The sequence below is a fragment of the Haemaphysalis longicornis genome, unplaced genomic scaffold (assembly GCF_048455015.1).
Source record: "Haemaphysalis longicornis isolate Haplotype H1 unplaced genomic scaffold, Haemaphysalis longicornis Haplotype H1 scaffold_2, whole genome shotgun sequence".
In the NCBI taxonomy this organism is placed as follows: Eukaryota; Metazoa; Arthropoda; class Arachnida; order Ixodida; family Ixodidae; genus Haemaphysalis; species Haemaphysalis longicornis.
The window spans coordinates 138,182,158-138,386,139 of NW_027526295.1; the positions used below are offsets into that span (position 1 = coordinate 138,182,158).

Consider the following 203,982-nt stretch of genomic DNA (forward strand, 5'->3'; position numbering starts at 1 on the left):
TATAAGCCAATACCCGCTAAATCCCCATTTACACTATTCGGGGCTAAAAAATGGATATGGCAGCAACAGGTAAAACGGTATCACCAACGCTGAACACGCTCGTTACTTCAGATCCCTTTGCTGCAACATCTTTCCATTAAGTTGTAGACTTTCGGCGTGAAAGGCAGCCCATTGTTAATGCAACATTCTCACACGGACCATGGTTTTTAAGGCGACAGTCTTTCTTTGGCCAACCAAACGCGAGTATTTTCGTCTACCTGCCTGCCTGCCTGCCCACCGGTTCGTCTGTCTACCCGCCTGCCCGCCCGGTCGTCTGTCTGTCTGTCTGTCTGTCTGTCTGTCTGTCTGTCTAACTCGATTCCACCTCCATTCCAAGAAACAAGCGAAATAATGCTTGAAGACGGAGTAAATATACACAAGACCATACTAAACAACTACAACTCCTACCATGACTCATACATGTCCACATTACTCAGCTCAAAAAAACCTCTTTATTTTAATTAGGAATACACGTTGATTGGCTCTCATGATTGAGAATAAAAAACGATTAAAAATAAAAATCATTGGTCATTCGCTCTATGAAGGTGGTTGAGCTGTGAAGCTGCTATGTGGTTGGTAGAGCTCTTACTCGGTCTTCAGTAATCGCGTTATGTGTAACTGGACTCATTTTATGTAACTATGTGGTTACGCAGCATATCGTTTGTACATATACAGAAAGATACAAAAGGTGCTCTGTGTTTGAAAATTCCTCTTTTCCCCTCATTTATTTTGTCACGCATGTGATGATGGCATTGTGGTCACTGTGATACACCACTTATGGCTCCGAGGCGACGGTGGTTTGGTTATATTAGGCGCACAGTACGTCACTGACTACGTCATACATCCAAAGAGAGACATAGCTTCGACGCAAGCAGCGACATGCGTTTGCTTTTGTTGTTGGCTCGTTCTAACTTGGCTCTTTCACTCTTAAAATCTGGGGAATTTTTCTCCGCGTCGACGCCACGAAATCCTGGATACTAGCCATCGACAGCTTTGTGGTAAAACCTTGTCGAAGTGAGCTTGAATTTTCTAGCAGTGGTGCAGGCGCTGACAATCATCCAATGCCAAAGGATGTCATAAACACCCCTGCGTACGATAATTAAGACACAGTTTTGTAATGAATCCTGAACGGTCTGTATCTTCGATGAGCCCCGGCCAGTCGTTAGCATCGGTTTGCGAGAACTATTTTCCAGCTTTGACATTATGTCTAGTCGGTGCCGTCTTGTTATTATAGTCACTAGAAATTTGGCTAGTCTGTCATCCCGGCCAGTCTTGCATTGAAATGGTGGGTCGTCGCAGTGGTGAAAACGTGCGAAAAACAGCACACTGGTCGCCCGCAGCGCCCTCTAAGCGTTCTCACGGCACTTGCCATTGAGGTATTTTAATAAATAAATTGTTGTTCTTATTATTTTTGATTATAAGATTATTTATTCGCTGACTTACTCTTATCTGAATATTTTTTTTTCTATGAGGTAAATGAAAATATTAGCGTCGTATTTTTGTCCGTCGCTTTCAACTATGGTCGTCTGCACTCCGCAGTGAGCAGACGATCAGAAGCCTGCACAGGGTTATTTACAGTTTTAAAACTCTTCATCTAGCGTATTCAGTATGAAAATAACAAATAGCGTCAGAAAGAGCTATCAAAACAATTCCGTTTTTAGAAAAACGTTTCGGTTGCAAAAATGGCCAGTACATCGAGAAGGCGCTGCAGTCGACCGGTGTGCTGCTGACCGAAGATTTCATCACAAAAAGGACCCTGCTGAGTACCTCGGACGGCCAACCAGCCATATGTCTGGGGTCTAAATTGTTATCGCTGCTGCGGCTCCAGGCGCTGTACGCGGACGAAGGCCGCTTCCGGGCACGCTTCCTCCAGTGCGATACGAAAGCGTGATAGCTATATTACAGTGAATCGGAATATTATAGTTCACTGCAGCTATATGCACCCGCGTAAAACGCTGCCTCGGACATGCGGAAAACACTCGCAGGCTCAGTCGCTGCTTCCTGGCCATGGCAGCAAGAGCAGCAGAATGTTTGTCGTGTTCCGCAGTCAGAGCCAAGTTAAGTGTCCACTGGAGACCGGCCGTGGCTGAACAAACACACTTTCATGCCACAGAAGCGTTCCGAGTCAAGCAAAGCCGACAACAAAGCTAATAATCGTCTCCTGACTTTACATTCCGTGCTTGCGCCGGCGCCAGGTTCCCGCTAGGTTTTAGTGAACTGTGTGAACGTTGGAGCTTGCGTTACTGTCGTGCCCTTTCGTCGTATTCCCACTGGCTCCGTATCAGTTCGGTTTATTTTATTTAACCTCCAAGCAGCGTGTTCTACTCCCGCATCTGGGAGCAGCTGGGTTACGCAACGCTCAACTTCATCGCGCAGGACAACTTCTCGCAAGTTGTCATGAACAGCTTTGACAAATTGGTGACCTGGTGCTGATAAGGTTTTTCGATAGGATAAAAACGGCTAAGGTTATTATTAAATGTTTACGAATGTTAGCTTGTCTCCTTTAAAACGCCGCCGCAAATGAAAAATGTGCGGCCTACTCTTAGTATCCGTGGTGGCGCTGCTGCAGGCTTATGCGCATGACGTCGTAGCAGGAATTCATGCTAGCCCTGTGGTTTCAACTTCGAGTAAACTATCCTTCATCTCTCCCAAGGCATGCGCGAAACTGCGCGTGGCCGACTTTGCAGTAATAACGACTGCTGCGCATGTCGCTCCAATGCGTGAATCATGTTGGGTTGTAATTCTGAGTTGTGGGAACTTTCCTTGCGCAATAATTTCCAGGTCTGCTGTGGCCATCCTACTCCAGAGGCCACTTGAAGGAAAGGTCAAGATTGTTTGGACGCCGGCTCGCTCGACCACCGTGGGCAGCTCGACCACCCACGAAACCACCCCCAAATTTATCCCGCCGAGCGTCTTAAGGGTCCTCAGTAGAGGCTGCGTACCCTTTGCTCACTTACAGTCTAACCTCGTTATAACGAACACTGATATAACGAATTATCGGTTATAGCAAACTATAGCAAACTAAACAAAAACTTTAGTTCGTCAAACTTTTTTTCAGTGACACTTATTCTTTTTATAACAAAACCGGAACCCTCAGTGCCGCGCGAAGTAGCGGTTATAACGAAGAAATATTTGGTTCACGCGAGGCTTCGAACTCGATAGCTAGCTGACGAGTAAAGCGTAAAAAATTACACGAAGGGCGGAGCTAAACAACAGAGGCTAGCGCTACTTCCAACTGAAATTTATTCTTGAAAGCTTATTTCATTCCTAATTTATTCTTAAAAGCAGAAAGCAGTGCCGCTCACTGCTTTCTGCTTATTTGTATGTGTGTGTGCGGGGGGGGGGGGGGGGGGGTAGGGGAGGGCGGCGACGAGTGTGGGTTCGTTTTTGTGTTTTTGATGTAGTTTTCCTTTTTTGTTTTTTGTTTGGTTTTTGTTTAGTGTACCACGTGACACACAGTCGTCGGTTGCTGCCTGTCACTTATCTATACGTATGAGCATGAGCTGCGATCACGCGAGAAATGGTTATATGCGCTGTATAATATAATTTCGTGGTAGTGTGCGCACGTTTTCTGTATATATATATGGGCGTTTTTGAAGACTAAATGTCAATTGGAAGTAGCGCTTGTCTCTGTTGCCTCCCTCCGTCCTTCGTGTAATTTTTTGTGCTTTACTCGTCAGTCTTGCACTACCAACTAGCCCAGAAGTCCGTATTAATCGATAGTTAAATTTAAAAACGCAAAAACTCATACAGTAGCCTACCGTTTTTTCGGACTCCAAAAATTCGGGCTTGCTGGGCATTTCGGAATTTTCCTATGAACCGCCAGTTGTTGCATAGGTGTAATGTATATGAACAACGGATATTTCGAACAAAACGAAGCGAAAAGTTTGATTTTCTGGACAAAAGTTCCAAAGTTCTTGTGACAGAGCCATGACAACAAGGCGACGCGATTTTGAATCAAAACTTTGTGGCTATAGCTTCGGATTGGATGGGGATTCGCTTGACTCCCGCCGGGGTAACCAACTTTGATCTTTCTCGACATTTCGAGAGTTTGCTGCAGGGGACAGTAACATATTGTTGTGCGCTAAGTTAACGGATGACGAAGTTGTGCGAAAGTGACCGCGCTGTCGCAAAGCGACTCTGACTCCGACGAAGACACTTCCGACCACCCGCAAATGTCAACGCAAGACATTGCCAACGCTTTGGCGTTGTTGTCCAATGTTTACGACGAAAACCTGATGCTTGTAGGGATGTAAACATACGTTCCCACATGAAGGAGGAATTGAAAGAAAGGAACCATTCGCGACTTCTTCAGTCGTGTTCAAATGAAATAAAGTTCGTTTTTGCGACCCGCGGATCTGTCGGACTGCTCTTTTGTTCCGACTATTTTTCGTTCTCCTCTAGGTCTGAGAAATAGGTCGGCTACTTTATTTAGAAGATAAGAGTTTGTAAAAGTAGAAAAGTAGAAAAGGCCCTTTCGTGCGTGGACACTGTAAAAAACTTCATCCTGCAGTGCTGTGAAATGCCGCCAGACGAAGATCACATCCTTCTTCAAATAAATAAGAATGCAGGCCTGCTTTGCCAAACGAACTTTGTTTTGTGTTATTTCACATTGTCGTGTTACGGTCCATTTAGCTTGAAGTGCCACAAGCTAGATAAGGATTACCTGGTTTATAACGGGTTCGAAGCCTAGAATAATGCCTTTTAGTAGCTATGACTTTTGTGCGAGCCAGATTGCCGGTTTCTTAGAGTAGAGCTGATTTTTACCTCTACTGTTACAACGAATATCTAATATAACAAACTAATTTACTTTTCCTATACTACTTTGCTGTAACGAGATTCGGCTGTATCGGGAAATAAGTCGCGCATACGAATTTCCAACAAGGATAGCACCATTTCCGGCTCCTCGCAACGAACACTATTCCTCGCCGTACCTTATTCAACTTGCTCAATCTTACGGAGTCCTCCACGCTGCGTAACCTCTGCCACGGCTCGGGCACCCTGTACCACATGATATTGGAGTGTACGGACAACCCTAAGATTGACTGAACTACCCACCGTTCTCAGGAGCAGTGAGAGTAGGTCCAAGGAGCTGTCCAGCTATGGTCCCAGCTACCAGTTTTGGCTGGTGGGGAAACCCACGGGTAAAACTGCAGAATGCAGTTACAAATAAGACTTCGGCGAATTGATTTCAGTGTGCCTCCGAGCTGTACTTCAAAAGGTACATCAGAAGTTGTTGCCATCCAAAGTTCATGTGCCCTCAACAACTTCAGGGCTGACTTCAACGGAAAGCTGTTCATAGTTCGACCAAAGCATGTAAGAGTAAAGGAGTACAAGATTTGTTAGCTCAGTGCTTCCGTCAACATTTCTTTTGTATTTGTCCTGTTTGTTGCTAGCTCATCAGAGCTAACTTCATTAGTTATTTTGTGCTATTCTCTTTATATATCGCTAGTGTGCGCGTATACTTCAGTAGATCTGTTGGAAGATTTTGAGCAATGTGACAAAAATGTGAACGGTAAGCACATCAACAGATGAGCAACAAAATTTAAAATTTCGGGTTTTTACACGTCGACGTGTAAAAACATTCAGGCGAGGCGCAGTGGAGGACTTCGGATTATTTTGGATTACGTGGGGATACTTCAGGTGCGTCAACATCTCGACGCACGGCTGTTATCGTTTTTAGTCTCCATATGAAAAACGGCCACCGCGGCGGGGTTCGAACCCGCTTCCTAATACTACAACGCGTCTTCCAGCCACTGAGCCACCCCGGCAAGTGAGCTACCGAAGCAGCGCTACGTCTGTTTCTTGTCCATCGCTATTTAGGCGCTGATGCATGGGGTAGCAGACCAATAAATCTCACAGCTTCACAAAAAAAAAAAAAAACGAATAAAAAGCCAAATCAATTTCCCAGTGTTGAAATTCAAATGTTAGTGGTCTTAGTAGAGAGATTGCCTTACCAAGAACATTAATGCCCCCACAATTTCTTCTCACGAAAAGAACGGCAGCAGAGGAAGTATTCCCGGGAGATTGGTTAACTCCGATGGAGAAAGGAAGTATAGAAAAGCAACAAGTTTTGCGGAACGAATTTAAACGCGTTTCCAGCGAGGGCGACGCCCCAGACTACACCCCATGCTGATACGCCGACGCCCTGCGGAGACTCAGTAACACGTCCAGCGTCTCAGCCTAAATTACAGACGCGTACGCAAAGGGCGAACCCCAGGATAAAGCGCGCCGAAACTTCCGATAGGGAGAGCGGGAAGTGGAACGGCCGAAGGGAAGGAGTCGAGCGGGAGGACAGCGGCGGCGAAAGAGAGTAAAAAGAACACGTCCCACGGGGATGGCACGCGCATGCGCGCACCGAGTCCGCGCAGGCGCGCTTCGCAATCGAACGGACCAACCGCGGCTAAGGGCGTCGCGTTTAAAACAATCGGGAGCCCGCCGGGTGGTGAACAGCTGGGTGTCTCCTGGACTGTCTCGGACGGCGCGGCGATGTCAGCGGCGGCTGGATGCGGTGGACGCGGCGCGCGCGCAGTTCTTGTCCTGTCGCTTGTCGCGTGCGTGCTGGTACCACCGCAAGCGGGACAGGCGGATGGCCGAGCGGCGACGGGGGACCCGTGGTCACCGCCCGCCACCGACTGGGACTTGGTGGACGACGCGCTGTCCGTGGCCGAGGGAAGCGTGGCAGCGCTGGGACAAAGGATCGAGCACTTGTACGAGGACATCTACATCGGGCTTGCCATGGTTGTGGGTAAGCGGTTTGGCCGGTTACTTGGGAGGAGACGTTCCCCGTCTAGTTGGTCCACACTTCCGGTGGAAGAATGGCAAATTGGGATGGTTGGTGCATATTCATGACGTACAAGGCAGCACAAGCTAGACAAGAACAAAAGAAAAGACAATCGCACGGTGCGGAACCCCACTGGAATTTTATTAGAAAGGAAACACATATAGCCGCAATTTAGGTGTTGGAATGGCGGTTATCCGGTCGTCTTTACGCCACTGTATGCTTTTTGCGAGCTTTAAACGAAGTTGTCGTCGCCGTTGAGTGATGACAGATGGCGGAGCAGGCGAAAACAATGCGTTATTTTCGTGGATTATTGCAGAAAAGGAAGTGCGGTTTAAATCAGCGGCGTCATCAACCAATAAATGTCGGACGTGTTTGAAATGAAATGCGCTGACCACGTGGCGGACGGAAAGAAAAGACACCAGACAGCGGAGCAGTGTGTGCCGTTGTTAGCGCATCTACGTCTACCTATATCAGACCAACTGGCTGTCAGATTGCTTTGATCAACTTTGGAAATGAAACAAGGAGGTCACGGAACGCTGTTAAAGTGTATCAACATCTTTCCTTACTCGTAAGTGTTTGCTGTTGCCGAAAAAAGAAAGCGCGAAGAACCGATAAACGTCGCTATTGGCAACTGTGACTCGGTCTCGCGGATGCCCTGTCAAAGTTACCGCTTCTGATGGAGGGGAGCATCCGTCACAGTACAAAGTAACACCTCAAGTTGGCCGTGATATAAAGCTCGTTTCACAATGAACGCGGGGCGCAAATCAGCCAGGCTGTAAACTGTATCCACTCATTTTCGCGCGGTACGCGCTATCGCTTCGTGATTCTTTTGATCCGGAAACCTTTTTTCTTCGGACGTGTTCCTAAACTCGGCGATAAAAACAAAATGACCTGTAAGCCTCGAAGGTACCAGAACTTGGAGGCATGGCAATACAGAAAGCTAATAAAAACAATAAAAACAAAATGACAAAAAAAAAATCCAGGTGATGCGCACAAACAGCCGTGGCGCACATCATAACCACGTGTATACGCACGGAGGCGTATACACGTGGTTGGGTCTGTGCGAGAGGGGGTGCTCGATTGTTGGTGCGCTGCAGTTGAACGCGTGTTATAAGACCAAGTAACAAGCACACGCATAGGAAGAGTGGGAAAACAGCTTTGAATGGTCTACGGTGCATGTGAGTGAGCTAGAAAAACGGCATTATGGTACATGGCAGAACGGATTGATACATGTACGTCAATACAAGTACGCGATCTGTAGCTACCGGTTCGCGGGCCCTTTGCCACAGGGCCAGTGAACGGGTAGTGCAGGTAAAGGCTGTAATACATGTGCTAGTACATATTAATCGATTATAGAACCGGTTGTATATCCTGTTCAAAAGAAAATAGCACGTAGTTTATAGATAAGCTGAAGTGGCGGAGGACCAAAATTATCCACCGTTTGTGTAATGTATCCGGGTGAAACGTCAAACGAAGAGGGGGGGGGGGGGGGGATTACAGTTTTCCGCTCGTTGTGTTTCACACAAATGTACAAGGCGCTATTGATGGAATCAGGGAAGTAGAAACAGGCGAATTGCCATTTTTATGCCCTCATATTGACGGTTGCCTTTCCTTCTCTTTCTCTATCTCTAGTGAGAGCAGGTTACTGACGTTTCGGCAAGTGGACTTGCCTTCATCAGAGTAGGTGATGGCGTTACTTTACACTGCCATATACGGCAGAGACAGCACAGGAGAAATAAAGGGGGTATACAGGGGCCTATCCTTACATTTGGCCCGTGATCGTGGGGACAAGAGTTTATACATCGGGGAAGCAAGAAAAAAGGAGAGATAAAGTACTTTTTTAACTTGGGATTTGTTTTTGCAAGTGTAAAGCTTGGTTAGGAAACAATCTGGGCAAAGCAATAACTAATTCGAGCTAAATCACAGCAGGCTTAGCATTCCTGTTTTTAAATAGCAGGTAACATGCTGGAAACAAAACCGTGTAGAAGAAACACGGTCGGCGAAGCGTTAGGAACATTTTAATTTCGACGGCGCTTCCTCCGCGTAGTACGAAAGCAACAAAAACCATATAGATTGCTGTACGTTTCCTGTGTGCGTCCAGGTTTTGCTTTTTTAAAACGGCCTTCATTATTTTCAGTCTATTTTGCTTCCGAGTGGCGACGAATCAGCCTTTCGGTAACGTCAGCAGTCATTTGTTTCTCTGATCGGCAAGGTTTTTAGCTTTTTGGCCGAAGCCATGCCGAGCCGTTAGCTTGTCGAATGCTCGAACATTTCGTCTAAAGTTCCATGGAACGAGCAGCCGATAGTCGTACTTGAACACACCATAAAAAATGAGAGACAGGAAAAGTAATATATTAAAGGAGTAACCCATTGTTCACGGTTGATTTTGCTGAATTCGCATTTTTGCCTCCAAACACTTTCACGCCTTCCCCTCCCGGGGCAGATAACCGACGTCTTCATATATTAGAGCTGCACAGCGCGCACGCCCCTGGCGACAGAGCGCGAACACGGGGATTGAAGTTGTTAGTGGTCGGTTTAAACAGAGCCTATTTTTGCATAATGTATACGCTCATGTCCTTTGCAAAAGGAGTGGGATTAAAGTTTTATTAGACAGAGCGTCGAGTTTCCCGTACAATTGGTTCCAGACACCCACGTGCGGGGTTGTCAGCAGGGAATAATTCATTCCTTGGGGCATGAAATGAAAGCAACAAAAGTTGCTCCAAGCAAAAAAAAAAAAAAACAAAAACAAAACAAACACCGCAATATATGGTGAAACGGGAGACATATTGCCGTCTGCACGTGTGGCGAGGAGCAAGGAATAGTTTTTTTTTTGCCGTTGTGTCGCATGTGTCTACGTCATTAAGAAAAAATGGCAGTATCTGCTGGTCTCGTTGCAAATGTCGACGAAAGACGATAGTGGACTGGCGCCCCTGCAAACTAAATACTCCCTTTCTCTTTCCCGCTCACCCCATGCTGTTCCTCTCCCGTCTCGTTCTTCCCAAGATAACAAGCCAGAGGTTTGCTTAAGTCAATTTAAATTCACCAAGTTCCACTGCTCCAAGTCTAGTGCCTCGATGCCAGCGCTGCCGTAGGGTGGAGACGCGCGTGAATCGAGGCAACCTACTACAAAGTTTATAGAACTACGTTGCCCTACTCCACGAGCGCCTCAAGGGGAACATGGAATCTATCTAGTGGAACCTTTTGTTGGTGTTGCCATTTGATTTCTAATTATGCCGCCAGGAGCTATAGTAGCGCGGGTAACAGCAGGCGGCGGTTTTCTGCAGTTGAGGTAGTATTACGTTTGCTACCGCAAAAACCAAACCCCCATAATCTTACGCATTAAGAAAAGGGCCCGAGTGACTGACTGACTGACTCATCAACGCCCAGCTAAAGCTGGTAGGTCTAGATACTTAAAATTTTGCGAGTATATTTGCGTAAAAGCGTAGGTACGGGATTTTCGGAAATTTCACTCGTAACCAAGGAAAAGGGCAAAATTGTGTTTTCATAAATTCCTGAATATCTCAGTCACCCGCTCGCATATCGAAGCGCTTTTTGGTGATATGTCTAGCCTTTAAGAATATCTAAAAAGTAGTCGTAGGATTTCGCCCTAGCCAACACTTTCGAGGTGATATCGCCATTTCGGACTAAAATGGGTGTTCCTAAAGATTCTCCAATGAATCTTTCACTAATTCCTTTATCCAATTCATTTTGCTAACACATGTTACTCATACAAATGCACAAAACCAATTTTAAAGATTTCGCTCTGCGATGCCGGTAAAAGGGTCAAATTGTTCTGTACAAATGACACGCCTGACGAGCTGAAAAGTCCTAAATGGTGATGTCCACCCCTGGCGAAGTGGCTGGCTCAAACGGCTTCAAATCTCATGAGGACATTGTGATTACGGTGTTGCAGCTCAATGTTGGGGAAAAGTTTAGAAGTTACACCAAGGAGAGATTGACAAGCGGTGAAAATAGTTTTAAGATACTAATTTTTTATAGCTTGCCATTTGCGATATTGAACTGGTTTTTGTTGATATAGGCAACCTATTCAGGTATCTAAGCACTGCACTACAATATTTCTTCATGACACCCACCTAATAGAGCAATCAGGATTTCGGGAAGACGGTGTGTTTTTACACATTCCTCAATAATCACACAGCCTGTTGATATATCCAATTCTTTTTTTTTAAATGGTGCCAATAAAGTTGCCCAAAAATGCATTTGAGGATTTTCTCCTAATATGCGGATAAAAAGGCCAGCGAGATTTCTAAATTCACATCCCGTTCGACGTGAAATTCGATTAAATTTTCCCGAATTTGCATAGCGCTCGCGCTCTGTTGGTACTTTCTGCAACCACGCGCCTCCATAGTAGCCGTGTCATATATCATAAAGCTGTGTTCGATGAGCATCGTTCATACCTGCGTCGATAACACTTCCCATGGGTAAAAATACCTTCCCTCACCCAGTCCGCCTCCATTGTTTGCTCCGGTCTCAACTACCTGCCGAATGCCAGTTCTGTTTACAACCCGTCACTCTGCCTTATATCTTATTAGAGTGCAAGCAAAGCCCAAATGTCCCCTCTGTTTCATCCCCATTCCCACCACTAATCTGTAGAAAAAACTTGGTGACCAGCAGCGGTCTGGTTGTCCAGACACTTTTGGCCTCCAGAGCAAGGGCTGTCCGCTCATCACGTGGCTGCCTGGAAAGGGAACCACCCCCACTTCACCGGCTTAATAAAACGTTTTTTCTCACTCACTCACTCGCTTGAGCGCACGGTATTGGTGCGATTTGTTTAGCGAGAGTTGCAGTAATGCACGAGCTCCAGACGTTTCCCATTACCACGACACGCCTCCGTTGGAGCCCATGTATAAAAGCAAGCAGGAGTTCTATATTGTGTACAACTTCCTGATGAACTAGATAATTATGACAACTAACAAATAACTTAACACGTGTTATGCCCATTAGTGCCATTATTATAATGGCTCCCGGGCATCGCCGGGTACTACCACTAGTTGTTTTTTTAATAATGGAACACTGCAAATAGCACTTATGTATTTATTTCCGGCCTTATATATTCGTAATGTCCTGCTCTTCTTCAGCAATGTTGACAGGTATGAACATTTGGCTGTGGGTGTATAAGACTATTGCGCAGCTTCTGCTTCAGTTTGGCCGGGTCGTTGGGAACTTGTGTGATGTTTTACCTCGTTTCCTCTGTAGCACATTGCGTATATACTGTGCCCCGTCGACCCGTGTAGTAGCTAACTACACCGGGTCCTAGCTGTAACTAATTTTAATAAATTCTCTTTCAGACATACAGATATACAGACACACCGAAATTTCTGTGTTTAAGTAGCCCAAGAAAGACTATCGTCTCTAGAAAGGCGTCTTTCTGTCAGCCACGTTTTTTTCTGCGTGGGCTTTGGCCTGATGTGTTTGAGTTTATCCTGCATGATTAAAGAGCACAGGGAGCAGTACGCGTCGTCTTGGGCTTACCTTGCAACCAACTCAACTGACGCTAGTTCCCGATACTGTCATTTGTGCGATGCCTATAAATTAATCCAATAGTTGCGGTTTCGCTACAGCAACGACAAAAAAGACAGCATGTGTGAAATCATCGGTGCGTATAATTTCTTTTGTTTCGCCGTGTTTTTGCCCCACAAAGCGCGATTAGGATTTGACCCGACGTAAACGATCTTCGCTATGAGATCGTTTTTGTCGTATTGGCTGTTTATAAGGTCCAAGTAGGAAATTATGCAGGCCCTGCTGTTTTCAGGCAGAATTGGCTGATGGCCGTCACCGCGAGGATTTGCCGTTCAGGAATAATGTTGTGAATTTTCTGTCGGGTGCTGTCTGGTACGAAATCCGTGTGGCGAAGTAAATTTGCATTCGATAGATGCAGCTGAGCAGGTATCCCTAACAACCACTAAACATGCCACCATTGCGACTTATTTGGGCATTAAAACTAATTACGCTCCAATGCCAAACTACAGAAGTTTCCTTCAAGGTTGGTTTCAACTGCTTACGCTTTTTACTCACCGCGGTGGCTAAGTGGCTATTGCGTTATGCTGCTGACCCCAATGACGCGTGTTCGATGGCGGCTGCGGTGGCTGCCTTTCTGGTGCAGGCAAAAACCGACATTGCCCATGGGTCGAGATTTCGGCGCATGTTAAAAATCCCCAGGTGGTCAAAGTTAATTAGGAGACGTTCACATGAACTGCCTCATAACCAATCCCAGTCGAAAAAGACAAGCAAAATTTCTGTCGTTTGTCGGATTTTGGCGTGTCGTACTGACGTCCTGTCGTATTCTTGTCGTGTGGTGATTCTGGTGTTATGTCGTGTGTCGTATTCCTGTCCTGATATTGATGCTCAGTCATGCTGAATTCCTGTGGTGTCGTGATCCTGATATTCCATCAGTAGTGGCACATGATTTGAATGTCATTGCCTACTGTGAAGAGTAGCGTAAATGGCAGTTCCGTTGTGATACGGGAATGTTTGTCGTTGAGAAGATCGACTTTGTCGTTACGACAGAAATGTGTGTCGTTAAAACAGATGGATTTGTCGTAACAACAGGACTTCTTTTGTCGCAACAAAACTTTTGTCGTACGACGGAAATTGTTCTGCTTTTGCGGTATTCCTGTTGTGATTTTAGATTGGGCAGGTGTACCTTCGGTGCGTTAAACCCCACAATCAATCAACTAAAGTTCGCATGTAATTTCCAGGACGCACGTATAGACTTTAAAGGGACCCTGAAAACTTTTCGACGATGGCTTTCACTCTTTCCCTCCGGCTTGTAAACACTGCTCAAGCTGTACTTACGGGCGACAAAAAGCGACACTGAGTGATTTGCTCGTCGCAGCAGATACGCTTCTTAGTTTCTGTTTTACTTTTGTGGATATTTTGTAAAGGTTGTTAAAATGCATTCATTGCTGCAGCTGGGAAACAATAAGAACTAGGAGGAAACAATGAGAAAAGGAAGGGCGTACAGGGAACCGGACACGCAGAGCACGCTGGTGGAGCTCCGAACGCAAAACTGTGCCTGACTGATTTACGGCGATCGATCGCAGTTGCCGTATAAATAATTTAAACCTCGCTGTACAAAACCTGAGCACCAGACGGACCAAATTCATCTTGTTATTGAAACCAGGAGCATTCTAACCTCTTATCATTGCCCTCGGACAACTCTCGAGTTGTGGGAGAAAACGCAATGCAGCTTCGACAAACACGGGTAAGCGACTCAATGCAAAGCCGGCGCGGTGTTGCAACGATAGATTATTCGGCTCCCGAAGGTGCAGCTTCCTCCTCCGCCTTAAAGCGGCTTGAGAGACGCCCAAAAGCTGGGGAATATGCTTTTAAAGCCTCTTCGAATTTCCGTGTTTCGCCCCCCCCCCCCCCCCCCCCCCAGGAAAAACAAAAAAGAAGTGGGGAACAATAAACACTCGAGCAAGGCTATGACAGGTTTAAAGCCAATATAAAATTGTGTTCGCTGGAAAGTATTCTGGTCGCCTAACGCCCCCCCCCCCCCCCTCCTCCACCTTTTACCCTAAAAAAATATCTCGCTTTATGGCCGAACCATAGGTGAACAGGTTCAGCCAATGCACGCAATTTTGTACACACCCACCCGAACGTCACTTCCTTCCGTAACCTCGCTTGCTCATCACCGTGAAAGTGAAGCACGTTTTGGTACTACGGCGTGCATCGACCTGTAACGACGGGTTCTTTGGTGTAGAAAGCTGAAAAAATTGCTCGCCCGTCCACATATTGGGGCTCCGCTGTTTTGATGTGGCTTTGTGTAAAGCTAGGTTGCAAGTTTTCATCGGCTCGATTGCTCGCAGTAATTGAATTATCTTCCATGAAGCCTGGGCAAAGGTAAGGTATAGCGGATCGCGCAGTCGGCGGAGGCGGGCGTAAGCGAAGGCAGCGAAACGTGATTCCCAGTGTTGGCGAAACTGATTCCGCGCAAGACGTCGCCGCCGGCGTTCCTGGAAATTCACGGAAATTGTTTTGAACGGCTACAGCTGCCTACTGTAGAAGGCGGCAGGCGGTTGAAGGACTTGACGCAGGATCGTTCTTTATCATTTCGGTTTCGTCCCGGATGAAGACAGGCAGAGGCCGTATTCCCGAAACATTTTGCACCGAAGCTGTGTATGCGTAGGATCCAGCAGATTGCCCCTGAAGACAGACCCAGCTTAATTTTCAGCGTACGCGAAGCAATTATGAAAAACACAAGCAAGGTCCTAGGCCCTCCATATTTTTATATAAGACGCTCACATTGAACCTTAAGAAGTCTCTTCTCAGCAATGCACCTGGGTTGGAAGGCAGATCCGACTTTAGAGAGATCGGCGCAAGCTTGGTTTTAGATGCGAAGTATCTCATGGCCGGGGCTATGTCCCTCCGTTGTCGTTGTCGTTGTTGTTGCGCCGTCCACACCCCCACTGCGCATGCTCGGCTTGCTGAATGCCCGGTGGTGTCTTACGCTTTAATGGCTCTTGGAGCGACAGTGTTGCCGGTGTCTTCGTGGGCCGGCACGAGACGAGCACGCTTCCCTTTAAGGGCTCCTGGAGGGACAGTGTTGCCGGCGTCTTCCTGGGCCGGCACGAGACGAGCACGCTTCACGCGCCTTCGACGTTTCATCGCCGTCGGCAGCGGCGTGCGTCGGCGAGTCTCGGCGGGCCGTGATTACAAGCAGCCCACAACCATCCGGGGAGCGTGCATCGACCTCATCTTCAGCAACTTTAGGGTTAATCCACTACCACAGCCCTTGACTTTATTTACATTTCACAGACCATAAGGCGGTCATAATCAAAGGGGAACGCCAACCACAGCTCGACGTCACCTACGTTGAACATGATGATGATAATGCCTAAATAAAGACAAACTCATACCACGTACAACGTCTCTTTCTCTCTCTCTCTCTCTCTCTCTCTCTCCCTTTAATGCCTATCTACTCTAACACCCCCCCACCCCCCCTCCAATAAAATTACACCATCTTCCCTTAGGGGAACCCTGAGTAGTATGCGAAACAGGCATGGGGTCAACGCAATTTCTCATTTCGTAGTTCCGGTAAGTGAAAAGTGTGGTAGTTACCATGGAAACCAAACGGTAAATATAACGGTAGCTGCGTACCTCAACCTCACGGAAACGACGAATTGAAAACTAATTGGCACTTGAATCGACCACCAGAAAGATGGTGTAATTATTTTGTAAGCTGGCTTTCCTGCATTGCGCATTGCACAGTGAGGCATTGCCATCTGCGGAAGGGGTATGGTTACAGCCACACTTTATACACCTTTCCGCCGCCATTGCCTCTTCACCGAGTCACGCATACTAATCGCCACGCGCAGCGTCTCTCTACCTCCTGACGCTGCGCAATGCAGCGCGCTCTTCGGTGGCCACCAGTGCGGTGCACCAGAGCCTGCGCCGTGATTGGCGTAGCCGCGCTATAATAAAACGTCATGGTCTTTACCCACCAATTGTGTTGGACCGTAGACTGTGACGTAGAGATCGCGCCACTGTCCTTATAATTCAACGAAGCGAACCGCCAGTGTAGCTAAACACCAACACTGCAAATTCCGCCAGAGCGCCCGTTTCGCTGGACGTCCTCTTCACAGGGTGGGAGCGCTGTGAATTTTTTGTTAAAATCTGAGGAAGTGTGGCCATTTTTATTAAGACTGCAATAAATAACTCACTGAGCAAAAAAACTTTACCATAACCTCCTAAAGGAAGTTGAGGGAAACGCGAAATCTTTGACGTCAAAAGTGAGTCAAAAGTGCGTCCACCCTTCGCTGAAAGTTCATCCGATCAATCGTCAAACCTTCAGATACCCGAATCGCAAACGAAGAAGGAACCCATGCCGCGACTTTTCGCGCTCTAACTAAACGCGTCTACGAGTGACCTAAATGTACACTGGAACGTAGTTTATTCGATAAAGGTAGGCTATTGTACCCCTTTTGTATAATCAACGCGTGCATTTTCACGCACGCGTTGTGTGTCCAGAGATCTTATGACGGGTTTTTGGTCGACCAACCGGTCTATGGGGAGTTGCATCAGTTTTTATACAGGGCGCCGTCGGTCCCACTAGGAAAGTTTTCGCTTTAAAAAGCCCGCGTCGGCGGCGTCTGTGACTGCAGTGAAACGGCTCCTAAACTCACGTGGCTACGAACCGTCCATAGCGCGTGCTTCGAAGTCTTAGATCACAACGGCGGCGTTGCTGGACAACGTCTGCTCACGCGGAAAGTCACGCGGAAAGCGTAGAGTGACTCGGGTGGTGGCTGCAGCCACCATTCGGCGTCCGGCGGCGCGACAGGTCATCAACCACGCGTCGCGCTGGCTTTTCCCACCGGAGCGGCCCAGCAGAAACCACCAATCCAAGTTACTCGGCTCGGCAGTAGAATTTTCAACGATGTGGTCCAAATGATTCCAACCTACAGCCGGCACAATAACGCAGAAAGTCTACAAAATAACCGGCAACGACTTCGTCGGAAAGCTGAACAAGAGGCCCAGCAAAACTCGAAAACATTACTCGAAGCGGAAAAAGCCGAAGCAGCAGTCAGTGGCGTTCAATGGGACATCACTGTTTTCGCATTCATAAACCATGAGAAGTGCTGGGGTGTGATCGGATTTGTTTCGGGTAGTGTACCGAAGCTCGCTTGCGAATCGGCTCCAGCGCTCGACAGCGGGCCAGGCGGCCGCACCATCGGACTTCCCAAAAGAGCCTAGTCCGTAAGCGTCAGTGCTGCGCTGAATAATCAATTGCTATCAGTGATGGGATGTGCACGCATCCAATGCCTGACGGGCTTTATGCTCGGCTCGCTCGGTTACATGCAGGAAGCCAGCTTCCCGTTTTTTCCCGTTCTCTCCTAACATGTGGGCCTAACAACAGTTCTACAAGAGAAGGCACAACTGGTTCATTTCGTCCGATCTATCTGCGTCCCGTCGCCTCGTTTCGCTGTCGTGAATAATCGAGCCACCAGGCCTCTATGTAACGCCACAGAGACAGTTGAATGGTTTATGAATGAAGTTTTGCGAGATTTGAAGTGGGAGATTTGTCTTTGCAAGCGCGCTGGCGTTGCGAGAGTAGGACACACATTCGACGGGCATGATCGGCCATTCTCGAATTCCTTTAAAATGCCGGCTATAAGGTTCAACTAAAAAATCTAAATTTTGTGAGCGTCAGACGCTGGTTCTATGCGTATGCAAAACAAGCCCACCTATGACTATGACAGAAAATACCAGAGAAGGGGAGGTACACAAGCAAAAACGAGAAGGCATATGGCGCAACCACCAATGAAGTCGACTTTTGCATGTGGCAACTTCTCTGCGGCCCAAATATTGGGGACGAAAAGTAGGGGGGGGGGGGGGGAGCAGTTCTCGCTCGCACGGTTACTCTCAGCAAACAGGATTTCGGACCGTGAAAAAGAACACGGGGAAAGGATAGGGGGGGGGGGGGCGGGACGGCAGTAAGAGTTGTTGATTTATGACGGGGTAACACAGTGCGCCTACCAACACGCCAACAACTTTGCGACTTCTTGATTTTGGTGAGAGAGGCTGGCAGGCTTCTCGCAATGCCGCCGCACTTCGGCATGTAATATCCAAATCACCCGCGGGACACTTCGTGCTTTTCTCTTTTCTGTCGGTGTTGTCAGCACCGAAGGATGCGTGCTCCGCGAGCCGTAGGTCGCAAATTCACGGGTGATTTCTTTTCATGGTTCAGTATACAGAGGAAAACGTCTTCATCTAACGTCTTGCGTAAGTTACTGTACGGTTGGCATGTTGAAATTCGCGCCAAACCAACGCACGATCCGTTGCCTAACTTCTGCTGGGGAGAAACGCAAGGCGAGCTTGTAAAAAAAGAAAGCCGATTATAGACGCCCACGCGGGGCTTCAATAAGAGCCCGTTCATCACCATTGCCCCTCTATTCGGCATTGGAGCCTTGGCAAAGCCTGTGAGACAAATGCAACGCCCAACTGCAAATTATTGCTTTTACGGAAGCGTAAACCGATCTTTCAAAGCCCAATTTATTCATGTGTTCTAGTCGGATACTTTTTTGTTAAGTCCGTATCAATGGCAGCTAAAAACACGCTCCACCTCAAACAATAAGAAAAGATAAACAAACATCCCGCGCGGACATCCTCCTTTTAGATAAAAAGAGGAAAAAAGAAACATTATAGAGGCCACAGTGATTGATCTAAAGCTAAATTAAGAGCATGCAATGTCGGGAGGGAGGATTTGCCCTGTAGGACGCCTTGTGCGGCATTCGCGCACTCCCAGTGGATTCGAATAGCAAGATTGCCTGTGCTCCCAATACAGCGCTTTCCATCTTGTTAACAAGTGTGGCGACAGGGACAACTGGTTATTAAACGCTGGGCGTGTTGCGTTGGCGACGCCGAGGCGGGAGAACGATAAATAGCCGTTGGGTAGTAGTACCAACAAAAACGCCAAACTGTTGTCCGAGCAGCGCGGGTAAACGGAAAATAAAAACAAAATTGCTGACGTGCATTCCTCGTAAAAGAGAGCGAAAGTGCTTGCAATGCGTTTGTTTCTGTCTTAAATTGTTCTGAGGTTAAACAAAGAAGCACCCAAATTCAAAGTCAAGAATTAGTAGTTCTTCACACGTTACGGGCGTGACACGTGAAACCGTACAAGGAAGTAATTCAATTAAAGCTATAAGTGAGGCGTCCAGTTACCAGTGCAATTAAGGTAAAATGCCCCGGAGAATGGGCAAAATATGCACATACAGAGAAAGATATCAGGAATAAACACTTCGTGGAGCCCTAAAATAGGAAGTCGGCTTGGAGAGGTTCGTCTGTCTAATGTTTCCAGAACGCACCCCAGCCTTCGGCAATGACGACCTACGTTCAGTTAGGCGGGCAAATATTGATCGCCTCAATGTTTGTCGAAGTCGAACCTGAGCGGTGTACGATAGTATCATATACTCAGCTGAAGAGGCGTGATGTGATTATATACCTTACAGGCACCCCTATAGGCGGCGTTGGTTGTGGGGTGTTGACCGAATTCTAGTCGTTCGGTGTAATTCTAGTCGTTTGCTGTAAACTTTGTCATCCTGCGTTGGGATAAATACACCCCGTATCACCCTGGCTACGCCCCGTAATCACCCTGGCTACGCCCCGGATTATACAGGGTGCTCAAAATTAAGTCGACAGATTTTTTTTTTTAAATTAGGCGCTTACGTTTACGTAAAGACCGGACACAGAATTAGGTGGTAATTATTGATGTCAGTGGCTTAATTAACTCAAATTGAATAAGTAACTTTTTATTGGCTGCAGTACGCAGTCATGCTTGTATTGAAGAGTTAGACGCGATCGTGTTTCTACGCAGTTTCATTTGGCAGAATCCTTCTAGTGCATCCGTACTACGAGATCCGTACTGCGAAGTTTAATTGCCGTTTGCATGATTACGCATGCTAGACAGTGAAGACCAGCGGGTTTCTGATAGCGGTTCCGAGTACTGCAGATTGCGATAAATGCCAGCCAAGACTGAAAGGGTGCCGGTTATTACCTTTGCCTGTGCCTCCACCCCGTTGGCATACCAGACACCGTACAAAGCAGGGACGTAACAAAAGGGGGGAGCATGCCTCGGGTTCTCATTGCCTTGCATGCGTTAATCATGCGAAAGGCAATCAAACTCAGCAGTTCGATATCTCGGAGTACGGATGCGCTAGAAGAATTCTGCAAAATGAAACTGCGTAGAAACACGATTGCGACCAACTTTTCAATACAAACATGCCTGCGTAGTGCATCCATTAAAAAGTTAATTATTCAATTTTAGTTAATTAGGCTACCGACATCAATAATTACCTTACCATTTTGTGTCCCCCGGGCGCATAACGTCACTGTAGAGGTGGTCTTTCTGTACATCTTAGCGCCTTATTTAAAAAAAGAAAACTGTCGACTTAACTTTGATCGCCCTGTATATAGAACTGAAGAACACGCTGTTTCGCTTCTGTTATTTGCAGTCAGGAAACCCAACGGGGCGTGGGATGCTGGACATGGCTGGCTGGAGGGGAAGGCCTCATGGCGCAGAGAACTTCGGTAGACCTCTTGACGGGAGCCAGGCGGAAAGTGCGGGTAGAAGAAGCAAACGAGGCGTGTTGATGAGGCGACTGGGTGGTTTTCGTTAGCCTCCGCGGCCGCGACCCCGAGGCGATGTCGCCGGCTTAGGATGAGGGCCTTGTCACCGGCGTTCCTTCAGGGAACACCGTGTGATTTACGGTGGCATCTGCTCCGAGCGATCCGGTTTAGTCTGTGTACGCTATGATGGGTTTTCATTTTCTTTTCTTAAAATATGTCTTGATGGTAATAGAAGCTGGTTTCAGCACTTTTTTTTTATTTCACCGAGGACTATTATTCTTTTTCTTGGGTGTACGGTTCGGAGACCGTAGGATCTGTCAGTGGTTGATCACGGAATTGACAGATATCGGTCGCCTGCTTACGAGAAAGAAAGAGATAAAGGTCTTTATTAGAGGAGAAAACCAAGAGGTTTGCCAGAATCTCAACACCGATATGCTACTCTGTGGGGGAAAGGTAAGGGAGGATAGATAATGCCCTATAGATAACTTGGCAGAAGAAAGACGAGAAAATAGGTAAAAAAAACACCGTTCAGTTTGTTTGAACACTCGATGAACATTCGGTAGCATTTTAAATAATTTGAGTGGCGGCTGTATCGTCCAGATATTCAAATAACGCCACTAGTGCTTAGCGCTTGAGCTGAAGGGGAGGTCCATGACCTGAGCAGTACTTTTAAGAAGTTGATCCTGGGCTTGCGTACTCGATTTCCTGCACCAAACGGCACCTTGCGAGCATATAAGCGGTGGTATGTAACTGTAGGGGTTCCACGGTATCCGGCGGCTCGCTGTTATCGCTGTAAGGCTTCGGGGTTGCGAAAATCAAAACAGGTACCATTTCGTAAGCGCTGCGTTGAGGCGTAATCGGGGATATAAAGTTCCTAGCCAGTGAAGAAGTAGCTCTGGCAGGTTCATCCTGAGTTCGGAGTCTATGTAGTGCAGAAAAGGCACAATGGGGCTCTGGAAGAGACCACGGATGGTCCCATTCCATTAAAACACGTGTCTTCGTCATAGCTCAGAAATCATGCTTAGCGAAGAATATCTTCCTCGAATTAAGGATATATTTTGAAGGCCCCTGCGAGCAGCTTCACTTGCCTTCTCGTTCCCTGAAACCCAACAGTGGCCTGGAAGCCACTGAAGTGTTATTTGGTGTCCAGTGTCGTTGGCCAGATGGTGCAAGTATGCTATTTTACGAGAGCAGTGTTCGTGAATGCTGAAGCAGTCGTCGCGTTGTAATGGAGATATGCCTTGGAATCTATGTAGATGGTCCATTGACGCGGAGGTTGGCGGATAATGTACCGGATAGCTTCCTTGACGTCGTGAAGCTTGGCTGACATAGATGATGTTGCTCGCTTGACGCGATGAGAAAACGTCTGGTTAGTTGGTGAAATAAAGATCCTAGATGAACTGCGCTCAAGTGTACATGAGCCGTCTGTAAAATCCGATTTGTGCCAGAATACAGCGGGTATGTGGCCGTGTGGTACCTCTAGCAGGCCGCTTTGAGGCATATTCGTCATTGTCAATTCCGGGGATGTTGCATCTAAAATGTAATGGCGAAAGGGCTCAAGGCGGGAAATAAGACAGCATTGAATTTGATGCCGGGGGGTGGAGGATGGAAACATGAAATGTCTTCAATGTTTGATCAAAACTAGAGCTGCCAGTTTCTATCATGCGCGTTATATAGGTTTTGGCGGGCATCAGATGTCGCAGATGTATCTGCATAAATTCTTCGAGCCGAATCACGCCCCAAGGGCTGACAGTCAGCTTCAGTGACAGTATCCATGCACGTCTATACCCCTTAGGAATTCCGAGGCAGATACAGAGGCAATTGTTTCTTGCCGCATCTAGCTGTTTTCTGATTGTGGGTGGCCGTTTTTGTAGGACAGGAAGGCTGTAGCGCAGTACGCCGTCGACATAGGCGTTGCAGGGCAGTATCATGGAGCGACAGACATTGCTCCATCGACTACACGCAAGATATCCAATGATTTTTAACATCGTGGATATTCGCGTTCAGAGCTTTTAACCTCCGGAGCCCAGGAAAAATTACGGTCTAATATGATTCCGAGGAATCTTTGCGTTCGTACATACTTCAGGGTATGGCCTCCGTGGGCTAAAGGATATCGCCTCATGTGGTTTGCGAGGGAAAACCATCTAAACACCTTGCTTGGAGGATAGATGCAGTCCTCTGGGTGAAAGGTATGCAGCTATTTTCACAAGATCTTTCTGCAGTCTTTGTTGTATGGTGCGACGTGATCGCGCCGCATTCCAAATGCATCTGCCGTACGCATAGAGTGTGACATGTAGGCCAGGCAGGAAGACTCGCTTTAGGTGGGTAAGTGTCACGTTGAATAGAAGAGGGCTCAAGACGGCTCTTTGAGGCACTCCTTTTTGTAGAGCGCAGTAGAAAATCGAGCATAGCGCAGTAGAAAGTCGAGCCTTCAGGAGTGCACATGAAGTGTTCTCGCCCCTGTGTAGGTAGCGTGATATCCAGGCGTAGTTTTCCGCCGAAGCCAAGAGCAGCAAGGGATGCTAGGATTGCATCCCTGCAATGTTCGCGTGTGAAGCTACCCTATTAGTAGGCACACACACTTTAGAGGAAAAACAGGAGATTAGAAATCAAACTTTAAAACGACAATCATCATTATCATGATCATCATCATCATCATCATCTCCATGTAGACATGCGGTTCTGCTCCTCCGGTAGTTTCAACGGTTCCTCTACGGCGTCATTCGACTGCAATCCTTGCCCGAATTCTATTCTGTGTCTTTGTACATTCTTCAGCGCCGACTGATATTACAAAGCCTTGCCATTAGAAACATTTTTCCGTGAAAATAAGTATGTGCATATGAGATCACGCGAAGCTGGGGCGATTCCGTACCCGTTGCAGTGAATGGAAATTTGATATTCCACGGAAGATGTAGGAAGCTGGTGTTGACGTAATTTTAGTCCTTGCTCGATATTTCGGCCGTAACTCAAGCCGGCACTCGTGTTCGTGTGGCTATTTCGATATGCGCACACGCACCCACCTCGGATGCTGTATATTGTGCTTTGAGAATGGACGACCGCCATCAAGCCAATGCAGCACATACGGCGGAGAACTTTAATTAAACGAGACCAAGGCCAACGTGTTCCAGGAGCGAGCGGCTGGGGCGTAATTAAGCCTAACGCCGGCCTCAATTTATCCAAGGTAGGACAAAGAACTAAATCAAAGGAGATGGGCAGCGCGAAACCGGGCGCGACAAAGTGGGGAAGCGCGTGCAAGGTATCCTCCGCATGCAAGGCTCACTGGGAGCCGCTCATTATAAATGTACTGATGGTGTAACGACTGTGTTCTTGTATACCACATGCAGGAACTAGAAACGAAGGAGGAATTGCTGCTCATTTGAAATGTAGTTTGTAAGATATGATAATTTTATCTATATGTGGCAAAAAATCTGTGCGGGGGTGAGCTTTAATGTCGCAATACCAGTAGCTCTCATGTCAGGCAGATTATTTCGTTACTCGAATACTTTAACATGCAGGCGTAGGGGATTTCTTTACCCTCGTCAGAAGTGCAGACGTGATGGGAACTCCCGAGGCGGCATTGATCAATTTGTAGAAATGGTGAACCCGCCTGAATCATTTGAAGACGAGGCTGAGTATGATAACTTCTCTTATAGATTTTAACATTGCATATTTTGTGAGTTCAGCGCGTTCGCTTTTTAGCATGCGTGTCTATATATATATATATATAAAGGTTGCGACCACGATTGTTGCCTTCGTCAGGCGGACGAAGGCCAGTCTCTTTGTTGTGAGGTAAACGCCCCCTCCTTCAGGTAGACAAAAGTCGTTTGATTTTTTTAGGAAGCCTTTGTGGTGCGACGTAACTGTTGAGAAATTCCAAACTATTGAGCATGCGTAGTCAGGCCAACGCATTTGCATCTTCTGGCATATTTTGCTTTGTTGTCTGTTTACGGAGTTACGTTGCGTCCGAAATTAGCGTCGTCTGAGGTTACAGACATCGTGTTATCTATATATCGGGTGACGGATCGGTGGTGTTCCCGTCGGGAGTTCCGGGTTTTGTGAATCGGTAATAGGCGAGGCAAGAGAAATAGGTTGATGACTTATAAATCACTGAATAGTATTTTTAATGAACGCGGCTTTTTTGAGTGCTCGTTCATATAAGTAATATTCAGTATGCAAACAGAAGAAAGGGTTGCATCGCTTTATTAATTCCACCCGCCAGTTCCACTCAATGTTTTTATAACACGAAATTTATGGCTCCGGTACGCTGCTTCTTTTGAAACATGAAACATGATCCCTGCCATTTTGGACATGAAAGCACTGCTTCCTAGTGCTTTTCATGTCCAAGAAGCGATCAATTTCTGATATCGAGTTTGCGTCTCCCATGCTGTATTGATCATTTAAATGTGCATGCGGGCGTTGGTGATGTGGCCTACATGTATTTACGTGGGTCTCAGCGGCGCGTTATGTGCTTGGAAAGAGCAGCACACTCTTCGTACTCATAGCGCGCATACCAACGGGTCGTTTTCTAACACTGGCTAACAAAAAAATTCATCTGGGCCCTTAAGTCTGCTTACGTGCCTTAAAAGCGAAAGCCTGACGATATTTATTTACGATATCTTTGCTGCAAAATCTCATTTGCACCGCTGTATTACTTTTGTTTTCTTGTCTTCAGGCGACAATTACTTCGACCGGCTTCTTTTCTTCTACTCACGTGCCATCGCGGTCAGGTAACCCGCGGCACGCACCATTCTACAAATTTTGCGCGCTTCTAATTCCTAGTTTTGTAAATTTTGTGAAGCGGAGAACTTTTATCCCCTCAGAAATCCAGACTCCTGGACAGCCCCCCACGTTGCACGTGCCGGGAAGAACGGAACAACAACGACAACTTCCGTTCTCCCACTCGCAACGTGCTGGGATAGCACAGTTGGTAGGGCAACTGCAGTGGAGAACCGGAATCAAATTCCGCTGGATCACACATGCGTGTTTTTTTTATTTACTTTTAACAGCGGTGGCCATTTTCTTTACCGAACAACGACGACAAGACGGTTTCTCGCAGACTGGGACACTTACGGATTTCGCCTTAAAAATCTAGCAGTGACTTAACAGTGGCTTAACATCAACACGAGGACGAAACGATGGACACAAGACAGGCGCTCCGCCATTATTCCGGCGAGGAATCACAAGCTTATAATTAGCTTCCACTTTGTCAAGTTGTATTCCTGTGGTGCAGAGAATGCCTTGTCGCATTTTCACAAAAGCAAATGGAAGCTCACCACGTATGGTTGCTCCTCCCTCCGCGAAAATGTATGAGCCAGTCCCATTACAAGGACTATATCGCACTTTCTTTTGAGTCAGGGACTGAATTGCAGGCAGAAAACTCCGGTTCGGGCTCATTTTCGCATTGTGTAGTGGGTTGAGTTGGTGCGCCGAGAATGTGGAGTGTGTTTTAGTGTCAAGCGAGAGCACAGGGAGCGTTTATCGATTCCTTACATTGTTATATTGTTGACCTATTCTTTGCCGATACCGGTTCCTTTTCCTCATTTCCGTCTTTCAAGTATGTATGAAGCGGTTCGAGCGGTTGTGGTGGTATTTCCGAGTTTGCGGCGATGGTATCATTCCAGCGGGTAAATTATCTGTACAACTCGTACCGTACCTTTCATGTAAAATGGATTCATGTAACAAGAGCGTGGGTTGTTTTAATCCTATAATGCTGAATTTCGAGCACTGCTCTAATGTGAACTTTCGCTTTAATATTCAATGACATCTAGTTCTTTCAGCACTCTTTGCTGACATTAAGCGCACCGTCGACTGAACAGTTTGCGGTGCTAACTGCGTATGTGTGATGTGGTAGTGCGCTGCTACCAAAAATGTGTTTTGATCCCTCTTTCACAGGAATCGGAAAAACACGAAAGTGAAATGTTCCTTCACAGGAGCAGTTGAATGTTTTTTGTGGATTTGTATGAACTTGCACACCGCTATTTATATTTCGTCGGTATGGCACCGTTTGACGCATCAAAGTTAGACACTGGATTGCACGCGCCGGAGCATTGCGCAAATCCGCCTGAAACCACATGCGCTCGCAAACCGAACGGGTTGCCAGCGAGTCGTTTGGTGAACTCCCGGTCCGCTGCAGCGAAAGGAGCATGACTTGCAGGTCGGCGGCTGTCTCGTTGATGTGCCTGGTGAGCGACGTCGTGCTGGCGGTTCGCTTCGGCAAAGGTGCGACCACTTCGGTCTTGCTCAGTGGCGTGTTCGGCAGCCGGTTGCGTTGCGACGAGCTCAGCTTGTGGAATGCGAGGGGCAGATTTCGTGGCTTGGAACATGAATGCGTGAACGCGTTCCGCTTCCCGCTGGCGTGTCTCTCGTCGCACCAAAGCAGTCACGAGCGCGACATTCGCCCGTCGGCGTCGTTGCCTTTTCTTACACGGAGCCATCACACCCGAAGCAGAAGGCGGAAGACAAACACTGCAACTTACGCTTTCCTATCGAGGCGCCAACTGTCGGGGCTTATTAGCGTCATGATGCACTACTTTGCTCACCTCTCCCAGACGGCAGCACCGTCTGAATGGAGAAGGTGATAGGGGAGGATATAAGGGGCGTTTATACCGCTTGTTATGCTTGACATCACAGCGCAGTTCAATGAAAAAAAAAGAGTTAATAGCGCAGTTGGCAGAGCGCTTCACACCTCCAGTTGCGGCGAGAGAGATCGTGGACTCGATTCCGAGCGCAACCGCGTCCTTGGAACTTTTTCTATAGATGTCATTTCCGCAACGGATATGACGACAGCGAGGTTTTGGTGTATCCTGGCATAAAACACTTTCGTGTCAAAACATGGCGATGGATTTGGTATGGGTGGTTGTCGATGTTTGTAATGTACCATTCTGCGTGAAGGCATGTCCTACACGACCCCGATAACCCCACGACCACGACTCTCCAATAACCGGGCGCGTTAAGGTAACTGCAACACCCCAGAAGTGCAAACTATAAACCCCGCCTCAACTGCTCGTATACGTGCTAATCTCGCGCGTCAGTACGGGGCCTTTGTCAGCAATACAGTACAATGCCCATACAGTTCAACCGCTCAGATCAAGTCGGCGGTCCAGCAATGAACATTCCGCAGCGGTCATCTGAGCCTAATTTACAGAGACGACTTGTCAAACAAAAAAAGAAGGCGGCTAATAATGAGACGATGAAATCTTTAGGAGCAGCGTACAAGCCTCAATAAATAAATAAATCTCTATATCCCCAGTCATTTCAATGGCTAAGCATAATTTACCGGGGTCCCTCAGATCCCCAACCGTGTGACGCCGTGCATGTGCACAAGAAGGCACTATTGGCGACGTTAACACATTTAATATTTATACTAGGGTAAATGCAGATATTTTATAGAAGGACAATAAAAATAAAAATGAATTAACCAAATTCAAATGTCCATCTTCTACACTGTCCTCACGCGACAAAAACAAACAAACAAGCAAGCAAACAAACAAATAAAAACAAAAGCACGAAAAATCACAGAAAGCACCAGCCGGATAACGCACCGTATTTGCACAAAACTGCATGAATGGTGAAGTTAACGCAGTTATTCTTTTAATAGTGTAAATAAACATACAAATCTATATTATTTGTCGAAAAAAAAAGAAACCTAAACTGGAGAGATGCGGTTTAAGAGTGTTTACGCTTTAGTAGAGAGTTCTTAGAACTACTGTAGACATTTTGTTTCTGCTCCCCTTTTCATTTTTCTCAGATTTGCTCCCATTTTCATCGCTCAGATTTGCGCGTATGGAATTGATCTTTCCTTATTGAGCCATGTTTCGTGCGTCACCACCGTGGGTGGAACTTTGTATCGCCACTTCTTGCGACCTATTGTTATTTTCGGCGCTTATATTTTTAAAGCGAATGTATCTATCCCGCTGACTGCAACGATTTTTTTTTCTTTCCACTGCTCTGTTTCCCGAAGCACTTTTTCTCATTTCAAGCTCTGTTTCAATCTTCTCGCTCCCGCATGATCGGCCAGCGCCGCCATTTTGACATTTTTCCGGCGTGCTGTGACGACGCTTAGAGGCCGACTACTTCACTTTTTCCTTTTGTAACCGGATGATGAGAATGTCCGAAACTGAAAACGCCAACGGCAGATCCGCTAGACAGCAGTGTTGGTCAACGAGAGCTTTTGTCGCAGCGCTCCTAGTGTGTGCAGCCCTTTCAATCCTTCCTAAATAGGCGGAAAGCGAGCGTTATACCGGTGAAAAATGCTTTACTAACAATCCCGCTGCGTGGCTGTGCTCGTCTGTTTTCACCATCCATGCCATCGGAGCCGTGTTGTTGTGTGGTATATTTGCTTCCCGGACAGTTTTAGATCGAAAGCGTACGAGTACTGCAGAGTGTCCTTCACCGGTGTATAATTTGTTAGCCCGAGGTTGCTGCGCAATAATGGAAAGATTGGGGAAGACGCGTTAAAGAGCTACTTTTGCAACGGAAAGCATGCCCCTGTGCTCACAGGTGGACCAACCGACAGATGAAGACATTGATGAATGAATTTAAACACGAGCCGGCAGGAACAGACACGTGCAGACAAACGGCCACGCAGGAGGACTCAGACAGACGAGTGCACAGAGATGAATACTGGAGTGCTACTAAAAATCAGCAAAGATGCGGTTAATGTCTAATCGAAAACCAAATATGTGGGGCGAACATCCCACATCCAAGATAAATTCTACTAGACAAACCGCAGTATTGAAGCAGACGCTTGTTGTTTGTGATTGAAATATCTTGCCTCTCGAAGAAAATCGCCTTCAATCTGATGCAAAACTATAGCAGCTTGGTTTAAACAAGTGTGCGAAATTGGGATGTTTTAACGCATTGAGGCGACAATTTTATAAGGATGCACCCACGAAAATACCTGTTGTTAAGGACACCTAAAAACATTTGGCCAACATCTAAATGTTTCGTTGTTACTAACACGTGCATGTAGAGACATAATGAACAGAGCAACGATGTATATTGTTTTGCAATTGCAGCCGGCATTTCCAGGCGCATTTTCTCTGCAACATAACAGGTGTTATTACAAGTCTTGTTGAAAGTAGGGCAATACGCTCTGTTACCCGATAGGAATTCCTCTGGGTTTTGGCCCGAACCGCCAGCGTTTGTGGTTTTCTGGTTGGTGGGTGCCCAGTGCTTCACTTGCTGTGTGCTGTCGGAAGCGCTGAATATTAGTTGTGTAAATGTTCTAACATGTACGGGTTGCAATTTTAACAGCTTTTTTTATTGGGGAGCACGGAGTCACTAGTTCCGACAATTCTATAAAAAATGCTATTGGTCGTATGTGTGTTGTAACTTTCTTTTTTTATAACGGGAAAGTAATTAGATTGTGTATCTGCAGTTTCTCGTTTAGATTGAAAGCGCCGAGAAAAAGTTATCTTTTTGCTACTTAGTTTCCATTTCAAAAATATAACCAAGGGTGGCCCTAGTTCCATCCAAACGCACACTTTAAACTGTATAAAATTAAATGTAGACATTACCCCGTCCATTCCTGCCCTGTCTAAGCCGTCTGTTGCTCACACGGAACGTCGGTTTCGCCACTAGTATCCTTCGCCAGGGCAGTCTCACAAATCAACCTGTCCCAAGAAGATTCCTTGAATAGAAAATTGTCAGCTGTACTGAAATTTTCGGCAATACATGACTGGGAAGTAACATCGTCAGGGGGTGGTGGGAGGGAGGCTACTCAGGCGAAACGCGCGGCCGCTCGACACTTTGCCGGCTAAAAACAAAACATGTTTACGGAGTCGACCAGAATGAAAACAATATTTTACCCATTTACACCTATGTCCCATTCTATTCAGTGTCTTTTTACATCTTTAGCCTATGGTTGGAAGATGTCCATTTCTCGCAACAAGGCCAGTCTAACTTTTCGCAAGCGGCCCCATTTTACTAGTGAATTCACCTTCACCGCTGCGCAAGCACGCCCGCTGTGGAGCAGGCTTGAAAATAAATCCGCTTGGGTTTACAGGGAGGTTGTATGTTTATCGCTTCATAGGCCTAACCTTCCGCTATTAGTCCAGAATGCGGCAATTCCCTATCCCTACTTCCGCACTACTACGATCTCTTCAACTTTGCTGCAACTTCAACTTCCCATATATTCCAGTATAAGTTTCTTGGGTCGATTCAAACCACAAGAAGGAAAGCGAGCGTGGAATCACAATATGATGGGGAGCATTCGCAAGGATCAAGGATCACGTTTTATTTTTCACCTACTGCGGCACAGAATTTTGCGGGGCGTTGAGGGCAGAGTGCCCTCGTGACACACCTTACATGGGGTTCTTGTACAAAAGCGATTGATTGATTGATTGATTGATTGATTGATTGATTGATTGATTGATTGATTGATTGATTGATTGATTGATTGATTGATTGTAGGGTTTAACGCGCCGATGCAACGCAGGTGATGAGGCGCGTCGTATGAGGCTCCGGATTAATTTTGACCACCTGGGGATCTTTAACGGGCGCCGAAATCTCTGACACACGGGCGTTTTCGCTTTTCGCCTCCATCAGAAAAGCGGCCGCCGTGGTCGGGAATCCAACCGGCGACCTCGTGCTCAGCAGCACAACGCCTTATCCAATGGGCCACCGCGGCGGGTGAAAAGCGAGAGGTTAATGCCAGCATACGTATCTGACCGTTATTGGCGGTGAGCGCGAACACGGGCGGCGCTGCGAATCGCGCCTCCGTGACGTCGGCTTAGGGATTCTCGAATTTGTCGTCTGCTTCATTCAGGCTCGCTCTCCATGCTTTGTCTTAGCCCTCGTTCGACGTCTTATGCTTCTCCGCACCAGAATTTGCCTGTGCGTAACTTTTTGTCATAATAATAGGCTTAAAATCGCATAGAATAGCTCAAGGTGTGAGTTAAAGTAGTGTTTTCGGTACCGCTACGGAAGAACCATAGCCGGTGTCGCCCAATTCCTTGCGAAGCCGGTCCTGCGCGGAGCCCGAAGATTCAGAGCTAGGCCTCAGCTTCTGTATTAAGCAATCTTTCGAACAAAGGGAATACCCAGCTGCTAGTATAAGTGACAACAGCGAAACTACCACACCAAAACAACTTGTAGGCCTTCAGGGCTGTCGGCTTTGACAGGAGGCATTACGATTTTTTGGTAATCATATGTAAGGTAAAACAGTTTTTGCAACCTTTCCGAACGCTCGAAAGTATTGTATCACATCTCTTTACGTTGTCATGGCATGACAGTATGCCGACATGCACTATGGGCTGCACAAACTGTAGGCTGAGTTCAAAATAACCCACTGTGTGTATAGGCTGGTTTTATACCAGGCTTCTAGCCAGTATGGAGGTTTACTGAGTAAAACGAGTCACGTCTATGGTAAAGATACAGTAACAATATGTTTGTTCAGACCTGGAGGGTTATTTCGGTACATTTCCCATAGCTGTATCTTCGAAATATTCGGATATCCGTTATAGGAAAACTGCGCTCAAGAGGAGAAGGAGTAGGAGGATAAGGAGAAAACTTAACAATAAAATAGAGCTGTTTAGTGGGCCGGGTCCTCAGTTCAGGACGAGAGAGTAAGACCAATTTTCTTCAATTCATAGAACGCCACCCTGAGTAGAATAGGATTTGTTCTTTGCGCCTCGAAGTGTTTGAAAACCAATAAAGAGCTGCTTGGAAATATTCATCAGTTTCGATTCTTGTAATATATGTACGTATACTATTTATTGCGTTAGTTAGTGAGTGCATCATGCCTTCAACACCGTAATCATGTTATCACTGTTCAGGTTGAGAGTCAGGTCGTTATGATAACAATGGTTACGATAGAAATTCGGAGCACAAAGGCCGCCTTCTTGTACTCTGGACAACGTTGTCTGGGGCGCGATCGCGGTGGCGTAGCACAAACGTTCTCATTGTATTTACATGTGAATGAATAACGCACGCTGCGGATATGCACCTTCTTGCACGCAGCCATGACAAAAGCAAAGTTGTCAAGAAGGAATGTATGCCATACGGCATGAAGAAAATATCCACACGATCTTTGTGAGTCTTCCAAATGTCCCCAAACCTCATAATAAGACGTTTGTGACTGTGCAGAAAAGTTAATGCGTTGGGCAAAGAAAAACAAAACCAAACAATGATCTCATACAAGTCAACAACCACGAAATAAATAGAAGACAGCCGTTTTATTTCCTGCTGTGCGATGCACGTGTAGGGGCCCGCTGCTTGATATGTAGCATTAGACTGTTGAGTCTTCATAAAAGCATCTCAAAAGTACTGCAAGGAAGCCTACGCATTTTGAATACTTATCGAGGAGCTCTGAGCGCTGATCCTTTCGAATAAGCTAGAAAGGACGAGCTACAAACGATCTTCTGACCGATGCTCTGAAGAAACTTGTTCTCTCTCTCCTGGTGTGTTGCAAACTTGTAGGAGGTACAACTTGAAATTATTTAGATGTGTCAAAAGCTGGCAAAAATAACTGAACTACCATAACTATGGTTTTAATGCACTAAAGCAACAAAGCGGGCGATTTCTAGGACAGGCACTGCTGCCCCTCACAAGCGGAGTGTAGCAGACGACACCGGCGCGAATCCCTAAGCCGACGTCAGAGCCAGGGGGCGCCACTCAAACATCTCACCGCCAATAGAAGAAGAAAATGAACACGCTTTCCTTCGATATGTTGGATTATTTAAGTCGTTGCTCAACTCTCGCGGTCCGCGCGCAGTATGTTCGTCACAGTTTCTCCACCACAACTTTACGCCTCAAGAAGCTCCTCCCGCTGTTACGTCACAAGACTGGGGGCTGGATTGGGGAGTGGGGCAGCTGTAAGGTTTGATGAACGCTCGTCCTGAGTATCGCTAGTAGTAATAGATTAACGTTTATGAATCCCCTCCCGTAAAGCAGCGGCGGGTTCTCAGCTAGACGCTGGCGCCTGAGGCTCAGGAAGGGTAGCCTACTTTTCTCAACGAATAACTGATCCGACGCATGCGGAGGCGAACGCCCAACATTTGTCGACTAAAGGTCTAATGCTTCCGGCTGCAAATACCCCAGTCTCACATCCCGCGTTCCACCACGTTCCTCCTAGAGGGAGAAACAGGAGAAATAAACTTCTAGACCACTGCATATACTAGCGAAAAAATAGACACGGACGAAGAAGAAGTACACAGGACACTCGCTAGACTACAACTAGCAACTGGTTGCAATGTAGCGAGTGTCCTGTGTACTTCTTCTTCGTCCGTGTCTATTTCTCGATAGTGATATGCAGCCAGATAACCAACTAGCCCAACTTTATGCCTTAACTTTTAGACCACTACTGTGTTGTTTTCTGGAAACCTGGCGATGGGGGCCATTTTAGTGCAGAAGTTCCTGGGCGGTCGCGACGTGGCAGAAGAAAATATTTTCATTCTACTTTCCGTGGTAAGATAGGAGCCCACATTATAACAACGACACACTAAATTTTACAATTACAAATTTACGCTGATACTACAATTAAGTGCTTTCACGCACTAGACGAGACAAGTTGACAAAGTAGTGAACGAATAAACTCCTCCAGAATCCCGAATCCTTCTATCCGGTTCGCATTCTAAACCTCGAGGGTAAATCTCGTTTCAATTTCCTCCGTTACCAGCGACGCTATTTCGGACCATGCATAATTTATGTTCCGCACAGGCATTATACGCTCTAGGTCAAGCAATTACGCCCAGTCCGCCGGATGCCGCTTTGTTTGCCTGCACTTCGCCATAGAAGTGGAAGTGCGTCGTGCAGTGTAATTCCTATTTCGCTGTACGTCTAGCACAGCCACCTCTGCTTGAAATTTAGGGTCGGTGCATCAGGTGGGTACTTACTACTCGTCAGAGCGGATGCGCCTGTCTCGTATACCACGAGACAAAAGATCTCAATTCAGGACACTCCGGGTACGAGATCAGTCGGTGCGATCCCTGGTAACGTATTCTTTGAACTAACAAAGAGGACACTCAGAGGATATCTTGCCGGGAGTTCCTAAGATGCGAAGCGCAGGTTGGATCAGTCTCGTAAAGACGGCGCGTCCCGAACGATCGTTTTCTTTGCTTCGCATCAAAGAATAATGCCAGTCTTTGCTGTGACTGGCGCTATAGTTTATCCCGGGACGCCCTTCTTAAAAAACAAAACCGAGAAGAGAAAATCGCTGCTCAAGCAAACATCGTCTGCAGTGTATGCGATTGAAGCAACACTAACGTACTCATCTGTACAAAAGTTGACATGTCCGTCGAACGTTTTTACCAGCTAAACGCGACATGTTTTTTTAAACCTCAGAATGTGTTCTATGAGCGGAACAAGGATATAAATTGCCAATATATCCGTACGTATGTCAAAAATTCCTCCACCACAACTTTATTTCTCTCGGTGAATAAATGAGAGTAAGGCACGTTTTTTGCAACCGCGTACCGCACGCCTCACATTGAAACAATTGCGCAACAGGGATTGTTTATAACTGCAAAGCGGCTCGAAACTAACGTAGTGTTTATAATGCACTGAGTGTAATGCAAGATTGCAGAATATTGGCAGTGGTGAAACGCAGTGTAATAGGCATCAAGGTAGATGATTTAGAACCCCAGGTATGGCTATTTCACGCGAGCACAATCAGACGCGTTCCCGGAACTTACGGGGATACAAAAACATTAATATGGCTTTCAAATTGCCATTAGAGGAACTCTGAACTGTAGCCGCTTGATGAAGCGTTGCGTGTTTGTTGAGTAAATACAGCGTCCGAAGGTGACGTCTCTTTGCTTTAGTGTAAGCTGATATTGTTAGAATTCCCTTGCCAGAACTGCCCTGAAAGCGTGATGGAATTTCACCGATGTCCAAGAGGGATGACTGGGATGACTGGGAACATAAATGAGTATCCTCAGCAAGGCACCATGGAAGCTTTTGCATTTAAGCGGGTCAGTATTACATCAAATGCAACTTAAGATTACCGGAGAATATCGATCTGAAGCCAAAAGTAACAAAACAAAATGAACATATTGATTCCCGAGCGTATTTTTTGTATGATTATTACCTCAGCCCAGCAGCCGCCATTAACAATTTTGTGCTAGTCCCGGATTGGCATTTCAATGATCACAGCAACCGGGTTTTTGTGGCGAGTCAGCGACGGGAGTTGCTGCTTAAGTTGAAGCGGGAACTCCGACAGTTCTAGTACGTATCAAAGATGGAATGGCAAAAGTGTCTGGCGGCCTACGAATCCCTGGTCAAAGGAGACGCATCTGACGTATAACAGCTCCGCAAATAGAAGCGAAGACGTTTCAGCGTGCCATGAGCGCCGCAAGATAGGAACAACTTGTTTGAATGAACGTTGTCATAACTCGAGTGTACTGCACGACGGCTCATCGACCAAAAACACGCCGGGTGCAAATGTTTGAGCCTCGTATGCATCCCTCCGCCCGCGACGACTGCTCACTGCTTAGTGCGGAATGCAAAGTGGTTTTATGCGACAGAGTGAGCCGAGCCATAAAGGCTTCTGAAAGCTGTAACACGCCGACACTCAATTTAACCCAAGTTTCACAACGTGCGCGTTTGAAGTACTTTTGGGATGTTTTGCAGCTGTTGACTCAAAATTGCTCGAAGCTCTCAGGACGTACCCAAGTTTAAATTTAGTGCGTGGGCTACCGAAACCGGTGGGTAGGAATGTTTCCCCCAGACATGCAATTTCAGCGCGGGCTGAAAAAAGCGCTTCCTCAATTCCAGGCCTGCGCCTAGGACGTCTTAGAAGGCTGCATTTGTACTTTCAGTTTGTTCCCTTCTCTGAGGGATGGACAGCGACTATCTGAAATACGCCTTCTGACTACTGGCATGGCATTTACTGTAAACCCTCTATGGTTTTGCAGTAGGAGGCCTAGGCTGATCGGGCAGTAGGTGTGTTTCAATCAGAAAGAGAGAGCTATTTATCGAGCAGAGGCTGATGTGTGGGCCTCGCCCCGTGGAAGGCATCACGGGATGCCTGGACTTCGGCTGGCTGGCCGTGCTCGGGTTACTAGTTTGAGCTAAATATCCAGGTCTGGGCAGGCCAGGGAAGCCCTCCCCTGCTCGATGGTGGGGTTGGGAAGTGGGGGCAAGTTTGGAGCACGGTGGCACTCCCATATTATATGGTAGACGGTATCGTAAATGAGGCCAGCCGTATTGGGCAGTTTCGGCTTTCCCCATCTTCCCTCGCTTTTTTCGACTACCACGTTTAATGCATCATAAATATGTACTAGACTTCCCAAATCTTGCAGCTTTATTCGGGTCACAGACACTGGACGAATTTTGAAATAAATAACTAACGCTCATTTTTATAGCTGGACGTTTGTGACCGTGAGGCCACTGCGCTATCTCGACGCAACTCAAGGACTTCCCAGAGTAAAGAAAGAATGCAACTGATGTAACCCGAAGCTCTTTCAGCCCATTTATTAGTATGACGGATAAAAGTATGTTACAGGACCCCGTCCGTTTCTCGCTTCAGCATTTTAGGGGCGAGCCCCTTAGGGTCTCGGACTGTCGGCGTCTCATGTCGTCGTCGTCTTATGCCGCCGTAGCATCATGAAGTCATTGTACTAAAACCATGGGACACTTGTTTGTGTCCCGTTAGACGCTAAAACGTCCCATCTCAATGGTAAAAAACTCGCTCTAAAAAAAAAAACGCACCGGCATACTCGTTCTACAACCCCTCGCGCTAGAACGCTTTATCAACATCGGCAAAAATGCGTACTAAATGAATACACCGGGACACTCGTTTTCCAAAGCTTCGTGGTAGAACGCTTCGTGCTTCAAAGACACGAGACTTTTATCCCCAACAGTTTCATCTCCGTGGGCAAGAACGCCAAGGCGCGAAGAATGCTCTTTTACACTGCATGCTTTGCCCCCCCTCCTCAGGTTTAACGTTAGTGGAGAGGGCCCGGGATTTTTTAGTGGTGGCGGAGGAGCACTCCTGCAGTGAGGGATAACTAACTTGTCTCTCGTCTCTCATTATTTTAAAGCATAAGCCTTAGGCGTCTTATCAAAAGCGAAATGGGACCGAAGACATCATCGTGGACAACACGAAGGGTACCAAAATGGCCGCCACTCTAAAAAGAAAAAAAAAACTGCGCTCATGTGGGATCTGAACACGTGACGCCACAGCAGCAGCCACGGGCTGTAACCACAGCCCCAACCCGCATCCTGCCAGAATGAATTATGCCTGTGCTACACGACAACTTTCGATTGACAGCTGAACGCTCACTTAAAGGTTCGACCTATGTATTTACAATGGAACACTCGATAGACAATTGGTTCTGAGGTCTTTGAAGCGGACGTGTAGCACAGGCACTAGACTGATGCGTGCGCTGTGACAGGTGCACGTGACGGCACGTGCGTAGAACGGGTGAACGCGGAGGGGAGCTCTGACTGTGGGATTGCTGGAGCGTGAAGTGCGGCCAGCCCGCCTGTCGGTGTAATTTGTGTCAAAAGACGAAGAAAAAAAGAGGCACAAACACGATTCAGCAGTAAAGAAAGCTCAGATTATTGCCAGGCTTATTATTATTGCCAGATTATTGCCAGCGGACTTAAGTGTCGGAGGAATTTTACAAGTTTAAGTTAATTTGTTCTAATTGCCATGAACCGCGGTAACAACTGATTATGGGTCCATGTGTTATGCAAGGTGTGTCAGTTTAATCGTGCGGAGGAGGGCCTGCGGCCTTGTCAAGGTGGCATCAAGCCAGCTTTTTCTGCAGGTCTCCTGCATCATGTATCCTTGACGCCAAATAGAGTCATTATCATTATCATTATCATTATCATTATCATTATCATCAAAATCCGTTTTCTTACTCCCGATTACTCGCATTACCAAGCAGCTCCAGCGCGTGTTTCCGGCTACCCTGCCGAGTAACGCCGCGATCGCCACCAGGAGGGACGATTTTTGATGCGGGAAGCCGAAAAAGCCACGTGACGCGGTCAACCTGAATTATTAATGTTGCCTTACGTAAAAGCACACACTCCAGAATATCATGTGACATCCACGGTGACACTGCCGTCAGTACTGGTTCGTGAAACTAGCTGTAGGCATTCCAGCGTTGAGTGCCTACAGTTTCCCTCAAGTTGTTTACAAAACATGCAGCAGTACGAGGCCCCAGCGGCACTGATATGCGGCATGTGGGACGAAGGTCGTTTCAGCGAGCAGGCGCGAACTGTTCGGGAGACGGGGATATTCACCAGTTTTTATACACCCCTTCCGGGACATCCGTGAGCCGTTGTTTTAAAACATGGAGAACGAGAGAGAGAGAGGGAACGATATTTAATGTAGTCTGGCGATGTTAGCCGGGGTAAAATGCCTAAATTGCTACGCCAGTTAGTAACGTGATGAAGATAATGGCGATGATGTCGACGAAGTTTATGCGCACAGAGACGTTGACTTATTTACAGAGACTGGTCTAGACCTGTGTGGTGCAGGTACTCTATCAGATTTTTTGTAGCCCATAAAGCACGTTTGGGACATGCCCATGGTTCTAAAACGTCCTTTAGTCGAATGTCCACAGAAACTGGCAGTCCCAAAGACACTGCGAGGGACACTCTTTGCGCACTAAATCGAGCACATTCCCAGAGCAGTTGCTGGAGGGTTTTTCGCACATTACAGTGTAGGCAGAGTGGTGACGTAGTTGCGCGTGTATGCTACATAAGCGCATGCGATGTAGACTTACTTCTACCCGCTTTGAGAGTCGTGGTGGCATGTTTAATTTGCAGTTTGGATCGATAGAAAACATCCCAGGTTGCTCGCTGTATGTTCCATGCCACGCTAGATGCAAGGAAAGACGCATCTTTCCTTGCGAATGGTATGGATACTGCTGATGCACGATGGTTATGCGCAATGGATGCAACAATGTCCGCTTCAAATTGCCAGTTATCCCACAATGGGTCGTATTCCACTGGACTGCCATGTGATGGTGCGCTTGTAGAGCTTGGAGAAGTACGGCGTGTATGTCAGAACGACACCGCTCGAGTGGCTGGCCGAAACGCTGACTGCCGGGACAGCATGGACGTAAGGAGGCGGAGTATTCGCGGAGGTGTGGCCGTACGCCACGCTGATTCAAGGTGTAACTAAGTATCACGTATTTATTCTCCAGATGAGCGTAATGCGCGCATATATTGCTTCGATCTACGCTTTCTGATTTTTTTAACTTGTGTTTGGTTCCTAGCGCCCGGTCACACTCAGATATTTTGTCCCCGTGTTTCCTTCTTCTTTCGTATACACCACACTGGCAACCTTGTTTGTAGGGAAAGGGTCCTGATTTGCAGTCCCTATCCTGCACGGTTGTTGTTTGATTGACAAGGTTGCCGATTTAAATCGATATTTCTAGTAACAATAGAATTTAAGGTAAATGCGTAGAACGCCGCGGCATTCGACTCACGAACGACCGTCTGTGAAAGGCCACTTTGTTGACCGCTTCTTCAACGTTGGTGTTTAGAAAAAAGTATTTAAACACCGGTAGTTTTGTCATAATTCCCCCCCCCCCTTTTTTCCCCTGACTGTTTTCTTCAAATTTCGTCCTTCCTTGCTTTAAGGGAGTTTTTTCAAGTGACGAAGATGTGCGAACATTACTAAATGCGTGCACATTCCTCTGGATGGTTGTAGAAACACAGAAGGGCGTTGTGTATATTGGCGAAAGTGTCTGTATCGCATCGTGGCCACTTTTTATTATTTGTATATAAATGTATATAGGTTGTTTATACTATATTCCGCTGCTGTATGAAAAAAAAGAAAAAAAAATATATATATATATATATATATATATATATATATATATATATATATATATATATATATATATATATATATATATATATATATATATATATATATATATATATATGCTTGTTTACTATGCAGAGCAAGTAGTTACTGAGTGCGCATGCGATCGTTCAGCACTGCTGTTTCAATGCCCTTATTCTATGTGGTTCATTAACGCAAGTAAGTATTCTAACTTTTGTATACTCCAATGCTTGGAGTAGCCAGCTCCTGTTTTAGTTGGAGCTAAACTCTCCAATAAATCCTTATTTCTCTCTCTCTTGCCCTTCCAAACTTGGCTATAGACTAGTTACATGCTTTCGGTCTTTATCCTTTGTCTACTTCGTTGCCTATTCCGATGTCCCAGTGTTTGTATCGATGGGAATTCTCTTGTCGGACATGCGAAAAATGCAGAAAAGTGGCAACCCTAGTTTCAGCGGACTAAATTTGCATCGATCCATTTTCCTTTGTCTTTCTCATGCCCTACATAGGGTATCCTTACCTGCTCAAACTAACGAATTCATCGTGCCCTAATGAAGGCTAATCTGACCTACTTGGCTTTACAAACAGACCAAAAATGTGGCGTGGTCTCAAGCGTAATTTGAAATTGGAGTTTATTGTAGAAGCTTAGTGTGGAAAAAGAAAAAAAAAACACCTAACGTGCCCCTTGAACCTAAACGTAACTGCCGTTATTCACTACATAAAGCAAGTCAATTTGACAGGGAATGTCAAAGTAAGCTCTCTGGAGATTTAAGGATTAAGCTCCGCGTACAGACACGCAATCTCGGGAAAAGCGTCTCCATAAAATGCTCCCACTTAGCCGATCAAGCCGGGCTGTTACGATGAATCCAAAATCTACAGAGGGCTTGTTAGTCCCCTCGGCTCTCAGGCTGGAGAGTAAACAACAACAACAACAACAAAAAAACAGCAAGAGCAGCAGCACCACTAACAACAACGAACAAAAAAGCCGAGAACGAAAACGTGTATACAAAGCGTACTTTCAGAGCTTTGCTTCATATGGCATCTTTCAGCACACCACAAACCGATGCAAACTGAGTCAGTCAGCTTGTTCAAGGCTTACATTACCGCTCGTCGTAGCAGTTCGACAATGCGCTTACGCAACGACAGCTCGTTGGGGAATCGTGATGGAACGGTTCTCCTGGCGCAGGTGCTCTTGTTTATGAGGCAGAGTCCGTGGGGACGCGGAGGTTGTCTCTGCTACCTCCGCCACCCACCCCCCGCCGCCGCTGTTGCAACGTTTCGTGAGTTTTGATTTTGCATAACGCCGGGACGAGACGTGACCGTATTTTGCCTCGAACGTGGACTCACGTGCGTCTTATCGAGAAGTGGTCGCTCCTTCGGACCATTATCGTTCCGCCGCGTTATAAGCTGACGTTAAACCGCCGGTTCTCCGTCGTATACAGCCGAATGGAAGTTTCGAAATAACCCGTGTCTAAAACGTCTTTCGTGATTTCGTTACGGTGCCGTGCCCTTGGATCTGTAATATCTGTGTCAATATGTGCACGTTGTAATTGGCGTTCTCTCTCTCTCTCTCTCTCTCTCTCTCTCTCTCTCTCTCTCTCTCTCTCTCAAACAGATAAAGAATTTAGAAAGAAAGTGTAGAAAAAATGCCTCCCAGGTGAGATCCGAACCCACGACCTCCTGAATACCGCACCAGACCAGTATTCTGGAGGTCTTGGGTTCGATCCCACCTGGCGGGCATTTTTTCTCCACTTTCTTTCTTTCTACATTCTTTATCTGTTTCTATGACCTACCATATCCTCCCCTTTGCTTTCCGAGGTTTTCTTGACTGCCAACCCTTATTTCTGCCTTATTTTCAACGAGACCCTCATTTCCTATTGTGATTCGCTATATATATATATATATATATATATATATATATATATATATATATATATATATATATATATATATATATATATATATATATATATACAGACACACAAAGTAAAAGTCCGCTCTTCGGAGACTTTATTTCCAACGTTTCGACCTGAGCCAGGTCTTCGTCAGGATGAAGACCTGTCTCAGGTCGAAACGTTGGAAATAGTCTACAAAGAGTGTACTTTCACTTTGTGTGTATTCCTGCAGCACCTAAGGACTCTACTTCACGACTATACATATGTGTGTGTGTGTGTGTGTGTGTGTGTGTGTGTGTGTGTTTGTTTGTATTTGTATTTGTATTTGTGTCGGAATGTACGGCCCTAAGAGCACAAAGGATATATTAAGACGAATTCCCAGCCAAATCAAACGAATAGACACTACCGGCGCCTTGGCCAAAACTCGCACTCACCTTGTCGTTTGGCGCAACTCTTCTTCCGCTCGAGAAATCTGCTCCAGAGCCTCTGAAAGTTTGACTGCTCCTCGGCGGCCTCATCGCTTCTTCCCACGGGGCCTCCGGTGCCATGCAAAGAACGAAACAACACGTAAACGCGTAGCAAACATGAAGGCAGCTAGTGCGCCGAAGAGAAGCGTAAATTAGGATTACTGGGCTGCCTGTATTTTTTCCCCGCATTTAACCTGTTTTTTTTTTCTTGGCTGCAGCTTTATTGGCCCCCAGGCTGTCATCACCTGCATGCGGCACTATTAGAAGAGGAAGGTGTCATGGCACGTTTTCCATTTATGGCCTCGGTAATGACGCGCAAACTGCATACAACGAGTTTATTCCTCCTATTTTTTTACTTTTTTCTTTGTATAACGGAAAAAAGTCCGCCTGGTGACGTTCCCCGCGCTTGGTCTCTTAGTATAAACGTTGCTTTATACTAAGGTGCGTCAACAGCGTTTCGCCGCAGCATCTTACACGATTCTATATACAGGATCCCCCTTCCTGCCTTGCGGCAGTCGCGAACAGAGAGAGAGAGGGAGAAAGAGGGGAGGACTTCCTCACAGCAGATAAAGAGAAGTTAGCATTAAAGGTGCAGAGGCTAAATCCGCCGCGCGAAATTGGCGACCATAATGGGGTCAAAAGACAAGCAGCCAAAAGTAAAAAAATGAGGAGGTCGAAAGGTCGGCTCTGCCACGCTTCTCGCAAACTGCCGAAGACCAGCTAAGTTCCAGAATGGGACCTGCCGCTGTGGTTGGCTGGCTACGGCGTTGCCCTGCTGAGCTCCAAGACGCGGTTTGATGCCGGCCATGGCGACCATTTTTCTGGTAGAGGTAAAATAAAATTGGCCGCGTGTCTGCTCACTTCGCTGGTAGAGGGTGTCGCGGAAAGACAATAGTCTTCTGCCACCCCTCAAACGGAAATGTCTCTCTTCTTTCTCGTGCCCATTTCTTGCGCTCTTCCCCTCCCGTCTTGCTTCTCCCTTGATAAACATGGTGAGGTTTGCTCAACTCCATTCAATTTTCCCGCGTTTGCACTGCTAGCGCACCACCTACGTTAACCTTTAGTGTCCGTTGGACTTCTTGGAATGCCGCGGCGGGATCAAGGCTCTCGGGCGAACGCATTTTGTACTTTTGGGTGAAAACATTGTTTTCAACGCGTATTTTTGTTCGTTATCGTAGCAACCAAGCATAAATTTATTGTCAATTAAAATAACAGTGCGAGTACCACTTGTTCATTGATGCTCTGCCTCAAATGTGCCTAATTTTTTCCTTTTTGTGAACAATTTTGACAAGTATGAAATGCGTTTCCACATTTAGTGGTTTGGAAAGGCTTTGCCTGTTTGTATAAATGATTTTTAGAGTTTCATTTTCTCTTGGCCGGGTGGCTAACTCAGAGACACACCGACTCACACGCAGAAAGACGAAAATTTTCGGGTCTAAGTACCCCAAGAAAGCTTTTCATTAAAAAAAAAAGCGTGCATGTGACTTGATTTCGGTGCGCATTTCAAATCTTCAGGCGGTTTAAATTATGCAGTAGCTGCCACTAGGCCGCGCCTGATAGCCCAGGTGTAATGGGACGCGTTAAAATAAAAAAAAATTGGCTTAATGAGAAGGGTGTAGTTACGATAGGAGCGGAGGAGGATATCAAGTGGTGTGGGCTGCCTCTTCAACTAGAAGTAGTTTTCATAAATAACAGCGCGGAAATAACACAGCGTAATATACAGATGACGGGAAGACGCAGTAATAAACGTTCAGAGAACACTGGTAGTTCGGGGACACAGAATGGACTTGTAAAACTGGCTACAGAAGTGGCTGGTGGAAGAAGCCTCTGTACTGCAGTGGACAAAAACAGGCTGATGATGATGACGATGGCAATGATAATTATAATAAACGAGCCAGACGTTAATACCAGCGATGAACGGACGAGTAAATGTGCGTTACATATATATTGCCGAATTTACACACCTTGTGCGAGACCAAGCAAAAAAAAAAAAAAAAAAAAAAACACCATCTCCTCCTAACGAAAGTTGAGGGAAGAGCGAAAGCTTTCTGACACAAAAATGCATCAAAAGCGCGTCAAAACATTCGCCGAAGTGCGTCTAGCATGCGCTTGAAGTGCGTCCAATCGATCGTCACGTTTTGAAACACTCAAATCGCGAAGAAAGAACGAAGCCGTGCGAAGACGGTTCGTGCACTAAGTAAGCGCCTCTACGAACGATCTGAATGTATACATATACGTGGTTCATGCGATAAATGTGTACTATTGTTCTCCCTCTTCATGATCGCTGCGTGAATTGTGTTATCTACAACCGTTCCTTTTTCGCAATTTTCGAGCAACCGTTTTGACACAATTGAAGCCTTGTTTTCCGCACGCGGAGTGTGTCCATACATCTTACCAGAGCTTTCCGGCCTACCAACCAGTCTATGGAGAAATGCATTAGATTTTTGACAGGACGGCTGCGATTCTACTAAGAAGGCTTTGTCTTTAAAATTCCAGATGGATGAATTCGTGGAAGGACTTGAAAGAAACACAGAGTATGGTCGTGTTTTGCGAGAGTATTTATACACACGCAGGTGCACACATATACTCCTTCTCTTCCCTCCCCTATTTCAGTCTCCGCTATTCTGAGCAGCCAGTAACACGTTACTATCCCAGTTGAGGACACATACCACAAACAAGCTCTTCTCATTGCGAGCAGGGATACGTCAAGCCGGCGTCCGCACAGGTATCAAGGTGCTGCTGCTCAGGAATGCAACACGGCGTCGTTTTACTCCCTTTATCCTCGACAGCATCGCACGAGAGTGAGTGCCCTGCCGCCGTTGTGCTCGTTCCGTCAGTGGGGACAAGGGTGATGTAACGACGTGGCGTAGGGACGTGCAGTATTTGTCAAAATTTTCTAGGCCATTAAAAATGAGCTTGGGTTCCGAAGAATTCAAAGCAGAAGCTTAACGTTTAACTCCAGCTAAATTATTTCGTGATTGTAGAAAAAAAAAAGCTTTTGGCAGCCTCCTGGTATAAAACCTTTCAGCCTCGCTTAAGATGGTAAGCGAGTATTTGAATTTTCGTGGCGTATGCACTTGCGATATGGCCCAGAAAATTTAGACAGAGACCGTATGTGTGTGAACGGCCGGGGTATATGCTTGTAGCCAGGCGATCGTCACATTTCACCGTAAAAAGGAACAAAGGGCTTTGAGCGCTGATACACAAGGCGTGCAGACAGAAGATGCGTCACTAAATAGGGTGTAACGGCAAACAGGACAGTATTACGAGATGTAGGCAGTAAGACCAGCTGATGGACACAACGAAACAACGTCGCCGGCACTCCAGATGAAGCTAACAGAAGATAACATTCTGAAGATAACATTCCTAAGAAAAATTACCCGCGGTTCGCTTGCTTCGCTGCGAATGTTGAAAGACATGAGACTTCTGCCGCCCCTGCCATGCCACATCTCTTGTCTTCCCCTTGCATCTTTCACTCTCCTCCTTTTCCGTCTCCCTCCTCTCATAATGAATGCGATGGGGTTAGCTAAACTTGATGTTCTCCCGTTCATACTCCCCGCGCGCCTTCTGTTGAAACCTTGTGTTTCTGTTCAGCTTGGAATAGCTCGAGGCGGCAGTTTTTGTTAGTGCTTCGTTTTATCTGGCCATTGTTTGACGCCATTTTTATGGCGTTGTTCTTTTTTCGTCTCTTGTTGCAGAAGCCTATGCAATATGTACCCTCAGTTTAAAAAAAACGCGGGCACACTTGGTTATATGTAGGTATATTTTGCTCCAAGCAAGCCTGAGCTTTACTTCGCACTTAGTAATTTTGACATGTATCAACCATGTTAGAGGAGTTACTAGTTTGTAATGGTCTGACTGGTACATACTTCGAGTTCAAGCGTACCTTCAAATGTTTTTGTGTGGGTGGTTGAATGGAGCGCATACAGACAGGCCAAAACGTCCGCGTTTACGTAGCTAAAAGAATATTTTCGTCTTTGCAAAATCCCTCGGGCACTTATGTGAGTTCAGGTGCTTTGTAGGCAAAAGCTTGGGGATTCTTATAAACGTGTTTACTACTTTACCATATTTGCGTCTCTTTTTTCGCTTCCGTTTCTTCGCATTCTGGCGCGAATTAGTTTGACCCGCTTTTTTTTCTGCTGCACCGTGTATGCGGCTCTTCCCTTTCATTTCTTTGTCATACGATGCAAATAATTACGTCAGCAAGTAGGCTGTCACAACGCCACAGCTTCCACAGAATCAGCTTTATGCGCGGCTGGTATGCACCTGTTCTTTCCACGTGCTATCACGTGCACTATTGTACAACTTTTATGTTTCAAATTCATATTTTTGTGAATTTTGTGAAGTGAACACATTGACACGATACTTCCCGATTGCTGGCGAATCCCTCACGTGCCTACGTTCCATGAAGAAAGTAAGAACAAGAACGACGTGAACTTTTGTTCTACACTGGCAACGTGTGAACATAGCCCAGTCGGTCGAGCACTGGGCTGCTGCTATGCAGAGCCAGGTTGAAATCACACCGGACCGCACATGTGTTTTAAAGACGATAGTTTTTCTTGGGCTACTTAAACGCAGAAAGTTTGGTCTGTCCGACTTCCTGTCTTCCCGTCACTCGATTCATCCACCCTGCCAAAGTAAAACAAACGCTGAGCAATTGTGTTATATACCCTCAGCCAAATCTAAACGTCTAAGACCGGTGCCAATGTTCCTTCTTGTCAACATTGTTCAACAAGAACAAGACATTACGCAAATATAAGGCAGAAAATCAGTGCACAAGTGATATCGGCAGTTTTCCTTTATTAAAAAATTCATGAGTGCTTGTTTTTTGCGATAGCAAATAAAGTACTATATCAACGGCAGAAAACCATCGCCTGCTGTTGCCTGCGCTACCTCCTGGCGGCATTTAAGAAATCAAACGAATAGCAACGAAAGGTTTGACTACATGGGATCCATGTTCCGCTTGGAACGCTCGTGCAGTAGGACGTCGTGGTTCTATAAATGTTGTGTTAGGGTGCCTCAAATCACGCGCGTCTCCACCGTACGGCAACGCTGGCATCGAAACACCCGTCTTGCTGCAATAGAACGCGGTAAGTTTAAATTGTGTTGAGCAAACCTCTCGTGTGTTACCTTGTGAGGAGCGAGACGGGAAAGGAACCACATGAGAGGTGATCCGGAAAGAGAAGGAAGGCCTTTACTTTACAGGGGCGCCAGTCGACTATCGTCTTTCGGCAACATTTGCAACGAAAGGAGCAGATAGGCGGCCCTCTTTTTAATTATTTCGAGTTTACAGCAGCGGCAATTTTCTTAAACGGACAACAATAACCACAACAGCGTTTTTTTACACATTGGGGCACTTTAGGCTTTCGCCTCAAAAAACGCGAAAATATGGTTGGACATTAAGTAGCACTTCCCGAAGACGGCGCTCCTCAAAAATTAAAGCCGTTCCACTCAATGTGAAAGCTGTCGGAAGTGCAGAGCAGTGATTCGCCATAATGGGCTGTAGCGCCGTTATCCGGTCACTGCTACCACTCGATGCAATTCAAATGTCCCGCCTTCGCAGTGCTCGCGCGCCCCCTGCCTGAAACTGTGCCAGCGGGAGTTCTGTTCTCTTTGTGCTTTTCTCTGCGCACGTGCCGGCGTTGCACTGTCATATTTCGTATTTACTATCGTAAAAACCAACCCAACGGGCGTCCTTAACTAAAGGAACGCGGGCGGTGCCGGTTGATTACGTGTATTTTTCCTCAAGTGTACCTACAGTTTTCTTTGCGCTAAACAACGGGAAGATGTATGACATGCGCCAGCGTTTCACGAGTTTCGAACGCTTATGACTGTATAAACCACTTGGCTTTCGAAGGCTGTGGGATACGCCGCGAACCCCGGGACGCCGCCTTGGTGGTCTATATACTTGGGTCGAGCGAGCGAGCTAGGACGACAAGACGAGCGCCTAAAGTGCTCTGCACTTAAAATGGTCTTAACGCACCAGTGGGAGATCGTTGATATATGGTGGGTCACTCCAGAGTCTTCTAATATTGCGTAGCGTGGTGCCTGCATCGCCGCTTTGTCTTCGTGAAGTGAAGGAACCGGCAGCAGCTTTAGTCACCGTTGACATGGCCAGAGGATTTTATAGCCGAACGGGGAGTCGTTATGCGCGTTTACGACCGCTGGCTTTCGAATACTGTGAAACGCGAGGCGTGGACAACTGGGACTTGTCTACGTGCAGGCGTCACAGAAAGGCACCGTTAATACTTCCAAAGAAGAAAGCAGTGCGCATTTGCAAGCTGGAGGAGGGAGGAGATGGTTGAAGAGAGCAAACGGGGCAATTAGTCGGCGTTTGCAACCACGAGGCAGACTAATTGACGTATTTTATACGACACGCGCCATGTTTCTTTTCGCGTCGCTTTAACTTTAGAGGTTTCCTGGAATCTTCTCTGATTCTGTCGTTGACAGTAAACCATTGGAACATGTAGGCGTTCGATGGGCGACAAAGATAAGCGAAAGCGTAATAAAAGCAGGGTAGCGTATGTGATTGGTTCCTTCGACAACGGACGACGGCTTCGCACGGCGCCAGATATTCTGTTTACACGACCCCGCGTGAAGCGAAGCAGCATTGAGGTGTATGCACTCGCCGCCGCTGCTTCTGAGAATGCACTCTCGAACAATGTACAGTATTGAGCAGTTTAGGCGGAACTGCTACACGGTAAAACTGTAACCCATTCTATTTGCGTTCACGGCTTTTTTTGTCGTCGGTTTCAGTAGAGCAGTACAAAATGCTATGGAAATTCTGAGAATTATCTACCGATGCGTAAGCGTTTTTACGCCTCTTCTCTGCTTTACCAACCTTACGTTTTTTGTGGGCGAAGGGCATTGAAAGAACACGTCAACGCATGCAGTGCCTTTTTCTTTGCTTTTAGATTTTTGGGGTTAATCGCCCGAAGGTCCAAGTTTATATACACATTTGCGATTCCCTAACGGAGTTTACCTGTGTTATTTTATTTTTGTTTTTTATTCTTTAAATTTATTCGCTTGACGGCGCTAGATCAATTACACCTGAGCAATTTGGTTACATAATTTTGATGTTTAGTTGTGTTTTTTAATTAGCCGCGTGAGGGCGCTAGATTATATGTTGACGCTTGCAATTTGGTTTCTTCATTTTCAGCCTTTTTTAATACTTTGTCTGTTTTGCTTCTCCAGTTTCCTGCGATGTACGATGGTGGTCAGAGATGGCCATCAGTAGCCATATTGGGCAGCCTTTATGGACTTGGTTACATTTTTTTTATTTTTGTTTTTAAAGTCATTTGCATTTACATTGTTGTAAGGCATAAATGACCCAACTTCGCCTATTAAGAATGTTGTACAAGTCATTGCACTGCTCCCTGGGGGGGGGGGCGCTGGAGTAAGCCGACAAAGAATGCGTGTACGCTTAAGAGAAAAACTCCAGGTCATGGCACAGGTGGAACAGAAAGTAGCGTAAGACACCAGCACAGCGCCTGTCAAGATCCTGATTATATCGCACACAAATAATGAAAAAGCCGGTTCGCGGAATCATTGTTACACCAAAGCGGAGCGGCACCAGGAGGAGAATAAAGTTTTACTAAGAATTGTTGCGTTCGTAATGAAGATTCCCTTCCTCGGTGTTCCGACTGGCTTAAACACCTCAAACTAGGATCTGTGGGGCCACAACGCTTTCATTTTCCTCGATTTACACGCGCAAACAGTGCGAGCACAGGTCAAAGAAGTCTGCACCAATGAAGGCTAGCTGTGAAAGACTTTTTAACAGCGAACGTCCCCATGTACTGCGACGTTAGAGTCCCAAGATCTAGAACAAGTCTAAAGTACCTGCGAGGAGCACACCCGAAGCACAAAAAGACACTCTAAATTCGGTTAACTATTGTGGGTATAAGGTGAATAAACAGTTACAGGCGCCAGGGCTTTAGTCTTTGTTGACATAGGCAATTATTGGTGGTTCTTTCCCTGCCTTTTCCGAATCCGAAGGTTGCGATAACTCGAAACACAACAAGAGGTTCTAACTTTCACCGCTGTTCTCGCGCACCGGTTGCTTACCAAATTATACACGTTAACTCAATATAAACTCCACCTGGAGCAGTGCTGCGGCAAGTGAGTAAGGTGAACGGGATAAAGGAAGAAGAGAATGGATGGGTTCAGAGGCAAGGCAGGCGCGGCGGCCAAGTGTCGATGTGTAACTGACTAATGCAGTCACTCGGTGTCGCTGAGAGCATCCGCGAAAGAAGACGGAAGCCTTAAGGCTTAGTCCTTTCTCAGAGTCGGAAGCTCAGCGGCAGCAGAGGATACTCGAGCCGCTTCTGACAGGTATCGAGAGTGAGATGTTAGCATATTGAACTACTGCTGAATGAACTACTGCAGTGGGAATCTTCACTATTACTTACCGGCTTTTTATTGCGACAGTTCTAGATGCACCGTTTCGTAAAAAGCCGCCGTTCTGAAGCTTCCCGAGCGTTTGCGTCACATTTTTGGACGCTTGGCAAGTGTAGCCGAAATCAACGTTTACTTTTCGTTTGCAATGCCGGGTCAGATAAATGAGAATTTATTACTAATTTATATCCTACCTCACAACTTGCTATTCCAGCTTAGAAATACGGTTTTTAGCGAACATTTTGGAAGGATTATGCGACTTAAACGGAGCGCCAATATATGATATATCATATATTGGCGCTCCGTTGCAATGCCACTTCGCCACGGTACTCCCCTTCACTGCGTTATAGCTACACGGCAGAACTTCCTATGAAACCTGCATAACGAAGCGAAACGTTTGGGGATTATCTCAACAAGATTTCATAAATTGTTCTCTATATCTTAGCGATTTGAACCGAAACCTACAGCATTCAATAATTATTGCGCCAAGCAAATGATTTGAGTCGAAGCACTGCATAGGTTCTATTGCTGTAGGATGCACATTCTGTATAGGCGTATAGCAATCGAATGAAGTGCAACACCTGAGTCACGTTGCTCACAACATTAGACGGAAACGAGGTGAAACGGTTTTTTTTTTGGTGTGATCTGTTTTTCGGTGTAGGGTGTCTCATATTATGTTATAATAATATGGGATAAAATTGCTGCATGGACTATTTGGAGGCACCATGGGGCCTTCATCGCTGAAATGTTAATTGAAACACTTAAATATAAATCACACCGTAGAGACCGTTAAAAAACGTTGTTCATATACACCAGCGAAACATTTCTTCGGAGTAGCTGGCACGCCGCGATATCGGCAATTGAGAAATGTATCGTTTGCGCCTGCCGAAAGCTCGGAAAATTGGGCAAGAAGTGTTACAAAGCGAATGCCCGCCAGCGGCGACGACCCGCCAACCCGAGCCTTCGCAGTGGCGCTTTCATTAACGTGTGCGGCAAACCACGATAGGCGTCACCGAAAAGGAGGGGCAAGTTATCGGCCTACAAGGTGAAACAGCTATGCTGAAACGGACGAGGGGACGCGGCCTACTACGCGTGGAGAACAGTAGCGCCACGCGGCGGCGTTTTCTTAATGCGTAACATTTTTTTCCCCAGTACCCCCGCAGACAGGACGTGTAACGCTTTGCATAAATTTCCGCAAAAATGCAGATTTGGCGGAAGTAATACCTTTACCCGTTAATAGCGCAGATGGAGATAATTGGTGGAACAGAATTTTGAAAAACTAAAAACAAAAGAAAGAAAGAAAAATAATAACACTTTCACAAAGTTTATCTCGCAAAATAAAATATGTTCTTGTTATACGTATTTGCCCAAACCCAAAGAATAAACAAAAAATGTCCGCAAAGAAACATTGAAAATACGAGAAAGGAACAGCGAAAATGAGCGAACCGTGTGTAGATTTCTAAAAAAAAATGCAGATTAGGTGGAAGTGACGCCCATAATCCTTATAACAGCGCAAAATTGGGATAATTGGCTGTTCAGAATTTAGAAAATTAAAAAATAAGGAAACTATACAAATGAAAAAATTCCCAAAAATAATCTCACAAAAACAAAATGCGCATCTTATGCGTCTCTCCTCAAAAACGAAGAGTAAATAAAAGTAGCCCGCCTTGCATTTAAAAAAAAAAATTAGCCTAGTAGAGGCACTTTGCATCGCTATTTGCATCTATGGCGAAAACAAACAAAAGAAAACTTAAAAAAATAATATAACCCGACGTCTTTCGGTACTCATTGCCTTCTTTGGCCGTAAAGAACACTCACTCTAGAAAAGTTGCATAAGAATGCTACGCAGTACTAGACGACTCTGTAACTTGAACACACGGGTCGAACACACGGGCGTTTTGGCTTTTCGGCTCCATTAGAAAAGCGACCGCCGCGGCCTAAAATCAAACTAGTGTCCTTGGGCTCAGCACCTTTCGCGATACAAGCAGACGTTCGACAACGTGGTGGCAGGCAGAGCGGGACTGCCGTGGATTAGAATATTTTAACTATGTCAAGCGACCCCGACAATCGAAGCCCGCAGCCCGCTAGGGGGGATGGTGTTCGATATTAGAAGAAAAAAAAGCGCTACAGTATTGGTGTATAAAAAGCAGGGACGGAGCTGATGAAGCTCCATGAGAACTACAGTGAGCGTCAGGGCGCAATCTGAAACCAAATAAGAGGCTGAGTTAGAAGAAAAGATCGCCAGTCGTAGACAAGTAACTTGAACAGGCCAGCTGGTATATACCGTCCCTATGGTTGAAAGGGGAAGCCTTTATTCACAATCAGCACCGTTGTCGGCGTCATGATAGTCGCCATAGATATCGTCACCGTAAACGTCATCATCGGAGGGGAAATAACCTAGTGGATACGATTCCCACCGCCACGCCGCAACGTTTCTAGTTCTCACTACGTTCAAACCCTCTAATCCCGTCCTATATATATATTTTTTGTTAGTATGCATGTAAAACACGTAATATTTGTTCTGATTTGGTCTTGAGGTCAGGATGCTTAATAGTGTTTTAAATCTCAAGAAGCTTCCTTGGCTTCAGTTCCTCACGCGGTAGGGGTATTTTATGGATCGTTAATCAAGCCTCATTTGCAGGCCCCATGTATCCCTGTTTCTCAATTAACGACCGAAAATTGTTCAAGGCCATTGGGGTAAAATGGTTTTGGGGTGACGGTCTAAGAGATGCACGGCTCGCCTAATGCGAGACTACTGGTAGAGAAATGGTAGGCGCCCGGTGAAGCCCACACTGACAGATGATTTTAACAGTGGGGCTATTTAGGGGTGTCAAGATGTAGGTAAATTTAACTTCGTAGCTGTTTAGAGGGTGCAATGTCCGGCGATGATGCCGGTCACGCTAGGCGAAGGTACCCCGCTGGGCCGACAGAGGGCGCCAACGGCTGGACGGTCGCCCTTGAGCGACCTCGGTAAGAGGCGCAGGTCCACGCCCCTGTATACGCACCGATAAACTACCAGACCTCCGGTGGTGAGCTTGGAGCACGTACATACGCGCTGTGAGCAACCGCTGCCTCTGCGAGAGGGGCCCGCAAGCGTGCCGAAGTCGCCAAATACCACTGCCGTAGTCAAACGAAAGTTTCCCGTACAGGAACATTACACCTTCGGCCGTACGCGGCCACCGCCGGCCCGGCAGCTTTGGACCCTTCCTGAGGGCCCAGAAGTTTTCACAACGCGATGCGATGGCCGTCCAGTGCGCGAACTCCGCTCGTGTGCCGGGGAACGCAACGCCGTACACCCCACTTGTATTCTGCGGTAAACTACCGGACGTCCATGGGCCAGCTTCGAGCACGTAGTACATACTATGGCGAGTGGCGTTGTGAGCGACCCCCGCCTCTCCGGGAGGCGGCCGCCAGCGTGCTGAAGTCATGTCCGCTGGCTCAGAAGATTTCCCAGGCGTGAAACTGGCTTTTTAATGAGTAATTTTCTTGGCCGAGTACTCCCACAGCCAGCACCGTTTAGGCCTAAACCATAGTATTCCATGCCAAAACACAGTAGAGGTACATCTCGATTGTGTCAGCGGAAGCTGCGCTTCAACAAAAGTGCAGTAATGTACCATGGAGAATAAAGCACTCCATCGTTACTTGACATGACTCGCCAACAAGCCCAAGAGAGGCCTGTGACTGCACAAACCGTAACTGTTGCTCATAACAGAGTCGTTAAAGATATTTAAATATTATAAAACTGTACCTAACAAAAACTTGTGTGTCCGGAATATTGCAAAGCTTGTGGCAATGTGAACAATAAAAAAATAATGTCCATATTGTTTGCTTTGTCGTCAGGGGCCACAAGAAGGCAATGAGCAAGCGAGGCCATGTACGATGTAGCTTCCAGCTGCTATGGGGGAACTCATGACGGCACGCGTGTGCAGCGACAGTACTTCCCTCTAGTATAAAACTCGAGGCCTAAACAGAGGCTTTAGGCCTAACATCACTGCTTAAGGTCTTACGCCGTCAGGACTAACGCCGTCAGTTAAAACGCGCCATATTCTGTGTTTGGCATTGTCAAGCCGTTAAGCGGAGCATTTAGAAAACTTTCGGCGGACCTGAACCCATGCAGCGTTCACCGAATGCAACGTTGCTACAACCTTCCGAGGAATGTCTGGAGGTATTTTCAGTGCCTGACTTGTAGATGCACGGCTTGCAGTGTGTGCAGTATGTCACAGATCATGACGTGTAGTGCAATATCACGGGAAGAAATAATGAAATTGAATGCACACTTTGGCACTGCATCGCTTCAACCGTAAACCTTTTCTGCGACCTCTGATCTTTGCTCTGTTTGGCCGTTAGTTTGTAGTATACAGCGCCGGCAAGCTTATGGCTCAAAACATATTTTAACGACACCCGCTCGGAAAGAGAACGTCCCTTCACTGTTGTCCCTTCACAACTTGTAATATTCAAACGCGCGTTCAAAAGGGTAGCAATGGCGCTCACAGTAAAATACGGAAGTTCCAGGTCTGGGTGCGTGAGGGCGGCGGTTGAACACGTGCGTTCCCACCGCGTTGAAAACTCATTAATTCGCGCGCCCTTTCTAAAGCGCACCTGCTTTCCTGCTGTCACGACAGTGCGTTAATTTAACAGTGACCTCTAAGAGCCGCTGTGAACAAAGCTGAAAAATTGATTACTTCGGTCTGCTGGCGGGTCTTTTTTCAATCACGCCTTAGCAATTGATAGAGTACACGGCCTGGATGTAAGTGTATTCTCGCAGCGAAGGTCAGAACACTGAAATGGCCATCTGTCGTATCTGAAGACCGCAAAATCCCAAGCATACCTTTAGGGTTAAAGCGGCTTGTAATTATTGACGTGGCTTTCTGCCGCATTGACGTATGCACCCAAAGTAGCAGTATTTTTAATTGTCTTGTTGTATTCCTTTAAATATCTCTGCCTGGCATGGTTGCTGTTTAAGATACTTTCTTTATAATAATAATGAAGTTGAAGCAAAGTAATAGCCCCCCTTATAATTATAACTGTTTCTTTGTTTTTTCTTCTGGTCCTTCGCTAGAAAAAGCAATAAAACATTCACGCCCGCATGCAGAAATTAGCCACGCTTTTTGAACAATGTCTTTGCTCAAGGTTGTTATGATGGTTACTAGAGGATCATTTAGACCTGATGAACCCCCTTTTTAACTGACGTGGTAGTTAATTTTGGCAATTTCTATAAAACAAATCATCACCATTTCTGTCGGGAAAAAGAATATGTCAAGAACACCACAACTACGGGAAGGCCTACTATAACACAGTTGCTTCATATAACACGAGCTTTATAAATGAGGAGGCTTTCGTGTTAGGTCTACGCAGCGAAGACGGCGACGAAGAAGTAGTAAATCATCGTTATCTATCTCTTCGCGCTGGTGGCTGGAACTCGCTGCTGGAGCAGCTTTTGGGCTAGCCCCCCGTCACCGCCGTTCTTGGATTTTCGGACACTCATTAAAGCCGAAGCTAACGGAACGCGTATTTGCTGTATGCTACAATATGCAGGGTTCAAAATTACCCCTGCTATGTAAGCAAGACGTTTGGTGTAAAAAAGCGCCTGTATTCATGTTTTGAAAGCACCGCTGAGTTGCGCGCAAAGCCAGAGAACTGCCGTAGCCATGTTCAGCCAATGCGGCGACGCAGAAATCGCCTACTTAAAATATTGGCAGGTTGCCTTGTACCCGCCTCGCTCGAAATCGTTCAATCTAACCATTCCTAGTCCCTAAACTCACCACTTCTTGATTAACGATAGTTCAGTTAGCGGCAGTCGAAACGCTACTGTTGGTTAAAAGGGCGCCATTGTTTGCGGCAAACAGCGCGTTTTACTGACATGGCTTAATTGGATCGACCATGGCTTCAAAGCACTACCGGACGGAAATGTTTGTCGAGCCGTCTGTTTTCTCCCATTTGAAGCATTCATCAGAACAGAGATGTCTGTGGAATACATTAAAATAAATATAATTATACAAACCGTATGTTTATGTGGACGCGCATGTTTAAAATATTTTCTCTGTTATTTTAAAATCTTAACATTTGTGCAATTTCTTGGAGGTTCTTAATCAAACCATACGGTCTAAAGTACACCTATTGCCGTTGCATCTGCTATATAAAATATCTTCGGAGCGCAAATTGAGGATCTTCACACCGCAACAACGTGTGGGCAAAGATGCCTGTGTAATATGGGACTTCGACGGAATAATGTAGGTCACTAGACTCTTCCTAGCGCCGAATTATGTGGTCGTCGTTTGCTTGTTAAGGCGAAAGCCCCAAATCTTTGTTTCGGGAACGCGCGATGTCAGGTTCAGAAAATAGCTGACCCAAAAGGTGTTGAAGTTTCCCAAGCCGAGGATAAGGCCAGGGGAGAGGGGGGCCCTTAGGAAGGGCGACGTAGCGCGCACGAAGAAACGGCGATGGCAAGTGAGAGGAAAAAGCTAGCTTCGCAGTGGGTTGGTGACGGGCACGGCCGCGAGGTTCAACAGAACATTAAACAGCAGATCAACAGAAGCTCCACCTAGGCTTTCGCCTCCAGATTCTGACAGTTATAAGCATCCTCCAAAATTTGTATGCGACGCATATTTGGTTAATCTTAGGCCGTTTTTTTTATTGGCATCGATTTCGTTTTTGCAACCGATGTTAGCTTACGGAGACGCTTTCGTTTTTCCGCAGAGCAAACTTTGGGGACATGAGAAGCAAAACGCGATTGAATATTTCTATTTATTTACTTTTACATTTGCACTGCGGTCTCTCAGGGTCGCAAAGCAGATGAGATTTGTAAAGGAAGTAACAAGTACTAATTCGTAATAACCGAGGGTAGCGATGTTTGAATACAGTCCTCCACGTCTCCGCTTGTTTTTCTGCAAGTAACGTTAATAGCTTATCTATACCGCTGTTACCTCGCACTCCCATTACTCAATTATACGTAGGGAATACATATGCGCAAGCGCTGCGATCTTCCCCAAAATAACATATATTGATAGGTTCGTGTTGCCCGTCTAAACATACAGCTATAGGACACCTAACTACTTTTTGTAATGAGTGATTGCAAAAGCATTAGTGTTAACTGTAGAACAAATATGCGGGTATTGCGTGTGCTGTCATCTAGCACAGCTGCTGTTGATCTGTATATAGGCGCTTCATAACCTATCACAGCGTACGCCCCACCGATGAAATTTGTAGAAGAAGCGTTGCGTAGAATGCAGCGCGTTCATTCTATGCATGCTAACGACGTGGTACGTATACAGTGGCATATGTTCAGTGGTAACATGTATACCCTCGTTATCATCATCCTTGCCTGTATGGGATGTTTTCATCCTTTATCGGTTACATGAACTTAGAGGATAGGCCAATCCCCCTTTCTAGCACTCTATCTAGCCTAGTTGCGGGATCATTCCTTTCTACTCGCCGAATCGTTACTTCTGTCACTACCATTAAAAAATTTCTCCCGTAGTACTTAGTGAACATATTTAATGATCCTAAGCACAAGGCCAGAACTTCTTCAATAGGTTCACCTTTAGGAAGCTTAGATCCATCGTTGAGATGTGGTGGTGCAAGTATTCCGTGCTTGTATAGCATTGGGGAGGACCCTGACTTGTTCAGGTCCTACCCAATGAAAAATTTACCAAAATTTTTTTTCAGTCAGTTTTTGTCACTTTGCTTAAAGGACCTTCCATGAGGAATGCGGCGCCATATTCCGAGCATTAGTTGACAGTCGGGTATTTTGCACGCTCTCTGTCGGCCGCTTTGTGTAGCATTCGTCGGCCATTTTGTATGACACGAACGCGGATTTTCAACCGACGCAGGGAACTAATGCTCCTGCGTGAATATTTATACTTTTAGTAATGGCATAAATGTAACGCTGGACGAGAAACAGGCCTGCCAAAGCCACAGTGGCCTTGAACGGCAGTACCTGGTAGACAGCCACAAAAACAATGACATCCAATTTGCATACTGAAGTACCAATTTTAAGACCTAAGAGACACTAGAGAGCCTTTCTGACACTGTACCCCGTCTCAATGTCTTTACACACTGGGGAAGTGCATTAACATTTGCAGGAACATATTAGGTGTGGTTCATTTGCCGTACATAGTATAAAAGTGCAATCTAACGTAACTAATCTGATGTCTGCGATAGTGTACAGGATTGACATAAACCGGCTTAACCAGAAATGTTTTAAACCAGGTTTCTTGCGGATAGATAAGCGAAGTCATGTGAGTGAAAAGTGTTGAACACGTTAGTTGGGGAAAGATTATTTGCAATAAAATTTAAAAAGCCACGAAAAACAAAATTAAGCCGGTTTACCCAGTGTTGAGGATCGTGACCATATACGTATCCCGAACCAAATTACACTGTACCATAACGCACGTACTACGAGATTCCTGACAGACAGTAGACGGTAAAATTTAGTATTATACAAAACACAAGGTTCCGCGCGAAGTTTAGGCAAACATGTGTAGAATAGGGATTTCAAGATAAATTCGCCAATACAAATACCAAGGTATTTGATCAGACCAGTGATTGCACAGGTTCACAAGAATATAAAGCGCATGAAATGGTTACTTGTTCAAAGGGTTGCGGAAACAGATTAGTTGCGTTGAGTTAAATCAATTACATTAACCGGAAAGCGGTTCGTCTCTATCGTTGCTGACATTTCTAAAAAAGAGATAACGTCAGCGTAACTTAGAGCGCGGCATCCCATCGAGCTGGCCTAGTTTGAACTGATTCATCATGAAACGTTGCGCTATACAAACAGGGACAGAGAAAGATACACACGGACGAGCGCTGCGCTCGTGGTGCACATGAATGAGCGCGTGTCACTCGTGGCCGAGTGTAGTGCTCGTTCGTGTGTGCTCGTTTCTGGCCCTGTTCGTGTAGCGCAAATTTTCACGATGAATGCGAGCGCAAGACGCAAGAACTGTGCGATATGCATACTGGTGTGAATTTGCAGACAGTGTATTTGATGAATCTTTAAAATATACCTCGAACAGTAGCGGGCTAACAACTGAACCTTGAGGGGGCCCTACCTTTAATTCTCTTAATGCTGCCCAAAATTTCCCAGTAGAAACAAGCTGGGGCTTGTGATTTAGGAATTTGTTCAGCAGAAGGAGGAACGAACCTTGTAAACGAAGCATTCCGAACTTATTTAGTAATAAAATATTAAAGACTGTGTCAAATGCCTTTCCAGGACCAGTGCGCAAGCGATATGATTGTAATCAAATACAAATTTTAGTGCGCCGACGAAATCGCCAAGAAACATTTGTGTGTTCCGAGTCGGCACAAAGCATCTGGTTTCAAGGAAAGACAGCTTTTCAACTCGTCATTGTCATATGCAAATTGTTTTCCGCAAATGGCCAGTAGCACGACAGGACTGAGATAGGGGGATAATTTTCTGATTTGTTGCGAGGACCCCTTTTAAAAAGAGGAATGACTAATGCAGTTTTCAGACTCGCTGGAAGGATACCAGCCCTAAAATTATTGTTCAAAACTAATAGCAGCATTCTTTTTATTCTTTTAAAAATTCTGCTCAGCCCAATTTTTGACGTACCAGCAACGTCAGTGGACTTGTGTGGTTTACGAAATTAAAGAAGCGATTTAAAGTTACGTCCAAATAGCTGGGAGCAAATATGAAATCCCAAATGTTAGTTTGTAAGAGGGAATAAGATGAGTTCTGGCTATCCCAGGTGTACTGGAAAAAAATAATGCGTAAACTTTTTGCGGCGTTTCGTCACTTTGAAGAAAAGCGGTATAGTAGGTAATAAATATGAATAACAGTCATAATTACACCTCTAAAGTGATTAATTAGGAACCACGTTTGTTTTGTGTCATATCGGTCGTTCATAAGTCTGGTTTGAAAATTATTACATTTTGCAAGAGTAATCAGGGCATTAACCTTATTTCAACGTTGCTCGACGTCAAGCCACAAGGCAGTGCGACTTGTACTTTGGTTTAATTGTCCCTTAATAACATTTTTGTTTGACTGCAGCCAGCATTTCTGCTGCCATGCACTTTCTGTTCAAGTTTCTTTTGATGTCAACGGCGCAGCCGCAAGTTGCAGATTATTGAACAGTGCTACAAAGTTATCATGTACACCGGAAATGCAGCCGCGCGACTACACAGGAAATCTCTGCAGCTTTCTCAGGAAGTTCGCAGTTGAAGAAACATTCATCCTGGTTCAGTATTCTAACCAAAGACCACCACCTATCTATAGGGAAGTCGTTTTGCCAACTGATCTAACCAGTACTCCAGCCATTCGTAGCACGAGAACGAGTTGATGAACAAGTAAAAGTCCGGGCAAAGTGTTCGTATACCTGTTGAGGGGAAATCTCCAAGGTAGAAAACGTTTCGCGAAGGAAAGCTAAACTTTGCATTCGCACATCTGCAATTAAAGTGGACGCTGAAATTTATCTTCGCAGAAACTTACTCCACACAGAAACTTTTCTTAAACTGGTCGGTTTAAAGTTATCATGAGCGCGGACTGGTGGTGCCGTAATAAAAAAAAGTTATGCAATCTTGATTAGCTAGTTTGACAAAACTTAAGGGGTCAACCATTAATATTTTTTTATGTTATAGCAGTGATTGAGTCATTAATGTGATCAGTTAGTGCAAGGCCTTCGTCTTGCAGTGGACACAAACCATCTGGTGGTGGTCGGCATAATAAACCACAAAAAAGTTGATTAGAAAGCTTTGATTAATAATAGCAGCTTTGACAATCGAGTTTTCCTCTCGGATGTTCGTTTGACCTATGCATGATGTGACAAGATAGTGAGATAAAAATACTTCAAGCGTATAGTCTCGCGAACAGTGTTTTAAGCCGTACTTTGGAGTAACCAAAGCGGTGCTCCCCTTTCTAGCTGAGAATCTAAATGCTAAGAAGTCATGTATCGGATTATTAGAGGTTCATGGCAATACCACTGCTGTTTTGTTGCTAGCAATTGTTCTCGGCGATTTTGGCGCGGTTGTGAAGCGATGAACTCGTACCCTGCAAGCGAATTGATTTATAAATGTGAAATACAATAAAGCAAGCTAGAAATTTCTGCTACACGAGTAGGCAAAAAGGAGGCGCAAGTTGTGAAGTTATGAACACACCCATTCCAATGAACTTGTGTACACGACACCAAACAAAGCTTGTTACTGTATAAAAAAGGCGCAAAAAGTGCATACAGCGCAGATTTTCGCAAGTGTAGCAATATTTATTTTATATAAATGCAGTACATCCCTTGAAGGCCTGGAAGTTTATTTCCTTTTTATACAACACACGCAACAGACCAGAGATTTTGAACTGCATAAAGAATTATGTGAGGGAAAACCATACCGCTCACAATTTTTAAGTAATGCCTCGTCACGACCCCGCATGCCACACGACGAAACGGCAAGAGCGGTTTTTTAACACTCTATAACTGATGGTAATGCCCATGAATCCTGAAAGACTCGCAGCTGCTTATGCAATTTTTAGATGCCACGCATCTCGTGCTCTGAGGCATGTCCCTCCTGCGTCGGCGGCGTCCGCACGCCACCTGCGCATGCCCGACTCTCCTCCGCTCTTCTCTCCGACTGTTGCGCGCAACACTCTCACTCCGTCTCATTATCATAAACAACAGCTACGTGCGCGTGCTTCACTCGCTTCGCTCCGCTTCCGTCGCGCAAGTGCGCGCATGCGCGACTCTCCTCCGCTGTCTCCTCTCCTTCAGGCGCTGTGAATATAAAGCGGGTAGCGCGCTGCGGCGGTTCAGTCAATCCTCGCTCTCGTTCGACTTCGCGTCACTTTGCTTGACGACTGCGTGCTTGACTTGATTCTTCAGATGAAGACGTGATGGAAGCGACGGTCCCTTCAGCGAGTGGTGTGACACAATCCAATACCAGCGTCACTCCAAACGCTAAAGTAAAATTACGCCCATCTTCCAGCGTATGAGAACACTCGCATGTGATGGAAATTCATCATACACGTTCACAACACGTTTCACCCGATTTAGAGAATCAACCCAACGGAAACACCAATTGAACCCCCAGAGGCGTCGCATCACACCAGGGTTCCCTCGCGGGAAGATGGGCGTAATTTTATGAAACAATGGGAATTACAATCGGCATCGCACCCTCATCTGTCGGCGTAGCCATCGGCCCAACCCTTCGTAGGGTTGGGCCGAACACGCTCTTTTGTCGTGTTCTTATGGTCGTTGACGCCTCCCTCCATTTCGTCGGCGCCAAGAAAGCTACATTCCACGGTTCTCGATTGGCTACGTCGTTCTTGAATAGAGTGTTTCAACCAACCGCGGTGAATCAGTAGCTAAGGCATCGTGCTACTGAGTCCAAGGACGCGGTTTCGATCGCGGCCTCGGTGGTTGCTTTTTAGATGAAGGCGAGAAGCGAAAACGCCACTGTATATGCATTTTGGAGCACGTTAAGGATCCCCAGGTGGTCAAAATTATTCCGGAGCCCTCCACTATGTCGCGCCCAGGTGTAGGTTGGGCGCGTTAAACCCCACAAACAATCAATCAACCATAGAATGTTTCCCAGGTGCCTCCTTTTTGTTTCTAAGGGGGAGGGGGTGAAGCACAAGGGTATTTTCGCAGATTACGGGCTTTAACAACTGGGAAATCTTTCATACAGCATTTGCCTGCCAAAACGAAATTCTATTTGCTCGCCACAGAGGAAAATCTTAGACGCACAATAGGGGAACGTCACTTAGGCATTTATTTTGACGGATAAATTTCTCTGGCTTTGCAGGCCTCACAAACTTCAGAATCATGAACTCCATTGGGTACATCCGATATCTTTGCTTAGTGTACTGGAGAACGTTTGCAGGTATGAGAGTAAGAAGACGCACAAATTCAAGACGAAGGTATCCCACGCAATGCTCCAGGGCAACTCGTTTTTCCATAGCCCACTCAACCATATTCTAGTGCACGACCCCTATAAGCACATTGTCAGACTTTTGCCCAGCTTTCCCTGATCGGTAACGACGTAAACGGCAAGAAAACGGCGTGTTAACTCGCTATATTCGGCCGAGCTGATGTCGCAAACACAATTTTTTTTCCTCCTGCAGCGGACCTCAACATCTGACGGCACGCACTGTTTTGATCAGCTTGATATTTAGTTGTACATTTTTATTCTCACTGTCTTTCCCACTTTCAGACCATTACTTCGTCCTTTTCGGATTCCGAATTTTCGGGCTCTTCGTACAGGTCTCAGAAGTAACTCTCACGGTTGCATTTTTCAGTAGCTTTTGTGTTAGAGGTTAAAGCGGTCTGCCGCCCCCAGCGTCGCCACTATGGCGCTAAACTTCCGAGTCAGCGTTTGAGAGAATTATTTTGAGCGAGGAAGGAAAAAGTCAAATTGTCCCGCCTTAGTAGAAAATAGTGTGTTTTTTTATATTGAGTTCACTCAGGGATAGAAGTGCACACTCGGAAGTTCGAAAGCTTAATTTAGTCGAGAGTTCACGGCACTCTTTACTGAAGCCCATTTGCACGTCGGGCACCTGAACACAACTGAGCGTAGAATAACGAGTCGGGGGTTTTCCGCCGAATTTCAACTCTTAGATTGCGCATATTCCAATCTGGCTCGCGCCTGCGAGTTTCTGAATGCGCGCCGACGTAAGTGCACAATTTCATGCTTCACGAGTAAAGTCTGCATTCCCTTTCACGTCGGCTTTTACGCGCTTTAGTTTTCTGCTCGAACAGCAAAATGGAAAAAAATCACGAGGCGAAGGTTTTTGTGGGCATACTGTTCCTGAATTATGCTTAGCCGCCATCTTTCTTCATAGTTCCGGCTTCTTAATATAGATAATAAGATTAGTTAAATATTCTACATATCACACAGTTCCTTTCAAAACGGAGAAACACCTAGCATAACATGCTAAGGAAATGGTAGCTTTTTGTTGCTGCGAGAAAAGGGTCCAATATATTCATTCGTGTGATACTTTTTGCAAGTTTTCTGGATAATTCATGCTGAGGCTTGCGTCTACACTTGGAAAAGTATGTATAGAAACAGAGACATCATGGGCCCAACGTCTATTTTCTGGATGAGCAAACAAAATCAGCGCTTTACGCCTCTCTAAAAGCTCGAAGCATTTATTGAGTTTTTTTAGATACCTGGCGGCAAAGAGCCACGAAATATTCATACAAAAGTTCTGCATCTGCGTTTTAATAGAAGTGGTTTCGTGCGAACAGGGGCCCCTGAATCCCTCCCTTAAGCACTTGTAATATGGCCGCCATTGCTTAACCATATTGCTAAGAAGCATGCGAAGGGATAGCTTTTTCTAAAATGTAATAGTAATTTCTTTCGGTGACGTCGACCACGTTCAAATCACGAAATTAAAGCGAGAAAGAAATGGCAGGGGCATCGCTTTCTATCTGGGAATGACTTGAAATGCTAAAAGCATGAAACGGTGCTTCTGTGGCTCCTGGTGAGAGAGAGAGAGAGAGAGAGAGAGAGAGAGAGAGAGAGAGAGAGAGAGAGAGAGAGAGAGAGAGAGATAGAGAGAGAGAGAGAGAGAGAGAGAGAGAGAGATGGTTACGCTTATCCAAAAAAAAGGAAAAGTTATACGCTTGAGGGCGTGAGATTCGAGCAAAGTAAGAGGATAAAGTTAGGGGCTTTTTACTGGGCTAAAATTTGCGCAGAGGCGGTTGTATGAGAAATGCTCTGTAAAAACGTTTTGTGCAATGGTATAATAGCGTCTCACTTAAGTATACACCCACCAATAAATGCACTCGCTGGTGTTGTCCTGTTGTCTGCACTACACAGTACGTGAACGTGCGTATTATCCGCGTATGGTTCCTCCTAAAGACGTCATTGAAGTCACCTCAACGTGTGGCAGGAGACGTCGAGCTCACCCTTCACGCTGATCACAGCCAGGTAGTTCAATACGGAGGGAATTTATCGGGAAGTTGAACTTCACGGAGGAGGATATGGTCCCAAGTGAAGAACAGAAAGAGGGGTGTTTACTGAACCAGGCGGGCGTACAGGGGTCACCTGAACTGGCAGAGAGAGTCAAGCATGGTGATGACGATGATGATGATGATGATGATGATGATGATGCCCTCAAAGGTTGTGGCACGTACCCACAAGGGGGAATTGGCCAGGACTAAATACCTTCAGTGACAGGGTGGAAGCTTCGCTTTAAAAAATAGAGGAAGTCTCTGTAAAAAACGCTGAAAGATGTGAAGCACTTCTGGGCGGTTCTTGTGTATTGACGACCAGAGATTCTTTCGGTATAGTGCGTCGCAGTGAGTTACCTAATGATTAGTGTGACAGCACAAGCCACCGGGAGAGAACAAGATACGTTTCTTTAGCACCGCGGTTGGCCTTGGCGAATGTCAACATCAGTGTAAAGCCCTCAAGACGTGCGGAGGCTTTGTTTGGGTGAGGAGGTACAGGTATGCCGGAGACACAAAATTATGTTCGTTTTAAAATCCCTACAGAGCATTCTTCCCAGTTTCGAGCCCGATGTAGCTTGGCCGTGTCGTGTTTTCATCACGGCAGAGGAATAATCTTGAATTTATAACAAAATTCGCGTTACCGCTCACTTTAAAGCCTTTCTTTACGAACCCCGTGGTCCATGGAAAAAAAAACACATGTACTAGCGACTGTTTTTCTAAGACCTGTAGACCATTCTAGCTTCTTTCTCATTGGAAAAGCCATTGTATTACTTAGCTGTGTTACCAACGATTGAATTGGCGCAGTTGACGGGACGATCTTACTGGGCATGCACAGACCAATTAAGAACATATCAAGATGTTATTAAGGCTCAAAAAACGAGAAGGTCTCACGAAACTGCGTGACAAACTGCTCATCGTTGTTATAAATTGCACTTCCGCCGTAGAAGCTCGTGCATTTTTATGAGCGGAGCGCAGTATGTCTGCGTCTTGCGGGAATCGAATTCGTCCAGTATGAGCATTTCACTGCGATAAGCAGAAAAGGGACGCTGGCCTTGTAAAGCTGTCTACAAAAGCTTTTTTCTGCCATTTCTTTCTTTTGTATATATATTTATACAACCGAAATATAGTTCAATTGCAGAGTAGGCGCTGGAGTAAATTATTTTCGTGGGCGTACGTTTAAAGGGTTTGAAACGTCACGGTAATATTCAACGATAAACCTTGGCCTCAATTCTCGCAGCCTGTTCGACTCCCTTAAAGCGCGAAACGGGGTCAAAATTTCTCCTTTTTGTTTACATCGCCTTGAGACAGCCTGATTTGTATGAATCTTCAGCGGAGGTAATCTGCGGAGAAAGCTTAATCTGCCGTGGCTTTTTCCATGCTACGGCTACAGCGGGCCTTCGAGTAGATTCTCTTTGTGGGAAGAATTAAATAGAAGGGAACCAATTTCTGTGTTCGCACAAATTTTGTGTTTACAATGCTCAAACTGAGCGCGAAAAAAAAAAAACGCCGCAGAAAAAACACGTGCCATATACCCCTTCAGGGCATGCAAGTTGCACATCCAGCGGACGGAGAGTTGCAAAAAGCTACGACACAGTACTAAGAAACACGAGCACACAGAAGGATATATCAGGCGGGGCTGCCGGCCACCCATATATTTACCGAACGCCAAGTACTTCAAACTTAATGTGTCGCCCTCTGCATCGTCAATTGTTTGTCAAATTGCGTAACATGATGCGATACAGGCAATCGTAAGCTCACTCGACTCACTTTTTGAGGCTCTCTTGCTCGACGCCGTTGGCATGGCTGCCGCTTCCTTTCGATGGCATCCAACGTAAACGGTGACACTCGATAACCCGACGCGGTCGTCGAGTCCCAGCTGTTACAAACCACGTATACGCCACGCAGAGAAGAGCTCGAAGCTTTGTTCAAGATAGCGTCTCCTTCTTACCGCGTGCAGTTTGTTTGTACTGACAGCGCGACTTCAACAGCGTGCACCACTTCTCACTACTTCCAAGACTCTGGTCAGCGTCGGCCGACCCGTTTGTCGATCCTGCGTACAGCGATCCGCCAACCCTCGTTCGGAAATAGTGATGGAGACGGGAGAGGAGCGAGAGGACCCCGCCGGAAGGGTAGCTCAGTGAAGAGACGAAAGAGAGAGTGGCCCTTCCCCACCTTGGTTCAGCCACGGCTAAGGCCGAGAAAAATAAAATGTTAGAAAGTGCATCGATTGCGCATTGAAAAACAAAAACAAAAACAAGAACACAAAAAGGAGGCCTTCCTCGGTGCCAGGGAAGGCGTGAGGGGCCGACAGGTGCGGTCGCCCCAGCGCGCTGTCCGGTCTCGCAGAACCGCCCTGGGTGGGATCACGAGCTCCGTGCGCTGGGCGTCCGAGCCGTAGCGGACCGCTATAACGCTCTTACCTTCGCGGCGTTCCGCAAGGCTCTCTCTCTCTCCCATACTTTTCTTTCGCCCTCGCCCGGTTCGCTAGAACGCACGCACACACGTTTTTACAATTATGCGTCCGGAGAACCCGTGTTAGGACGTCCGTGCACGTCATACCGGTATCCTTTGCGTCCCCCTTCCCCGCTTTCCCGGCCTCGACGCTGTTGTGATGTTTGTTGATGCTGCTGTCGCGTTACGTAAGCGAAGGTGGGAGGGAGTATTACTCAGCTTGTTAGTAAAGTTTCGCGGACAAGCCTCTGTGGCGAGAAATATGTTTTTCAATCATTCAAAAATTCAATAATTCACATTAGGTCAGCATTCTATTGTACATATATCTGCGCCTGTAGAACTTTTAACCCAATCCCTTTGCGCATGATCGAATGATTGGGATCTGGTAGCAGCGTTTACATTGTAGCGTAGCTACATAAGATTTTTTTCTCATCTCGTTCTCGTTTCTCATAAGCGATTCCACTGATAGAAAAGACATAGTGCCGATTCGAAAAGACGCGTGGCTCAGGGTCAGGCTACCACGTCTGACCTCCTTGCACGAACTGTGATACTCGTACGCTTTATATCGTTTGTTGTTTCCAGGGAAAGTGTATACGAATCTGTTTAGGGCGAAAGCAAATGTAAATCGCGAAAGCAAATGTAAATCCAGTAAGCGTCCAGTCAGACCAGCGATCACGCCGCCCCCATTTTAATCTCTGTGCGTTAACGGACACGAGTCACATGACCCCATCAGCGAGGAGATTCGATATTGTAAAGAAGAGGCCACCGCGAAGGCTATGAACGGGAAGAAGGCTGGGTAGGATGCTGGGGCAGACCGTGAACGGAAGACCTGACGTCATTACCGGAAATTGCGGCACAACAGCATGAGCTGCCATCAGCGATACCTTTGCTGTAAATGATGCTAACTCCGGTTTTGAAATCACGTTCATTCGGGCCGCGGCGGCCGCTTTTCTGATGGAGGCGAAATGCAAAAACTCCCGTGTGTACGAGATTTCGGCGCACGGGAAAGATACCCAGGTAGTCAAAAATAGTCCGGAGCCCTCCACTACGGCGCGCCTCATCGCCTGCGTTGCGTCGGCGCGTTAAACCCCACAATCAATCAAATCAATCACATTTACTTCCGGTGACGTCACCTCCCCTGACGTCAGTGCTGCGTTGTGCATTCAACTAGCCGTGCTTCTGTAGCTAGTGAATTACGCCGTTGAAAGTCGAGTGGAACGAGCAGTCGTCTTCCTCAAATCTTTCTCGTCACCTCTTTTACTATTTAATAAAGCACAACTCAGCTGCGCTCGCCGTTCTTTTCTTGAAGACAAGACTGTCCGTTACTTTCAATGCAAGCAATAGAGAGAAACTAGGGGGTATAAAGTTTAACAACACAAGTACACCATTGAAACAACGCCAGATGGTCTGAATTAGGGCTGAACGGTTGATTGATTAACCGCATAATTACTGAATTAGGGCTTTCGGCATGATTGATTTTTGGAGCAGCTAAGAGGAACCCATGTCTGCAAGATCAATCAAGCGTGCTGCCTTGAAATCCCGCACGAGCTTCTTTTCGGGTAGTTCCTGTGTCCAATTATTCTGTCTGCCTTCACCACAAAACACCCTCACAACGTTTTTCAGGGGATGCAATTAGGAAAGCAGGAAGTTTGTATTGTGCTAGGAAAAAACACAAAAGAAAAGGTGGAGGAGGATATTGCGGAAGTATTTTCTTTTTTTCTTGTGTGCGCGAACTGTCTTCTGCAATATATAGAAAATCCGTAAACGCGCCGTCATAGCCACCGCCTTTTCGGCATCTCATGAGATTCATCTGGCAAAAAAGTGACTCTGATTTGGATCCCTCGCATTTGTTGTAAGCGGGAATTCCATTAATTTTTTGTTGCCGATATGAAAAAAAAAGAGAGCTAGAAACTACTGGGACTACTGACGACCACAGATAGGACACTGGTAGGCGGGGACTTGCCCCCACCCTTCATTCTACGTAGGATCCCGTATAAGTGCTCCCCCCCCTCCCCTCCCCAGAAAAACACTCTGATAGGGGAATTCAAGGCTTTAGCGTTTAACAAAGCTATTCGCATGTCGCGGTTCTGCAGAAAAATTGGCATACCGCTAATGTAATGGTGACCCGCCTTATATAAAGACTTCACTCGGCTACCCGCGTACCAGCGCAATATCTCTTTGTGCTTCAAGAGCAGATATGAAAATTGGGTTAGGTGCATCAGGCCCCTTAGTTCCATGCGATTGTTTGCTTAGCTCACATAGAACGACTGTGAACCAGAGTGAATACATGGTGCTGCATGAAAATTGCCGAACGAACTTTCATGCACTCTCAACTGGGCTATTTCTTTGAATGTACAGAATGATTTCAGCTTCACCAACGACAAAAAAGGGACAAATCAACTCAATTGACAGTTAAAGTAGTAGTACTAGTAATAACTTTATTAATGAAAAGGTGCCAAGAAGGCCCTGGCGAGGGAATGAAGGAGATATGGGAAGGAATAACACTGCAGAAATGAATAAGGACACGTAAAAGGTCACTGGTCACCCTATAGTTCACTCAGAAATGACATGTTCACATGCCTTCTTTTAGAGGAGCTGAAGTCCATTAAGAGTTCACTGTCAGGCTCATGTGGCTTGTTTAGAAGAGCAGTCATGAGGACAGTAGGTGCAGACCGTTACACTAGTTTGTATAAGCTGTTCGCTGGCGATTGCTGCTTCAAAGCCGGCGATTGCTTGAAAGCCGGCTTTGAAGCGATCGCTTCAAGCCAGAGATCGCTTCGAAATCGGGCGATCGTTTCAAAAAGGGAAGGATCTGTTCTCACCCTTTGCAGGCGGTCAGCTTCTGTCGCTGGTGGAGAGACATTGGTTAGGAGTCGCCCTCGACCAGAGCTAAAAGTAGCACATTTTCGGAGTAGATGAAACAAGTACGGCGGGCAATGGGTATTGTAGTATAGGCAACACTGGGCTTACGGGGCTCTCTATTTATGCACGATATGAGGGGTGTAGGCCGAGTTGGCATTGATCTTGCTGGTCATAATTTTCCCGGGCGTGTGAGGGCTGTTAAAGGGCTAAGAACGCCGACAGGAGTGGCATCCCTCTGGCGTTGGCGACTGTGAGTCTTCAACTTAATTTAATCTGCCAGTCTGGTTTGGCGGGGAGGAAGGGCGGGGCGCTGGCAACCATGGGAGGTATGTGGAGCGGCGTGTGCCGAGCGGTTACCTTTCGCGCCGATGGTATGGGCCGCGGCGGCCTCTTTTCTGGTGAAGGCGAAAAGCGAAAACACCCATGTGTTCAAGATTTAGGAGCACGTTAAAGATCCCCAAGTGGTCAAAATTGATCCGGAGCCCCCCACTACGACGCGCCTTATAACCTGTGGCGTTCCGGCGCGTTAAACCCCATAATCAATCAAACGAAATCCGATTGTAAGGTGTCCAAGCAACGCGGATGGTGCAGCCTTCCGTTTCATCCTCGGGTAACGTGGAGGGTGTTCTTGGCCGTGTGATTTGGTGAGCACGTAGGATTCAGTACCCGAGGAGCAACGTGGGAATCGGTTATGACCCGGAACTTCCTGTTCGTGATGGTGTCAGAATGATCGCGGATGGTCTGGATAGCACCCAGTATGCCGAACAGTTCTGCCTCTTCAGGTAGCCTGTAGGTGTTGGAAATATCTCGTGATTCATTCACGGATGGCACGTCCGGGGAGGTCCATGCCATGGCTGCGTTGGTGCCGTTGAGAGCTGCATCCGTGAGGATGTCTGCCTTCCCATCTTCTTTATCGTCGGATAATGCGTGAACGTTCTGTTCACGAGCCGCCACTTCACGTCGAGAAATTGGACGGTGGCGGGGTATACCAATCGAGGGCCGTTCCAATGGAGGGATGGCCAACGGAAAGCTAGCATGGTCAAATTTGCTATTCATGGTGTCCTATAAACATAAAGCCTTGTCCTGGGGGAATTATTCCAAGTAATGTTAAAACCGTAACTTTGTCTCTTCAAAAAACGCCTCCAGAGGAGGTAGCGGTACAACTTGCAGAAGGGTATTTACAGCAGGGAATTTAGGGGGGTGCACTGATGGTACGAAGGAGGAGTCTATTTATCGTGTGAGGGGGATTCAGGTGGGATGGACGCAAATTTACACCGCGAAGCAGTAGGCGAAGCGCCCATGCGCCATCGCACGGCCAAGAATAGTGCTGGCTTGCTGGTTTGCTCCGCGCTATACTTGTGAGACAGGCGAATAACGGAGGGCAGAGTGTTGCGCCAGGTCGTCTTCAAGTATGAAATACAGCGGCTGTGGCTGTTACAACTGCTAAAAGGCAGCCCGAGAAGGCGAATCGTGCCGTTAGGCGATTCAGGCTGGATATCCCCTATGTGTAGGGAAATAACCTGCTCCTGGTTCTTGCGGTCTTTGCAATCAACACTGAGAAGTTGTGTCTTTGCCGTGGATATTGTAATTTAAACTTGAAGAGAGTGTGTGTTCAAGGCTATAGAGAAATTTGGAGCTATGCCGGCATAGTTTCTTTGGAAAGGTAATCCGTTGTCTCAGACCATACCCACGGAGGTCTGGCAGTTTATCGGTGCCCATATGTGGTGTGGTAGTGCGCCGCGTGCCTAGGCGCACGAGCCGAGATCACGCATGGGAGGGCCGTCTCACCATTTCAGGAACACTTCTGCGCCTGCGCTAAGGGTCAGAAGGTGGCGGGCCTGCGGTGGGCCTGTACGGTCGAAAGAGTACGGTTCCTGTACGGCAAACTTTCGCTTGACTACGGCAGTGGTATTTGGCGACTTCGGCACGCTGGCGGCCCCCTCTCGCAGACGCGGTAGTCACTCATAACGCCACTCGCCACGGTATGTACGTGCTCGAAGCTGACCCACGGAGGTCTGGTAGTTGGTCGGGGCATATATAGGGAGGTGGACATGCGGCACTTGCCGAGATCTTGCTATGCACGACTGTAGAGGTGGTACCGCTATCTTTCGAACAAGCGGACAAGAGGGATACCTTCGCCTGGCGTGGTGGGCATCACTGACGGACATTGCGAGCCCCTAAAAAGCTCCGCTGTTAATAATTTACCCACCAACCTTTTAAAGCGTGCCAAGAAATCGGGTTAACATGTTTTTGGAAAAGGAAAGTTTATTTCATAAAAGCAATACAAACATAGTACACATGCGAACGTTCCACAGTCAAGAGACTGTATAGGGACCTTCGGTTCAGATCGTCGCAGCGCCCAGAGCAAAGCTTAGAACCGCAATCCAGCGTCTCGGGCTGCCAAGCTACACCCTAAAGGACCTGCTTTTCCCGACGGGCCCCAACTCCACCCGGCTGGAAGCCTTCCGACTTGTCCTGGCCTTCCTCGAGGAGGCGAACCTCATACAACGGCTGTAGCCCGATGCCTGCCGGCCAGCCTTACGCACTCTTTATCTCTTTCTTTATTTACCTCGTTCTCTGTCCCCATTTGTTCTTACCTATCCCCTTTCATTCCCCCGCTCCCCTTCCCCCGGACTGGGTTGTATGCTGGTGAACTCCCAAATGAGTTCAAAATATCCCCAGTCGACTTCTTTTCCTCTTTTTATATCAATAAAGCACCCAATAGAGTATAAAATAATTCCTAGTGTCATTACGGCAAATATCCAATAGGCTGGTAGCTTCCTCGGCGCCATATGCCACAACAATTAAAGTCGTTCCACTCAATGTGAAAGCTGTCGGAAATGCAGAGCACTGATTCGCCATAATGGGCTGTAGCGCCGTTATCTGCTCACTGCTACCACCCAATGCAATTCAAATTTCCCGAAATTTCCCGCCTTCGCAGTGCTCGCGTGCCCCCTGCCTAAAACTGCGCCAGCGGGAGTTCTGTTCTTTTTGTGCTTGCTTTTTCTCCCGCACGTTCCGGCGTTCCACTGCCACTTTTGTTCGCTTACTATCGTAAAAACCAACCCAACGAGCGTTCCTAGGTAAATGAACACGGGCGCTGCCGGTTAATTACGCATATTTTGCCTCAAATGTACCCGCAGTTTTCTTTGCGCTAAACAACGGGGACATGTATGACAACCGCCACCGGTTCAGGAGTTTTGAACGCTTATGACTATATAAACCGCTTGGCTTTCGAAGCCTCTGGATACGCCACGACGAGAGCCGCCATGACGAAACGCCGTATGGCTTTATTCGGGTCCAGCGAGCTCGCTACGACGACAAGGCGAGCCCCTAAAGTGTTCTGCACTTAAAATGGAACTGTAGCGTTATTCTCACCGCCTTCACGAGTGCTAGGTTCTCCTTCAAGTTCAACATGGAGTGCGTCCGGAATCAACCGTTATTTATTCTATCAGCTATGATTTACTCTACGTGCAAGATGGACATTCCCAGAATTGTCGTTGAAATTGAATGACTTCTGCGCCAGAAAGGAAACTCCCGATTAAATGGAACAAACTTAGGAAGGGACGTGATACCATAAGAACAGAAGGGAAACCGGCCGCTGTGCAGTGTTCGTGGACCTGTACCATCATTCTCCTTAGTTATATAGTACTATATGCAGACGGACCATGAATTGAAATGCGCTCGTGGGTACCACTTCTCAGCAAGGCTTGGGAGTGGGCTAGTTGGTGTTTTAACATCTTGAAGTGCACAGGTGCGCTTCCTGACACGAAAACGTAGAACGAGGTGAATTACACAAAAACAGTCAAGGTGAGGCGCAAACTGTCCACTGTTTATTATAATGTGAAGGGGGGCGGTTATATATTATGGCCATAAATAACCCACACGAAAAAAATAACAATAAAACGCAACATGTGACACGATCTCTATTCCTCACTTAGGAAACCTATTTCACGCGTCCGAAGCCGGATTGAAGGGGCGCTAACGCAATTTCCCTCCACTCCTGACAACATTGCAAATGCTTCGAAGATGTAGGGGGTAATCTTGTCTTTGGACAGGTACAAGATGGTTGTCTCCTAAAAATCGGGTGAACAACTCTTATCAAATAGGGGTGAAATCGGTTTCCTAAGTGAGGAATAGATATCATGTCACATGTTGCGTTTCATTGTTATTTTTTTCGTGTGTGTTGTTCATATCCATGATATATAACCGCCCCCCTTCACATTATAACAAACAGTTGATAGTTTGCGCCTCACCTTGTCTGTTTTTGTTTAATTCACCCCGTTCTACGTTTTCGTGTCAGGCAGCGCACCTCTGCAGTTCAAGATACCCCTGTTCAGGCTGTTCAGGCTGTTCAATTCTTTCTCACAGGGAGACCTCAAACCGCTTTGACCCTATTCGCCACTTGCGTGGCTCAATAAAAAATGATTTCTCAAGCAGAGATAAAAAATAAATTGAAGTCAGCATGTTTATATTTCTTCGGTTGGCATACACGGGGCGTTGATTCCACTGCTGAAGTCTAAAGTGAACCATTTTGCTGCTTTATGATCGTGAATTTCTTAACAGCTGTGATAAAGTTTCGTCAATACTAGCAATTGCAAAACTTTCGAGCGACGAATTACGTGCTTGCTCCGCGGTGTAATGTACTATTAGCTGCCTGCCAACAAATATAGCTTCCCACCCATCTTTGTTTTATTCTATTTTAGCGTCTCAGTAAGCCACCTCCTTTTTCTTAATTCCCCTAATTTTGCTCTGATATTGTACCTTCAATTTAATTTGTCGCGTGATTTTACTAAAGTCACTTTTTTACGTACAGATCCTGGTCGGCAATCGTCAATTGCTGCTGCAAACTTACACTCAGGCCATTAGCTTGCCATAAAAATAAAACGTTTCACGCGAGATCCAAGTTGTAGCGCATACGGAGAAGCTCACAATTTGATTTGGCGTTCGAAATATGCGACAATAATACCTAGCACTACTTTAGCTACCACTGTCAAATATAGTTCTGGTTAATCTCGCTACGGAACTAGCGCATAGTTTCATCAATATCCTCAGGCGTGCTGTACGGCGAGAACGAAACGGTGTACACTGTGCACAATACGCACGAAGGTAATCTTTATGTGCGTTGCACTTAATAATATCCTCTTAATGCAGTATTGCCAAGAAAGCTGATATTGACTTCGTACAGGTGTATATAGAGATGGCGTACTGTATATACAAGTCGAGTAACAGTGTGTATACGTTATATGGACATATTGTTTCTGTGCGTAGGGGCATATACAGTGTAAGAACAGTTCATACACTTAGAACAGGCACTTTGGAGTCATTTCCCATGTATATTATTACCTCACCGTTTCTGAGCGCCGAAATGCTACCCTTTCGCCGCTCGAAAGCTTGTAGCATCCAGCTGCTCTTCCCATTTGAGCATGCATCTCCAATAAATGAACCTTTCTGTTTCAGCATGTCTTGGACCTTGTGCACATCCGCTGTTGCTGTTTGTAAAATTGGTACCTTAAACACAGTTATGCGCAGTTACTAACTCTTATTTATAAAACGTAGTATCAGAATGAAGAAGAATTTGTAGTTGTTTCGATAACATTGCCGAATTGAGAACTGGGGCCGCTATCCCTTCCTAGCGTTATAAGGCTGGCACAAAGCATACTTACACCATATTAGATTTTGATTTATTAAGCTTTACTGAGCCCGTATTAACCTTCGTCGCTCATTCCCGGACGAAATTAAGCATTCTCTTTTGTCGGTGACGCAGAACTCGTCGGGTCCAGCGTAATTGATAAAGAACATATCAAAGCGGTGTTCGGTAATTTGACTAACGGAACCCTTGATATTGCGTTACCTGTATTGCCTTTCCTTCAAAAAAACATTGCGCGTGTCGAAAAGCCTGATAAGCATCGTTTCAATGTGAGCGACACCAAGGTTTTTATTGTGACGTCCACCAGCGCGTGACTAAGGTAGAAAAGTACAGACAATGTGATGAAGCGGGGCACATGTTCACGCTGGCCGCACACTACTGAATGCGCTTGATTACTTGTAGTTAATTGGAACCGTTCATTTGATTATTCATGGTCACTGTCTTATCCCTCTAATTTTTATCAAGCGTAACAAACTTTATCAACCGTGGATGCCTGAACTACAAAGAAAGCCTCCAGTAATTTTGCGCACGCAACAAGAATACAGTGAGTAAATCCTTGTAGCCTTAACTCTTCTAAGCCCTTCGTAGAGTTTAGCAGTAACAGAGAATTTGCTCAGGGGAACTAATTGCCAACACTGAAACATTGATGGAAAGTCATTAATGATGTGATGTAAACTTTTCTGCTTTCTTGCTGATACTGACAGCTGTAGGTACAAAATTGAGATGGTTGACTAGGATCACCTGTTGCCACCACCACCATCAACATCATCAACATGAACATTATCAGCATCCTCTACATCATCCCCGCAATCAAAATCGTCATCACCAACATCGTCATTAGCAACATCAACATCAGCATCTTCAGCAGCAGCATTTTCATAAGAATCAGCAGCACCAGCATCTTCATGTCCAGCATCTCCAGCAGCATCATATTCATCAGCGTCAGAAGCAGCAGAGGCAGCATCATCTTCATCAGCATTAGCAACAGCGTAATCTTTATAATTTTAGCTTTATATTTTGCAGATTCTTCTTCTTCTGGATACCCGCCGCGGTGGCTCAGTGGCTAAGGCGTTGCGCTGCTGAGCACGAGTTCGCGGGTTCGATTCCCGGCTGCGGCGGCCGCTTTTCTGATGGAGGCGAAAAGCAAAAACGCCCGTGTGTACGAGATTTCGGCGCACGATAAAGATCCCCAGGTGGTCAAAATTAATCCGGAGCCCTCTACTACGGCGCGCCTCATCGCCATGCGTTGCGTCGGCGCATTAAACCCCACAATCTTCTTCTGGATCTGTGATGGGTGAAAGCTGCTTAAAGGCTCTGCAGTCCGTTCGTAGGTAGATCCCTAGCGAGGGCGCGCCGTCTCGTAGAGAGAGTATAAGCACGTGCACTACATTAAGATGCGTCACGGATTTTATGAATATAGCTCTGCACAATGTACCGTACCTGGATTAAACGTACTGCTGTTTTTACGAAGACCAAGCACCTCCAAGAAGCAGACTTTTTCGCCCACTTACTTCTTCGCGATGCTCCTCTTGCAAGTTTCTGCCATCAACCTCTCCCTCCACCACAGCCTAGAGCTCTCTGGCCAGTAAAAGTTACAACTTTCATAGTTCTCTGGAATGCCACGCAAGCGCAGTTGTTCCTGAGCCTTGAGGACGCAGGTTATAATTACGCTCAATGGAAGTTTCCGTTTGTATGGCGGTGAACACTGTGTCGGTCTAACGTTTCCCTCTTTCGCCACAGCTTAGGCTGATCGTTCTCTGTGATAAACTTTGGCTAATTTGGAGGTGACATTTGTGAAGTGAAAGGCATTCTGGATGAAAAATATTCGCTTTGGTTGCCCTATTTGGTTGCACAGTGCGTGTTCCCACGGTTTTCTCAATTTTTCATCTGTCTTCCTTTATTCGGCATGGACTCCTTTTTTATCATTCCGTTCTCCGTCTCTCTAAGCCTGCGGGCAGTATCAACCTCTAAGGCTTTTTTAGTAAATGTCACGTCTTTCTCTATTCATTGCTACGCATTTGTATTTTAATGTAGGGCGGCCGCGTTTGTACTGAACATTTAAATTGAGACGTTATCGTAAATGACCCGTTATTATATCAATAACGTATTGTAAGGGGGTACTAAATTGTCTCAGGCACACATTTTCTTTGCCGCTGGTTTTTATTACCTCTCACTTGGGATTAGCTCAGTCCTGTAGTTTCAGCACTGTGCTTCTGTGTAAGGAGGGAAAAAGTACGTGTTTTAGCCTACTATACGTGTGTGGAATCGTGCAAAGCGTGGTTGCATGTTACGTGGCACAAATGTATTGGGTGGTCTCCGCTGTGGTCTACCTTATCAAGGTCGACTCATTGTTTTCCTGCATTATTCCCGCCGTGTTGAACAATGTATTCAAATTCCATATGCTTCAAATTGAATGAGAGTATTGGCTTCACGAAGAAATAAATACGATGATATGACAAGTGGTTTCACTGCGCCGACCACGGAATGGCGTACAGACGCTGATTTTTGACCGAATTGGCCATTTTCTCTCACCAAGTTACGCACTGCTAGGCCTTTGGCCGTAAGCTAAGGAAATGTGTTTCAGTCGCGATATCGTTTGAGTGGAGGCATGTGTTATAAGCGCATGTCTGGGTATCGAGCAGAGCATATGGGCTTAAAGGCACCGGGCATGCCCTCTCGCATGGGAGTACTTGTCGTGTATGTCGTCATAGGCTCGGTGCGACGAACCTCCTTTTTAGACATTGCATGTACGACGATCCTGATTTACTTTCCATACTTGTTTCACACATATTCAAGCGCGCGTTCAGGCGCGATGCGCAGACGTCAGGTCTAATGCCTTACACTCAAGGAACAACTAGCCGGCGTAGCACACTCGGAAAGGAATCCGTAACGAGACCGAGAGGGCCCGGGATGGAAGACGGCCCCTGCAGCGTTTTCTTTTAAAGACGATAGTCTTTCTTGGGCTACTTAAACCCAGAAATTTTGGTCTATCTGTATGTCTGTCTGTCTGTCTGTCCGTCTGTCTGTCTGTGACTCGATTCAGCCACCCGGCCAAAGTAAAACAATGCCTGCGCAATAATCTTATATAGTCACAGCTAAATGTACCCGTCTACGTCCGGTGTAATGTTCATACTTGTCAACATTGTTGAAGAAGCACAAGACATTACGCAAACATAAGACAACAAATTAATACAGAAGTGATATTTGCAGTGTTCTTTTATAAACAATCATACATGCTTGACTTTTGCGAAATTAAATACTTCATCAACTTCAGAAAAAAAATTCACTCCGCCGTCGCCTGCTGTCGCCCGCGCCACTATAGCTTCTGGCGTCATTTTAAGAAATCAACCGGCAACAGTTACGAAAGGTTCCACTAGATAGGTTACACGTTCTGCTTGCAACGCAGGTGGAGTAGGGAAACGCGGTTCTATAAACGTTGAAGTAGGGCGCCTCGATTCACGCGCGTCTTCGCCGTACGGCAGCGTTGGCATCGAGACACCCGGTTTGGAGCAGTGGAACGCGGGAAATTTAAAATGATTTAAGCAAACCTTTGGCGTCTTTACCTTGGCAGGAGCGCGACGCCAGAGGAACAACATGAGAGATGAGCGGGAAAGCGAAGGGAGGCATTTACTTGGCAAAAGTCGATAAAGACTATGGTCTTTTGACGACATTTGCAACGAAAGGAACAGATACGCGGCCAATTTTTTTGTAGAGTAAGTTACACTGGCGGACGTTTAGCAGTTTCGCGTGGACCTTGAAGGGCCGTGCTGCGCAAGCGCGAGGAGCACTGGATTGGATTGGATTGGCTTTTCTTTGCTTGGCTGGGCTTAGATACGATTTGGATTGAATTGGGTTGGATTGGATTACATTGGATTGTAGTGGATTAAATCCAATCCAATTGTAGTACGGGTGTGTAGAGAATTGGGTCTGCACATTCACCAGTCTGCGCATTCCACAGGAGTGACGTCTTAGCCGTGGCAGACGCACTGGGGCCGGCGCGTGCCCAGCTGTGCGCCTGTGTTGCGGAGTAGCTAAGTCTGACGGTGCGCCGGGGGCCACTTGATAGCCGTTTCGCGTGGACACCGGATAGCCGTGCTGCGCATGCGCGAGGAGGAGTGACAGGACTGGACTGGATAGGATTGGACTGGACTGAATTGGATTGGAAATCGTTTTAGCAGCAGTAAGCATGATAATCAGCTAATTCTAGACAACCAGGAAACCTAAGAATAACCAGCTGAACCATAGCTCACGCTACGTATATGCTGGCATAGCCGAGTTAAGCTACTCTTAATTTTTTTTCACCTTCTGAGAAGAGGGTTCATACAGACAAATGAGAAATGTGTTTTTCTATGCTACTGCAGTGCTTTCGCCCTACCAAAACTCCCAAGACATGGCCGCTCCTTCTTTCAAGTCCGATTGACTGATTGTAGGGTTTAACGCGCCGACGCAACGCAGGCGATGAGGCGCGCCGTAGTGAAGGGCTCCGGATTAATTTTGACCACCCGGGGATCTTTAACGTGCGCCGAAATCTCGCACACACAGGCGTTTTTGCTTTTCGCCTCCACCAGAAAAGCGGCCGCCGCGGCCGGGAATCGAGCCCCCGACCTCGTGCTTAGCAGCGCAACGCCTTAGCCACTGAGCCACCGCGGCGGGTGAAACTCTTTCAAGTCCAACTCCGCAGTATTGTTGGCACCGCAGGAATATCACCTCGCCACAAAACGTATTGCTGTATGCTCTGCGCATACAGCCTCACTTTAAAACGGATCTCGCCAGAGGCATGCGGCGGCTTTTAACGCGCGGCGGCAAAAGGGGCCGCAACGCCCAGTCTACGACGTATGCGGCCTGCTCGAAACCGTGAAGCAACGTTCACGCGTGTCTCGATCAGGCATGTCCCGTTGGCATCGCTTTTACTTTATTGGAATTTTGTTTCTCCTGCCGTTCCTCCGCACCGTTTCTAAAGGCACGTACGTGTTCAAGGGTTGTTCTTACAGAGCTGGAGGAGCAGTTAGAGGCCACCACCGAGAAGATTCGCCTTAGGGTGGGTCACGCGTGTGGCGCGTGTTAGGTGACCCCGAAAGCTTCGCGTCGCTGGAAAACAAAATTGTACGCGGGAAAAAACAAGCGGACAGAGAAGAAAAATAATGAAACACGAAACCAGGATCTCGTTGTAGATGCCGGCATGGAGCGTGTGCGTGGTGTAGCCGCCTTATGTGTCGAAGGGAAATTTATTTACCCCAAGCACTCATAGCCGGTGGTGCAGCGTGAGACGTGCTGAGAAAACGCGTCTAGGTGTATCCTTTGGAAGTTTCAGCTAGACAGCAGTATAACGCGGAAATGCGTGTGCTCAAACTAAGATTCTACACTCGTAAGATGCTGACTCGGCTTGAACTGACCAGATGATGCTGTCATGTTGGTTGCATTAAGGTAGAAGGTGGTTCTGAGAGTTAATTTTTAGATAATGAGGCTAAAGACGAAAAAAGTCCTAGGACACCTGAGCACTTGTTATTATGGGTTGGAAATATGGAAGCATGAATGTCCTGATGAGCGCCTGAGACGCCTGCCTCGCATTGTTGAAGGACTTTGTAACCTTGTCGCTTGAGACGCTGCGCTTCGTGATGTGCCTTAGCGCCTTCGAAGGGCTTTCATCTGTGGACTACGCGTTGTAACGCCGCCGTGCGATGGGAGAATGGACGATGATGGGAAATTTCGCTGCCTTTCTAGATTGTTCGCTCGTCTGGCTGCTTTTTTCCTCTTCCTTACTTCACCTACGGTCTGCTCGCATGGACGGACGCCTCTCGATACGGCCGTGTTTAAGCTCCTCTATGGAACATGCAACGCTACGGAACGCTTTCCAACGAGATGATTCGCGGTTTCCAACGCTGGCCTTATCGCTGAACGGGACATTTAGGGTTTTCGCGAACTGGGAAGGTAGTCAGAAAGAAAAAAAGGTTACGACGCTAAGGATGGCAGAGAGAGAGAGAGAGAGAGAGAGAGAGAGAGAGAGAGAGAGAGAGAGAGAGAGAGAGAGAGAGAGAGAGAGAGAGAGAGAGAGAGAGAGAGAGGTGCACGTGGTTTATTGGAGGCATAATGTAAAGCCATTTTGCTGTTCGCATCTGAGGTGGCATGGAGTGTATGGCCAGTTTTCACGGGGGATAAGGAGGCGTGGGTGCTGGTGGCATCTACTAATTTTACGCACTTTTCCGCTCGGACCATCTTCGTCATATACGAATTCGGGAAGAGAGACCTATAGCAGACAGATCATGATTATGCACCGCGTGAGGGAGAGATACTCAAACGAATTTGGTCGTTAGACGAATGCGTTCGGGGAGGAGCTTTTGAGACGTGCGAGAGCGGGAGCTTGCGTAATAATCACATTGTCAGGCCAAATGAGCGGCAGTCTCAGGGACGCTACACCTCCGGCACATAGTCCTCCGACCGAGTCGGCCCCTTAAAATTAATGGAGGGGTGTTGGAGTGAAGCCGCGTATGCTGCAAGGCCCTTGGTGAATATTCCGGCAATGGAATAATGAGGTGCGCGTGCTAGTCTGGTCGGTCGCCTCCTTTCTCACGAAGATGCCCGAGTATCTGCTGCCTTCGCTTGATTGCCATTTTCTTAATGGCGGTGACCTCAGACTGGCTCACTGCCAGTGGATGTAGTAAATACGTTCAGACGGTTGTTTCTCTAGCCGCACCTGGCGCCCCAGTCTTATCCCACTGCTTGCCTTGAACGACAGAGTGCGCGGGGCACCCAGGAAATCACCACAAGTTAAGCTAAGGTGGTACTGTTAGTCCTCAAAGGCTGCCAAGAAGTCCTCGAGCATTCGCGGGTGTGAGTACGCGGCCCCTCATACCCGGTGGCACCCCGAAATGGCCGCCAGTCGCGACTTCTTAAGGAAGCCTTTGTCTGTATAAATTTTGTGGTTGTTGCGCGGGAATGATCTTATATGCGTCAGTGCCGTCTTTGCGCCTTGCAGAGGAGCTCTATAACGTTAAAGTAACGTTCATAGTGTCACGACATATGGCGAACAAGGCCCAATGGCGCCATGGCCCACCATCGTCGACGACGAGGCAGGGGCTGGCATGCAGCCGGCATGGCGTGCCGGGGCCTTAGAGCCATGGGGCATTGTCCGCCATGTCTCGTGACAATATCTGATACAAGTCCAACCTCATCTCAATTTAAAGGCCAGATGCTGGGCCACTAAGGTGATCCCGCTGGACTGTCAGGACCTGCTCGGCTAATTCTGAGATATTAATACCAACATGTGCATAAAGGTCTGATGCGGGGTGTACCTTGGCAACCTGGTAACATTGCACATGGCTTCACGGATATTTTTTCCCTAGTTGCTCCCTTAGTATGTGATGTACACGAAGACAATTAGAGCCGCAGAGAACGCGGGAAGTCGTGTAGCGCCTTCACAAACTGCCGCGTCTCTTTTTCTGGTGTGCCCTAGGGGTTGTAATCATACAAATTTAATGGAGTAACGATTTACGCTGCGAGGTAATTTTTGTTACCCATGAAGTGCTTTCCTCGTCTTGATATATGTAGTCCACGAAAAGTCTGATGGAAAGATTCTTGTGAATCTGTTGGCCTGCCATGGAAAGTGGGTTGAGGACTTGGTCGAGAAACGGTTCAGAAATTGTTGAGGACTTCTTCTGTCTTCAGAAACGGGCCATTGAGAATTACGATGCATTCCGTCTTTTTAGCAGACGCAGTCATTCCCATTCTTTAAAGAAAGCTGTTAATGAAAGCTAGACCAAGCAGTAATCTATGGCTCTCTTAGCCCATCCGTCAAGTCATGGCCCGAACGGTCATATCAATAGCGGAGATGGCGAAGTGTAACGAAAGAATCGTGCCATTGCAAAATTGAAGAGAATGTGCGAGAGGACTTTCCCTTGAAATACCCCCAATCCACTTTTGGCCGTGGGGGCTAATGTTACCCCCCACTTACACTCTGTGCCTTTGGATCTACGTAATTTTTAATTAACTTGAGCATGTCACCACACGCTACAGCAAGATGAACGCTTGCGATTTCCGCCTTCTGTGGGTCGTCGCTACAAGCTTTAAGGAAGTCCACCGCAACCACACCTAGTGCCTGTAAAGTTGAATGGGCGTTCAGGACTTGGCGATGGAGCATCAGAAGAATATTTAAATATTTCAGCCCATGCGGAGCGTAAAATGCGAATTTGGTGCGTGAAAGGTGGCCTTTTCTTCGAACTCCCAGATGACTCTCTCAAGAGCCATACGATCCACTAGTTGGCAGAGGTTGCTGGCGAGAAACATAGGATTTTTTTCGGCAAGCTGATGTAAAAGTTTGCCCTACTCACGGTTAATATAACAAGATAATCACACCCATAACTTAGAAAATTGGTGGTCATACTAAAACGTTAACCTCGTCTACGTACATGGATATAAGATTTTACAAGATTTCGGACGTGCCTTTGTTCAGTCCTTAAAAGTTTCAAGAGTTCCCCCTCGCCAATGCTGTGTGAAGGTCGCTGGTACAGAACGGCTGATAATGTCCTTGTGATTCCGAGGAAGATAACCTGCAGCCGTCTGTTTTATCCGGAGTCCCGATAGCAGACGGTGGGATCGCGCAAAGCTATGGGTAGAGGAAAGAACGCATCTCCTGCTTGAAGGGCCAACTGAGCTTCTGATATCAGCATGCGCATGACCCACTTCTTAGGGAGCGGTTGGGTTCCCTCAGTTTTCCTTGCCAGCGGTGAAAAATCTGCAATTTGCGTGAATACCTGATGTTTCAATTTGAACTCTAATAAAAGTCACGTCATCTTTCCGCTAAGTTTATTAGCATAATTTGTTGCCAAAGCGGTTATGTTGTACTCGCGGAATGTCTCGAGGCGTTTGCGCAGCAACTTGGCAAGGTAAATATCTCGCGCCAGAGTAATCTCGTAAACCAAAATGCTAGGTGACCATTCGTTTGGCTCTCCTTAGGCTACACGCAAGTATTTTCAGGTCGGCAACTTCTGAATCGCCCTGTGATGCCGTAAGTAGCATTTCCTTAAGCTATTGCTGAAATTTTCCCTGTGAACCCGACTAGAAGCATACTCATAATTTCGTCCGGCGTGTCCACGAAGCCGAAAAAAGATTTGAATATGGTCACTCCCCCACGTATCGGTGGCTGGTTCCTAACAGGAGAATCTGGGCTTTTTCGACAAATAAGGTTCATCATTGGGTCACCTTGGCTGACATGTTCCCTGATGCGTGTGGCACGGCGAGGGTGATTAATAAAACTGAATGAACTGTTCTTAATCGCACGAACGAGCTTTGAGCCATGCAAAAACATGAGCCCCGCAAGAACAAGCCTAACCACAATCAGTTTGCCGTCGTATTCTACGTTGTTAATAGTACGCCGACACAATTCGTAAACGTTTGGGAATGACGCTTGCCTTGCACAGCAAAAAAACCGAACACGGTTAGTTCCCCTTAACAGCCTCCTCGGGATCAAGGGGTCCCCAAAATAAATAGGTCTAAGAGAACGGCTAACCTTCATGAGCTGGCTGCGTAGTTAAGCTTTCGTGCCTTTTTTTAATGAACAAGGTACAGCTCCTGCGCTGTCCAATTATGCACAGGACGTGTTTCGGGGGGAGAGGGCGGGAGGGGTGCAGCCATGATGGTGGCAGTCAGTGTTGCGGAATGGGCGTCCCCATTCCATTCCAATTCCATTCCGGGGAATGACAATTTGCCTAAATTTCATTCCTTTCAATTCCTCGGAATGCCAAAACGTCCCCCATTCCAACTCCTGGAATTGCCGGGCAGTTCAATTGCATTCCTCTAATTCCTCAACGTGGGAAAGGCACGTTGGCAGTTTTATCGGGTTATTATAAAGTTAGAATGAATGCACTATTAAGCTGATGTTATACAAGCGTTAAGAACTGCTAAGATACGCAAAACACGTCACGAAGGTCAAGGGATAGTGGCTTCGTGGCATATCTCGTGCGGTGCAATTGCCCTACTAGTTACCACAGGGGCAAATCTCCCGTAGTTATTATAGTATTTGCACGGTCAGCGGAGGAGGAAGAAGACGAAGAAGGTGCAGCCCGGCTTCGTTTCTCAGCTGACCTCTTTTTTGCTTTAATGCTTGAGTTTTGTTTGTTAGAAGCTTTGCTTTGACCGTTTTAGGAATTCTTTTACGACTGTGCCCCAACAGACATTGTTTGTTCGACGTTTCGTCTGTTTGCGAGCAAGCATTGCAACCCCGAGCACCGGTGACTGACTCGATGGCCCTTCTTGGGGGGTCATGAACCGACCACTGCTGGCGCCTCCCCGTCTCGTCCTTGGCCCGTCCCCGCCCGTGGATCCCCATCAATGCGTCCCTCAAGACATCATGCCGGAAGGTGTTCCAAGTGATGGCTCGGTACCACCAGAATTTCGTCCGTCTGTTCCTGACCACTTCCATCAAGGTGAGGATGCTTTGAATGCAACTAGTGGTGATAGTGCACCTCCCAAGAAAGCTCGCGTCGACTGTTCAGATTACGACGAGGCCACATCAGTGTACTCTGTGCCAGAGGACATGGATGCCAATGAAGACGCTGAAGGCGGTTCATTTACAACGGTGACATATCACAAGAGCAGGCCGTCGGGCATTCCAATTCTGTTCAAGCCAGTTGCGCCTGAGGCGTCTTTTTGGAAAGTGAACCCGAACGTGGTGGCTAGAGAAGTCGTCGCAGTTGCTAAGGAACAAGTTTTAAGTCATCGCATCAACCGAGATGGCAGCCTCTCTCTCAGTGTTCCCTCTCTGGCTGCTGCTCAGCGGCTATTGGAAACTTCCAAGATAGCTTCACTCGACGTCAAAGCTGAAATTCCCCGCTCTTACTGCCTCAACTTCGGCCGTATAACTGACGTACCCATAGAGTACACAGAACACTGCCTACTTGAGTACCTTAAGGAAGTAGGAGTTGTATCTGTATGCCGACAAAAGTCTTTTGTTCCCGGAGAAGATGGCTCAGTGGAAGAGCGTCCCCTTCGAAGTGTTGTGTTACAGTTTCGACCAGACCGCCCAATGCCCACGCGTGTTTTCCTGGGCTTTACCAGCCACCCTGTCACAGAGTACTTTGGAACAGCGATACAGTGCTACAAATGCCAGCGCCATGGACATATTGCCAAGTTTTGTCGCGGACCCTTACGTTGCAAGGTGTGCTCTGGTCCCCACAGTCACAAGGTTTGCCCATCAAGGAGAGAGCCAAGGTGTGCCAACTGCGGCGGATCGCATGCCGCAACTTTCGCAGGATGCCCCCGCAAGAAAGCTGCCACAGCAGCAAAAAGGCATATCATATTACACGGAAAATCGCCCACACCGAGGCGCAATAAGCCGAACGCAAGTAACGCTAAGGGCAATGCCTCCTTTCAACAGCAGCTGTCAATATCGCGAGGAACATATGCCGAAGTCACCGCTGACTCGTCACAACAGACACCCCGGCCTGCACCTCGTTCAAAGAATTTGGTACCCAACTCGACTACGGTGACCTCAGGCTTGGCCGCTATAGAGAATCCATCACATCAGCGACCCTTGGATACACATACCCGGTGGTCACAAGGCGTATCGGCACGACCGGAGAGGCCAACAGTTCCACAGTCTGATGAAGAAATATCTGACAAGGCCCTTATACGGATCCTCATTTTAGCACTTCGTTCGATCACCTGTCTCCTTCCACAAGCTAACTCCCTTCCAGAAATCCAAGCTCTGCTGTCATTACCACAGGCCCGCCCTTTCATTGCCGATCCGTGTCTCGGGTATGTCTAACACTTATCAACGGACAGCTATTTTTCAATGGAATACTAATGGACTCGCCAACAAGACAAGTGCATTTCGTCAATTTGTGCACTATTATAACTTTCCTGTTCTAGCTTTGTGTGAAACACGAGTAACTGACCAGTTTCGCTTGGCTAACTATGTGCAGTATCGTGCTAAGAGACCAAATGGACTCAGCCGTGTCATGCTTTGTGTGCGCAAAGACTTACCCTCTTCCCTCGTGTCCTCATCGACCTCTTCATCACCGGAGTACGTTGCAGTGAAAGTGCGGTGTGCATCCTTCATTTTCACTGTCGTTAGTGTCTACCTAGAGCCACAAACCACTGTGAGTTCATCTGTGCTTAATACTTTATTTAGAAACCTGTCAGCTCCATTTGTTGTATGCGGTGATTTCAACGCCCATAGTCCATCATGGGGATCCCAGCGGATATGCAGTCGGGGCCGATTACTCGAGGAAATTATTGAGCGTAACAACTTATGTGTTTTGAATGACGGCGCACCAACGTACCTTAGAGGAGTAGGTTACAGTAGTGTGCTTGATTTGACGTTATGCTTTTCAGACATTGCATCAGAGGCGTCATGGTGTGTCGATGCTGACACTCACGGCAGCGATCATCTTCCTGTCTTAATTCAACACCAACGAATTTGCCTGGCGCAGAAGCCCAGGATGGCATGCATTACAAACTGGGGGGCTTTCCGCTTTCATAACGATTGTTCCGAAGATGCCGCGGGCAACATTGACACCTTCGTACAAGTGGTGAAATCCACTATGGCAAAGGTTACCAAGTGGATTCCTGTTCCAAACGCCAGTGCTGGTGTAAATGGAGAATATGCACGGCTGCGCGCAATTAGACGTCGTGCTGAGCGGCGTTTTCGCCGCTCAAGAAAGCTAGAAGATTACCGCACCGCACAGAGAACGTTAATCAAAATGCGTAAGGAACTGCAGTCTTTAGGCCAACGTAGGTGGAGGTCATTCTGTGCCACTTTATGTCCGATGACGTCAACAAGCAAAGTGTGGGATACGATTCGTGCTCTTCGATCACCTGTGGCAGCAAGAATGCCTTTTCAAGGATTAGCGCTATACAGAGGATTGTCCGAAACAGCTGTTGCAGATGAATTTTGTGCATGGATTACGAGGCCTTCAGAGGCAATGGCCTGTGATGAGTTTATCACATCTCGCAATGCCGCTAGGTCATTATTCCAGAAGTACAGGACATCATGTCACGCAGAGCTTGATGTCGCGTTCTCGCTGACTGAGCTCGAAGAAGCACTGCGAAGGAGTCGCCGCAATGCCGCCGCTGGACCAGACAATGTCACCTACGCTCTCCTTTGCAATCTTGGTACCCGCATGACCATCCATCTGCTACATTTATTCAATGAATTATGGAATTCTGAGGAGATCCCCGAGTCTTGGAAGTTATCGAAGATTGTACCTCTCCTTAAGCCAGGAAAATCACCACGAGCGATCGACTCATTTCGGCCTGTCAGCTTGGCCAGTTGCGTAGCCAAGCTATATGAGAGGCTAATCTTTTATAGATTAAATTGGTTTTTAGAAACATCTGGGTCTTTTCCATCATGCATGTCAGGATTCCGGCCACGTCGGTGCACTATGGACAGTGTCCTAGACCTGGTGACGTCCATTGAACAAGAGCGCTCTCAAGGAAACATGACAATAGCTGCTTTTCTGGATATTAGTCGAGCTTTCGACACCGTAAGTCATTACCATATTCTTGAAGGCCTTGTCGAAATGGGAATTCGTGGCAAAATACTTCGTTGGATTGAGAACTTCTTGAAGAACAGAAGAGTGTACATGTGCACCAGTCAAGGAGACAGCCAACAGCATGCAGTGGAACAAGGGGTTCCTCAGGGAAGCGTGCTAAGTCCGCTGTTGTTTAATGTTGTAATGGCGAAGTTGCCGGCGTTGCTTTCCCCGCAGCTGCACGTAAGCATCTACGCTGATGACATTTGCATTTGGTGCAGCGGTGCTTGTTACTTGTCGATTCAAGCTGACCTCCAAGCTGGCATTGATAGCATTGAGAAGTTTCTACGTGCGCGAGGAATGGATGTCTCTGCAACGAAATCCGGCGTGCTTGCTTTCACGCGAAAGAAGTTGCGTGGATTACGGCTCACCATGGGTGGTCAGGAAATACCTCGAGAAAAATGTCACAAGTTTCTTGGGATATACATTGACACATCGCTCACATGGTGCCGTCATATGGATTATCTGCAGGAAAGGGCATCACGTGTAGTCCACGTTTTGCGTTACCTGACAGGCACCCGATGGGGTTGTTCGTCCGATGCTATGCTTCGACTGCATGCTGCACTTGTCCGTCAGGCCGTTGCCTATTCTATACCTGTTCTGCATGGCCTGTCAAATCGTCAAGAGCAGCGACTGCAAGCATTGGTTACCAGAGGCCTCCGTCTCTGCCTCGGAGTGCCCAGGCCAACGTCGGGAACCATGGTTCTCGCGGAAGCAAGAGAGCCACCCGTAAATGCTTTGCGCGTGCAGGAGGTGCGCCGCCATTACCTGCGCCTGACTACGCAGCATGACTCGCACCCTTTGGTTTCCCGTCTTCAACAGTGTTCAGCGTCAAGGATTCATCAGGCCATCGGTGATGTCATGGCCCTGCCCGCTGTATCTCAGTGGCAACACAGCACTGGGTCGCCTCCATGGACTGTTCCCTGCATTGACACCAATGCTGATATCCCCGGGATGCCCAAAAAACAATCTATATCTACAGTGGCAGCACGGCAGATGACACTCAATTACATGCATGACCGTTATGCTGATTATGTGCATATATATACCGATGGATCGTCGACAACCACCTCGTCGTCGTCAGCGTTCACAATACCCAGTCTTCACATCGATCAGGGGGTCAAGCTCTCGCACCCTACATCGTCGACGGCTGCAGAGCTTTACGCAATATATCTTGCAGTCAAATTTATCGCTACAATGACTTCACCGACTAAATGGGCAGTTCTCACAGATTCAAAAGCGGCTCTTCAAGCCCTAAATCCAATTGCGGCTTACAGTCATCACAATATCTTGGCAAGACACATCTGTGATGTGATTGCAACTGAAATAGGAAAAACTCAGAAAATAACATTTCAGTGGATTCCCGGGCACATTGGAATAAGAGGAAATGCACGAGCTGACCGATTAGCAGCAACCGCTCATTCAAATTCCACGTGTAGCGCCGTGCCTTTTACCAGAGGTGATGTTAAAAATTATTTGAAAAAACTAAGGACACACATTACTTTGGAAACCAGGTTGACCGATAAATATCGTTCATCGCTGTTATACCAGGTGGACCCGTACCTTACATACCCGTGTGCGTCTCACCTGGGTCGTTCCGTCGACACGTTAATACATCGCCTTCGCCTTGACGTGGCCTACACCAAGAAATTTCTTTACCGTATTCAATTCGCTGATGACACCTGCTGTGCTTGTGGACACCAAACTGAAGATGTACATCATGTCCTGCTTGAGTGCCCTCTATATGCGACCGATCGGAAAAAACTAAGTGATAAGCTTAACCTGCTATCTCGGACACCCCTATCCTTGCCGAAACTGTTGGGTCCGTGGGACAATGTACGCAACCAAACGAAAGCCTTCCTTGCCTTAAGGGATTTTTTTCAAATGACGAAGATGTGTGAACGCTATTAAATAAGTGCACTTTCCTCTGAAACGCTCTGAAATGGGTGTGGAAACACACAAGGGTGTTATGTATATTGGCGAAACTATCTTTGTCGCGTCGTGGATGTCGTCTGTATATAGATGTGTATAGTTCTCTTGTTTTTTTTGTTTTTTTTTACTTTATTCCACTGCTGTAAGGACCGCTGCTGTCTCAATGTACTTAATCTAACCCCTTGTGGTTCCTTAGGGCAAGTATTGTACCTTTTGCATACTCCAATGCCTGGAGTAGCCAGCTCCTGTTTGGGTTGGAGCTAAACTCTCCAATAAATAATTATTTCTGTCTCTGCACGGTCAGCATGTTTTTACGAGTTGTGACGTTTTACTATTGTTTAAGCGTGAATGTGTTGATGCTAACGTGACGGCATGTTCTATTTTGTGCTGACAAAAGTATGGTTGAAGACATTATATTCCTTTTAAGCAGCTTATACGCGTATGGAGCGGTCGTGAGTATGGTTAGACGTATAATTTTGTTAACGGAGAACAGAACTTCCGGATCTGGTGGTATTAAACCGTTCATGGCTCGAGCACCTTGTCCTTCCTTTGCACCAAATACGGATCAGGGGCCGTACAAGTCGTCAGCACTCACGCATGTCAAGCGCGCCTTGCAAACGCGGATGGGGTGAGAACTTTCTGTCTGCGTGTGCGGAGGTCTGCAAAGTCTCCCTTTCCGAAAAGCTTAGTTACGTGCGTCAGGTATACTCCACTGCGTACGAGCGAAAGTTCAGGCTACGCATAGAGTATTCGCGAGTTGTGACCTTTGTATAGGTGTCTTGATGGGAACCAATGCGCAGGGATAATTTTTTTCTCCCGTTAGCATACACCGGGATATTGCATTTGTTTGTGTACTAATTTGAGTCTTGGTTTTTCTTTTACAAATTAGCAGATAATTCACACTTTTACACCACGCAACCTTTGGCTTTAAAGAAGGACTTAGAGAATGCGTTGCGGCCTTCGACTCAGAAAAAACATGTACTGAGGCCTGTATAACTAATTTGAGGAGTTGCATGCAGTGGAGTAGCAATGTACGTTTCGCGTACTGTCCTCTTGTCTGGGCGATCAATCTAAAGAAAAGGTGTAAGGAAAAATGATAACGATATTGATAGAAGGACACGTTCGGCAATTGGCCGGTCTAGTGCTGTGGAAATTGCTACGCCAGAAAAAATGCTTAGTTGTCCTCGGGATGTTTATATGCTTCAATAAATGTTGCAAGCTTCAGCGCAAGGTGGAAAAAAAAGCTTTATTTTGATTTCATTCATCAAAAACACAAAGTTCATAAAACAAAACATCAAAAATCATTCATCAAAACATCAAACAAAAAATCAAACATCATTCATCAAACAAAACACGAAAATACAATGACGGCTCTTAACGGCCAGTTATAAAAACAAAAAAGTAACATAAAAAACAGTTCCCTTCTGCCTATGCGTTGCGCTTCACAAACATGAGCTGCTCGAAAGACGTGTTTGAGAGCCGGTTTCGCTTCGCTGTCATGATCAGCGATGACGTGGAAAACACGCGTTCCACGTCAGCTGACGTGGCATTCACAGTGAAAACTGCCCTTGCCAGTCGGGAAAGCAAGGGAAAACGGCTAGCGTTCGCTGTCCAGTAGGTCAGGGGCTTAACCGTGTCTGCAGAAGTTCCCCCTGAAAGGTACAGGGAGACGTCCCCCGCAATGGTTCCAGGCATATTATTTAAGCGGGTGTTTTCATTCTGCCTGATGTTTCTAAACATCAGTCGGCTTGGCACCGCTTGACAGTCTACATTCGCGACGGTGCTGGCGCTGTCGTGCCCTAACAAAATAGGCCCCCTCCCCAGAACAGCAGAACGATTTTCTCAGCTGTTGCAGCTGAACACAAAGAGGACTTAAACTGTGGGTCTAGGAGAGCACCCATAAAAAAAAAACTGAGTCGGTCCACGTGCTTGCGAACCGCTTCTCGAGGCTACCCTGTATAGGCCTTTAGCCGCCTCTTTGCAAAGAAGTGTTCCTTTGCTTAGTATGGGGGGTACATCTGGAAAACCAGCAAAAATGCAAGCCAGAGTGGGCAAGTAGGGGGGAAGTGTTTGGAGAGGAATATAAATACGCGTTTAACAGCCATAGACAGGAAAGTGAGACCGGGACGTAGCCCAACAAAGTTCTTTGAAGACGGGCTACAAAGGACCTGCGCCCCCGTTTTCATTGTTTCGACCGGCATGGGCACCCTCCAAGGAAACAGCCGACTCGTAATAGAACAACTTTTCAAAGAGGCATCTGGTTCTAGGTGATCCCGTACTGGGAAAGGTGGTAGCACCGACCTTCTTGTTCTTGGAAATTTCGTCTGGAAATTTCGTCCGCGAATCCCCGCGTCGCAGCTGGGAGGCGCAGCCGTGGCCGCAGTTCCTATTACATGGGCTCGCCTGTTTCGGCTGAATTTCCGAAACAATATTTTAGGCCTACGTCGACGCTGCTTCGGGCAAAGGCGTCCGAGTGTCTAGACAGAAGGGATAGTTTTGCAAAAGGTCCTGGGGGAGAAGGGGGAGCGCGAGGTGAGATGTCGCGTAAGCTGATATGCGAAAGCTTGCGGCGAACACAAGCATCGCGCCAGCGTCTCGCTGACGGCGCGGTGTGATGCCAGTCGCCGAAGGTTCCAGGAGCAAAAAAGAAAAGTGAAGGGTGGGGAGACAGCTCGCGGCCGGGGTGAAGGCGCCGCAGAGGTAAGCAGTCACAAGGCGCAGTCGGTGGGAGGATACCGCCGCCGTGGTTCCCCACGACGGACACCAACGGCTTGCGCAGGACGAACATCGTAGCAGCGCTGTTACAGTGTACTAGAATAGACTATAGCGCTGTCTAAGGACAAAATGGACCTTTTTCCAGTACTGGTTCCTCCAGCGACCACCACGACGAACTAAAATCGGCAGTAAGGCACGCCCCCAAGAAAGTTTGGATTTCGGAGAACTCGTGCACAAAATATCCTGGTCCTGCAGTCCCTCCCGCACTGACCCGTCACCCGTACATTTCACATGAATGTCACGGTAGCAGGCTCACATTCTCGTGACCAATCTGCAGTGTTCAAAGCGTCCCTTTTCGTTTTTTTTTTACACTTTCGTTACCCCCTCGTTACCCCCTAGCGTGGTCAGCCTCCAACGTCGTTGCCCATTTTCTAGAAAGCCATTATTGTGCGCACTTACGAGCCCACCCCGAGGTGTCGAAAGAGAGAAAAAAGAAAGAAAACCTGCAGCGCTAGACAGTATAGCCGCTCCCCAAGGGGAGGCCTGAGCGGCGCCCTTTTGTTTGAACTTGGGCTGGTGGGTTCTTTTGCGAATTTTTGCATATTTTGAAACAACAACGCGTAGAAGGAAAAGCGCTTTATTTTTGAAAAAAAAAAAAAAAACATGTAATTCCATTCTCATTCCATTCCGGGCAAAAGGCTCTTAATTCCAATCCCATTCCATTCCTCCAAGTATTTCCGAAATTCCATTCCCATTCCATTCCGGGGTCGAGAAAATGTGGAATGATTCCGGAGTCATGCCAATTCCGGAACGGTAATTCCGCAACACTGGTGGCAGTATATTTGCAGACGCCGTGCTTTGGTGTCTCAACAGGCACAAAGAACACGTAAGCAATTAGGTGTTTACTGGGAAAAATGCCCTGCCTAATTTAGGCTACTAAAGAGCACTCTGCGTCATTGAAAAACGCAGGTGAAGCGTCTATGTCGACGTACAAGGCCTCATGGGAGGAAAGACGAAAGACGAAAATTAAAAGAGATGCGAAATCCAGCGATAGATATTCAAAACGCGCGACCCGCAGAAAACGTTTAGCAGTACGGTGAAGAACTTGACACTATGACTACCAATACGCAAGGCTATAGATAGTTAGGATCAGTAAATTACTAGTAAGAGAGGAGGCGTCATATCATTGTCATACCAGTTATGTGAGGAATCAAAGAACATAGAAGGAATAATTTTTTCCGCTAGCGGGTAAGTCCGTTTGTATGCAACTGAGGTTGCGCTCCCTTAGTTAGATAAAAAAGGGAATAAGACTCCCAAAAATTGAGCCCGAGTAGAGTGTATGAACTAATTTCTTTTGTGACAAATTATATATTTAATAATTACTTTTGGTTCAAATTCTGGTTCTATGCCACGCATTATATAGTAATGGAGTGCGCTGTAGAGGAGAGGTGTGGCCTCAAGTGTTTTAATTTGTTAATCATAGCGGAGAATTTGGTCGCGACAGCAGCACGTGTCTTTTCGAAGACCTTCCCCAAACGCGCGATGGCTTCTCTGCAGCCCGGGATTAAGTTGATGCGGCTGACCATGTTCGCTCCAGCGCATGTATCTCGTGTCCCACGAACCGCTATGTGTACGGCCACAAGTCCCGGCGACTTATGCAGGTAGGCTCACCAATGTACTTGCATAGATCCTGCGCAAACGCGTTGGGGCCGTTCAGATAAGCAGGTGCAGCTCGCGGCATCTCCTCCAGTGCGCATGGCATGCTTGAAGACGTATAGTCAATTACAAATGAAGCGCGATCACAAAAATATGAACCGCAACACACAACTAGCGTGATTTCGCTCCATGCAAGACAAATTCACGCGTGAATTAATTGCGGTAACAAAGTTGGGACATGTGGCTTAAAAAGATAATAGCGCGCCATTATGGGACCTTCACGAACGGCATTGTCCGATTTTGCGTGTTCTGGTTCACAATTTTGTGCTCGCATCTCATTTGTCATTGACCGCAAGTGCAACGACCGCAGTTCTTTCGTTTAAAATTCTTCGCGGGTTGCGAGTTTTATTGTCTGCCCAAGGCGAAATGTCCTTCATGTCCTTCAGGAGGGAAGCCTGCATGCCGTACGTTTAAACGAATGAATAAATACTTCGCTGTCCTGAAGCTTGCGTAGCTTAATTATCAGCGAAAGAACAAACACACAATAATGTCGATGGTGTGACCCATTAGAAGGACGTCTACCATGCTATCCCCGATTGGACGCCTCCAAGCGTCGCGTCGCACGCGACAGGCAACCGCTGACACCAAGTGTGCGCGCGTGTCACGGTGGACTGTGGAGTGCGCGCTAATATAATTTGTGGTGCGCGCTGACACGGTTTTTTGGAAATTTTCCTGCTGTCTCTGTCGCGTCTACTTGCCCGCTGAATAAACTGCCTGAAATCTCCTGTCGCCTCCATTCATAATTTTTATTTTTGCGGTGGAAGACTTGAGATGTTGTTGTGTGGTGGTCATTCGAAGCCCTTCAGCTCATTTGGAGTATCTGAAAGGACGATCACGAATTAGCTCATTGTGCAACGGCAAGCCACTGTTGGTTCACTTTGTGAGATCGGGGCTTGTTACCGGTTCACCATGCGCTCTTGCTATGGTTATGAAAAGAGTGCGCACCTGCGTCTCGAATGAACAATGCACTGCCGGGCTATTTAGAAGATAAAACGCAAAGCTGGAAGTACTTGCGGCGGCACAATGTACTGTGCACGTTGTAGAGAGCGTGGATGAATGTATGCATGTGTGGATGGAAGGGCGGACAGAGGGACGTACGGACGCCCTGGCGAACAAACAGACAGATGGGTGGACGCACGGACGAGGAGAAGGATGGACGCACGATCGCATGGATGGATTGACGGACGGATGGATGGACGGATGGACGGACAGATGGATGGACAGACGGGACGGGTAAGTGGGTGGGTGGGTTGTTGGGTGGATGAATGAAATGGTTGGTGGGTGATTTGTTTGGTGGATGGGTGGATGATTTTTTAGGTCGATGGTTTGGTGGATGGGTGGTGATAATGATGATGGTGGTGGTGGTGGTAGTAGTGGGGGACCACGAGGATGGTGATGATGGATGATGACAACAAGAGGCCTGAACGGACATCTTTCTATCGCGTTAAGACCAAGGCACAACAAATATTCTGCAAGACAGGCCAATTTTTCTTATGTTTTGCAAGGTTGGCTTGAAAGGGAATCTCTCTGAGAAATGCGTTCAATACGGCAACGTACGTCAGCGCAAAAATATTATTATTGGACTTATGAAACAATTTGCTGACAACTTTTGCAACCTGTTAGCTGGGCCCACGATGTTGCACCTCAATGTTCTAACCAGTCAAAGTTAAACCGGGGCATGAATTGTCGTTCTCGTGATGCAGTGTTGTTGAGTCCACACGACGCCAATTTTATGTAAGGATTCTTAGTAATTCCTTAAGGACGTTGTACCCACATACGATTATTTCCGATTGTGCACTTCACTCCAATAGTAATCTTTCCGGGAGCAAATAACCAACTCAAAACTTATTGTTGCTTTGCCGATGTATCCATAACCAATTTTTTTGCCAATTCGTTGCTTTTCCCACCAGAAGAACCGCCGAAAGCAGCTCTATACTCGACTTGGTTTTTTCAAATGCCGAAGCCTTAGTTCAATTCATTACAGCAATTCCTGGCATCAGTGACCATGACGGAGTACTTGCTAAAGTTTCATGCAACCGGCCGCAAAAAAACCATATCTCAACCGCGGAAAGTGCAGTTTTGAGAAGGGCGATTACTGTATGATTAGTCATAGCTTAGATGAGCAGTACGATTAACGTTTAGCGTAGAGGAACTATGGGAGTGGTTCAGAACTAGATTCCTATCACTTATAGACGAACACATTCCATCAAAAAGTTTGTCTGGTACGCAACGTAACAATAAACCCTGGTTCACGCGCGAGGTTAAGCTTTTGCTCAACAAGAAAACGCGTATCTTCAAGAGATACGTCAGCAACAGGAAAGAAGAAAGTTTCAAAAGCCTCGAAATAATTTCCTAGGAAATTACGAAGAAAATAAAGTGTGCCAAAGATAAATTTTTTTCTTCCTTAAGTGAAAAACTTAAAACGCAGTGCTAAAAAACTATGGAAGTGTGTAATACAAAGTGGAAAGGAGGAAGAAACTATTCACCCGTTGTCTACCTATCAAGGATTTATGTATAACTAATGAAGTCGATAAAGCCAACCACATTAACAAATGCTTTCAATCAGTTTTTTCTACCCCCCCCCCCCCTAATGGGCGCACCAAGTGCACGAAGTTCCCAGTACCATCTACCGGCCATGACAGATATAGATGTAACATATAATGGACTATTAAAACTTCTTGAAGAACTGAAACCTCATTCTTACCCCAGTTCTGAGACGATACCCTGTCTAGTTTTGAAAAACTGCGTAGCCATGGTGTCTAAATTTGTTGTCGTGATATTCAGACTATCTATGTCTACACGTCAGTTGCCCTCACAGTGGAAATCTGCAAAAGTCGTGCCTATTCATAAAAACAAACCCTGTTGCCAGGCGCCCAATTACAGAACCATATCGTAGACGAGCGAGTGTTGCAAAATCCTTGAGCACATTAATCACTCGAACATATTCCATCAATTGCAGGTAAATAATTTCTTTATGAACTACCAGCATGATTTCCGAGCTGGGCATCCACGCATAACCCAATTAGCAGAATTCTGTCATGACATTTTTTCTCCATTTAATTCAGGTACTCAAGTAGACTGTGTATTTTTAGACTTCAGAGAGGCATTTGATGTAGTGTCTCACTCTCACTTGCTTCATAAATGATCTTATCTTGGTCTCCCTGACAACGTGCTTGGTTGGGTGCGCAACGTATCTTTCGAATCGTTCCCAAAAGGTTCCCATTAATGGCTTTGAATCCGAACCCGTCCCCGTCACCTCAGGAGTCCCGCAGGGCCCGTCCTCGGCCCACTGTTGTTTTTAATTTTCATTAATTATATAGGTGTAAACGTTTCATCTAAACTACGGCTATACACTGATGATTGTATATTGTATAGGGACATTAACAATCCGAATGACGCTGCTCAATGACAGTTGAATCTAAACAGTATTGTTAAGCGGTGTGCTAAATGGAATATGAAACTGAACGTCTCAAAATGCAACTGCGTGCGTTTCAGCCGAAAACGGTCAAATAAAATAACTACTTAATTTTTAAAGGCGGAAAGCATTGCATTTTCAGATCATATTAGGTACCTCGGCTTCACATTCTCATCAAACCTGACCTGGCCCGAACACACTGAAACCGTAACAATGAAGGCTTGGCGTGTTCTTAATTTTATTAGAAGAAATTTCAAAAATGCGCCACTGGACGTAAAGGAGACTTTGCACATAACTAATGTGCGCCCAATACTAGAATACGCTGCTGCTGCGTGGGATCCGGACACCAAGGTACTCATTAACAAACTAGAAGCTATTCAAAACCGTGCTGCCCGCTTTGTCACTGGTTCGTTTCGTAAGAATACCAGTATTGTTTACAAACGCGCCGCACAGTATGTCGCCTACTATTCCTTAACCAGATAACTAACCAAAAAACAGGCATTTACCGCCAGACTTATTTGAAACCGCCTGCTTACTTATCAAAAATGAGAGACAATAGCAAAACGATCAGAGAAATTCATTGCCGCACCTCGATTTTTAAATCATCTTTTTTTTTACACGCACAATTGGCGATTGGAATAAGCTTCAGGAAAACTTCGTTTCGGCATCTGGCATTAGATTTGGCACAGCTCTAAAGGGTTGTCTGCGTGGTGACAGTGAAAACGGTGTTTCCTGAAGTGCCGTGATCTTGTTCCTGTCAATTATTTTCTTTTTTTTTTGTTCATAACGGCTGCTGCGTGTTGCTGCCCACTGCAATGTTTGATGACCACTGTGACTAGTTTTATAGAATGCAGATTTTATTTATTCCGTCTTCCGTCTTGTTTTCCTTTTTCCTCTTTTATTTTATTATTTTTTTTGCCTTCGGCTCTGTTGTCCTTTGATGTTTTACAATGCTCTTTGCTGCAAGCTTTTAAAAGATGCGTCTGTTGATTTTATTTTGTATATTATGAGATTCATGATTCAATTTCTGGGCTGAACGCTTTTTATGTATCTCCTACAACAATGCCCTCTGGGCGAATGTAGTAAAATAAATAAATAAATAAATAAATAAATAAATAAATAAAACCGCATTTGTAGATCTTGGGGCATGATTGGTTTTCTATAATGTGTAAGACGCATGTGCGTTTAAACAACTGTGAGAAAACAGTCTTTAAATTAACCACTTGAGTCTCTTAAGGGAATGTTGGATCGGTTGGGTTCCATGCGTTTTTTTTTTTTTGCCCTAGACCGGAAACTCTCGAGGCTCCAGCGGTAGGCGCTCAATAATGCTAGGCTTTGGAAAACGAACGTCCCAATGTGTGTTCTATGAACACGTGGGAACTACCGAAGTCACACGCCGTTCAAAACACGATGTGGACCTCAGGCTTATACGCCTCATCAGTTGAATATGCATTGTGAGGATATTCTTATGAATATACGCATTTTTTCAAGACCAATAGTTGGCTTTGAATTGACCCTTATACATCTCATCACTTGAACGTGCATTTCGAGTACACCAATAGGCACCGTTTTCATGATAAACGGAGTCAAAATAGAAGTCTGTGCGTGTGTGTCCGTGTCTTTCTTAGGCATGAGCTCCGTGAACGCTCAAAAGAAATAAAACTTTTCGTAATTTTACCCTGAAGTCTGCGTTACCCCTATGTCGTGTGCTAAAAAGCTTCGCTGGTCATCCACTTCTGCATGGTGGAAGGGCTCATGACTTTCTGTAAAACTTGGATTTGTTTCAAACGCAATTAATACTTGTGCACCGAAAATTATGAACGAAGTATGATGTAGCTTTCAATCTCTGCTTACAGTAATGTTATGCTACGGCGGCGCAAATCAGCAGGCCGTAGCAGATGAGGAAGCTATCAGTGACATCTCTGGGATAGGGGCATCGAAGATTAAGAGCCCACGAGGGGATATAAGGCACGGGAAATAGGATGCATATACATCAGTGTAGCGGAACGAGACATTTTAATAATGCAGCTCAGGAGGTGGATTTCTCACGCCATCGTCTAGTGATAGTAGTTTAGCTGTGGCTCTCAAACTGAGTTACCGGATCTTGATAATTGGGCCGTCTCATCAGCTGGCTTCGGAGGGCTAGAAACAAAACCTGCTGGTACCAGTTCCATAAACATGCGGGCCAAATACTGATGCGCACGTCAGCTAGCTCATAAACCGATCCAGATGATTGTTCCTTTTCTTCGGCCTTCCAAAGTCCGGGAATTCTTTTTGAGTTTGCGTGACGTCACAGGAGCAATATATCCGCTGAAGACCTATTTCGTTCATTTGCAGCGATAAAACAACAAAATTTACATGTGCAGAAAGAAAGCATATATTAGGAGGAACCACCTGAAATCAACTTAGAAATAAGCAGCAAACGAAACATAAAATACGGTTAAGTAACAAAGAGCTCCGAAAACGATCAGGGTCAGGGTAGGGACATCGAAAACGAATGTGTGGTCAGGGTAGGGACATCTAGCCGTGGTTTAATTGATGTAATAACTTGTAATACTTGCTCGCAGTCTTAATTGAGATGGGTTTAATATCGCATGATGATATTGAAGACAACTGCATTGTGTTCTTGCTAGAATTATTTTTAATTTTTAGCGAAACGAAATTGCTCCCAGGAGCCCACCTGGCAGTTGTATTAAGTACAAGGCTGAGGGTACACGTTGAGAAAGCAAGTAAATGATGAGTATGCACTTTCAGCAAGAAAATACCTCGGTTACAATAAATAAGATAGTTTTTTTTGATATACTGTTCGCGTGAATCAATGATAATTATTTACCCTGGATAGATGATCCTGAATAGATAGATGTAGATGATCCGAATGGCTTGGGTTTTGATAGTTTGTACATCATGCAAGGTGAATGGTGGATGTGTTTACCCAAAACGTTATGCAAAGCGGGATGTGGTAACTAATAAATAAGAAATATAGGAACATCAGCTTCGAGCAACTGTGGTAAGTTATTACCGTTAAACGACACACATGTCACATACCATTGTTTGGTGCTCTTTGCTCTAGCTAGCCTTGCCCCCCTAAAAAAAAATCCAACAATCATCATCATCATCATCATATACCATTTTCTCCTTTATATAACCATTCTGATGATCGCACATTCTAATTGGAGTGCAAACTTTACTTACAAATAGAGAGCATTCGCTCTCAAGAACTTGACCATTGCTAATAGAAACTGATGGTGTAGATGTTATGGCTTATATGTTGCACTAAACATAACAAATTTTGTTTTTGAAGCAATTTCGTTTCGTGGACGATCCCAGCCGCGAAGGAATGATGTGATATTATGATGAAAGCGGGACATCTCTTTGTTACTTCTACCATTAGGCTACTCTCGGCTACCTCATTCGATTAGAAAGTTTAGTAGTTTAGTTTCTCACTTACTTAGGCTGTTCTCGTTTGTTCGACTATGTTCTTAATTTTATTGGATTTTTCTGGACGCTCGACGCTCACGTACTTTGCTGAATACAGTCTTCGGTGTTCGGGCTTTTCTCCAAGTTTATCGCGGAGCGAGTGTTCGCCCCAATAAACCTGGATTACTGAACAAAACCTTGCTTCGTTCTTGGCTACGTGAAAGAGCACACTTTCAGGCACGGGCAACTCGGTAAATTCTTAATGGTAAGGTGAAGCGCGCTTTAAAAGATTGAAGTAGAGCTAGTTTATAAAGGTTGTCACGTGCTGGTTTTAAATATAACGGTGAAATTTATCGTAAGTGAGTGTAAATTTCATTTTCCTTCCCAAACGCTCGCTGTCCACCGAGAAAGACGCATACCTCTCTAAGGACGCCTCTAAATGGTCGTGCCCTTCATGGACTTAGTAAAGTGAACTTCCCAACCGCACTGACTGTGGGAAGCATTTCATGGGCTTTGTTGGAAGTTACACTCGCTTTTAGCTACAATTTACGACACAATTCCAATTTTCACGTGATTGAAATTTTGTTTGGCAACTGACCCATATGTTCGAGTGCCTTGAAGCTCGAATTAGATTTAGACGAGAGAGGACAGTGAAATAGTGACGGTCAGTCGCGTCGGTTGACGAGTTTTGTAAGAAAATGTCTGATCAGTGAAGCCGGCACATAACGTGTACAACGCTTCGAGTAACGTGAAGTGCTGCCTCAACTGTTCGTTTCTCATGAGTATACACTTCTACTTGGTACTCAGCAGCGTTTCATGATCGATTTTGGCACGAAAAGTAGGTACACGCCTGAAAATATGGCGTTCATGGGCCATAGACATATTGTCGTGGTTGCTATTCCGCAGTGGCTTGCACTATTACGGGTTTGTATTTCACACGAATTAACGTCCTTTCTTCATAAATGGCTCTTACGAACGGTTAAAATTGCTGAAATTGCTCCAGAAGAAGGTTGGTTCAAACCAGTGTTGTACGAAACGGCGTTCCAAGGAACGGCGTTCCTGGAACTAGTTCCTCTTTGGAGGAACGGAGGAACGCCACTGTTCCATTAAGGGTCGGTGGAACTGTAACGGTAACTCGTTAAGTTCATGAAAGAGCGGCAGGAACGGCGTTCCTTCTGAAAACGTTAAATTGCTAGGATTTGGCTGTTCTTGATGCCAAGGCTCGAGTACAAAAATCCCCAAGTCGCTACTGTGTTTCTTTGCCTGCAATCTGGCCAGTTTGCCCGCGCCCTTTAGCGGAACGTGATTCCTCGAAAGCCAAAGGCATAAGAACAACCACGTAGCGGGCCGCAGCTGGTGCTTGCTTTCATTCCGGCGGTGCTTACGCGGCGTTCGACGGGTGAATAACCCAGCCGCGAGAATGCTTTTCACCTTTCATCGTTTGTCTGGAAAGGCCAGGATGCGCGCCTGGCCGTTAGAATTGTTCCCTTCCGGGGAAAGGCTGTCTAAGTCCGAGCGGCGCTGCAGATTCCTTGTGAAACCACTGTATCTGTATATTTTCAAGGGTATTTACCGCATTAGTGCGCGCGAGGCGAGCGTGCGTTACTATCCTATGCTATGAGGTGAAAAGAGCCCGAAACTGTCTGGCGTGGGGTGCCGACGGGGTAACTGCGCTCGCTGTGAGGTCATTGAAGTACCACCGGCTAACAATAGGGCTGGGCGCACCGCAGTGTCTCGGGATGGTGTACTGCTCGAAGTTACAGAGTACGCATGCAGTTCGTCACGGCGCGGTCTGTGGGTCGACGGGAATGGGTCGACGGGAGTGCCAGGACCTTTCTATTGCACGCGCCGAGTTGACAAAGGACAGGAATTTCGCCATTGTTGGGCATAATTTCGTCGCGTGCCGTATGGACAATACCTGACCGAGGCCGCCCGAACGTGGACGGCCAGCGTTCAGAGTTGCTTTAGTAGTAGTAGTAGTAGTGCCACTTTATTTTACACTTGGTTCAGGGTAGGGGGGTGGCGGAGGCCCAAAGGGCCCCCGCGACGTCCAGGGCTCTGTCCGTGACGGCTTCTTGCGTTGCGAGGTGAGAGCTCCCCAGAACCTGCTCCCAGTGAGAAGGGGAGGGGAAAGGGGGGAAGGGGTCGCGCGGACACTCACAGAGCGAGTGAAAGAGAGTGTCCAGCGCGCCACATGAGGGGCAGTGAGGGGAGGTGAATTGGTGTGGGTGAGTGTGCACAAGGAGAGTTCGGTGTGGGAAAGTGTGGGTTTGTAAGAGCCGCCACATGTGCGCTGCCGGCGGAGTAAGTGAAGGGTGCGGGGGAGGTAGGTTCCTGCGGAGGAGGCGGTAATGTTGAGTTATGTCCCTGTACGTAAGTAGGTACGCGTGGGACATTTCGGGGATGCCGTGTGTAGGTGTAAAAAAAACGGGAGCCCGGGATATCAAAGCTCGGGCGTGTTGGTGTGCCGTCTCATTACAACCTACGCCGGTGTGGGCCGGAGTCCACAGCAGCATCACGGGGCGGGCAGGGGGATTCTGAAGAAGAATTTTGAGGGCAGCAGTGGAAATGACGCCCTTTGTGTAATTTCGTATGGAAGTTTGGGAGTCAGATAAAATGATCTGGGAGGTAGGTAATTGAGTTAGGGCAAGGGCAATGGCTGCCTCTTCCGCAGTTACCGAGGAGGTGGTGGCGACTGTAGCTGAAGCCTGAGGGATTGTTGGAGAAGCGCCTACTACAGCGAGTGCGAAGGCAGGATGGGTGTGGTAGGCCGCTGCGTCTACGTAGAGATTATGCTCAGAGGAAGGGTAGCGGGAGAGGTGTGCTTGGGCTCGGGCTAGACGGCGTCCGCGGTGGTATACGCTGGATGCATATTTCGCGGGATCGGCTTAATTTGGAGACGCCCGCGGAGAAGCCGGGGGATGTGCGCTGGAGGATCTAGTATAAGCATGAATTCGATCTAGTTGGCATGAATTCGATCTAGGATCTGCCGACCAGCCGGGGTCTGGGAAAGGCGCGTAAGCTGGGCCAGGCGATGGGCTTCGATTAGTTCGTCTATGGTATTATGTATACCAAGCGCGAGGAGTCGTTGGGTGGGTGCGTGGGGGGGGGGGGGGGGGGGGGCAGTAGCAGCACGGAGTGATAGGCTCTCCGAAGTAAGGCATCGAGGCAGGTACGTTGAGAGGGGGTGAGCTGTGCGTACGGGAGGTGATAGCAAAAACGGCTCACCAGGAAGCACTGCACAATTCGCAGCCGTTCTAATTCCGTTAGCCCATGTTTCCTAGACGGGATACGTTTAATGAGACCAATAGTCTGGATGGTGTGCGTGCGCAAGAGATGTAGTTGGTCGGTTTCAACCTGTGCTTTGATTTTTTTATGATGTAAATTTTTTTTACGTGCGTGATTATGCTCCGCGTTATTTCCTGTGCTTTTACCTTATGCGTATTTCTAACCACGGCAACTGATTTGTGCGGCGCGTCCTATTTCTGGTTGTTTACATCATCTACTACCCTGATTGTCGTTGGTATACTTTGTAATTCTTGCACGTAGATTTCATGTGTAACTACGCTGCTGACTTTTATTATTTTTTATTTTTCTTGACCGAAACTTGTATTGCGAACCTTGTAGCCATTACTTCCCCTGCTGTGTTTTGCTACTCGCAAATTTCGGCTGTATAATCCGCGAAGATTGAATTTGTAACGCCTTTACTCAATTCCCTGAACAGGGCCTTTAAGACATTTTAAATAACCCGGAATATTATCATGACCATTCATTAAACGCCTATGTATTCTATGTATTGTTCCTTTCGGCACAGTTTCTTATGCAAGAAGTTTGGTTATGATCCTGCATGTGAGTAATTTCTATTTAAACATATGAAGCGCAGTAACCTTACTGCGCATTTGTAAGACCAAAGTGGAAAGTGCCATATGTGTTGCACCCATAAATGACGAGCACAAAACTCGCAGTTAAATATGTCTGCAGTTTGTCCGGAGCTCCCTGAAAAAAAAATTTGTCTAGGAGCGTATCTTTGGAATCTTTTTATCTCCAGACAATGTGCTGCCGGCAGTGTTCCTATTCGTATAAAATACGTAGTTTGGTGTGAGGTTTAAATTTCACAGTTTATTTCGCCTCTGGATTATCCGACACCATATTCTAATTAAAAAAAATGAAATGTAACGGTAATGTAACGACACGTTTCAATGTTCGAAGTGGAACTGGAAGGCGTTTTTTTCGCAATAAAGGAACTTGTAACGGGAACTCGTTTCAAAATTGGGAAGGAACGAGGAACGAGCTTTTGTTCCCGTTTTAGAGGAACGTGTACAACACTGGTTCAAACCAAGATTTGCCATTTGGTCACTGGCAGTGTGCTTTATGACCAAGTTGAGCCTATACAGCTTTTTGTTTTTGTTTACCCGGCATAAAATACAAGAAATTAAAGCAGTTCTACTCAACCTGAAAGCTGTAAACAGCGGAGGAGTGATTCTTTATATGGGCTGTGGCGCTCTCTCTTGATTAGTTTCAATATCCCGCCTGGCGTTGATACGGAAAGTAGTCAAAAGAGGGTGCCACAACACCTGAAAAGACTTACAATGACACACAGGATTGAGTTTGTATTAATTTGGGGGAATTAGACCATTAATTCATGTCTTTTTTATAATATTGTGTACTTTTTTGCGGCACAGCAACGGCAGCCTCCACGGCAACGGCATAGCGCAAATATTGCACTTTCCGTATGGGTAACGTCGGCCTGCGTGGCGCAATAAGATTTACATCGGCTTCGTAACGCGTGGGGCCCAGGTTCTATCCCGACCAGGGGAAGTAGTGATCTTTTTGAAGCCTCTGCTTGGGTGCATGAGACCATGTGACAATGGTGGCTAGATATCGTGTTCCCGGACGAGCTACGACGAAAAGCCGGGCCCCTAAAGTGCTGTGCACTTAAAAAAAAAACCGGAAGGCAGGAAAACTAAAAATAAGATAGGCACGTCAAGGCGCATGCCGCTGTTTCAGCGCGAGGAGATACAAATATATAAAACTCTATTAAATGAAGGGCTCGTTCAGCTCAGCTTGATGGCCTACGACCGTAGTGCTTCGGCGACTATGGCTTCCCGTCATGTGAGCTCTCTCTGGCTCACCAAGAAGCCAAATGCTCAACAACGATCCGTTCGCTCGTAGCAAAAGATCATGCCGACCTTAGGCAAGCTCCCCGCAACGTGGGCGCAGTGAACGCGCTTACCTATAGCGGAAAATACACACTACCTTCGGCCGTCCGCGGGGCTCATACGCAAGCATGGTGGATCAATTTTTGCTCCGTTTCTTGCAAAATTTATCAATGTCTGTTTCCAGGAATACTTTGAATAAGTTTCACGTCAACCCTGACCTGGCGGAATCATCCTTGCCCCGCGATATTCAAAATATAAAGCGGGGAATCAATGTCGTCAGCATGCCGAAGGGGGAGGTTAGGGACAATCTTTTGGTGGAACAATAGTTTTCCTTAGCTTAAAACCAATCGGTTAGGGACCCGCTGCACGTGATGCTGTCCACACAGCAAGGGCAAGCAGATTGCCTCGCTTTCTATGAGGGTGGTTTGAACTCTTGAGTGAAGCGCGGCATAGACACAGATTTGTTCGGGAACCGTGCCAAATATTTAGGAGAGCCGGGAAGGTCTCAGGAAAATGATGCAGCAATAAAAGGCGGCCTTGACGCTCATCCCTTGAGCGAAATGGAAATAAAAGTAACCTTACTATATTTCTTCACGAGTGAGGTGAACGTTTCCGTACGCACCAGCTACTATAAATAGGCGTGTTAGTATGGCGGCATAGACGCTTTTCACAGGCCGGGAACTTCGGTTATTGTGGCATAGAAGAACCAAAAAATAGGTGTGCGATGCCCGCAAAAAAAAAAAAAAGGGTTGATGCCTTTTTCACAGGAATCGGTAAAACACGAAAGTGAAATGTGCCTTTACCGGAGCAGTTTAATGTTTATTGTGCATCGATATGAACTCGCAAATCACTATTTATATTTGGTCGGAATGGCACTGTTGGACGCATAAACACCAAACGCAGGATTACACGCGCCGGAGTATTCCGTAAATCCGATTTAAACCCCAGGCGCTCGCAAAATATGCGAACGAAACCGAACAGGTTGTTAACGAATCGTTTGGTGAAGTCACTGTCCCCTACATCAAAATGAGCATGATTCGCGGGTAGGAAGCAGTCTTGTAGGTGTGCTTGGCGGGCGATGTCCTTCTGGATAGTCGTTTCGGAAAGGTGCGACCACTTCGGTCTTACTCCATGGCGTGTACGGCAGACGCCTGCGTTGCGACGAGCTCAGCTTGTGGAACGCGTGAGGCAGAGGTCGTAGCTTGGACCGTGAATGCGTGAACGAGTTCCGTTTCCCGTGTCCCTCGTCGCACCAAAGCAATCACGAGAGTGACACTCGCCGGTCAGCGTCATTGCCTTTCGGTCTTAATGCAGCAGTTTTTTTACAAGGGGCCACGGTGGAGGAAGGTATTCCTCCACCGTGCACGGGGCCATCACACCCGCAGCATAGGCGGCGGATAAACACCCCGCCAATTATCGGCGGTCATGATTAGCGTCATGACGGATTACTTGGCTTGACCTCTCCTAGACGGCAGCACCATTTAAATGGAAAATGTTATAGGGAAGTATATAAGGGGCATTCGTAGATACACTCAGGCTTCAGTTCATAGTTCCGTTGACAGAGCGTTTTACACCTCCCGTTGCGGCCAGAGTGATCGTGGGCTCTAATTCTAGCGCCACCGCGTCAATGGAACATTTTGTGGCGGTGTCATTTCCGTGACGGATATGACGCTGGCGAGGTCTTGCTGTACGCCGTCACAAAACACTTTCGTGTTTGAAAAAATCAGGGAAGCTTCCACTCAAGCGCAAGACTTGAATGGCGAAGCAGTTGTAGGTGATCATTGACGGACACAAAGTTGAGTTTTGGTATCGTTGTCGCGTCGTCGTGGTTGACGTCGGTGGCATGGCATTTCAATTGAATTATGTTGCGCAAGGCCAGAGTGAGCTCGTCATTTTGGTCGACGTTTTTGTACGACATTGCGCAAGCGCGATTTATCGTCTCTAGCGGATGCTTTGCACGCCGACCTAATCCAAGCGCGGCCTCTTCCTCGGCTGTGCGAACTATCCGCCTCTGGGCCATGTGGAGTCAATGATGACCCACAGCAGCTTCGACTTTCAAGTCGCGGCTCTGCTACGGTACAGAGCGCATGCGCATGACGACACGAGAGCGGATGAACGAGGGGCGTACGTGGTGACGTCTTTCTCGTTCCGGGCAAGTGTTGCCACGGTACGGCGAACGCTGGAGTTTTGTTGTGGCCAACGCTGGCCAATCTCTCTATGCGGGCATACTTGGCTTGGCGAACGTGCGCTAGGTGCGCATTCACGAGCGTTCGGATTTTCTTGGTATTTTTAACTTCGGACACAATATACAAATGATTTGCTGAACAGCTTCGTTGCTAATATATTTTTACAGGACCTGCTCAGATAAGCAGGAGGGGCACACCGCATCGCTAGAATATTTTGCCACTGATGATTCCAAAAGATACGCGCGCATGTGTTGAAACTCCCCGTCGGCGGCTTCGGCCGGAACACCGTGACACACAGCAGAACGCTACAGTACTCTTGACAGAAAGTTCCCGGAAATAAGACATTGCCGATTTCTCCCAGCATGGCGGGCTGCGGAAGTCATTATTGGAAGTACCGCAATCATTAACGAGTCATTTTCGGTCATTTCTCTCTTTTTTAGATCTTATTTAGATTTTTAGACTAGTTTCAGCATGTTTCATGTCAAGCTTTGTGATGCGTCACGTTTTCACGAATATTAGAATTCCATTCGCAGTTCGGCGCACCAAGGAGGGAATGAATCCTCTATAGGCCTGAATGAAGGCTGAAAATTACGGCAAGCTTCTGGGAGAACAGTATTTTCTGTTTTCACCACAAGCCAGTCGGTAATGTAAATATTGACGTTGCTATATTGATTGCGATGTGCTTCGCTGTGCGCAGTGCTATCGTGGTCCAATCCTCCAAAGCTCATTCATGCTGGCCACTATAAGTTACACACCGAGTCACAACTCATTTTCTTCCGCTGCCGTTTCCTCTTGAGAACGTAAAGCCCGGGAGGAATGTCGCGAGGCAGCGATGGTGGAGAACAATTAGGAGGAGAACCTACCGGTGAAGTGAAAACCAGCGAAATAAATCATCAGGATAAGAATTTATGTAGGCTGCGATAGTGATTACCCTCGCAAGTTCTTATACGGACACGATTGAAGAGCAGAAACCGGCTTTCATACTTCACTTTTTAATGCACACACCTCGTATATATAGCGTTACTTTCGGATACCAGCGGGGCCAAGATTACCCGTTCACTATTTTGTTAGAAAGACTTGCTGTTGGGCGAGTTGGTGTATATTCTCAGAAGGTGTAATCTGCACGTAGGAAGACGCCACACAGAGAGAGGTACACAAGGACAGCGCCTGTCCTTGTGCACTCCTCTCTGTGTGGCGTCTTCCTTAACGGAGTTCTGACTATTTTGTCACCAACAGGCACAGTCAGGACTGCTCCTAAACCACTTCGAGGGAAAAGGACATTGATATTTCAAGTAAAAAAAAGTTAGCAGAAGCACCAGAGACTAACCTGTCAAATTTCTCGTCTTTATCCCTTTATGAATTGCACGTTTTATCGTTTCCATCCATAATGGGTTTATTTTCTAAAATATTTCCCGCAGAGACAACTTAGGAAGCGCTTGGTTTCCTAAGGCTGTGGAACGGCCGTCTGTGCCACCAAAGCAAAGCTTTGAACTCATTTGTGTCAGGGAAAAAACTTTTTTATTGGACATTCAGCGGGATCAAGAAACCTAGTTCAGAAACGGATAAATTTTATCCTACAATAGCGTCCGAGTTCATCGCGTGATAGGTCTGCACTAGAATTCAGTGCTTTCACATTCTTCGAGCCTGCAACAACGATATGGTTAATGGTATTTTCGTGGCAGGCGCGTGTAACTAAGCTCGCGAGCCTAATCTTAAATCTGAACAGAATTTTTTTTTCGCTTCTTTACCTAGGTGGAAAAGGGCAAGATGTATATTTAATTCATTTTTCGAAGGCACTTATTTCATACGTCTATACGTAGGCTTTTCCTTGTTATACAGTAGTTTATATATAGAAGCTTTTATAGAAGAGTTACAAGTGTTCTTTTTATTTGTATGTGTCAATTGATCTATAAAGTTTGTTTCGTACTAAGTAAGGCTTGGGTTTGGGCTAGTAGGCTATACATCGTTAGAAAGAACAGCGCAAGAACGCTGACGACAGAACGTAAAAGAGACAGTACAAGCGCTTGTACTGTCTTTTTTACGTTCTGTCGTCCGCGTCCTTGCGCTGTTCTTTCTAACGTTGTGTCGTACGCATTGGTGATAACGGCAACACCTTGCGGCAACTAAAAACTCACTGACCCACTTCCAAGGACCAATTGTACCTGGACTGAGGTGAACCCACACCAACGAGTGACGGTTCAACGACCACCGTTCGCTCTATAAAACGTTAATTATCTCTCTCTCTCGTCCCCATTTCTCTCTCTCAGCGAAAACGCTTCTAACCAATCGTGTCAACGCTGCCTGCGTTCGGCCGGTTACTCGTTTCCTATCTTCCTACTGAAATCGCCTGAGAGTAGCGATAATTATTTTGAGACTTCATGAAATTGCTATTTTTAATTACTGTCCGGTAATTGTCCCCGAAATTGCGGAAGCTTCGTTTTAGTGCGCCACATTTGTGAATAATTCCGGAAAAATAAAATGTTCTTCTTTAAAAGATCATATATGCTGCAGTGGTACATTATATAAATTTGTTCTCTAGAAGCAGACGAATTCCTTACTTAAAAACAGAATATTTTAGTTTTATGTGTGCGTTTGGTAGAACATGAGCGTAAAATTCACAGCTAAAATTGAACTCACTGGAAAGTGCTGAAGTGCTGTGTGCTTTATAAATATGTGGTCGTCGGAGCTACCACGGTATTTATATGATCAGACATACTACGGTTGACAATCAGTAAAATGTCTGCCATTTCTATTTCAAATGAGTGCCCACAGTTTTCAAAATGAAAGAAAATGTTTGCTTGAACAAACATTCATCGAGGCACTTACGTACGCTCACATGTTTTCAAGGCGAAAGCGTGGCGATGCTTACGAATGACTTCTTAACTTCGTTTCTTCATCTTTTGTCGCGAACCCTTATAAAACGTGAACGTTCATGTTCTAGAAGGGTCGGCGCTATTATTCATACGTGGGAGGACGCTCCGCTTCATATCCGACTTTCTTGATGGCAGGCAAATTTGTGTTACAACGGAGAATGCCGAAACGCCGGACCATGTTGTTACCCAAGGAGTTCCTCAAGGTAGTATTTTTAGCCCCAACCTCCTCAATGCACTTATACCACTGTTACCTCCACGTCTCCCATATTGCAGTCAATATTCTATTCCCGTGGACGACATTGGCCTTTGGAAATCCGGAGCGTCACTGGAAGGAATTCAAGCAACATTTCAAAGCGGATAAGACGAAGTCTCCAAGTTTCTCGCACAACGAGTGATGAATCTGTCGGGTGAAAAGTCAGCAGTCCTTCCGTTTACTCGAAACATTCTACAGAATTTAATATTTGCTTGGATGGTAGACCCTTGGCGCTTGTGACAAGCCATCGTTTCCTCAGTGTAATGTTATGTCGAAGGCTGTATACTGGTCACACCATCCGCAACCTCTATCTAGAGACCAAGGTGAACAACATCGTTCGCGTTCAACGCAACCTTGCGGGAGCCTTTTGGGGAACCTCCACGAATGCTCTCATGACACTACACGGTCGGTGCTCTCGTGAAATCCGCTCTCGGATACTCCTTGCAAGTTATGAATGGTTTGTCCCCTTCTGGAGAGGAAAAACTCACCCTATTACTAGTGAGAAGTCTCCGAGTGTGCATGGTAGCTCCAAAGGCATCGTCAAGCGCCCTTGTGATGGCAGAAGCACGGGAGACTCGCATTGTGGTACTATGGTTAAGAGAAGTAATGCGTCACCTGTTCAGGGTATTCACGCAACAGGCCTGTCACTAACTAGCAGGCGCCTTATTCACTCGACCTGGTTCCCGGATCTCTACTATGCTGGACGACTATGATACACTCGTCTCTCGACTCCAATGTTGGCCTGACCTTAACCCTCGCTGGCTTCTTCCGCAGCCTAACATCACTATTGGAATAGAAGGCATCCGCAAAAAGGCGAATGTACCTTCCCTGCATTGATCCAACCAGTTCTGATTCATTTGTACAACGCACGTGTCGATAAGGTGTATGTGTACACGAAGGGATGCAATGCACACAGCTCAGCTTGAGCATTCTCAGCGCCTGCATTAGGTAGGGATCACATGTTCCGACTGTCCCACGTCACATCCTCGACAAGCGGATCTCTGTGCCATTCTAGAGGCAGTAACGTTTATTGCCACACGACCACAAATTGCTAGGTGGGTTGTCTGCTCTGACTCAAAGTAAGCACTTAAGCTCCTATCAAACGTTCAAGCCATGAATGTGCACCATATATTTGTTTTTACGATTGACGAACACCTCCAAGTGGCGCATGATAATGGACATGTCGCAGTCTTTCAATGGGTACCCAGCCATGGCGGCTTGAAAGGATTGAGAAAGCAGACCGACTCGCTAAACAGGGGCAAGACCAAAATGACGAGCTCGCCCTTCACCTCCCCGCCTTATATATGAAGCCTCAAAAGGAAGCTGAGTGAGCAATGGTCCGAAGAGGCGTAGTTTGATGACGTCACCAAACCGCCATTGTTGTGCTCAACAGACCCAGCCTTACAGTTCCGATTGAATGTGAAGCTGCCGCGAAGTGTCGAGACTGTTCCATCGTGTGCTAGTCGGCGTTGCCTAGGCCAAATCTTTTTTGTTCATAATTACCTCAATCTCAATATCCTGCGCATGCAGGGAGCTTAAGGAAGATGTTTCCCATGTGTTATTGATTGCCCATTATACTCCTGGCAAAGACGTAAACTGTACCATAAACTATCAGTAGCGAACAATCGTATGGTGTGTCTACTCTATTGTAATTGTGTTCAAGCTTACCTTTCTGCCACAGGTCGCTTGAATTGTTAAGAAAGCCACAATTATTCGATAATTTGAATTCTTTTCCCAGTGGAGATTCATTTCAGGTTATTTTTTTTATTTCGGGGAAATAATCGATTGATTGTATGGTTTAACGCGCTGACGCAACGCAGGCGACAAGCCGCGCCGTAGTGGAGGGCTCCGGATTAATTTTGAGGAGAAGGAGGAAAAACTTCATTGTGAGCTTGGTGACGTGGGAGTGGTTCTTCAGTCCAGGAGACCATGAGACGACCTTGCTGTCTCAGCCCTGGACACCAGTAGTTGCTGTGCATCCAAGCCGTCGCTGGTCGTCAGGTTCGCCCACAGCTCAGAGAGGGTGAACGGACCACCTGGGGATCTTTAACGTGCGCCGAAATCTCGAACACACGGGCGTTTTTGCTTTCCGGCCACGTCAGAAAAGCGGCCACTGCGGCCGCGAATCGAAACCGCGTCACGTGCTCAGCAGCACAACGCATTAGCTACTGAGCCACCACGGCGGGTGTATTTCGGGTTAATAAAGTAATCCCTCGAGGGGAATGAGGCGGCTCATGCTGCCGCCAGCGCGCATATCTACCGGGTGTTCCCCTCCTACACTCCAGCATCACCGTCGGAAGTTCACCACTCTGTACCTGAAAAATTCAAAGACATCCTCGAACATTACCGCCTCAAACGCCGCATCTTTCCCCCACCCCACGACAAGTTGATTAAGGAAGAAGCCACCACGTACCGCCGCCCTCAAACTAACACCTACCCGCAAGGCACCCTCCTCCACGCCATCCACCCCACCTCCTACTCCGCCACCTGCAAGTACTGTCCCCAACCCTGCACACTCTACCATATGATTTGGGCCTGCTCCCACACACCATCCCTCCCCCCTATTCCCTCCCCAAACCATGAGCAGTTGGAAGGCATGCTAGCCAGCCCGGACCCCGGCGGTCAGCTTCGTCTAGTTGAAAGGGCCCGACTGGCCGCGATCACCCAGGGACTTCTGGACTGAGAAGACCCCCCATTGCCACTACTACAAAAAGTAATATAGTAATTGAGGTTATTCCTCCTCCTCCTCCTCCTCCAAAAGCTCCGACCCGAGCATAGTAAAACGTTTAACCAGGGGGGACCCCCTCGCCATGTTTGCACGAATCAAACATATCGAGGGCATCGTCATAATAATCACCACCACCACCACCATCATCACCATCATCATCATCATCATCGTCATCATCGTTGTCGTCGTCGTCATATCATCATTGTTATCATCATCCTCCTCATCATCATCATCGCTGCTGCTGCTAACATGCGGGGATAGAGCGGCGTTTACGTACTGAGATCCTATTTGCGTGCCCGGGTTGAACTCATATTCGGCATTAAATTTGTTTTTGCTTTGCTCTTTGTTGCGGCCACCATTTTCTGTACCAGACAAAATAAAAATAACGGTGGTTTTTCGCGTTATGAGGTGCTTAAGGCTTTTGCTCAAAAAAATACAGAACTCGTCCCGGGTTTGAAGAAACGAGGCGCACGTGTGAGCGTAATGCGATCGCCGCACGCTTTTCAGATTCCGTGCCGGTTAGCCACCCAGCAATGTTACTCCGAATAACAACAGTGCGCGGGAGTTGATTCCAGTTGCGCACGCAATGTAGCCGGACGTGAGCCGACATCTCCGGTTAACGCAAGGCTGTTGTTGCATTGAGTTTCTCCTAAGGTGAAAAAAAAAAGACATTTCAAGGCATATATATAAAGTGCTCGAAGTTCCTTGAGCTTCGAACATCGAGTTCTGCAACAAGAATTTGAAACGTGCCTTCTTGATGAACAAGACCATTAATTTGTTTCGGGAAGCCTTACACATGATGACTGGTCGTTCAAACATGCAAGATTCTAGATTACTATCAATTATCCTATTTATTTTTAAATTAAACTAATGAATGAACTTTAAAGTATGCACTTCGATAGTCAACTCGTTAGGTATACTAAGTAAAAAAAAATGTAATGTATATTGCTGCTTGGGCTCGCTGCATTGAATTCAAGTGAGAAATCGGCCCAAACCTTTTTTGTATTTCATTCTCATTTTATAATTATCTAAGGCAAAAGCACCGTTGTTATTTTGCGAAATTATTTTCCATATTTCGTACTTCGTTTCAGGGGTACGTAAAAAAAGTAGTACATACATCGCAATTAACGTTGAAGAAACGACAATTTCCAGTTGGACAATTTGGGGTAAAGCGCACATGAGTCGAGCACGGCGCTTTCACTTTTCGTGATAAAACCGGTGATATGGCGATACTGCTGCGTTGACAAAAATGATCGAGCCGTGTAAGATGTGCGTGGAATGGAACCAGAGAATGAACGTACTACGGGATGAACAGAAGGAAGGAAGCATTGCACTTGCTTTCAAGCCGTGCCAACATCTATGTCTAATGAAAGAGCTGCCTTGATTATGTCTTCTTCTGTCCCGACAATGTTCTGAACTGCCTCATTCCCTTTGCTTCGTTTTCATTTTCTCTTTGGTTTTCTTCTTTTTCTTTTTAAGGCATGGCAAGTACCCACGGAGAGGGATTGTTTTTGTCTCCTCTTTTTTAGATACGGAGAATCTCATGCTTGGGGCTGTGTCCCTCCCTCCCTTGTCGTCCACCGTCCGCACCTTACTGCGCATGCGCGTCTCTTCAGCCCCGTCAGCGTTTGGGCTGACGTCAGCGCAGCCCACTATAAAAAGAAATAGTTAGGCGGCGCCCGGTTTCGATCCCACGACTCTCTGGCCGCAACGGGAGGTACGTGGCGCTCTTCCCACTGCGCTACAAACCGAGACGAGGGCATGTGCTACGAATGCGCCTTATGTCCTTCACTCATTCAAACTACGTCAAGAAGCTACTGATACAACGAAGGCACGCGAAGCTGAACGTCACCGGAACCGACGAACTGAAAACTAATGGGAACTTCAGTCGACCCCATGGCTGCTTCGCATACTACTCAGGGTTACCCTACGGAAAGATGGTGTAGTTTTTTCTTTTCCTTCGGTTTTGTAGGCCGTACGTATACGCTATTAGCGTGAAGGGGTCGTTCTACTTTTGTAATTAGCGTGCTCAAATTACTCCTGCAGCGTAGGCCCGAATATGCGCCTCCAGGGCACGTTTCCAAAGTCGAAGGCCACGACGCATTCTCAAGGTCCACCTTTTGGTTGGTGTAGCCCGGAATGGGCGCTGGGGGTGGGGATGGTTGTTTGATTTTTATGCTTAGGGCCCTGGCTCGAATCCCAGAGAAACCTAATATTATTTTCTTTGCATGTTTTAGGTGATGATGATGGTTAGAGGCCCTCTTTTTGTATCGGACCGTCGGTTGTCATCGGGCCGTGGGTTGTCACAAAATTAATTCCCTCTCCGTCGTATCTTCCACATCGCGTTGATCACGCTCATAAAATAGGTCTCAATTCATTTGTTACGAGAAAGTTCGTGCAATCATTTATGCCCCGTCCATCGCGAGAGTGGAACCACCTTCCTGCCGACGTTGTATCCCTTACTGAAAACCATTTTTTTTCACGATGCCCTTCCTAACATTGTATAAAAAAGTGAAGTTTTCCTTATATAACAAACTGATTACTTTATTTGCGTTTGTATTATATGTGATTCCTTTTGCTATTATCGATTAACTTGAATTTATCTTTATATAACAAACTGATTTCTTTATTTGCGTTTGTATTATTACTGACTGCTTTTTACTGTGTTTGTATTGTAACATTGCAACCACTCCCCTTTGTATTGCCGTCCGGCCGTGAGTGTAAATAAATAAATAAATAAATAAATAAATAAATAAATAAATAAATAAATAAATAAATAAATAAATAAATAAATAAATAAATAAATAAATAAATAAATAAATAAATAAATAAATAAACCTACTTGCCTTTCTCGCCTACGCCGGACGCCGGGTTGTGGCGTAATGGGGAACTTAATACCATTGCATTTCTAAAGGTTTAGTTGTCGTCCCGTGATCAGAGGAGTCTAGGAAGCCTTGTTCTTTTGCTGCCTGGTGGGCCCTGTCCACCAGCCAGCCTGTGCTGGCCCTGAGATCGTGAGCAGTTGGTCCTGCCACTGCTGCAGGGTGGGGTTTGAAGGGGGGTTAGTAAGGGTGAGTGTTTGCACCCCCGTTCCATATATTAGGGAGTGTTGGCTGCGGGGCATTGTTGACAAGTCCACGAGTGTGCAGTTGAATACATGTTATGGAGTAGTGTTCCGTGCGTGTAGGTGCTTTTTTTTAGGCTCACTAAGGGCAATGTCGTCTCCTCTGGTCATCAAGCGGTGGGTCTGGGGGCAGATGCGGCGATCCAGTCTGTAGTTGGCGAGAATATGGGCGCATATTCAGAGAATAAATGTCGTCGCTGGTGAATATTGATCGGTCTACCAACAATAAGAAGGCTCGGAGGGTGTACTTGCAGGCAACGGCGTGGGCGGCTTCATCCCGTTCGTTTTACTTCATCAAACCTCCGAAATACTTTTCGCCTGCTCCTATGCTGATTATAAAATATGCCTCTTCATTCCTTCTACTCTAAATATGTCCTGACCGCAGAGAAGGAATGGAAATATTTTCTAATAAACATGGGAGTCGACAAAAAGCATTTCGAAGGTTTGATCAAAGGAATCGCACCACAACAGACTGACTCGTAGTGGAACCAGAGAATTAAGCTTTTATTGGATGAACAGAAATTTTAACGAATCTCTCAAGACGGCGCCTGCCGTAGGCGGTCAGGCCCACGCGGTGGTGCCGTCTGGCTCGCCTGGACTGCTTAATGCTGCTTAAGCCTTTCAAATAGCATGGGCTTAAGACGGGCTAAGCTATAACAAAGTTATTTCTTTTGAACGTACTGGGCCATACTGTTTGATTATGGATAACACATACTTTAACGTACATGCGCTTGTTTACTTTACAGTGAAACGAAATTTTATTGTAATTCAGAATATCCACTTCTTCAACAGCGGTTTCGCGCTTCTAAGGGTTGCCTTAGCAAAATATTGGTTTGGTTCTTCAAACACGTGGTCTTCAACGCAAAGATAGGAAGGCAAAAAACAGATAGGAGAACGTACAGTGTTAAATCTAAAAGACGCTTTTGAAGCGGCCGTGGTTTCCCTATGGTTGGCTTTGCGGCAATGAAATCAAAAGCATTGATAAACCAACAGGCTGAGAAACGCCCTCTTGATGTAGGCAACAACGAAATTGTAGAACAAATACAGGATTATGGCCATCTTGAGCAAATTGTTCTGGAGATACAAACCACGGGAAAGAAATTAGGGGGGGGGGGATTATTAGCCGAGTCTTATTTGGCAAGTATTCTTAAATTGTCGACAGGAAGATTCCTGTGCCACTAAAGGAGCCGGTAAGCAACCAAACCGCACTTCCAGTAATGACAGAGGGTGCAGAAAATCGACATTTCACCATGAACTTTGAAATGAGACTTATATCATCCAACAAACCACGGAAAGTAAAAGGTTAGCGCTGACGCTCAGAGATAACAAAACTGTGTGTGTTAGAAAACAGACAAGGCAGGAAGGCAATCTAGTTTAAGTTCAGCGAAATAAGTAAGATTGAGCAGGAGTTATAATGCGGATGGAGGAGAATATGTGGACCATTCGCTTAACAGAATGGCTACTGATGGAACGTAAATAAAATACGGGAAGGCCAGAGGCTCGGTGGAGAAATTAACTAAGAAAAGACGGGAGCGAACTCTGAAAGGGGGAATTTGGGAAGTGGCTGAAAATCTTTGAGGAATGCCTTCGTCTTGCAGTGAATTCAAGCAGACTGGTGATGTTGCTCTACTGGTCCTGATGATGTTGCGGAAATAAGAAGTGCGCTGCTGCTGCTGGTTGTGATGATGATTATGATGCTAATGATGATGAAATTAGGAGGAACACGATGCAACCACAGCCTGGTGTTAACCCGGATAAGACTACGTGGCACAACTAGGACCATGGTAACACCCTCTCGTTATTTGGAGAAACATTCTGACGTGGCATCCAGCAACGAGATGTTACTGCACAGAATGAGAACGCGCCACAGTCGAACATTTAGTACGCGTTGCAATACGCAAATATGGATGCGCCCTAATCAAATCTGCCGCGATAGCAATGTTCGTGTGTCTCGTATAGAGTCGCGACCAGTTTTGTTTTTTTCTACAGTGAAATGTTGTTAACAAAATGAAAGTGCCGTTATTAAGAGACAGAAGGTTAAAACGCGAAGTTAAAGTCTAAAATCCAAACTGCTTCAAACATGTCGAATTGACGCAAGCGGATAGACGTCGGCTGCATAGCGCGAGGACCCCAGGCTCGTTCCGACCACGGGGAGCATTTTTGTTTGAGGTGCTTCATGCCTTCGCTTATCATCATCGCTTTGTGAAACCAATATCATAAAATTGGCTTTCCCACTGAGTGTTTTTCGAGACGAACGACGCAATCACTGAGGGATAGAAAGCTTCGTTTTAATAGCATTTGTGCTCTATTTTGCGAACGAAAATTGCTCAGACGTTTTACAGTTTGTCCGTCTTGCTATCCTCCGTGGTATTGTCACGTAACCAAGAATAATGCAGGGTTCTTCCCGTAAACAACGTTTATTGGAGCGAACTTGTGCTCCGCAACAAACAAGAAGTAGACGTGGTCAGCAAAGCAACACGCACAGTAGACCGTCGGGTAATGGCATGTCGAGGCGTTTGCCCTGCGAGGGTTTATCTCTCAGCACTCTTATTTCCGGAACCAACGAAATGAGACAAGAACATTGTCGATCAAAGAAGAAACCTCTAATCTAGTGACAACTGGGTGAAACCCTCTCCCTATCAAACAAGGTTGCCCGGCGGGGCAATAGAATAAAAAGAGCAAACGCGCTCAGCTCGAAATATTAAAATAACCGGGCGCCGCCAAACCTTATATATACATAGTAACAAAACATATATACGACACGTTCGTGGTAATATAAAAGTCATTTGTAGTATCAGAAGCTTTGTATTGCTCACAGATTACTGTGAGTTTAGTTCGAGCACAATAGCTTAGCTTATGTTTCATCAAACGCCCATTTGGTCCGCGTTGTTACGAATCGGCCAACGCCGCCGTATTTTCCCGCATCACTCCTCGGCTGGGCGGCGAAGCCACCACGTGCGCCTTTCTGCCGTCAGGCGCCAGCGTGTCGGTGAATCATACTTTCGTGTCTCGACATGCCCGGCCAGACGCCTCGCTTTGCAACGCGCCTCCGGCGGTTGCCAGCGGCACGCCCAGACTTGTGTCAAGGACGTGCGCCCCACAGCCGTCAGGCGCCAGCATGTCGGTGAGTCATACATTCACGCGTCGACATGCCCGGCTCATACGTTTCGCTATCGGCGCGATCAACATTCGATAGCACACCCAGGCATGTTTCAAGGACACAGAGACTCCGTCGGTCGCAGGGGAATCCTCCTCTCTCCCCTCTCTCGGACTCAACGTGCACCAAGGCTACCGACGACTCACGAACTGTGGAAAGAGCGTTGTGTGTGTCTGTGACGTTCGTGACGTGTTGCTACTTGTTGGCGTTTTGACCGTTGCGGCTTTTGGGTATAAAATAGAAGCCGCCCAAGCGCTGAATTTCATTCCTGTTTGAGCAGCGAATCCATGCAGTTGCTCTGCTCGAGTCCTGTATTGTAACCTCGCCCGTCGGGGCATTGTTTTTTTTTTTTTTTTTTTGGCTTCGGCACACCTTTCGCTATGAAGTAAACAGTTACGTTAGCCTAGTGCTTCTGGACTTCTTCACGGCTGCAACAGCGGCTGGCCGCTCGCATCATACACGCTACCACTCGTATGTCGGAGACCACGGAGCTCGGATCGGGTTCCCCCGCCCGGTCGCAACAACTGGTGTCAGGGCTGGGATGACACGGTCCTAACAACGTAAAACACATTTACGGTTTGGAAGGGAAATCATCGTCATTTCTTTCGCAAAAAAAAACCCTACAAGGAAACTTGAAAACGGTGCTTAGCACTGCAAATTAACATGTTTCTGAAACTCCAGCGCCTGGTCCTTTATAGACAAAAATGTGCCTTACCCGATATCCTTCTTGAAGATTTTACAAAGAAGAATGCAGTTTCTGCAATTTTAGGAGAGATCACTAATAACGGCAAAACACCTTTGTGAAGTCAGAAATAGTTTGATTTCGCTCTGGCCCTTTCAGTGCGAAGGCCATAATCACCGGCCAATAATTTTAACGCGATTGGGTTGAAAAAAGTGTGAAAGGGAACGTTTGCTTGTTCGGAAGGAATGGGCTAAAGTCGGCTATATATATATATACATATATGTAACGCAGGAGACATGGCGTCCGTCGAACCAACACCTTTATTAACAACTTCTTCTTCCTCGTCCACCACTATCGCACCGCACCTTCTCTTGGTGGCTAATCTCCCATTCCGGCCAACTGCCCTGTACCATCCATCTGCGGGACGTCACACGCTTCCCCCTGCCCCCGAGAGAGTTTGGTTTAGGGGCGGATAATATCGTCTCAGCCTCCCCACATGGACAATGTCAGTCTGACGACCGAGTGGAGCCACGCTGCGGTCGATCTCGTAGTTTACCGCAGAGATCTTGCGTAGGACAGTATACGGCCCTTCCATTATCGCACAGAGTTTGCCGCGGTTGGGATACCCGCCGGGTGGGATACGATCCCACCCGGCGGGCATTTTTTCACTACTTTCTTTTCGACTCAAAAAACTCTTCATCTCTTTCTATGACCCACCACAACCTCCCCTTTGCTTTCCGAGGTTTTCTTGACTGCCAACCCTTATTTTCTGCTATATATATATATATATATATATATATATATATATATATATATATATATATATATATATATATATATATATATATATATTTAGTGTGAGCTGTGTTTGAGGCTACAGCTTGTCTGCCACCATAGGTAGCAATTGCGCACTATCATCACCACCGGCTTCAGGTGATCACTCCGCTGGCCGCCACTATAAGCACAGACCTCACAGAAAGGGAAACACAACTCCTTCTTCAGCTCCTGGAAAAACACAAGGACTCCTTTGACTGCTTTTCCAGCAAACTAAGACAAACATCCGTGGCAGCCCATCGTATTGAGACGGAAGGGACACAAATCGTTCGTCGTCGCCCGTACCGCGTGTCTTCGTCGGAACGAAAAGTGATTGAAGAAAATGTTGGGGACATTCTTCAGCGCAACATTATTCGTCTGTCCTCCAGCCCGTGGTCTTCCCCCGTCGCCCTGGTGAGGAAGAAGGATGGTTCAGTACGTTTTTGTGTCGATTATCGGGCTTTGAATAAGATCACAAGAAAGGATGTCTACCCGATGCCGCGCATAGATGATGCGCTCGACTGTTTGCAAGGCGCTCAATATTTCTCGAGCTTGGATTTGCGATCTGGCTATTGGCAGATCCCCATGCACGAGTCTGACAAACAGAAGACAGCGTTTGCAACTCCAGATGGCTTATACGAATTTAACGTAATGCCTTTTGGTTTGTGCAATGCCCCTGCTACATTTGAGCGCATGATAGACACAGTCCTTCGCGGCCTTAAATGGAAGACATGCCTATGTTACCTTGACGATATCGTAATTTTTTCGTCGAGTTTTTCTGAACATCTCCTACGACTTGATGAAGTATTGACTAGTCTGGCTCACGCCAACCTGACTTTGAACACCAAAAAATGTCACTTCGCCCAAAAATCTATCAAGGTTCTCGGTCACGTCGTCAGCAAGGACGGTATCCAGTCCGACCCAGACAAAATTTCCGCAGTCGCCAATTTTCCTCGCCCCCAACGCCAAAAAGCCCTTCGCAGTTTCCTCGGTCTAGCATCATATTTTCGTCGTTTCGTCCGTAATGTCTCCACTCTGGCTTCGCCCCTCAACCAGCTACTGCATTCCGGAACCTCTTTCGTCTGGACTGATGACTGCGAAAGAGCTTTTGAAGACCTCAAGCTGGCACTTACTTCCGGACCAATACTATGTCATTTCGATGACACAAAACCCGCCATACTCCATACCGATGCTTGTAGGCAAGGCATCGGCGCCGTTTTGCTACAGCGAGATGCCCAGTTGCGTGAAAGAGTAGTAGCTTATGCGAGCCGCTCTCTGACACAATTGGAACAGAACTATACAATCACTGAGCAAGAGTGTCTGGCGGTTGTATGGGCTGTACAAAAATTCCGGCCATATCTCTACGGCCGGCATTTCACGGTCGTTACAGACCATCACGTATTGTGTTGGCTGTCTTCATTAAAGAACCTGTCTGGGCGACTTGGTCGGTGGGTGCTGCGCTTGCAAGAATACGACTTTACGGTTACGTATAAGTCCGGAGTCAAGCACCTCGACGCAGACGCGCTTTCACGGTGCCCGCTCACGCAGTCGTCGGACGACTTGCTGTCACCCACCGATGCGCTCCACCTGCCAATTGCACCCATAGATGTCACGTCTGCCGATCTCCGCGACTTGGTTGCCCGTCAACGCGCCGACAGCTACTGCCGAAACATAATCGATCGGCTCACCGGTTAGACGCAACCACCTAATAGCCGCCTACGTCGGCAACTACGAAATTTCCGGTTGGTTGATGGCGCGCTGCACCGTATCAACCACCACACCGATGGTGCCGGATGGGTTCCAGTTGTGCCTCGTTCCCTTCGTTCAAGCATCTTGCAAGCTTTCCATGATGACGCAACCGCTGGCCACCTTGGATTTCACAAGACATACGAGCGCATTTGAGGTCACTTCTTTTGGCCGGCCCTGTCTACCAGTGTCGCAAAATACGCCGCCTCCTGCCCGCCATGTCAACATCGCAAGAGATCTACGTCTCCACCCGCCGGTCTATTGCAGCCGGGTCCATGCCCAGCTACACTGTTTGTAGTGGTCGGTATTGACCTTTACGGTCCATTGCCTATGACGGCCACTGGTCACCGCTGGATCGTCACGGCCGTTGACCATCTAACTCGCTACGCGGAGACGGCTCCACTTCGTTCGGCCAGCGCTGCTGACGTCGCTCACTTTTTCTTGCACAATATCTTACTTCGCCATGGCGCACCTCGCGTCCTCCTAAGTGACCGGGGCAAGAGCTTCCTGTCGCAGGTCCTTTCCGATGTACTTCAAGCTGCTAACACCTCTCACAGGATGACATCTCGTTACCATCCTCAAACTGACGGACTTACGGAACGCTTTCACCGCACTCTTTCCGACATGCTCTCGATGTACATACAGCCTGATCACAGGAATTGGGACACTATCCTACCTTTTGTTACTTTTGCCTTCAACACCGCAGTTCAACGCACCACAGGAGACACCCCATTCTACCTTGTGTACGGTCGGCACCCTTCACACACTTTGGATACCTGCTTCTTTACCGCTCCGGTTTCCCCTTTTGCGTCGTCCCCCGAACAATTCGTTTCTCGCATCGCACATTGTCGCCAGCTTGCTCGCACGCGCACTCAAGCTAGTCAACAGGACCGCAAACAACGCTATGACACTGCTCATCGATCTGTTACTTCTCCCCTGGTGACGAGGTCTTCATCTGGACACGGGTTCGTGTTCCCGGCCTCTGCGAGAAATTTTTACACCGCTTTCTTGGTCCTCACAAGATTCTCTAGGCGACCTCACCCGTCAATTATCGCGTCACCCCAGCTTGTGGAACTTCAGACCGTCGTCGTCGCGGTACAGAGATTGTACACGTGTCCCGGCTTAAGGCCTTCACTCGCCGTGATCCTGCCTAACCCGCGGCCAGGCGGCCGCTTTACCCAAGAGGGGGCATTAGTGTGAGCTTTGTTTGAGGCTACAGCTTGTCTGCCACCATAGGTAGCAATTGCTCACTATCATCACCACCGGCTTGAGGTGATCACTTCTTCATTTCCTGTACATACTCATCATCATCGACAAGCCCGCTTCTTCGGAGATCATCATCAGTGCTGGGGCTTGATCGCCATCTTGCGTTCTCGTCGACTCGCCTCCGAATAAAGGAGCTACGAAGCCACGGTCTGGTCGCCTGCCATCTACGGCCTCACAATATTATATATATATATATATATATATATCAGGGTGTCGAACCGAAAAAAATAACGGTTCGGTTACGGTTAGGGTTCGGGTGAAATAATTCCGTTCCGGTTCAGTTCCGGTTCGACAAAATCACGTGCCGAACCGGTTCGCGAACCGGTTCGGGAGCATGAACCGGTTCGCGAACCGGTTCAATGAGTTGAATTGCCACTGAAATTAGAAAAAAAAAACATTTAGTAGTTTAAAGCGACAGTAAAATCATAACAAAAACAAAAATTCAAAATGCTGCTGTTCCCCAAGGGCAGTGGCGCAATTGCAAAGCAAACTTTAAATAATCACGAGATATTAGAAAAACAGATGAAGTGGTGACGATTTACCACCTACTTTCCCGTCCAGACTTTATGTTGTCCTGGCGACTATTCATAAAGCCACCGCTAAGAGATATGACGGTGGGATATATTTTCTGCCCTTTCATTTTTTGTTGAAATCCCAATCGTCGCTATGGAATCGCCCATCGCGCTAACCTTGAAGCCTTAAATTTAGGTCTGCGTACTGGCGTGTTCAAATATCAGCGCTTAATACCAATGGCGCACATTTTTTTTATGTCTGTAACAAAACAGAAAAATCCTACTACAGGCACATAAATACTACCAATGAATTAGATCACTTGGTCGCCCTGAATAATTTGTTAGCTGTCACCCTATCGAATGTGTTAGCCACACTTTTGTTAAAAGTAAGCTTTAGTTAACGCTCAGTCACTGCATTATTGCTCTGACCACTGCAATTCCTTTTGCGAAAGCTATACTGGATGTGTGCATTACAATCAGTATGTCATCGTACCGCCTGACCCCCGGCCATCATTCCGTGTGCTACATTGCGTAATCTTATAACAGATTATGCTGTTACAAAATGAAAGGGAAATTTGACGCGCGGAGCATGAGAAGAATTTTTTTGGGTAGACGCTCTTTAATTCGTCCACAGCAGCACTCCCCTCTGACCCGCCGCGGTGGCTCAGTGGCTAAGGCGCTACAGAGCGCGAGGTCGCGGGTTCGATTCCCGGCCGAGGCGGCCGCTTTTCTGATGGAGGCGAAAAGCAAAAACGCCCGTGTGTACGAAATTTCGGCGCACGTTAAAGATCCCCAGGTGGTCAAAATTAATCCGAAGCCCTCCACTACGGTGCGCCTCATCACCTGTGCTGGGTCGGCGCGTTAAACCCCACAATCAAATCAAATCAGTACTCCCCTCCGGGACGAGTAGCAGTAGAAATAATATAGCGAGTTGGGCAGTCAGTACAAGTGCACCTTCGAAAAAAAAAGAAGATCTTAAAGAGACAAAACTGAAACTGCAGAACAAGCAGAAAAGATGATCGCTCGACGAATGGGACAGTGTGAGGTACAGGCCTTCCTTTCTGCACGTGTCATCTGCTTTATTACTGTTTCTGCTTCCAAGACAAGGTCGAAGACTGCAGTTTCTTGCCAAGAGATTAAGTGCGCACCTTAACAGTTTTGCCTGACATATCTGTTGTTATTTGTACTTGAAAAAAACCGAGCTTGTCCAATGTACTGTCCTCAAAAACGGTCGTGGGTAAGGGACATCGAAGCCACTTGTGGTCAGCAGCAAGCGGTTTAGCCACTGAGCAGCTCCTGCGGTCACACTTGTCAAATATAACATTTTGCAGGTGTCGTACATTTTAAACAAATTATGAAATGGAAAAAGTTTGCACACATCGGGCTTTCGCTGCTGCGCACTGGAACACTCGTGCAGCCTGATTGCTCCACTAAAGTTGCAGCTAGGGAAGGGCAAAGTCGTTTTATATCCCCTGCAAGCTGTGGAGAATGACATTTCGTTTGGTCAGCTTCCACTACGCTCGCGCTTCCAGCAGCTACAGACCATTGCTACATTGGTGCTCATTCATTTCCCTTGTTGTTACATAGAGCATGATAGTGTTCAATTGTCTGGAGGGGAGAGTGCGCGAGCAGGTACGAAGTTGATGGTACGTGAAAGAAAAAAAGGCCTGAATTGCATTGACTGTGCAATGTCAACAACAGAGGGTCGAACCGTTTCGGCATGAACCGGTAACCGTTATTTCTTTTTTCGGTTCAGTTCCGGTTCGGGTTCAGCGTGCTCAAAAAATAAAGGTTCGGGTTCGGGTTCAGTTCTGGCAAAAATACCGGTTCAGTTCCAGTTTTCGGTACGGTTCGGTTCCGGTTCGACACCCTGATATATATATATATATCTATATATAAATATATATATATATATATATATATATATATATATATATATATATATATATATATATATATATATATATATATATATATATATATATATATATATATATATATATATATATATATATATATATATATATATATATATACGAAATCCAGGGAGTAGTAGAACTTTGAAGATGGTAGAGAACACAAGAGAAGAAAAACTTCGAACAAGGTAAAAGCACGATTGTGGCCTACGTTTCAGCGAAGAGAACTTGCTTTCCTCAGGGCCCTGAGGAAAGCAAGTTCTCCTTGCTGAAACGTAGGCCACAATCGTGCTTTGACCTTGTTCGAAGTTTTTCTTCTCTTATATATATATTAATATATATATATATATATATATATATATATATATATATATAGCGAATCAGAATAGGAAATGAGGGGCTCGTTGAAAATAACACAGAAATAAGGGTTGGCAGTCGAGAAAACCTCAGAAAGCAAAGGGGAGGATGTGGTAGATCATTGAAACAGATTAAGAATTTGGAAAGAAAGAAAGAAAGTGAAGAAAAAATGCCCGCCAGGTGGGATCCGAACCCACGACCTCCAGAATACCGGTCTGGTGCGATAACCACTACGCTACCGGCGGGGCGATTTTCCCATTCACTTTCTGGGGTATTTATGTTAGGTATGTTTGTTTCCTGTGCTTGGGGGTGGTAGCCAGCGCCATTCGGACTAATCGGGGTGAAGGGGACCTTCTTTTTAACCCCCGGGTCGTGACTCGAGTGTCTACGACATGTCCAGAGTGGTCGACCAGCTTTGAACCCTCTTAAGCTCCCTTTGGCAACAAGACTGCCAGAACAGAGGCCCTCGCTATGCATGTAGCGAATCAGAATAGGAAATGAGGGGCTCGTTGAAAATAACACAGAAATAAGGGTTGGCAGTCGAGAAAACCTCAGAAAGCAAAGGGGAGGATGTGGTAGATCATTGAAACAGATTAAGAATTTGGAAAGAAAGAAAGAAAGTGAAGAAAAAATGCCCGCCAGGTGGGATCCGAACCCACGATCTCCAGAATACCGGTCTGGTGCGATAACCACTACGCTACCGGCGGGGCGATTTTCCCATTCACTTTCTGGGGTATTTATGTTAGGTATGTTTGTTTCCTGTGCTTGGGGGTGGTAGCCAGCGCCATTCGGACTAATCGGGGTGAAGGGGACCTTCTTTTTAACCCCCGGGTCGTGACTCGAGTGTCTACGACATGTCCAGAGTGGTCGACCAGCTTTGAACCCTCTTAAGCTCCCTTTGGCAACAAGACTGCCAGAACAGAGGCCCTCGCTATGCATGTAGCGAATCTTTCTTTCTCTCTTTCCAAATTCTTAATCTGTTTCAATGATCTACCACATCCTCCCCTTTGCTTTCTGAGGTTTTCTCGACTGCCAACCCTTATTTCTATATATATATATATATATATATATATAGAGAGAGAGAGAGAGAGAGAGAGAGAGAGAGAGAGAGAGAGAGAGAGAGACATAAAATAAGGGTTGGCAGTTAAAAAAACCTCGGAAAGCAAAGGGGAGTTTGTGGTGTCTCAGACAAACCGATGAAGAATTTTTTGAGTGAGAAAGAAAGTGGTGAAAAAATCGTAACCCACGACCTCCAGAATATCGGTCTGGTGCGATAACCACTACGCTACCGACGGGGCTGTTTCCCCACCACTTTCTCAAGTATTTATGTTAAGGTATTTTTTGTTTCCTGCACTTGGGGGTGGTAGCCAGTGCCACTCGCACTACTCGGGGTGAAGGAGACCTTCTTTTTAACCGCCTGGCCGTTACTCGAGTGTCTACGACATGTCGAGAATGGTCGACCAGCGTTGAACCCTCTTAAGCTACCTGCCAAAGGTAGCTTAAGACTGCCAAAGGTAGCTTGGTGCTTCCTTTGGCAGTCTTGGTGCCAAAACACCGTCATCGTCGTCGTCGTCGCTGTTGTTGTAGTAGCTGTTGCTGTCCTCTCAAGCGAATGGCCGCCGCTGTAATACGTAACTAAAACACCTGTTTGATATGAAGAAATTTGAACCCGGGTCTCCAAAGTAATACCCAATTTGCTGTAACTGCGCTATTATCAGAAAGTTGGCACCAGTAGAACATAAGTTGTCGTTGTTGTTCTTTTCTCTAGGCACATACCCCCCGGGATGGGGGGGTGGGGGGGTGGGAGAGGATTTGTTGAGAATCGGGAGATTTTAAAGGCTAGTCTGCCCGCTTGCCCAAATTTACAGAACTATGATATAGAAACATAAATGTTGTAGAAGACCACCTGCTTAACGTGATGACATGCAAGTAGAACAGGTACACACCAGACGCGAAGAGCCCTAATTCTAGGGAAGATGTGGCGTCTGCCAATCTGATTGCTGATTTAAAGCACACCGTAAAATAAAGAAACGAAAGCGATCAAAGGCACGCAAACACAAAAAGCAGCAAAGAAGTCGATTGAAGTAATTTAGGCCAAAAACAAAGAAACGGAAGAGAAGACAGAGACCGAAATACGATGTAGCAGTTCAAGGGGCCATGCGGACAAAATACAAGTTTGTTTTATTCGAAAAATTCTGTGTTTTATAGAGCCCCTAGAGCTTGTCCGCAGAAAATGATGTCGTATTCACTGAGAAATTTATCAATATAGGTTAAAATTGTGGTTCTCCCGCCAAATCGTGTGTACGTCACGTCAGCAATGAAGTCATAAGTGCGCGCATTCAAACGAACTTCCACTGCGTCAATCGGCCCTTCAGCCTTGCTTGCCGTTGGTCCTGCCAGATGGCTCTACCACACTCATCCTAACACCGTTGTCCACCGTTGCTTTGTTTTTGCCCGTATTTTCACCTGGCTTCCTTTTGTTACTGTAGAAAGTATACGCTTGGTGAAACATGGAGTGTCCTCGACAAACAGGGTCATGTAAGACAACGTCGCTTACCCAAATCGGCCAGTGCCGTGTAAGACAACTCCAAAGCGGTGGACCGCTGTGCAGCTAAAACTAGCATAGTGCGCCGAGTACCAACAGCAGTGCGCATCGGTGCTTTTATGCTTACGTATATTTTCCTAACTTTCATTGTTTACCGCGCCTTTATTATTGCTGTACAATGAATATGCATTACATTTAAGCGCAAATAGCTCGCTCGGCAGGCTTAGCAGCCATGCCTAATTTGCGTTTGCTTTTGCCGGTCTCAGCCAATAGCGCAGCTGGGCGCATAGGAAATCATAGGTTCTGTTTCTGGAAATGAGCTAGTAGATCGCATGGCCATTCCATTTGTTCCCTCATTAAATAACTTATTTAGGCGATTTGTTTGTTAAAAGTGTTGTCAGTATGATTCTAACGAGGAAATCTTTCGAATGAACCAAACTTGTGTTGCGCGCTAAAACTAAAAAAATTCCAGAAGGGGCTTTAATGCTCTGGAAATTTTTTTTTCGGTTTACGCCGAATTCAGGCACAAAAACGTAAACATATACCCCTGTCTTCCCTGGCGTTTTCTGTCTCAAATCAATTCATTTGCGGTGCGATTTGTTGTAATTCATGATGAAGTTTTAGTATTGGTCTGGCCAAACCGCGGTTCGGGGAAAAGTGTGTCAACTAGATTCCAGTTGACGCCTAATTACTATCCAAACATTACCCGAGCTTCTTGAGTGGAAACCAGCGTGACAGAGACGAAGACGTAGCCAAGAAACATGTCCAAGAAACATGGCACGGGGCTGGTTCGGCTCCTTATCCGCCTTTGTCAACCTTGGTTCCCTCCCAGAACGTCGTTCAAACTCACCCAGATTTCGATATTACCTGAGTTGTCAGGCGCACCGTTCTAAAGTGATGAGGATTAATGTAGACTGTCTCGGAATTCCAGGCACGCCGAGATGTACCTGAGAATGTCCCGAATTTTCGCCTTCGGGAGAAAATTCCTTGTTATCTTCCTGTCGGGCCTTGTCGGGAAGGGCGCCGAGTTTATTACGGTTATATAACTCTTCGCTTAACTTCTCTTCGTTTTCTTAGTTTTACGTAAAAGCAAGTACTAGTGCTGTTTACAGTAGAAAGGTTATTACATGCCTATTTACTGATAATGTATAACTAACTTTTTTGTCGCTTACTGTGCACCACGGGCTGTTCGGAATAACACACCCGTTCATGCGCGCAACGTGGTAGTGTTTTCAAGCAGGATTCATGAGATAATACGTAAACACGATGTCTTCCATTTTTGATTTGATAGCTGAAGTGTTCATAAACTATGTTCCTTTCTTCGTTTTTCTGCAGTTGAAAATACCATTCCGCGGAAAGTGCGCACGATCGAGGTTAGGTTTTGCTATTCGCTTTCGTTTCCTTTTGGCCCGAACTTCGAAGTTTTCTTCGTGTTATTTAAATAGTTGCATGTTGAGATGGTACAGCTCGCTCCATATAGGATAAAAAATTAGAGTGCCGTATTCACTTTATGCAAAGCGAAATTGAACATGCAAAGCGAAATTGAAACGATCGGCCGCAGCGTATACATTCTTCAAGTACGACACGCTTGAGCCGGCTTTCGCCGTGAACGTCGCTGCTCACAACCGCAGCTGTTACTAGCGCACGCCAGCAGTTCCAAGTTCCCGCCACACACGTGCTGCGTTTCATTCAAGCGTCACTAATTTTTTCCATTGAAGAAATTGTGGCAGAAATTTCAGTGCTTGACATAATTTCGAATACTCAGAAACTGTCTAACTAGATGTTTTTGTAACGTTCATTTGTTAACAAGTCACTTATGTTACCTCACTTATTCTTCAACTCACTGAAACTCAAATATAGAGTGAGATGGTAAACAGTGCCCTGAGCAACTATTTATTGCTTTGTGGGTAGAACTACCAATGTCTTTAATTGTGATGCTCATTGCAAGTTTAACGAAACGCCCTGTACATTTCAAATGCGCGAGTTAGACATTTTCGTGAATGACTGACATTTCTGGATTGTTAACAAACCTCCTTTATTAGGTATCCCGCGCATTCGTTGCTTTTGTGTGCACCGCGAATTACTGACGTTCACACAAAAAGAAACACGTATAAACCGAAAGGAATAAATGGTTTAGGTTTAACACTTCTAAACGTAGTTATCACGAGTAACAGCAGACTATGCACACAGTGTTTCGTAGAAGTCTGCCTTTTACTCGAGGTCCCACAGCCAGCCGTCTAGCTGTATCCATGGGATGATTGGATTTCATTCTTTCGCCTTCGGTGAACGGCGCGCACGGACAGCTTAGCCGGCGCGCCATCGGTAGCGATACTAAGGGACCAAGCGCCGGCAAAGGAGCGCTTTCGTGTGCCGTTCGTTTATTTTTTCGCAATTTTCTTCACCCGCCAAATTCCCATAGCGTAAAATGACGTCTTTTTACCCCCTGTAAATAAAATTGTGTGTTATCACCACCACTGAGTGCAGGCATCGTGTGTTTCTCTAGTCTTCGTTCCTGTAAACTCGATGAGAACAGTATTTTCATATATAAGTCGTTAAACGTAGACATGTGGTTCACTTGGGCTGAAACGCGTGCACACACGGCCCTGTCGGCGCTGAGCGATCAAGCGCACGCGAAGCTGAAGTTGAAGTTGAAGTTGAAGTTGAAGTTTATTTCACCACAACGATACACCGTGGTATTGGCCTAACCGTATTGGCCTCGCCTTGTCACGTGACATTGTAGCAGCGAGGCTCTGAGTGAGCGCGAAGCGATACGAAAGGAAGGCGCAGCTTGCACGCTGGAGGCAGGACGCACCTGCATGCGATGCGATGAATGATCTTGAAAGATGCAGCGTACTACAGCTTTCTCTCTCGCTAAGTCACAAAACGAAGTCATGAATCTGTCGTTACAGCTATCACTCGCTCAGAACGCGATTAGTCACCGGTTTAACATTTCCCACCGGGCGCGACGCGTCATGTGGTTGTGAAAGCGGTTATGCGCCCACATACGTCCCCTCTGGTTGCGAACGAAGCGTGTTTCTACCTGACAATCAAATAGGGCAGCGAACGTTTTTATGCACTGATCCGACGGCTCCATTGGCTGCGACGGGTTCGGTCCCCGCAGGATAAAAAAAGAATTCGGCAAAAATTCAGAGAATTATCTACTAATGCGTAGCATTCGTATGCCGCTTGTGGTTAGTGTGAGTTTTTACCGCCAACTTTTGTGGTTTTTAAGTGCAGAGCATTTTAGGCGCCCGCCTTGTCGTCCTAGCTCGCTCGCTCGACCCAAGTATAGAGAGCACCAAGGCGGCGTACCGGGGTAACGCTGTTGTTCGCGGCGTACCCCAGGGGCTTCGAAAGCCAAGCGGTTTATATAGTAATAAGCGTTCGAAACTCGTTAAACGCTGGCGCTTGTCATACATCGTCCTGCTGTTTAGCGCAAAGGAAACTATAGGTACATTTGAGGAAAAATATACGTAATTAACCGGCATCGCCCGCGTTCCTTTAGTTAAGAACGCCCGTTTGGCTGGCAACGCCGGCAAGTGCGGGGAGAAAAGCACGAAGAGAACAGAACTCCCGCTGGCGCAGTTTCAGGCAGGGGGCGCGCGAGCACTGCGTAGCGGGAAATTTGAATTGCATGGGGTGGTAGCAGTAAGCGGATAAGGGCATACATCCAATTATGGACAATCCCTGCTCTGCACTTACGACAGCTTTCACATTAAGTGGAACGGCTTTAATTTTCTATATCCTGTCCGACCAATCTTCTCAATTTACGCAATTATAACGATTCGAACTGGAACATTCGAGAAAGCTGCATTATTGTTGAAATGCAGGGCGTTACATGGTTCACCACGTTTTGTATTGTTTCATATATTTTTTACTTTTTAGTGTTTCAAAATTTCTTTCTACCAGTTATGTCATTTACGCTAATATAATTACAAGTGGAACTTCCGCAAAATATGCATTACTGTGGAAATGCCGGTCGTTATTCGGTTTGGCATTTACCGTATTCTTTTCGTATTTCTGTTTATTTTTTTTTTCAAAATTTCGTTCAACCAATTATCTGCATTTACGCTATTATAACGACTACGTGCAGAACTTTCCCGAAATCCGCCTTACTGTGGAAATTCACGGCGTTACACGGTTCGCCATTTTCCGTAATTATTATATATTTTTCTTATTTTTTTAGTTTTCAAAATTTCGTTCGACCAATTGTCTCCATTTACGTTATTAAAACGATTCAATTTGGAACATTCGCGAAATCTGCATTGTTGTGGAAATGGCATGCGTAATGCATTTTGCCAATTACCGTAATTTTTAATGTTTTTTTTTTTCATTTTTAGTTGTTCAATGTTTCGTACGACCAATGATCTTAATTTACGCTATTATAACGATCACAGGTGGAAGTGTTGCGAAATCGGCCCCACTGTGGGAATGCAGGGCGTTACACGTTTCGCCATTTCCCGCAATTTTTCGTATTTTATATTTTTAAGTGTTTCGAAATTTCCTGCCACTAGTTATATCCATTTACGCTATTATAACAATTACAGGTGGTACTTCCGCGATATCTCCATTTTTTTCTGGAAATGCAGGGCGTTCCTTGCTGTGAGGTACGCGGTCCTGGCTGTGGGTAGTCAGCAAGGAATGCTATGCATTGAAAGTGTTCTGGTAGAAAGGTCGAACTAGAGCCGCAGACGGGGGCGGGGAAGGAGGGTGGGAGAGGGGCATGGGTTTGAGACGGCCCGACTTCAGTCCTAACGTTACGATTTGTCAAGCGGTATGCGCAGCTTCCTGTACAATGGTTTTGACGTTGCTTGCCACGTCTTTATGCTCAACGTTATTGTTACCTAGCGTTAAGCCTAAATGGAGGCCTCTCAAGGGCGATTGGCCGAGGAACTTAATGATAGTCACGAACAAGAAGAGAAACGATGCAAAGGAAAAAAAAACCCAAGGAAGAAAGGGTGATGATGAAAAGGCCGAAATATGGTCACTTATAATCTTCCGTGTTTTGCGACATCCTACAAGAAGCAACCCTAAATTCAGTAACAGTAAACTCAGGACCATTAACCTTGCCAACATTAAATCAGCGACACTAAGCTTAGCGACCGTAAAATCAGCAGCAAAAAAACTCAGCGCAGGGACACAAAGCTCGGGAACACAGCCCAACACCGTGTTTAGCGCAGCGCCATTAAAGGAGCCATACAGAGAAAATAACACTTCGTGTAATTTAAAAGAACTAGGATTCAATATCTCACTCAGCTCCATTACAGCTCCAAAAGATGTTTTTTAACAAAAAAAGCAAAAAGTATTTAAAAACTTTCAAATTTTGCGCCACAGTCAGGTGTTATGAGCAAGAATGACGTCATACGGGCCAACAATAAAACATCATTTTCAGTGCGTTAACCTCACGTTAGCATTCAAGTGATGCGGTCAAATGGAACTAGAGGCCCCATTACAGACGTCCAGTCATGCGTCGTCGCGACAGGTCAGCTGGGCGGCCGCCAATCGCACAAACAAGGTGCCGTGATGTCATAGAAGAGTTGCGGGAAATCGGCTAGGGGATCGCGACTGCTTCACACGTTTTCTTTAATATCTTCGTTATTTTTTTGAAGATTGCGATGATATTGTTATCATTGTTATCGGGACCAAACAGTCTTTCTAATAAACGCAACTTGTATTTTGTCTTCATGGCTCCTTTAAAGTCCGCGACATAACTATTGCGGGCGTTACTCGACAAAAAGTGATGCTGACGCATTCTCACATAAGTGAAGTCTTACGTGTCTACGTAGTTTTTCAATAAATCAGCCAATGAGGCGTAAAGAACTGAACCGTCGAACCGGTGACTTTGTGCTTAGCTGCCTCACGCGTGGCCGCTCCCATGTCGCGCCAAAGGAGGTTAGAAAAATGGATTTTTAAAGACGATAGCCTTTCTTGGGCTACTCAAACCCAGAAATTTTGGTCTGTCTGTGTCTGTCTGTCTGTCGGTCTGTCTGTCTGCGACTCGATTCAGCCACCCGGCCAAAGTAAAATCGATATTGCGCAATAGTATGATATACTCACAGCCACATGTAAACGTCTAAGCCAGGTTTATATGTTCGTACTTGTCAACTTTGTTGAACAAGAACATCACATTACGCAAATATAAGACAGAAAATTAGTACACATGGGATATTTACAGTGTTCCTCTATTAAAAAATTCATGGATGCTTGGTTTTTCGATAAAAAAATGATATTCTACATCTACTGAAGAAAACCGCCGCCTCCTGGCGGCATATGAAAAATCACGCGGCAACAGCAACGAAAGTTCCAATAGCTAAGTTCCACGTTCTGCTTGGAACGCACGCGGAGCATGGCCACGCGGCTCTATAAACCTTCTAGTCGCCAGGCTCCATTCACGCGCGTCTCCGCCGTATTGCAGCGCTGGCATCGAGGAACCCGGCCTGTAGCAGTGGAACGCGGTAAATTCAAATCGCCTTGCCCAAACCTTTAGTGTGTTTACCTTGGAATGAGCTCGAAGGCACAGGAACAGCATGAGAGGTGAGCGGGAAGGCCTTTCCTTGGCAAATGTCTACGAAGACTATCGTCTTTTGACGACATTTGCAACAAAAGAAGCAGATACGCGGCCAATTTTTTTTTTTTTTAAATCCCCGTGGTCTCGCTTTCTCGCATGTGCGCGGTCACGACGTAAGCCAATGCACCAGGGGTGGAGAATACTATCGGGAAGAACAGCAATACAAAGACCTGCACCTTCACCTATTTCTGTGGCAACACACTGATATATTCACCGAAACAGAGTAAGTACTGAGAATTCGCATGCTTCTCTTCTAGAGCATCAAAAGGCGCGACTACTGTAAGCTGGAAAATGAATTCATCCGTTTTTATCAGAACATGTGCCAAGCCGGAGCATCTGAATTTCACAACTGCCCTCACGTGCAAACAACTAGTAGAAGTACGGAAAATTTCAGATTTGCAGCTCGCAACTCGAGACGTCTTTTCTTGCCTGGTAAAGAAACGAAAACGACGACTCACCAAATTTGAAGAGAAATTGAGTTTGCGTTGCTTTGTGCTTCTTCGCCCGTGACGTCATTCATTGCTTCCTGGGCCAATGCCGTGCATGGAGATACAATTTGCGCCGTATACATTTGTCCGCGTGCCTTTCATCCTATTCTGTAAGCTCGATGTTGTTTCGGTGCCGCGTCTGTTAGAAATAATTTATAGGCTTTTTCCCCAAAGCTGTCCCATTGTGATGTTTCCTTGGTTTCCATTCAGCCTACTTTATCACGACGGTGTGCATCTGTCGTGGCGGCGTGCGCAGTCTGTTTATAATCCGGTGCTCTTTGCCGTTCTTCAGTCGGCACAAATCCCTCGAGTATGTTCTTGCAGTCCCGTTGTGGCGCCATTTCTTTTTCTCTGCCCTCCATGCCTTATTGTGGAACCAAAAGGTAACAAAGTGAGAGCAAAACGCCTTTAAGCAGAAGCATAAAGTGCCTTTCTCGAGCACGTCTTCGAATTTCAACGCCAAATCAAAGTGCGCGCTGAACAAACTTCATTTCCAGAGTTCCATAGGAGTCGCCGGATGCTTTTGTTGCTGCATAAAATATGAATGAATGCGAAGCGTTCCGCTATTCTTTACCTTTTTAGATCTCTCGTCCCAAGGGAGTGTGAACGAAATACCTTTTTCAGTAGAATGCGTGCAGATTTGAAAGTCAATTCGCCTGCCCAAGTAAAAGAAGAAGAAAAAATGTGGCACAACTTTCACTGCGGTGTTACGTTAGGCATGAAAGGCTCTTATCAAATTACAAACAACCTCCGAATGTCGCAAAGGTCAGAACTACGAAGCAGTTAAGAAAAAAACGTTATAAGATTTCTGCATGGGCGATTCATTCGCATAAAAAAGAACGAGTGACAAACGGTTTGGCGGCACCAGTCCGTAGTACCGTTCGAAAGCTTGTTTTCTTGGACAGAATTCGACTTTTTTTGCCCCAAGCTGGGTATTTCTAGCGTTTTGTTTGACCGGTTGGTAATAAATGGATTGCAGTTTCGCTGCCGTTTGATAACGGGGTTGTGCCGTGTGCGCATGTGTGGTTACGGGTCTAAGCGCAGATGTCTTGAGACCAGTCGGGTACGTGCTTTTCAGGCGAAGCTTGTAGGGGCTGACTCGTGTCGCCGTTGGTGTTACTGTTGGCGTCGTGCGTTAAAAGTCCCTTCTCACCGCCTTTCCTCCTCGCCCGCAGCTGGCGGCCGGATCACGCCATACTCCCAGCCAATCACAGGCGCTTTCTTCCCTCGGAGACAGGATAGGTAGGTTAGCTCGCTCCGCTTGCACCGTTTTTGACAGAAAAAACGTGAGAAATTAAAATGTCAGAAATGAGGCTGAAGTAAATAAAAACCGGATAACAGCGTTTCTAATGGCCTGGAACCGCGCTAATTGATACAGGAAATCAAATATCGTGCGGAAAAAAAGTACCTGATTAAAGAAAACATCATTGGAAATCCGAAGCACCCGCCGTCAGGCCGCTGCTTTGTGCCTCGCGACGAAGTTCGCAGATGGCGCCACCGTAACGAGCACATAGGCAAACATGCGGACGCACTCTTTTGACCGCGCCAGGCCACCCACATAAAACGGGTTCGGGTGGGATTGGTTGAGGGTTGAGCATTTGGTTTGAAAGGGATTTCACCGGGGTTTAGTTCAACGGTTTCGCTGTGTTGGACACGGTTGGTGTGCGCCCACGTTCCGGTGTGTGGCCATGGGTTTGCGCTGACCCGCTTTTTTTTATAGTGCAGACGATGCCGCAATTCACTTTCCGTATTTATTCCGTAGCTGAAACTTTGCGCTTAACTAAACAACTAGAAATCAAACGGATCAACGGGCCATAGAAAGAAGGATGATCACAGTAACAATAAGGGACAGGAAACGAGCTACCTGGATCAGAGAAAAAACTAGAGTAGGAGGTATCATAGTTCAAATAAAGAAAAAGAAATGGACTTGGGCTGCCCATGGAGTGAGACGAACCGACAACCGTTGGACAATTAGGGTAACAGAGTGGTTAACAAGAGATGAGTCTAGAAGGAGGGGAAGGCCATTAATCCGATGGAGGGATGAGATAAAGGAACCGGGGGTAAACAGTGGACTCGAGGAGCGGTTGGAGGTCAATGGGAGAGGCGTTCATCCTGCAGTGGACCTGACTAGGTTATTGTTGTTGATGATGATGGTGATTTATTTCCCACGTATTCAGGAGGGCGTTGTTGTCATCAAGACGATGCGGCAGCGTCTGCAACAACACCCGCTGCGGAGGCATCCCGCCCAACGCTTAGCTTGTAGAGAATGACAAGCCAGCGTGGCATATTCGGTACGGCATCGGCTTCGCAACCGAGAGAATGAACTGAGGTTCGACGCCGGCCTATAGGCGGTGTTTTATTCCTTTTGGCTAACTGAGAATAAGCTTCACACACACAGATGGACAGCCTAGTCTTCTCCAGTATATTGCTAGCGCACTAAGGAAACCTACGGCAAAAAGAAAATTGCCGTTAAAAGTCGCCTTTCAGCCACAGCGGACAGAAGAGCTAGCTCAGCAAATTTCCTTTATGCTTGAGACCAATTCCTGAACCCGCCTTTCATAACAAATGATCAAATGCATGTGTGAGGTCATGACCCGCCGCGGTGGCTCAGTGGCTAAGGCGTTGCGCTGCTGAGCACAAGGTCGCGGGTTCGATTCCCGGCCGCGGCGGCCGCTTTTCTGATGGAGGCGAAAAGCAAAAACGCCCGTGTGTACGAGATTTCGGCGCACGATAAAGATCCCCAGGTGGTCAAAATTAATCCGGAGCCCTCCACTACGGCGCGCCTCATCGCCTGCGTTGCGTCGGCGCGTTAAACCCCACAATCAATCAATCAATCAATCAATCAATCAATCAATCAATCATGTGTGAGGTCATGGTCATGAGAGGCATGAACCAGTTTTAACACATGTTTTAAAGTCAGTTGATGCCGATTTTGCCAATAGAGACTTTGTACCTAAGAAATAGGCATACAGCAAAATTTAAATTGCTCGATGTTGCCATTGCTCCATCTAGAAAAAAAGAGTGAGGTTACTGGATTTAGTATTGTTGTCGCACTTAAAGAAGCCTGTATTGTACTCCTCTTTTATAGCATAATAAGCAAATGTCCTTCTTTTTGCTCTGGCTTGTGTACTAAAACACTACACATCAATGAACGAGTACATCGCTAGCTAGCGTGCTGGTAAGATATCTTGCGTTAAAATACCCTGAAACACTATTTGCCCGATATCCTAAATTAGGGAAAACATTCCATTGAGGCGAAACCTCTGGGTAGGTGAAATTCCCGAGATTTCAATGCACAGATCGTAAGTTCGAAATGTTTGTCACTGGGCCGGTTAAATCAAGAACTTCATTTTTATTACTGAAGTGCAACTCGAGATGCTTCTTCTTTCGGAAGTACGAAAATAAATGACGGGCGTCCTTGCCGGACAGACGCGTCAGAATGCGGTGTTACTGAACATAGAGGTCAGCGTAGTGTGTATTGCAGCGAATATGTATACGGTTAGGGTCCCGTAGAAGTCCTGAGTCGGTGGGGGGAAGCTCCTAGCGCTGTGCATTGTTCTCGGATTGCGTATCACCCATCAGCAGGTTTTTGCAGTATTCAGTGTTCCGCGCGCTCTGAGATGATAGACAGGGCTGTGTCGGAGAAAAGAATGGTCAGCTCCTGTCTAAGAACAACGCCAGACAACCCGCCAGAGACTCTGGGCTAGCCGTAAGCGGCAGGCCAGGCACGATGGCGCGTGCCGTGAAGCTGACAACGCGGCTAAGTGACTCAAGTATCACGCTGCCAACGCGGGAAGCTTTCAATGAGCGCACAAGGGGGTTAAAACAAAAACGAACAACGGAGCACACAGCCTCCGACGCATGCTGCACCGTCCGGCTGCAAAGTTGTAAGTAAGCTGCCCGTATGTGCGTTCTTCCAGAGCGTTTGATAGTGTGGCCTAATATCCCGGGAAATGCTTGATCAAGAAGTGACGCCAGCCATTTTTTTTTGCGGCGCCTTTTCACGCTACGTCACCACTGAGCAGGACGATAGTAGAAGGACATCATGGCAGTTTCAATGAGCCTGCTGGGGGCTTTGCTCCCGAATGTAGTCTATAACCGGATCGATGGTATGGAGGTCGCTTGCGTACGCACGTGCATTTAAAATTAAAAAGCTTGCCGGAGGAATGAAGGAGAGAAGGGAGAAAAACTTCCATATGGAAAACCCTCTGCTCATTTGAGTGGAAAGCTTTTCTTTGGTAGGTACTACAGGCTAGACCAACACGAACGCCGAGTGTCGCACTGCCTTCAAAAACAGACGTGTGACGAATTGTTTATTTTGACCTTACTATGGCAGTTCCCTGTAATGTTTTTTGAATATTCACTAAATGCCTTCTTTCCAGTACTGGAGCAGAGGCGTATCCGGACTGTGCTTTTGTGGTTACCGGGTTACATTTTTATCAGGCCTCCTCAAGCTGCCCAATGAGCAGCTTTTTTGTCTGAGGTCTATCTGCCCTTTGAATAAAATAAAAGCGATTTCTGATTCTGCAGATGGAAAGGGTAATGTTGCACGACCTCTGGGTTTCCTGGAGTTAGTTCTCGGGCGCGTGGAGGGGCCGTCGTTTTTCCAAAGGGCACAAAATTATCAGCCCTTCCGCACTGTTGAGGGGGAGGACCATCGGAGATCAAAGTGTGGTATTGGGCTAGTTGGTGATTCATATTAACAATACAGCGCGACAGAAACGAAGACTTCTAGCGAGGCACTCGTCCTGTGCCTCGCTCGTTCTGTGTGCCTCGCTAGAAGTCTTTGTTTCTGTCGCGCTGTATTGTTAACATCGGAGATCACTTCACTTAACACAGAATTTTCAACAGAGGTATGGTCTCTTGACGGAATTCGTGCTGCGACTTGCCGTTTTTACTAAGGAGAGGTTACCAAGAGCTAAGGTTTCTCAAATTAATTGTGTGTACAGTTTTGAATTTTCTCAGGCCAGTTGCATGGCTGGTACATTCTGTGATGTTATAGTTTTTTCCCCGGTGTTATAAATGAATAAATGCCGAAACGTCAGCCTATTCCCATTCTTATAATCGTAATTGCACATGCGTCAGCAAGCCATCCCCTTGCCAGTGTGCCTGTTATCTACTGTATTGGGGAGCACAAAGGAAGAATAAGCTTATTGCAGCCCGCTCAATGCTTTTTAACCCTCATCCTGCTAATTGGCAACAGAGTGTAAAAAGGCACCTCAAAGTGTATGAACAGCGTCGCTTGTCCGTCAAGCATTTCCCCTAAGAGTATGCCACGTTCTCAAACGCTCAGGAAGTACTGCGCATGCGCGCAGTTTACTGACTTTGCAGCTAGACGGTGCAGCATGCGCCGGAGGCTGTGCGCTCCATCGTTGGTTTTTCTTTTAACCCCCCTGTAGGCGAAATTAACCTGGGAGTTTCCGGATAGACAATTGGGATTTAGTTGTCTAGCGTAATATCGGCTGCCTCGTTATCTAGCACTCGTGAATCTTCCCCTCCGGCAGACGCGCATATATGTACAGAACGTCCGGGCTCTTCGTCGACATGTTCGCGTTTCAGTGTATACAAACCAATCCGCGTCTTTTCGACGACATTTCGAACGACTTCAGAATGTGCGACACCACTCCGGATAAATGCGCATATAACCACAATTTACAGCTCGCTGGCCAACCACCCTGGCCGGGCGAAAGGGCTTTGAATGGTTAACCAGCCTTATTTCTTGCAAATTAAAGCGCGCCGTCAGTCAATACCACGAGCATCGCTTGCAAGCGCGTAGCGTCGGCCACCCCATAAAAACGAGTGGAAGTAGTGTGGAAGAGAGCCACTTAATGTACGAAAATTTGCAGATCATTATTTTCGAACGGCACTTCTGCGTGTGCAGAAGAAGTCACACCTCCTCAAACAAAAAATTCTCTCCCACGCACGTAGATACGCTCTTTCGCTCTTTTAGCACAATTTCTCCTAAGCCTCTTGATAAAACAGTCCGTCGCTGCAGTGGCAGTGAAGGGAGCCAACCAAGCTCGATAGCAAAAAGCGTGCCTGTTCTGAGAATAATAATAAAGAAACAAAAGAGCACAATCCACCCGGAAAGTTTATAAGACGTTTTAATTTAGGCGGCAAGGAGCTCGTGGTCGATCTCTCCGGTTTCCATTTCACACCAGGTGGGTTTTCGCGGGGAGGGAGACAAACCCACTAAGTCTGATTGCTAGGTGCTAGCTGCCAAGGTTTTGCAACGTGCTCGAGGCTGGCGATGTGCAAGTAACCAGGTCCCGAAAGCCAGTTACATTTTACGTGATGTGCTGGAATAATGAGCAGACGCATTATTAAGATGTAACGTAAATAAAGCTGTGACAGGTGAACACCCGAAGTAAAGGTGGGTAGAATCGTCCGGAAGCACGCATAAAGGTCAAAGGGAACGCGCTTGCGAATGTGTCTGCATTTCGTGACGCATGTAGGAAGGTATGGGCGTGTTTCTTTTGGGCCTTCGACTGATGGCTCTTGTGTCGTCATCCGGCAAACGCGCAAATACGCAGGTTGGGCTTGTCTCGATAGACGAGCCATGAGCTTTGTTTGTTCCCGTTCTAACTTCTACCCAATTCAGAAACTCCGGGGAGCTGGCGTAATCACGGGGAGCGTCCACTTGTGGCTCCTGTCTAGAGCATGACGTGGCAGCAAGGTCAGCTTGCCTATGCCCAAGGGTGGATGGACGTTTCCCCGAATCTAGCAAACACGGGCGCGAAAGCTTCGTTGTTCCAGCTAGGTTAGAGCCAACCTATGCGATCCTCTGGGCATATATATGGCGGGGTGCTGGAGACTGCTGACAAGCTGCTCCGAGCCAGTGAAAATATTTATTGGAACAGGTTCCTGTGTAGCGACAGACGACAGCGGAGAATAATGACGTGGTTCAGAGTTTCAGACTTCCTTGCTCTCGCTCGGCCACCTTCCTTACTTCTTTTTCGGTTATTATACCGTGCGCACGAGGCGTTCGTTTATTGATGCAGTCCATCGCTTTGCACGTACTGCGCATCACAATTCAATCTAGCTTTATTAGTTTGTCAGTGCGCTTCAGCTCAAGGCTATGCTTTCGGCGACTGATGCCGAGCGCTGTTGAACATGCGGTCGACGCGTTAAAGCTGTAGCTCGCATAGATGTCGGAGCACCTCTACCTCTCGTCGTTCTGTGATATATATATATATATATATATATATATATATATATATATATATATATATATATATATATATATATATATATATATATATATATATATAGTATAAGTAAAGAGTCGGATACACAGAAAGAACAATAACAAACAATGTTTACTTACGTAGCGGCAACGGGGCTTGCCTTCATCAGAGTAAAGTTACATGATTTTGCTGTCGCAAACATTTTGAACACATTTCTTATATAGGTTTGCTTAAAACTGTGAGAAGGAGCGGAAAATGTTTCGGAAAAGGAAAGTGGGCATACAGTCAGGCTACGCCTATGTTACAACATCAACAAACAAACAAAAAAAGGGGGGGGGGAGCGAGAGAGAGAAAAAGAGGTCGTGTTAACAATGCAGCGTTAAAGGTTGCACCATGACGGGTCAACGTATGCCGCGCGGGCTGCAAGTTCAGACAATGGGGGAAACTGGACAACCGCGGCTTGAAAAGAAAGGTAAGAGTATACAGTAAGGTATTCAGTGGCTGGGGAGACTGGTTCGGGGGGAAGCGTAGATGGGTGTGCCCTCCGCGGATGAAGAGAATAGATAGGGGCACAAAAGAGCATTTCACAGAAGCTAGCAATTGAACAGGAAATAGTTAGGGTCACAAAAGGTTAAACATGAATAGATAACAAAGAGTTAAACATTCTTAAGTGGTGGTGGGAACGAGGCCTTCTTCCCAAGGACAAATGGCATTGTTGAGCCGCATTAGGCTAATAAATCTGCTGTATTAGGAGAGTTTCTGCGAATTCTGATGGCAAACTCGAGGGTAGGAATAATGAACATAGTTATAAAAATTATGAAGCCGCTAATTTTAATCGAGGGATAAGCACGTTAGTTTTCTGTAACTTTCATTAATTCCAAGTGTGGCTGACCCAAACTTATAAATGAGATAAGATTCCCGAACCTCGCGGTCGTGGTGCGTTTTGAAGGCGGATTCTAAAATCGTTGCTTTAAGATGTTCACATGCATGCCCGGGACTGTTCACATGTCTTGACAGGGGCAAATAAGGGCAGCTTTTTACATGAGAGCGGTGATTATTGAACCGTATTCGGAAGGGCGTTTCAGTTTGGCCGATATATTGTTGCCTACAAACAGTGCACTCTAGAAGATATACGACATTAGCGGAGTCACAGTTAAAGTTACCTTTTATATTTACGTAGTAGTCTGAAGCCGTGCTGGTGGCGCGCTGTGTAGTGGTCATGTGTGGGCATACTTTACATCGGGGTTTATTGCAGAGCATGCAGCCAGTAGTTGCCGGTCGGTTGATACGAGAGTTAGTAAGAAAGCCACCTAAATTCTTATTACGCCGGTAGACAACGCGTGGTGGTTCGGGGAATATGCTTTTTAAGCGGTCACTTTGCATTAGGATATTGTGATGGTATTTTAGCACGGTTGACACTCTTAGAGCGGAGGATGAGTGGGTTAAAACTAAATTAGTTTGCGGGTTCCTGTTCGGGGCTTTTTTCTTACAGATTTCGTTACGGTCTAATTGGTTGGCTCGCACAATAGCGTCATCGATAACTTTTTCCGGGTATTTTTTATTCAGGAGGGCGGTCTTGAGTTCTCGACAGTTTGAGTCAAAGTCGGCTTGGTTTGAGCAAATTCTCCTAAATCGGTGGGCTTGGCTGTAAGGTATTGCTGTCTTGCAGTGTCTGATATGGCTACTGCGGAAGTGCAAATACCGCCGCGTGTCTGTCGGTTTTCTATACAGTTTAGTTTGAAGCCGACCTTGGAAGGTATAGTTGATGACAGGGTAAGAGTGCAGCTCCGCCCACAAGCGTTGTTTTGTCGCTAGCTGACTCTCCGCGGTTAGAAAAAATAGTTCGTTATATTGCAGCTGTTCATACCCATGATTACTAATATGAGCGGCTGACAGTATAACCATCTGATTATGATGTCGTTTATATATGTTTCATTCCGAAGAATGAATGATTTTCACAGGAAAAAGAAAAAGTCATCCTCCTTGAAAACTTGCTCAGGAGAAAAAAAAATACTCACTAAAACAAAAGTTATTCTTGATAGAAACTATTCCCGGTGTATTTTATGCTTAAATCAAAGCTATCTGTGATTGTTTTACTGTTAGACAACAGAAATAAACATATAAACAACGCGCACACGATTTTTTGGGTCTGAATAGTTCGAATTTCGACCGCTGCACGTCGCTTAGCCGTGGTCTGCTTGGATAATGGTCGTCGGTACATTTTGTCGGGCTCGTCGCAGTTCGACTATTTCTTCACTTCGCGTGTGCAATCATTGTCAAGAAATGTAGTCGGTACATCTTCCACAGCCATCATCACCGCTAAATCAAGCGTCGTAAACGCAGGGTGGAAGAAAGGGGCGGTTCGTCGCCGCAATGGCTGGATGCAGTGCACGGACTGTGTAAGCCCAGGGTGAAAGGGAAACCAGCGGCGAAAATTCATCGGTGTCTTTCAGAAATCGGCCGCGATATCAACGGGCCACGCATTGTTCTATGCGACTGTTTCGAACGTAGTGACGCACTGCTAACACCTATCGCGGCGACGCACGCAACCGTGGAGGTCGCGACGCCGCATAAGGTGTCCTGCCTTGCGAAATCAGCTGTAGGTGCGAAGAAACAAGCGTTATTTTATTCCGCTTAAACGAGACGACAACACCGTATGGCGCGAGCAGAGGACTGCGGGATGTGAAACGTTACAAAACTAAGCATTTCTACTTCACGAGACACGGGAGTGGCAAGACGCTCTACGTCAGTTGGTTAGATTGACAGTATACAGTGTCATGCTTTCAATCCAGGGGACCATTTCCGGGCTGTTTCCCGGCGATGTAATCAAAGAGCTGCCGGCGTTTCTTTAGTGTCATATCACCACCGCGCAGTTTATAGTGGAATGATAACGCAGAGAACCCCAACTGACGGTGAAAATTGATAGAAAAACACCCTTAAGCACTAGCAGCCGCCTAAAAAAATTACTGTTGCGAGCTTTTATGAAAAAAAAAACGAATAGTGACCTACAAATGCATCCGTCCGAAGTTCGTTTCCAAGTTGTGTTACATTCAACTTTCATTAGCTTTACACTGATGTGCAGCAGCCTACCGTGAAGATATTTTTAAGTGCGAATGCACTTCTTACGCTACCCTGAGTCACGCTTCTGCTGCCGTCCGTCTTCAGCCGCAGGTGTTATCGCGCGCGCGCCCCCTCGCCCTTAGCAACGGCGCGGAGCGGAGGGGATAGCGTGCGTAGCAACGGCGCCATGACGTAGTACGCCACGTGACGTCGCGCGCTCTCGCCTCCTCTCCCCTTCCGCTCGCCGTGACGTCACGCGCTCTCGCCTCCTCTCCCCTTCGCTCGCCTGCCGTTTGCGCGCTCTCGCCTCCGTCTCCCCTTCGCTCGCCTGCCGTTTGCGCGTTCTCGCCGCCCTCTCCCCCTTCGCTCGCCTGCCGTTGCGCATTCTCGCCTCCTCTCCCCTTTCACTCGCCTGCCATTGCGCGCTCTCGCCTTCTCTCCCGCTTCGTTCGCCTGCCGTCGCGCTGCGCGAGGGTTTAAAGGCGAGGCTGTCGCGGCCCGCACGTGATCACGCGGGGGTGTTAATGTAACTAACGGGCAAATGCCACCAAATTTCAACAAACTCCCCCTCATAGCATCACCCGTGCATTCGCACTTCCTCATGCTCCCCTTCGGGGAAATGTGGGGGAATTTTTATTGTTGATGAGGCTTTTGAAATAGCATACATAAAGAAAATATTCGGTTCAACATGTAGTTGCTTTGCAGCCATGTCATGTCAAGCTTTTGTGGAAGCATTTTAATTTCTGATAATCTTCCCGAAGCCAATAATCTTCCCCTATGTACATGAAACAGTGACGTTGAACACTGACTGCCCCGTACCAAACCTGAACGAACAGCTATACGAGTGCACTCAATTCTTACTGCACCTATTTAGACAACCACACTCAACAGGCCCAATGATATTAGTATGAACGTGACATCTAAGTGAATTATTTAAAAATGTACCGACATCTCTATGCAAGCATTTCCATTTTATCCACTTCTGCAACCAATCAGAGCACCAAACTGGAACAGGGAGAAGAAATATTTAATTCTCACTGCCCCTTGTCAAGGTGTCATGGGCTACTGCACAAGCATTTTCTATTCTTGCCACACTTTCCAGCCAGCAGCAGCAAAGTGGCACCCTGAAAGCCTGACATTGGATCCATTTTGATTTGCTGCACCAGTGTTTTCAATGCCTAATGCAGCTTTAAAGCCAAAAGCAACAGTGTGTACGTGAAAAGCAGTAACTTCACAGCGTGAAGGTGTGGCATGAATTCATTCTAACGTACTACATAAGCATCTTCAACTCTCACCACAACTTCATGGCCAGAAACTACAATGTGTGTGCGAGAGAAGCAGCGATTTCATAGCCTGAAAGCGTGGCATGAATTTATTCTAACGTACTATGTAAGTGTCTTCAACCCTCACCACAACTTCGTGGCTAGAAGCTACAACGTGTGCATAAAAAGCAGCGACATCAAAGCTTGAAGGCCTGGCATAAACACATTCCAACGTATTTTATTAGAGCTTTCACTTCTTACCATAGCTTTCTAGTCAGAAGGAACAGTTCAACCTTGCAAAGGAGTTACATAGCATCTTGAAGAAGTGACGTAAAATCGTTGCGACCTGCTGAGTAAGTTTTTCCAATTTTCACTGCGTCTGAACCAGCTGGAAGCAACAGTGCGCACAGAAAGCAGGAACATGACACTCTGGAGGCCTGAAGTTGAACCATTTTGATATGCCACATCACTGCTTTCTATTATTCTTGCAGCTGTATAACCAGAATCAACAGTGCATGCTTGAAAAGTATGAACATAGCATTCTGAAGGGGTGACATACCTTATTTCTACCTGGTACACAAGTGTTAGCAATTATTACTGCAGCTCTTCAACCTGAACCACCTCCAGTCACTGTTTGAAGGCTCACCACAGTTGCTGGAACAATAAAAACATCTAAAAGTGGGAAGCGGTGTTGAATCTAAATTAAAGTATGCTCCATGATAAGACGCTCAAACATGTCCTCCACTCTGTATAAGAAGTCTATCATGACAGAGACACTGGAAATCTGAATGTCTGCCAATACACTGAACCCCTTTGTTGAAACTTAAACTGCACAAGCACCAAAATAAAATCATTAAACTACAGCCATCACTATGAAACACAGCTGCAATAGACAAATTTTCATAACTCATAAAGCCCATCACACAAACTGCATGAAAATAAAGGGAAGATAAACTATTGGTTCATTCCTACTAAACGCATTCAGCTATTTCAAAACAACTTTAACAGCTCACGACACTTATGAGAATTTCCACACTGCACACGAAATCCGCAGCCTCAGTACATGCATAGTCAGTTTCTCTGATGCCACTTAGTGTAGCGATGGGAACATACACACCATAAGCTTAGCAGGCATAATAAAAAGCTGTGCGCGTGTGTATTTTTGGCAATGTATAAAAAACTACGTGGTCATGTTGCGGGGCCACACATTTCCGGCTTCCTTCAACGACGTGGTTCAAAATCCACCAATCATGCAGTTTCGATGTTTATTTAGCCCTCTTATACGTTTCAAAAATGCAACTGATGATTACAACCAACCAATGAGTCAGGAAACGAAACGCAACCACATTTGATTACCTCAAGAATACTCGCACTCGTTCATACTTTTGTATGTTCGATAATGTGCCCATTGGCACAAACAGAACGTCATAGGCACCCATCTCTCGCAGGAAGGCAGATTCATACCGATTTTCTTAAAGCTACCCAACCCAGTCTCGGATAATTGTGCACGAACGTTTACTTCTTCGCGAGTCTCTGCAATAATGGTTTAATCATACCTGTTTACGCCAGGGGGAAAAAAACGCCACACCGCTGCTCCGTTCGTACTCCGGCAGGCTAAAGCAATGCGCGAATCGGCAAGGAAAGATACCTGACATTGTAAGGTTTGGCAATCGTCTTAATAACGTGTTCGGCTGTACGAGCGGCCGTATCAGGCCAAAAAACACGCCGCACACGTTTGCACGATCCACGTCGGGCCGGACGGACACCACGTAGGCCTGCGCTCAACATCGGGCGCACTACGCTAACAGCAACAAACGAAAACGCTTGCAACTTGTCACAACTACTGCCGTAGACGAAAGCAAATCGCATTATTTCTTCACAAAGGTTGCGTTACACCGACACAATTTCCGCAATCACACCAGCAACAGATGCAGCTTCGACGCTTTGCCGTTCTCAGATCGAGTTCGTTGACGACGTTCCGAGTACGTAAAACAGCCCACCAGTGCCGCCACGATTTCCTCACGTACGTACAAACCACGACGCGGCAAGACACACACGGGACAGGTGACGATAAGCGGCTTCTTGATGCACTGCAGCAAATTCGTAACACAAATCGCCTACAGAGCTGTTGGTTCTCGGCAACCTCGTTGTCGCTCGACAGCGCAGCAGCGGTGGGGAAGCGAGCGCGGCCATATTGGAAGTAGTTCTCCTTTCAAACGTACGTCGCAGGCGTCGCACAAACGGCGAGACGCCATTGGTTGCGGATGAACACAAAATTCCTTTGATCTTGAAAAGCCGCTGCAGAGTTAAGCTGTCACCAACTATAGTAACGGTGACGTCCAGAAAGTTTACACTGTGTTCCGAATAGGAATGAGCAAGGGAAATAATAGGATGGGCTAGGTTAAATGCCTTAATGAAGGTGAGGAGCTCCGCCTCACCGTGTTGCAAGATCATGAATATGTGATCAATATACCTTTTATAGTACATTGGCTTTAAATTTTGGGTGTCAAGAAAGTTTGATACGAGGTGAGCCATAAAGATATTAGCGTAGTTAGGTCCGATTCGAGTTCCCATTGACGTTCCGCTGACTTGCACGTAATGAACTCCGTCGAACTCAAAATTGTTAAGTTCAAGAATAAGCCTAAGGAATGTTTGGAGAGCAGCAGAATCGATAGGTTTGTCGCACGATGACTGCTCATACGCAAGGGATACAGCGGCGATGCCATCTTCATGGGGGATGTTAGTATACAGTGACGCAACATCAAGGGTGACTAGAAGTCAGTTATCAGGAATTTCGATTTTTGAGATGTCTGAGAGAAAGTCATTGGTATCCTTAATGAAGGAGGGAAAGCTGGGCGGAATGTCGCAAATGAGATTATCCACATAGGTTTTCGGTAACAGTGCCAATGCCAGAAACAATGGGGCGCCCTGGGTTGTTCACCTTGTGAATCTTTGGGAGAAGATAGAATTTACTGGCTACTGGGCTTAAGGGGATCAGGGAACGAGCCGTGGTTTCATTTATTGTTTTATTTTTAACAAGCTCAGCAAGTTTATCTTTTACAATTTGCTTATAATCTTGAGTGGGATCATTGGGTAGTGCTTTATAGAACGTCGATACTGATAGTTGCTTATTGGCCTCGTTAACATAGTCGGTTTTGTCAAGGATTACGATTGCGCCTCCCTTGTCGGCAGGTTTAATAATTATGTCGGGACAGCTTGCGAGTTCCTCTAGGGCTTTCGTTTCGTTGGTAGTCATGTTGTGGTGGAAAGAAATTTGTGTTTGGTATGCTTTTCGCACATCGCGTTGGATAGCTTTGATGTACATGTCGAGGCAACTATCACGCTGTGTGGGAGGGGTCCAGTGCTTATAGCTAGGTAGGGTTCTGCGGGATTCTTCCGTCGCGGGGTGATCGTAGAAGTATTCTCGTAGCCTCATGTTTCTGGCGAAGTTATTCAAGTCCTTAAAAAGTTGAAATTCAACAAAACCACCAGTAGCCGGACAAAAGTTTAGGCCCTTTGACAAGACGTTCATCTGAGCTGGGGAGAGGGTTATACTTGAAAGGTTCATTACATTCCCGGTAAGGTTTTCTTTTGTGACGGCAGGCGAGGGAAAAATATTAGTACAGGTGTTTAACTGAACTGTTTGGGGTGCAGTAGTCGAAGCATTTATTACAGTCGTAGTGACATTATCGGCCGTATTGTCAGAGTTGGGGCAGTTACTAGTGCCGGAGCTTGTTAGGTTCTTACGCATGTGGCCAGTGTTAGAAATCTTATCTCGGTTAAACTTTCGGTCTTTTGTTCGGGATATGGCGGAGGCCGTCTTCGATTCGTAGTTGCTTAAAAGGTTCAACTCTCTTTTGCTTAGTTCCTGACTAAGTAGTTCCTCTTTCTTTCGGAGAGAATGGGCCGTAGTTTCGTAGTGATTGAGGATTATTTCAGTTAATTGTAAAGATGCTTTATCGAGTACCTGTTTCCACTTATTCATGTTGGACGGGGAGAGTTCGGTAGTAGCAGGTTTTATTCTAATCCTAAGACCCCTGGGAGTGACCGCGGCAGTCAAGTACTGTGCAAGAGCGGAAACGTGCAATTCGGAACGTATGCGCTTTTTGGTGATTTTTCTTAGCTTTAAAAACTGTCTTGAAACGGGGAAGGAGGCCGCGTTACCTGTTTTTTTGTGTTGTAGTCAGTTGCTGCTATGCCGATTCTTTCGAGGGTTGTAAGGGCCTGTGGCACGGAGGGCTGGATTTTGGACCCCGGAAGGTCCGGCGGACGCGCTGCTGTTGGTTTCGCATCTTCAGCGACCGCCGAGCCCACGAAAACCAACAGCAGCGCGTCCGCCGGACCTTCCGGGGTCCAAAATCCAGCCCTCCGTGCCACATGCCCTTACAACCTTCGAAAGAATCGGCATAGCACCAACTGACTACAACACAAAAAAACAGGTAACGCGGCCTCCTTCCCCGTTTCAAGACAGTTTTTAAAGCTAAGAAAAATCACCGAAAAGCGCATACGTTCCGAATTGCACGTTTCCGCTCTTGCACAGTACTTGACTGCCGCGGTCGCTCCCAAGGGTCTTAGGATTAGAATAAAACCTGCTACTACCGAACTCTCCCCGCCCAACATGAATAAGTGGAAACAGGTACTCGATAAAGCATCTTCACAATTAACTGAAATATTCCTCAATCACTACGAAACTACGGCCCATTCTCTCCGAAAGAAAGAGGAACTACTTAGTCAGGAACTAAGCAAAAGAGAGTTGAACCTTTTAAGCAACTACGAATCGAAGACGACCTCCGCCATATCCCGAACAAAAGACCGAAAGTTTAACCGAGATAACATTTCTAACACTGGCCACATGCGTAAGAACCTAACAAGCTCCGGCACTAGTAACTGCGCCAACTCTGACAATACGGCCGATAATGTCACTACGACTGTAATAAATGCTTCGACTACTGCCCCCCAAACAGTTCAGTTAAACACCTGTACTAATATTTTTCCCTCGCCCGCCGTCACAAAAGAAAACCTTACCGGGAATGTAATGAACCTTTCAAGTATAACCCTCTCCCCAGCTCAGATGAACGTCTTGTCAAAGGGCCTAAACTTTTGCCCGGCTACTGGTGGTTTTGATGAATTTCAACTTTTTAAGGACTTAGATAACTTCGCCAGAAACATGAGGCTACCAGAATACTTCTACGATCACCCCGCGACGGAAGAAGCCCGCAGAACCCTACCTAGCTATAAGCACTGGACCCCTCCCACACAGCGTGATAGTTGCCTCGACATGTACATCAAAGCTGTCCAACGCGATGTGCGAAAACCTTACCAAACACAAATTTCGTTCCACCACAACATGACTACCAACGAAAAGAAAGCCCTAGAGGAACTCGCAAGCTGTCCCGACATAATTATTAAACCTGCCGACAAGGGAGGCGCAATCGTAATCCTTGACAAAACCGACTATGTTAACGAGGCCAATAAGCAACTATCAGTATCGACGTTCTATAAAGCACTACCCAATGATCCCACTCAAGATTATAAGCAAATTGTAAAAGATAAACTTGCTGAGCTTGTTAAAAATAAAAAAATAAATGAAACCACGGCTCGTTCCCTGATCCCCTTAAGCCCAGTAGCCGGTAAATTCTATCTTCTCCCAAAGATTCACACGGTGAACAACCCACGGCGCCCCATTGTTTCTGGCATTGGCACTGTTACCGAAAACCTCTCGCGCTATGTGGATAATCTCATTTGCGACATTCCGCCCAGCGTTCCCTCCTTCATTAAGGATACCAATGACTTTCTCTCAGACATCTCAAAAATTGAAATTCCTGATAACTGCCTTCTAGTCACCCTTGATGTTGCGTCACTGTATACTAACATCCCCCATGAAGATGGCATCGCCGCTGTATCCCTTGCGTATGAGCAGTCATCGTGCGACAAACCTATCGATTCTTCTGCTCTCCAAACATTCCTTAGGCTTATTCTTGAACTTAACAATTTTGAGTTCGACGGAGTTCATTACGTGCAAGTCAGCGGAACGTCAATGGGAACTCGAATCGGACCTAACAACGCTAATATCTTTATGGCTCACCTCGAATTAAACTTTCTTGACACCCAAAATTTAAAGCCAATGTACTATAAAAGGTATATTGATGACATATTCATGATCTGGCAACACGGTGAGGCGGAGCTCCTCACCTTCATTGAGGCATTTAACCTAGCCCATCATAGTATTTCCCTTGCTCATTCCTATTCGGAACACAGTGTAAACTTTCTGGACGTCACCGTTACTACCTTCCAAGGTCGGCTTCAAACTAAACTGTATAGAAAACCGACAGACACGCGGCAGTATTTGCACTTCCGAAGTAGCCATGTCAGACACTGCAAGACAGCAATACCTTACAGCCAAGCTCACCGATTTAGGAGAATTTGCTCAAACCAAGCCGACTTTGACTCAAACTGTCGAGAACTCAAGACCGCCCTCCTGAATAAAAAATACGCGGAAAAAGTTATCGACGACGCTATTGTGCGAGCCAACCAATTAGACCGTAACGAAATCTGTAAGAAAAAAGTCCCGAACGGGAACCCGCAAACTAATTTAGTTTTAACCCACTCATCCTCCGCTCTAAGAGTGTCAACCGTGCTAAAATACCACCACAATATCCTAATGCAAAGTGACCGCTTAAAAAGCATATTCCCCGAACCACCACGCGTTGTCTACCGGCGTAATAAGAATTTAGGTGACTTTCTTACTAACTCTCGTATCAACCGACCGGCAACTACTGGCTGCATGCTCTGCAATAAACCCCGATGTAAAGTATGCCCACACATGACCACTACACAGCGCGCCACCAGCACGGCTTCAGACTACTACGTAAATATAAAAGGTAACTTTAACTGTGACTCCGCTAATGTCGTATATCTTCTAGAGTGCACTGTTTGTAGGCAACAATATATCGGCCAAACTGAAACGCCCTTCCGAATACGGTTAAATAATCACCGCTCTCATGCAAAAAGCTGCCCTTATTTGCCCCTGTCAAGACATGTGAACAGTCCCGGGCATGCATTTGAACATCTTAAAGCAACGATTTTAGAATCCGCCTTCAAAACGCACCACGACCGCGAGGTTCGGGAATCTTATCTCATTTATAAGTTTGGGTCAGCCACACTTGGAATTAATGAAAGTTACGGAAAACTAACGTGCTTATCCCTCGATTAAAATTAGCGGCTTCATAATTTTTATGACTATGTTCATTATTCCTACCCTCGAGTTTGCCATCAGAATTCGCAGAAACTCTCCTAACACAGCAGATTTATTAGCCTAATGCGGCTCAGCAATGCCATTTGTCCTGGGGAAGGAGGCCTCGTTCCCACCACCACTTAAGAATGTTTAACTCTTTGTGATCTATTCATGTTTAACCTTTTGTGACCCTATCTATTTCCTGTTCAATTGCTAGCTTCTGTGAAATGCTCTTTTGTGCCCCCTATGTATTCTCTTCATCCGTGAGGGGCACACCCATCTACGCTTCCCTCCGAACCAGTCTTCCCAGCCACTGAATACCTCACTGTATACCCTCCCCTTTCTTTTCAAGCCGCGGTTGTCCAGTTTCCCCCATTGTCTGAACTTGCAGCCCGCGGGGCATACGTTGACCCGTCATGGTGCAACCTTGAACGCTACATTGTTAACGCGAGCCCTTTTTCTCTCTCTCGCTCCCCCCCCCCCTTTTTTTTTTTGTTTGTTGATGTTGTAACATAGGCGTAGCCTGACTGTATGCCCACTCTCCTTTTCCGAAACATTTTCCGCTCCTTCTCACAGTTTTATGCAAACCTATATAAGAAATGTGTTCAAAATGTTTGCGACAGTAAAATCATATAACTTTACTCTGATGAAGGCAAGTCCCGTTGCTGCTACGTAAGTAAGCATTGTTTGTTATTGTGGTATTGTTCTTGCTGTTTATCCGACTCTTTACTTATACTATTTCTGCGCGCTGTGTGAGTTTATCTTTCTCTAGATATATATATATATATATATATATATATATATATATATATATATATATATATATATATATATATATATATATATATATATATATATATATATATATATATAGGGAGTAGTAGAACTTTGAAGATGGTAGAGAACACAAGAGAAGAAAAACTTCGAACAAGGTAAAAGCACGATTGTGGCCTACGTTTCAGCAAAGAGAACTTGCTTTCCTCAGGGCTTTCCTGAGGAAAGCAAGTTCTCTTTGCTGAAACGTAGGCCACAATCGTGCTTTTACCTTGTTCGAAGTTTTTCTTCTCTTGTATATATATATATATATATATATATATATATATATATATATATATATATATATATATATATATATATATATATATATATATATATATATTTATATATATATATATATATATATCCTCAGTTTTTACTGAGGGAAAATATTCCAACGTTCCCCTTTTCGATGACCTTGATTGCCCATATATTAAACCAATTTCCATTACTGTCGAAGGTATTGAACCTTTAATAAGCAACCAAAAACTGTTCACGTCCGCAGGAGTAGATAACATAAACTCAAAACTTTTAAAAAACACGAAATCAATTTCAAGTGTGATCTTATATCACATATTCACGCAGTCATTATCTTCTTGCCAGTTGCCAAGCGACTGGGAAATAGCTAAAATCTTGCCGATCAATAAATCGGGTAATAAAAACTCACCGCACAATACCGTCTCATTCGCTAACGTGCATATGCTGTAAGATGCTGGAACACATTATCGCTTCTAACAGTTACTGTCATCTTGAGACCAATAAATTCTTTTACACGGACCAGCATGGTTTTAGGCAAGGCTTTTCTTGTGATACGCAGCTATTTGAATTCACCACGGACTTACACAATAACATGAACAGTAACTCACAAACTCATTGTATCTTCCTGGATTTTTTCAAAGCATTTGATCGTGTAGCCCACTGCCGTTTTTGCATCTTGAAGTGCAGAGGTGCGCTGCCTGACACGAAACGTAGGACATGGTTAATACCACAAAAACAGACAAGGTGAGGCGCAAACTATCAACTGTTTATTATCTTGTGAAGGGGGGCGGTTATATATGACATGCACGAAAAAATAACAATAAAACGCTACACGTGACATGATATCTATTCCTCATTTAGGAATAGATATCACCAACTAGCCTTGCTGAACACCAACTAGCCCACTCCCAAGCCTTGCTGAACCACTGCCGTTTAATCTGTAAATTATCCACCCTCGGATTAGATTCTTTAACCTTATCTTGGCTTCGTAACTTCCTTTCCATGCGTGAACAGTTTACGGTAGTTAATGGGTCCACTTCGCCGCTTTCCCCTGTCACCTCGGGTGCACCTCAAGGCAGCGTTTTTGGCCCTTTAGTTTTTTAATATTTATTAATGACTTACCTCCTCGCGTAACATCTTGCATGCGACTTTTTGGATGACGATTGCATAATCTACCGAAAAATAAATAACCCTAGTGACCATGCAACGCTTCAAAATGACCTAAAGGCTATCTGTGACTGGTGCAATAGGTGGCAAATGTCTCTGAACTTAACCAACTGCCAAAAAATTTCTTTCAGCCGAAAACGCGTTAACTCTAATTTTTCACACTTCCTAAACAACCATTTAATTACTGACGCTTTAAATTATAAATACCTAGGCGTGCTCTTAACGGCTAACCTTTCATGGTCCACCCTCATTAACGTCATATGCACTAAAGCTGCACGATCACTGGGATACTTACATCGAAGTCTGCATGCTGCTCCCTCTAACATTCGTCAACTAGCCTATAAAACTTATGTACTACCACAGTTAGAGTTCACTTCTTCCGTTTGGTCCACCTACCAAAATCACTTAATTGAAAAAATAGAAGCAGTGCCGAATCGGGCTGCACGGTTTACAACCAAGTCATATAACTTCAGTTCAAGCATAACAAAAATAAAACACGATCTTTCACTAGAAACACTGCATCTCCTCTCCTGTCGCTCTCCTGTGCATTTTTCACAAATACATTCATAGCACCAGATATTCCCCTTTGCGCATTATAACCCCTGTTTCCACATCGCACAGATTATTTAACCAACGTCGCTTCGCACGCATCTACGACACCACCAAAGCATTTATTTCGTCTGCTCTTCCACGTGCTATCCGCTTGTGGAATGATCTTCTTGATACCATCGCGTCGCTAACTAACCCGGAAATATTGCGTCATCACTTGCAGATCCATTTTTCAGATTAAACAGGAATGATTCCGTTCGCATCGGTTTTTTCTTAGTTTCGCATTGTGTTCTACTTGATGATGTTTTTATTTTTTGTGTAATTCTCTTGTCGTTGTGATGATGGTGTGATGAAGTTCTTTTTTGACTGCTCACTTGACTTGTTGATATCTGTATATGACATGACTAATTATTGTATAACTTTTGTTCGTTATGTATGGTCATGCGCCAGAGCAACTTTTTCATTTCGGTTACCTCGATGATTTCCTTCACATTTCAGTTACCGTGCTTCCCCATCAAGCCACCCTAGTCGCAGAGCGGCTGTAACTTGCAATCTCGACAATGTGGGGCATGATAAACGCTTAATGTCTTCGATGCATTGTACTGATGCTTCTTCGGCCTTTGATTTCGACACCGACCAGTTTTTTCTACGTAAAATTTGCCGCATGAAAAAGGGACAGCGTGTACAACTTCCTGGGCACCGGCTACAAACTTACTCCTTGTGCACCATTGCATCACAACAGACCTACAAATGCTTGTACAGTATTTCGAACAATTCGGTGGTATTGAAAATGACTTTGGAAAGTCACTTTGATTCGCTATTTACGACATCGCCAGATTGCACGAAGTAAAGAAATGATTTTAAAAATGTACGTAACACCACTTTTTAAAACAGGAGCTGTAATATAAGAAACCAGGCATGTTACAAAAGTTTTGCAGTGCTTATTATTGAAGTGAACAAAACTGTATAGTAATTGATTAAGGTCGTTTCAAACTATACATACGGGAGTGGTAGACACGGATTCTCTTATTTACCTAAGAAATATTTCTACTCGTGTATTAACAATGTATTTAAGAATGTGTATTTTTAAAAATGTTTCAATTGGTTTTTATCGTGTGTGATTTCCCGTTATACCTTGAGGGTGAAGGAGAGAAATTTTCTTTGTAATTTTTTCCGGCCACAGAAGAAATCCTTTATTGTGAATTTAATTACGTTTTGTCCGGTTGCGAACAGTTCTATATAAAAAAACTTGAGGGTGGAGGTTTCAGAAAAAAATTCCCGCGCCTTCCCGCGAGGGGAACACGAGTAAATGCAGAGCATTGGGGGTCGGTAAAGCCGCGTAAAGTCGCGTTAGGGTGGGTAGTTGGGTCGTATTTGCCTTGGTGTTGGTTTGGGGTAGAGAGAGGAGAGTAAAGTCGCGTTAGGGTGGAGCGAGCGTCAACCAAGGAAGGAAGGAGCAACGCAGTGACTGAAGCACGAGCGACCGCTAGCCGCTTTATATTTGCAGCACGTGCAGTAAAGGGAGAGCAGTACGGGGGGAGAGCGCGCATGCGCAAGCAGCGCGCGCCCTTCCACGCCCCACCGCGCTGCTATCACGCACCTGTTACGCCGAGACCGCGAGGGAGCGAACGGGCTGACTACGACGCATGCGCGTGCCAGCTACTGTTAAGAGAGAGGAGGGAAGGAGGAGAGGCGCACCTGCTGCGGACGCGGAGCTGTGGAGGCCGTCCGACGCAGGAAGAGGCGAGGCTAAAAAATGCTCTGCATTTAAAAGGCGCAGTATTGTTCGTACGAGTAGACTCCGGTGTTTAATGATAGGGTCGACATTTGAGTGACTGTAAGGTTTAACGCGCCGACGCAACGCAGGTGATGAGGCATGCCGTAGCGGATGGCTCCAAGATACTGCGTACCGTGTCTTAACCCTTTTATTCATTTTCTTTTTCAGACCAACTTCGACTTGAAATACGCCGTTTGCAGCCAGCGCTGGAAGATGCAATTAGAGGTAAGTTCTAAGAAAAATGCGGCGATCTATGTGCGCCATTCACTTGATTTCATTGCATGCACAATATCACACAGCTCTTACAGTAAGTAACAGAAATCTCATGCAGTATCTAGGATCTGTTAAAAAAATTACGCCCACCTCCCCTCGCGGGAACCCTGGTGTGATGCGACGCTGAAGGGGGTTCCATTGGCGTCGCATCAAGCAATCGTCGGGTACGGCAAGAGAGCAAGCGCGGACGACCGTCGACTGAGACATAAACCGGCCGGAGCGCGGAACTCCGCTTCTATGCGCAGCGCGCCCGAAGGAGAGGAGACCGCGGTGAGACAGAGTACTGCACATGCGCACAGTGCGCAGCCGCGCGCAGCGCGCAGCGCGACCGCAAATGTTGGGAGAGAGTGTTCGCTATTGGAGAGAGGAGAGGAGGCGAGCAGAAGAGAGACGCAGCTGTGCGGACACGGACGACGGACGCACGCAGGACAGGGCCGCCGGCAAGAGATGCTCCTCTCAGCGACGCATCTAATACCAGGCCGCCTAAGCATTTCTTATGATGTAGTGATTGGGAAAGAATTATGTCCAATTGCAGGACTTCTCCTCTTCTTTCCGTTTTGCGCCTTTTTCTTCTCTCGGTCACAATGACTCGGCACGTATTAACATCGATTTCTTTAGAACTTTTTTATATTCATACAAAGACTTTCCACAAGAGAAAACACCACCACTTTAGTTGAAAGCGCATGGAAAAAAAAAACTAGTCGCCATCTCGGCCTGTGAAAGTGGATGTCCAGCAAAGCTATTCTAAATGGCTAAACCACTACAATGGTGATGGAGGCGGGTATGAAATGTTTCTCTTTGTCTCGGCGGGCTCGTCGGTTGCGCTCGGCTAAGGTTAGATAAGCGTACAGAGTATCGGCACTTTTTTCTCCTATTGTGTCCGGCCGCCGCCATGATTGTGGGTCATTTCTCATCACGTGACATTTGTTTACACTGAGGCCGTTCATAAGCTCCGGCTGCATAAGCTACGGCTGCGCGCGGCTGACGGTGTTCCGAATGCGAATCAAAGATACCGAGTGTAACAGCATTTCAGCAGCAGAAGTGTGCCCAAAGATGTGGCAAATGCTGTGTCCTGCCGAGCCTGACGCATGCGCTCGTCGTCTTGGGCAAGAATTTCTCTATTTAGTGACACTGGTACTGCCTAGCCTTCAACGATAATACACAAACATAATCTTTACCAGAAAAACATGGTGCGGGGGGGGGGGGGGGCTGTCCCATTGTTCACAGGCATCTTACAATTTATAATACGGTTTTGGTGCTTGTTTTGTGGTTTCCGTAAACAAATGATGAGCTCTATGCTGTCTTGATTAGCGTGATGCATGTACTCGGCGTCTTAGGCCTTGGCCCACGGCGATGAAACCGTTGGGGGTAGAGGTATACAGCTTTGCTGCAATAGTGTACTCTATTCGTACATACGCAGGTTGTGTTACAACGGGGAGTCAATTGAGTAAGGCTCTTTCGGCCGGAGGTTGTACGGAGGGATATAAAATGGTTTGTTATTGCTGGTGCAGATGTTTTTAAAACAACATAGTTTTGTTCAACAACGAAACTAAGTTGGGAAAATATGATGCTTTGAACACGTCGCTGTAATCTTTAAGATTTAAATCTTAACTTATGTTACTGAAGTGAGGTGATATAGATAGAAAAAGTAGGTACCTAAAATAATAAGATGAAAAATAAGACAAAAATCATGGCGTTCCAAACACTTAACTTAACTTAAACACTTACTTCCAAACTTAACTTAACTTAATTCCAAACACTTAACTTAAAGAATTATCTGGAGCCGTTGGAACGGGCCAGTGGTCCGGAGAAGTCTGTTTTAAATATGCCACCTATCCTTTTACAGCCGCACAGCGATCATCGTCAAGGGAGAAGCCGACCTACGCCAAGGTGGCCAGCATGCTCAACAGGACTCGCGAGCTGTTCAAGGTGGCGTTGGACATCTACCAAAGGGGTGCTCCCGCCTTCTTGGACACTCTCACCACAGAGTCTGCTGCCGGTAAGAACCCGAATACAACTTGAATGATAGCGTCGAAGGCATTGGACCCCTTCCATGACACTCCCGGCGTTGCTGCGCCCGGCCAGTGATACCATCTAGCGTTAGTGGACAGCGGGAATTCATTCGCAAGGAGCCGGGCTGTGCCCTCTGCTTTTCAATCTAGCTATTCTTCATGTCCCCCAAAATTGAACGCTGCATTCCAAACATACACTTTAGTCGCTACGCACACGACATCACACCTTGGACAAGTGGAGGAAGTGATGCACAAATAGAGGAGAGTGCATTGGAGCCGGCCTCCAGTGCTCCCCCTCCCCCAAATCGGAACTTCTCTTTCTCCCTACAAATCGAGCGAACCGCACGATTCCCAACATTCATATCTACATAAATTGTTAACCTGTTTTAGTTGTCCCACAAATTGAAATCGTCGGCTAATAGTCATACACCGTAATCGTTCAAACACAGAGTACATCAAGTGCTCTCCTATCATGTCTCACAAACTATCGGATTCCTTCGCCGCATCGTCTCCAAAAATACATGGGCGAAAGGAGGTAGACAGGCTCCGCCTCGTCCGAGCATTCTTCGTCAGCCTTATCACCGACCTCCTCCCCTCCCTCCTCCCCGCTAATTCAGAACTGGCCAAAATCAATAGGCCTCCTGCGCTGCCCAGGGGCGCTGCGCAAGCGGCTTCCGGGCAGTACTTCCGGGTAGTACAAAGCTGCGCGGGTCCCATAGGATCCCGTGTTGACAGAAGCAAAATGAGCTCGACGCTCCCGATTATTTTGCGACGTGGTCACCAGCTCATCTCCGACGCGTCCGATCTATTTCAGCAATCAACTTGGCATTAGGGGAAAAAGCTTTGCAGCGCTAAACACGTTTACAGCGCCGACGAAAGTGCCGGGACCGTGACGGTGTCTGCTACTCGCAGGTTCACCGATCGATGGTCGTACGAAGTGAAATTTTAAGTGAAATGTCTAGTTTAAACTAATACTCTAGGTGACAAAGTCTTCTCAAAAACAGCCGAGAAGAGTGTCGCAATTAGCGATGATCGCGCTGTAAAAAGCCAGCGAGTCCGGCGGACCGCAGGCTTGCCTGCTGCGGTGCGCCGCTCTTTTGCGTATATGCGTGCACTTTCATTAAACAGTGCTCGTTTGCGTCGCCGTTACGAATACATGGTGCAGCGTTAGCTTGCCGTTTTGTTGCGTGTCTCAGTGACAAAATGCCGCGACCGTCAGAAGCGTGAAATATCTGTTTTGCGATTCCGACATTAGTGGCCGTAAAACAAAGTGGTCGGGCGAACTAATTCCTTGTTTGCTCTCGCTTTACTTAATTACGCTCTTGCAGCATACATTCCCAGTTCGCACTGAATAGTTTAGTATGAGGGTCAGCAACGGCCGAGTTCCATGCAGCCGACAAGGCGGAGGGCTGGACGGCAAATCGGGTGGGAGGAGGAGGGGGCCTTTGAATGCAAAGAGAAAAAATTCTGCGAATTTGTAATAACATTTGACAATAATCTGGCGAAGTGTGAAGATGGGGGGGGGGGGGGGGGGGTGGGGGGGTGGGTGGGGGGGCAGTTCAACTGGAGGACGCCAGTTCTCTGTTCTTGTCTCGCTGTCTAACTCCATTTGAAGTCAAAACTGGCGTGGCGGCGTTCAGATTCGACGACCCATGCACTAGAAAACCAACACAGTCAGTGATGATCGTATGTAAATATTCGGGGCCCCGCACCGTGTATGCGGCTGTGTTATGTTATGCTGTGTTATGTGATGTTACAGAAGTACACATCTCTGCAGGCAGCGGGCGTGTGATTTGGTGCATGTTTTGCGTCCTTTATTAGCGCTTAATTTGTTTATTTGGCGTTATTGCCCCACCTACTCGCTAGTATACATGTACCCTGCCGTTCGGAAATTGTGTGGCGTAAAACGTTACGCAAGAATCATTTAGTTTGCGAAAATACGAAACAAAATTTCCACTCGTTTCGAAGGCGGTGCCAGGCCAGCAGTGTCAGCTGAGTCGGCTGCGCAATTCTTGCGTTCGCTTGCATGCTCCCGCTGAAGCAACCTTTTGCAGTTACCTCAGGATATAGGATGAGCAGCGTTCCGTGTTTATACTACTCGTGAACTTTCCTTTGTCGACCGCACGCAAGAAGAAAAAACTGTAACTGTCGTCAAACAGTTAAACCACCCGACCTGGCGATACTGTCCCACGCCGCGACCACTGCGACCGCTCGCTCAAAAGAAAGCCGACAAATCGGCTTCTTTTAGCGGATATTACTTTGTTTAGCCTCTGAAACTACTTAAAGGGCTATTTCAAACAGTATGCAGTCATTTAAACACGCCACAAAGCGCCGCAACCAACTTTCACTCAGGCTTGTAATTGAAAACACGTGGAGGCCGGGCGGCGAGTGTCGCCTGCTTTTGTATTACCCAGAGGCGTTGGCCGCTAGGGGCGCTGCATGTCGCCAAAACTCCAGCGCAGAAGGCCTATTGCCTCATCTGCACAATAAACAAAGCTGCTCTGCAGCTCCCACTCGGCACCTCCACTGCCAGACTACATAGAAAGGACTGGGTTGAAAAACATGGCCGAAGAGTTGCTAGAGGTGCACCGCATCAGTCAAGTAAGCCGTCTAGCCAAAACTATCCCCGGAAAACACCTCATTCAACGCTTACACCTCAATGCGCCTATCATTGCTGACCCCAAACTCCCCACATGAATTGACACCATGCTAGCCTCAAAGTATACGTCCGCTCCTCCACAATATTTCCACTCAAATTACTAGGGCTGTGAAAAGCAGAGTGTCAAAGCCCTACCAGAGCGCTACCCCATATGGCCTGCCATGGTGTACGTAGATGCGGCCGAGTACCATCACCGCAATGCCTTTGCACTGGCAACCGTTACTGTCCCCACTCCCCCCCCCCCCCCTTCCCCCATCAACTTTACGATTCCTACCTCGGAGCCTTCAACGGCGGAAGAGGCGGCAATCGCACTAGCCTTGTCGCGAGTGGATACAGAATTTACCGTGCAGGATTGCATGTAAGGAAACTATCTGTTCTATGGTAGAAATAACCACCACGGTGACATTCCCCGCGATAGCTAGTGTTCTGCGGTGACGCCAGGAAAGAAACGGCGTGGGTGATCACCACCAGAGAGAGCCTGTAACGTTGGAAATGTGCAAGATCGCTCCAATGCGGGGAGCCTACGTGAAGACATGTCGCAACTGGGGGAAGGAGGACTCCTTTATTTTTTAAAGAAATTTCATCCCATACAAGTAATCGGCTATCGTCGCAAGCCAATATTGTCCAGGAGATTTTATGGCTGATGTTTAAAAATAAGCATTCTTAATGTCGTGTAAAAGGACTCGTCGTTGGGCGAGTTGGTGTTACCCAGCGAGAAGTGCTAACTGCGCAAAATTCTGACAACCACCGGGAGAGCAGGACACAAGGACAGGTGCAGGTGTAGCTTTATTGCCGGTGTGCAGGGCATAATTCGCGAAGAAGTTTATCTTGAACGAGAGTTTTATTTTCACAAGCTTTTCTATTTCGCTAATACGGTACGAAGGATTTTGAACAGATAGTCATGTTATTGTAAAGCTGCATCCTAATCGAGCACTCCTATGAATTTTATGGTAACGTGTTTTATTACACGCCGTATGATAAATAGGTATGACTGAGTGGGCTATCATCTACGTGAGGTAACCTTTTCAACTCCTAAAAAAGCCGTAGAATTAAAATTGAGTTAAATCGCAACAATTAGGAACATGTTTCGAACCGACGCCAACATCGCGGGAAAATACTATGCACTTCCACTTCCATTCGAATAAATGGTCAAAAGCGCGCCCACGTCAGCAGTTCAGGCAGTCCCGACCAACAAAACAACCCCGTTGAACGTCTTTTTTTCGCACAACAAAACACTATTTATTCGCAGGCTTGTTTCCCTTGATGCGACTTGGAAACTGGGCGTTCGACTTTCCGCCCTCCAGACTCAGTGTTGCCCTCATGGAGGCACCTGTTCCGTCCAAGGGGTTCCTGGAAGACTTTTCTGACTTGTGCATATTGGAGCTTTCTACACCCCGGTGAGTAGCTGCGTTTTTAATGCGTAGCATTCTTTGACGAGTACCCCCACAGCCGGGACCGTGTAACGCCCTGCATTTCCGGAAAAGTGCAGATTTGGCGGATGTAACACCTTTAAAAGTTATAATAGCATAAATAGAGATATATGTTCCAACAAAAGTTTGAAAAACCAAAAAATAAGAAAAATATAAAACATTAAAAGTTTTACAAAAACGAGTTAAAAAATAAAAATATGCACATTACACACCTCCATAAAACACCAAAGACCGAACAAAAAGTCCGCAAAAAAACGTTCAAAATACGAATTGTAAATTGCGTAAACGGACCAACTATGCCGTACTCCTTCATCTTCGGTAAAAAAACAAACATAATTAGCGAACCAAAGACATTTCATACCTATAATGGTATCTATTTGCATCGTTGGGGAAAAGAAACAAAGGAAAGCATAAATAGCAAGATAATTAAACTTCTTTCAATACTCATTGCCATATTTGGCTGTAAAGAACTCACACTCTAGACAAGCGGCATATGCATGCTATGGATTAGTAGAGATCTATGAATTTCTGCAGATTGATATTTTGCGCGCTGGGCATGCGCGATTAAAGCAATCGTAGTTCTCTTCGGACGTCCCGCTTGTGGCCGCTACTTGAGAAAGATAATGGGGCCATTTGTATTCTTTTGTAGAGCTGTATTTGCTAACAGAGGGGCTGAGCGGGCGAGTTGGTAGAATACATTCTTCAAACTAGGGCGCGATACGAGCACAGTATCAAAGTCGTAACTCCACAAACGCTGCCCTAGCAACTTTATGGGAATATTGGAAACTAAGAATAACATGGTGGTAATCTATCCCCGAAAAAAAGGAATGAAAGTTACAAGTAGCAAATGATTCCGCGTAGGGCATTATTTCTTTCTTCTCAAGTCATATCAAGAAACTCTCTCTTTTTTGTGTACTACTACCGACGTTTGGCTTATTCAAGCTTCCGAACGCTTAGATTTATGAAATACCTCAATGTGATCCCTCATTTTTTGGTATCTGCGTCCGTACAGAATATTGGCACATTGAACAGCGCGGTATATCTACGCTCTCTACACTCGGGCGAGAAATGCGACACCACTCGCTTTTAAAGACGGTAGTCGTTCTTCGGCTACTTAAACCCAGAAATTTTGCTCTGTCTGTATGTCTGTCTGTCTGTCTGTGAGTCGATTCAGCCACCCGGCCAAAGTAAAACAATGCCTGCGCAATCGTCTTATATAGTCACAGCTAAATGTACCCATCTAAGCCCCGTGTCATGTTCGTACTTGTCAACATTGTTGAAGAAGAGCAAGACATTACGCAAATATAAGACGACAGATTAATACAGAAGTGATATTTGCAGTGTTCCTTTATAAAAAAATCATACATGCTTGATTTTTGCGAAATTAAATACTTCATCAACTGCCGAAAAAAAAATCACTCTGCCGTCGCCTGCTGTTGCCCGCGCCACTATAGCTTCTGGCGCCATTTTAAGAAATCAACCGGCAACAGTTACGAAAGGTTCCACTAGATAGGTTCCACGTTCTTCTTGCAACGCACGTGGAGTAGTGAAACGCGGTTCTATAAACGTTGAAGTAGGGAGCCTCGATTCACGCGCGTCTTCGCCGTACGGCAGCGTTGCCATCGAGGCACCCGGCCTGGAGCAGTGGAACGCGGTAAATTTAAAATGGTTTAAGCAAAACTTTGGCGTCTTTACCTTGGGAGGAGCGCGACGCATGAGGAACAAAATGAGAGGTGATCGGGAAGGCGAAAGGAGGCATTTACTTGGCAAAAGTCGATAAAGACTATCGTCTTTTGTCGACATTTGCAACGAAAGGAGCAGATACGCGGCCAATTTTTTATTTACTGAATTGAATGCTCCCTTAAAAGCGCGCATCAGATAGATAGCTCGCACGGTTTGTTCCACGTGCACACTGTTGCACGACAGTAGGAGGGGCAGTAGACAACTGTCGTTGAACAGGGCACGTACTGAAAACTTGCTTCTCCTTACTTGGACAAGGCCTGTTTTTTCTTCTTCGTGGCGTTTGCAACGCCTGTGTACTGCCTCGCATACTTTGGTGTTGTTTCTCGGCGGATATATGGCCAAATGCGCATCGTATTTCGAGGCAACCTTTTTATTTTCCTCTCCAGAAGTCCTGTTGCCTCAAATCGGAAGTCCCCGCCGCGGTGGCTGAGTGGCTAAGGCGTTGCGCTGCTGAGCACCAGGTCGCGGGTTCAATTCCCGGCCGCGGCGGGCGCTTTTCTGATGAAGGCGAAAAGCAAAAACACCCGTGTGTACGAGATTTCGGCGCGCGATAATGATCCCCAGGTGGTAAAAATTAATCCGGAGCCCTACACTATGGCGCGCCTCATCGCCTGCGTTGCGTCGGCGCGTTAAATCAATCAATCAATCAATCAATCAATCAATCAATCAATCAATCAATCAATCAATCAATCAATCAATCAATCAATCAATCAATCAATCAATCGACCAAGTCGGAATAAATATATTTAAAGATAAAAGGAAGCAGTGAGATTACATTTTTATTAGAATCAAGAGGCGAGCCATGCACAACGCTGGGCTTCCTATTTGCACAGTCAGTCGGAGAGTTTTGATGAAAATAAAAAAAAATGGCCTGGAGAATAAGTGTTAAGGGAAAGTGAAAAGCACAAATAATGCACAAAACAAGAGCACATCAGCAAAAAGAATGGGTGCAGGAAGAGTGAGAAAAGCACTCAAAAACCAACCCTTACCCAAGAGGCATTAGGGAGCCCAAAAGAACTTGCCCATCGGAGTAGTTCATTCCTGGGGGTCATAAAACGCGCTCAAATCGTAGTGCCTAACAAATACGTAGCTGCCTTAGCGCTGTCCCTTGCTATGACGCGAACGTTGTAAAACACAAAAGCTCCGTAAACAGGACGCGAAGGGGGCCGCACGTGTCGGACCCTGAGTAGATAAACTGAGCCTTCAGATGCTGGCTACGTCGTAAGCCCTCGGTGATTATGCGCCGGTCTTGTGGGTCGGCAGAATGAAGGGTGCCTATACCGAACTTTGAGATATCCACCTGAAGAACGTCCTTGAGAATGGCACATGGGCGCGTAGTATCGAAGTAATTGCGAATCGACGTAGCTTGGCGTAACGCGCATACATTAGGCGTACTCCGGCGTAGAGCACTGCACGGGCCCGGGCCGGCCCGAAAGCCCGGGCCCTACCCGGCCCGCCCGAAATCGAATATTGGCGGGCCCGGGCCGGGCTCGGGCTTGAATTCATAGCCCCGGTCATTAATAGTTCCGACGGGAAGTGTAGAAAAGAGCATAAAATTGAATATTCTGAGTTTACTTTTACGCCTTCTTGATGTTAGTTGTACATATTGTTTTACAAACATGTTTTGCTAGGTGTGATAGTCATATACTGTCATTTAAATCACTGTACTGCATACTGCATGTACTGCATGTACTGCATACACGTTTTATATTTGGGTGTATAACGTATCAAAGATACAGTTACAAGGAATGCCCTAGCGGGGAAGGAATTAAGACACACTGGAGCTGTACACCTATGTCTATGTACGTGTGTTTTACGATGTCGAACCAATCTAAATGCGGCTGCCATGGCTGGCAATCGAACTCGTGTGCCAGAGAAGCGTCACCGCTTAACAACCACTGCAGGGAAAATATTTCAACGCACGCACGTACTCGTGGATTCAAATGGGGAGCAAGAAATCTCAGCAATACCAACTTGTGACCGAGACAACCACGTGAAATTGCCAAGAGTCTGGTCATCAAAGGTGGTGGTGCCTCTCGTTTAAGAATACGAGCTATTATTACGCCGATGTGGCGTGAACTGCAGACGGTGTAAGCTAAACTACGGGCACTTTTAAACCCTTATTTTTTGCGTTTCGATTCAGGACGTGCTTGTACAGACTAGATGCTCCGTGTGATTTTCCGCTACGAAAACACTGGTCCAAATATAATGAACAAATTTTCTTCAGCGTCTAAGACCGGGCCTGGTCACACGCACGCGGGCCCTCCCTAGGCTCAAAAATAAATGACCGGGCCCGGGTCGGGCCTGGGCTTGAGACGGCGGGCCCGGGCCGGGCCCGGGCTAGGTTCACTTATGAATGCCCGGGCCCGGGCCGGGCCCGGGCTCGGTGTCACGGGCCCGGTTCGGGCTCGGGCTTCACAAAAATCAGGCCCGTGCAGTGCTCTACTCCGGCGTACGGCGAATGCAATGCTACGCGCTTGTTGCGCCGAAGTCGGCTCACGCCATATATCTACGCAGTGCACCTGCGCGCACCGTGCGCTGAAGCCAGGAACCAGTTCCTCGCGCGTCCGAATGGACGGGCCGTTGGCCGACGGAGTTGGTGGCAAGAACGGCGCTTGGTGTATTCCGTACGCGTTTCCTCCCAGGTTTAAAACGGGTTGTCACGTGCAAAAAAGGTCCTCGTTTCATTTTTCTTCGTTATAAATCAATTCACTCTTCACAAATAGTGAAGGCAAGCTTCAGTTGAAGCCTGTTCATTGGCGGTAGGCCTAGGCCACGGGCCTAGGCCGTTGGTCGCCGTAGCGGTTACGCTGACTGCCATGTGGTTGCTCACTCTCGCTGGCCTAGTCCGCGGCAGCCATATTTCTACGCATGCTCATATAAATGCGCGAGCACATCGGTATTACGCGCCCTGGTGGCTGAGCCTTTAGAGTTTGTATTGCTTCCTCGTGCGGCTGCCTGATAACAATCGGCCTTTGTGCTAGCAGGGCAAAAGCAGTGGAATCAGTGCTTCCCCGCATTTAGTTTGGACGGAGAGTGTTTCGTGTGTCTATACTGCGAACCAGCTAGGAAAAATGCGTGCTGCCGAGTGTTTGTTGGCAGTGTACCAAATTCTAGCGCATGAGAAGGGAACTCCTATGGTGAAATTGAGCCGGTGGACGCTGTCCCCGTCATCTGTAACTAACAAGTTGAAGAGTGGGTAAATATGACCAGTCTGATTAGTTTTGTTTCTATCAGTCTCTTTACTTTTTTTAAGTCTATACAAACAGCCATATTATTTGCCTTTATTCACTGCGAACCGCTATTCAACCGCTGATCGGGCAACAATAAAGATGTGTTGAATGTGACCTCATTTTTCCAAGTTAAAGCAAAAATAATGCAATACATTTTCAGCTTTCGCGAATACTGATTCATTGAGTGCCATTTTGTGTGAAAAAGCGAAAATTTATAAAAGTCGTTTTTTAAATGACGTCGAAAGGTGGTCCTTTTTGCGGATTTTCATATTTTGGTCCACTTGAAGAAGCAGTATTTTGAGAAATTTGCTTTCTACAGCAATGATCAGGGTACAAAATATTCAGCAGTTTCTTGTAAACAAGTCTAAAAAATAGACAGCTTAGCCTTTAGGCCAATGTGTAAAAAAACAAACAAACAAAATGAGAAGGGCCAGTTTTGAACGACACTGCTCTAGCTACTAATTTTGAGAAATACTCTCTCGAAAGATATACGTATAATGAAGTCAATTTTTCTAAATCGAGCAAAAAAGTTTGCAAAAAGTTGACCAAAAAGAGTATGAACATTTGGAAGAATTTCCGCTTTGTTTAACTGGTCTCCTGAGTTGCTACACCATGCAATGTGGGAAGTAGCCCTGCCCGATCGCGTCCTAAATGTATTTGTTTACTAAACCATTTATGGTGTACTTCTCACTAAAACAATACCAGTTCCGTGGGGAGGATATTGTGTTGCAAGTGATATTAAGTTTCATGTGAAACAAACCAGGCCATGCCAACACTCTGGCTGTCCTTGTCTGATCACAACCAGAGAGCTGCATCTAAGCGTGCATTCGGAAGCATGAACACTTACAAGACATTTTTCCAGACGCCCTCACGTCTCAGTTATACGTGGATCGGAGCACCCAATGTCATCGCCAGTCCGCATCCTGCCCTCACAACCATTGCCCTTGCTTCCTTGCCAACCGCTGTCTTCTTGTTTTTTCTAGGGTGCCAGAGGAGTGCAACATCAGCACACGGTGTGCGAACCAAATGACCGACCCATTCACGGATGGCTACTGGCTTACGCATGAGATATTTTACGCCCTCATTGCTTACGCTGTAAGTTCGTTTTATTTGCAACATTTCTCAATGCACGGCAGGCCAACATTTTACTTTGCTTGTAAACTGTCTGTCAGTGAAACGACAAAAGCTTGCTCCTTTCTTTCAAAGACACCGAAGTTGAAATGACAAATAAATCTGCACGTAATTACAGCAACGTATGCCGGCAATGCCAACACAGCGACCGCTGTTCCTCCCTTTTCCGCTCCCTCCCCCACTTGGCACGTTGTTCCGTGATGTCCCACCATCTGTCCCGAAGGTGTAGGTGTAGCACAGAGCTAACCACTTATGAAGCCGTACATCCGTCCCGAAAGTGCTGCACACCGCATCGCTGAACGGATAGCTTTATGAAACCGATAGTTGAACGCCAATTCCATCTAAAGGAGAACAGTGAAGGTGATATGCCGTGGAGTCTTTCCGAGTTTCAGAGAGAAATCCCAATATCAGTACGGCTCCGGCTGCTGAGACAGCCAGCATGCGTCACGGGTACAGACACCCCGCACCAGACAGAGGCAGGCCACTGTGAGCGCAGCAGTTTTCCTAATAAAGTTACCTGTAGCGCACGCTACGACATCGATGAAGAAGTGGTGATTTCTCGATCCTCTATCGCCCACTGCCTGCATTGTACCATGCGAACAGTGTATGGGGCTGACGCTAAGACAAGGCGTAAAGAAAGACAGCCGTGATAAATGCATCAATTCCTTCTTGTGTTTTTCATTACCTACAAGCTGATTGGTCGGCTACAATATCATCTATTGACGTCTTGTCACTTTCGCCGCTTAAACTGTCCGTTCGTCTTGGCTTTTGTTATGATATTATCTTCCCCATGAGCCCGCCAATTCAACTGAGGACTGAAATGGTTAAAGAAAAATAATGTGAGTGGGCGCTTTGCTAGACTTCAAAACTAGAACAATGCGGACACATTCCGCTCTGGTGTAATACAGCCGGTATCCCAGGAGCGGTGAAACATATGGAGAAGCCAACGCCACGCATATACATCAAGCAATTTAACACCGCATACTTGATTGAACTTGGACCACGAGAGGAGGCTTTCTGTCAAGGCACCCTAAAGCTCCGCAATGCGGAACGGTGCATCCATGTAACATGCGTTCACAGCTCGAGTGTTCACCACTTTTGATATTTTAGCAGGATATTACCCCGGCGCAGCATTAATTTTCGCACAGAAGCCTTCGGCGACATCCAAATCACCTATATTCGTAATCAGAGACGAAGAGGTGGTGAGGATGATGATTGGGTTTTTTGGCGCAAGGCCAAGCGAGGGAAAAGAGAGCCAAAGAAATTAGACGAAGAGAAGAAGAGCTGTAACATCACCGGTGGCGCACGGAGACTGGCAATTAAACTAGATATCCCGGTGAGTTGTTTTCTAAAGTCCAACTAAGAACGAAAGGACACCCATTCATGCTTGGTAAGCTTCTTAAAGTGCCTCTGAATAAGCTTTCGCTCGCGCATTCTGCTCGCAGGTCTTCTCGCACGAAGGTCTCCCAAGCTGGTCCTTTCGCCCTTCTACGCATCACCGAAACTTGCAATACTCATCGTCAGCCACTGTATGCAGCTTTGTCAGCGTTCCGATTTTCCTGCACAAACTCTGGGCTGTCGTGATGCTGTTGATACTCCTAGTTTGACGAAAAAGCATCAGCGCACTCTCCTACTGTGGCAGTGCAATCCTTTCAAATAACGCGTGAAACAGCGGGTTTATGGTGACCAGCAGGTAGGCCATGAATTGCTTCATATAACGTACAGCCTCCCGCTAGAATACCTCTGATGAATGTTCGCGACTCTACAAAGATCCACAACGAAATATCTCGAGCCAACGCCACAGATTCGAACCCTGGATAATCATTAAAAGCGTCGAAATGCAATTTAGGAGACAGGCTGTTAATGTGAATGAAGCCGAGCGGGCAGGAGTATTAGCGACAAATTCTGACTATTCGTATCCTTGAAGCAATCTGGTGTAGCCTAGTAGGATCACTTTTGGGTAATGTCATGCAATCATTAGCCCGCCTCTGTTAACAAACCTTACTTGTACAGCCACTGAGTAGCCACGCTCGACCAGGTACACTCGTGAACACAATCATCATCTTCCGTGCGTGTCTGCTGCCAGGTGGCCTTTCGCACGTTCATTCAACGGTTCCTGTAAAAGGGCTGATAGTTGGGCGAGTTGGAAATGCTGTATCTCAAAAAAAAAAAAAAAAAAGAAACCGCGCGCAAATTAACGGGGAGAGGGACACATGGGAAACACAAGCGCTTGTGTTGTACTCATACGTTCCTATCCTTGTTAATTTGACGCAGTTAATTTTTTTGAGATGCAACCGTTCCTATCTCGCGATGCCTTAGTCCATTGTTCGCATCGGAGTTTTTTAAAGGGAAGGTTTGTTGGTCCCACCGACGGCGGTGTCGTAGCCAAAGCGCCCTGTAGGACAGCCAACTTTGTACAACAAGATGGCACACAACGATGGGGATGATGGCGACAACGACGATGAAACAAAAAAAAAGTCCTTCCCGCAATCGGAATCGAACCTCGGTCCCTCACCCGACGTCCATTCGATTGCGCCATCACCGCCGAACGGAACAGCGCGAAAGAAAGCATACAGTAAAGACAATACGTACACAAGCGCTTGTTCCTCACTCTGTCCTGTATTTTGCGCTGTTTTGTTCGAAGATGTACCAACGTGCCCAACTACCGGCCCTGCTGCCGCCATGGTATTCGGGACGCTCAGCATTTATTTTGTGTTCTTTGCGTGATTGTTGGCTTTGGACTTTGGCTGAGTTGAAGTTAACTTTGGCTTTGGACTTAGCGATTCGTTTGCTGCCGTCTGAATTTCGACCTAGACTCTCAGGCCGTGTGCGCTTTGATCGTTGACCATTGGACTTCGATTGCAGCGGCTGTGACTTTGGCACTTCGCCGCTTGATTTTGGCAGGCAAGAAATCATCGCGTTTCGACAATCGGCTTCGTTTGGCGAAGTGGCTTCTGATTTTTTAAATTGAATCTTTTTTTCAAGGTAATGTTGTAATGGTGGACTTTGCGGAGCCAGAGGTACTTACTACACTCCACTGTATCGCTGACCTGACCGCCGCCATGGACAGGTACTCTACAATATCTCCTCGAATTTACGGCTATCGGCGTAATTTTGGCAGGGTTGGTCACTATCTTGCATGGCAGGCTGTGAGATTTTTCTAATTTCCTTCAGCCCGTGAATTCCTTACTCAATCCTGGATACCAAACAGACGACATAAAGAACATTGATTTTAGGGCTTACGAAAATGGTTTGATTTTTATTTGCGACTCTTGAAATTTTTTCCACAGACTGGTGCCAATACGAGGCTTAGTATTCTTTTCAGCAGTGCGGCACGCGTCGCAGGGAGGCGGAGGCCTTGTAACGGTTCTCTGAAGGATTCGCAACGGTGACCATGCACTCGAAACAGTGGGAGCAATGAAAAGGTCTGCAACATATTTCTCATGGGGAATGTGGGATACATTAAGGTAACTCACGGCCTGTATAAGTCAATAAAAAGGTTACGCAGTGATCCAACGCAATGGGCAACGCAATAATTTTACTCAGTGCATCTAAAATCCACGAACAGGTTGCCAATTTCGGAGCGGCAGTTCATAAAATTTAATTTTCTTTTTGGGGTTTCATTATTTCTAGAAGTTGTAATTCTGGTAATGTCGTTTTACTTTTATTGCGCTGCCGCGCGTTGGGTTCAATTTTGGGTTCAATTTACACGGACCTCGTGGAGTCATTTTTTGCACCCAGCACCAATTTTTTACCCAAGTACAACGTTTATCAGGAAACGTTGAAATGAAATAAAATCCTAGCCGGCGTTGCAAAATATCCTCGGTTTCACCAAGTTGTATACAGACGAAGAGGTAATAGCTCAAAGAATGGCTGGGAACAATGGGTGCAGAAGAGAATGTAGTATTTAATACGTTTAACCACTTCTTAACTGGTACACGGGAAATGTTCAACTTCGTAATCCTGTAAAGTTGCTGAAAATGTACACCTCGGCGCTGCATTCTTTCTTTCTTCTTTCTAGAGCCCATGTAGACATCAACTCGAACAGCTCCTCAGCGCTGACGGACAGAAAGATATCAGAACGTTTTTACGGCGGACGTGCAGTAACATCTTCAGAGACGCCACGTTTGAAAGCAGCCGCGGAGTCCCAGAAATGTTTCAAGATCTTTTCATTGAACAGGGTAAGTTATTGCTAAGTATAATTCGTTTATTGAATTGGTCCAACGGGGGACTAACACGTTTCCTTTAGTGCATGCTTATTGTTCCGCTATAATCATTGAAGCCTGTCGTGTTAGCGACAGTATATAATTTGCAAATGTGATGTCAAAACAGATGGAGCGACTTTCCGGGAAAAAATGAGTTCTTTTTAAATGCACAAGCTAAGTAAATTCAGGCGGCGTGCTTCCGAAAATGGTTCTGCGAATTATTTCGTTTATTTTTGTTTGCAGGGAGCGTGACTGTGTTTTACAAACAGTTGCTTGCTTTCCATTTCTAGTACTGTGCGTTTCTTGGTATGGCAAATAATGTCGTAAATGTAGAGGGCAGTCGACATGACGGTAGAAAGTACTCAATACGTACAACGCGAATACTTTTACTAGAGCGTAACCATACCTTGTACGCATTTATTTTTTGCTAGCTCCGCAATGTACAAATGTGTTTTTAAAGACAGGAAAACCAGAGAACATTGATTTTTCCTTTAACAAGCAATTTTTACTTTAACACACTGAATATGCTTGTTTTCGCTACCCGATACCTGCTCGACGATGAAGCAAGTTGCCTTACAAAGCAGAAACGTTCCCTCACACACTCATTTTAATCACATTTTGTAACTACTCACATAATAACCGTCACAAACTATGACGGTATCCGGATAGGTGGTAACGGAAGTCGGTGTTATTTAAGTGACTGAGGTTATTGGCTGCTGCCACCTCGCACATTTCTTCTCGTCGCTAACGTTCGTTCCTCTCTTCCTCAGAAAAAGCGAGGAAAAGAGACAGAGTCCGCCACGAATGCTGTTGTGAATTGGTAGTTGTGTCTTTAAACGGGATTTCTGTTGTTTTGTATGAAAAATCAATAAGCTTGTTCTTTAAGCGTTCATGAAATAAGTTATAGTAAGTGAGAAAGTGATAGTAAGAGAAAAACACTTTTAACATAACTATAAACTTGCTCAAACAAAAAAAAAGCAACGAATCACCAAAACGCAGCATTCGGATATCGTAATGTCCTTGCATTAACCACGTGAAACTGCGTTCAACATTTATTTCAGTCGGGTTTTGCGGACTGGCGGGGTTCCCGGAGTTCTACAGGCCGGAGTGGATACGAGCCATACGCAGCTGGCAAAGAACTGACGGCTGCTTTACGGACGCCTTAGAAGTAATCGAGGACCCGTCCACGAGTAAGCAGAAACACCTTTGGCCGTGGTTTGACTCCCATCCCTGTGTGGAAAATTACGCAAAAGTGTGCAAAGTTGTTGATCCACAGTAAACGACTCGACAAAAGTCCCTTAGTGTGGATCAAAAATAGCGTTTCCATCGCAAACTACATGCTGTTTGGCTGCGCCAAGAAGAAATATTAATCGAAAGCTAAATCTGTTAAAAGCTAAATGCGTTGTACGGAGTATGCGTATGTGCTACTCCGTAGGTATGTATCGGTCCGCTTGAATAGCAGCAGCAACTGTCACGTTTTAGCCGGAGCTCAGTCCTTATGTTGCGCTTTCAGCTTTTACGACGCCAACCGGCACCCCGTAGCTTGATGCACAATGAATACAACAAAATTATTTTATATTTTTTTATTTTTCGTTTTTTAACGTTTCGTCGACCAATTATGCCCATTTTCACTATTATAACGACTACAATGGAACTTTCCTGAAATATACATTATTGTGGAAATGGCATGTGGTATACGTTTCGACATTCTCTCCATTTTTAAAATATTTTTCTTATTTTTGAGTTTTCCAAAATTTTGTCCGACAATTATCTCCGTTTAGGTTACTACAACGATCACATTTGAAACTTTCGCGAAATCTGCATTATTGTGGAAATGCAGGACGTTACACGGTTCGCCACTTTCCGTAATTATTTCATATTTTTCTCATTTTTTTAGTTTTTCTATATTTCGTTCTAACAATTTTGTTCATTTATTCTGTTATAACGACATCAGGTGGAACTTTCGTGAAATCTGCAATGCTGCCGAAATGGCATTTGGTATACTTTTTGACATTATCCGTATTTTTTAAATATTAGGCTGATTATGCTGGCGGATATTTTATGCTGGCGGATATTTGATCGCTGCTAGCTGTGCAGCTGCGAATGACAATCCGTAACACAACTTTTTTCACCACACTATCATCCCCTTCCTCGCATGTGGAACTTTATTCTCGCATGTGCAACCTCGCTGGCCGGTCAGTGTAGGCTTAGCATCGCGGCAGATATCTGATCGCCACTTTTAAAATAAGCCCTGATAACAATCCCTAGCACAATTTCTCACCACACTAACACCTACTTTCTCGCATGTGGGACTTCGTTTTATCGATCAGATTGATTCGGAAGAGCAGCAACAAGCGGTTGCTACCGTGGTCTGCACAGGTTGGAGCTGATGAGTGGGGCGAGCTGACAGGCGGGGCCGGCGTGTGCGCGGACTGTTTCCGAAGGCAGAAAACGCTTCACGATTGCCTGCTTTATCCATTTCTTGCGAACGACGCGCGGAATCTACAAATTCAGCTCAGCGATCGTCGTAGTTGATCGGGTGATTCAAGGAATCACCCGATCAACTACGGTTTCGTTCAGCCGTGGTCACGCGCAGTCTCGCTGGCTGCGAGAGCGACGCAAGAACGGAAGCTTTGGGGCGCCCGCTATTTCGGCAAAATGACAGACATGCTACCTGCGGTACCTACAGCAAGGACAAGCAGATTAATGGTGCTAAATGCTCCCACACAACGGCACTGAACATATAAAAATGCAATGTATATAATAGCACTGTTCATTGGGAATTCCAGTTGATAAATGTTTTCTTTTCCTGCTCGGACTTCTCTTGCACATATCTAAATCGGCCTGAATGCGTCTAAACAGGGAGACAACCATGGAGCAAAAACAGTGGGCGGAGTGGCGCCGACGACGCATCGCACGCGCGCATCGGGCCATGTGTCTCAAATTTACGCGAACGACTAGTCGTGGCCACAGTCGTAACAATCAGTCGCATGCGATTCGCATGCACCAATCGTCCATGTGTCTCGCGCTTAAAGCTGAACGCGCGACGTTAGGTCTAGCACCCGAGGCTTGGGGATACGTCGGGCAAACTTCAAATTAAGCTTTTCAAAAGGGCAAGCAACGTCATCCTCATTGCACGTCGACCTTCGGGTACCGGCTGTCGACATTAGACTGTCGACAACGTCCCGACCTAATGTCGGGACGTTGCATGTATACTTTCGCATCGTAACCCTCCATCTGCTTCACAAGAACATTTCCTTTGCGCAAGTGAGTTATAAAGTGGGAAATACGGGGGGCTTCACAAATGAGGCTTCAAACCAGTCACGTGAAATAGGCCGAGACAGGGTAATAATGGTCCTTTCGCAATAAAACTTGTCGCGACGTGCTTTGGCTGGATGAGGCCAACTGGATGCTCTTGATATCGTGTGATGAAATAACGTTTTACAACGCATCTTTGAGTCCTAGTTAAGTTGAAGGCTCTGATTTTCCATGCACTCGATAGTGACGGAGTCACACATACACTGACGGCCATCGACTACAGCGTCCCCCTTCTATCACGAAGTAGGAACAAGACAGCGTTCCTGAAATAGCGGAGGTCCCCTACAACATTCCTGATAAACGACTTCACTTTCTTTCGTGCTTGGAGGCTCCTTGAAGACAAGTTATCCCCAGCAGAGGCTGGCACTGCGTGACTGGCTATCCGCGGCTGATGACTCTTTCTTGACTGTGCTCTGATTTTGCTGTGATTTTCTGTATAATGGCTACCGGATGAGTGTATTGACGCAACAGAAAGGAAGCCAGCCAATAGCCGCATGTATGGCCTCAGTAACGTCACTAGAGCCAGCAAACACTTCCCATACCGAGAAAACAATCGTTTTTAGCCAGTTTTTGTGGGATGTGGCTCTCGAGGTATTCGTGGCCACTTAATCTGGGTGCTCTTTCTGGCCACGCTGTAAAAGTATTGCAGATTTTTAATAAAGTGGAGAAAAGTGTTGTAGGGGACCTTTAAATAAATTTTTGGACGCTAACTGACGCTCCAAAACGAACTATAATTAAGAAATGACAAACGTCGAAGAAGGAAGTCAAACAGACTGATGAGCCCCACCGAAAGTAGTTTGGCCTGCGTAGCATGTGATCATGTTTGAATACGGTCAGTAACTGGGATCCCACTTGTGACGCCTACAAAGATAAAGCGTTGTGAAAAATATTCTTTGGCGCCCTCGTCTACTTTCTTCCAGCTTTCAAGAGGAAACCAGGGAGGACGAAGCGCGAGGAGAAAATACTAGACGGTAAGCGAAATTACTTAATGCGTCCATGTCCTCCGATCAGAACCCAAAACAGAATTACGGAGAAAGGATATAAGCCGCCCTCACAAGCAAATAAATACTGGTTACCGATGGCTTCACGAATAGTGTGAGTTAAATATAATTAGAGTAGTTTTCTGGTGGAGGCGAGAAGCGAGAACGTCTGTGTGTTCGAGATTTCTGCGCAGGTTAAAGATTCCCAGCAGGTTAAAATTATCTACTACGGCACGGCCACGGATCATCTACTACGGCACGGCCACGGAGAAAAAAGTACTTGAGGAGGGGAATCCGCTGGGCTGGGACAGCGCGGGCTGGCGGCGCGTTAATGTCACTCTCCGGCGAAGACGAAATGCAGCTTGCGGAGCAGCACAACAGATGACGCGTCAAGCGCGTTACCATAGTCTACATGTACACCCGCCCAATTTTTTACCAATATCACGGGAGCGTCTACCGTTCCGTCGATCAGCGCCGTATGATGGAGCGATACGACAAACTCGGCGAGAGTAACCGCATGCGCATTAAGCAAAGGCCGCTGCTATCGTCTTCTGCTGGGCTGTTCCAAGAGCAGACAACCACCCCCGATTTTTTAATTGCAGAGCATTTCTTAGCCTCGCCTCTTCCTGCGTCGGACGGTGTCAACAGCTCCGCGTCCGCAGCAGGTGCGCCTCTCCTTCCCTCCTCTCTCTCAACAGCAGCTGGCGCGCGCATGCGTCGTAGTCAGCCCGTTCGCCCCATCGCGGTCTCGGCGTAACAGGTGCGTGATAGCAGCGCGGTGGGGCGTGGAAGGGCGCGCGCTGCTTGCGCATGCGCGCTCTCCCCCCCGTACTGCTCTCCCTCTACTGCGCGCGCTGCAAATATAGCGGCTAGCGGTCGCTCGTGTTTCAGTCACTGCGTTGCTCCTTCCTTCCTTGGTTGACGCTCGTGCCCACGTTTACTCGTGTCTGCTACTCCAGCATCACGGAAGAAGCGATGGAAGCAACACTGCCTTCAATCAGTACTGAGGCCCCAATGCTCTGCATTAACTCGTATTCCCCTCGCGGGAAGGCGCGGGAATTTTTTATTTATTCGCTTATCACTCTGCGCTCCAACCCGCCGTTAACGGGGCGAAAAGGGCAAGTGAAAGCGAGTGGTAACAGCAGTATGGGGTGGCTGTCGGCTCTTGGAACAGCCTAGCAGACGACGGCAGCAGCGGTCTTCGCTTAGTGCGCATGCGGTTACTCTCGCCGAGTTTGTCGTATCACCCCATCATACGGCGCTGATCGACGGAACGGTCGATGCTCCTATGATATTGGTAAAAAATTGGGCGGGTGTACTTCTACGGACGAGACGCACGTAATATCATCGGATATATTGTAAAAAATGATAGAATTTACAAAAATTGCCAGATTAAAATAAACAGGAGTGCTGGACATTTTGGTAAGGAGTTATTAATAAATAGTGCCCTAGTTACATGACGCACCGCGCTTTAAACGAAGTACTAGAAGGAATCCCCAAGCAGAAGACGTCTGCCAACACCGCCTTCTCGCCACCAGTGGTTCACTCTAGCCGCTTTCGCCTCTCGCCGGCTTCTCAGATTTGCGCGCGCTTTTCATGTTGCGCAAAGGCAAGTGTTTTTCGTCTGTGCTTCCTGAGGATGGGGCGGAAACATGTCGTGCCGAACTGCAACAGTGGCTGCGCATCCTGCAAAGGAAAGGTAATTGCCTTTAAAGTACCCAGTGACCCAATACCCTTGGAAGTATGGGCTCGTGCTATTCCCAGAAAAGATCGGGAGCTCATGTCTTGTGAATATGTTTGCGAAAAGCACTTCTCTGAGAGCGTCATGGAGAGGCCGCGGCATTACGGCGAGCTTGGTGGCGAAGTCCTTCTAGACAAACCTAAACGGCATTTCCTGTTAGCAGACGCCGTGCCGTCAATATTTCCGAGCTGTCTCAGCTACTTGTCTTCTGTTCTCAAAAAAAGAAAGCCGTCATAGCAGACAGCCGGCTATGCACTTACTGACTTTGAACCAGCGAGCGTTTTTAGAAATCTAGCCGCGCGGGTTTTCCCTTAGGCGCCTCGCAAGAGAGGGCACGTCGTTTCCGTGCCCTGCACGGTGACTTCATCGCGCCGCCGGAGCAAGCCGTGTTGCGCCTCCTCAATAATTTTTGCTCCGTGGGCGCGCCTCATCTCTTGCTTAGCGTCAGCGCGTTAAATCTCATAATCGATCCATAAATATGGTAGTTTGCCTTCGCACCACTAGATAAAGGTGTAAAGCGACGTTGTTTCCTTTATAACAAACAGGTTCGAGGTAAGGGGACAAATACAGCCGCAAGGACAGGACTAGGAAGCAGACTACGGATTCAGCACAGTCGTCCACAGGCTTAACTGGACCACCAGATTTGGCTTAAGCGTGGAATATCTAAAAAATCCCGCAAAAACTGTTGAAACCGATGTAGAGGCCTTAGGTACTCCCTTAATCTTGAAAGACATGCAGCAGTTGTGGCTACATTACCTTACACCAAAGCAGGAGGAGAGGATAAGTGGGCAAAGCGTTTCTCCAGCTAAAACTGTGGGCGACTGTACCAACTGACTCGTTGGTAGTCGGTTGGTAATGTGTGTCCGCAAGACGGCGTGTCCAAGATCGTGATACAGCCATATCACCTAGGCGTCACCTTCACCAAAAGCGTGCATGCCGACCTCGCAAGCGGCAATGTGGCTCTTGCTGTATGTAGCGCTGTCCGTGATTAGCACATGCAGTGATATACTCGGACAAACTCGATAGATGTAGTTCCTCCTCTCTTTGGAGTGGCGTCACAGTTGTGCGGGCCTGACAGCAAATCCAAGTCGGTTGAGCATTTCTGTTTTTTTATAACCTTATGATTCCACTCGTGTTCAATTTATGTTGAATTCCGAAAGCACATCGGGAGCACATTCAGTGCAACGTTTTTGCTCCGTTTGGATCCATCACGTTACCATGGCAGATCGGGAGCAACCGAATCGTGGCCCAATGGCAGATCGAAAGCGCCGTAGCAGCAAAAGTCAATCCGTGGCAAGAAAACTTTCAACCCAGTAATCGGGGGAGTCGGCCGGAACTCGCTCGGTGCCTTCTCTTCTCTCAAGATGTCGCCGTCTGTTTCGGCTGTACACCCCTTTTTGAATCGCCATGGCTCCCGCTCCGGCAATATCGCCCAGCGGCCACAGACTCAAGGGGAAAATAATGCGGCACGCCGCGTTGCGTTCCTGCTTGCTACTTTACGAAAGTGTGTCCTACTCATACAGGTAAAACTCGGAACAAGTGGCGAGCCCGAGCCAGAGTGTTGGACGGCGTAGAAATGCGCCTTCGGCGTTTCGATTTTTTTCGCCTGCCTCCGAATAGGCCGACGAAAGGGTTTTTGTTGATGAAGGAACTTTAGATGAGATTGGGAAAGTAGAAAACGCTTGTAGGAAAGCAGACACTTTTGGAAGAGCCCGGCGTGAAGCGCGCTGGGAAATTTCTATTCCCGTCATGCTTCGCCATTGACTCCGGCAGGAGCGGGTGGCTCTCAAAGGCAGGTTTGGAGCAACTGCTCTTCAAGGTACAGGCGTGTTCAGTGGCAGAGCGCGGTTGCCGCTCCGGATCTGCCATTGGAATTCAACATTGATTATGCTTGCATGCACGTAGCACCAAGGTACACACTTTTAATTCGGTAGATACTTGACTTTCTATGGCGGTAGTTTTATACCTCTGTTTTATGGAATTGCGTTGTTGGGTGCAGAAAATCGGCTGTACAGATCATAGGACTTGGAACCGGGGAGCGCGAGCCGCGGAAGGGAACAGTAGCGTCAGAGGAGGTTCGGAGGAGGAGCAGGAGGTGGAAGAAAAACTTCAGGTAGACAAAGTTGTACAGCAGAGCAACAGAAGGTACACCTGCGCTTTCGCCTTCATATTCTTTGAGAGTTCAACCATCCCCCCGTAATTCTAGTTTTACCATTTATAACTTGGGGAGATGGGAGAGAGAGATAAACATTTTATTTTGTTGTGAGCTGGAGGGTATTGTGAGGGCCTCTACTCCTTGGGAAGCATCATTAATCAATGGATGCCGTGGACTGGTAGAATCCATCGGTCGTCGTTACCCCAGGGCTCGGAGTCGGTCAGCTGATCATAGGTTGCTCATAGGTTGGGTTCAGATTATGGGTAAGATGAGGAGTTTGTCGGCACTCACATACAAGGTGGTAACTGTGCCGGCTTTTGGGCAAAAGTTAAAGGAGGCGGGATACTTTGTGGGAGTACATGGCGGGTAGCAGGGTATTATAGGCATAGGAATTAGTTTGATGGCGCCGAAAAGTGGTTGCTTCTTAACTTTAGTTGCGATTGAGAGAGTCGGGAAGCTACGGCGGCTATTTTGTGATGAGATGTGCTAGAGAGAGAGAACAAACGGCTATTTTAATCAATAGGGGGATTGTACTGAAGCTTGAAAGAGGCGTCCTCAGTCCAGGACGCCTTGAGCGCGGGCAGCATCGAGAGCCCCTTGAGCCAGCCGAAGCTGGTCGTCCAGGCCGGTGCTCGCCAAGGAGCTCTCCCAAAGCTCGACAGTAGAAAGTTGCAGGTTGGGGGGAATCAGTGGGCATTGGTGACACACTCCGACCATATGGGTAGCGCTCCGGGTTCTCCGCATAATCGGCAAAGCGGGGAGTTCTGACGGTTGAAAAGGTACAGCTGGATAGGATGGGAGAATGTATTCGTCTGGAGAGCACGTAAATGACGTTCGTGCTCTCGGGGTAGAGATTTGGAAGGAGGGGGGGGGGAGCGAGTGTCTGAGGCGACAGCCTGTAGCCCTGCGTGATCTCGGCGTAAAAGGTGAAGGGCTGCACGCGCCCGTGTTCGGCAACGCTGCACACGGCTTCCGCTCGGTGGGTCAATTCTCGAGCGATGGCGTACGCCGCCTCGTTTCCAGGGATACCGTGATGTGCCGGAGCCCGTACAATCCTGATTAGCCTCTTCGGGGGCTGCTGCTGGATGATACGTAACGTTGTTGTGTGCAGGCGTCCCCTAGCGAAATTCATTGTCACTGACTCACAAGCTTGTTGTGAGTCAGTGACAATGACTGCAGCATTAGTTTGTACGACGGCGAGGGCGATGGCCACTTCCTCCGCTTGTGTCGCATTGTCGCCGGCAAGAGAGAGGCTGCAACGGGGCTTGTTTTCGACGACAACGGTGGATACCGTTGCGGACCTATCCGGATAAGACGCCGCGTCCTTATACGCCGTTGTTGGTTGATTGCCATATAACCTTGTATATGGCTTTTGCTCTGGCTTCCCTCCTGTCGACGTGGTGCGCGTGGTGCATATTACGAGGCACGGGGTATACCATGATGTTTTTACGAACTTCGTGCGGTAGGTTTCCCGTGAGTGCAGGCGGGTGGTCGAGTGGAGCCGAGAGCCTTAGGCGTGAAAGGATCGCCCTCCCCGTTTGCGTTACGCCCAGCCTCGCTCTTTGGTTGGTGAGATGAGCCTCAATTAGCTCCTCGGCAGTGTTATGAATGCCGAGCCGAAGAGGTCTCTCGGTGGAGGTGGAGAACGGATGTCCCAGTGCTTGTTTATATGCCTTGCGGATCATCGTGTTGACCTTCTGTGTCTCGGTGATGCTGAGCAGAGCGTATGGCAACACATATGTAATCCTCGACACGACAAAGGCCTAGACGAGCCGAAGCAGGTCCACCTCTCCCATGCCACGGGTTTTCGTTGCGATCTTTTTGAAGGACACGGGCCTGTCTGAACGATTGTAGGGACATTACTATAGTGCAGTGCCCTTAGTTCGCCAATTTTAACAGTGGACCGTATTAGTTTTTGTGCATTTTCTGGTTGTGTGCGTTGTTTGTACCGCGTTTCTAGTTGCCTGGTCACGCCATGTGTTTTTTCTACTTTTCTTTCTCTCATTTTCTCCTTTAATATGTGCCGCTGTCCTTTCTTTCCCTTTCATTTCCCGTATTCCCTCCCCCCTGAGTAGGGTAGCCAACCAAACAGTATTCTGGTTAACCTCCCTGCCTTTCCTGTACTATTCCTTCCTTCCTGGCGTATCATGTGCGTCACCCGATCGGTCATTATCTTGAGTTTGGCAATGAGTAGTGAGTTGTTCTTGTTTGCTTGAAAGGTCATTCCTAGAATCTTTATATGCTGATATGGAGTGATCGTGTGGCCATCCAACTTGAGGCAGATGGGGGGTGTGCTTGGGACATCTTTCTGGCGCTGCGAAACGACTAGCAACTCCGATTTTTGAGGAGCGCAGCAGAGGCCGCACGACTTCGCATGCTTGCTTACCACATCCGCTGCTTCTTGCAAGCGATCCTGCATTGCCCCAGTTGACCCTGTGGACGTCCAGATGGTAATGTCATCCGCGTATAGGCCATGCCTGATCCCCGGGATGTTGTTGAGGAGAGGCAGAAGCCCAACGAGGGTAATGTTAAATAGCACGAGAAAGAGCACTGCTCCCTGAGGCGTACCGCGACCTCCCAGGAGGAATGCTTTTGTGGAGGTATCACCCATTTTTATTATAGCTTTCCTGCCGGAAAGGAAACCTCTCACGTATCTGTATGTGCGCCCGCAGCATCCAAGTGAGTTGAGGCTCTCGAAGATAGAATGTCGGTGTGTGTGATAGATAGAAACTTTATTAGTCACAGTATGATCGGGACGAATCAGCCGCCTGGGTCCAGGCAGGCGCTGAGGGCTCTGATGATGTGGGCCGCCAGTTCCCGTTGCTCTTTGAGATTCGCCGCAGCAGCTAGCCACTCTCTGGTGTAGGGTTGTGGGGCAGTGCAACATAGTGTTGTTCTAGGTAGATACAAAGGTGAGACGCTGGCATGGTGAAGCTCTGCAGTGGTGTTTCGCTTCTAGGGAAACGGCTCGCCGTAAATGACCCCGGGTAGCGGCGTGTGCCGCCTCCTTGCCATCGAGGGACTCAAGGCGCAGCGACCGGATGATGTGGAGTTGGTGTAATGTTTTTGCTGGTCACAGCCTGTTTAATGATGGTTGTGAGATGCGGCACTTTTGGGACGTTCCTCCAAGAGGTCAGAGAGTTTGTTACGATAGTTAACAACTCCTCACCAGAGGTTGCAGGAAGAGCGATGGCAGAACTTTTTCTCAGCCGTGACAGTAGAAGCAGTCAGAATGGTTACTGTGCCTTGTGTGTTGGTGATGCTGACTGCGCACGCTTTATGACGGGGGTAGGGGATGCGTTTGTGTATAGTGTGCATAACAGTTGTGATGATTCTTGTGTAGGATTTGCTCCTATGTTTTTCTTCTTTTGCAGACCGCTGCAGACCTCACAAGACTGTACTGGGGGCGATAGCCATGTCAACTGGCCTCAAATATTTGGTCAATGCAAACAACCTCACAGCCACTGCCTGAATATGACCACGGTGCTGGTATTTACAAAGCTTGCGCCCAACGGGGACGACATACCCAGATGAGCGAAACGTCTGCAGACGAGCCAACGACAAAATGTCGAATTGAACTCATAGCAGTGTTTATTTAAAGTTATGAATTGCTGGGGAAATGTTTATTACGTTCTTTAACCTTCGCAACGATGCAAATAAGTGAAAAATATACGAAGAACATTACGTTATTCAACAAACATGTAAGCGAGAAAGCCGCCCTCTATTTGAACCACAGACGACAGAGCTAAATAAAACACTCCAGTTTGCCAGCATACCGCCTTAACGTATATGACTTTGTAACAGAACGCCAATATGTGGCTAATGGAATAAATGTATTTACACCAGAAACGATTTCATGCCTCGTGATTTGAGAATTGGTGTTGGGAAAATAAAGCTGACGGTAAAGGAGCACCACACGCACTGCCCTCCAGACACACGTAATATATTCCGTTCAACCTCGCTTGCACGAACGTCTGTTGTTCGGTGGGTTTATTGTTGTAGTGAGTAGTTTTACAGGATTTGGAGCGAGCCCTGTAAACTCAAACTCGCGCGTGAGTTTGAGTTTAAGTGAGCGTGAGGCACTGTGGCGTCATGGGTTTGAGCCTCATGACGTCACAAGTTTGAACCCGAGGGATTCCAAGTGAGTTTGAGTCCGACTGAATTTGGGTACACCTGAAACAGAGTGAGTTTGAACCCAAGTGATCCTGAAAGATCCCGGGTGAGTTTGCCAGAGTGATCGTGGGTGAGTTTGAGCCCGACTGAGTTAGAGCCTGAGCGATTTTTAGTACAGATGAGACTGTATGAGACCGCTCGTGACTGTGTGACGCTGTCCGTGGGAGACTGGGGCTGGGGGAGCTGAGCCGTCGTTCGTGTGGATATATTTGTCTCAGTTATTTCCTACTGCATGAATATAGGTAACATATGACTCCAATACGTCAGTTCGAATGAACCAATAAGATTATAACATCGCCGATGGCTGGCTACTGATCTGGTCTATTCCAAGTGAATGAGGCCAATAATCGCCAGATCTTGTGTCCCGAAATGCCGCTGTGGCTGTAAGCGAAGGCATGCCCTTATTGACATCATGTGCAAGTCCGGCAGTGCAAAGAAACTGAGTAACGCTGCCGTGACTCATGTTAGTAGTTGTTGTACAGACTGAATTTGTGTATTGCGTTAGGGGCACCAGATTTTTTTCAAGTCATCCATTTCAGGTTTTCCGCGCCATGCGATTGTGCTACGGCTGCAACCGTGAAGATTAGGCATGCGTATTTGTTTGTCGTTAGTTACCTGCGTTGTGTACCTTCAGTGATTCTTGGGCGAGTGTTTGCGTCAGCTAGTAGGCAGATACGCATTATCTTGGGGTGCGGTGCCTGATCTTCAAAAGTTTCTTGTATTTTTGCCACTTTTTAGCGGCTGGGCGCGTGGTGATCGACTGGCGAGGTCATAAAAGGAGACCTGTCTTGCCTTTTCCTCCTGATGGATCCTCTAGAAAAGTGGGAGAGGGCGGCGGGAAGGCACATGGTTGCGCTCTCTTGTGGGTTGTTTGCCTGCTTCTGTTAACGCTCAGTGACGTGTTAGGGGTCAAGAAAGGACAGGTGAACGCCGGCCCAGGTAGCACGAAATGTCTTAAAAACTTCGATTTGGGAGATACATCGGTCGAAGGAGATTTTCGACCAAGTTATACGCAGTTAATACGGATGCGGAGGGACGATTTATTTTCGCCTTGCAATTCGTCCAAAAGTTGCACTTTTGAATTCCTGTTTTAAATGAGCGCTGTTGCAGTAGTGTTCTCGACCTAGGAAGCAGCACCGATTTTTTTTTAGGATTATTTTTGAAACGGCACTTCCGCTTCGGGGGAACCAGTGGTGCCAGTCATAAAGTTTCACAGTAAGTATACAAGACAGGAAACTGCGCCTGGGAATTCATGTCAGCGAGGGGGGGGGGGGGGGGGAAGGGGCTATGGGAAGATCAGTACTGCTGGCTTGACATGTATATCAGATGCTTGAGCCTCTTTTTGGGTTTGCTTTCTTCACTATGCATTGCTATGTCTTCGGGGAAGTTCGCTTCGCGTCTCTTCCTTTTCTTAAAAACTCGAAATTCGCTGCATTTGGTCATGCTAAGACAGCTGCGCTTCATTATAAGCAAATGGGATCACTAGTGCAGGCGAGCGACCATCGGTACATATTTACGTAAGCACAAACCCACAATGTAGATACGCTAGTTTCTGGTAAGAAGAGTTCGCTTCCCGGCTCTTTCTTGCACTATCAGTACGTACAGTAGACTCCCGCTTAGACGAACTCGACGGGACCGCAAACATTTATTCCTATTATCAGAAATTCATCTTCAGCGGAGGTTTCTTCATTGTGGACGTTACAAGAGAACAAAAATGTCGTTCGTCTTAACCGGAGTCCACTGTATCTTCCCAACGCCCAGACATCCTGACGGTCCTGACGGTCTGTGCACCGTCAGGACGTCCTGACGGCCTGACGTCCTGACTGACGTCCTCACAGACATCTTGATCAGTCTGTGCACCGGTTACCTACAAAGTCGATGTTTTTATACGTACGCTCATAAAACCTTTCCGAGCGTTTCCAACAATTTGTTAGTGAAATATTGGTAAAACAAGTCCTTAATGAGTCGCTTCCAAAATTTTCACATTATCATTAACTACCAGCTTGGTCTACATAATAGTAGGTACAAAACGTTCCGGCAGACCCTCAGTGAAAGGAATACGCTTTACTTTCAATTTCCTCAGCCTTAAAACAGCGTGTTTTATTTTATACTTCTACAATTACACATTCGTCTTTGCGTTTTCAGGGCACTGCAAAGAAATTTACGGCCACTATTACGCTTCAATCCAAGCCAATGAGGAAACTAAGGCGAGCGAGCGGTTTAATGGCGGCCCATGACGATACAGACGGGTTTGATGTGAGCCGCAAAAACGCTTGCGAAGATTCCTTTCCAGTGAATATTGTAAGAAATTCTGTGGTGCCAGTGGGATCCGGGCTACAGAGCATGCGCAGATCGCTTTGAGAGGCACAAAAAAAAAACGAGTCTTGTAACGGATCGCGCATTTGGCGTGAGCGCTCTGCAAAAAACGCAGGAGGGCGAGGTCCGGCCACGACACGAGACAAAATGTCCTGTCTACAGCGTACTGTCATTCGCATCATTGGGTCAACTGAGTACCCAACCTATGTGGACCTATGTGGTGTCTTCTCTTTTCGCGTTTTGATTAGGTGCGTAACTTTTATACAATGATTTCACATTCATATGAGTGGTACAGTTATGTTTTGTTGAGATAAAAGGGTGGGCAGCAATACATCTCTCTCCCTACAGGGTGTTGCGGCGATAATTGCAACACTTTAAAACTTTTTCCTGAGCGAACCGCCGCTCTGTTCGCGCTCAAACGTGCCACGAAGGTCGTAATTAGTGGTATATTTTGTTTGATACCGGTAGCAACGACGGTACTTACCTGTTTATCCTGAAAAAAAAATAAAAATGATTTTCGCCTATGAGAAAATGGCGGCTGATTTGGACGTGCGAGCAGCGCAAGTTGATTTTGCAACGACGGAACCACCTGCAGAGGGAAACGCATGTTTGGGATTCACGTACGGAGCCAGATGGTGCAGCAGACGATCAGAAAATGCACCTGGAAATGAGCTAACAGACGATCAGAAAACCCGGTTTTCAGGCTCGCACGTCCAAATCTCCGCCATTTTCCCATAGGCGAAAATCGTTTTTAGTTTTTTTTCAGGATAAACAGGTAAGTACCGTCGTTGTTCTCGGTGTCACACAAAATAGACCACCAAATGCGACCTTCGTGTGAAGTTTGAGCCCGAAGAGAGCGGCGGTTCGCTTAGGAAAAAAATTGTACCAATTGTACCAATTGAAAAAAATTGTACCAAAAATTGTACCAAAAAAAGTGTACCAATTACCGTCGCAACACACTGTATTCGTTCTTGAGATTGTTGCCGCTTTACCTTCTAGATTTTCATGCCGGTTCTTTGTCGTGTTGGCATTTCACGACGACAATTTAGTTTTTGTGGGGCCGGTCAGAAATGTAGGCGTCGCCTCGGACGCAAAAAGACGGGAAAAGTCGTTGGCCCGTATTATATCTTGCTTCGCAGCGACGCTATATTATTGCTCGTTTTTCTTTATTTTTGCAGTGTTTGAAGTGCTTGCTTTCGGGCTGTGGGGAGGTATTCGCATTATCAATGCTAATCGTGGCATGTTTTGGCCGCTTTTCTGGCGTGAGGCGCCGATTCTTTTTGAGTAAAGTTATCTTTCAAGCTCTTTTCTTCTTTACGCTACACAATTCGCTGGCTTTGTGTGGCTCTTGTTCTGAAAAAAAAAAAAAAAGGTGTTTGGTTGACGTCTTGGGATTACGCCTTGCAGAAAATTATTGGGTAGTACATTTAAAGTTCCGTTCTAATGTATACGTATGTGCGAGGTTTGTGAGACCCGTTCAAGGGTATGGTTAGCGCTTGCGCAAGAGTGGCGCCTTGGCACGAAATTGTAGGTGAACTGGCACCTTTTCTGTCAAATTTACCGAACCCAACCTTGACTTCCAACGGTTTTTTTGAAAGATTTCACGGTCATCTGGTCTCCATAAGACCGTGTTAGAGAACGCCGAGCGTTTCCTTTGATTCAAAGGGCTGGAGAGGTGAAGAGCGTACAGGTGCGCGCGGAAGTAAACGGAGCACAGGAGCGGTGGCCGAATTTTATCGCTGCGCCGTGTAGAAGCGCCGACGGGATGGGTACAGATGGGTACATTCTTACGACCCCTGGTATATCTGATACAAGATATATCAGATATGTTTCAGATATAAAAACATATCAGACAATATCTGATATCTTTTATCGCTGCTTTGCTGGCGCGGCAGACTAGACTTGAGGGCAGCGCTTGTTATACAGTGGCGCTATGTTATGCTGCCGCGCACAGCCATCAGCGCCAACTGAATCCGCCGCTATTCGTGTTGAGGTAGGTACGCGCGGTGGGAAACGTGCCTTGTTGCGCTCAGGTAGGCAAGTCGATATCACCGGAAAAGTTGGGAGGAGGCGCTATCCCGGAACGGCACCAGAACTGAAGACGGCGGCGGCAGAACTGAAGATCCGCCGCCAGGAAAATAGTGGAGCGCACATGGACCTTATATATTGCTAAGTAATGTTAATAATTGCTCTCGGAACCATCAACAGACTCGTTTGGGTATCTTCCAAAGAAAAGGTGTATAGGAATGCCGGCGTAGGAATGCACGGTCGAACCGACATTGCCAAAAGAAAAACGAGTAATGCCGCGTAGAGATCGGGCTTTCAGGCCGTTAACTAGGATTTCGCTGTATTGGATTATGGACTGGTCGTGGCACACCAGCGTTGCCCGGGAGTAGTGGATCGGAGGGTGCGGAGCGGAAGAGGGGGGCGTTTTTCCGGAACGGCGAGGAAATACGAAATTAGCAAGAGATTTGGGGGGGGGGGGGGGGGGCGCTTGTTCGGAATTTTACGCTATTGAGTGGGATGTTTACGACCGGCTAGAGGCGGAAGATCGCACTTTATTATTGTGCCTCCGCCTCGCAGTGTCAACAGTTACATCGTTACGTCGCGTGTGTTCGAAATGATTTCTAGATTGTTTTCGAGTCGAAAATGTATACGTGAAACCCAGTCCATGAGTTCTGCGCGTTGTGTGTGATCGCCAAACCTATGTAACCTCGGGGCTTCAATGCTTCCGCTATAGAGTGTGCTTATGTAGAATCATATTTATATGATGTTCTGCACGTTTTGCATTCAATACCAGCGGGAAGGCGTTTGATTCCGCTGGTTAAGTAGTCGTGTAAAATTCCGGGTGTAGGTTCGGCTAGATGAGTGTCGCTTTGCATTCGGTTCAATAGATGGCGCCATAAGCGTTAGCGGCCCGCAGAGCAAAACCGACGAGCGTGCCGCAAAATGTAACGTTTAACGTACACAAAGGCACAAAACGCTATACTAAAACTCTGTATTCTTGCTTTGGCGTTCACATACGTGTCTGCGTGCACAGACGTTTCGCTTGTCTTCCAGTCTCACTCTTTGTTTATACTAATTTCACAAATTTCTGGTTTGTCTTAGTGGCCACTAAATAAGGATAATTGGTGGCACCGAAAATGCCGGCGCATGTTATTCCCCGCTGATTGAGTGCCTGCAACATTGTTAAAAGCCACACGGGAAGCATATCGTTATTGCGCGCTAACAAACAGACCATGAACAAGACGAGGCGACGATACAAGCAGGTACCAAGGAAAACCCCAGAGCTAAGTTCAAAGGACGTGCCAATCATCCTTGTAGAGCTTACATCAGGCGACGGAAAGGAAGGGGCAACGATAGAAGCTGATGTCAGAGGACACACGGGAGACAAAACTGTGGTGTCGCCACAGCTACCACCGGCCGGTCTTAACTTGCGGTGAACGCTTTTCCTGGACTGTATATTACCTGCATCCAAACAGCTGTAAGTGCATTGTTTACTTAGTGATATTGGTGGATTATATTCATTTGTATGTGGATGAATATAAGTAAATCCCATAATAAATAGTATGTGTAATTTTATTTCACAGCCATATAAAAGCGCAACGTCTGGAACAATTCCACCCCTCCTCTTCTGGCTGCAATGTGACAGCACTGCCCTACAGGAAAACATAGGCTGGGTGTTGATTGTAGCAGAAAATTAAAAAAGAAATACTGCTGTGGAGGCAGGTCTAGTCCATCGCACTTCAAAGAGTTCGATTGTTCCCATAGTGCACGATAGGCTCCGAGTTATTTGAGACGAAGTACCCATAATCAGAAGTGTTGGTGGGCGGCCCGGAGCTCAAGAAAAGGCTGCGATAATCTGGTTCGGGGCTAGAGCTGCGGGGCTTGGGCGTACTGGATAAATCCGTTCTCGTTGTAAGCCTGCCACGACGGAACACTTCGTGGGAGTAGTTTGAACCTCCCGCCGACGGCAAGGCGCCTCCATACAGATGCGCCGTTCCAACACCTTCACCGTTGAAGCCTTTGCGAGCTCGAGGCGTCACTCCTTTGATTTCTTTCCTGCTGGCGTCCCGGTGTGCGGTGAACAGCCTTCCCATAGTTATTAGCATGCCGACGAAACAGACAATGACAGCCAACGATACAATTAAGGTCATAGCTTGCGGTATCGAGGAGGCCACGGCCGAGATCCACTGACCCCTCGAAGATCCTGTAAAACCGGCAGGGTGTCCGGGGAAGTCCATTGCTGTGTCTGGACGCGGCGGTGATGGTGGCGGTAGAGGCGGAGAAGGGACGTCGTCATACTTCAGTCCTTTCCACGGGTCGAAAACGAGTGATGCCACTGACGGAGGCGTCATCGAATAGTGCACGCTGGGTGGTTGGCTGGGTACGTGAGAGCGAGACACCCAAGGTGGATATTGCGGCGGCGACATCGAGGCGAAGTTCGGGGCTGAAATGCTGGTTCGCGGCGGAACAGAATCCCTGCGCTTCATATTGCTTTCTGCTCTCCTTTCTTGCCAGCTCACTGCTTGATGACGGCACCCAGTGATAATGATTATTATTATGATGATTATAAAAATGCATGGTGATTATAATGATGGTGTCCTTGAAGTCTTCGGCACGTACCTACAAGGAACGATCAGCCATGTCTAAAGCGTTGACTGGGCCCCCCGTGGAGCTTATAGATGGTATTCACACAAAAGTTTAGCTGGATATTTCTTCTCTTGGCAGCCCTGAAAACTTCCATGACAGTGCCAGCCGTGTCTGGGCATGCGTCCGCAGCTGGCAGAAAAAAAGTCGTCTGCGCCGTTACCCCCCGATTCTCGGTAGTGGTGTCAACGTCGTTCGGTACAAAAGCCAAATAATGTTTCCGAAGAAATCGTGACCGTTCACGCACACGGCGATTTAAATACAATGGTAGCGTTGCAGTGAGCGCAGTGTTATCTGGGAGACTAGCGACATCAATCGGCAAGCGGCCGAGCATACGACGTCGTCGCCTTAGCGACGGGGACGCGCAGGCACCGCCATGGCGGGGAACACACATGGTTGCCGGTGTGCGCGCCACACCAGGGAATACAACCTATGGGTTTATTTCATTTTGTGTAAAAAGAAAATAAAGGCGTAAAATGTTATGCAACGCGATTATAAGCCTAATTCGGCAATAATTATGGCTTCTCTATCAATCGAAGTGCGCAACCGGGCCAAAATAAACTTGAAAAAAATTAAGGGAATGCTCACAACTTTATAATATTGTGAGGGAGAAACCCTATTGGCGACTCCGTGCTTCCACTCACCACCTGGAGGCCGTCGCGAGAATCGTGCTAATCAGGTCCTGTTGCGGACTTCTCGTTTGCGCCGCACGCTAGCTTATCGTCGTAACTGCGACAGAAGACCCAAAGACGAAAAAGCGGATGTGTAAGATGTTTCTGAAGTTTCCCTGGTATTAAAAAAACTCCCCCCACCTCCCCGAAGGGGATCGTGCGGAAATGCGAATGCATTGGGTGCACCGATGAGTGCGCTGCGGCAAGCAGTAACGGAGAGAGGCGTGCGCTCCACTGCATTTATATACATTTTCCGAGCGCAGCGAGCGGAGAGAGGGTACGCGGAGAGGAGAGAGAGACACACGCAACACGCCCGCCCCGCGCGCGAGCTCTCTCTCCCGCCGAGCTCCGCGATGCGAGCGCCCTCACACGCTCCAGCGCGCTCCTCCTCTCCGCTTGCCCTCCGCTACTCCCGCCCGAGCTACCACCCGCTAAGAAATGCATTCGCATTTAAAAAGACTGTAGCGGCGCGGGTCCGCCGCGCCGAGACGACGACGACGACGACGAAGGCAGAACTACGAGGCGCGCGCTCACGTGCGCTCGCGCTGGAGGAATGCAGGCGCACGCCGACGGAGCACGACAACCCCCGACTAAGAAATGCATTCGCATTTAAAAGCCGGCGTCTATCCGACTGCTCGATTTCAACATGGCGGAAGCGGTTCGAAAAACTCAGACGACAACCAAAGAATCCGTACCGAGAAGAATGGCGTTGCTCTGCGAGCCGTAAGGCTGCTAGCAACAAGCACCTGGGTCTAACTACACATTTTGATGTTTAGGACGCTAGGCCTAACGCTACATCTTCGGGTTTAACTCCTCAAACCGGCACGCACTCAAAAACGTTCCCACTGAACGCCAAGCAGCAGTTACCGATTCCCGTTGTATACCCAGAACTCAAACGTTAGGCCTACGGAGTGCCCACCCGAGAGTTGCTGTGGGTATCTAGAAAAGGGTGCGCATGTTGAGAGTCCCACATACTCGCAGTGTGGGATTTGCCAGCCAAAGAATCCATCACGAGAAAGCTTCGCGTTCCACCATCGTCATTGTTAAAGGAGGGTTCCAAAATTAATTTCCCTCTCTCTCTTTCTCTCTCTCTTTCTCTCTCTCTCACTGTCTCTCTCTCAGTCTCTGTCTCAGCCTCTCTCCTCGTCTCGTATTGCTCGACGATCTCGCCATTGCTCAGCGTTATGAAAAGTCAGACACTACGCCAAGCACAAAAACAACAACAAAAAAAATTCCCCCACGCAAGTTCATTTAAATCCAGGTATGCCGCGCTGGAAACCGCGTTACACTGATTCCAACCTATGCGTGAGATCACCCATTTTTTGTACAAATAGTGCGCATAATGGCGTGATGATGCGCATGACTGTAGGGGTTCGGTGTCATTCAGTAAAAAAAGTGCGTAAGGAAATGGAATTTAGTAAGTAACAAAACCTGTGCGACATTTTGCTGCCGATGTTGCAAAAATCGTTCCTTTGTATGATGCACCGCTCTAGGTAGTCATCATTTCAATATTGTGGGCTTAGTATCCGTACTATACTTATTGGTATGTGTGACGTTAACGGCTGCCTTAAAACAATGGCGGAAACATTTATCGAGATCTTTGTTTCAATATAAGCCTCAGCATGAGAATGACCTCATGCGCGGCCGTAATCACCCCCACCTTCGCAATGTAGGCATGTCCGCGGCGATTAGCCGTAGACGTGCGGAGGTAGCTAAAGTCAAATATCCCTTAACTTCGACAAAACCAGGAGCCCAGAATGTCCTAAGGATCGCTGGAAATCTGCAAATTTGAATGCTAAGTGCAAGTTTTGATAGTATACATTGCTATCGTTCGCAGCTCCGAAGACGAAAAACCCACGAAGAAGATAAAAAAGCGGGTAACCTCCGCGCGGTGCGTGCACGCTGGGCGCCATTTTTTAGCGATCGTCACCAGCACCGCTGACCCATTTCAAACCGGTCTTCGCAGAGAGCTTGCAGCCCTACTCCACCGGCGAGACAATGCAACCAGGTGAGACAACGTGCTGGCTTGGGGCTTGGGAATGTGGCCCGCCCGGGGAGACGGGGTAGGATGACAGGCATGGCGCGCCTTTGTGGAGAGCCGTCTCTGGAGACGGTTTGTCCCTCGCAAGAGTCATGACGTAGGCGCTTTCGCATGGCCTTCCCGGCAACTACGTCGACGTTTCAAAAAGTATAAGGGATAACCGATCAGAAATCTTTCACGATAACCTCTTAAAACCGATTGGACGTGTTGCAGTATTTTAAAGCGAAGTTTGTTTGGCCCTTCCCCAGCTTTTACGGAAGGGGGCTGCTGCCGCTGCTGTTGCTGCTGTCTGGCCGGGTGCGCCGCTGGTTTTATCTTACACCGGATAACACTGTCTTTCCTGTATCGCGGCAACGGGGCACGGAAAGCAACTCGCGAGGGCGCGCCGGGACGTTGCACGAGATAACGTTGGCCTTCCCTACCACTCCCGACGGATGGGTGGGGGTCGCAAAGGGAATCCCCTGTTCATTCGTGCATAACGCTGTCTGTGGTTGGAGCTGGTGGCGTCTTCGCCAGGGAAATTGAGACGTTCAACTTTTGCCTTTCCTCGTCTCGTACTTCTCGACGATGGCGCCACTGCTCAGCTTTATGAAGAGTCAGCAAGTACGCCGAGCACAATAACAGCCTAAACAATTTCCCCACGCAAGTTCATTTCAACCCAGGTATTCCGCGATAAAAGCTTCACGTTAGGTTGATTGCCACCTATGTCTGGGAAACGTGAATTTTTTTCCTCTAAAGGGTTACAAATTTTACACGGAAAGCACCCCGTGTCATTTGATAGCAGTGGAAAATCGCAGCCTGTGTTCTTTATTTTAATGTAAAAGCGATTTTAAGAGTAATGACGTAATAGAAGCGGGAAAGTCAAGCGTTGTGACTGAGTTTAATTAAAGATTTATGTGAGTATGTAGGGGCGACATGTACAAATACGCCGTGGGAATCTTGACCTGCCGCGTTGGCTCGCTAGCTAAGCCACCGTGCTCCTCAGACTTGCCTCGCGGGTGGACTTTCTACCGGTTCTTTTATCATGTGATAGATGAAAACAAACGTTCATGAGAAAAAAGTCTGCAGAAGTTCAGAGAATTACCTACTAATGCGTAGCATTCTTATGCCGCCGTCTTGAGTGTCAGTTTGTTCAAGCCAAATTTTTTTTTCTAGATCCTCTCCGACCAATTATCTCCAATTACAATATTATAACGATTGCAGGTGAAAGTTTGCGAAATCTTCAATATTGTGGAAATGCCATGTGTTATACGTTTTGCTATTCGTAATTTAATATTTTCCTCATTCTTTTAGTTTTTCAAAATTTCGTCTGACTAATTATCTCAATTTACTTTACTATAAGGATTGCATCTGGAGCTTTTGAAAAATCTGCATATTGTGGAAATGCAGGGCGTTACACGGTTCGCCACTTTCCGTAATTGTTTTGTATTTTTCGTATTTTTTTAGTTTTTCAAAATTACGTTCGACAACTTATCTCCATTTACGCTATTATAACGTATACAGCTGGAATTTTAGCGAAATCTGCATTATGGAAATGCCATGCGGTATCCCTTTTGACGTTTTCCGTTGCTTTTTA

At 46.6% G+C, this 203,982-nt stretch overlaps 1 protein-coding gene across 1 annotated transcript; it reads left to right on the top strand.

Annotated features, from left to right (window-relative positions):
* The first annotated feature begins 6,460 nt into the window (after positions 1-6,460).
* Positions 6,461-192,363, top strand: LOC144169265 (UPF0764 protein C16orf89 homolog). Its single transcript, XM_077698332.1, has 9 exons — positions 6,461-6,787; positions 163,844-163,900; positions 165,795-165,947; positions 169,869-170,016; positions 176,009-176,120; positions 180,178-180,337; positions 181,423-181,551; positions 184,600-184,650; positions 191,930-192,363. Exons 1-9 carry the CDS (start codon positions 6,529-6,531, stop codon positions 192,025-192,027), a joined length of 1,167 nt encoding a protein of 388 aa, XP_077554458.1. The 5' UTR covers positions 6,461-6,528; the 3' UTR covers positions 192,028-192,363.
* The last annotated feature ends 11,619 nt before the right edge of the window (positions 192,364-203,982 follow it).

Bases quoted from the DNA above. Each gene is read 5' to 3' on its own strand.
- LOC144169265 (XM_077698332.1), top strand. From the start codon at position 6,529: ATGTCAGCGGCGGCTGGATGCGGTGGACGCGGCGCGCGCGCAGTTCTT. The intron at 176,121-180,177 runs GTAAGTTCGTTT...TCTTCTTTCTAG, and splicing joins ACGCCCTCATTGCTTACGCT to AGCCCATGTAGACATCAACT. The intron at 180,338-181,422 runs GTAAGTTATTGC...CATTTATTTCAG, and splicing joins AGATCTTTTCATTGAACAGG to TCGGGTTTTGCGGACTGGCG.